Consider the following 288,358-nt stretch of genomic DNA (forward strand, 5'->3'; position numbering starts at 1 on the left):
CCAGGGAACTTTCATCACCCCTCTCCCCATAGCCTTAATAAGTTCAGAGTCACGGAATTAAGTCTAATTATAACCACACAAAGACGTTATGTTGTAATTATGAGACCTATACGGCATAGTGAGGGACTTAGTGAAGTAGCTAATAACCCGGGATAAGGCCCCGGGGCAAAGTCCAGGGACGATACATCAAAAAGAGCTTAAAGGCCACCAACGTTATTACATGGCTTTATGGGAGGTTGTGAAGGTCAGTAATGCACTGGTGTAACACTGTAGTAGTCGAGGTGCAATCTGCTGGACTCCTATAGCAGAATAATGTATTCCTCTCAGCTCTACTCTAAGGAATCCTGTGTGAATTCATTTAAATTAACTCTCAGCATTTTTTTGCAGTGTAGCGTACTGCCCGCAGATGAGGGAATACACAAACAATCAAACTGATTTCAGGGAGCTAAATTGCAGTGGCGCACGCACGCACTCACACACACACACACACAAAGAAAATTCATCACTCCCCATAGTAATAAGTTCAGAGTCACAGAATTAAGTCTAACTAGAAAGGGGGCGGGGCACTCCATGGACTGCAGATTTCCTTCAGGCCTGTTTAACTATAACCTATACCCATGTCTGTATATATGTCACTTTTCCACTTTTGCATTGTATGTAGTCATAGCACTTCATAGTATTTATGTACAGCATAGTATAGTATATATGTATAGTTTATATGTACAGTATAGTGTCATTATATAGATATGTTCTAGTTACGTTAGCTTACGCATGTTCTTGATAAATGCATTTTATATATGTGATGTATTCCCATGCTTTTTGTTCTTGCTTAATGTAAATTGCTCTGGATTAAGAGCGTCTGCTAAATGCCTAAATTGTAAATTGTTCCACATTGTGAGCTTGTAGATTGGCTCTTTTCACAATTTTAAAATGTAACAAACACACACACACACACACATTATCTATATTGTACCCACCTCCACTTGCGGGTGCCCACAGGAGGTACGGCCGTTTAGTCTAGCTGGCTCGCCAAATGAGTTTGGAGATTAGCATCACTGACTGTGCTGAGCTGGCAGAATGTCATCACACTGGTCTGGTGTAGGAGGACACACTCCCTTCCGCCAAACCTAAGACCAGTCATAAATCAAAACATTATGAGGTAAGCATTACAATTGAATGATTTAACCCTCTAAAGGCAGGCCACGCAGACAATAGTAAGCATTAGAACAATTATATAGTATAAGTCTTCAACTAATACATTGTAAACAAAAACCTTGAGTTTGCACAAACGCAAGAACAACCACCAGACGGAAAACCCATAGGACTTAAACCAGTTATAAGAAAACAAAAGGAAAGCTACCTGACATACTGGAACGTGACTGCCCAAAACCAAAGTAAAATGGAATGCTATCCGTCACTAAAAAGAGAATATACCGTACATTGGCTGAATACCCGAGCACGGTAAAAAACGTAGGAAAGCGTTGACTACAGTAGGTACAGACTTTTGGAGAAGAGATTTATAGACATTATGTGCAAATATAAAATAGCTGTGATACTTATATGTAAGTGGTTATGGTGAAATAAACCATTAACACTGGTTAGTTTGGAGGGGGCGAGGGGACTATCACATCACCGTTTCAGCAAATTAGGCGGCATTTGCTATACACACGGAGACGAGAAAGTCGCGTCTCCAAACTTTCCCACTCTGGAAGGTGGTTTCAAAATTAGCCGTTTAAGTTCCCCAAAACGCCGTCTCCGTGTGGCAAAAAGGGCAGATCGGCTAATTACTTTCCCAGGTAACTCAAAATACGTCCTCATGTGTACACCACCTCAGTGAACACAGCCTTGCAATAGAGAAAGGCCGCCACAGGCAGACCTCGCTCCCAAGGGAAGACAGACTATGCACCCACTGCACACAAAATGTGGTGGAAACACATTACTTCCCAGAGATTACACACACCCAAAGTGAGTTTGAAACTATGGCCAACGACAAAAAACTCCCATACCTATTGGGCACTAGCTCACACTCACAGTAGCAAGATGTGTGAACTGCGACAAAAGAAGGTTAGCCAATGGAATACAACCACCCTAAGGACTACTATGTATACCGAGTAGACCGCTAGACCTACTGCACATGTAAACAGAGCAGCTACCTTTAAACACATTTTGTTTAAAGGATTAAAGTCGTTTTTTTTTGTATACAATTTAAATTAAATAGTCTTGAGAAAAGAATGCTGCTATTTGTCCCAAAGTGACTGCAAAGCAATGCTACCATTTATTAAAAAAAAAAAAAAAAAGTTTCTGATGAAAGAAATTATGCCACTGGTTGAAATTCTGTCAAATATTGTCATTATGTTTTATAATATATTGCAATGTTTAAAGTTTGAACTACAGTACAAGGAAGTTTTTGGTATTGAGTCAGACAAATCGTCATGCTTGCAGGTTTTGGTTTGAAATTGTGGTTTTGTTCAATGAGAGCTATAGTACACCAATGACATGAGCAGAGCTTCAGTGAGGGACCTGCTAGAAATGGCTGACCCACCCATTTTGATCTTGCTTTATAGGCAATCTCTTCAAACTAGTTCTGCACCCACTCAGTGTGAAAATGTAATACACGAGCATATACTCAATGGTTGTGTCACTTTCGGTAACTGGAGCTCACTGCTTAGCCAAGCACTTTCAAACGAGACTCACAACTTCACATCTCTCGTCCACATCTCCTGGGAACCTATAATGTGCTCGTCTCTCACCCGCGCGCCGTAGGGGCCTGCATGCAAAACAAGCACCAGGAGCCTGTCTGTCCCATAGCGTGATACTCTGTCCCTGCAGCTGGGTTTAGCCTCTGTTAGCCATAGCCTCAGTCTAGTCTGTTCTGCCTTCCTCTTCTACCACACAGTGACATCATGGCACGAGCCACCTTCATTCCTGGATGACGGAGAATACTATTCAAAATTAATTCATTCCGAAGAATACTACACAAGCTCTTGGTGAGTGAATTAACTTCCAAAAATAAATAACCTATAGAAGCCACTAGGGCTGCAAACTATCGAATCCTATTTTAGGCAATTGAGAAGTGAGTTTTTCCATAATGTCTTGTATTGATTTTACAGAATAAATTGATTTAGTCAAATTAATAAATTAAGCCTATTTTTTTGTTGTACAACGGAGTGACATTTCTCAATAATGTTTGAGGGGGTTTCAGGTGGTCCTCATTAAAGATGGAAAGTTGGTAACCAAATGGACCCTTATAGACCCTTATTTACTCTTGAGAGCGTAAAATGAAATCATCTGGTTTCATTTTACGCTCTCAAGAGTTAAATTGTTGTTAAACATCCGCATTTCATAATTTACAAGAAGTCTATACAATTAGAATGTAGAAGAATTGTTATTTTGATTAACGTTTGCCTGTCTCCTAATGGTACCAACATCAATACAGCATGGAATTGTGGACAATATCTTATGCAACAACAACAAAATATTCTTTAGTTTTGGGTCTGAGAGGTTAAAATGTCATCAAATGGTGGTCCAATAAATAATGGACCTTGATGTGTAAAGGGTTGAAAACCACTGGATTCAATTCATCAGCAGTATATGAACCCTCGTCATTCCTATATCCACAGATTCCACAGTGAGGAGCAGCCTGCAGCTAGCCAGCGATGAAGATCCGTGTGGTTCAGATCTGGGGCTTCCTGATGACGGTGCTGGGCTGGATCTTCGTGGCGTGCACCATGGCCATGGAGGGCTGGAAGATAACCTCCATCGGGGGCATGGGGGGCTCCTCCATCATCAAGGTTAGTTGAGGAGCAGTGGGATATTTTGCGCTCTCTCTAGGTCGTCCTCAGACGAGCCTTCCATCGTCGCCTCCAGTCACCCCGGTTCTCCATACATCCGGCCAGCTCGTTGGTGCTTTGCGCTCCTGCATCTTTCTTGAGTACATCCACATATGTTAGTATGGGACGTCCTCGTGACCGGTGCCCATGTGTTGGTTCCCACAGCACCAGTTTGCTGGCTGGGAGCTCTTGGTGTCTTTGGCAGTGTCCTGCGAGTCTCATTCTCCTGGCTGCTATTTTGTCGCTCACTCTGAATATTCCGGCATACAGATAGTTTATCTAAAAGCTAGTTTATCTAAAAGCGCCACATTTTGCACAGATGTAGCCCAGGGCACGCTCTAATGATTTAGCAACAGTATAGAGCGCCTGAGCCGGCGACCTTTCGGGGTCGCCACAGCGGCCAAATCCATATGGCCACCATTAACAATGTATATAAGGCAAGATTTTCTAAATTTCATTATGTTTTAAGTAAGTGACGTGTCAAACTATATGGTTTTCATGATTCTGAATCCATTCGTTTTGCACGAAAAACACTCCTTGGGCCATAGTCACTTGCCCAAATGGGCCTATGGCCGTTTTTAGCCCAAGGAGTGTTTTTCGTGCAAAACTAATGCTTGGAAGGGATATAGGTTGTTAATGGTGGCCATATGGATTTGGCCACTGTGGCAACCCCGCGCTTTTAGACAAATAAGATGCAAAAATCACAATTCTCTCTCCCTATACGCTCCTCTATAGGTGGCCTGGTACTGGCCCAGCCTGTGGAGGGCCAAATCACCATTCTCTCACTATGCTCCTCTATAGGTGGCCTGGTACTGGTCCAGCCTGTGGAGGGCCAAATCACCATTCTCTCACTATGCTCCTCTATAGGTGGCCTGGTACTGGTCCAGCCTGTGGAGGGCCAAATCACCATTCTCTCTCCATATGCTCCTCTATAGGTGGCCTGGTACTGGTCCAGCCTGTGGAGGGCCAAATCACCATTCTCTCTCCATATGCTCCTATAGGTGGCCTGGTACTGGTCCAGCCTGTGGAGGGCCAAATCACCATTCTCTCACTATGCTCCTCTATAGGTGGCCTGGTACTGGCCCAGCCTGTGGAGGGCCAAATCACCATTCTCTCACTATGCTCCTCTATAGGTGGCCTGGTACTGGTCCAGCCTGTGGAGGGCCAAATCACCATTCTCTCACTATGCTCCTCTATAGGTGGCCTGGTACTGGTCCAGCCTGTGGAGGGCCAAATCACCATTCTCTCACTATGCTCCTCTATAGGTGGCCTGGTACTGGTCCAGCCTGTGGAGGGCCAAATCACCATTCTCTCACTATGCTCCTCTATAGGTGGCCTGGTACTGGTCCAGCCTGTGGAGGGCCAAATCACCATTCTCTCACTATGCTCCTCTATAGGTGGCCTGGTACTGGTCCAGCCTGTGGAGGGCCAAATCACCATTCTCTCTCCATATGCTCCTCTATAGGTGGCCTGGCCGGTACTGGTCCAGCCTGTGGAGGGCCAAATCACCATTCTCTCTCCCTATACGCTCCTCTATAGGTGGCCTGGTACTGGTCCAGCCTGTGGAGGGCCAAATCACCATTCTCTCACTATGCTCCTCTATAGGTGGCCTGGTACTGGTCCAGCCTGTGGAGGGCCTGTTTCACCGACTCCACCGCCGTCACCAACTGCTACGACTTCCCCATGCTCTGGTCCGTGGAAGGTACGTAGGCTGCTACAAAATGGCTTCCAAATCCTGACAGTTTCCTTCTGAAAAATGGATCAGTGGGATGCACTAGTGCTCAAACATTTTCATGTCAAGGACCCGCAAAATGATCTGTATTTGGCCGTGGACCCACATCTGAAAATGGGGACCCCCCCAGAAGAGAGAGAGAGAGAGAGAGAGAGAGATTTGCACACATTTTCATGATTTATCAAAAATAGCAGATCTACAAGCTCATATAGAGCGGCTATGAGGGAAAGCGTTTCCCTGTCTGAAGAATCATGCATCTGTCTTGAAGAGATAAAAATCAACCTATATCCCGAGCACGACTGGAACGTTTTTTTGGGGGGGGGCTGATAAGTATTAGAAGTACAACATTCTTATATATATATACAGTGGTGCAAAAAGTACTATTCTATTTTAAGTGAAAGTATCAATACCGCAATATAGAAATACTCCTTACAAGTAAGCGTCCAGAATTCAAAATGTACTTGAGTGAAAGTACAAAAGTATTGGCATCAAAATGTACTTAAAGTACCAAAAGTAGAAAGTACTAATTATGCAGAATGTCCCATTTCAAGTTTTCAAATGTGCACTGTTCTGTGCACAATCTAGGTTAACTTGTTGTTCTTGAGTTATTGCTGGCGGGAATAAACTCCCCCTTGCAGTCAGAACTGCAGACTCACTCCAAAATGTCTGCCAGTCTGAAAATGTACCTCTTTAGAGTCCACTTCACCCTCTAGCACTCCTCTGTCATTATTGTCACCCACTTTTCCCATAAATGTTAGCTGTTTCTATGTAGAGCAGGGGTTCTCAACGTTTTTGGCCGGGGACCCCCGAAAATGCTTTGGCAACGTCTCGGGACCCCCGCCCTGCCCCCTCCCGACCCCCAATATAAATTGACTGCTACAATAACCTTAAACCATTTTGGGCGGGAACCCCTTTTGGTGTTTTAAGCATTGTTATTATTTAGCTATTGAAAAATAGCAGATTTGTAGGTCTGCTATTTTTGAAACATAATTTGGGGACCCCCTAAAATAATTTGGCAACCCCCCGAGGGGTCGCGACCCACGGGTTGAGAACCCCTGATGTAGAGTAGATATACCGTATGTTATAGTTACTATTTTCATTTTCGTTTTTTAAATGTCCATCCATCCATCTTCAACCGCTTATCCGTAGTCAGGTCGCGAGGTGACCACAAATGTTAAGAATGTTATTTAGAAAATCATGTAGTTTAGACATGTAGTCATTTTCTGTTGTAGCACCCACACTGTGGAATGAACTTCCACCTCATGTCAGAGCTTCGCAATCCTTGTCTGTGTTTAAATCACGTCTGAAAACTCACTTGTACTCCTTGGCATTTGAACATACCGATTAAGAGTTGCTGCTTCCACTGCATTGTCCTTATGTTGCCCTGTTTATGTACTGTTGTTGTTGTTGTTGCTTTTTTCCCTGATATTTTTTAGTATTTCTTTGTGTACAGCACTTTGTTTCAACCTTGTTGTATAAAAATGTGCTTTATAAATAAAGTGGATTGGATTGGACAGATGCTATAGGTTTCATGTTTCTTTGAGGCACGTTGTTCTCTTTGCAGTCTACTTGTGTGATTATTTGGCGGCTTGTTGTTTACAGCCAAGCTAGGGTTCTTTGTTTACTCCGCTTGCTCTTATCTCCCACTTGTAACAGGTGCTCTGAATACGAGCATCTGCTAAATGGCTAAACTGTGAATTGCTATGTTCTGTGTTTACCTTAATTAGCAACGTGCTTCATCATTGTGATAAACAGGCCATATCCAGATAGTGCGTGGTCTGCTGATGTCGGGACTGTCGTTGGGCATGCTGGGCTTCGTTCTGAGCCTGCTGGGGATGGAGTGCACGTTTCTTGGAGGGAAAGACCGGCCCAAGTACAGGAAGATCTACAGCGGGGGATGGTGCCACATAATCAGTGGTAAGTGTTGCCTGCTTAGTTTCACATTGGCTCAGTCAGCAGGTATAAGTTGCAGATGATAACACGTTTTATGAGAACCAACTATTGTGATTGTGAAATAAAAGTTACAATAATTTTGACAGATCATAAATGAATTGTTTGTTTATTTGTTTAGTACCTCTGTAAGCTGCAGCCGCCATTACGTGTACATGAGGGGGAAGTACTTTTACCGTAAATATATTCCTGGAAGGTGGCTGTCACGTTACAAAGTTGCAAAATACATGATTGCTGCCTCATGAATGTGATTGGAATAGCAAACGGTAGGTTTTTGCCACATTTATAGTGAATGAATGTTGTCCATTTCTCCACTGACTGCAGGTTGTCTGTCCTCATCTGGCTATATTGTCTACGCACAGTATGTGTCAGGAGAGTACTTCAACCCCCATTTTGATGGACTGAAGTAAGTCTGTGGTCCAAATGCCTTTTCTTTGACCAAAAATATACAGAGAAATGTACGACGTACAGAGAAACACTGTATAATTTTGTATTCTAGGTCTGTTCTTTTATTTATCATATCTCTATACATCTGTACAAAATAAGGTTTGACCTGGGCACCCCTCTGTTCCTGGGCTGGGTGGGCTCGGCCTTTCACATGGCTGGAGGCTGCTTCTACCTGTGGTCCGTGTGCAAGCCTCTTTGTGGAGGAGAAGCGAGGTGAGTAAAGACACAGGCCTCTGGCCCCTTTTCCACCAGGCGTGAACCGGCCCGGGTTTTAGTCCATGAGCCAGAGCTCCAAAATTGGAACGTTAAACCCAATCCAAGCCATCCACGAGATATCTCGAGGAAAGCTATTATTACCACCTTGGCGCCTCCTCTTCCGGTGGGGCGCCTATGTTTTCATTCCCACTAACAACAATGTATGGCGACAGATTCTGTAGCGCAACTCGGAATCTGTTCTTGAGAGATTATGGTTACGTACACACTCCACCTGACCAGTCTCCTTATATAGATGATATTGGCCCAGGCGGTGGCGTAACCGTCTGGGCACCCGACTGGTAATCCAGTCGCAGTGTGCCGCGGGTTCGACTCCCGAGCCCGACACGGCCTTTACTGCATGTAAAAAAAAAAGATGATATTGCTTTCTCTCCCCATGCAGGACAATTGTCATCGCTGCTCCTCCACTGCTAGAGACGGTCACGGAGAAGACAAAGTCCAACACGGCTCTGTCCGTCGTGTCAGAGATTACCTCCAAGACCAAGGTGTCTTCCGTCTCCGAGCTGTCGTCTAGGTCTGCGCGCTCAGAAATGTCCTCCATCTCCTCCAGGTCCGAACGCTCGTCCCGATCCGGGCGCTCCTCCAGGTCGGAGCGCTCGTCAAAGACGGGCCGCTCCACCAGACTTGACCTCAAGGACGACGTCTCGCGGTCAGAGGCGTCGTCCGGATCGCGGTCCGGACGCACGTCCAGGTCCAGCGGTGCGAGTCGTTCGGCGTCGCGGAGCAGCGGCAGCAGTCGGACCGTGTCGTCCCTGTCGAGCAGGGCACGGAGCGAGACGGAGCCGTTTGTCAGAAACTCCTACATTTGACAGACATGGACGTGGCTGATTGTTCTGTGGGACTAATGCTAATGGAGTATGTTGGACTAATGAGGACCTAAACTTCTGAAAATAAGGTTGAAAATGGATGAATTGCTCCCTTAACCCATTTTGACCTGAGATCAGATTCTAAAAATGTCTTCTACATCCTGACGGTTTTCTGAAAAAGCTATGTTTCTATGTCAGTCGTTCTTCGATTTTTCAAAAATAGCAGACCTACAAGCTCGTAGCGCGCCACTCGGTGGCGCGCTATGAGCTTGTAGATCTGCTATTTTTCAATAGCTAAAGCATAGCATAATGGTTTTTATAGTGGGATCACCTGCAAGTGAAAGGATTCTGATAATAGTATGTATGATAGCTGAGAGCCAATTAGAATGCAGGTGAAGGCAGAGAGGAGGACCACCAACTCTTCTGTGCATCTGAACAGTGTGGCGTGCTCAAAGCAGCAGAGAAAAAAAAGAAACACTAGCATTCTGCCAGTACAATAGATTTATTAATTTATTTGGTTCGTTTTTTTGTTCACTATTTGACACTACTAAAGTTTTGTGTCTGGTTAGTGCTTACATGTTGAACTGCACGCCCAATGTACGACCAAAAGCGACAGACACAAGTCAAATTTATCAAAACCAACCAGAAACGCCTCATAATGCCAAGTCATAATGGCATCATGTGCCTCTGTCATAATGCCATATACTATGTATGTGCCATGCCTCTCCTGCCTGTATCTCCTGCTTCTTTCGGTGCTTCAACACTGAACACTGTAAGTAAGTAGTCTTGCCGAGCCATGAGGCCCATAGAGCGTCCCAGGCCCAGGAAATAATTCCCAATGCACTTTCCCCATAGACATTTCAAAAAGTATTTATTTAAAGACCTTATAAGCGTTGTACAAAGCCAACTCGAGTTGTGACAAATCATGACAACAAATAATTACAAAGAAGAAAAACAACAAAAAGTGTTGTAACCTGCCGTTTTCTTCTTCTTTCTAATTATTTGTTTGGCCCGAAAAATTGTGTTTGTTGTCATGATTTGTCACAACTGGAGTTGGCTTTGTACAAGGCTTAAAAGGTCTTTAAATAAATACTTTTTGAAATGTCTATGAGGAAAATGAACAGGGAATCATTTCCTGGGCCCTGGTAGTGGGCAGGACTGCAACGCTCTATAGGGCAGGAGCCTATCTCCTGTTTCTGTAGCGTGAGGCAGCTTGATGTACAAGACTACAAGTACATCCCCTGACGCTAGTATGTCGCAGGGACTTACCCCCAATCCAACCCTTGATGCTGAGTGTCAAGCAGGGAGGCACTGGGTCCCATTTTTTAGAGTCTTTGGTATGACCCGGCCGGGGATTGAACCCCGACCTCCCAGTCTCAGGGCGGACACTCTAACCACAAGGCCACTTACAGTAGCTGTCCACTGTGGGCCATTATGTTGCAATGCACGCTATAGGGTTGCCGAACCGTCCCTTGGAAGACGGAATTGTCCCTTATTTGGAAACTAAGTGTCCCTTATTCGTATTAAACAGATTGTGATAGGCCAAAAGGGACACATTTTGGTCCTTATAGACATGTCCCTTATTGAACTGAGTGTGATAGACCATATTTTTGGGAGTAACTATAAAGTACATTTACTGAAGTAGGCCTACTGTACAATTTTGAGGCATTTCTACTTTTCAGGAATATTTCCAATGTTCTGTACTTTGTCTTCTACTCCACTGCAATTATTAGAAAACTTTACTAGTTACTTTGTAGATTTGGATTATTATTTCAAAACATACAACTACTTCAGCCCAGGGCTGGACTGGCCACAGGGCATACCGGGCATTTTCCCGGTGGGCCGCGACTGTAGGGGGCCGCCATGATAAAAAAAAAAAAAGAATAAAAAAAAGGAAAGGTCCGGGCGTGCTGCCATTCTGGGGTAGCGCCCCCCCTGACCCCCCCCCGGCGGTGCAGTGCAGGGGGGGGGCCACATAATATTATGTTGCCTATCTGCGCGCTGGTTGTGGTGGGCCGGTCTGGGCCAAATTCACGCGAAAATGCCCGGGCCGAATTTTTGTCCCAGTCCAGCCCTGCTTCAGCCCTATATACATTTCGGCCATTTGAAAATAGCCGATCTACATGGTCACTCACAATGCTTCGCATCAGCTATTTTCAAAGTGTTTTTTATATAGTCACGCGCACGCACGCACTCTCACACACACACCGCCATGTCGGTAGATTTGATGGCCAATGCATAAAATGCAACTCCATGTCCATCTACAAGTTGAAAGATGTTTGCCAGTTTCCAGTGAAATACTTTATATACTGCTGCATAATACAGTTTCATTTTAAACTTGAAATAAGCAACAGAATGCATAATTGCGGTGCAGGGGTGTTTAGCTTTGTAAATAGCTCCCTCGTGTGGTGAGTGTTGCTAAATAAACGTGTTATCTTCATCCCTGTCTATTACTATAGGGACCAAACCCCTCTCATAATGTGCCATGCTGTATAAAACACTAGAACTGTGCAATTAGGAGGCAGACTAAATAATAGGAGTTTGCAACAAACAACAAATAAACGCCAAATACTATTATTAATGATAACATCTGAACCCGAAAATACTCCCACAATTAGTGCAACTTAGTACATTTAAAGGAGCATTCAGTATTTGGGTGATTTGGAGAAAAAAAACGGTCCACCCGGTAACAAGATGTGCACATGCACACGCTCTACAGTGGGGGAAGTACAACAGACCAACAGCACGTGCACCAAGGCCCGCCCCACTCGATCATGATTGGAGGAAGGCCCCTCTCATCCTGATTGGATGAAGGCTTTGCCACCCGCCACCAAAACTGAAACTAGGGTTTTTTGACCCCAGGGGCTCACTGGGGACAGGGAGGAACTCCTTATATGGTCAGCACACTCTATAGTAGGGAGGATTATCCAAATAAAAAGAAAAAATAAGTGATATTTGAATGAAGCGAAATCACTGAATATACCTTTAAACGTTTTGACAACAGACACAATTATTGCTAAATGTACTGTAGACATGTGACCATTCACAATGAGAAGATGTGGAGAGTTATATCACATGGTTCCCAAACACTGGGTCGGGACCCATCTGTGGGTCACGGACCAATTTTTATGGGTCACGACGCTTGTAAAAAATACCTACAGTTGGAAAAATATAATATACGGTATATTTCAAAAGATCTTGTTTTTAATATATTATTTTTAAAGAATGTTATACATTTCAGACAGAAAATACATTTTAAAATAACCAAAAGAAATTCCATAAATAAAAATAAAAATCACAACGCTTCGCGCCGCGTTGTGAGCTTGTAGATCGGCTATTTTCACTAGTTTGGGTCCCAGGCCACATCTCTCTTTTGGGTCACGGGCTAAAAAGTTTGGTAACCACTAGGTTATATTATTGCCATATATATATTCCATTAAGGGTAAGTTCTTTACCTTCTACCATGTAAGTAAAGAGACCATTAGCATTCAGCAGGCCAGCAGAGGTCACCAGAGATCTTGTAAGATAAGGAATCTGTGAGGATTTCCCTTTAGTGTCAAATGAAAGTGTTGTGCTGTGCCTTGCTGCAGTGCTCTTTGAGGCCTAGTTCACACCTACACAACAAATGTTTGGTCCGTGTGTGATGCCTGATTGCTTTTTGATTGCTGCTCCAATTAATTTTCAATGGGAGTCACATGGTTTGACCAAACATTTTTGTTTGATGAGGGGGGAGCAATCAATAATCAGCGATCAAACACAAATGTTTGATCAAACCATGTGACTCCCATTGGAAAAGCATTGTGGTGGCCCAAAAAAACAAAAAAACGACCAAACATTGCTTGATTGGTGTTTGGTACGTGTGAATGAGGCCTGACTCAGCAGCTGCAGTCGGTGAGAGTTGCTGTGATAGGAGAAGGATATCAAACGGAACCCCCTAAAGACTAATCATTGTGTATATTCCTGCACTATACCTGCATCCAGTGACCTTGGTACAATATAGAAATTGATCTATTGAAGATTCTGACGTTCAAATGTACATATTTTTTGTTTTGATTGTATTGCTGTATTGTTGTATTGTGCTTTCTGCTTTGGCAATGTAAACGTATGTTTTCTCATGCCAATAAAGCCCTTTGAATTGAAATTGAAAGAATTGAGAGAATAACCAAGACAATGTACCTCAGTGCCGGGATGAAATGTGTAGACTCATAACGCACGCACGCACGCTTATTCAAGCATATTTTTTAAACTGGACATGTCCTCTTATCTTGACCTCTTGAATAACAAAGGGTCACCTAACATAACACCAAAGTTATTGTGTTGCTGGCACAGCAAAATAAAACAAAGTAGAACAAGTTTGTAAAATCCTAGCAGCCTTCGTTCGGCCAATAGGAACATTTGTTAAATAACAAAAAGGCCACGGGGTCACCAACATCAGAGAGGAAGCTCCGGCCACTGATCTCGTCCAAACCCAGATTAGGCACAAACATGGGGTTAAATTTGTTCTAATGCTATAAGACATCAAAATGTGGAATATGCCCTACTGTACCAACAGACATCAAAAAGCAGTGGTGGAAAAAGTAGCCTACACACATGTTTTACTTAAGTAAAGTCAAGACTGCAATTTAGAAGTCCGGAATTTAAAATGTACTTGAGTAGAAGTACAAAAGTATTGGCGTCCAAATGTAGTTAATGTACAAAGTACTGAGTACCCTGTATGTTCATGTATATGTATCTATAAATGCACCATGTCTCTGTGTGTCAGTACGTACGCTTGTACGACGACACTTGTACGACGGCTTGTACGACAAATTCAACACACGCATTCCACACCCCCACATGGAGTGCAGTGCCCGGTGTAGAGTCTGTCGGATAGGCGGTTGTCCAGAACCAGCATAAAAGCCTTGGCTCTGGACCTGATCACCCTTACTGTATATCTCCATATATGGAGCTAGCCTGTTCTCACATCATAATGGTATGACATCTGCATAGACTCCATATTTTGTCATGCCTGACAAAGAACTCCATATGCATAAAAGGGACACAGACATAAGTGCATGGGTGGGGCATGCATTTCCAACTTGCATCGTTCCAAGTAGGCCTGTGCCCAACTGGCACTGCTCTAGTCTTTGGGGCCAGTCCAATGGCGGCTCTTCGACTTCTATTGGCGAATATAGTGACAAAGGCCTGAACCGGAAGTTTACGGAATGCATTGGAGTCTATAGGCTTTTAGTGACAAACGAGTTACATGAACCACGTGACTTGACCGGGCTGTTTTCTGCCCCCTCTATGGCTTTGGTTCGAGTCCCGTTCATGACAACCTTTGCTGTATATGTCTCTCCCCTTCTCCCTCTCTCTCCCTCTTTCCTGTCCATCTTCACTTGATACTATATCAATAAAGGCAGAAAAGCCACAAAAAAACCGTAGTAAAAAATACGTAAGTAAATGTTATTTTCACTACTGTCAAAAAGTGTGATTCCTTACCCTCCTTCCAAACCGCGTTAAAGAGCTTTTGTAACTGCATGGTCCTAGAAAAGTCACCTACGCTTAACACCAAACAACTGTTTACTGTACATACCGTATTTAGTGTATTGTGTATTGCTACTAATGTTGATGTCTTGTATATTGCTGTATATTATTGTATGTCTTTAAATGTTACGATGAATTCAACACAGGGCCACAATGGAAACAAGCCTATAGCCTATATAGGTCGTTGAAGGAGAGGACCCTACTGAACCGCCTGCGCACTGGAGTCGGCTGCTTCAAATCAGCAATGAAGTAGGGCTTGACAGAGTGCAGTATGCGAGTGTGGCGAGCCTGAGCAGTCTGCCGAACACATAATTAACACCTGCCCACTGTACAGACCTCCTTCGGAGGCCGCCCTCTTCCACGTGGGACCAGAGGCAAGGGCTATACTCGATACCGAGTTGGACATTTGAGGATGATACACGAAAGAAGGAGATGATATAGGTGTTTTTGTTTTATCCTTCATTGTCAAATCGTACCACTGTACTATTTGTACAAACTGTTAATATATTCAATCTATCAAAAAGTAGAAGGACAGACGCACAGACCAACCGAGATACCCGCACAGCCATCGAACCATGCCACTCACTACCTGGGATAGGGTGACGCTTGTTGACATGCTGCTGTGGCACTTCCACCACGTTGCATACAGGCTTTCTTAAGATGACCTGGGAGCGCTGGGCGTGTTGAACTCTCTCTTTGAGTCCCTCAGCTGCGAGAGAAACAGGCTACTGTCAGTGCCATTTCCCTGGCCAGGTCCCCAGACGCCCACAGATGGACTCCTGACAGATAAGCATCCTAATTCCTTCAGACAGAGTCCCGAGACATCCAAGATAGCCTGAGGCGAGGCAGGGCGAACCTCTTCTCACACGCTGCATTCCTGTGTCCAATTGAGACGAAACACTTATCCCTGCAGCATCCTAATGAGGTGGCGATGGTTCAAGAAGAGAATGGTGACAGACAACCCTGTATCTTGAATGTCCCTCTTAAGGGCGCCTTTTGGTTTTTTAGGCCTCTCCAACTTTTTCTTTTGTTTATTTATTTTTGCATGCGCAAGGATGTGTGTCTTGTCTTTCTTTCTTTGAAAACACACGTCGTCAAGCTATTCCCGCAGTGTAGCCACAAGGAAAAGACAGCGTGATGATTGAGCTGGAAAAAAAAGAATCCACACATTTTGACAAGAGTTACGAGATGCCGGAAGGCAGCCTCGTCGTCGGTGGAGAAGCACAGCTTTGGCGTTAGTCATGCAGTAAAAAAAGAAAAGCCGGGGTGGGTTTGCGGAGGAAGCGGAACGGGCGTCGAGGCGCGAGGAAGAGACCTCTGGAGATGAGTGAACGCGGTCCCCGCACTCAATTTGCCGGGTGATTTACGAGTTCATTTCCTGTGTGGAGTTCTCCGCCGGGGCTGGGGAAGGTACCTCTCTCTCCCCTGCTATAGGTTGCAGTGGCTTGCACTTCCACCCGCTCCCTTATGGGACCCAGCCGCTCCCGCCATTCCAGTGCCACAAGACGGGGCCAATGAATAATGGCCGTCTTTACCCGTACACTCGGAATACTCAGAGTAAAGACTCGACATCTTTATTCATGAGGGCCGCTCTTATCTGCCTCTCCACACCACAGAGGACAGAAAAGATTCCATGAGCGCTCCAGTTATGTGCATTATCTTGTAATCCTTCCACTAATGATTTACATGAGTGTCAACTTAAAAAGAACAAAATGGAGAAGTCAACGACAGGGGTGAAGGGAGGCCGATGCGTGTGTGTGCTAGAAAGTGTGTGTATGATTACACGTGCGTGTGTGTGTGTGTGTGTGTGTGTGTGGCTGTGCGCGCGCGCACGTGCACCCAAGCAATGTCGGCTATGACTGCATGGCAAAGATGCATATAGGCTGATTGACTTTATGATAAACAAATCGCATGGCAAAAAACTAAACAAACAGCTTTCTCAACACCATTTTCATCTGCTAACAACAACAACAACACGTGCCTGCAACTTACCAAGACAGTTCAATGTACAGTGCCTTACAAAGCCTGATGAGGACGCTCATGACTTGGAGCCGAGTGGCAGAGCAGAAATCCTCCAGCCTATACCTATAACGTACAAACTGCCCAGCAGCTTTCCTTCATCTCGGGACACTTTTGTTGTCTATTTTCAACACGCCGGCCACGGGGTGAGAAGCGGTGAATCATCCGTTCGCTGGAGGAGAGAGATGAAAGGGCCCAGCGGGGCGACGAGAGAGAGAGAGGCAGCCCACTGGCTCTTTGTCTCCCTAGAATAGTGCGCGGGGCACACAAGGCGCCTCCACTCAAGGTTATGGGGTGTATACAGTATATATAGATACAAAGGACAAGTGACGAGCCTCCGCGAATGTTCTCCTCCCACAGAGCTAAGAGGTGAAGGCTCTAAGGCAGCTCACAGCAGAGTTACATTACATTCTTTGGAGAGAATAGAGACAAAGATGCAGGAAAATCAGTTTGATGGTCCACAGAGTTGGAATGCTCAGTATAAGTCTGTATATATAATAATATCCTGACCAACGTACATATACGTCATACATTACATACATCCAGTGCTACAGAGACAGCGGTTACATAACATCAGCATGATCAAATACATACAAGGCATTACTGTGGACAAGAATCTCTTCCAACGCAACACCATGGACTTTCACAAACGCTGCCAACATAATACTCGTATTTCTCATCCGGAGATAAAAAAAACCCCCAACCTGTCAGTACAGCTACAGCTCGTTCTTCTCCCGTGCCGTTGCGTGGTGGAGACACTCCTGCAGTATGGGACCATCTGTTTCTTTAATGTGTTTACTGTCACAAGCCAGAACAAATTAAAAACAAAATTCGACCAGAGCAGCTAAAATAATTGGTGTCCCCAACGGCAAGTTACACGACTGCGCAGCCCTTTTCACACAGCAAAAATCCCCTTCTGAGACAGCTTTTACACTGTCAGAATTGAATTACAGCTCACGATTTTTACTGTGCATGGAAGGCACAGATTATTGCAAATGTCTCGGATGACCCGTCTCCACTGACTTTATTCTGTTCCTCTGGGGGTAGGTACAGTACAGGTATAGGACACTTAAGTAAATGGTGCATTTATATAGCGCCTTTCACCAAAGTGCTTTACCATCTCCATTACATTCACCCATTCATACACACGCCAACGGTGGGTGAAACCATGCTCATCGGGAGCCCGTAGCACTTGCAGGCGATGCAAAGGCTCAATTTATTTATGTAATCTAGTTTTTGTAGACATAACACTCTATGGTGTATACGCTGCACACATTGTTTCATTATATAGATATTTCACTGTTAGTTTCTTAGCTTACGTATGATTCTTGATGACTATTTTTATGTACCGGTATTTGATGTATTACCATGTTTTGTTCCTGCTCTGGATTAAGAGCGTCTGCTAAATGCCTAAATTGTAAATTGGTGTCTTGCTCAAAAGGCACAGCCAGGAGGAGCTAGGGATTGAACCGGGAACCTTCACATTTTAAGACGTTCACTCTCCTCCTGATCCGGCATTCCCGCCATGTACAGCCAGGGGCAAGGGCTTTATCCCTGTATTTGTGCAACACAGTATGAATTCAACTCTTCAAAGTCTTTCTCATATGTATATACAGTGTGTTATAGGAATTCTTACCTGAAAACGTAAAATTAATCTAACTACCTAGTAACTGCTCTGGCATACAATGTAAGATTATAATTACACAAAGTTGGGAGAGGGAGGACGGTGATGTTAGGGAGGATGGATGGGGCGGTATCAGTCCCAAAGTTCCAAGCCAGGAGGCGGGAACTGAACCTGGGATTTTACACTCATCCCGTCAGCTACAAGGGAACCACACAGCTAGCCGTCATCTTAATCACTGGCAATCACTGCAAATCTGCAGCGCTTTGTTGGCATGTGTTGTTTCTGCCTCTCTCTCTGGATGTACACTACATTATATTGCGCCTAAGAGAGGGCCTGAATTTGAGTCACAGACTCGAATTATGCAATCCGTCTTCTTGTTCTACATGGTGGTTTGTCAAACCACCCTACAGTGCATCACTGAGATTTATGGAACCGCATATGCAATAGTCTTTGCTTAGTGGCTAAATCCTTTTTTCTTCTTCTTTTTTGACAGTGTGAATGAATGACTGAGGTCACAGGAAGAGAAGATAACCATCACTTTGGTTGTCTCAGCCCTGGCAGGGATCCAGACAAGGGCGCTTTTTTTTCCCAAAATTCAGAATGTACCTCTCATTCGTGTGTGTGTGTGTGTGTGTGTGTACTGTATGTGTGTGTGTGTACTGTATGTGCGTGTGCGTGTGTGCGTGCGTGCGCGCACGCAGTACGAAACAAGAGAAGCACTTAACATGGCATTTGGAGATGCGCCGAGATGCTCTCTGGAGGCCAGCGAGAGAGAAAGAAAAGAGCATATGATGTTATCACAGACATGTGTTTTAAATGTCAGTAGGGGAACATTTTGCCTCCCAGCGTTTGGCCATGAAAGATAAGGTTCCAAGTCTAGCTGCAAGTCTTTCCGGGGGGCTCATGCTAAGCTGGCTTTGAAATGGTCTCATCGTTTTTCCTGTCACATGCGATCTTTTAAGGCTTACGGAGCAATCTTCTTATATTTGCACTTCAGGGGCTGCCGCTGTCATTCGATAGCAATCCACGTGGATACACTAGACTAGAGAAGTGGTGCGCTTCAGGGCACAGGACACAATAAGTGTTATGACTCTCTCTGGAAATCTGCAATTCTGCATCTTAAACAGATTCTGACCCGATTACAAATGAAGAACAGTGCTCCAAAATGCTGTCTATGCATTTTGGGAGAAAATAAAGAAGAGGGAGAAAAACATAAATAATAATAATCATCATTAATCTCACGTAATAACCGGAATTAGTACCTCATTCAATAATGCAAATGTCGTTTACTGAGGTGCTGCTGAGCTGACGCAGTAATCCAATTTGTCAATCAAGGGCCCAATTTACATACTGTGATTTAGAGTAACATGCCGTATGCATATTTGCATTTTCGGCAGCGTATTTGTAATACATTTGCATCCATTTGAAATTATAGTTAAGGAACGGACTACTTAACAGTAGTTTTACAGCCACAGACAGAAAAAACAGTGAGGCTTGGTCACCTCTAAAAATCTGGAGCATCTCTCATCGTTAACACCGTCTCCGAACTTCAGACTAAATATTTGTATTCTCTCTCCGTGTGTGTGTGTGTGTGTGTGTGTGTGTGTGTGTGTGTGTGTGCGTGCGTGTGCACTTGCGCGTGCGTGCGTACGTCTTTACTGAAGTGGCGTCCCAAATCTGGCAGCACAACTAGGCAGCATGCATATTTCACAGGTAAAAGGAGGCCACTGCTCTGCTATGGATATTCATTTGGGACTAATCAATGACTTGCATCTCTCCAAAAACCATGCAAGCATTTGTGAAATGTGCAAATAATCTAAGGGACAACACAGTGTGCGTTGCTGCTGATGCCATGTTCGGGCAGTGTGGGAAAAGTACTCACATTTCACACTTACAGTAAGTAAAAGTATCAATACTGCAATGCAGAAATGCAGTAAAGGCCTACTCTTGTTACAACAACAAAAATCGGGAATTCAACATTTACTTGAGTAAACGTACAAAAGTATTGGTATCAAAATGTACTTGTATGTAGCAAAAGTAGAAAGTACTCATTATGCAGAATGTCCCATTCCACGTTTTTTAAATGTAGAAAATGTATGACAATATTTTTTTAAATAGCAGATCTACAAGCTAGCTCACAATGTGACGGATTGTGAGCTTGTACAGTAGATGTAATATAATATTTGTAAAATATGAAATGTATATAGGGCTAAAGTGATTGTAAATTGTAATAATTGAAATCTACAAAGTAACTAAAGTTTTCAAATACTTGTAGTGGAGTACAAGAACAATATTTGCCTCTGAGATGTAGTGGAGTAGAAGTAAAAGTAGGCTACTGAAAATTGGAAATACTCCAGTAAAGTAGAAGTACCTCAAAATTTTACTTTACAGTTTGGACGCCACAGACGTTTAGCCGAGTTTTAGTTAAAGGAGCATTCAGTGATTTGGGTGATTTGGAAAAAAAACCCCGGTCCACCCGGTAACAAGATGTGCACATGCACACGCTCTACAGTGGGGAAAGTACAACAGACCAACAGCACATGCACCAAGGCCCGCCCCACTCGATCATGATTGGAGGGAGGCTTTGCCACCCAAAGCCCAAACCGAAACTAGGGTTTTTTGACCCCAGGGGTTAACTGGGGACAGGGAGGAACTCCTTATATGGTCAGCACACTTTATAGTAGGGAGGATTATCCAAAAAATTTGAAAAAATAAGTGATATTTGAATTAAGTGAAATCACTGAATATACCTTTAATAATGCACAGGTTACCAAAGACGTTAAGACGAGGTATGATAAAATTATGCTTAATCTATAGAGTTTTTCAAAATATTTTTACCTTGATTTCGCTTTGGTCGTTAGCCGCCACTAGCATCCATATCAGAAACAGCCAAAATCTGAAATCCTTCATTCACGTGCACGTGGACTATATTGCCTTTATGGCTCATAATGAGATAAACTGCGATATTCGGAGCCTTATAAAACTTAATTCGAGGTCAGTAACACAATAACACCCATCGGAGCCACACAACACAGCCAGTAGCAGAACACGAAATGGCCGACTTCTACATCTGGTTCAAACGGTCAGCCAACAAGTGCTGAAGAGATCTGCCCGTGTCGTACATGTCTGTGGCACTGGATACCAGCAACCCTAGTGGTAGGTGGCGTCTATAGAGTTAAGTAGTCTACAGTACTTGAGTAAAATGTACTTAGGCCCCATTTACACTGGCAGCCAAATCCAGCCTGAATCAGATCTGAGCCACATCCAGATTGGGATCTGATTCGTCTAAATGAGTCATGTGACCATTTAAACCAATCGGATTTCAATCTTGATGTGGCACAGATCTGATTCAGGCTAGATTTGTCTGCCAGTGTAAATCAGGCCTTAGTTGCTTTCCACCACTGGGCCCACTGCTCATCTGGCACTAATCAATGACTTGCATCTTCACCCAACTTTCAAACTCAAAGGGACAACACAGTGTGTTGCTGCTGATGCCACATTCGGTGTCATATTATTCCGACTGTTGGTCCGACTGACCCCATTAATTAACTAACCCTATCCCTTAGCTCGACAATTGGGGACGTTAGAATAACGAGTGGACCCCTCTGAGACACAGCGTGTCACGCAGATACTGTACACATTCACAGACAGACACAGAGAGACTCTAAACAATCTCAGTATTATTTCCATAAAATGACTTTCACTCTCTGTGAAAGTCAATAGTTATATTAAAACAAACACACACGCACCCGCAAATGCACACTCACGCTCACAAACACACACAATGTTATCCACCCTCTTTAGGAGGGTGTATAACATTTTGGAAATGAACATCCCGATATTTTGCAATTTTGAAATTAGATGCAAAACTTTAAAATGAGCATTCCAAATAAGAAGCCATTTTGATGCAAGGTCTAGTAACTCCACTGTGGCATGTCCTCCAGAAAACCAGACATGAAAGATCTGCATACAGATTAAGCTGCTGTACAGAGGCGGCGTGAGCCGAGGGAACAAGGTTACCTTAATAAGTTATTCAGCAATTTATCCTGCCAATTAATCTGCCATCTTACATCCAGTGGTATGGCAGTTTTACTGGCATGCACGTTTTCCCCTAGCCTCGTTTACAAGCCTTTTTGTTTCATAATTACATGACGTTTTCCCCAAGCCTCGTTTACAAGCCTTTTTGTTTCATAATTTACATGACGTTTTCCCCTAGCCTCGTTTACAAGCCTTTTTGTTTCATAATTACATGACGTATTTCCATAATCTCCAAAACACTGTGCAGTATCTCTTAGTGACAAAGTGATAGTAAAACTATTGTAAATGAGGCTCTGTTTGTTTGTGTGACGACTTCATCATATCACATCATAATCAAATCTAAACACAAGGCCATGAAATGTTGTATGTTAGACATCTAACTCAATATCCAATATTAGGTGCAATTTGGCCATCAAATGTAAAGATCAAGAAGGACATTATTGATTAACATATGAACACTTACCACATAAAGCGCCATTCCCGTAAATACGTAGATTTGGATTAATCTCACAGATACCGAGCGTCATACACGTAAATTACGTGAATTGATGTTTTATACAAGTTTTGATCCGATCAAGTCATAATGCTACTCACGTTAGCATCGAGTGTGACACTGGTGTCGAGTATGACACTAGATGGCAGCATCTTGAACTGCGCGCGCACTTTCAATAGCCTTTATCTCCAATTCATTGTCCCAGACAGAAACAGCCAAAATCTGAAATCCTCCATTCTGGTCAAAACGAGGTTTTTCCACAGCAGATTGCCGACGCTGTGATAGTCGCGGTGAGCCATTCTCATCGTCCAGCGAGAGATCAATATCCGTTCGAGACAACACACACAATGTCAACATAATACTGTGGTCGCAGCGATTTGGCCCTTCAAAATAAGGGTTGCACTGGGGAAAATCCTGGCATTGAATAACAACGATTTAATTAATCGTGACGGCCTGGTGGGTTTTAATTCAGTATACTATATGGATTGACATTCTTTCCTGAAACAATGTATTCAAGCACATCAATGTATTAGGAGATGTTGACCATTCATATGCGTACACTATCCATTTGAGAGCATTAATACAATTAAAAAGGTCGCCTGGCTCAACTATACGCCATTGGTCTTGACTTTATCCACCCTGTGCACCGTGTTGGACTCGTTTCTCCCAAAATGTCAAATTATTTATAAGAAAAGAAAAGCCCTGTGGATGTTTGATTTTGGTTTAGTTCACCAGACAGAGAGACGGTATACCTATCCCAGTATCCCCCATGCCCGGAGCTCAAATGTTCGACCGCATCACCTTGTATCTCACACTCACTTCATCTCAAACTCTCATAATCTGGCTATAGCAGCACCGCTCTCGAACTGCAGATCCCCCCCCCCCCCCCCATTGCTTGCTTAGAATATTCTGTGTTTACCCAGTGAGGAATAATCCACTTGTAAATGTTCTCACCGTCTCCCTTGTTCTCTGTATATCAAGGCTTTGATGTGTGGTTGTCTTAAACCATTTTGGGCGGGAACCCCTTTTGATGTTAGCATTATGATATTCTTTAGCTATTGAAAAATAGCAATACCTATTTTTATTTATTTTTTAAAATCGAAGAACGACTGACATAGAAACAGATTTTTCAGAAAACTGTCAGGATTTAGAAGACATTTTTAGAATCTGATCTCAGGTCAAAATGGGTTAAACAGTTACCTACGTAATCGACTTGCAATAGCAGGCCTCCCAGAGATTGTCCCTGTGCACCGCCCTCCTATTTTCTGGAATTCCAATAATAAAAGCATACCATACCTCTTTGAAGCCCCCCGCTTGTACCCTCGGGAAGGTGTTTTCTACAGATAATGACTTATTGCGATTCAGTCTTCCCCTGCAGAGTTGCTGCAAACATATCTTTTATATCATTATATTTTCTCTTTATTGTTCACGTCTGGAGTACCTACAAATACTAATGAATGCATCATCACTCAAAGGAGTTAGCATAGATTATTTTCCAACCCTGAATTATGCTAATGCATAGACTGTAGGTCATCATTAGTGCAGCTGAAAAGCCTCGATTTGGCCAAACGTTCGTTAATTATTCCCTCACTGTAATTAATACGATAAGAAACCCGGTTGCTGTGGAACTGGCATTCGTGCCATATCGACGGAAAGAATGGGAACAAACAAGACTAAAGGTAGTTGGACTCCAGTGAATGGCATGCATGGACTGGATTTCTGTCCTGTGCAGTCAAGCAATGTAAATTTGGCTACAGAATGACACACCGTTGCCAAAGATATTGGGCTTGCTTCCTGGAGACTCCCTGACTCAGCTCAAAGGCTTGTTTAACCTGGCACAATGCGCACGCGCACATGCACGCACACACATTCATTAGCTCAAACCTCAGAAGACAAAACTAAACGCTTTCATCTCCATGCAATATTACAAATCTCGTACTCTCATTATTATGATAGCAAAAACTATATGTCAATTCAGACTGAGGAACAGTAATGCCAGATAAAGATGTTATTGGTGAAGATTTGTGTGTGTGTGTGTGTGTGTGTGTGTGTGTGTGTGTGTGTGTGTGTGTGTGTGTGTGCTTGTGTCACCTACTGTATACGGTGCTAAGTACATCATGCCTACCACCAGACATGATAAAATAGACATTTTCAATACATTTTAATTCACTTGATGGTGCCATGTGAACATTCCACACACGCATTCCTGTTTTCTCGCATGTCCTTGATTGCTCAGATCAATGGTCAGATCAATGGTCAGATCAATGGTCAGATCAAAAGACTAGCGTCAGCAAACATCACATATTTCATAGAGTAGGTCGAAGCATATTCCATGGGGGTGGAGTAATGTTAGAGGAAGAGTGTCTGACCACTGCTCCGATAATGTACTGACCCCAGCTGTCTCTGAAGCATGCACAGGACAGAATGGCCTCCCGGTTCAGAAATCAGCTTCCACATCAGCATTTAATACAGAGGGAATGTTTTTACTTAGCGGGCGGGACACAATCTCAAACATTCTGACAGAACAGATCCTGTAGTTGTTGAAGACGGCTGGATTAAATACATTTCCTTTCTGTGTAGTGATGTTTTGTTATAAAAAAGAAAGATCCTTCTCTGATCACTTGGCTCTATTCTGGTTTTGTCACATTATAGCACGTAAAATTACAACAGTCGTCGTCAGGCAGCTTTTTAGTTTTTAACAAGATTTTACGCAATGGCTTCCATTGTTGCATATTCACTTTCCAGGAATAGAAAGCCTGCCATTTCTATTGGCTTGGATTCCCCATCGATGATGTCACTGGTAGGCGAGTTTCTGAACTGTCCACAGCCCTCCTCTGACACACAGACCGAGTAGACAAAAATGTCACAAGTATGATCATGAGCATTAGTGAGGACCAATTACATGAAGACAGGTTGAAAATGAGTGAAGTCGTCCTTTAATCAATACAAATCATAAATGCCGGATGCTAGATTATTTCAACCTACAGTAGGATAGTAAAACAATTCAGGCACCTACCTGTACAAACAATAAAAGATTCCTAAACGTAACCCCATTAATTACCACAACCGTTTTAATGAGAGACCCAGAGGGAAAAAGGCACTGTAAAGGGCTAGCTGCTCTCCATAATCACTGGGCAGGCTATGTTCTCAAAGTCTGGTTATCTCCAACTGTAGCACTCTGTATATCTCCATATACTGCAGCCAGACATGCCTTGGCTTAGCTCGACCCTCTCTGCGACCACCATGCACGCGACCACCCCCATCCACTGCCGCAAAGCCGCTCTCTGCAGGATATTACTGATACTGTTGGGCATACCCAAGACAAGCAGAGTTTCTCAATCTCATGCCACTGCCTCTTATCACCCATCAACATTCAAGGATTCCCTCGACCAATTTTGGTTGGCTCTGTAGGTCGTCTTCTTATCAAAGTCTTTGACACAGCTAGGGTACTGCTAGGGGCATTGTAGCCAATGCACGCTAAAACCTCAGGCACGTCAATTCCCCATGACTGTATTGCAGGTCGTGGCGTGTCATTTTTTGAGTGGTGCAACCACTCCAACGAACAGCAATGTCCGTGTTCAACTATGTTTGTGTGTTTGTGACCAGTACCAATGAGTACCAAAAGTGGCGCTGTTGTGCCAGAAACGGAGAGAGAGAGATAGTGCTGCATGTTGCCTGCTAATGAGAGAGAGAGAGAGAGAGAGAGAGAGAGAGAGGGGGGGGGGATTTGCACCACTCAGTTCACACGGGTGTGATTTTTAAATTTACGTTGGGGTGGCTGGCTCACTGAAACTACAAGGAGAAATGGGGTCACCAAAGGAGTTTTTTTGGTTTTTCTATTGGTTGATGCCCGGTCAAATTTCACCAACGATGAATTCCAAACTTCAAATATTTGTCATAGAAGCGCATCTGTGTGACTGCTGTGCCCTAATGCTTGAAGAGACAAAACCACCACACATCTCCCCCAAAAAACACAACTGATCTGGTAATTGAAGCGCACAGGCAACACAGAACACAGCTGGACCAAACAAACTAATCAGCATGCACAAGCATCGTGCACCTGATGCTACCCACTAGACAAACAACGTTTTACCACTTTACTTTACCACCAACGCGAGTTGTCTCTGTACTCACTACTCTGTAGTACCAACATAGGGGAAGCTAGGGTTCAAGTGCTTAAACCACACCACGTACCAACATAGGGGATTGAGGGGAAACTAGGGTTCAAGTGCTTAAACCACACCACGTACCAACATAGGGGATTAAGGGGAAGCTAGGGTTCAAGTGCTTAAACCACACCACGTACCAACATAGGGGATTAAGGGGAAGCTAGGGTTCAAGTGCTTAAACCACACCACGTACCAACATAGGGGATTAAGGGGAAGCTAGGGTTCAAGTGCTTAAACCACACCACGTACCAACATAGGGGATTAAGGGGAAGCTAGGGTTCAAGTGCTTAAACCACACCACGTACCAACATAGGGGATTAAGGGGAAGCTAGGGTTCAAGTGCTTAAACCACACCACGTACCAACATAGGGGATTAAGGGGAAGCTAGGGTTCAAGTGCTTAAACCACACCACGTACCAACATAGAGGATTAAGGGGAAGCTAGGGTTCAAGTGCTTAAACCACACCACGTACCAACATAGGGGATTAAGAAGAAAAGCTAGGGTTCAAGTGCTTAAACCACACCACGTACCAACATAGGGGATTAAGGGGAAGCTAGGGTTCAAGTGCTTAAACCACACCACGTACCAACATAGGGGATTAAGGGGAAGCTAGGGTCCAAGTGCTTAAACCACACCACGTACCAACATAGGGGATTAAGGGGAAGCTAGGGTTCAAGTGCTTAAACCACACCACGTACCAACATAGGGGATTAAGGGGAAGCTAGGGTTCAAGTGCTTAAACCACACCACGTACCAACATAGGGGATTAAGGGGAAGCTAGGGTTCAAGTGCTTAAACCACACCACGTAAATGAATCACATCAGACGTTTGTGTTATGACCAAAGCAAAGCAAAGCAAAGTTACTATATTTACCCAGGGTATCTAGGCTAAGCTCAAGAACTTGTTTCCAGCCAGGCCCTGCTCATAGAACATTTCATGGTAGTGGTTCAATGCCTTGCTCAAGGGCACTTCAGCGGTGGTAATTTTAACGTGTCGGACCGCTGATTCGAACTGGCGACCTTCCGGTATCAAGACCGCTCCGCAATCCGTTCGGCCACCGCTGCCAGAGGCTCTTTGGCTACAACAAATGGTAGAGACACCAATAAGGTTGCGGCATGATAATCCAATGTTTTTAACGACTCAAATTAAACAGGGTGGAACCGAATTAATGACTTAACACGTGTAGAAACCTGGAGGGTGTGTGGTCAGTGTTATGGTGAGATGTGAGTGCAAGTGATAAAGTGTAACAAAAACAACTAGCATATCATAAGCAATTAAGGAGCAAGAAACTCATGTCGAATAGCAGGTCATTATGAATAGTGTGAGAGGAAGCCGCGCATCAACAACACTAAATTAGAAAGAAATGCATTTATGCGGTCCTTCTTGGGATCATCTTCTGTGTTGATTGACCTTGATGACTCAGCCAGTGTAGCATTTATTCAGTGGAAGTGGGCAGTATCGCCCATATAAAATTCATTTTCGTGCTAGGAAGATGATAAACGAGACAGGCATGTTAATAAGAAAACCTACCTATTTTCTCATGCACTCGCTGTGGATCTGGGGGAGGGCGGGTGGGGGTAGATTTGTGTAGTTGTTTTTAAGATATTTTTTGGGGTCTTTCGCCTTTATTTATTTATTTTTGAGTGGTGCAAACCACTCCAACAACTGGCTTTGTACCTGTGTACCCGTGTTTGTTCGTACCAAAAAAACGAGCATGGTTGCTATGGTTAGTATGTGACGTCACTGACATCACAGATATCACGTCAGAGTGAATCAATCTCTATATAATCAATTTTATAGTTATTCCTCTAATGTACAGTAACTATAACAATAAATGTGTAGTTGCACCACTTAGTGGTGTGTAGTTCACACGGGTGTGATTTTTTATAGAGGGATAGGTATACAGTATGCTGACAAATGGGGAGAGAGATGGGGGGTGACACGCAGTAAAGGCCGTCGGGATCGGGAGTAGAACCCGCGGCACACTGCCAGACTGGATTACCAGCGCCCACATTGTTTATACCGGTATTTTAATATACTTGGTTTAAGGATAGATAAAGACATTTATGGACAACTCAGACCACAATGATGGCAATAGAAGTGTTAGTGGCCTCCCCCAAACTAAGCTATGGTTTTGGGTGCATGTGTTTGGTCCGACTAGTCATCGGTCCGAAACACGACAACCCACCTCAAACCCTAACCTAACCGCAAGCACGGGAGCAGGCGCGAGTCCGAGGTGCGGACACATGTCGAACCAATGCTCCGTCGGACCATAGTATGCCTCCCATGGTTTTACCTGAACGTGTGACGTGTTCAGATCTCATTGTTTACTTCCTCCACAATGGCCAGCCTAATTTGTGTCCCAAAACAGACCCAAAAAACTGACCCAAAGGTAAAAAGAGCAGGTCTACAAGCTCGGCTATTTTCCACTACTTCACTTTTTTATTTATATATGGAAATTATTGTATTTATGTTATTTTATTCATACTTTTGAAATAACGGAATTAATTTAATTGATGAAAAGGTTGAGATTTTTATAACTTTTTTTAATCCTTTGAAAATGTCGAAAGACACAAAAAGACTCATTGGTAAACAGTGCCGTAGCAGATCAAATATTCTTTGCCAGTGCCATGTCACCAGATCACCACCAATGGGTTCCAGGAAGCTTCTTTTGATGCAGTGCCAAGCAGAGGAGAATGTCCCCTTTTCTGACAGTGATAGTTTGTGTTCAAGTAAGACTGGGACAGAGTGGCACGGAGCCACAGTCTGGGGAGCGCACGCACGCACGCACGCACGCACGCACGCACGCACGCACGCACGCACGCACGCACGCACAATCCCTGTGGCGATATAGAATTACTCTGTTACAAGTAAAAGTCCAGCGTAAAAGTAGGCTACAGAGATGTCCTGATACCGATACCAGTAACGGAACACTGACAGATATGCCCGTATTTGGTCACATCGGATCATATCGGGATCGACAAATATGCCAGTCTAACCACCGATCCCACACAGGGGTAAGGTGTAAATAACTAAATATAAATAAGGTGTTATCGGGAACGGATCGGGAACGAAAAAAAAGTGTTATCGGGACATCCCTACTTATTATGCAGCGTGTCCCATTTCACGTTTTCAAATGTATAAAACTCTTTTGTAAATAGCAGATCTACAAGCTCACAATGTGTCACATCGTCATGCACAGATTAGGCTATTTTCGGACTGCCGTCCAGTCCAACAGCCGCAGTCTTGTGCTGTGGGCATTTAATGCTTCAGTGATAGTCACCATATTTCAATATCATTTAAAAAATTGCTGCCTATTGCAACTTCGGGCAGAGGAGCTCTGAACATAATGGATAAAACCCCCATGAGATGGCATCACTGCCATGTACTAAAGAAGTGCAATTTGATGAGTTTGGATAGTTTTATTCTATTGGCAAATTAAACTGGTTTCTGGTTAGTACATTTCTCCCCACATCTACAGTAACACACACACACACACACACACACACACACACACACACACACACACACACACACACACACACACACACACACACACACACACACACACACACACCGTGTTTGCGGTTGGAGTTAGGTTGTCGGTCTAATGACTGTCGGACCAATAGTAACGTCTCAAGATTTTAACGCGACAAGCACCATGAGTTACGGAGAACGAATGTATGCCGAGTGTGTTATGGCAGTGATTGTGAACAGAAGGGCTCTGCCTGGTGATCTCAGGCCACGCATAGATGGTCTCTTAACATGTCCATGGAGCCATGGGTGAGTAGACACCCATTTGTGGTGGACAATGGTGGTGAGCTTGACCACATCTATGTGGAGGGCCTATAGTTACTCACCTAGAAGATCTGGATCAACGTGTCAGGTTGACCATGACGAGGGAAGTCCAATCTGAGGTCCCCGCTGGAAGTCCTGGCAAATGTCCCAGGCCCTTCATAAGCTCACAATAGGTTTCTGTGAATTTGAATGTAAGATGATACACAAATCGTTATTTAGGGTCAGCGATTGCAGCATTTGTGACACACACACACACACACACACACACACACACACACACACACACACACACACACACACACACACACACACACACACACACACACACACACACACACACACACACACACACACCGCACACACACTCCGCATTTGGACTGGAGAGTGATACCCCTTCCTTTAGTTGAACTGCTCTCCTCCAAAATTTGGAGGAGAGCAGTTCAACTAAAGGAAATATATATATATATATATAATATATATAATATTATTTTGTGCTCTAAACATTTAATGTTTAGAGCACAAAATAATATTATATTTCTGTCAAACAGTGTTACCAAGTGGGATTGTAGATAGTCTGTTTTGTCAGTATAAACAAACCTTGAAATGACATACTATGGACATGAGGCAGACTTGCAGGTGAAAAATAAAGTTTTAATATGTTCCAGGCCTGGACAACAAAGGTGAAACAACTGAAGAAAAGAAGAACTCAAACAATACAACTCAACATAACTTAACAGAGAGGTGCTGGAATCAACCTCTCCCCATGGCAGCCTACTCTCTACTGAACCATTTCTCCTTTATATAGACTCCTAACTCCACCCCTGGCTAAGCTGTCAGCAAATCACAATGCATTAGCAACACCCAAGATGCTCCCCCTAATGCAATCAATCAGAGCTCTCTTCAGGCAATCAAGGCAGCTTCCCAATTACAGCATCTGCATAGATAAACATAAGTATTTTAGATTCACATGTCACAGCAGAAATGTGCACCTTCTGTGGGACTGAGAATCCAAATGTCACAACATACAATACAGCATAAATACAATGAATGTGTATTGTTGAACAGCATAAATTACTCTGACAGAGGCTGCTCTGAGGCTGCTCTGTCACACACAGTAACATCTATTTCCATGAGATGAACTCTGATGCTGGCATTCAAAGCATCAAAGGTTGGTATGGCACCGCCATATCTTGCAAGTATGGTCGCACGCTACAAACCCTCTCGAGCGCACAGATCAGCCGACTCAGGGAAGCCGGAAGTACCTTCGCTAAAAACGCCGGGACAACACTCCACACGTCCCATACTCTTCTCCCTTCTGGCTCCAAAACTATGGAATGCACTTCCCATTACAATCAGAACTGCAGATTCACTCCCCAATCTTCCACCGCAGTCTGAAAACGCACCTCTTCAGACTCCATCTTAGCCCACAGCACTTGCCGTAGTACTTGCCCTGGCCTCGACCTCCTACAGGCGTATGCACAGGCTCAACTTATGTAACTTAAATAGCACTTTATGTAGACATAGCACTCTAGTGTATACACATAGTTTCCTTAGATTGATATTCCACTGTTAGGTTCTTACGTAGGATTCATGATGACGTTTTGATGTATTACCATGTATTTTGTTATTGTAAATCGCTCTGGATTAAGAGCGTCTGCTAAATGCCTAAATTGTAAATATGATAGGCTATAATATATGATGATATATTCCAGGATAGCACAGTAATTTCAGAGGTGTCACCGCAGGTGGCCAACCTTAGGCCAGTGCCTGTCCCGCAAATAGAATCAAATCTGCCAACCTGCTTAGCAATACCCATAAACTAATGGCCTGTGATCCCACTGTAAGAGTTGTTTTGACCATTTTAATGACATGGGCAAAATAGAATAACTGAATCGATTCCGAGGCCCACATCGCAACTGGCCGGGCAAAAAAAAACAAAAAACAGGAACAGATGAAAAATGTATGACTAAAAAAGTTCCCCACCCCACCCCTTTCCCTCCAAAAGCAATTCGATCATAATTTCCTGGAAGCTCCTATTCCATTATCCCATTCAGGCCTGACGTCGAAAATTAAAAAAAAAAAAAGTTTTCTAAATCATGACAATTTTCGGAAATATTTGAGGCACATTTTAACGATTTTTCAAAAATAGCAGACCTACAAGTTCATAGCGCGCCACTCGGTGGCGCGCTATGAGCTTGTAGATCTGCTATTTTTCAATAGCTAAATTATAACATAATGTTTAAAACACAAAGGGGTTCCCGCCCAAAATGGGTTTATGGTTAATGTGGTTAAACGCTAACGTGACATGGATGCGTTCCAGGTCTCAATGGATTATTCGAGGCCTGTCTAACGGCGAGGTCCGCTGATGCAGCACTTTGTGGAGTTATTTCTCATAAGGCCTGTGCTGTGAGTGCCAGGGGCCTCGTAAATATCACGGCTGCACAGCCAGCATAACAAGACTGGAGGTTGATGCACATTTTCAACATCGACACCGAGTTCAAAGTTTGATCAACGTTCCAGTTTAGAAGTGCTCCCATATGAAAATGATGTAGTGCACCATGTTACGATATAGGTTACACAAGCGTACAGCACTTTATCTAGCTTTCTGTCAGTTTGTCAGTCTGTCTGTAAAATAGGGGTGGTAAAAAGCATTAGCAACACAGCCTGCTTTTCTTTAACACACAATGTAATGGGGCTCAACACAAACATGGAAACAAAGCGCCAGCACACAATAAATGTCCTTTTGACCGTTTATTACCTCTGACGAACAGACAACGGCCAGATGGGCCTTCCTCATCGTTGTGACCAGACAACAGGAAGTGACAACAGGAAGTGAGGTATGTAAAATACAATCAAGTACAATTGAATGCAGGTGTCAACTATCATCACCTTGAAAGATTATAATGAGGACTCAATGTTTATGGTACCAAGACAGGATAAATACCATGTGAAATCGAATAAGAAATAGTAAATAGTAAAATGAAGAAAAGTACACAATCACAGCGAGCTGACACAATATATAGGGCAGCTAGGTCCCATATTGTGACTTAACACAGCGAACGCGAACAATGTATCCGTACGTTATTAATTAATCAAACGTCCGGTGCTAACCACGTATCCATACGTTTTAATCACTTTTTTATTGCATACTTTCATTCATCTTTTTACCCACCCGGACAATGAAGAACCATCCCCCTGTCATTGCTGCTTAGTCCCGCTCACGTGATCAGAAAACAGGAGGGCGGGCCGCTTTACGTGTAGAAGCCAGTGTAAAATGGACGCGCCCATGCCATGATCTAGTCGGTGTGTGAAAAGAATCAAATTTCACCTAACCTCGCCTCACCAGGCTTTCCTCCACCTCGGACATTTCACCCAACACTATAATACTCGATTCCCCCCTCCCCTCCTGTTTCTTCTGCAGGAGGAGGGCCTTGCGAGATGGGGGCTCTGTCTTTCGGAAAAAAACATGATGAACGGAACGCTGTTACGCTGCCTAAACACATGATCTGCACCGGATCGGCATTGCATAACGTCTGCAACACACATGGACAGATGCATGTTTCCTTCTTCATACTGTAGCGACCAAACGATCCCCGAGCCTACAATACTACGAACTAACAAACGAACCACAGTATCGAGAGGGGCCGCCATGACAACAGACAGTCTACCGTTGGGGGATCACGTATCGCCATGCAGAGCCGTCATAATCGGAGATCGCTCGGACGTGTGATTGTAACGCTTTTTTATTCATTATAATTGTAGTGATAAGACTGCAATGAACGCGCCGGGGACGTAATCGACCCGGGTGTAATGTATAACGAATTTTTCCGCGTCCTAAACCGTGGTGTTGTGATCTGTGGAAGTCATTTTTTCCATGTCGTCGACATCACAGCCGGGCTTAGCACCTCTCTGGACGAGGTGAAGCTTTTTCCATCGCTCCAAAAGCTGCATGCCCAGGCATGTCCCCCTATACTAGCTTGCAAAACAAAATCAGCTAATGACAACGCGTCTCACCGTTATACTATAGTTCTGAACCGAACGGTGGAATGGGACTTTTTATAGCCGCACGGATCAAGACTTTTGCTGCCCAATGTGCCCATGGACAGATCTGTGACTGTGAGATAGATTAGGCGAGGCGATCATCATCTAAGAAAGCAGAGTTATGAAGGTTTATAGTCGGACATTGACAGGCAGATATAAAAATAAACACAATAAATCAAAATCACACCCCTGTGAAGTGAGCGGTGCAACTCTACTTCTCTACTTATTCACTACAGCTTGCTATATACGGACTGAGACAGAAAGTCATGTAAACCTTTTATTTACAGTTTGGTCTGTAAACTTCTACTGTAATAATAAAAATCACACCCCTGTGAAGTGAGTGGTGCAACTCTGGGACAGAGTTGCACCACTCACTTCACAGGGGTGTGATATTACAGTAGAAGTTTACAGACCAAACTGTAAATAAAAGCTTACAGTAGAATTTTTTTCCTTATGAAAGCAGAGAGTCTTCTGTTTCATACGGTATATAGTATTTATATGTCGCTATAGGCCTTATTTTGTGAATATTGAGGAGTTCACGTCCATGTCTTCTCTGAAGTTATCTGGTGGGCACAAGCTGCATTCAATAACCAATTACTGTCTAACTGTAGATGGGATCAATGTGTACTGTTTTCCTCGTAAAAGTACACATTCAGGGCTTTCATTCGGTGTATAGGATGTATAGGATATTTATTGGGTTCAATTTTATATCTGCCTGTCAATGTCTCTGACTCTCTGCTCGCTGTTCAAGATAACCACTTCCAGGCAAATGCAGGTGTTGCAAAAAGGTCAATATCTCCAGAATGGAACATGGTAAAATCAAAATGTATTTTTTAAATTGAAGTGGACAAGTTCAGCTTTCTTTTGATGTATGCGTGTGATTCTCGCTATAAGAGAACATTTTGCTGTGGGCCCCCGATCAAGGCCTTTGTGCAATGTTAAACGGTAGCAACATCAAAATAGGCCTGGGGAGATTCTGTAGAAATCAAAGTGTTAACTACTTGTGACTTAACTTGAAAACATCTCTGCTGACCAATATTAACACAAACAAATATATTACACTGAACACTCACTTTAGTCTCATAGATATTAGACGCACACAAAAGAGACATGTTTGTTTCTGGAGAGTCAACTTTAGGCTTCCTCCTTTAAGTCAGTATGAGGATGTTTACCTCACTAATTAGTTGATTATCATGACACTCAGCTGGTGCATAGAACTACTTGATCTATCTATCCATCCATCCATCTATGAGAATGAGCAATGTTGCAGCTGGAAGCAGTGCAGAGGCATTTTCAAGCACTTCTAACACCGGGAACCGAACCCGGGTCTCCCGCGTGGAAAGCCAACATCTTAACTTGGATAACTCACTTGGATTGGGGGAGATATTAGACTTGTCAGGCCATCAGGGTGAGGCTCTGAGCCACTCTGCTACATAAAGTGCAACCAAAAAAATGCTTTTATCCACTGCCTGGCTCCCATCCAAGGGGCCAGTGAGGCTATTCAACGTTGAAGCTCTGGGCCCTAGTGGTAGGAGGAGAGACTACAGGCGGACCCGTGGATTCATGACCGGGAAACCCCGTGCAGCTGGGCTTTAACATTGAGCGCTCGGTTGCACTTCCGCATTTGACCACCAAAATGTGGTGGTCAAATGCGGAAATAGACGTTCTGAGACGGTACTTCCGGCAGTCTTCCGGCTGCTTCAAAACGCCACTGAGCAACTTCCACTGACATGAATAGCTGGGGGGGCAGAGCTTCGCGCCAGTTCAGTCTCTATCCTTTTATATACTCTATGCTCCCATCCTACCACCAACTGAATATGTTTGTTGCTGACACCCTTTTATACTTTTTCAACTGATTGTTAACCAGGGACCACCATGCACCCTGACTAATCAACCTGGGGTCCACTGTTGTGTTCGGTGGGGATATGGGCTCAACATATTTGAATTATAAAGCATGGGGGGGAAGGCTTGAAAATGAACAATTTGTTGCACGATACTATGCGGTAGTAGTACGCACAACAAATTATATATTCCCTATTCCCTAATAATGATGACTGAACCAGGCTGAGTGCACTTCCCCTTCTTGAGATTCAAACTCTCTTTTTCTGTGGAATTTCATCACCTCCAAGTTCCAACTTCCAAGTAAGTTACAACATTGAGGCCTCAGCATAGGGCACCTCATAGGTCATAGGTGGAGAAGAACTCACAGACAGTGTAAGCACACCTAAGACACCTAAAAAAAAGCCCCAAAACAGATCTTTAAAAAAAAAGAAAAAGAAATCCCTGAACTACACCACTCTAAAAGGCAGCTACCCATATTGCACCTCTCAAACACATTGCACTCATGTGTTGCAAGTGCAATATATGTATTGCACTTGCCAGATTATCACCAAACATTCTGTCTCCACAGGTGGAACTAGTTAGCCGAGTGGCCAGCTCAGCTGGACAGCTAGGAAGCAACTAAAAATGTTCAATTAAATGTAACCAGCGATAAAATCATGACTGCATTTCTTTTATATCTATCTATGTATGAGGTAGAAGAATAAGTGGAAAGAACATGGTGGCAGTGCAGATAGATCTCTGGCTCCTCATGGGCTCATGTCGAAGTGTCCTTGAGTAAGACACTGGACCCCTAGCTGGCCTGCATGCCAACAATGAGGGTGGTGGCTTGCATTCATTGCTGCTTCCTCTGTTGGTGTGTGACTGTGTGTGAGAATGAGTGAATGTAATGCACATTGTAATTGTAAAGAGCTTTGGATACAGGCGCTATAGAAATGCGTCAGACCATTGTCGGAACAGAGGGCAGAGAGCATCTAATAAAGCCTCCATAAAAAGAGGATTGTACATAAAGTGCATCCCAGTAACAATCCTTTGATGGAGGGATATTTGACGCAAACAACAAAAGCTTATGATTGGCAGAGGCTTAAATAAAATGCATACGATATAATGAAGCGGCCACGTGTTGCTCGTATAAGCCATACAGTATGTTGATTGTTTGTCACATGATCATGATGATCACAATGGGTGATGTAATACCATTACATCACATCAGTGACTCTCAAAGTGGGGTTTGGGGACCCCCAGTGGTCGTGGAAGGGGGGGGGGGGGGGGTACACTCTCAAAGTGGGGTTTGGGGACCCCCAGGGGTCGTGGGGGGACACTCTCAAAGTGGGGTTTGGGGACCCCCAGGGGTCGTGGGGGGGGGGACGGACACACACTCTCAAAGTGGGGTTTGGGGACCCCCAGGGGTCGTGGGGGGGGGGGACGGACACACACTCTCAAAGTGGGGTTTGGGGACCCCCAGGGGTCGTGGGGGGACACTCTCAAAGTGGGGTTTGGGGACCCCCAGGGGTCGTTGGGGGACACTCTCAAAGTGGGGTTTGGGGACCCCCAGGGGTCGTGGGGGGGGGGATGGACACACACTCTCAAAGTGGGGTTTGGGGACCCCCAGGGGTCGTGGAGGGGGCACTCTCAAAGTGGGGTTTGGGGACCCCCAGGGGTCGTGGGGGGGACGGACGGACACACACTCTCAAAGTGGGGTTTGGGGACCCCCAGGGGTCGTGTTGGAGGAGGCCCCAGCAAAATTAGTTAACATAGGATCAAAATCACTTTTTACCCACTTAAACCATAATGTATCAGCTATTTGAAAATAGCAGATCTACAATAGCAGCTCTCAACGCATCACGATGCGACGCTCTGTGAGCTTGTAGATCGGCTATTATGTTCAAAATATCTTGGGTTTTTTTTTCAATCTTGGGGGGTCCCTGGCACAAAACTATTTTTAGATGGGGGTCCTTGGGTAAAATACATAATAATTTGGTGGTCCTTGATATAAAACATGCGAGAACCACTGCATTACATCATACTTTCAAGTCTGTTACTTTGCTCTTTGGCTGTGACAAAATGGTTGAGTCAGATGTCTGTAAAATCACCACTTTCTTAAAAAATATATAATGATAATAATAGTGTGTCATTAACAGAAAGCCGGACAATGCCGAACTCTCTCTCGCACGCACGCACGCGCACGCACGCACGCACGCACGCACAAACGGTGCCAATTATAGACCTTGTCAGCGAAATTGCGTTGCTAGGTAACAGCTTGCGTCCAATTTTTATTTCCTGTCAGCTGCTGATATTCACAAACACTGCAACAGGAAATAAACTTGGAGCCATTTAGAATGTTTATGTTGTCAAGCGTGAAAAGGTCTATTGACTTGAAGTCTGGGATCTGTCCATGGTCCTGAAATGGCTCGTCTGCGCACGCACGCACGCACGCACACACGCACGCACACACGCACACACACACACACACACACACACACACACACACACACACACACACACACACACACACACACACACACACACACACACACACACACACACACACACACACACACACACACACACACACACACACACACACACACACACAGAGAGAGTTCCCTTTGGCTGAACTCTCTAATGACAAAACTGCAGTCTGTAACGGTCTTCAGCTGAGACCCAGCTTGTTCAAAAACTCTAATTGCTGAGAGTCGAGAGGTGGTTCTAGGATAGAACAGTGGTTAACTTCTCAATGTGACACTAAAGTGACAATGTATAAGGACGTTGAAAGAAAAGAAAGAAATGAAAAAAAGACCATCACTGTTTTAGTTTTTTTACACTCAGTTGAATTAACACTTGACTTTTTAGCCCTGAACCCAAACTAGTGAAAACAGCAGATGTACAAGCACACAAGCGTCACTTTGCACCACGTTGCGAGCTTGTAGATCGGCTATTTTTACTACTTCTTAAACATTTGTTTTCTAAATTATGGAATTTATTTATTTATTTATTTTCGTCTTCATTTCAGCCACGTCAGCCGCCTATATCGGCCATAAGATTTGTTTTAAAATGTTTAAAAATATATAGGCTATAATATATTTTAAAATACAATTTTGAAAAAATAAATAAATAGCCATTCTACCAGCTCACACTTTACTACTAATTAAACTGATATGTTGAGGCTATATAGCTGCGGACCCTTGGAACCCCCTCAAGGACCCCTGAACTGAAGGTCCCCGCGGGCCTCACTTTGAGAACCACCATTAGTGTGTAGCAATACTCTATGGTGTGTAGCCAGTAGATGAGCACATAACATCTGCAGTTGCACCGTTGCGCGCGTGCGTGTGTGTGTGTGCGCGCGTGCGTGTGTGTGAGAAGTCTACGTCACCGTCGTACAGTGGCACAGTCGGGACGGATCACAGCTGAGTGGCGCAGATGCTGATCAGCAGCAATCAGTCGGGATGTTTCCCCCTGCAGTTTGATCACAGGATGGGACAGAATAACATGCCGTTAATAACATGGAGTGCAACTTAACGGACACATTTTCTATTTTTACATGTTCGGATGTATGTTTCCCTTTCCCTGCTCCTTCTGGTCTTTATATATAGAGAAATAATTGACTCTGCTCTGCGGAGCAGCGGGTGCTGCCTTCTCTCACACGCCGTCTGTCAAGTTTATAACAATTAAGTCCGCCCGATGCGATACAGACAGACAGGTAGGTATCCATCTATGTGAGAATTATAGGTCTGCTCTGAGAGAAGATAGACAGAGATCAGATAGGGGCTTAGAGCCTTATAGCAAGAAGTTGTCACACTGTGCGCTGCACAGTGCACGCACTCGGAGCATTCTAGATGCACCGCTTCTTAAATCTGAATAGAAACTAATCAAACTGCACAATGAGACGAGGAGGCGACGAGATCTGCGATCCGGACATCATGCTATTATTGTTATTATTATCGTCGTTTATTATCGTGCCGATGGAGTGACAGACAATCCCCTCATCCTTATTTATTCCACGATGGAGGAGAAGTTCAACCGACTGGTCATCGTCCCCGTCGCCGCCGTCCTGTTCCTCATGGTCGGCTACCAGTACGTGTGTCCGGCGGACAGGAACGCCTGCTACTTCAAAAGTGACGGCAACAACAAGGGCATCTTCTTCCAGCGCTCCTCTTCGTCCCGGTACGACTTCTACAGCGCGGACCCCCAGCAGGAGGAGGGTCCGGACGACCACGAGGAGGACGCCTCGGCCGCCGCGATAACGTCCAATAAGTTCAACTTCACGGAGCGCGACCTGGAGCGGCGCGTGGACTTCGACATGCGCGGCGACGACGTGATCGTGTTCCTGCACATCCAGAAGACGGGCGGCACCACGTTCGGCCGCCACCTGGTCAAGAACATCCGCCTGGAGCGGCCGTGCGACTGCGCCCAAGGCCAGAGGAAGTGCACCTGCCACCGGCCCGGCCCTACCGGAGGAGCCGGACCCGTCCCCGGAGCCGGAGGACCGGGAGGAGGCGGAGGAGGCAGCAGGGCCGGAGAGTCGTGGCTCTTCTCCCGCTTCTCCACCGGCTGGAGCTGCGGGCTGCACGCCGACTGGACCGAGCTCAGCAGCTGCGTGCCCGTGGTGATGAACAGGAGGGACAAGAAGAACGCCATGCAGGTGAAGACCAAAAGGTGAGTGAGTGAGTGAGTGCAGAAAAAAAGCATCACAGTTTAAAATCATGTGTTAATTTCTTAGGAAAAACGGGGTCTGCAGTCTGTTACATGGCAAACGTTGATCAAAATAACAATTCTTCTACATTCTCTAATTGTACAGACTTTCTTGTAACTTAATCAGTAATGCAGATGTTTAACAATACTTTTAATCTCTTGAGAGTGCGTAAAATGGTCCATTTATTGGTTTCATTTCACACTCAAGAGTTAAAGATCTATAAGGGTCCATTTTTGTTATACCAACTCTCTCATCATTTAGCTGGGGACCACCTGGAACCCCCTCAAGGACCGGTGCCGGTCCCCGGACCACTGGTTCACTTGAGAACCGCTGTGTTGTAATTTTATTTCATTTAATTTAAAAACCATTCATATTACATGAGCTATAAACCAATGTTACTATGCTGGCTTGAATTCAATGATACTTATAAAATAACCAGCACAGCCTGGGCAGTATACCCGCACAGCTGTGCTCTTATCACTACATTGCCCATGCCCCTAGGTCAGGATTACACACACACACACACACACACACACACACACACACACACACACACACACACACACACACACACCACACACACACCCACACACACACACACACACACACACACCATTGGCAGCGTTACAACAGTGCAGTCCAGTACGTCAAAGACAACTAGCCTTTTTTTTGGCACTCACTCAATCCCATCTAGAAGTCTTATACTGTACACATTGTACATTATAAAGACTTTATATGAAACACTAAGGTATACTGCAAGGCTTTGCTGGATGTTAGCATGATGGATGGACACCTCCACATCGTAATGAGAAGACAGAGAATATATGCAGGCTTTTGTCCTCCTCAGCTCACGACCTGTTTCACTTCCCTGTAATTACAGACCCAATGCACTTAAGCTTAATGGACTAAAGAGCTTTAAGAAGGCCGGTGTGTGTGTGTGTGTGTGTGTGTGTGTGTGTGTGTGTGTGTGTGTGTGTGTGTGTGTGTGTGTGTGTGTGTGTGTGTGTGTGTGTGTGTGTGTGTGTGTGAGGTGTGCTGCTGGCTCATGAAGGCAATTTGCTATTAAGTTTTAGGGTTTATGTTTTAGGAAAGCCAATCTCCATATGCTTCCGAACAGAGGGCTTCGGAGGAGAAGGCTATACGCACTGAAATCAATTTAACTCTGAAGAGTGTGTATAAATGGACCCAGATGCACCGCTATAGCCTAAGTAAGGGTCCATTTGGTTCCGTTCCGTTTGTGCTCTCTTCTGAGTGACAGCAGGGTAATTTGATTTTACTCGCTTTGCAGTGAAACTATAACACTAATGATTTGCACAGTGGAACTGGAATCCACTGCAGGGTTAAGCCAACTCTGCCAGGATTGACCCGACCCCGCAGGATTTGGTCGTGTGTAGGGCCTTCTAATCTAGACCCTTTCAACATGCAAACTGAGGATATCTTTAGCCTAGCCATGTATTCCCCATGCTGTTACACCAGGGGCGGGCAACTGGCGGCCCGGGGGCCACATGCAGCCCCCACCTTCACTTAATGCGGCCCGCATGTTAATATCAGAATACTGATATAGTATTGATTTCAGCTGTTACAATTCCTAACCCTTCTAATCTAGACCCTTTCAACATGCAAACTGAGGATATCTTTAGCCTAGCCATGTATTCCCCTGCTGTTACACGTTGAAATATTGACATAGTTTACTGTACTTGTATTCATCAGCAGCAGTGTTGGGCAATATTACTCACGAGGAGAGTATGTTACGTATTACATATTACTCCTTGAAATAGTAATATTACTTATTACTTGTAAATTAAGAGTAATATAATATATTTTACATCATTTCATACAGATGGATGGTCAAAGTCAAAGTCGTATGATTAGTCACACACGTTACCTCAGTGGGATTTGTTCTCTTTGACCCATCTCTTGGAGCGGTGAGCCGCAGCGCGAGCCGCAGCAGCGCTCGGGGATCATTTGTTGATTTGACCCCCAATCCGACCCATTGATGCTGATGCAGGGAGGCATTGGGTCCCATTTTTACAGCCTTTGGTATGACCCGGCCGGGGATCGAACCCCCGACCTCCCAGTTTCAGGGCAGACACTGTAACCACAAGGCCACTGTCTGGTCTTCCTGCTATAGGCCTGTGGCACCTCCAGGCTCAGCGGTGCCCATGGTGGACTATGCATGCATTATTATTATATTACATTACTTTTGCCCCCTCCCCCGCCAAAAAAAACAAAAAATGAGTACAACAACACAATCTGCTTAGCCAGCTTCTTTTAGAACTGAATCCAATTTTTTGGAATAATAATAATAAGAGCCACCAATCAGCCAAAAAGGCTATAAAATAAAGCAGCAATCTCTCTTGACCTTTTAAACAAAATGTTTTCAAAAGGCAGCCAACAAAAGTAAGAGAGCAATGATTTATTTATTTATTTTGCATAGTAATATGGGCACTTGACCAAAAACAGTATAATATTATTACATATTATGTAATAATATTATAATACTGTTTTTGGTAGTATAATATTATTACATATTATGTAATAATATTATAATACTGTTTTTGGTCAAGTAATTAATACCTTACACTATTTGTTACTGGGTAAAATAATAACACAATACAGTAATAGATTAAAAGTAACTTGTTACTGCCCAACACTGATTGATTGTCATCAACACCTCTGTTACCATACTAACACCCTCCACTACTAACAATAGGCCTACTAATTGAATATGAATCCTATACCACTCTCGCTGTAACTGCTGCAGCCACTGGTCAGTGGTTATATTACAATGTGCTAGTAGTAAAAACATCAACTATGTGACTTCATCATACGTAGTGTGTGTAACCAGTCACCTAGTCTATAGCCATGGAAGCAAGTGTTTTTTTTGCTCCGATCAGGTTTTTTGTATAGCCTGACCCAGCTAGCGTGCCTTCTGGTCTAGAGGGGCGGCCGCGCATGGAGCAACCGCTGGACAATATTGGTTCACCGATCGCCCGCCCCTGCATTCTCCACCCAGTTATTATGTCTGTGTCCCTTTTATGCCCATGGAGTTCTTTGTCAGGCATGCCCAAATATGGAGTCTATGCAGATGTCAGAATAGGCCAGCTCCATAATATATAAAGATATAGGGGTGATATATAGGGCAGAGGCTATTGGGCTGATGCTGGACAACCAGCTATCGACACCGGGCACTGCACTCTCCCTGTGGGGGTATGGAGCGTGTTTGTCGAATTTGAAGTCCGTGGGGTGAACGGTTCCCGAGTTACGTAGATTACAGACGCACACACATACGTACGGTACAGGGACTTGATGCATTTATAGATAGACTAGACCGGTGGCTGTAGAGCACTGAGTCCGTAACGATGGAAGTTGGAGATCCATGCCCCACCCGGCTATATGCAATACCCGTTGTACCCGTGTTAGAGTACCCTTTTATGCCCATATATGGAGATTATCAGTTTTTTGATTGATTGATTTGTTTATTGACAATGTTTACATGTACAGAAAAATGCACATAGTTATACATCACTATCAAAAGGATAAATGCAAGAAAGCCAACGGCTTATTTCCATTGCAGTCCCTTAGTTGAAAATGAAACACAACAATAAATGTGTATAAGTGTATGAGTGAGCGTGTCCATGTGAGTGTTTTAGGAACGTGTTATATAATAATTATTATGTTATTATTGTTTTTGTTTTTTTTGTTTTTTTGTCTCTTTGTGTCCCTTCATTACTATATATGTGGTTCTGTGTCAGGCTGGAGTGTTGTGATGTAAGGCATGCCCAAATATGGAGTGTTGTGATGTAAGGCATGCCCAAATATGGAGTGTTGTGATGTAAGGCATGCCCAAATATGGAGTGTTGTGATGTCAAAACAGGCCAGCTCCATATATTGACACTGGGTAGGGGCCCTGTCCAGAGGCCGGGCAGAGGCCTTTTGTGGCGTTTCTGGACAACCGTGGGTCCGACCGACGACTCGACACCTGGCGAGTCGGTGGGGCTAACGGTTCTCGAGTTACGTGCATTACTGACGTACACACAGACAGACAGACATACAGAGACGTGGTGCATTTATAGATAGATATCTGATTGACCTTTATACCTGCACTTAAATGGTATAAAAGATTGGGTTCTCCAGATCGGGTAAATTGCCGATGAGCGATGATCGATCGGAGCACCTCAATTCTTTAACCGCTTTCAACCATGGTCTCCCTATTTTGGGCATAGGAGAATATTAAAAACGCTGTCACACTATACATTAAATAGGGGCATAATAAGTGGTTAACCCATTAAGGCCTGACGTCGAAATTTAAAAAAAAAAGTTTTCTAAATCATGACAATTTTCGGAAAGATTTGAGGCACATTTTAATGATTTTTCAAAAATAGCAGACCTACAAGTTCATAGCGCGCCACTCGGTGGCGCGCTATGAGCTTGTAGATCTGCTATTTTTCAATAGCTAAATTATAACATAATGTTTAAAACACCAAAAGGGGTTCCCGCCCCAAAATGGGTTAATGGTTAATGTGGTTAAACGCTAACGTGACATGGATGCGTTCCAGGTCTCAATGGATTAAAGTGCAGTGGAACATTCACGGGGAGCCACAGCATATATATATAGGCGACCCTGATTGGCCCGGAGGAGACAGGAAGACATTTGACATGTGTATAGTGTTCCCTGATTGGCCCGGAGGAGACAGAAAGACATTTGACATGTGTATAGTGTTCCCGGATGCCATGTTCAATCAAAGGCACAGTGAGGTCTTTGGAGTGTGTGCAGTGGTCTTTGCATGCAGCGATCAGCCGCTGTGAGCCCATTCCTTATGCATGTATGTGTCTGCGAAGGCCTGAGAGGTCTCTCTGCTGTCACATTGTCCTAGCACGCCCCCACCCCAGCCATCCCACCCCCACACAGTCATGCACTACAGGGTAACTCAACCCTTACACAATTTTGAAGCAGTATGGTGCTTGAGTGCAGTGTCCGATGTGCATGTGTCCGATGTGCATGTGTGAGCGAGTGATTGTGTGTGTGTGTGTGTGTGTGTGTGTGTGTGTGTGTGTGTGTGTGTGTGTGTGTGTGTGTGTGTGTGTGTGTGTGTGTGTGTGTGTGTGTGTGTGTGTGTGTGTGCGTGCGTGTGCATGTGCGTGCGTGTGTGTGTGTTGCTTTCATTTCAGGGGCTACAGCTGCATAATGCAACATTTAATCATATTCGTTTTTACTCTGCAAGATAAAAAACACTTTGGTGCGTTTACTTGTATTTGGTTCCTGATCCCAATCTCTCTTTTTTTTCTTTTTTTTTTAATCCTTATCCTTTATGTCTGGCAGGGGATGATAAAAGAGAGGAACCAGTACAGTATGTTAGATATTACTGCAGTACAATAATCCCAGCAAGGTTATAGGTATGAGAAGGTTGAGATGTTACACATTAATTATGAGAGTCCTACATGAGACGGAAACAATACCAGTGCAATACCAGACTGTTTACTCTTTTCAATTTGTCTTCTAAAGATAAAGAAAAGTTCTAAAGCACATTGGGGGGAAAAAAGAAGAATTCTACAAGTCTTGGCAGGTGCACAAAAAGACAACAACAATGTGCCTCAATTTAAGTATCTGCTGAGGCAGTGACTAATGGGGATCTAAAATAAACAATGGCGTGCAGATAAACAGGACCCGATTCTATACTTGTTATTAGGGCTGTCAAAATTAGAGTTAACCGAGTTAATTCAATTGTGAAATTAATTAGATTAAAAGTTTTAACACAATTAATCCATGCTTGGATGACCCGCCCCATACATCCCATCCACTCTGCTCTGGATGGGGGAAAACACAAGTTGGTTATTGCCATAAATAACACACCAGGGTAAGAGACTGTGGGCAGTATTATGCGTGTCTTAAGTACCAGGTCTTATTACTTAACTTAAGACCTGGCCTGTTTAGGCCTGACGTCAAAATAAAAAAAAACGCTCTGAAAGAATATATTCAAAGATTTGTGCCACATTTTCACGATTTTTCAAAAATAGAAGACCTACAAGGTCGTAGCGCGCCACTCGGTGGCGCGCTATGAGCTTGTAGATCTGCTATTTTTCAACAGCTAAATTATAACAATGTTTAAAACACCAAAAGGGGTTCCCGCCCAAAATGGGTTAAGTTAAGTAATAAGACCTGGTACTTAAGACACGCATAATACTGCCCAGAGTGACACCATCCTGCCACACCGTTTCGTTTTACATACGTATATGCTAAATGTATATATCCGCCTTCTGTCATTTATCTTTCCATTCCCACAACAATATACAGGAAAAACGTGGCATATTTTGACATAGTTCGAATGGTGATTAATCATGATTAATACATTTTTACACTGTGATTAATCTGATAAGAAAATGTTATCGTTTGGCAGCCCTATATACACTATATACAGTATATCTAATTTTGTAGGCTACTTAACACATTGTCTGCTGAAAACGTATATACATTTTTAATAGCCATCTGTAGTCTGCGATTGACGTACCGGTATATATACGTTTTATATCACTATATGGATCGCACAGCTAAAAAACAACTTTTTGCCCTGAGCCGGTTGCTAGGCAACGCCTTGTCCCCCCCCCCGCAGGCCTGCATGCGTAGACTACTGTTATAATTAGGATCTTCTATGGCTCTTTACTCGAAAACTATACATCGCTCTCCGTTGTGCTGATCAGACATCGGAGGTGTACAACAATGGTTCTCAAAGTGGGCTCTGGGGACCCCCAGGGATCCCTGAGGGGGTCTTTGGTCTTTGGGTATTGATGTTGGTACCGTAGGAGAGACAACAGGCAAACCTTGATCAAAATAACAATTCTTATACATTCTCTAATCGTGTAGACTTGTAAAGTAATGCCGATGTTTGACAATAATTTAACTCTTGAGAGTGTAAACCATTTTACACTCTCAAGAGTTAAACATCTAACAGAGTCTGGGGACCACCTGGAACCCCCTCAAGGACCAGTGGTGGTCCCCGGACCACTGATTGAAAACCACTGCTATAGAGCAGGGGCTCTCAACATTTTTGCCGGGGGACCCCCGGAAATGCTTTGGCCATGTCTCGTGACCCCCGCCCCACTCCCCACCCCCACTACAAATTGACTGCTACAATAACCTTAAAATTGGAGAAAATACTTCATAAATAAATACTGAAACCATATAATCATTAAGGAAAATGCATGCACTAAACTCTTAATGGCATTTAAATGTAAGGTTGGCTTATCGGTGTTGCGAGGATGAGGGGGTACCTGGAACCCCCCGCCCCCACAGAGGTACCTGGGCCAAAAAACTTTAGGAACCCCTGCTCTATAGAGCGTCGCAGTCCCGCCCCCTACCATGGACCAGGAAATGATTCTCCGTTCATTTTCCTCATAGACATTTCAGAAAGTATTTATTTAAAGACGTTTACGCCGCGGACAAAGCCAACTCGAGTCGTGACAACTCATGACAACAAACACAATTTTTTGGGCCGAACAAATAATTAGAAAGAAGAAAAAAACGGCAGGTTACAACACTTTTTTTGTTGTTTTTCTTCTTTGTAATTATTTGTTTGGTCCAAAATATTGTTCGTGTTGTCATGAGTTGTCACGACTCGAGTTGGCTTTGTCCGCGGCGTAACCGTCTTTAAATAAATACTTTTTTAAATGTCTATGGGAAAAATGCATTGGGATTCATTTCCTGGTCCATGGTAGGGGGCGGGACTGCGACGCTCTATAGCAGCCAGCATGTTCATATTACGCTGTACCTGCAGAAGTGCTCTTGAGCAGCTACCTGAACGTGTACTGCAACAAATAGAGGTGCTCTATGGATGGACACATCCTAAATGGTATCCATGGCAATAGGAATAGGAACAGCCTGCTGGTGTGTCCAGAAAACTCCATCTGTTTCCTTTTGACCCCCAAGTCATTGCACACAGTCACCCTAAGCATGATGTAGCATGTACCATGCCTATGCCAGATGGTTGCCATTAGTTTCGCAGTAGCCAGGCCATTAGATAGATACATAGAGTCTGGGGCAAACCTATTGAAAAGTTGTTGAGGACATCGCGTCTGGGACAAAGCTATTGAAAGGTTGTTTAAAAAAAGAAGGTCTGACAGACATATTTACCAACCACGAACGACCTCCGTTACAGCCCAGCCAATCAGAGACTTACCCGAGTTCTTCTCGATCAAAACCCATTTACGCTGACTTGTGTTTCAGTAGAGCATTCGATGCACGTGATCAATGCATTGAAAGGGACAAAATCACGTTTAATCAGAGCAATGCATTCTGCAGTAGACGCGTCTACTGACCTACCGCAACCGTCTCCAGCGCAAAATGTTATATTGTGACGTTTTGGAGACATTCAGTAGGCTGCATTCTGTGCGTTGATCACGATTACAAACAAAATCTAACCCTAACTAACTAACCAGAAACCTAACCGGCTCGTACCTCAGAGCTCAGACATTGGAGAAAAGAACCAGAAATCTAACCCTAACCTCAGTCTTAACCCGCCGCCACGCAATGTCAAAACAGTAGCCGTGATCAACCGCACAGAATGCAGTCCCTTTCAATGCATTGATGACATCCGAAACGGGTGTTCAGACCCTCTGATGATGTATGCTTCATCATTTTTCGACTGCGGTCGAGATCATGGATTTCACAATGCCGCGCAAAGACTTCCCGGTCCTTCATTGCCATCCCCAGTTCCTGCTTACTATTAGTTGGTTACTGTATGTTACCCAACTAGCTCTCTCCACCAGTAAGAGAAATTGCACATAGGATATACAAAAGTATGAAAAAGAGGAATTAGAAACAGTGAAAACAGGCTGTTTATAGAGGAATACCTAAACATATACGTTATAAAGAGACTCCTGATTTTATTTATTATTAGTTGAATATGCGTGCTGCAAATTAGGCTAAATGTTTAGCGCTGTGCAGGCAGCAGGTGGAATCAATCTATTAACAAGCAATTATCTGACATTCAGCGGTGTTGCACACGGGCAAATATATATTCAATCTCCAAAGTCAAACTCATAAGTTGACAATGCATCATGCCGCCCTGTGAGCTTTAAGATCTGCAAACTATGAATCTCATGCTTATGTATACGTTGTAGCCTACTTCTGGCAGAAGAGGGTAGTTATGAGAATATTAGTAGGCCTATGTAAAATCATTAAAATTGTAATGATTTGTAATGAAAAGAAAGAAAAACATCAGCTACAGTTGATTATGCCCAGTATAGCCTACTGAATGATTATGCCACAATGCCACATATGCATTTTACAGGCCGTGCATAATATAGCCTACACTACAGGCAGCTTTCTCTGGGTGTCCGGAGCGCCCCACCGCTCTCGTCCGGACTACATGCATAATTAACATAACCGCAATGTGGACGCTCGAAACTTTAATGCCGTTTTCAAACTTGAACGGGTAACAGCCGAGCCGAGGCGTTCTCGTGTGGAAGGCCTCTTAGTGAGTACTTTTCCCACCACTGTGCATATAATGTATATGTAAGACGCCCTGAGCCCTTTGGGGCGAGGTCGTGCTGAAACAACAGCGGGGCCTATAGGGCCAGCCCAGTTGGGGCCCAGGTAGTGCTGAAACAACAGCGGGGCCTATAGGGCCAGCCCAGTTGGGGCCCAGGTAGTGCCGGGCCTTAATTTCCGGGCCTGTTGAGAACTCTAGTTTTCGCCGGATGCCGGGCGCGGCTGCGCTAATAACTTTGGGGCGGGCCCGTCTAGAGTTTGAATGGACAGATATCAGTCAAAAGGGAGACATCAAACAGGAATGATGGGTGGGGAAGGATCAACATATGGCATGTCAGAACAGGTCAGCTCCATATATGGAGATCTAAGGGTTTGAGGTCAGATGTAGAGTTGCTGGCCGCCTCCATATATGCAGATCTAGGTGATGATCCAGTCTTCTCCATGTTTGGCTAACCAGGGTTTGATGAGGTCAGTGTCGTGATCTTCATATATGGAGACGGCCATATATGCATGGAGAGTGTCACGAGGCGTCATAGTAATCTGCGACCTACAATCGCAATAAGCTGTTGTCTAACATGTCTTTTCTAGAGTTGTGTCTTTGAGCTGCAGGGGAGCATAGACATTACTTCTGCCCTTCCTTCCCGTCTCCTATCAGCCTCTCCATATCCTCTTCATATCCCATCCCTTCCTCGCTCTCATAACGAGTTCCACACGTGTTAGACCTATCCATCTCTGCAGCGAACCTGTCTCCAAACACAGACACACAGTCACACGCACGCACGCGCGCGCACGCACACATTTAATTGGCATGCCATCGGTCAGCTGGCTCCCATGGTGCCCGGCTCAGGGTGGTGCCACAGCATTCGTGCCACAACGGGTCCTTAAACTGCTCTGGGCAGACGGCCGTCCGACCTGATGCCCACATTACCCTGACCCTGCTCTATCTCTCTCTCTCTCTCTCTCTCTCTCTCTCTCTCTCTCTCTCTCTCTCTCTCTCTCTCTCTCTCTCTCTCATTCTCTCACACTCCTTGGCTGTCAGGGAGTTGTAACCTTATTAGTGACCTCATTATTTCGGATCAGAGGCAAGAGAGTGGCGATCAGCCTGAAAACTAATTAGTCTGCACTTCAGTCTACGCGCTACGGGGAACCCATGCTTTGTTTTTGTTTTTGTGGTGATGCCGCGCTACTACCAGACAAATAAGGAACGCTTGGAAATGTACTAAGGCAGTGTTTATTCGTTGATGGAAATGTTAGTTTTAGTCAAAATCTTGGCAGGCTGTGATGGCATCATAATGCCCGATTTATACATTAGCTGATGCCACACGTGAGCTTCTAGATCTGCTATTTGTTGAGCCAACATATAATGACGCCGATACTTTTTTACTTTTACTCAACATAGGCCTATATTTAAAGTACTAAAAGTAAAAGTACTCATATTGCAGAATGTCCCATTTCACAAAGAAGCCCACAATGCGACGCATTGTGGCTTGTAGATCTGCTATTTTCAAATGGCCAAATGTATATACAGTAGGGCCAAAGTGTGTAATGTATGTTTTGTAATAATAATAAAAATCTACAAAGTAACTAGTGACTAAAGTTTTCAAATAAATGTAGTGGAGTAAAAGTACAATATTTGTGTCCAAAGTGTTGGATAATAGTCAAGTAAAGCCAAGGACAAATACCTCACAATTGTACTTACGTACAGTACTTAAAGGACAACTTTAGTTTTTTTTCAACCAAGGTTCATGTTTTAGGTTATTAGAGAAAGTAAAATATGAGTGTTAATTATTTTGCTGCTTTCTTTCGTTTTATGGATTTTAGCTGTTTTTGACAGGGGGCGGGGGCATTCGAACATGGGGCTAAATATGTATTGTTTTACAAAATGTTATAGCGATTTCTTTTTTTATTATTTACTATAGTCCTACCTACTAGACCCCAAGAAATTTAATTTGGCCACAAAAGATCACGGTATCTACTGAATGTGTCAAACTGACATATTGAGCCTATGACACACACACACGTGTGGCTTCCCCCCAGTAGGTTACCTTCACATTCAGTAGATCCTGTGATCTTTTGTGGCCAGATGTAATTTCTTGGGGTCTAGTAGGACTAGAGTAAATAATACAAAAATAAATCGCCATTTGTATAAAAAGACGTATTTAGCCCCATGTTTGACTGCCCCTGCCCCTGTCAAAATTAGCTAAAATCGCTAAAACAAAAGAAAGCAGCAAATGAAAAAAAAATAACACTCATCTTTTACTTTCTCTATTACCAACCTAAAACATGAACCTTGGTGTCTAAGTGTTTAAGTGTCTTCACACTTATTTGAGTGAGACCATCTGCACACCTCCATCGAAACCGCTTTCACAAATTAACCTACCTGTTGATAACATAATTAACATCTAACCTGCAGTTAAAAATAGCTGTAATATCTGTGAAAGTCTTGTTCTAAGGTGAGTGACTTGAACTCAATGATGTCATGCAGCCATGCATATTATCAGAGGTGGATTTAAACTAAATACAAAAAAGACGAGAGCCACCAGAGGGTCGCCGCGAGCATTTAGTTTTCTTCTGTGCGTCAACTCATCATTAGACAATCATTTTCTTTTATTCTCATTAACCGATATAATTAAGTAAATTGGTGTGCCCAGCTATTTGCACCTTCAGAGCCCATTTCAAGGTGACACAGGACTCCATCTTGTTTGTGCAGATAGCACAGCATCTAACCGAAACATTCGATCAGTGATTTAGATTCAGAGATATTTCCTCCCGTCCACTATAATGGAGGGAGAACACTTTTGATGACGCACCAACCGGAAATGTCGCTCCTAGACTGTATAGTGTATCGCTCGCTGATATAGGCTATATCAAACAATTAATTCTCCGTCTTTCTCCGTCCTGGGCAAAGAACATAATAGGCTTCAAAAGACAGAGATCTCGGTTCTAGGCAAGGTGTTCCATAGTAGGTTTGCCCGTCTGTTCCCCAAGAATAGGGTTGCTGTGGATCAAGTGGTTTAAGCAGTAGTTCCCAGACGTTTCATCTCCAGACACAAGAAAGAAATTAGACATTTGCCCGGGGCACAAACTAGTGAAAATAGCAGATCTACAAGCTCACAACGCGTCGCTTTGCGTCGCGTTGTGAACTGTAGATCGGCTACTTTCACTACTTCTTGAATTTAATTTTGTTTTTAATTCATGAAAATGTTAGCTTTTTTGGTAATGTTTTTTTTTTTAATTATTATTATTATTTTTTTTACGTTTTGAAATAATAATTCAATAAATAAAGGGACCCATACAAATGTGGTAACATACATATACAGGTCCATCCCATGTAATTAGAATATTTTGTAAAAGTTCATTTTCTTCCGTAATATAATTCAAAAAGTGAAACTTTCATAATATTCTCAATTCATTGTGCATAAAGTGAAGTATTTAAAACCTTTTTTTGTTTTAATATTGATGATTATGGCGTACAGCTCATGAAAATCAAAAAATCCTATCCCAATGAGGTGATCAGCCAGTGGCACTGTTGAGGTGTTATGGAAGCCCAGGTTTGCTTTGATAACAGCCGTAAATTATTTTTTATTGTTCAGTCTTATGTCTCACACCTTCCTCTTGACAATACAACCTAGATTCTGTGTGGGGTTCAGGTCAGGCCAGTTGGCTGGTCCGTTAAGCACAGTACCATGGACAGTACACCACTTACTAGTAGTTTTGGCTCTGTGGGCAGGTGCCAAATCGAGCTGGTAAGGAAAATTAGCATCTCCATGAAGCTTGTCAACATACTGTAAAAAACATCATAATAGATGGTTGTTTTGAGACTCTGGACATGACAAAACACAGTGATGATTTAGGCCATGTTACCTGCTGGTGTTGATCCACTGACTGACTCATGTCTGAAAATTTAACAATGGTTTCAACACAGCCATCCTTTTAGAGTACATTGTGCTTCAGTACCGGTATGTTGACAAGCTTCATGGAGATGCTAATTTTCCTTTCCAGCTCGATTTGGCACCTGCCCACATGGTATTACTGTGCTTAACTGACCAGCCAACTGGCCTGACCTGAACCCCACACAGAATCGAGGTTGTATTGTAAAGAGGAAGGTGTGAGACATAAGAACAATAAAAAAGTAATTTACGGCTGTTATAAAAAGCAAACCTGGGCTTCCATAACACCTCAACAGTGTCACTGGCTGTTCACCTCCATGCCACGCCCCATTGATGAAATGATTTGTTCAAAAGTAGCCCAGACCAAGTATTAACTGCATACAATAATATACTTTTCAGATGGTCAACATTTCTCGTTTAAAAAAAACATTTTTAGTGGTCTCTAATCTAATTCATTGGGATAGGATTTTTGGATTTTCATGAGCTGTACGCCATAATCATCAAGATTAAAAAAGGTTTTAAATACTTCACTTTATGCACAATGAATTGAGAAGTTTCACTTTTTGAATTATATTATGGAACAAAATGAACTTTTACAAAATATTCTAATTACATGGGATGGACCTGTACATGGTGCATGGTTTAAAAAAAAGAGTAATAGCATTAGCAACAGAAGTGTAGTTCCTTGTGCTTATATTCTCACGCGAGACATCATTTAGCAGATACCAGACATGTCGGTGTAAACATTACATTACCATTAAAGGCATTACATTAGCAAGTCATTATTACACTAGTGGGACCAGACGAATCTGCCGGTGCAAAAAATAAATAAAAAAATAAAAAGCCCTAGTCTGGCCAACCAAGGCTAAGGCATTATTACATAATACCCAAAGCACTTCCAATCCAATCCAATTTATTTATAAAGCACATTTCAAACAACAGGGTTGAACCAAAGTGCTGTACACTCGGTAACAAAAAATATACTAAAATACTTACACAATAAACAGGGGGAAGAAAACACATAAGAAGGTGCAACATAAACATGTTGCCTAGTGGAAAAACTCTCGGTCTGAATCATAGAAAGCCAAGGAGTACAAGTGAGTTTTCACACGTGATTTCAACACAGGCGAGGTTTGAGATGCTCTAAACATGGGGTGGAAGATCAATTCCTGCACAGTTTGGACGCTACAGCGGAAAATGGATCTACAGTATTGTGGAGTCATCTGGAGGTAGAAGCTCTGATATGTAGATTGGGGGCCAACCCATAGACTTAAAGATGGAGTGCCAGGATTTGTTTCCACCCTAAAACATGATCATCAGGTATTATTATAGGAAGGAAGAACTTTTTCCAAAAAGTGTGCAGTATTTGTTAAAATCATGCTTTTATGTGGACACGCCCACCAGTTCATTAAGTATGCCTGGTTTGCCTGGTGCGTGGTGATGGGTGGTGATCCACCTGAACTGAAGCCGCACCCACAGCTGTAGTTGTATGATAAAGGGGGAGGGGTTAGGGGAGGGGCTGATAGTGTGATATCACTATATTACTGTTTATTTCATTGGCCCGTTTGACTGTCAAGGGTTCAGCCTCCAGGAAGAAACCCTAAATACAAAGTTAATACACCATTGCACATAAAAACGACTCCAGGGTGTCTAATGAAGTACTGTCAGACACATGAAAAACTGGAAAAATACAAAATTCACGGCACTTTAAAGACAGACATATAAGAACTGAATCCTATAAACCAACAGGGGAGCCAGTGGAGGGAGGCAAGAATCGGGGAGATCATACTTCCGTTCCCCCTTGAAGAGGCGAGCGGCTATCTCTACGATCGATGGATGGATTCGAATGGTAACTTACAGTATCACGTTTAGCGCGTTGCGAGTTGCATTGATCAAAAGCCATTAAATATGTCTGAAGAGACAGCTTCCAGCGAGTCCGCTGCCGGTTCACATAACGGTAGAAGACCTGGGATGCACGACACACGAGCACAACAATGCAATGCAAGATGCTCACGGTGCTCACCCTCACCCCCACATGCAAGACATCCTTTTTGGCTCACAACTGAGAGTAATAAAAGATGAAATAAAAGATAAAATATTTAATTTTAGGTATTAGGCTAATGCTCAGACTATTGAAATTAATACAATTAGTTCCCGTTTCCAGTTAAGGGTAAAAATTAGATAAAGTTTTTGTGATGTTGCAAGATCAGGTAAAAGCCAGTATATCGACAGGGGGAGGAGAAACATTATGGGGTAATGTAATAAGTATATACCTCATCGAAAAAGTCAAAAACATTTCATTTGTTACTTTCTCTTTTATATCCTTGAATATCCTTTATTCTCTCACACACACACACACACACACACACACACACACACACACACACACACACACACACACACACACACACACACACACACACACACACACACACACACACACACACACACACACACACACACACACACACACACACACACACACACACACACACACACACACACACTTCAGGACAGTGAGAAATGATGTTTTATATTCCTGTGCGATATCCGAAGGATCTTTGTAATCTCCACACTCCTTAAGAAAGATTAGGGACAGTTGAACACAGGTTTTATTTTATCATGGGGGGGGTTGCAGGCATTGGTGGAGGATTAGAATGGAGTTCCAGATTTTTGCTAAAACCTGCCAGCTGCATTTCAACAGTTCTTTTCCAAAATAAGGCTATTTGGGGAAGCAGTTTGTATGGTAAACAACCATAGCACAGCTATGGGATGATTTCTTAACGCTTCTTCGACAACATTGGACACTCCTGAGCCCTGGATATGAGTTACAGTATAACTTATATTTGTTTTTCTGCGAGTACCATACCGATACCATACAAGTTCTGTACCTGTCATGTACCAGGGGTGGGCAACTTTGATGATGGAGAGGGCAACTATATTTCCACTCTCACTCCAGAGGGCCACATTGCATATTTCTGTCTTATCAAAAATAGCCGATCTACAAGCTCAAAACGTGTCGCAGTGCAACACATTTTGAGCTTGTAGATCAGCTATTTTTGCTATATTTGAATTGAAATCCTGATTTATCTTTTTTGCTATTTTTGCATTGCAATCCTGAAAAGTAACCATTTGTATTTAATTTCAAATGCATTTAGTTATAGTTATGTTAACTTTATGAACTAAATACAAAGACATAACAAAAAGGCAATAACATTTTACTACTACTCATTAAGCTACATATATAGACTGAATTAATTAAAGCGGGTCATGTTTGCATGTTTGGAATTGTAACAGCTGAAATCAATAATATCTCAGTATTCTGATTAACCTGCAGGCCGCATTAAGTGACTGTGGGCTCTGCATGTGGCCCCCGGGCCGCCTGTTGCCCATGTATGTCCTGTATACCATAACATTTCTTGGTCTTGGAATTCTCATGGATATAAAAAAAACAAAAACTGTATAGAGAGTATGCGCGTGACATCATCATCAAACCAGGAAGTTATGCAGGAACGCCTACCGAGTGGCAAAAAACTACTTTCTGGCCTTGACAGCCCATACATCCAAACAGAAAAAGTCCTATCTGATTGCATTAAACAACATTAAACAATGTTAAACTCTTTGCCTGTTGCTTTTGCCTGTTGCTTTGCCACTCGATTTGCCACTCGATGTGCCCTTCACTTTAAGCATGCGCATACCCTCTATTATCTTCTTTTGCGCTCTGCTGCACTGCGGAGAAACGAACCGAAGATTTGTGTGATAATTTAGGCTGATCTAGGATCAGTTTTTTAGAGCGACATGAATGGAGCTGTTACTTGTGTGATGATTATGCTGGTTTAGGATCAGCAGCGCAAGAGCAATGGACATGCAATTCAAGCCAGGATGGGCTGATTTGAAAACACTGGCGTGCAATTCTACATTATATCATGGATCCCGAGTCCCGACAACAGTCGCCAGTGTTGACCTCAACGAGGTGAAAGCAAAGCTCAAAGCAAATTAATATAAGAAGGTTAAAGCAACCCAACTTTGTGCAAATCGTGAGCAAAGTAGGAGATGCTTTTTTTGGACCCGTGAAGAGCTCTACTCTGTCCAGTCTTTTTTCCCTCTACACAAAATGTCTTTGCCGGAAATAACCGATCTACAAGCTCACCACGATGCAGTGTGAGCTTTTAGATCTATTTTGGGCCGACCGTTCCCCACAGGATAATGGCTGCGAGGGTTCAGGAGGTCAAAAGGCTTTTTCAGAAATATCTCATGCAGCATGAGATATTTCTCACATTTTCTGCCAGCATGCTGGCAGAAAACACGAAACAGCTTGCTATTCCTGGTGTTCCTCATCATTTTGTTAATTAAAAACAGGATTTCTCGTCAGAGGCAGAAAGATATGAAAAGATGTAACTTGCACAGCAAAAAAAATAATTCCAGGAGGAGCCATCCCACGGTTAGAGCTGGGACCTTGAGGAGTGTCCCACACTTCACAAAGCTGCAAAGATTAACATGTCAGGCAAAGGTTAGGGCTAAGGCTCTAAAGCTGGTAAGCCGCAAACGGCAGGTTGTGTGTGTGGGTGTTGGTGTGTGTGTGTGTGTGTGTGTGTGTGTGTGTGTGTGTGTGTGTGTGTGTGTGTGTGTGTGTGTGTGTGTGTGTGTGTGTGTGATTTACATTTTTTTTTAGGTGTTTTAAGTTACTTTTAACCCAAAATGATCAACACGCATCAATGACTTTCTAGAGGCCTCGTTCTTTTTTTCTCCTTCCTAATTAGTTTCAACCAACTGGCCTCAGCAATTTTTTTAAAAATAAATTAAAAAAGGATGCGCCCTTGCTCCGTGGCTCGCAGATAGCCCAGACACCCCGTCTTCCTCCAAATATTTCTCATTTCCCTCAACTCCGGGTCCATCCCTGGAGCATTTCATTGAATGCCCAGAATAGCATCCCGTATCTGAGAGCAGTGCAGATCACAGAAGTAGCTAGCCCACTCCCCATCATCTCCCTCCCTCCCCGTCTGCCTACCTGCCTGCCTGCCTGCCTGCCTGCCTGCGTCTATATGGTGGATCATGTAACGTGGCTGGCCTGTTCGTCCGTTCTCCCATGGGTGCGGGTCGTGTACTGTGCATGTAATGGAGGGCAAAGTGCACTATGGTCGGCTGTTGTTGCTTTTTGTGGTGGTGCAGCCACTCCAATGCACAGCAATGTGTGTCCCTGGCTGTGCTGTGTCCCGGACTGGCTGGGTCCGAGCACGGAAATGTAAATAGCGTTTTTTCTTTTCACTATTTTGTGGTCAGGGTTGACACAATGGATTGTGTTAAGTCAGTGAGTGTGTGCGTACGCACGGTGCGTATCGCAGTGTGTGTGTGTGTGTGTGTGTGTGTGTGTGTGTGTGTGTGTGTGTGTGTGTGTGTGTGTGTGTGCAGAGATGAGGATTACTTACATCAGATCGTAGACCATCATTGTCTCGCAATTGTGCTTCTGTGGAGAGATACTGGAGAGAGAGAGAGAGAGAGAGAGAGAGAGACAGACAAATTAAGTGAACATGGATCCCGTTTCACATCTCTAGAGATGAATGCAGTGAGACTTGCACTGCGCTCATCTCATCCACCATATTGCCACGATGACCTTTAACCTTTAGGACTCTCATATGTCTCATAATTATTATTTATTTAGACTTTTCGTCCTAATGCATCACACTCCGAGTTATGTTGAACCTGAGAGAAAGTGTAACACTTTCAACATTACAGACACATTTGTTGGATTTTCTTTTTTTCGTTATTGCTCAGTGCATAGCAAGAGTTAGCCGCAATTTGCAACTCTAGATTTTTTTATAATGGGATGAATCTAGAGTTGCAATACCCTCCATTGACTCCCCACTCATCATTTTGCGTTTGCGATCTGCTTGTCTTAAACGACGTTAAACTCACCAACATTGCAGCTGTAGTCCAAGCTTGAATTATTCTCTTTCAATCTGCCGAGCTTGTTTTTCATAAAAATCCCCCGTAGACATGTTATGAGCTACTTTCTGTCAAGAAGAAGAAATGTTGGAGTTTGGAAGCGCTCGTTTTTATTAAGGGGTCGCGCTGCTGCCTCCTGCATTATGTGCAAATGCGAAACAGATGCATGCAGGGACGTTCAGTGACTTACGACGAGCGCTTCCAAACTCCAGCACTTAGAAAAAGAATCACTTGCACAGAATTTCTTGACAGAAAGTAGCTCATAACATGTCTACGGGGGATTTTTATGAAAAACAAGCTCGGCAGATTGAAAGAGAATAATTCAAGCTTGGACTACAGCTGCAATGTTGGTGAGTTTAACGTCGTTTAAGACAAGCAGATCGCAAACGCAAAATGATGAGTGGGGAGTCAATGGAGGGTATTGCAACTCTAGATTCATCCCATTATAAAAAAATCAAAGTTGCAAATTGCGGCTAAGCAAGAGTGCAGTGCTGATTTTGCACGACACTGTTGTACAACCCTTTTTACCCAATCTATAGTCATTGCAAATAGCAGCCATTTTTGGCTAATACTAAATACAGGTCATGGTAATAATTCTGGGTGTGTTTCATGTGTGCCAGCATGTACGGTTAACTTCATGCTGACCTGCAGAAACACCTAAAAGAAAGTAACACACAATTGCATGTTATTACCTTCAGCTGCGTTTACACGTCCGTCAAAATATCTGTTAAAGGTGTACTGCAGTAGTCCTTTTACCTATAGGCCTACTATAGTGTCGCTGTCAATGTCCACTGCTATCCTGGGGAGGTTGATGCAGTGTGTATTTGGCTATGAACCCTGAAAAATAAAACTACTGAGAACTCGGATTAGTGAACCCCTATCTTCAAATATTTTGTGCGAGGGATCCCCATAAGATTGTACCAAATTATTCAAGACCTTTCACAAATTTTCAAAAAGATTCTCAGAATAATTCTGAAGAAAACATGCATAATAAAGTTAACGCAGCCTTTACTTAATTTCTAAAAGCAAAACATGGTCAGTATACCAGTCGAGGTCAGTCATCAAACAAGGAGGCATGGGAAATCCAATCAGTTCAACAGGCAGTCAAAACTTCACAGTCAAACGAAAACCACCGACATGAGACAAACTGACAAATGATGACGTTGAAACTGATATATATAAGCCTTCACAACTAACTAGAGCAACAGGTCACAGGTGAGTAGCGACAATAGCAGGAGTAGACAATTATCAATGGACTGGCTAATTACTGATGATTGTGTGTGTGTGTGTGTGTGTGTGTGTGTGTAGGTGTGTAGGTGTGTAGGTGTGTAGGTGTGTAGGTGTGTGTGTGTGTGTGTGTGTGTGTGTGTGTGTGTGTGTGTGTGTGTGTGTGTGTGTGTGTGTGTGTGTGTGTGTGTGTGTGTGAGTGAGTGAGTGAGCAGAATGGAGAAATCATCCATCAAGGACTTCTGCCAGAAATATGGGATTATTCTGGCAGGGTTTCTTTCTTTTGACATGAGTTGGGTGTTGTCATAATACAGACCCAATGCCCATCTCAGTACCGGCCTCATTGGCTCCTGGTATCCAATCCTGCTTGCGCCACTATTTTTGACGAAATAGCTCATAACATGTCTACGGTGGATTTTTATGAAACAAAAACTTTACAGATTGAAAGAGGATAATTCAACCTTTCCGTGCATCTGCAATGTTGGTGAGTTTGACGTTGTTTAATACAATCAGATAGGACTTTTCTGTTTGGATGAATGGGCTGCCAATGGGAAGTTGCACCTAGTTAGCACCTTGCTGGCAAGAATATCGTCCTTACTTCTGTCCCTCAAATGAACAGTTTGGATCTGGTCCCCCTACTTCCGTGTGCGTTTAGGGTTATATATGGGTTAGTAATGTCTGATTATACGCACCCGTGCCACTCAATGTGACCACTGGGTTGGGCTGCTGGATGCCAGAGGTTGAGCAACTGTATGTCTGGCACATAATAGTTCTCCCGCATGCTGTGAGTGAACACATTCCATTGAAGGAAGGCACATGATTGGCCATGCATGCCTCAGCAAGGAGTTTCACCAGGACGCCCCCATCCCCCAGATATAGGCACTAATGCAGCAACACGGTCACTATATTGACCATATGCAGACCGCGGCTATCTTGCCATTGGGACGGCTGTGGCTCAGGAGGTAGAGCAGGTCGTCCAATGATCCATGGGTCAGTGGTTCGAATCCCGGCTCCTCCTGTCTGCATGTCGAAGTGTCCTTGGGCAAGACACTGAACCCCAAATTGCTCCCGATGTGCTGGTTGGTACCTTGCATGGCTGCCGCCGCAATAGGTGTATGAATGGGTGAATGTAATGCACAATCTATGTAAAGTGCCTTGGATAAAGGCGCTATATAAATGCACCATTTACCATTTACCATTTTGCCATATAAGTTAATGGCAGCGTGGTAATAAGGTGCAATTTCCCATTGACAGCCCATACATCCAAACAGAAAAGTCCTATCTGATTACATTAAACGTCAAACTCACCAACATTGCAGCTGTACGAAAAGCTTGAATTATCTGAAAAGCTAGTGTTTGTTTCATAAAAATGCACCGTAGACATGTTATGAGCTTCTTTCTTTCCTTGAAGGTGATTACTTTTCTAAGTGTTGCAATTTGGAAGTGCTCGTTAGATATCACTCCCTGCCCTGCGTGTACCACCTGTTTTGAATGTGCACATAATGCAGGAGGCAGCAGGAGGACGTTGCTTTACTGAAATCGAGTGCTTCCAAACTCTGATGGCAGCCAAGATGGCCGCAGTCTGCAAATGGTCACTTGCAGTGACAGAGAACACCCTCCCCTGTTGGCTTCCCACCTGTAAACATGGCCAATTGGCTCCCGGCCAGGCCAGAGGCATTGGGCGAGTGTTTTATCTCCATACCCGCTCACTGAAGACATATTGAAAATCGATGTTCGGTGGTCCATAAACACCTTTTGTATACTCATTCACGTTTGCCAACACCGTCTTACACACACGCACACGCACACAGAACGAAAACATAATTACTGTTCTGTACTCACATACACAAGATGTAAAAAAATGAAGTTACCTTGAACATGGACGCACAGTTGCACAATGCACGCACGCACGCACGCACGCACGCACGCACGCACGCACGCACGCACGCACGCAGTCCAAGTTGCCTACGCACCAATGACTGGACTAATATTTGTCATCCCTCTTTAAATGTGACGTCGCCAAGCGCAACACGCGTCCCAAATCAGGCTGCTTAAACACATCCCAGCCTCTCCCCAGGGAGCCACTGCTGATGAATGTCCCTAAATTACCGTGTCCCCTCAGAGGAACTGGGAGTCCATTTCTTTCCTAGTTGTGAAACAAAGCGTGCCTCTTCATCACCGAAAGCTTTTGTGTGTGTGTCTTTTTTTTGCATTCCTTTCTTTTTTGGCAGAAAGCAATCCCCCAACAAGGACCCAGTGTAAGGATCCCCCGGTGGGCACAGAAACACCTTTCAATGGATTCGCTCCACTTATCAACACCTCAACTCGGCTGTGAAATTGATATGCTGTCTTCATGTCATCTAAAAAAAAAAAAAAGGTTAACCACTTCAAACCTGTATACTTCATTGACGGGAGTCCCCGAGGCGTCTGCCGTCTATACTACAGAAAATCCTTTTGTCCCTCTTCACAAAATATCCTCAGCCCGAAAAGATCCAATCTACAAGGTCACAACGCACAGCATTGTTCTGAACACGTGGGCTTGTAGATCTGCTATTTTCCGCAGAATGTTCATCCCCAGAATGGAGTGCTACTGTAGGTTTTGTTAACGGTCTACCGGCCATTTTGATGAAGGCACAGAAATAATTAGAGCATTGGTAATTACTTTTTGACAGTGTTATTTATTTAACAGTTTAGAGGTGAAGAGCTGGTACTCTATGTTCTTTTCAAGGGCACTTCGAGAAACACAATTATTTTTTTGTGTGTTTCTTCTTGATAGGAAAAATACAAAAACGATATATATATATATATATATATATATATATATCGTTTTTGTGATCAGACAATGGTGTTCTTCCTTTGATCCTTTGTTACATATTCCAATTCCATCGCTTTTGGGTGCATTTTGAAAGTCATTCTTTAGACTAGAGAGCGAACGAGAGCAAACAGAGCAAGCAAGAAACTATGAGAGAAAGAAAAGAAGCAAGCTGCACTGACAGAGAGAGAGAGAGAGAGAGAGAGAGAGAGAGAGAGAGACACACACACACACACACACACACACACACACACACACACACACACACACACACACACACACACACACACACACACACACACACACACACACACACACACACACACACACACACACACACACACACACACACACACACACACACACACACACACACACACACACACACACACACACACAGAGTGGGGGTTGATCAATAGGGTTGTTTGCAGGTTTGCTGTGTGGAGGAAGGTGACCGGGCATGAATGCGGTGCTAAAAGCGACAGGACTTTATTCTAGGTGGGAGACATTGGGTCATAGTCACACACACACACAAAGCATTTCCTTTATTTGTATGCATGCGCAATTTCCTTTTGCTAGTATAGCCACAGACACGCATTCAATCCATGTATTCACACAAACGCATGACAAGATGACAATGTTCTTTATAGTACCGCATTATGCCCGAGGCAAGCCCCAGTAATTACAACGTCTCAAGTAGGCCTACTTTGTATAATATGCACTTTCATATCACTGTGAGGGCGAGCTAAGCTTCGCCTGAAGAATCAAACACCCACAGACTGGTAAAACAAGACATGTCCCCCATTCGCTCTGAAGACATGTCTGAGCATGTGTGTATGCAATTTCTACCCCACATGCGGGGTGAACACAACGCAACGCAACGCAACGCAACGCAACGCAACGCAACACAACATTAAACCCATGCCTAACGGAGTAACGGTACCTAACCTTAACTAACATCAACCCATGGTTAACTTAAAGGACCACTTCACCACTTTTAAACCCATCTTCATATAATAGGTCCTCACTAATAATCATCATAAAATAAAAATTCTACTCAGTCTGTGTCTCATAGGAGGGCTGTGGGCAGTTCAGAAACCCGTCCACCAGTGACATCACCGTTATGTAGATTTTTTTTAAACAAGATTTGTTTTACAAATATGTTTAGATTTGTATTATCGTGAGAACGATGGCTTCCTTTTTCACATTGCAACTTTTCAGGACTACAAAGCCTGCAGTTTCTATTAGCTTGGATTCCCCATTGATGATGTCACTGGTGGACAGACCTGAGGACCTATTATTATGAATATAGGTTGAAAAGTGGTGAAGTGGTCCTTTAACTAGACTGGTCCCGGCACAATTTACGGGCCTGCACTAATAAGACATAATACGGTTTAAAGGGGAATTTCTCACTAGCTGATTCTTTTACAAAATTATCTTGATAATAATGTATATTGACCAAAAAAGAATACATCATAAAGATATAGGGCGCTGGTCATGTAGACCCGGAAGAGTTACAGCAACAACACTCCATGGACTAACCTGTCATATCATCTAGAACAGATGTTAACAAAAAACAATTGCGAGTTCTAGCGTCTCATCCTATGCACGGACGGTAAATCCGCTAATTCGTTTGGAACGCTCAGCATGTTTTTTGGGGTTTTCTTCAGTGATGAATGGATATGTGTTTTCAGATAAAAACGGTAAGTTAAAAAAACAGCTTGTGCGCAACTCCCCTTTAATTAGAAATAATGTGTTTGTTATTATCAAAATACTAGAGCGGTGCCCGTTGGGCACTGGCCTACTTGGAACGATGCAAGTTGGAACTTGGAAATGCATGCCACATGTTCCATTTTATGCCCATATGGAGTTCTTTGACAGGCATGGCTAAATATGGAGTCTATGCAGATGTCAGAACATCTGCACAGAAATCTGGGCTCCAAAACAGAGTGGACACCAGGGCTCGGAAGAGTGGGATATAATTTCCCAACTCACTTACGCGCTTTACATAAAGCTGCGTCGACACTCACTCCAACCTGGATTTCCCTCACGGGATAATGAACATATCTATCTGTAGAAGTTGGGCTCGTGTTCAATTTACAGTACAGATATGTTAAATTACTGTAGATATAATGTCCCTGTTAGTAACATGAAATAAAAGCATAATATGCATAACATGTTATGTCTTATTAGGCTTTGTTACAGTAGTTCTTATGCAATTTCTTATTAGACCATAATGTAGGGATGATTATAGAGCGTCGCAGTCCCGCCCCCTTTCATGACGACGCCAGGCCCAGGAAATGAATCCCAATGCATTTTTCCCATAGACATTTCAAAAAGTATTTATTTAAAGACCTTTTAAGTGTCGTACTCGTACGAAGCCAACTCGAGTCGTGACAAATCATGACAACAAACACAATATTTTGGAAAAACAACAAAAAAAGTGTTGTAACCTGCGGTTTTTTTTCTACTTTCTAATTCTTTGTTTGGCCCAAAACATTGTGTTTATTTGTCATGATTTGTCACGACAAGAGTTGGCTTTGTCCGCGGCGTAAACGTCTTTAAATAAATACTTTCTGAAAAGTCTATGAGGAAAATGAACGGGGATTTATTTTCCGGGTCTCTCGAGGGGGCGGGACTGCAACGCTCTATAGTGTCTGATCTTAATTCAAATTGCACGAAACCCATGCCGAAAAGTCTATTCCAGTAGCAGGAGTCACACCCACCATCAACCTCTATATTCCAACCATTGTTACCACCACTACCCCCCCAGGGCCAACAAACCGCGAGGCTTCTAATCTCATTTAAAAACGGAACCAGCTGTATTCCGCTGTATAACCACATGATTGGGCCAGAACTGTGTTTTAAATCACATTTGCTCATTTAATAAAGTGGTATCTTTTTAGGGGGAGAAAAAGAAGACATTTGTCACATTGAAGCTCCATAAAAGTTTGGTAACTCAAAGTTAACCCATTCAGGCCTGACGTCGAAATAAAATAAAAAAGTTTTCTAAATCATGACAATTTTCGGAAAGATTTGAGGCACATTTTAACGATTTTTCAAAAATAGCAGACCTACAAGTTCATAGCGTGCCACTCGGTGGCGCGCTATGAGCTTGTAGATCCGCTATTTTTCAATAGATAAATTATAACAATGTTTAAAACACCAAAACTGGTTCCTGCCCCAAAATGGGTTAATGGTTAATGTGGTTAAACGCTAACGTGACATGGATGCGTTCCAGGTCTCAATGGATTAATGGCCATACCCTTAGATGTTCCCAATGTCTTTCAATTTTCATGCCATGCATATTTTTCTTACGAGTGTCATTTTGACAAATTTACTTTGACGCAACTGGCTGTTTTAAGATATAGTTCGTACCTAATAACTACCCACTTTCAGGTTCAAGGTACAGCATTTAGCAACCAACCCACCTGAGATTTGTAGGAAATTGTCCACATCGTGTCACTGATTGTGACATTATCACAATTGTCCAGGCTCATGGCCACTAAAGTTAACTATTGTAATACTGGATTTACATAGTGGGACTGTGCATATGTTACTGTTAGCCCCTTTGACTTTTAGCATTGTCTTTTCAGTTTTCCTATTCTTTCAAAATACATCAAAACTTTTCAATATAGGGTTATGTCGTGCACACAGGGTGCATGTTGTACACACAAAGTGAAGGCACGGAGGTGTCCCTCTGCAATTTCTTGATCCTGCGAACAAAAAGGATCGTATAAAAGCCTGCTTCAATCGAACACGCAGGGCAGAATACGCACGTCATTCGGTCTCAATGCGTCTTCGAGCAGAGTTAAACCAACGTTGCATGACCTTTGCATCGCTTTGACCTCCGTCCCCCAGTCGTCGTTCCCCCCCCCCCCCCCCCCCCCCCCCCCCCCACGCACACACACAGTCCGTCACGCGGAGTAAACGGAGCACTTTGACATTAGCGGCTCTCAGTCAATAGGTCACGTTGGAAGGAGAGGCCTGGTGTGTGTGGACAGGTATTGATCCTGGCTGTCTCGTGGTTAGCTGGATACTGTAGATAGAGCACAGGAAACAGAGGGGGAGGGGTATTGGGGTGGGGGGGAGGGGGGGGGGGTAGATGGGCTTATTTCCAGGAAGCATAGAAAAAGCAGGTCTGGGATTATGTGTGTGACTGTGTGCGTGTGTGCGTGTGTGTGTGTGTGTGTGTGTGTGTGTGTGTGTGTGTGTGTGTGTGTGTGTGTGTGAGTGAGGATGCTTCCATCTGGTGTTGCTCACTCAGTAAGGTTGAAATGGACGGGTAATTCACTTAGCTTCCACTCTGGGTGGCCATTATCTTTAGAGGGTGTCTGTCTGTGTGTGTTCAAGTCATTATATCATCATTTGGGTGCCACGCATACCGGCACTGCATGTCGTACTGTATCTTGTCCTTGTCGGGCAAAAACTCTGTATCTCCATATTTCATCTCTTTTATGTTTTCTTTTTTTCATAAATCAAATGCCCTATTTTATACTTTTGTCATACAGTGTACACGGAAAAGTGGCGAAACAAGCTGAGCTTACAGATCTGTTATTATTAGAAAACCTTGAACATTTTTCGCGTTTGAAAATGTTCACCTATAATGATATGCCCAACATAGGGATTCCAAGTCTGTATGTGGGGTTTTAATACACATTTAACCCTAAAAAATCATTAACAAGAGAGCATGTGACAGAATGATAACTACGATGGATCAATTCTTTTCCCATTTCCAGAAAAAGTAGCGCTTTTGGAGAGACAAGGTTTTGACCTGACACTGACTGCTCTATATCTCCATTAGACTGGACTGTTGTCTACTTGATGATTGACCTTTCGGGGCTGGCCTTCACTCTACAATCATTGCGGCAGAAGGTCAACTGCTTTCTCTCGGTTTCTCTAAATAGCCATCAAAGATGTTAGGTTTGATCTGATTCCTGCAGCTGCATTGCTTTGCTGATTTTGAGAGTTTCTTTGTTAACATTACTGCTTTCTACACACCAGTGGTTCTCAGAGATTTTTTGCGTCAAACTAATATGTATTTGGACTGGACCCCCATCTGAAAAAAGCCAGAGACCCCAATACTAGAGTTTGTTGTGTTAATGTAAAAAAAAAAAATTACACCCGTGGTGTAAACCACTCCTACGATTGGCTTTGTTAGTTTACGTGTCTGTCTGTCTGTCTGTCTGTACCAAAAAAAATTTGCATGGTTGCTAATGCTATGGTCACCCAGTTCACACGGGTGTGATTTCATTACGTCAGACATTACGTCAGACCACAGCTGATCAGTCTATATAAGACCTTACACCACTCAGTTCACACGGGTGTGATTTATTTTGGTACGGACAGACACAGGTACATCGCTTTTTGAGTGGTGTAAACCACTCCTACAACTGGCTTTTTTGTGCAGAAAAAATGAGCATGGTTGCTATGTTCAAAATAATTTCTGACGTAATTAAATCACACCCGGGTGAACTGGATGACCGTAGCAACCATGCTCATTTTTTCTGCACAAAAAAAGCCAGTTGTGAAATCACATCCGGGTGTGATTTCATTACGTCAGACATTACGTCAGACCACAGCTGATCATGCTATATAAAACCTTACACCACTCAGTTCACACGGGTGTGATTTTATTTTGGTACGAACAGACACGGGTACAAAGCCAGTTGTTGGAGTGGTTTACACCACTCAAAAATACTATATATATATATATATATATATATATATATATACAAATGTTTGCTGTTGCCTGTGTGTGCATGAGTGTCCTTCCCACGCACATGCAGGTACTGTCTGTGACTCATAGGAATAATATGATACGTGCATGATCAAATATACATACATTCAAGTACACGCACACATGCAGGCACGCGCGCAGACACGCACTACATCTGATACTTCACACGTACAGACAAGTACACGCACACATGCAGGCACGCGCAGCCGCAGACACGCACTACATCTGATACTTCACACGTACAGACAAGTGCGCATCGTTTCTGTATCGGCTCTAGAGTCTAGATCTAGACCGGGTCAGCAGCCTGCAAAGCAACTCCATCCCAACCAAGTCTACCATTATAAATAAACACTCAAACCCACAGTACCACCAGTGGCAGCGGTGGCCGAACGGTTTGCGGAGCGGTCTTGATACCGGAAGGTCGCCAGTTCAAATCCCCGGACCGGCACGTTAAAATTACCACCGCTGAAGTGCCCTTGAGCAAGGCATTGAACCCCAACCATGAAATGTTCTATGAGCAGGGCGTGGCTGTAAACAAGCATCTCGAGCTTAGTCCACTTACCCTGGGTAAACAAAGAACTTTGCTTTGCTTTGCTTTTACCAAGGCTTGTGAAAGTAGTAACTACCCGGTAGTTACTTTTGGAAAAAAGTAAATGTAATAGTATTACTCAAAATGTAAGTTACTTAAGTTACACACACGCACGCACACGAAGGGAAATAAATTCCATCCTTCTCTGTCATTCTGCTTGTTGCCAGATTCAATTCAAAGCGAGTTCCTCACAGCGAGGGAGTTTCAGGTGGTGAATGCCTGTTAAGGGCAGCATGGAGACAGCGACACAAAGAGAGAAAGATGGGCTGGTGAAAAATGACTGGGTCTTTTCACTGGAAATGTCTTCTGAAAATCAACCATTCATATCAAAAAAGAAATGCTTCTTTCTTTAAAAATTAAAAAAAATAAAATAATAAGTACCGCAATCATTCAGATGATTCAAAAACGGCCTTGAATAGGACTTCTTCAATATTTATAGGTAATTTAAGATAAGTAGTTTGGGGGATCACAGCATGCTGGAAGGCGGCCATGTATGAACAACTGTGAAAGAAAATTGAAGCATTTTAGATAAATTGTCCTTGACTATGAGTATTCTTTGCTATTATATTGAATGAATGGAGCTCAGGAAATATATTGTCGCAGTATGAAACCCAAGTGCTCTGGTGATAAAATGCTACAATCTTATTTTCTGCGTCTTTATCTATCCATCGCATCGTACTGTATTTCTCCTTTCTTTAGTTCCTTCCTTCCTTTCTGTCGGTCGTTATTTCTCTAGCAGAGGTGAGGTCAATCACTGCGATCTCTGAGCAGTGGGATGACATTTCCCCCCCCCCCCCCCCCCCTGCATTCCCTCTTTATCTGCACTCTCTTTTCACTTGAAATGTCATGCATAATGGCTGACATTCTCAAAGCTTTTCCCTTTAGTTTCCTTTAACAAGTCACACGTGAACTCGTGAAGTCACTAGATGAGGGCAAAAACTCACTTTAAATTGTGGGAATGGGTTCTTTGTAGTCTGAAAACCCACCTCTTCAGACTCCACCATGGCCCGTAGCACTTGCCCTAGCCTAGCCCCTTAGATAGCACATTATGTAGACTTAGATAGTATTTTAAACAGACTTATAGCTTGTTACGTAGACAGCTCTAGAATTGCACTTTATGTAGTCATAGCACTTTATAGTACACAAACACATGTATAATATATTATATAGTATAGCATGTATAGTTTACATAGATACTCCACTGTTACGTTCTTAGTTTACGCATGATTCATGATAACTACTTTTTATATATGTGATGTATGCCATGCTTTTTGTTATTGCTTAATGTAAATCGCTCTGGATTAAGAGCGTCTGCTAAATGCCTAAATTGTAAATTGTAAATTGTAAAACTAAAAACATTCTACTCTCTCCTTCTGCATGAGAATGGCTTTGATTAATATTGTATTCACTAATATTAATCATGGTTCTTGATGATGATGACTTGAAAATTAAAATTATGTGTTTTTGTTAGGTTTTATTTTATCATTTTCTTAATGCCATGGTGATTATGATTGGTGCCATATATATAATATAATAGCCTATCTTGCCAATGGCATGCGGACTTAAGTGATTTTATTGTACCTCTTACATTATTACTGTGGATTGAAAAATGTTCTGGTTGTATGAACTATTAATCTCATGTGTAATGGTGGGGAGACAAGGAAAAGGCGCAACAGCAGAACAATAAGATGTTTGAATTAATTTAATTAAGTATTATTTTTGTTGTGCAGCCAGCCATACCTTTTAACTCTTGTCCTGTTAGCAACTTAGCACCAAAGCTGAAGCTCTCATTGACAACGACATGAACCTTATTCTATAGCCTTGAATACCTTAAGTAGCTCTGAATGAGAGAATTACATTAAACCATTCAGGACGGGAACCCCTTTTGGGGTTCTTGTTGCTTGCAGTATATTGCAACATAACATTTCAGTCCTAAGTGGGTTAATATCTGAAATATAAAATGTTTTGTTTAAAATTGCTTTCGACGGGCTGTTTGAGGAAAAAAATATAGTATAGTATAGAGTTAGAGAGAAGAAGAGAGCGAGAGAGAGAGAAGGAGAGAGAGAGAGAGAGAGAGAGAGAGAGAGAGAGAGAGAGAGAGAGAGAGAGAGAGAGAGAGAGAGAGAACAATCGTGTCAAGTCTCACCTCACTAATTGTGTTAAGTCTCACCTCTTGCGTTTAATCAGTGGTACTTGTGAGTGCGCCAGTGTGGTGATATGTGCTTTACTGTTCTTTTTTTGAGGGGCTCTAGCCCCTCCTACATGCAGCTTTTAGTTACCATCCACCTTCGTCTTAACCCATTTTGACCTGAGATCAGATTCTAAAAATGTCTTCTACATCCTGACAGTTTTCTGAAAAAGCTATGTTTCTATGTCAGTCGTCCTTCGATTAAAAAAAAATAGCAGACCTACAAGCTCGTAGCGAGCCACTCGGTGGCGCGCTATGAGCTTGTAGATCTGCTATTTTTCAATAGCTAAAGCATAACATAATGCTAACACCAAAAGGGGTTCCCGCCCAAACAAACATTAAATTCCTATTGACAATGAATGGAGAATTTTACGTCAGTGTCTGAGCAAATAGGCATAGTGTCTATTTTACATCATGACGATGTATGATGATAAGACCGCCCCTCACTTCACACGGGTGTGATTTTATTGTTATACTTTGTATGGGCCGCTATTGGAGAATTTACATCATATGTAGACGAGCAAATCAGCTATTTTTGTCCTACTCAAATGATGTAAGAGCGCCCCTCGCTTCACACGGGTGTGATTTTTCTCTTTCATTGTAGGAACCAGTGTAAGCCATATGTAGGCCTATTTATACCTTCGTTTTGATCAAAGAAAACATGGCACTCATCCATTCACCTCATCTCACCTCTTGATTTGAATGCAATTTAAACAAGTCTCTTTTAAATCATTTATGTGGAATGATCTTCTATATTTCCAACACGCGTCATTAAGACTTTTCCCTTTTCACCTCCATTATGATGAATTCCTGTTCTGTTCTTTGTCTATATAGAAGTGTCTATTTGTACGTCTCTAAATGTTTTGATGAATTGAACATGGTGGACCCTCTTGTAAACAAGTGTAATGCTTAATTGGGTCGTCCACTCACAGTTAACAGCCTTTGTATTGAGTTTGTGCTTGAAATGTACTGTAATTCAGCAAACTGTTAATAAATATTTCAATCAATCAATCAATCGAGACATACCGCACAGCAGTGGTTCCCAAAGTGGGGTCCGGGGACCCCTAGGGGTCTTTGAGGGAGTTCCAGGGGGTCCCCAGCTAAATGATAGTTAGGAACCAAATGGACCCTTATGAGTCTGTAACTCAGAGAGTGTACAAATGGAACCAAGGGAGCCTTATGGGTCTGTAACTCAGAGAATACAAATACAAATTTGTACACAAAGTTAGTTCCATTTGTAAATCAAAAGTTAACTTAACTTTGATTTTACAATATACATTGGGGGTCCCAGAGATAGAAATGCCATTAAATAGGGGACCGTATAGCCTAATTCAGGTCAAACCGGGGGGCCCTTGACGGTCAAGTTGAAGTCTTCACAGATAACTGGTTTAGATGGATTACTCATGTTTCTACCATAAGACCTGATTTTGTATAAATTCAGTTAAACCTGTTTAACCTGTATATGCACCTGTTTGAGGTACTTATGTATTATGATCATCAATAGAGAAGAGAGGCAGATACCTCCCCTTGTGTGTATTGTACGTATATTGTCTTGTTTTGTTTTGTTTTGGGTTGTATGTATTGTCAATTGTCAGTCGTTTCGTTTATGTTTGATTAAAATTCAATAAAACGTAAATTGAAAAAAAAGAAAATGGTTTAAAATCACTGCTAGAGCCGTAAAGATCTCTTATGGGGGTCCTTGGCATATTCAAATGGGGGTCCGCAGGCTAATGAGTATATTATTTTGGGGGTCCTTGACATTAAAAAAGTTTGAAAAGCACTGCTGTACAGTACAGCGATCATGACGCATCATTCACCCTAATGTTCTGTCATAATGTCAACAGAATATGTGAGAGGTGTGAATATCATCCACCATCAGTTGACTGACGAGGAATAATTAGCTTCTGGGAAATTATGCAGGTTGACTTCTCAGCGGATTTATTTAAGTCCTCGCGCACACACACACACACACACACACACACACGCATGCATAGCAGTTTCATCTTGATTTTTATCCAGTTATAATCTTATTAACAACTTACGAATCAAGAACAAGAGGGATTTATTCCTCTGTCCTTGACCCCCAGTTCCCCAGGGCTCTATCCTTGGGCCACCTTTACACCAAATCCTCTTGCTGAAAATAGCCAATCGACAACCTCACAATGTGTTGCTATGCGACGCATTGTGAGCTTGTAGATCTGCTATTTTCAAATGATTTAATAGATTTTGAAAACGTGAAATGGAAGATTTCTGCATAATGACTATACTTGTACATTTTGATGCCAATACCTTTGCACTTTTACTTGTACACGTGTTACCAACGAGAACCTGTATGATGGAATGCCAGAAAATAGCAGCCAGGAGAATGAGACCGACTATAGCAGGACACTGGTAAAGACACCAAGAGCTGCCAACCAGCAAAGTAGTGCTGTGGGAAACAACAACACGCGTTGGTTCGTTATTTATTGTCACTGTGAGTATTTGTTAGTACCTTGTTCCTTGACTCCTCGTTTGCCCTGTATTTCAGATCCCCTAGTTTTCCCAGTTTAGTGTTTCCCTTTGTACTCCTTGTTCTCTGTGTTCTGACTGCCTACCCGTATTTTGACCTTTGCCTGTACCTGGACTTTGATGACTGCCTACTCCTCTGGTTTGGTGAAATAAATAAATAACGAACCAACTGAGAACTGAAAACACAAGGGTATATAAATAGACAAGGACTAACTAGACACAGGTGAACACAACAGACAAATCAACACAGGGATTGGCTGGGAGACTAACATGACACAGGAGGAGAACACTACACTAATCACAGGGTTAGACAAGGCAGGTAAACATGGGCAACACAGGAAACCAAGAGACACTAGATACTACAAAATAAAACTTAAAAGTACACAAAAGTAAAACCCAAAACAAGGAACATAGGGAAACACATCAGGGTGACAGAACAGATCACGGATCGTGACAGAGAGTGTCCAACATTAACCTGTGGATGTGCTCAACAAAGACGCAGGAGCAGTGGCGGTTAGAGTGTTCCACAGACTTCAATTGGCCTGCCTGTTATTGTTTGTCACCTATGACATCATCAGTCACCTATGACATATCTATGACATATGACAAATCTGGGCAGGGTCTCAGACGGGTCCACGTCTCATTATAAAAGGTAATATTGCACAAGGCAAAAAACATTACATGAAAGGAGATCTGTGGGTTCAGTACATGGCATGCTGCTAGGGAGGTGCTGCCGAGATGGGAGAGACAGAGTGTACATCCGAGTATAGATCTGCATTACAAAGTAGTCTAAAAGGTCGCCGTGCTGAAGTGGTGACCACCATATCTGCTTTACTTAATTCAACATTTTAACAACATTTTAATAATACTCTAGTATTCTTACCGACTGAAACAGACGAGCCGGTTCTCAACATGGGCAAAGATTACTACGGCATTCTGGGCGTTAGGAAAGGAGCTTCGAAGGAAGACGTAAAGAAGGCGTATCGCCAACAGGCAATGCAGTACCATCCCGACAAAAACAAGTCACCGGGAGCCGAGGAGAGGTTCAAGGAGATCGCGGAGGCCTACGATGTTCTGAGCGACCCAGAGAAGAAACGTATTTATGACCACGTCGGTGAAGAGGGTCTGAAGGGCGGAGTTGGCTTGGCCCACCAAGGAGGGGGAGGTGGTGGTGGTGGTCATGGTGGAACTACCAGAACCTACACCTTCCATGGTGATCCTCATGCCATGTTCTCAGAGTTATTTGGTGGAAGCAACCCGTTTGAAGAATTCTTTGGCGGCGGTAACATGAACCCGTTAGGGGTGAGTAGTGGAATGGGGGACATACTCCGGGGGGACTTACTCCGTTCATTCGGGAGAAGGGGGGGTACGGAGGGTCACAGCATTAGCAGTGTGCGCGTGCAGGACCCTCCCGTGGTGCACAATCTGAACGTGTCCCTGGAGGAGGTGTTCTCGGGCTGCACCAAGAAGATGAGGATCATCCGCAAGCGTCTGAATCCCGATGGGCAAACGACAAGATCAGAGGACAAGATCCTTGAGGTGGATATAAAGAGGGGATGGAAGGAGGGGACCAAAATCATCTTTCCCAAAGAAGGCGACGAGACCCCCACCAACATCCCCGCCGATGTGGTGTTTGTTGTAAAGGACAAGCCGCATCCTGTGTTTCGCCGCAGCGGCTCCGACATCTACTACAACGCCAAGATCTCCCTCAGAGATGCCTTGTGCGGTGGCACAGTCAATGTGCCCTCGATAGACGGCAGGACCATACCTGTGGCAAACACTGATGTCTTGCGGCCAGGGATTCAGCGGCGAATCAAATGGGAAGGGCTCCCTTTGACCAGGTACCCCAATCCCCGTGGTGACATGGTGGTGGAATACGAGGTGATATTTCCACAAAGGCTCAGTCAGAGCACAAAGGACGCAATCGCCCAGGCGCTGCCGCCATGAGCTAAAATGGTAAATGGTAAATGGTGCATTTATATAGCGCCTTTATCCAAGGCGCTTTACAGAGATCGTGCATTACATTCACCCATTCACACACACATTCATACACTGATGGCAGCGGAAACCATGCAAGGCACCAACTAGCACATCGGGAGCAATTAGGGGTTCAGTGTCTTGCTCAAGGACACTTCGACAGTAACTCTGGGGGAGCCCGGGTTCGAACTGGCAACCTTGTGGTTACCATCCAGGCACTCTACCCCTGAGCCACCGCCGCCCTGAGCCCAAAGGATTCTCTCAAAAGAAAGAGTTCTGATATTATTTTTGCTCAGAACTGACAAGACTGACTGGGATGGAATATAAGGAATTACATTTTCAGTTCACTGTATTTTTAAGAGATTGTGATACATGTGTGTATCAGTATGAAATGATCTAACTGCTGAGCAATTTGAGCCAGCTGTAGTGTCGTGGTTGGTGGTTTAAGAAATTGACTGTTTTCCATTTTTCATGGGGTGAGAGTTGTCATTTTTATTTGTATTTTCTTATTTCATGTTATTTTTGACAGGGAAAGTTATATAAAGTTACACCAGCTACACCTTTTAGAATAATTACACAATATGTGTACAATATGTGTACAGTTTCACCAGTTTCACCATAGCAGGTCCAATATTAGATTTCCTAGATGCATTTGTTTGACTTTAACAAACCAAGTTTGCTTCCCTGTTAATTGATTGTCCATGTCACTGTTAACTTTTCTGTTGAGTTTTTCAGCACCTTTACTCATTACTAATTGCTCCATTTACAAAACTATTAAACCCTGCCCACAACCAACAACAAAAGGAAGAGATTAGTGGTGGTACTTCTGTGGCCTACAGTCAGTGTGCACAAGGTTGTAGCTGATCATCAGCCCAGCGGGTTGTGAGATTAGCTCCAGACCCTCCAGACACACAGAGACAACACACACAGACCAGCAGATGTACAAATTGTGCATAAAGTTATGATTTGGATAGAATCTTGATCATCAATTGTTTTGTCCATAACAGATTTGCAGAAGAAAGTTTGTCACAAGTTTGTGTGTGAATTGAAAGTGAGTGTTGACATCCTCCAGTACATCGCTCACTGCATGTCTCTGTGCCTTTGTCTCCCCCTGCAGGAACTTCTACTACATCACCATGCTGCGGGACCCGGTGTCGCGCTACCTCAGCGAGTGGAAGCACGTGCAGCGCGGCGCCACCTGGAAGACCGCCCTGCACATGTGCGACGGGCGCCTTCCGACACGGGACGAGCTGCCCGCCTGCTACAGCGGCGAGGACTGGACCGGCGTGCCGCTGTCCAGCTTCATGGACTGCCCGTCTAACCTGGCCAACAACCGGCAGGTCCGCATGCTGGCCGACCTGAGCCTGGTGGGCTGCTACAACATGTCGTCCATGGGCGAGCGGGAGCGCGGCCGCGCGCTGCTGGCCAGCGCCAAGGCCAACCTGCGCAACATGGCCTTCTACGGCCTGACGGAGTTCCAGCGCAAGACGCAGTACCTGTTCGAGCGGACGTTCGGCCTGCGCTTCATCCAGGCCTTCACGCAGATCAACAGCACGCGGGCCGCCGGCGTGGGCATCAGCGAGGAGGTGCGCCGGCGCATCGAGGCCCTGAACACGCTGGACGCCGAGCTGTACGGCTACGCCAAGGAGCTGTTCCTCCAGCGCTACCAGCACAGCCGGCAGCGGCAGCACCGCCAGGACCGCCTGCGGAGGAGGGAGGAGAGACAGCACAGGCAGAGGAGGCTCCAACGGACCTACCTAGCCCAGCTCTGGAGGCTGGGGGGAGGAGGAGGAGGGGGGGAGGAGGAGGAGGAGGAGGGGTGGAACGAGGGAGAGAAAGAGGAAGGGTTGAAGGAGGTCGTCACCACAGAGGACTACAGTAGCCAAGTGGTGCGGTGGTGAGGAGCGGCACGGTCAGAGAACCAGGAAGTGGCAGGTGAAAAGGGCGGATGCGCAGTTTGACTGTGAACCGACGGGTGGTGATTCATTCTGCGCCTCCATCTGACTCTGTGTCTCTCTCTCTCTCTCTCTCTCTCTGTCTCTCTCTCTCTCTGTCTCTCTCTCTCTCTCTCTCTGTCTCTCTCGCCATCCTTTTATTTCTAATCCAACCATGCCTTTGACTCCCGAGTCAAAGAGTCAGACTGCCGAGCGGTGTCTTAATATTTAACAAAATGGATGTATTCGTCCGAGAGACTTCAGCGTTTTATATTTTATGTTCAACATTCCTTTCTTTTGTATTGTGGTCGATTCTTGTTTGTTTTTTTTGGACAGCCCATGCAATTACACGACCTGTACGGTTTAATGCATTCATTATTGTTGGTCGTTTAATTCTTGCAGCGGTGAAAAAAAAGGTCTCCATACATTTCAGCAGGAGCAGGAGAATATGATGAAGGGGGAATGTTGGGGGCGTGGCGTCTGTGATCTATATTTATCGCTCTGTGGCTCAGTGAAATATTCTAATTTATCTGTGGCGTGAGACATGAAAAGACAGACATGGCAACATTCCACGGCGTGCTACTGTATACCTGATTGATTATAGGCTGCTTTGTACATAAAATGGAGGCAATTTCTTTGCAGGAAGTGAAGTGTGCTCAATAAAGATACCCAGCATCCATTGATCTGTGGTTTCCAATAATGAGCCGTCTCCTTTGTTTGCATACGTGTGTGTGTGTGTGTGTGTGTGTGTGTGTGTGTGTGTGTGTGTGTGTGTGTGTGTGTGTGTGTGTGTGTGTGTGTGTGTGTGTGAGCGTGCGCGTCCAACATGCACATATTCCGCTTCCTCTCAGAATGCTGTCTATAAATAGAAACGTTTGCGTGTCCTTCATATTCTTTCACGTAAACAGCCACCTGCATGTTAACGCACGCACACGCACACACGCACACACACACACACACACACACTTATACTTTACTATACTTGTGAGGACATTAAAATGTATAGGCCTATTTATGCCATTTGTGTCTTATCGTGCAAAACGCAGCTACTTTTAAATCAGGCCAACGCCAACCGCTAAACCTAACGTCTAAATGCGTCATCGTAACCTGAAATTATCCCCTAACTGTAAGCCTAAATCTAAGTATCTAAGTATTTTTAACCATAAAACAACTATTTCTCTTATGAGGACTCACAAGTATATAATTCAAGCATGCACACACACGCGCACACACACACACACACACACACAGATGAGCTCACACAAGCGCGCACGCGCACACGCACGCACACGCACACACACACACACACACACACACACACACACACACACACACACACACACACACACAAAAGTGCCGCGGGGCCTAAAAGACAGGCTGTCAGGGACAATTCCAGCACTCTTGCATCAACAGTGAGAAAAAAGCTGGTATTTCGACCATTAGGCGCTGGCTGGTTATTGGCACTTCCCCAGCCAAATCGGTCATTTGAAGTTCAATTGACCATGGCTCTGGCACGGCAGAAATCATAGGGTGTCCGGAGGGGGCCGGGCCGGCGCAATTCTTTCTTCCCCCCCTGCCATCATTTGACAATATACATAATAGTGCCTGGAGCTCAGTGCGCCTTCCTGTGTATAGGCCATCCCCGTGAAATGGGAGTTGCCAACATGATTGCTTAACCAATTTTGACCTGAGATCAGATTCTAAAAATGTCTTCTACATCCTGACAGTTTTCTGAAAAGGCTATGTTTCTATGTCAGTGGTTCTTCGATTTTTCAAAAATAGCTAAAGCATAACATAATGCTAACACCAAAAGGGGTTCCCGCCCAAAATGGGTTAATATTAATGTCCTATATTTTCTATCTGGAGAAATAGGGCTCTAATATGCGCTTCCTGGGCTCAGCATCCTGACCCCTCGTGGGTTCAGGAGGAGGAAGGCGGTTTGATGCATTAGATGACGGAAGAGGGAATGATCGTTCTCAGACTAAAATAGCCCTCCTACTGTAGACTCAGCTGGAATCATTTCCCCCACGGCCTACCGGTATGGTATATTCATTATTTTACTATTCGTAGATATTCATAGATTTGAACACAAACAAAGTATACATTAAAATAGCCATCTAGGGGTTCCTTGGCCTGTTTAACTGGAGGAGGTACGGCGATACACAATCAGTTATCAGTGGTCTGCAGTCCGTGTGCAGTTCAGTGAAGAGAATAGCATATTAACATTGTCAGGGTTAAGGTGACTGATGTCCCCCGGGGGACAAAACTAGCGTGCTAAAACTAGCTCCAAAGTCTGAGGCACTTTGGATAAAAGCGTCCACCAAATGGCCCACTGAAGCACAAAGGTGATGCTTTGGCGAAGTATTCCCGACTGTCATAATAATTGCTTTGAAATATGAACGTGGCCGTGTAAAAAAACAACAAATAAACAAAAACACCATTGTGTCCTGGATGTTCATGTCTATTGACGTGTAAAGACTGGTGTTCCAAGCATTATTCTAGTTCTGCACAACATGGCTTCCTATAGGTAATGAGACTGCAGAGGACGTGTAACTGCTGATAAGGAGCAGTTATTCCAGGAGCTCCGGGTCAGATGAGAATTCTCTCCATCATGTTTGACCCAAAGCTTGTTAAAGTCACCTCACCACACCGCCTAGAATTATTATTTTTTTCCCCTTTGTAACGCAAAGAATTTCATCAAAGGATTTACGGTGCTGTGTGTAGGAGCCTGTCGACGCCCTCGCAGCGCAGCTCAGTTTCACTTTCTTTGGGTCTTTCATGCTCCACAGTGATGTACTGTGTACAGCAATGTGGAAGCTTTCAAAAATGAGAAATGAGTTGACCTCTTCGCCAGCTGAGGCGGAAAGGTAGGTCGATGTCGTTCTGTAGGGTTTCCACAGCTTGTGTGTGTGTGTGTGTGTGTGTGTGTGTGTGTGTGTGTGTGTGTGTGTGTGTGTGTGTGTGTGTGTGTGTGTGTGTGTGTGTTGCACGCACGCAAGTGTGCAACACAAACGGGGAGCAAATCGGTGACCATAAATAGTCATGATTTATTGCACCGAAGTAAAACTATCTACAGTTTTGAAACTAACCTATATCTACTGTTTGAATACATGGAGAATCGTGATTCGTGAAGCAAATTAGAATCTAGATACATCCAGAATTTTGCAAGGGCTACACTGCATGAAAAGGGAGATACACGGGAAGCGCGGGAGATGCATTTAGGGTTTTAAGTGCTCAAATGTCTGAACATACACATTAACATGAATCCAACATATTGGTGACAAACAAAATAAATATTAATTTACTCACCACTGATGATAGGTCAAACAACTCTATGAAGCTATGTATGAAATCTTTGGAAAAAAGTGTAATATACAATAGAATGTGATCCAATAAATAATATGCAGTAGATGTCCCTGCTTCATCTCACTCCTTGGTCTGAAAAACATTGAAACTCCTGGCCATAGGGCCAGGGACAGTCATACAGTACACAGGTGGAGATAACGAAGAATCACAGGTGAGACAAGTCAGGTAACTAGTGACCTAAACAGGAAACACTGGGACATCACTACAAAATAAAGCCATGCAAGTGTAAAGTAAAATCCTACAGATCGCAAAGTGTTTTTCTACTTGTATTACTATTCTTTTTGCAAAATAAATAATGGTACTGACTGATTGCCAAACCTCAAATGAAAAAAACAAATGAAAAATAAATCAGTATGTTAGATAGACCATCGAACCACATTAAAACACCCCGAACGCCCAGCTCTGATTTATAGCAGCAGAGCACATTTAGCGACGGACCGGATGCTATCCCGGATGTAGCTGAAGTCGCTTGATGTAGCCAAAGCACTCCCGAGGCGAACAACAGGAGGTATGATTAATTCTAACGTGACTAGCGACGGGACCGTGATGGGCCGTCTAACTCATAATCTTTGCTTAGAATTGGACGGAATGATTTAGATCAAGAGTTATTCACGATTTAAGATTTTCGATCTCATCCGCTAAAATGGGCGGGGGACATTTTCGATGACGTCCCACCGGAAAATAACATCGAATGTTGCGCAATTAACAGACGCTCCCAGCCTGTGGAGCGATGCGATCGGTTTTGATATCAATAATCTCCGTACTTCTTTTTTATCAATCTCCGTCCTGAGCGCTGGGCGTTACTAATTGATTGAACGGAGAACTCCGTCCTTGCCGCTCAGGGTGTTAACAGCGCCATGCACACTGACACTCACTCCATCATAATGCACGGTAAACCATAGATAAACCATACAATAAAATATAGGCTATACTCTAAACCTTCCTGTTTAATCCTAGACCTGCAATAGGCCTACGTAGAATAAGGTTATCCAGAGGCGTATCTACAATAAGGCGAGGGCAGGCGTCCGCCTGTCCAAATCCATTTCTGGCCTGGCCAAAATCCATACAATGAGAAAAAAAGAGGACAAAAACAAGACATGAGAACTATTAGTGGACAGCTGATTGGCCGTTGCGGTAGAGCACAACCCTCAATCACCCATTGGAATGTAAATGCATGCCTTTCAGCCTTTGTATCCTACTCGTCTGGCAGGTATATCTCTTTGAAAACCTTTAGTGCTACGATTGTGCACGGGGAGACGACAATTAACACATCTTGCCTGTCCAAAATGTAATTCTTGCCTGGCCAAAATGTAATTCCTGGAAACGCCACTGAGGTTATCCCTCATGATTTGTGTGTCGTGACCATGAGACAATGAGACAATGAGAAGGCTACATTTACTTGAGTACTGTACTTGAGTATTCGCATTTTTTCCCCCTTTTTTTTGTTCACAAGATCGTGACATACAGAAAGCAATTCCGCTCGCACAGCGTCACAATTTGACAAATCCAGTCTGCCACCTAAAATGAGTTTGACACCCCTTTTCTTCGCCTCGCTACAATCATTGCTGTCATCTTCACAGGGAAGTCTATGAGCCGACCAAATATAGTCTCTGCTGTCTGGAAGTAACCACCTAACTCCAAAATGTTCATTTTTCAGGAAATGAAAAAAAAAACATCCAGCTCAAGTGGAGCACTTTGACAATTTTTTGTCAATTTCCAATGGCTCAATATGTTTTTATCCAACACCCAGACGTAAAGGGTGTTGATTAGTGTTGATAGCATTGATTTATGAAAAAAACATATCAAAAGGTGGTTTCTTACGGACAGCAATGTCATTTAAATGTGCAAATAGCACCAGAGCACTGGGTTGCTATATTTGCATTACAACGCAGTTAGGGGTCATTTCACTCATTGCAGGTGCTTTGAGAACACTCACTCATTTACATCCTAGAAATTGTGTGTGTGTGTGTGTGTGTGTGTGTGTGTGTGTGTGTGTGTGTGTGTGTGTGTGTGTGTGTGTGTGTGTGCGTGTGTGCGTGTGTGCGTGTGTGCGTGTGTGTGTGTGTGTGTGTGTGTGTGTGTGTGTGTGTGTGTGTAATCTGAATGAAATACTTTTGACAGATGCCTCATGCCTGACAACTGATGCATTCATTTTCATATTAATTGTTGATGATAGAATGTACATATATTGTACATACAGTATGATATTCAATGTTGAACTAGTTTGACCACACGTGCGGTACAGTATATTCATTCTGGGAGTGAGAAATGATGTGGTTCGTGAGTTAAAAATAACGCCTTTGAGGCCTGGGCCGTGGCTCAGTGGTCCAGGCACCTTGGCTGGCAACCCAGTCTGGCAGTGTACCGCGGGTTCGACTCCCGATCCCGACAGCCTTTACTGCATGTCACCCCCCCCCCCCCCATCTCTCTCCCCATTTCCAGTCAGCCTACTGTCTGTCCCTCCATAAAAAATAAAGGCGAAAGCCACAAAAAAAAAACATTTAAAAAATAATAATAATAATAATGCCTTTGTGAAAATGCAACTAAACTTTCTGAAACAATAAAGATTGTTTAGTTATGAGTCATACCCCATCATCCATCTTATTCCAAAACCAAACAGAACAGACACAAACATAATTACATATCAAAACCTGACCTATATTTTTCTAACGGCTTTTGGAGAATCAGCAAAATAGGTCAATGATGAGGGGGCTATAAAAATCTCTCTATATTTAGGGAGATAGAGAGAGAGAGAAATGCTAGCACACCTTTACAGACTATGTGAGAATTATGCATTAGAACATACATGGGCAACTGGCGGCCCGGGGGCCACATGCGGCCCCCACCATCACTTAATGTGGCCCTCAGGTTAATATCCAAATATTGATATATTATTGATTTCAGCTAATTACTAGTATTAAAATGTTATTGTTTTTTTTTCATGTACAATGTATTTGTATTTAGTTCATAAAGTTAACATACCATAACTATAACTAAATGCATTTGAAATTAAATAACAATTTTACTTTTCAGAATTCCAATAAAAAAAAACAAATATAGCGAAAATAGCTGATCTACAAGCTCAAAATGCGAAGCACTGCGACGCGTTTTGAGCTTGTAGATTGGCTATTTTTGCTGTGACAGTAATATGCAATGTGGCACTCTGGAGTGAGTGTGGAAATATAGTGGCACTCTGGAGTGAGTGTGGAAATATACTATAGTGGCCCTCTGAAGTGAGTGTGGAAGTATAGTGGCCCTCTGGAGTGAGTGTGGACATATATAGTGGCCCTCTGGAGTGAGTGTGGAAATATATAGTGGCCCTCTGGAGTGAGTGTGGAAATATATAGTGGCCCTCTGGAGTGAGTGTGGAAGTATAGTGGCCCTCTGGAGTGAGTGTGGAAGTATAGTGGCCCTCTGGAGTGACTGTGGAAGTATAGTGGCCCTCTGGAGTGAGTGTGGAAGTATACTATAGTGGCCCTCTGAAGTGAGTGTGGAAGTATAGTGGCCCTCTGGAATGAGTGTGGAAGTATAGTGGCCCTCTGGAGTGACTGTGGAAGTATAGTGGCCCTCTGGAGTGAGTGTGGAAGTATAGTGGCCCTCTGGAGTGAGTGTGGAACTATAGTGGCCCTCTGGAGTGAGTGTGGAAGTATAGTGGCTCTCTGGAGTGAGTGTGGAAGTATAGTGGCCCTCTGGAGTGACTGTGGAAGTATAGTGGCTCTCTGGAGTGAGTGTGGAAGTATAGTGGCTCTCTGGAGTGAGTGTGGAAGTATATAGTGGCCCTCTGGAGTGAGTGTGGAAGTACTGTATAGTGGCCCTCTGGAATGAGTGTGGAAGTACTGTATAGTGGCCCTCTGGAATGAGTGTGGAAGTACTGTATAGTGGCCCTCTGGAATGAGTGTGGAAGTACTGTATAGTGGCCCTCTGGAGTGAGTGTGGAAATATATAGTGGCCCTCTGGAGTGAGTGTGGAAATATATAGTGGCCCTCTGGAGTGAGTGTGGAAATATATAGTGGCCCTCTGGAGTGAGTGTGGAAGTGTAGTGGCCCTCTGGAGTGAGTGTGGAAGTATAGTGGCCCTCTGGAGTGAGTGTGGAAATATATAGTGGCCCTCTGGAGTGAGTGTGGAAGTATAGTGGCCCTCTGGAGTGAGTGTGGAAGTATAGTGGCCCTCTGGAGTGAGTGGGGAACTATAGTGGCCCTCTGGAGTGACTGTGGAAGTACTACATAGTGGTACAGGAGGTATGATTAATTCTAACGTGACTAGCGACGGGACCGTGATGGGCCGTCTAACTCATAATCTTTGCTTAGAATTGGACGGAATGATTTAGATCAAGAGTTATTCACGATTTAAGATTTTCGATCTCATCCGCTAAAATGGGCGGGGGACATTTTCGATGACGTCCCACCGGAAAATAACATCGAATGTTGCGCAATTAACAGACGCTCCCAGCCTGTGGAGCGATGCGATCGGTTTTGATATCAATAATCTCCGTACTTCTTTTTTATCAATCTCCGTCCTGAGCGCTGGGCGTTACTAATTGATTGAACGGAGAACTCCGTCCTTGCCGCTCAGGGTGTTAACAGCGCCATGCACACTGACACTCACTCCATCATAATGCACGGTAAACCATAGATAAACCATACAATAAAATATAGGCTATACTCTAAACCTTCCTGTTTAATCCTAGACCTGCAATAGGCCTACGTAGAATAAGGTTATCCAGAGGCGTATCTACAATAAGGCGAGGGCAGGCGTCCGCCTGTCCAAATCCATTTCTGGCCTGGCCAAAATCCATACAATGAGAAAAAAAGAGGACAAAAACAAGACATGAGAACTATTAGTGGACAGCTGATTGGCCGTTGCGGTAGAGCACAACCCTCAATCACCCATTGGAATGTAAATGCATGCCTTTCAGCCTTTGTATCCTACTCGTCTGGCAGGTATATCTCTTTGAAAACCTTTAGTGCTACGATTGTGCACGGGGAGACGACAATTAACACATCTTGCCTGTCCAAAATGTAATTCTTGCCTGGCCAAAATGTAATTCCTGGAAACGCCACTGAGGTTATCCCTCATGATTTGTGTGTCGTGACCATGAGACAATGAGACAATGAGAAGGCTACATTTACTTGAGTACTGTACTTGAGTATTCGCATTTTTTCCCCCTTTTTTTTGTTCACAAGATCGTGACATACAGAAAGCAATTCCGCTCGCACAGCGTCACAATTTGACAAATCCAGTCTGCCACCTAAAATGAGTTTGACACCCCTTTTCTTCGCCTCGCTACAATCATTGCTGTCATCTTCACAGGGAAGTCTATGAGCCGACCAAATATAGTCTCTGCTGTCTGGAAGTAACCACCTAACTCCAAAATGTTCATTTTTCAGGAAATGAAAAAAAAAACATCCAGCTCAAGTGGAGCACTTTGACAATTTTTTGTCAATTTCCAATGGCTCAATATGTTTTTATCCAACACCCAGACGTAAAGGGTGTTGATTAGTGTTGATAGCATTGATTTATGAAAAAAACATATCAAAAGGTGGTTTCTTACGGACAGCAATGTCATTTAAATGTGCAAATAGCACCAGAGCACTGGGTTGCTATATTTGCATTACAACGCAGTTAGGGGTCATTTCACTCATTGCAGGTGCTTTGAGAACACTCACTCATTTACATCCTAGAAATTCATGTGCAAGTGCATCAGATATTCCATGCACATACGCACACACGTGTGTGTGTGTGTGTGTGTGTGTGTGTGTGCGTGTGTGTGTGTGTGTGTGTGTGTGTGTGTGTGTGTGTGTGTGTGTGTGTGTGTGTGTGTGTGTGTGTGTGTGTGTGTAATCTGAATGAAATACTTTTGACAGATGCCTCATGCCTGACAACTGATGCATTCATTTTCATATTAATTGTTGATGATAGAATGTACATATATTGTACATACAGTATGATATTCAATGTTGAACTAGTTTGACCACACGTGCGGTACAGTATATTCATTCTGGGAGTGAGAAATGATGTGGTTCGTGAGTTAAAAATAACGCCTTTGAGGCCTGGGCCGTGGCTCAGTGGTCCAGGCACCTTGGCTGGCAACCCAGTCTGGCAGTGTGCCGCGGGTTCGACTCCCGATCCCGACAGCCTTTACTGCATGTCACCCCCCCCCCCCCCCCATCTCTCTCCCCATTTCCAGTCAGCCTACTGTCTGTCCCTCCATAAAAAATAAAGGCGAAAGCCACAAAAAAAAAACATTTAAAAAATAATAATAATAATAATGCCTTTGTGAAAATGCAACTAAACTTTCTGAAACAATAAAGATTGTTTAGTTATGAGTCATACCCCATCATCCATCTTATTCCAAAACCAAACAGAACAGACACAAACATAATTACATATCAAAACCTGACCTATATTTTTCTAACGGCTTTTGGAGAATCAGCAAAATAGGTCAATGATGAGGGGGCTATAAAAATCTCTCTATATTTAGGGAGATAGAGAGAGAGAGAAATGCTAGCACACCTTTACAGACTATGTGAGAATTATGCATTAGAACATACATGGGCAACTGGCGGCCCGGGGGCCACATGCGGCCCCCACCATCACTTAATGTGGCCCTCAGGTTAATATCCAAATATTGATATATTATTGATTTCAGCTAATTACTAGTATTAAAATGTTATTGTTTTTTTTTCATGTACAATGTATTTGTATTTAGTTCATAAAGTTAACATACCATAACTATAACTAAATGCATTTGAAATTAAATAACAATTTTACTTTTCAGAATTCCAATAAAAAAAAACAAATATAGCGAAAATAGCTGATCTACAAGCTCAAAATGCGAAGCACTGCGACGCGTTTTGAGCTTGTAGATTGGCTATTTTTGCTGTGACAGTAATATGCAATGTGGCACTCTGGAGTGAGTGTGGAAATATAGTGGCACTCTGGAGTGAGTGTGGAAATATACTATAGTGGCCCTCTGAAGTGAGTGTGGAAGTATAGTGGCCCTCTGGAGTGAGTGTGGACATATATAGTGGCCCTCTGGAGTGAGTGTGGAAATATATAGTGGCCCTCTGGAGTGAGTGTGGAAATATATAGTGGCCCTCTGGAGTGAGTGTGGAAGTATAGTGGCCCTCTGGAGTGAGTGTGGAAGTATAGTGGCCCTCTGGAGTGACTGTGGAAGTATAGTGGCCCTCTGGAGTGAGTGTGGAAGTATACTATAGTGGCCCTCTGAAGTGAGTGTGGAAGTATAGTGGCCCTCTGGAATGAGTGTGGAAGTATAGTGGCCCTCTGGAGTGACTGTGGAAGTATAGTGGCCCTCTGGAGTGAGTGTGGAAGTATAGTGGCCCTCTGGAGTGAGTGTGGAACTATAGTGGCCCTCTGGAGTGAGTGTGGAAGTATAGTGGCTCTCTGGAGTGAGTGTGGAAGTATAGTGGCCCTCTGGAGTGACTGTGGAAGTATAGTGGCTCTCTGGAGTGAGTGTGGAAGTATAGTGGCTCTCTGGAGTGAGTGTGGAAGTATATAGTGGCCCTCTGGAGTGAGTGTGGAAGTACTGTATAGTGGCCCTCTGGAATGAGTGTGGAAGTACTGTATAGTGGCCCTCTGGAATGAGTGTGGAAGTACTGTATAGTGGCCCTCTGGAATGAGTGTGGAAGTACTGTATAGTGGCCCTCTGGAGTGAGTGTGGAAATATATAGTGGCCCTCTGGAGTGAGTGTGGAAATATATAGTGGCCCTCTGGAGTGAGTGTGGAAATATATAGTGGCCCTCTGGAGTGAGTGTGGAAGTGTAGTGGCCCTCTGGAGTGAGTGTGGAAGTATAGTGGCCCTCTGGAGTGAGTGTGGAAATATATAGTGGCCCTCTGGAGTGAGTGTGGAAGTATAGTGGCCCTCTGGAGTGAGTGTGGAAGTATAGTGGCCCTCTGGAGTGAGTGGGGAACTATAGTGGCCCTCTGGAGTGACTGTGGAAGTACTACATAGTGGCCCTCTCCATTGTCAAAGTTGCCCACCCCTGCATTAGAGGACGAAACAAGGGGTGCAGACTAGTAAAATCCTTGTTTTACATTCAAAGGGAAGTGAAAAGTAAAGTGGAAAAAAAATCACACCCGTGTGAACTGAGTGGTGCAACTGACGTGATATCTGTGGTGTCAGTGACGTCACATACTAACCATAGCAACCATGCTCGTTTTTTTGGTTGCTAACCATAGCAACCATGCTCGTTTTTTTTGTACGAACAAACACGGGTACACGGGTACAAAGCCAGTTGTTGGAGTGGTTTGCACCACTCAAAAAACAAACAAACACACCCAGTGTGAAGTAAATAATGAATGTTTCTCCTCCCTCATCAATAGTAGCGTCGTTGCGAACGGGCCTCCCAGCAGTGCATGGCAGTGCTGCAGGCAGAGCGTGGTTGACAGGAGCTTCCATCTGTTCTCATTATGAACGTGATGAAGAGCTGTTGAGGAGGTGTCACTTTATTATAACATCTCTCTCATCTCCTCTCTCCTTCCACCTCCATATGGATGCATGTCAGGACGGGGCTGGGGTGCATCAGCTTTCTGTTAGGATTTGTTTAAAAGGGGGGCTTTGAGGGGCATTAACATGATTTTCTCCAGGATCAAAGGCGCGAGATCTCTTGGGTGTAAAAAAAAGAAAGAAGAAAAAAGTGGGGCATCAAAGGTAGAGTGCAGTAAGTGATATTGTTGGGATTAAAACAAAACGTGTATTTTGTTATAAAGTTGAAGGTCTATATTCGGATATAGTATTGCTATAGTGTGTTTGATCAGGGAACCCTGACTCCCCAGGTGTCTAATGAACAGAAAATACATTTGGCCAATTTCAGCCAATCAGGAGAGAGTACCCACTTACCAGCTTCCATTTGATATAGTGGTCCAGTTCTAATTTTCTATGTTAAGTTTATTTTTGTAATCACTTCCTATAATCTATTATGTGTATCCTATCTGGTACCCGGATTTATTTTCTAGAGCTGTAGAGACAGCTATAGGGAGGGAGACCCCTTTTACTGAACGAACACTCAATGATTGCAGAATATAAATCTATTTTTTTTTTAAAGATATTTTTTTGCGGCTTACGCCTTTTATTGATTTTTGAAGGGACAGACAGTAGGCTGACAGGAAACGGGACAGAGATGGGGGAAGACATGCAGTAAAGGCCGTGTCGGGCTCGGGAGTCGAACCCGCGGCACACTGCGACTGGATTACCAGTCGGGTGCCCAGACGGTTACGCCACCGCCTGGGCCAATATAAATCTATTTAACACTTATTTTAACAAAACAATATCACGTACTGCACCTTTGAATGGGTAATCCTTCTGGGAGACAGAATGTCACCGATTCGCCCCTCTGAGCAAGACACTTAACCTCTGACTGCTCCCCAGCCACTGTATGAATTGCTCCCACTGCTCCTAATAGTTATAGGATGTGTAAATGCAGAAACAGAGTACAGTTGGGTGCCACCGATATTGTCCCTTATCATTTGACCCATTTAGGCCTGACCTCAAAATTAAAAAAAATCCTTCTAAATCCTCTGTTTTCTGAAATAAATATTTTCACGATTTTTCAAAAATAGCAGACCTACAAGCTCGTAGCGCGCCACTCGGTGGCGCGCTATGAGCTTGTAGATCTGCTATTTTTCAATAGCTAAATTATAACATAATGTTTAAAATACCAAAAGGGGTTCCCGCCCAAAATGGGTTAACTGTCCTTTTGCGCAGATCACGCAAACCTAAGCAAAAAGAAAAGGACAATATCGATGGCCTCCAACTGTAAGTATACAGTGATAAATACAATATAATAGGCTATGAATAACGTTTACATGTACTTTGCACTGGGTGGCACAGCGAGCCTGTATGCGTTACTATTGACTTGGTCTAAATCTGTGATTGTATTTGAATTTTGGAACATAGCTTTAGGCCTATTTTGTCATAAGCTAGGGAGGCCTTCTGGGCATAACAAATTGGGCATTGGGCAATAACAACAACATCTGGGTATTAGAAAAAAGGGGGCGTGTTTTTTCCCCCAACATGAAAACCATGGGAATCTGTGACCCAGGATCTTGAAACCATTTCCAACCTATACCGACAATTTCACAAAATGACTATATATAATTCCTTCATCTGGATGGCTGCTTAGAGATAGAGGTGGTCTCTGTTAATCAGAAGGTCACCAGTTTGCCCCTGTCCTAGCCCACTATATGATATTGAAGTATCCCTGAGGAAGACACTTTTACCCCTAAGTGCTTCCCCAGAGTATACTCATTGTGACCACTGAGGTGAAACGGAATTCCCCTGCATGATTAATAAAGGTCAGCCTCATTTGAATTCTCTGTATTTTCTTGGCTTTTCCCGTGTCAATATCCAGCTCTGATGTGTATAAATAGGCACAGAAATGAGGTTTTACACAAACATAAAATTCCCATTGACAATGAATGGAGAATTTTACATCATAGTGTCTATTTTTATCTTACACAAACATTCCATTCCCATTGACATTGAATGGAGAATTTTATGTCACTAGAGCGGTGCATAGAGTATATATATAATAGAGACTGAACTGGCGCGAAGCTCCGCCCCCCCCAGCTATTCATGTCAGTGGAAGTTGCTCAGTGGCGTTTTGAAGCACCCGGAAGACTGCCGGAAGTCCCTCCCAGGACCTCAACTTTGAGGTCCTGAGTGACGTAGGGCAACCGAGCGCTCAACGTTAAAGCCCAGCTGCACGGGGTTTCCCGGTCATGAATCCACGGGTCCGCCTGTAGTCCCTCCTCCTACCACTAGGACCCAGAGCTTCAACGTTGGAAAGTCTGCCTGCCCCCTTGGAGCGGTGCCCAGCTTAACTCAGCTTCCCATCATGCACCTGTGCACAGTGTGAAGCTCAACAGTGACTTTGTCACCTGTTGGTACTCTAAACACATAAATACATACATACATACATACATACAAAGGGACATGCATTGCTGTTCCTTGGAGTGCCTGCAACACTCAAAAACCTGAACTTTTAACATTCGGAAGATTTTCTGTGGTCTGGGGTTTTCTGGCTCAAACAAGTGCTCTGATTTTCCTGTGGACTGTGATGTAGGAGTCCACAAATCCCATGTATGATCTGCTGAATTTGCCAGCAGATGTCACTGTTGAGGGATTTTACCTGTTTTCATTGCAGCTCAAAAGGCTTCAGAACACACAGAGAAAACCCCAGCCCCACAGAAAATCCACTGAATGTTCAAAGTTCAGGTTGTGTGGGTGTAATTGCGGTAATAAAACCTAAAAATAAATGAAAATGAATGTCATGAAAGCTTTAAAAGAGACAGCAAAACAGCAGGGGACTCGCAACTCACTTTAAGATGCTCCAAAGTTGAAACTAACTCATGTACTGAGACTGCAAGAGGAACTATTCATTGAAAAATGGGAGAAATGGACTGACAAATGGATCAACAAAACGACACCAATGTTAATAATGATGGACATTCATAAATGGACTAGAATATGTTGTATATTAATGATGTATCTGAACCCTTGCACTGTAATTGTCATTTTATGTTTTTTATTTTTGTTTTTGTGTCTACCTGCAAATAAAATTTAAGTTTAAAAAAAAAAAAGATGCTCCAAAGTTTTATTCAGCGACACAGCAAGCAAAACAACGCTTCGTCAAGTCTTGACAAATACCTCGCGGTCGAAACGTTGTATTATTTTTTTGCTTTGGAGCATCTTAAAGTGAGTTACAGGTCCAACATATCAGACCGGATATTTGATTTAACCGAACAATACTGTAACACAAAACCCTGGCATCTTCTGAGAGCCCCCTGTCAGACTGACAGGGGGCTCTTAACTACACCCTGCTATAGCGTGTTGATACACGCACCGACTCGCTCTGCGTAGATCAGGGGTGGGCAACTGGCGGCCCGCGGGCCACATGCGGCCCCCACCTTCACTTAATGTGGCCCTCAGGTTAATGTCAGAATACTGATATAATATTGGTTTCAGCTGTTACAATTCCACAACATGCAAACATGACCCGCTTTAATTACTTACTGTCTAAATTAGTAGCTCATTGCGCAACACGCGTATAATTAAAGGCATTTGAAATTACATAAAAATTTTCATTTTCAGGATTCCAATTAAAAAATAGCAAAAATGTAAGATTTCAATTCGAATATAGCAAAAAATAGCCGATCTACAAGCTCAAAACGCGTCGCAGATCGGCTATTTTTGCTACGACAGTAATATATGGCCCTAGGGAGTGAGTATGGAAATAAAATGGCCCTCTCCAACGTCAAAGTTGCCCACCCCTGGCGTAGATCAACACAACACCAATGAAAGACGTTTACAAACGTTTATTTTACAAAAAGAAGACGAAGAGTCAGAAACATTAACTTAATCGATCGATCGATCAAAATCTCTTTTCTAATTATTGTACTGCTTATTTATTGATATTTTTTTTTAAACAACCAGTTACCAGTCAGTATCAAATGTTGATGACGGAGCAGAGAGATAAAAATAATACAAATCAAATTGTGTCATCAAAGTGTTTTATCCAGTGAGGGGAGGGGAGGGGAGGGGAGGGGAGGGGAGGGGGGGGGGCATCATTTGGGGGCTCATGAAGGACACCGCTCTACATTTTGGGCATCCTGGCGATGTTGAGACGAAGGGACACGCAGGAGGATCCGGCAGCATAACGCATCTCTCTCAGCATGCCGCCCCACTGCTTGGTATCCTCCTCGTACCTAGATGAGTGGAGAGCACAACCACAGGGAATCAAAACAAGTATCAATATCAATATTGTCACTGTGTGTGTGTACTGTATGTGTGTGTGTGCGTGTGCGTGTGCGCGCGTGTGTGCGTGTGCGTGTGTGTATAATATGTATAGCAACATAAAGTTTTTCAGAAAACTCTTTGGATTTAGAAAAGTAGAACAGTGATTCTCAAAAATAGCAGAAATGTGACTGACTAACGATACAGAGCCACCTACCTGACACAGACAGGACAATTTGTTTATTTTTGGACCACAGTTCTTACACGTGACCATTCTAAGATGGCCCAATAATATTCTCCATAGAAATTACTTCCATGAACTAGGGCAGGGGTTCTCAACGTTTTTGGCCGGGGACCCCCGGAAATGCTTTGGCAACGTCTCGGGACCCCCGCCCCGCCCCCACCCGACCTCCAATATAAATTGACTGCTACAATAACCTTAATAATAGAGACAATACACCATAAATAAATACTGAAACCAGATATAATCATTAGGGAAGGTGTATGCATGTACTATGTGTACTATATGTAAACTCTTCATTTCCTTTTTACAGCCATTCAGTTGCATAAAAAAAAAAAATTACATTTTTTTTTATTTGGGAAACAAAACATTTTCAGATGGGGGATCCGCGGCCAAATAAAATACATGATCATTTTGTCAACATTTGTCAACATTATCTTCATAGATGCGGTATGGGTCCTTGTTATTGCTCTGTCACCCATGCTCTGTCTCAGAGGAGGACTGGATGGTTAGAAGATTTGCCTATGGGTGACATCATCTGTGCTCGTTTAAAACAATATTTTTTTTTTTTTTTACTGTGGCATCAGCATGCTTTCCTGGGAGAGAGTCTATGGTTTCCATTAGCTTGGAATCCCCACAAATGATGTCACTAGTAGGCAGATTTACCAACTATCCACAGCCACCCACCTCTGAGACACAGAGCGAGTAGACAGATATAGTTCCATATCTTACCAGTAAGACGCCTTAATAAAGGCGAGAAGCGACCACAGGGCTGAGACACTCTACCGGAATAATGTCACTTCATTGTGTCAGCACTACAGCGGAGCGGACAGACGGTGAAATCTCTACCGAAGTCCTGATGTCACTCGCTCATCCCCTGGTCCAGGGCCGTAGAAGTTTCATTTTAAATTGTCTCATATAAGCATTGTGGTCCAAAAATATATAAACTGTCTCAGCGATATTGTCAGGGAGTTGTCTCTGTGTCGTCACAACAGTCAGTCAGTGATATTTGATAGCGTCTGTTTATAGCGAAATTTGTAATAATTGGTGAGGACTCGGAGTGAGGGCCAATTAAGATGAGTTTGAAAATGTGTGTTTCCATAAGCAATATGACATGAGAGGACTTTAATGCTATGATTGCCACATCAGTGATGTGTTTGTCTCATTTGCAAGTTAGCAAGTGAAAATAACAACAGCAGGATTGAATTTGCTGTGGTGTGTGTGTGTGTGTGGGGGGGGGGGGTCGGTGTGGGGGGTTTAGTGGTGCGCAAACATTTTCATGGGGTTAGGGTTAGATGTAGTGCAGGACCTTCACATTTATATGTAGGCTATTTTGCAGTGGACCCCACTTGAAAAGATTCTATAGATAGGAGAACATTGTATCAACACTTCTACAAGCTCACGCCCATGTGTAGTCTAGTGGTGTATTATGTATGTAGGTATGTCTTGTGTGTCGGGAAAAAAACAATAAAAACAATTTAATAATAATAATACAAGCTCATGCCGCGTTGCAATAGCTTTGAGTGTTTCAAACGGTTCCTCATTTCACTGGGAAGCACCCTCAAGGAGAAGCCCATATCTGAGAACCACCCTCAAGGAGAAGCCCATAGCTGAGAGGCAGTGACAGAGGGACTTACTGCCAGACGTCGGTGACCTCTGAGGGGCCCATCTCCTTGTTCTCCAGCTGCATGATGGCGAAGCCTCCCACGGCGTACAGGGAGCCCCCGCTGCTCACCAGATTGACGGAGCTCCTCTCCTGAGGGAACTCTGTGAACGCCTCCCACCTGAGGAGACACGCACACACACGCACACGCACACGCACACGCACACACACACACACACACACACACACACGCACACGCACACGCACACGCACACGCACACGCACACGCACATGCACGCACAGACACCATGTTAAACATACATTACATTGTGCCATAGACACTCTCCATCCAGTGGTGGATACTAAAGCATTCACACTCGAGTATAAATACTGCAATGTATTAAGTAAAAGTAAAGTAAAAGTTCCGGAATTCAAAATTGACTTGAGTAAAAGTACAAAGGCGTTGGTATCGAAAATGTACTTAAAGTACCAATAGTATTCATTATGCAGAATGTCTCATTTCACACGTTTTAAAATGTATAAAAATAGCAATGTGAGCTTGTAGATCGGCTATTTTCAAATGGCCAAAATAGTGGTTAAAAAGTGGTTAAAGTATGTATTTTGTAATCAAAAGCAACTATAAACTAGAGTTTTCAAATAATTGTAGATTTAGTGGAGTAGAAGTAAAAGTACTGAAAAAATAATAATAAAATAAAATGAAATTAAAATAAACTCAAGTGTACATTACAGTACTTGAGTAAATGTACTTAGTTACTTTACACCATCTACTCTCTACAATAGTAGAATCTAAAGTGGTTAAGGCTATCGTTTCGTACTTGTTTGTTGCGAAGTCGTAGACTTCGCACGCGGCGGTCAGGCCCTCCTCATTCACGCCTCCGGCCACCACGATCTGGCCGTTGTGGACGATGGCGCCGAACATAGCTCTGGCAGTCTTCATGGCCGCCAGCTCTCTCCACTCGGACTGCTTGTGGTTGTAGCAGAACACCTTGTTGAGGGCTTTGCTGTGGAGGGATTCATAAGCAAAGAAGGTTGGAAGGAACCAGGAATGTTCATATTCATAATATATACATACTTAGGAGTAGTAATAGATCTTTTGTCGTGGAAAGATCAGGTTGAATCAGTGTGTAAGAAAACAAAGCAAAGAATCTCTTTTCTTCGCCGTTTAAGATCTTTTGGTGCTACAGTAGTAGGCGGATTCTTCTTTTGTTTTTCACTTCTGTTATTATGAGTGTTCTCCAGTACTGTAGTACCACCTGGTATGGATGCTTGTCTGTAGCCCTACATTCACAACTGCTGCAACAAATGAGCATTTGCGCCTGTCGTAGACATGCGCAGAGCAAGTTCAGTCAGGGAACCTCAGTACCGCCTCAGCATCACGCTCCCATTCACATGATTCACTCAGCCAATCACACACTCACTCCATCTTCATACCGGCTACTTTAACCGGAGGTTTGCATTCCTCCTTCTGCTTGCTTGCTCGCTGCTGCTACCGTATACCTGCGCGCTGCAGTATACAAACCTGCTGCGCACCCACCTCCACCCCAGCTACCACCTGTCGTTTTGGATCTACTGTTTAGGTACGGGGGATTCGGAGTCCCTCGGTCGGGACTGATGCGCTTGATCTAAGTACCTAAAAAGCAGATCCAATACATCGCCAAACCATAATGAATATACTGTATTGCTCATCTATATTCAATAAATATATATTACATCCTTCTTGAGTTGTCTGACTGAACTGAAAATGTTGTTCAAATATTGTTGGACAACTACTTCAGAGACTCTATACATCCATGTATGATAACAGCATCCTAAGGTTAGCAAGGAATATCATCTCAAATACTAGCCATGTTTTGTATGGAGAGTATAGGTTGCTGCCTTCAGGAAGGAGATATGGTGTTCCAGCATAACAATACGGTCAGACTGAAGAGGTATTTTGTCCTTGACCAGGACTAGACTGAGCTGTGGACATTGCTCTTGCCTTTATTTGTATGTCATTGTATTTTCTTTTCTGTTTTGTATTAGGTCAAATGTGTGCATACTGTATGTGTTGCATACAAGGCCGCTGGGTCACAAGACAAATTTCAGTGAAAACTGACGCAGTACTATATTATCATATCATATTTCAAGGCTGGAAGGTTGGTAGGCACAGCTTGGGGAAATGCTGGATTTGGGGGTTCAGTCGTGGGCCTTAGCAGGGGTGTGTAAGTCGTGACATGGAGGGTCTAAAACAAGGCTGATATTTAGTTGTAAAGCGCATTTCACACACAAAGCCAATTTCACAGTCCTTTATATAAAGCACAAAAAATGTATTAGATAAAAATGAAAGATAACAAAAAATATGAATTGTTTGTTCAGTTAGTTAGTTGGTGCGAGAGTGAGGTCTAGCCAACACCAACTCGGGATTCCGGGATCGCTGCCCTCCACAATTTCCTATCCAAGTAATCCAACATCAGGTTCTTGAGCTCTGCAGTGTTGTCAGCCAAGCTGTCGTGCCGCAGCACGTCTACATACTGTAGGTGGTACGCTTCTTTCCCCTCCTGGCTTTGCCCTGGGTTGGCTCCCATAGGGTCAATTTACTTGCCTCAAGTTCTGGGTGCCTGACGCAGTGCCCTGCCAGCCTCATCCTTCTCTCATCCTTCTCTCTTGTTCAGTAAAAGGCTCTCCAGATCTTTAGTTAGCGGAAAATATTTATTTTTAAGGTCCTCATGCTAATTCGATCCAATCGAGGGAAGGATACAGGATAAAAAAGTGAAAACAAACAAAAAAAGCAGACAAATTCTGAGCTGGAACACCATAAAACTGCAGCTGATAAATTGTCTTTTTTTTTTAATCTAAAAAACAAACCAACAACATAACCTTTAGTGTAACAGCATACAGTGGAGGACATACATAAGAGCTGTTGGATTTTAAAGCAGCGGTAGTCAGCGTTGGTGAAAGCCTCAGATCCTCACGAAGTTTGTTCAAACTAAATAAAGTGTGGCATAACAACTAACCGCTGACTCACCATGTCTTGTCTTAAGTCTGGGAACAGTTAGCGGATCAGTCCCAGATGACCCGAGATGTCTAGCCCATTTTGGGGGGGCCGGGAACCCCTTTTGGTGTTAGCATTATGTTATGCTTTAGCTATTGAAAAATAGCAGATCTACAAGCTCATAGCGCGCCACCGAGTGGCACGCTACGAGCTTGTAGGTCTGCTATTTTAGAAAAATCGAAGAACGACTGACATAGAAACATAGCTTTTTCAGAAAACTGTCAGGATGTAGAAGACATTTTTTAGAATCTGATCTCAAGTCAAAATGGACTAGAGGGGTCATAGTGTAAAAGCACCTGCATAAGCAACTGCAAAGATATAAGCAACTCAGCACCTGCTCCATCACCCGACACTACAGCTCATGGAGTTTAATGCCTATTAGTCGCATTATCCTCTCCATTAGTTGATGGATGGAAAGGTATCAAATGTCCTTGCAGTACGCCTACTGTACTATAAGCACTCATATTCTGAATTCTTTAAAACAATAATCACAGCACATGATAACACATTATGTTTATGGTAAATGGTGCATTTATATAGTGGCTTTTTCCAGGGAGCTTTACATTGTGCATTACATTCACTCATTCACACACACATTCATACACCGATGGCGGAGGAAACCATGCAAGGCACCAACTCGCTCATCGGGAGCAATCAGGGGTTCAGAGTCTTGCTCAAGGACACTAGTTCTGGGGGAGCCCGGGGTCGAAGGGCTGATCTACCTCCTGAGCCACTGCTGCCCCAATATGATGTTTTCATAGACAGTTACCAAAGTTTTCTTTTCAACGTCTAGAAAAAAGTCGCTTTTCTTCTAATCTACAGTACAGCAAGTAAGTGTTCAGCAAATCATTTTTCTCCTGTTCTGCAGAATGTTTTCAGGCATCTTCCTAGCGGGTGAAGTTGTGCCAGAACCTTTCCTTCAGTTATGTCTCTCCACTGAGTATAAACGTTTTACTTTTCTTATACAAATTATGCACAGGACAGAGTGCCGGCCTAAAGCATAACTCATGCACACATGATTGTGTTAAAGGCTTTGCTGTGGGGGAGGAAGATGATAAAATCACACCCGTGTGAAGTAAGTGGTGCAACTCTGTGCGGGAGTCCCCGGGGGGGTCCCCGAAACTTCCAGAGTCCAGACCCACAGGAACGTGCCCGGTTCCGGCAAGCCGCCCCGCGTCCGAAGCGGTCGAGAAATGACAGAGTTACCGTGTGGGGGTCCCTCTACTGTACTGTACTGTCACTGTACTGTACTGTCACACCCAAAATCATCATATATACAGTTAATATGTGTGTGTGTGTGTGTGTGTATATGTGTGTGTGTGTGTGTGTGTGTGGGTGTGTGTGTGTTAGGCTGCACAACAGTTGTGAAAACCAACCAAACGCTATTTTCGTGCTCGGACACAGCCAGGGACGGACACAGACAGCCAGCCAGCCAGCCACCCACAGACACACAAAGCTGCGTAAGGAAGTGGTTGCACCACTTAAAAAGTAACAGGTGGAGGTAAATAAGTCTGACAGAAACGAGTGAATCCATAGCATTTGTATCAGTTATCTTAGATGGGTTTAGTTTAGTTAGCAGTTATAACCATCCATCCGAGGATGAGATACTAGTCCAGAACTTATTTCCATTGTAGTTCTTCTACCCGTAACAAACACAGGGTTATATTATTGTATTAAACCAAATTTCCATTACACGAACAATACATTTACGTTTGGTAATTCTAGGAGATTATATTTGGACAAACAAACAGCAAAGTGAGCAAACTGTTGCTAACTTGTGTTGCCCACTCCCACCTTCCAAAGAGCTTAACAGAATGACGGAACACAAACAGCTGTGACTCACAACATATGGCCTGACACGCACGCACGCACGCACACACTACACACACACACACCACACACACACACACACACACACACACACACACACACACACACACACACACACACACACACACACACACACACACACACACACACACACAGAGACACACACACACACACACACACACACACACACACACACACACACAGACACACTCACTTGTCGTCTGTCTTTCCTCCGAGGCAGTAGACCAGTCCTTTATGGGAGACAACAGCGTGACCGTGGATCTTCAGTGGGAGTTTCTTGCTCTCGCTCCATTTCATCTTCCTGAGCAGAGGGGGCGATATAGGTCATCAGTTAAAGGTTCTCAGTTGTTCCTCCTGTACATTCCGTTTTCACACTCCAACAAATTCTTAACAGACATGAACCGCAAAGACAGAAACTGTTGTTTCAATGTCAAACCTCTCATGATTTCTTCCCTATCTCTGTCTGCCTGTCTGTCTGTCTGTCATGGTCATGACCATACACAGAAAAAAGGGAAAATGTGTAAATAGAGGGAGGAGGGGCTGGACTTTTACTCTTTTAGAGGGGTCTGTCTGTCTGTCTGTCTGTCTGTCTGTCTGTCTGTCTGTCTGTCTGTCTGTCTGTCTGTCTGTCTGTCTGTCTGTCTGTCTGTCTCAGGGCCGGATCTACCATATGGGCACTTTGGGCACGTGCCCAGGGGCCCTTGGGCACCAGGGGGCCCTCAAAAAAGAAAATTTTCCTGCTAATCCGAATTAAATAAATGGTGTCTAAAAAGATTAGTGTTTTATTGTTGGTGAGAAGGGCAGCTGAAAAGTGCAATTATGTGTAAAGCAGCAACAATGCGCTAGATTGGCTGTCACTCTGGGGGGGGTAGGCGACCGGAAATAGGCCAATATAACGGCATAAAACTGCCCCAAAACGGCTCCGAAACAGCAAAAATGTTGCGCGCGCGTGAAGGGGGGCCCTTCGAGCTTCAGTGCCCAGGGGCCCTCAGAGGTGTTAATCCGGCCCTGCTGCCTGCCTGCCTGCCTGCCTGCCTGCCTGTCTCCCCCTCCCTGCCTGCCTGCCTCCCCCTCCCTCCTCTGTACCCTCCTAATAGGTGAGAAAACGAACAGGAATAGTCTCACACTCTCTCAAGAAGAGATATTTACGTATTTGTCACATACAGGTACAAGCAGCCAAATGTTTGACTCCCCTCCCCCTCTGTCTCACACTACAGTATATCTCCTTGCTGGTTTTCTCTCAGAACCGTTTTGACTCTGAACTTTATCATTGGAAGTAAATTAAACACCTAAATATTTCCCTGACACTCTGACAGTCTGAAATCCTATATATTAAAATTGCCCTTGTGCATCACAAACGTGAGATTCGGATTTGATTGGCCAAGCTTTGCATGATCAGCTAGTATATATTTTCTACTGTAGTGGGATGATCACGTACGTATAGTACATACAATTAGAAACACACTCCATTCACTGGCAGTGTAATATTTCCTAATGAGCAAACAGCTTAGGTGAGGTGACATGGATATGCAGCTCATCATTACATTTGTCACATATTTTCTTTGTGCCGTTATTCATCAATACATTTTTCAAGTCATCTATCCGGGCACACAAAATAGTTAAAAAGGAGGAAAAACTTTCGACCTATACCGGTCTTCATCAAAGGCAATTGTTACCTGAAAACAAACAGAATGGAGTGAGAGCAAATCAGCAAAAGATCGATCGATCGATAAGAAAGAAAGAAAGAAAGAAAGAAAGAAAGAAAGAAAGAAAGAAAGAAAGAAAGAAAGATAAACTAACAGAACAGGGAGAACTGAATGAAGAGGTAAGAGGGACTCACTCTGTGTCATAACACATGACGCTGTCTAAGGACTCATTGGTCTGGAGGTCTTTCCCAGCCACAGCAAAGACCAGGTTCCCGGTCTCGCCCAGGTTGAACAGACATCTTGGCGAGGGCATGGGTGGCAGGGCAACCCAGTCCGATGCCAGGGGGTCAAACTGCAGGGACAAACCAGGGCCATATGTCATGAGTACACAAACATGCAGTAAAAACTCTGAGAAATTAATTGAACTGTCTGGAGTTTACACTTCTCGGCTTGCCCTCTCATGATGCACAATGACAAGAATAAATCAACACACTTATTGGCATGCATATCTTTACTGTGCAGACATTACATTTTTGCTCCAAGCGCAATGTTTTTTAATAAATCGCAGGACGGCAATGCAGGGGTTGTACAAGCACTATGGCTTGTTTCCAATGGGGTCAATGGGGTCCCCCCCCCCTTTTTCCCTCACTGTATATGTTTCTTTTCCCTTTTTACCTCCATTATGATGAATTCCTGTTCTGTCCCTTGTCTATATAGAAGTGTCTTATTTGTACGTCTCTAAATGTTTTTGATGAATTGAACATGGTGGACCCTATTGGAAACAAGTGTAATGCTCAATTGGGTCGTCCACTCACAGTTAAGAGCCTTTGTATTGAGTTTGTGCTTGAAATGTACTGTAATTCTGCAAACTGTTAATAAATATTTCAATCAATCAATCAATCCTTATATGTAGCCTACTCAATTCATCGAAACAATTAATGATGAATTAATATAGCCTGGCTAATAAGCCAGACTAATATCACACAACACTAATCCGCCGGCAGGCAATTTTTTTTGTGTGCCAACGGCTGATTCGGTCTGGCTTATTAGCCAGGCTAGAATTAATAGTGACATGAAAACACTTGAGAACCAACGGATATACAGTAGCAACATAACGTTTCTCAGAACACCGTTGCGATTTAGAAGACATTTTGTAGAATCGGCCTCAGGTCTAAATGGGGATAAATATTAAGGCTATGGTCATTCTCACAGCTGGCCCGGGTTCAAATGTGACCCCAGGCTCTTTGCTGCACGTCATCCCCAGTCTCCTTCCTGTCCCTCACCCACTGCCACTATCAGTAATAAAGACTGAATGAATGCTGAGGGAAAACCACATAAAAGCACCATGCTGTGAGACCCCCGCGAGGTCTGTGAGAGGTTATAAGTTTAACTGACATCATCTCCAGTCCCTGCTGTTTTATTGCTCAGCCTTTCTCTGCCTCTGCTTGTGGAAGGAGTCGCGTAGACTCAGACGGCATACAAATATTAAAGCTTAACTTCACAAACCACACGATGGGAGGACTAACAGTGTCGTCGACAGCTGAGCATATCTATCGATTTCCATTAACGATTCGTTATCTACCATTAATAGTGATAGTGTTACATTATGACGAATATCTAGATTTATTACAGTATATCATCGATTTCATGATTTCACCTTCTGATGTACATTTCTATTATTATTTAATTATTGTAATATTAATATTAATAATATTAATAACAATCATTTTGAACCACAGCTGAATTGTTGTTTTGATTTACTTTTTTATAAAAAAAAAAGAAAAAAGAAAGGAAAAAAAAGCGATGTTGAATGAATTAACAATATGACTGCACCAGTGTCTCTCTCTCTCTCTCTCTCTCTCTCTCTCTCGCACGCACGCACGCACGCACGCACGCACGCACGCACACAGATGCAAAAAATATTTCTATCCTAATTTCTATCCAATAAGCCAGAGAGGCTTATTGTGGGTATCAGCCAAGGTGCGGGTGTCTATCGCCGTTTCAATGCGCTAGACCTCTGGGAGATGGAATGCTGAGGTGGAGTGCAACACCTAACCATCAGCGCCCAGTACTTACCACACGACATCATGCCGTGCTACTCATACGCTGTGTTAGTGGTGCCCGGGTTCGAACCCGTGACCTTGTGGTCGAAAGGCGAGTGCTCCACCCTCTACCCGGACACAACCCTAACCTTAATCTAAGAGTTAAACTAATAGATTTGACACGTGCGGGAGTTAAGCGTCTTCTTACCGTGTAGAAGTAGCACTGCAGCGGCACGTCCTTGTTGTCCTCCTCGACGAACAGGCCTCCCACGATGTACAGCCTGTTGGCCTCCGACGACATGCTGACGTGGTTGCGCGGCACCTGGTCCGACATGGCCGCCAGGAAGCACTCGTTCTCCACCACGTCGTAGGCCACGGCGGCCGAGTCGTTGATCATCAGGATGAGGTCGCGCGCGTACATGCCGTGGCGGATGGTGTCGTTCAGGCAGCCGGGGAGCAGGCTGCTCTCCTCCTCGCCCTCCTCCTCCTCCCCCTCCTCCCCTTCCTTCTTCGCCGGCACCTCCGGGAGCTTCCCCTTGAAGGCGTCCCGGACGGTCTCCATCTTCTTCTGCACGTCGGGGTCCGCCTTGATGATGTCGTCCGTCTCCACCTTGTCCTGGAAGTAGGGATGCACGATGTAATCGGTAGCATGATCGGAATCGCCCATATAATATAAAAATGCCATAGCGGTATCGGATCAGTCTAAAAATAATCCCTATTATTTTTTTATTTTTTTAAATGTTTTTTTTTTGTGGCTTTCGCCTTTATTTTATATTTTTTATGGAGGGACAGACAGTAGGCTGACAGGAAATGGGGAGAGAGATGGGGGGGTGACATGCAGTAAAGGCCGTTGGGATCGGGAGTCGAACCCGCAGCACACTGCCAGACTGGATTACCAGCCAAGGTGCCTGGACCATTAAGCCATGGCCCAGGCCAATAATCCCTATTATTTAATCGGTTTTCACCAGCAAAAAATGCAAAATGAAAAAAATCATCAATGAGTTCAATATGAATCAAAAGTGTCAAGTACCTCTAGTCTAGAACAAAAGCCAAATCAAATATGATGTAAAATCTTAAGTAAAAATAAACTTTACATTTGTCTACTGTACATTTAATTTGTGTACTCATCTCATTCACTTGGAAAAGGGCCAAGCCCCTATAGGGCCTAGGCTTGTTTCCAGTGTGGTCCTCTGTATAATATCGGAATCGGTCAGAATCGGTATCGGCAGATATGACCGGAGTTTGGATATCGGTCATAATTTCATAACTGTGCACCCCTACCTGGAAGTACTTCTCGGGCATGAGCCGGAAGCGGACGCAGTCGAGCGCGTCACCCAGGACTTTAACGCGGCTGGCCTTGTCGTGGCGCACCCACGCCATCAGCGCCTCGAACACCATCTCCTCGCGCTCCACGTTGAGCGAGTCTCCGCCGATGATGGCGAACAGCTCGTGCGGCGCCAGCTGCAGGAACTCGGCGTCCGTGCGCATCTCCTCGAAGCGGTCGGCCACGTAGTTGCGCGCCGCCACGGCGAGGCGCGGGCAGTTCAGCACCAGGCCCATGCGGAAGACGGCCAGGCAGTTGGCCGGCGACAGCTTCTTCTGCAGGTAGTTGACGCACACGGTGAACACGGAGGGGATCTGGAAGCGGTTGGCCACGGCGAAGATGTCCTGGACGTTGTTGTCGTTCAGGTCGATCTCGGCCGAGTACAGGTACTGGATGACCATGTCCAGAACATCTGGGTTCACGTCGTCCAGAACCACCTTGACGTGGGACACATTAAAGCATTATTCAACCTGTTCTGTTGTAACTGTTCCAGAACCACCTGGACGTGGGACACATTAAAGCATTATTCAATCTGTTCTGTTGTAACTGTTCCAGAACCAGCTTGACGTGGGACACATTAAAGCATTATTCAATCTGTTCTGTTGTAACTGTTCCAGAACCACCTTGACGTGGTCCGAATTAAAGCATTATTCAACCTGTTCTGTTGTAACTGTTCTGTTGTTTCTACATCAGTGGTTTTCAACCCTTTTCATGTCAAGGTCCATTATTTATAATGCATTTAATTTAAGCCACGGACCACCTTGATGACATTTAGCCTCTCAGACCCCAAATTTGTCTTTGAATATTTTGTTGTCGTTGAATAAGATGTCCACAATGCCATGCTGTATTGATGTGGTCAATAGGAGATGAAAAACAATAATAACAATTCTTGTGTACACTTCTTGTAAATTAAGTAATGCAGATGTTTAACAATACATTAACTCTTGAGAGCATACAATGAAACCAAATGGACCCGTACAGGTCCATTTGGTTTCATTGTATGCTCTCATTGTATGCTCTCAAGAGTAAATTTATTTGGATCCATTTGGTTACCAACTCTCCATCATTTAAGTTTAACTGGGGGCCACCTGGAACCCCCTCAAGGACCTCCGGTGGTCCCCGGACCACAGGTTGAGAACCACTGTTCTACACCATAGTGACCATGCCCAACAGAAACAAACCTTTCAGTATCACATGACACTGATCATGCCTTGTATCGCTTTTTCAACCTCATCTCACCTGAACAAAGATACAGAACCTTAGCCTGGAAAAAGGCCCGCTTTAGTAGGAGTTTTGTCCTGGCCTCCAGCCACCGAGGCATTAAACAAACTGCCATGCCGATAGAAGAGGTTCTGTGTCTTTGGTGTTATGTTTTTTCTGTGATATGTGTTGTTTTCGTTGTGGCTGCTTGAACAGAATGAATATCATTTAGGGACAATAAAGAGTATGATTACCTCCTTGGTGTTCTCCACCTCCTTGCCTTCCTCCGTGAAGAAGACCTCGCGGAAGTAGGGGCTGCAGGCGGCCATGATGAGCCGGTGGCACGGGAAGCAGCGGTCGCCCACCTTCAGCGTGCAGTCCACGAACTTGTTCTCGTTCAGCAGCTCCTTGAGGCCGTCCTGGAGCAAGGTGCTCTGGAAGAGCCTCAGTTCCTCCTTGATGGCGTTGGGGTCCATTTTTGGTTTCGGCGAGCAGGGGGGAGGGAGGGAAGAAGGGAAGGGGGGGGAGCGAGACAAAGACAAAGGCGAGGACGAAAACCGAAACGAGGGGAGAGGTTCGCGGAGGAGAGGAGACGGCGTCCACACAGAGGTCCTCCTGGCAGCCGACGCTGGACAGAAAAGGCAGAGGAGAGGAAAGGGTTCCCGTCCTAGAGAGTCTGCAATGCAATTTAATCCTGCGCTCTCGCTAAATTTAGCTCCCTAGACCCCTTTCCCCACACCCCTTCTCACCTCCCTGCCGCAGCTCAATGGAGTCTGGTTGGGCCAAATCCGAGTAGAGGCCCTGTCCCCCATGCAGCTGCCCCCATACCAGAGTGAAAGAAGCAACTGGAACAGTGTGTGTGTGACTGGGGGGGACGGGACGGGACGGGGCACACGCCACCATGACTCAGCCCCCAAAGTGTCACAGCCTGGGGTTCTAACAGTAGCTAAAGAGGGACAATGACATGTCAGTGCTGCTGCCAAGCTGAGCTCATTACCCGTAATAATGTTGCACTGGAGTGTTATATTCTGAAAGGATTCATCAGAGCATTCCATTCATCAGCACACTGACTGATTCATTCATCTATTTTGAAACCTTTCCTTCCTTCATTCATTCATTCATTCAATCTTTGGACAGTCTCACGATTGACCGCTGATGTGGAATAGGATCCACTCTGTCACAAAATGGCTGCAGCGAGCACGCCAGGCGCTTTCGCGCAAGTGAGATGTAAACGTGCCTGTACTGTGTAGTATAGTGTAGTGGGTGACGCTTTGGGCTAAATTGGGATCAGAAGGGTTTGAGGGTGTGTCATCACACAGCTGCTGCAGGGAAACAGGTGAAAGGCATGAGGCTTGATCGACAGCTCCCTGCACCTATCAGCTTCGTCTGTAATTTCCCCCCCCCATGCTGGGGCTCATTGTTTCGAAAGCAAGAGGTCAGCTGCTGGGGAGGTGGGGCATGTGTTTGAGGAGGGGGTTGGGGGGGGAGGGGGAGTTCTCTCTGTTGCTCTCCAAATGAACCCTGTAAAAACGGCGGTAGTGCAACGCTGAAAGGCACAAGCTCAATAATACAGGAAGACAGGCCGGCAGTTATTCCATTTTAAGATATATGAAAATGAAAGGTCCTGAAACACTCACAGGTGTTTTCAGCCGTACGCTCTCACTGATTACACGGTTTACTCCTCTTCTCAGGGCTGTGCGGGGGCGTGCGCGAAAGCTAGGTTTGAGTGACAGCTCCCTCCCTCACACTCCTGTTTATGGTTTGCAGGCCAGTTTGCCTTGTCATCATTCTTATTGGGCCCATAGGGTTTTTTTGTGACGTGGTCAAATTGTCAGCATAGCTTCGACCTGACTACAGGTGTATAATCAGCAAGAGAGTAAGAGTAACTGAAACACCTGGATGAGTGTTCAGGGCCTGTAATCCTTTAAAAAGGTGGTCGTGGTGGCGTGCTGTGGGTGACGGCTGATTTAAGCAGTCAGGGGATATTAAAAACAAATCTGTGAATAAATTCCTTACCAAGATATTTCTTCACCAAAGTGTTTGAAAAAGGTGTCACATCTGCAATTCAGTTTCCCTGGGAGAATCTGTGACAGCTGCTGAAAGTTGGGGTACCATTTTGTGCAGGCAAAATTGACACATTTTCTGCTTTAAGTAGCATGTGAGAGTATAGAATTTGTCTCTGTATTTGGGAAATCGGTGCACACAAAGAATAATTGTGTGCCTTGATAAAGCACTGAACTAGTCCAGTGCACAGGATGAACCCCAGACACTGGGGAGAGGACCTCTGACATGGCAGTGTGTTCCTTTTTACTCTGCTTTGTTAGCCTGGCTAATAAGCCAGACCGAATCAGCCGTTGGCAAAAAAAAAATCACACCCGTGTGAACTGAGTGGTGCAACTGTTCACACACTACGTCACACACTAACCATAGCAACCATGCTTACCTGTACGTGGCCCCACGTACAGCTACACACATACATAGACACATAGATACAGACAAAGCTGGTTATTGGAGTGGTTTGCACCACTCAAAAATTGACAGTGTTGTGTGATATTCTACTGCTTTGTAGCTTCTAGTCCCTCCTCCCTTCAATAACCTGAGACCGGAGACAAGTGTGACATTCGCAGCTTAAAGGTAGGACCTTAGCTTCACCCAGCTGCTGGCTGCTCAGATGGTCGTGATGAGAGCTCGGTGGAGGGGGTGGGGGCAGTTATACAGTAAGTGTGTTGCCCAGGGACACTTCGACACATCTGGGTGAACCGGCAGGTGAACCAGTCACCTTCTGTTTACTGGAGAACGTTTTGCCAAATCACAACTTTTCATCAAATTAATCCAACATTTAAAAACTATTTAATTAATAAAATAAAATAAAATCACAGAAATAATGTTTAAGGAGTAGTGAGAATAGCAGATCTACACGCTTGTAGATGTGCTATTTTCACTAGTTTGGGACCCGGGCAAACTTCCAATTTCTTGAGGTAAAAAGTTTGGGAACCACTACTAGAGGGCCTCCCTTCCCACTAAGCAATGATGCCCGCTCACCTTGATTTATGTTACTGAATGTTAAAATAATGTTTGAACGAACGCCTGCTGTGGTCCGTTTCCTCTCACCGAGCCCTGGCACAATGGTAGCTACAGTTGGAGGCCATCGATATTGTCCTTTTCTTTTTGCTGAGGTTTGCGTGATCTGCGCAAAAGGACAGTTAACCCATTTTGGGCGGGAACCCCTTTTGGTGTTTTAAACATTATGTTATAATTTAGCTATTGAAAAATAGCAGATCTACAAGCTCATAGCGCACCACCGAGTGGCGCGCTACGAGCTTGTAGGTCTGCTATTTTTGAAAAATCGTGAAAATATTTATTTCAGAAAACTGGAGGATTTAGAAGGATTTTTTTAAAATTTTGAGGTCAGGCCTAAATGGGTCAAATGATAAGGGACAATATCGGTGGCACCCAACTGTATACTACGAGTGGACATATTAAGGACACTTGCATGTGCACGTGACTAGGACCCCGTGTAAAAACCTACATTTTTTTCAGCCCTGTTTCCATGGCCCGATAAAAAAAGTGTCGAGGAGTGTTATAGAGTTAGATAACAGGGGTCTCCTGTGTGCGAGCACTAAAGATAGATCAGACTATGGCACTCGTCGAGGTGCGGTGGGCCTGACATGTAATTTAAGCACTATAGGACAGAGAGCAATGTATTCTGTGCAGGCTTTTTTAATATTAAAGACACACCCACGCCTTTCAACAATATCTCTATATAATTGTTGTTGTCGGGCCAACGTTCCATTCACAGCCTGTACAGTAATACAGGGAAGTCTTCTGTATCGGTGTTGATTTCGTCGACTAATACTATGACTACCTTTTTTCACTGACAGAAACTAAATGGAAACTATAAATGAAAACTAAGCTATGATGACTAAAACTAAGACTAAATACATTGAACCCCCCCCCCCCGGTCAGGTGAAAAAAAGCGCTTTGGACTCATAATGCATAGAATAAGGAAGAATGAGGTCAGTCCGCTGCTCTCCCCAGGTTGGCAGAGAGAGTCTAGCACCCAGGATTACATTAGAAAATTGACACTGGGTGAATAAATGAGTTTCAAAATTACAGGGAAAAAACAAAAAAATAATCTAATAATTTCCCCCCCTAAAATAGCCATTTCATAAGCTCACAACACAACTTATTTTCAGTATGTCATACAACAAAGTATATAGGGCTTAAGTGCTTAAGAATATATTAATGAAATTGAGTTTAGAGTTTGCATCTGTAGTACTAATGTTAGTTCAGGGTAGGGCTAAGTCAGCGGTTCTCAACCTGTGGGCAGGGGCCCACTAGTGGGCCATAAGGATATTTGTCATTGGCATTTCTTTTTCTTTAAAACCTTGAAAGAAAATTAGTCTTATTTTCGGTACACAAAAAAAAGAACATAGTATATAGGCTACTGTATTAGCTTTGCTCGCATTGATCCAAGCTGGAACACAATTGATTAATCGACCATTAAAATAAGCATGATCTGAAAATGCACGTGGCCCCGCCCATCTGACCACTAAACACGGTCAGCAGCCAGTAGGATGCCATGTTAAGTGGTGAGGTGGGTGGGCCGCGAATGCGAATGCTTGAGACCCACTGAGCTATATAATACAGTAACGTCCGCCTCCCTTACAGCAGTGGTTCTCAAAGTGGGGACCCCAAGGGGTCCTTGAGGCAGTTCCAGGGGGTCCCCTGCAGTTAAATTATATCGTTTGTAACCAAATGGGCCCTTATGGGTCTGTAACTAGGGTCCATTTGGTTCCATTTGTACAATCTCAGAGTTAAATTAATATTAGAATATAAATTGGGCTCTCAGAGACAGAAATGCCATTAAATGGGGGTCCGTCCGTAGCCTATTGTATATAAAACTGAGGGTCCTTGAAATTAAAATGGTTGAGAATCTCTGCTAGAGACGGGGGTCCCTGGCATGTCTTTTCAAATGGGGGGGGGGGGGGGGGGGGGTCCTCGCAGGCACGATAAGTGTCAATTTTTGTGTTTGCTTTAGTGTATATGCGATTATGCGTGTCCACATATCCATATAAATTATTTTGTGAGAGAAAATAGGGAGGAATTCTTGACGTTTATTGAATTAGTGGTGAACAAATTACTGAAACAATGTAAACACATTTCACTGAAAAAGAAAAAAAAAACTAAAAAACACATTCAAGTGTATTCAAAGACTATTCCTCCATGTTACACAGTATTTGTCCATAGTATCAAAGAAAGAAGCTAAATTGATTGCAAATTTGCCACTATAACTGAACAGATTTGACCAAAAGGTTTACTGCATGTTATTGGCTGTCGTGAACAAGGAGCTAAACAGATTAAAACACTCAATATGTTTATTTCTCAGTATAAAAAAACACAGTGAAGTGAAATGAATGATGGCGATCAGCGATATTGACTAGGGATGCTCCGATCAGGGTTTTTGGGACCGATCCCGATCACCGATAGTTTTTCTCATGATCGGCCGATACCGATCTTGTGCCTAATGGGAAGATTTTAATATTTCCAAAATTGTCAAAACCCACATCAAAACTGTTCCTGTGTGTGTGGGGAGTAAGGGGGGGATGTTTAGGCCTGTCACAAAGATGCAGAATGATATTATACAATATATCTGATTGACTTTTATACCACTTAAATGGTATAGGACGATTTCTCCAGATAGGGTTCATCGCTGATCGAGTCATTTGGAGTGAATATCGGCCGATCATCAATCGGTTGCCGATTATCAGAGCATCTCTAATATTGACTAGACTACACTGAGGTATTATGGTTAGGTTTTGTTTTGTTAGTGAAACAAACTCTATGTTCTCTGCAGACTTTACAGACTTTACAGGCCTGAAACAGGTACACACTAATCACCATGTCACACAGCTTAACCACTTTCACCTTGGCATCACTATTTTGGGCTACATTTACAAAATAGTTCAAATCTTTCTCTATTTTTAAGTTAAAAAAAAATCATTGTTTTAAAACATTTAAAATGGCAGATATGCCCACAACACGTTGTAATGCAATGTGTTGAGGGCTTGTAGATCAGCCGTCTTCAGATTATCGTACAACGAAGAATTTAGGACGTAAGTGGTTCAACACTTAAAGATGATATGCCGTGACCCTCTCCCCCAAAATATGATCATCAGGTACTATGATTATATTAGGAGGAGGTTTTTTCAAAAAATGTACAGAAAGTGTTAAAATGATGGTTTCATGTGGCCACACCCACCAGTTCATTAAGTATGCCTTGTTTTCAGGTGGGCGGTGATCCACCTGAACTGAAGCTGCACCCACAGCTGTAATTCTATGATAAAGGGGGAGGGACTAGGGGAGGGGATGATATTGTGATGTCACTAATGTGGTGTATTTCGATTGGGCCTTTTGACTCAAAGGATGTCAGCTTTCAGGAAGAAACCAAAAATACACAGGGAAGACATATTTCAATATTCTAACCACACCTGGGGGTCTATTGGAGTAATGTTAGCTCCATAGATACATACAAAACAGAAAACAGAAATCACAGCACTCCATCTTTAAACGCTTAAACAAAACTACAGCTAAACGTGACAGAGCGGCACAGTGGTCTATCTGCTGGGATTCAACTCTTTGATTCTCTGTATCATTTTTTGGAAAAGATCAGCTTGCTATCTGGAAATGATCAGTGCTGATTAAAAAACAAACGAAAAAAAACACAAACACATAAAAACAAGACATCTGTTAAAAAAAACATACAAGAATACATAAGAATAACTACCAAATTCTATATCTTTTCCAAAATGTTCTCATCAGATAATCTCTGTCTGTGAATATCTATAATGTGTATAATATTATGCCATATGCTGCAGCCAAAAGTCATGAACGTAAACTCATATACTCGCTGTTATTATCAAATTGTAGACATGACATTTTAAAAGGAAACTCTTCCAAGTGCTCATGTAGATTCTTGAGAGGACAGTGAGATATTTAGTCAGTAAAAATAAGGTCTATTTTCACCCTGTTGGTGTGCTGTAGCTATCCCAAGCTAGATTCTCTGTCAGAATCATATAGTATTAGATCATATACGGTACTGTGCAATAGGTGCTAAAGAATGTGACGGATTGTACGTATGTGTTGCTTTCACAGGCCTCATTAGCAGATTTCCCCCATACGCAATAAGTGCAGATCAAATTAATTAAATGGCTTCCTTTGAAACCAGAGTGAGACTTGGAACATCACAGATAATTAGCATGAATGTTTTTTCTTTTTTAATTAAGCGTTTTTTTTTATATATATATATAATCCTATGATTTTATTGGCCAATATTAGCTACCTCCCCCAATTAAAAAAAAATCTACTGTACAGAAGATGTGTGGCAGAGGCCACGTCTCAAACGCGCTACAGTACAAAAACACAACACACCTGGAACATGAGCAGTCAATCATGTTCAGAGCCAATAAAACGCTTACAGGTCTGTCATTTCTCTGTTAAAACGGCATGGCTGTAATATTCGCTGACCCGCAGAACCTTTGCACAGAAAGAGAAATGTACGTAAAGGACCAGGGAGTAAGGGAGGGTATACATTACTTTTACCGCTTCAACCCGCAGATGGCTGCTCAGATGGCTCAGACTGCACAGGGGAAGCTGTTAAGTGGGTTTAAGGGTTTTGCTCTGGGGACTCGTGGACCGGTCGAGCCGAAGGTCGACCCGGTGACCTTCCAATTATCTCTACACCCACTCAGCTACGGCCAGACAACGCGATGGCTTAGCCCACACATGGGCAACTGGCGGCCCGGGGGACACATGCCGCCCCCACCATCACTTAATGCAGCCCGCAGGTTAATATCGGAATACTGATATGTTATTGTTTTCAGCTGTTACAATTCCAAACATGACCCCGCTTTAATTACTTCAGTCATATGTAGCTTGATGACTAGACTAGTCTTTTTGTGTCCAATGTATTTGAATTTAGTTCATAAAGTTAACATGTTCTAACTAAATGCATTTGAAATAAAATCAAAATTGTACTTTTCAGGATTTCAATTCAAAATTCAAATTCAAATATAGCCAAAATAGCTGATCTACAGTAGATCAGCAATTTTTGCTACGAAAGTAATATGTAATGTGGAGTGAGTGTGGAAATATAATGGCCCTCTCCATGGTCAAAGTTGCCCACCCCTGGCTTAGCCAGATGATAGATAGGATGGTTGATCACACTCACTCTGAGTGGCCAAGTAGGTTTGCACGTACAGTACAAGAAACACAACGTAGCACGTGGCTCTAGGAAGTCACATTTAGAACACACCAGAGAAAGTATGAAAGTGAGAAAAATGTACCCCGTAAAGATATATAAAAAAATAAAAATAAAAAAGGTAAGGAAAGGTCTTTTCTGTACAGTATCCACATATGTAAGAGCAGATAAAGAAATACAAAATGTAGGTTTTTTTTAAACAGTCCTCTCTCTGCAGTCCAGATGAATTGTCTTTATAGAGGAAGATAATAGGAAAGCTGAGAGGGAGGAAAAGGAGGGAGGGGGTGTGTGTACAGAGGTGGAGAGATGGGCCCTCTGTCGCTTATATCATCAACGGGCCACAGAAACGAGGGTTGTGTTGGGGTTTTGCGTCCGTCGGTGGGCTCATGTGCGTGCCGTACCTGCTGTGGACCGGGCCGACACGCACGTCCTCTTGCACTCGGCCTCCGTCTCGTAGCGGTTCGTGTTGCCCTCACAGCCGCCGTACCAGAACTGAGCGCAGGCGTTGGCCTGCTTGTCGTAGTACCATCGGATGTTGTAGTCCCGACACGGGCCCTGGTCCAGGGCCAGAGCACAGCGGGGGTCCAGTGGTACCACTTCTGGAAGGAGAGAGAGAGAGATCTCATGTTGTAGACCAGGGGTTCTCAACCCGTGGGTCGCGACCCCTCGGGGGGTCGCCAAATTATTTTGGGGGGTCCCCAAATTATTTAAAAAAAAAAAAAAAAAAAAAAAGATTTTTGTTTTAATTTTATTTTCACGATTTTTCAAAAATAGCAGACCTACAAGCTCGTAGCACGCCACTCGGTGGCGCGCTATGAGCTTGTAGATCTGCTATTTTTCAATAGCTAAATTATAACAATGCTTAAAACACCAAAAGGGGTTCCCGCCCAAAATGGTTTAAGGTTATTGTAGCAGTCAATTTATATTGGGGGTCGGGAGGGGGGCGGGGCGGGGGTCCCGAGACATTGCCAAAGCATTTCCGGGGGTCCCCGGCCAAAAACGTTGAGAACCCCTATTGTAGACAAAGATTTTACATTTGAAAGAATAAATGTTAACAGAACGGGAGGATGCAATGTTTTCAAAGATTTCCACTCTGGAAGGTGTTTTCACTTTGTTGCGTTTTCACCCCACAATAATGCCGTTCTGGTCTAAAGGGACCCCAGCAAACGATTACTTTATTTTGCTGTTTTCTATGGACACCGTTCTGGTGTAAAAGGGGCATGAGAGGTAGCCATTATCTGAGAAGTCAGTCTATAGAAGTCGGTCTATGGCGTCGGTAATCTATCGATCTACCTAACTAAAGAGATTTCGGGGATCTCCATAATACGCAAGTGTTGATCGGCCAAGAATTGAAGGCAAGTGAGCGACAGACGCACAAAGACAGAAATTCCTGGATTTATATCAGAAAGATAAGAGCATCTAATCTAGTCTCAAAAGTAAACGGTTGTTCCTTGTACCTTTGGGAAGAGGGCGAGGCTGCTGTGGTGGAGGGACATAGTGCCCAGATCCACCTGAGGACGATGAAGAGGAGCCTCCTGCACCGGTGGACGCTCCCTCCCTGACCGGAGGGACGAGAACGGTGGACGTGGTGTTGCGGTTAAGCGTGTCCCCGCGGTTAAACGTGTCGCCGCGATCCGTTCCCCAGTCTGTCCCGACGACGTGCACGTTCTGACCCCCACCTCCTTCGTGGCCCCCCTTAGATAAAAATACAAAAAAGAGGAAAAGACAATTGATAATCTAACATGGAAAATAGTTACGTTTCATTACATTTTTAGGCTCTTGGATAGAGTAATGGCTGATTTATACTTGGTTGCACATTGTGCTGCACACCAAACATCACATCTACATTGTGTCGCTCCAAGTGCAATGAGGCATAACCAGGCTTAAGTGGGTCTAATCTATGGATTAGTGTATGGCAGTGGTTTTCAACCCTTATTTCATATCAAGGCCTAAAATGTATTCTGCATTGGAGTCATGGAAAACCATTTGATGAGATTTAGCCTTGCAGACCCAAAACTAAAGAATATGTTTAAATGATGTTGGTACCATAGGAGAGGTAACAGGCAAATGTTTATCAAAATAACAATTCTTCTAAATTCTCTAATTGTGTAGACGTCTTGTAAATTAACTTAATGGGGAGTTCCGCTGTAGCCGTTTCTTTCTCTTTTTTTTGCTCTACTCCAGTGAGTCAATTTACAAACAAACAATTACAAAATAAGCTATAGTTTTAAAAAGAATTTCATGAATAAATGAAAGAAATCAACGCAATTCCATGAACCATTTCAATAGTTTGCGTCCCGGGGGAGACATCGAATTTCTCATTTGGGTCTACCAGCTAAAAAGTTTGGGAACCACTGCTCGAAGCTACAGTGTATGTGAGCAGTAGTCTGCCAGCCTGACTGTGGGTGCTGCCGCCCTTATGTCTGCCAACCTGACTGTGGGTGCTGCCGCCCTTATGTCTGCCAACCTGACTGTGGGTGCTGCTGCCCTTATGTCGACCATTGAGCGGCCGCTCCGGTTCGCCGGCCGGCCGGTAGGTGTGACCGCCGATGGCGTAGTTCCCGTTATTCCCGTTGTTCCCGTTCCTGCCGTTGCCGGCGTAGCCGTTGTTGCCGCCGTTGTAGCCGTTGTTCTTCATCCGGTTGTAGATCAAGGCTCCGTTCTCGTCCTCGCAGAACTGACTCACCAGCTTGGACTCCAGAGCTGTGGCGCCGCGACGGGTCGGAGACACAGACGGAAAGGTGTGAGAGACACAGACGTAAGGAGTCAGTCAGAGACACAGACGTAAGCACTAAGCAGTCGGTCAGAGACACAGACGTAAGGAGTCAGTCAGAGACACAGACGTAAGGAGTGAGAGACACAGACGTAAGGAGTCAGTCAGAGACACAGACGTAAGGAGTGAGAGACACAGACGTAAGGAGTCAGTCAGAGACACAGACGTAAGCACTAAGCAGCCAGTCAGAGACACAGACGTAAGCACTAAGCAGCCAGTCAGAGACACAGACGTAAGGAGTGAGAGACACAGACGTAAGGAGTCAGTCAGAGACACAGACGTAAGGAGTGAGAGACACAGACGTAAGGAGTCAGTCAGAGACACAGACGTAAGCACTAAGCAGTCAGTCAGAGACAAAGACGTAAGTGGTGAGAGACACAGACGTAAGGAGTCAGACAGAGACACCGATGTAAGCAGTCAGTCAGAGACACAGACGTAAGGAGTGAGAGACACAGACGTAAGGAGTCAGTCAGAGACACAGACGTAAGGAGTGAGAGACACAGACGTAAGGAGTCATTCAGAGACACAGACGTAAGGAGTGAGAGACACAGACGTAAGGAGTCATTCAGAGACACAGACGTAAGGAGTGAGAGACACAGACGTAAGGAGTCAGTCAGAGACACAGACGTAAGGAGTGAGAGACACAGACGTAAGGAGTCATTCAGAGACACAGACGTAAGGAGTCATTCAGAGACACAGACGTAAGGAGTGAGAGACACAGACTTAAGGAGTCAGTCAGAGACACAGACATAAGGAGTGATAGACACAGACGTAAGGAGTCAGTCAGAGACACAGACGTAAGGAGTGAGACACACAGACGTAAGGAGTCAGTCAGAGACACAGACATAAGGAGTGATAGACACAGACGTAAGGAGTCAGTCAGAGACACAGACATAAGGAGTGAGAGACACAGACGTAAGGAGTCAGTCAGAGACACAGACATAAGGAGTGAGAGACACAGACGTAAGGAGTCAGTCAGAGACACAGACGTAAGAAGTCAGTCTGAGAACAACACTAATCTAACAACACAACACTAATGAGAGATCGCTGTTGTTTTCCAACCGCGTGTGAGATTTGAATACATACAGTAGATACAATACAATACCAGACCAGGGGACAGGGGGTCTTCAATGTTTTTTCAGGCCAAGGACCCCTAAAGGTCTATTCATACTCCAGTTTTAGGTGACAAGGTGACCACCGTGGTTAGTAAAAACAGAGAGATGTGTTGGGGTGAGCGTGGTGAGTGGCTGATCACCGTGGTTAGTAAAAACAGAGAGATGTGTTAGGGTGAGTGCGGTGAGTGGCTGATCACCGTGGTTAGTAAAAACAGAGAGATGTGTTGGGGTGAGCACGGTGAGTGGCTGATCACCGTGGTTAGTAAAAACAGAGAGATGTGTTGGGGTGAGCACGGTGAGTGGCTGATCACCGTGGTTAGTAAAAACAGAGAGATGTGTTGGGGTGAGCGCGGTGAGTGGCTGATCACCGTGGTTAGTAAAAACAGAGAGATGTGTTGGGGTGAGCGCGGTGAGTGGCTGATCACCGTGGTTAGTAAAAACAGAGAGATGTGTTGGGGTGAGCGCGGTGAGTGGCTGATCACCGTGGTTAGTAAAAACAGAGAGATGTGTTGGGGTGAGCGCGGTGAGTGGCTGATCACCGTGGCGTGACGTCATGTTGGAGTTTTGGGTGGTCACCTTATCAGCTAAAACTGGAGTATGAATAAGCCTTTAGTTGAGATGAGAGATAAAGCAGGGACCCCCACTACATTCATGTTTCATGATTCATGTTAAAGTATGAATAAGCCTTTAGTTGAGATGAGAGATAAAGCAGGGACCCCCACTACATTCATGTTTCATGATTCATGTTAAAGTATGAATAGGCTTTGTAAACCTTTGGCTCTGTACTGCAATAAGCTCATGTGGCACGTCGAACGAAATGACACGACATAAACCAGTACCACGTCCTGGACTGTGCAGGACGGGTTGCCCCGGCTCACCCGGCAGCGTGTTGAAGTCATCGATGAGGAACATGTGCTCGCTGTCCGGGTCCGACGCGATCAGGTTCAACTCCCTCAGGAACTCGTCCTGCGTCGGGTCCGAGGTGTTGACGATGCCCAGCGCGAACATCTCAATGTTGGCGGCATGCGCCTCGCGCACGGCTATGTCCAGCTTGACGGGCTCGCGCTTGTCCGTCTGTCCGTCCGTGATGACGATGGCCACCTTGCTGACTCCGGCGCGGGAGCTGCGGAAGCCCTCCTGAGTGGCCTTGCGGATGGCTGTGCCGGTGTGGGTGCCCTCGCCCATGTACGGGATGTGCCGGATGGCCTGCTTCACGTCCTGCTTGCTCATGTAGCGCACCAGGTTGAACTCCAGCTTCACCTCCAGGCTGGGGACGGACGGACACACAGACAGACAGGTTGAGAGATCAATAGACAGACAGACACACAGACAGATAGGTTGGTTGAGAGACAGACAGACAGACAGACATACAGACAGACAGACAGACAGACAGACAGACAGACAGACAGACAGACAGACAGACAGACAGACAGACAGACAGACAGACAGACAGACAGAAGTATCGAATGTGCAATGTGGCCATGGCCAAAATTACTTATTTTAAATGTATTTCTTTTCAACTCATATCTTGTATCTTTCACCTTTATTTTACTAAGGCACTTGAGCTGCATGACTGTGTGAAAATTGCTATAGGCCTATACTGTAAATAAAGATGATCATTAATATTATTATCTGTACACAATTCAACATTTTCAAAACTTTGCTTCGAACGAAGGTCGGTTTGGTGGACTGAAACCAAGAAGTCCCTGAAACAAAGTTGGTTTTGAAAATGCTTTGAACTGGTTTTGTTGCTCATCGGACGTATTTGGAGCAGTGCATGCATTTTATGTTGACCCATATTCCCCGAACTAATAAATGACTGTGTGACATCTCAGTGTCCATTGTCTGCATCCTATTCCTGGACGCAGACAGCCTATTCCCACTACTACATCTACACCTATATCTATGTAATGTGGCTGCTGGTATTGTGTGGCGTGTAGCACCTCAGTGCAATCTAAGATCTTCAGTGAGGTGTTTCAAATAAAAGAGAGTCTAACAGGAAATAGCCTACGGTTTGCTCTACCAAAAATCACACCCTTTCTTGCATTTTGCACTGGAAAACAACACAACAAATAAAGACAAATTCAAACATAAAAAAGAAAATCTGAAAATAAAATATGAAAGTGTCCATATTTTATTCTCTGATTCTCTGATTCTTCTTCTTCCGAAGAAACGTAAAACCGTGTGTAAAGAAAGTATCTGTCCTCACAAGGTCAGTTATGAGCAAGACATCTTTAATCTGACAACATATACGACTAGAAATGCCCTCTGTCGAGGTGCCAACTAACTAACTTATGTCTGTTACAACTGCTGTTCTAAATCCTTTAGACCCATTATTGACCTTGAAACGTACCTTAGCTACATCACCATCAACAGCCAATAAGGGATAAATAAATGGTAAAATGGTAAATGGTGCATTTATATAGCAGCTTTATCCAAGGCGCTTTACATAGATTGTGCATTACATTCACCCATTCATACACCGATTGCGGCGGAAGCCATGCAAGGCACCAACCAGCATATCGGGAGCAATTTGGGGTTCAGTGTCTTGCCCAAGGACACTTCGACATGTAGACAGGAGGAGCCGGGATTCGAACCGCCGACCCATGGATCATTGGACGACCTGCTCTACCTCCTGAGCCACACAGTGGCTCAGTCGCCCTGAGCCACATTCTTACCCCGACATACATACATACATACCCAGCCAAGCACCCGTGCTCTGCCTGCGCAAGTAATAACATTTATTTCTTGGTTAATAAATATCTACTGTTGCACACACTTAGGCACTATCACCGGTGTTGTTTCCTGGAGTCACTGAGTGTTTCGGTTCTTGCAACAGACACCTTCCTAAAGGCAACAGACACCTTCCTAAAGGCAACAGACACCTTCCTAAAGGCGAGCTGACCGAGGCTGACCAGACACCTTCCTAAAGGCGAGCTGACCGAGGCTGACCAACAGACACCTTCCTAAAGGCGAGCTGACCGAGGCTGACCAACAGACACCTTCCTAAAGGCGAGCTGACCGAGGCTGACCAGACACCTTCCTAAAGGCGAGCTGACCGAGGCTGACCAGACACCTTCCTAAAGGCGAGCTGACCGAGGCTGAACAGACACCTTCCTAAAGGCGAGCTGACCGAGGCTGAACAGACACCTTCCTAAAGGCGAGCTGACCGAGGCTGAACAGACACCTTCCTAAAGGCGAGCTGACCGAGGCTGAACAGACACCTTCCTAAAGGCGAGCTGACCGAGGCTGAACAGACACCTTCCTAAAGGCGAGCTGACCGAGGCTGAACAGACACCTTCCTAAAGGCGAGCTGACCGAGGCTGAACAGACACCTTCCTAAAGGCGAGCTGACCGAGGCTGAACAGACACCTTCCTAAAGGCGAGCTGACCGAGGCTGACCAACAGACACCTTCCTAAAGGCGAGCTGACCGAGGCTGAACAGACACCTTCCTAAAGGCGAGCTGACCGAGGCTGACCAACAGACACCTTCCTAAAGGCGAGCTGACCGAGGCTGAACAGACACCTTCCTAAAGGCGAGCTGACCGAGGCTGACCAACAGACACCTTCCTAAAGGCGAGCTGACCGAGGCTGAACAGACACCTTCCTAAAGGCGAGCTGACCGAGGCTGAACAGACACCTTCCTAAAGGCGAGCTGACCGAGGCTGACCAGACTCCGGCCTGTGTCAAGTGGCATGCTACTACTCGCCTCCCACTGTCTCTTGGGTGCTTAGAGACTGTGGCAGGTGAGCTGCTAACAGCCAGTTGTTGACGACACTAGAAGGCTCCAAGCACTGTGGGTTGCCTCCGGGCTCCTCCTTCGTCTGACCAGAAGTCAGAGAAGGTTGATTTCCAGAGAAGAACATTAACGCACGCACATCTACATTACTAACTAAAAATCACACCCGTGTGAAGTGAGGGGCGCTCTTATCATCGTACAGCATCATACATCATCTCATTCCGGCCAATCAGAACTTGCGTCCTCATCTTCGTCTTCAATGTTGTCCGTTCATTGTCAATGGGATTTAATGTTTGTGTAGGACAAAGTTTGTGCACATACACCAAAAGCTGGACATAGGAGTGGCTATCGCCCCTCAAAAACCAGGTGCCGGGCCAGGGTTAGAATAACAAAGGGTTAAGGTCCGGACATAACTGGGTCATGTGGGTCAATATAAAGCTTGTGACTGGTTTTGTTTTACACAATAACACACTGCATTCATGTCTCATAATGTATAATTGTGGCAATAAATCTGCAATGAATGAAAGTGACCCTGCCATATATATGCAGGTTTCAAAATGTCGGGAGCCCCTCACTTCACACAAGTGTGATTTTTATTTATTTTTTCGGGGTGGACACACACACACACAGCCGTTGGAGCGGTCCAATTTATCTTGCCATTTTGCCATTGATTGGGATGCCACATGACGTCACAGGAACGAGGGGTACATACACACAAAGTCACTACTACTACAACTCATCTGAGTACTAGCAGTAGTGGTAGTAGACTTCCATAGTTCCCCAAGAGGCTGATTCTCAGCCGTGTCGATGGCGTTCAAACTGTGGCTCTTGATGCTGGCGTGAACGTCCTGGACGCTTTGGGAACCATCGACTACCTGCCAGTTGATCGAAGGCTCTCTCGACAGTTGCTCAAACTCCTGCTGGACCGCTCTCTGGAAGGCGCCGCTCTCGTATCTCTCCGCTCCAAACCGGCCGCCCCTGAGCGCGGCGGCGTTTGGATCGAGCCGCAGGAACACCACCAGGTCTGGCCTTGGCAGTCCCACGTCGGGCTGCTTGCACCAGTCCAGACAGAACCCCGGCTTGGCGCCGGTGAACGCGGCTCCGGAGAAGGCGTACCGATCCACGACCAGAGTGGTGCCTCCTTCCAGCTTCTCCTTCATCGACGGCACCAGCTCCCAGCGATTCGCGGAAAACAACAGGTGCACGGCGTGGTCCTCCAAGTCGCTTTTGTTCTGAAGGTAGGCGTCGATCAGCCGCCCGACCTCGGTGGTTCTGTCGGGAAACGCCATCATCTCGGCTGCTCGTCCACTTTGCTGCAGGGCACGCACTAACGCGCCGCATTGTGTCGATTTCCCTGCCCTGTCCACGCCTTCTACCACGATGAGCGCTCCTCGTTTGCGTACCATTGGTTCAAAGCAACAATCAAATACCTTACGGAGCCGAGAAATAGTTGACTTTCCGGGACCACAAAATATCAAACTTTTTAGTTGTTGTTCAGGAAGTCAAACAGAGAGGCAAATAACTCCATATTTGTAAGTCAATATGACGTCACAATGTCCAGATGACATCATGAACTTGACATTCACGATCCACAATAAAAAATAGCCGATCTACAAGCTCACAATGTGCTGTGTACCGTTGTCGCACTGTGAGCTTGTAGATCAGCTGTTTTTTAAGGGCGTTAGCCCCTCCTATGCCCGGCAACTTTGTCTGATTGTGTGTATCCCATAGCGATGATTTGATTGGCTGAGCAATACATATTGAGGATAAAAAGGGAGGACAGACAAGTGAGGACGCCAATTGTGATTGGCCAGAATGTGATGATGTATGCATGATGATGTATGATGACAAGAGCGCCCCTCACTTCACACAAGTGTGATTTTTTTTAAGTGTGTTATTTTTGGGGGGTTATACTACAGGATACCTCATGAAGGCATTCTGCTATCCTGTTCATTGTTCTAATAAAGCGGGACTCCTGTGGAGTTCTGATAAGCTGCTATCGACTTCAGTTCACTTGACACGGTGGTGTCGGTTTTAGGACATGTTCACACTTCACAGACCTGTTACAGCAGGGGTTCTCAACCAGGTTTTAGGACACGTTCACAGACCTGTTACAGCAGTGGTTCTCAACCAGGTTTTAGGACACGTTCACACTTCACAGACCTGTTACAGCAGGGGTTCTCAACCAGGTTTAGGACACGTTCACAGACCTGTTACAACACCAGGTTCTTGGACACGTTTACAGACCTGTAGAGCACCAGGTTTTAGGACACGTTTACAGACCTGTAGAGCACCAGGTTTTAGGACACATTCACAGACCTGTAGAGCACCAGGTTTTAGGACACGTTTACACTACAGACCTGTAGAGCACCAGGTTTTAGGACACGTTTACAGACCTGTAGAGCACCAGGTTTTAGGACACGTTTACACTACAGACCTGTAGAGCACCAGGTTTTAGGACACGTTTACACTACAGACCTGTAGAGCACCAGGTTTTAGGACACGTTTACACTACAGACCTGTAGAGCACCAGGTTTTAGGACACGTTTACAGACCTGTAGAGCACCAGGTTTTAGGACACGTTTACACTACAGACCTGTAGAGCACCAGGTTTTAGGACACGTTTACAGACCTGTTACAGCACCAGGTTCTAGGACACGTTTACAGACCTGTAGAGCACCAGTCCGATGCGGGTGGCGTTCCGTCCCACCGTCACGCGGTCCACCAGCGCCGTCACAAAGTCCTTGATGATCTCAAAGTTCTCGGGGCCGACGCTCTCCGAGCTGTCTATCACAAACACCAGCTCCATGGGCCTCTCCTTGCATTTGACGCCACATCCTTTATGATGGGGGAGGGGGGGGGGGGGGGGCAATACAGTCTTGAGCAGTGGTGGAAAAAGTACTCAATTGTTTTACTTAAGTAAAAGTACCAATACTGCAATTTAGAAATACTCCATTACAAGTAAAAGGATGTTATTGAGTAAAAGTGCTGGCATCAAAAGGTACTTAAAGTACCAAAAAGTACAAAGTAGTCTTTATGCAGAATGTCTCATTTCAAGTTTTCAAATGTATATATATTTTTTTTAAATAGCCGATCTACAAGCTCACAATGAGTGAGTATTGTGAGCTTGTAGATTGGCTATTTTCAAATGGCTGAAATGTATATAGGGCTGAAGTGGTAAATGTATGTTTTGTAATAATCAAAATCCACAAACTAACTAGTAACTAAAGTCTTCAAATAAATGCAGTGGAGTAAAAGTACAATATTTGCCTCTGAGATGTAGTGGAGTATAAGTAAAAGTACTGGCAAATGGAAATACCTCAAAATTGTACTTAAGTACGGTACTTAGTAAGTAGTAAATGTACTTTGTTACTTTAGACCACTGGTCTTGAGACATAACTCCCCATCCAAAATGGGAGTTACAGAGGGACACACAATAGAAACAATGAAATAAAGAAAGATGAATGTAATAAAACCAAATTATGAGGCTTTTCTAAAAACGGGTGAGTCTGGTAGGGTTTTGGAAGATGCTCATGATCACGGCTGATCTCATATTATCCCGTTGTGAGCCGACAGTACATATTCAGGGCGAGATGTGGGATGTTTTCAAAGGAGCCCCACGGCACACAGTTACTTTTTTCTTCATTTTATGAGCACCTATTAAGTAATTTGCATTTATATTTGATCACAGCACGAGGCTATGAGGCTATGCATTAATGCATCCAGGATCTTTCCTTTCCCATTTTGGGTTCTATTTTCGTATCCAATCTCGTAACATTATCACGTTTCCTCCATTTTCCCTAGCTCTGGTCCATAGCCTTCTACTGCTTCTACGATTCTGCCCTGCAGTATAAGGCTATGGGACTTTCGGTTTCAAATCTCAAATCGAAATCAGACCAGCCTCTCCTCTTTAGTGGAAATCTCACGAACGTTTGACCTACTCACCAATACAAAGACGGGTTGTGTCAATAGAAAGCCTACTTTCCTTAGTGGACGCACTCTGAGCCCCCCACCACACGTATAAACGGTACTTTTTGGCCAAAAAGGGATTTTGTTTCCACCGGAAAAAATAATACGTTTAGTTACTCCAATGCGCCCTCTACCGATATTGCCCAGAGAACTGCCTCATAGAGAATATTTTTCCCAAAAAGTTGGCCAAAAAGTACCGTTTATACGTGTGGTGGGGGGCTCAGAGTGCGTCCACTAAGGAAAGTAGGCTTTCTAATGACACAACCCGCCTTTGTTTTGGTGAGTAGCAAAAATGTTCTTTTAAAATACGCTAAAGAGGAGAGGCTGGTCTGATTTCGATTTGAGATTTAAAACCGAAAGTCCCATAGCCTTATACTGCAGGGCAGAATCATAGAAGCAGTAGAAGGCTATGGACCAGAGCTACATTTTCCCTATACTAATGATACCGTCCTCCATTATTATAGTGACACTTACACCGAGGGGCCTTATTAGTTTAGGTCATGTAACATGCATGTATATAAATCTTTCCCACACCTGAACCACCAGATCAGTAATATGATATTGTGAGGAGGGGGGAAAAAAGATGATGTGCCATACCACAGATCTCCTTAATCATTCGAATGATGTCCTCTCTCTGAAATCAAACAAAAACACACAGATTGTCATAGTGAGAACAAGAACACATGCGTTTCTCAGAAAACTTCTTTTGGACAAATCTTCTCTTCTGGGGGTCCCTCCCTGGCACAAAACATGTTCAGATGGCGTTCCGTGGCCAAATACATATCATTTTGGGGTTCGCTATCACAACCTATACTGATTTAGAAGGAATGTGTAGAATCGGCCTCAGTTCTTAATTATTAAAGTACCTACTACCTATACTATTCATAATATAAAGCCATTTAACACTTGCACACAAATGTTATTATTACAGTACTATGTACAAAAAAGCTAACGCACACCAAAGTCCTTGTAGCGGTGCCGGCACACGGGAGAAAACAGTAGAGGAAATCTTGAAAAAACAAGAGGGTGACCGCACACGCCAATAGCCAGAGTGCCAATATTTTATTAGGACAATTAATCCAACGTTTCGGCGGTTAAGCCTTCATCAGTTAAGCCTTCCCTGATGAAGGCTTAACCACCGAAACGTTGGATTCATTTTTTTGTCTTACCTGCTGTCCTAATAAAATATTGGCACTCTGGCTATTGGTGTGTGCGGTCACCCTCTTGTATTTTCAAGATTTCCTCTATATTATTACAGTACTATTCATATTATAAAGCCATTTAACACCATTTTTGATGGTGGTCAGTCACTCACAACTGGCCACTAAAAAAAAGATACTGGTTCTGTTCCGAATGTATTGTCGTCTCCCGTCCTTCCACAAAATAATAGAAAATGCTCGATATGTGGGCTCGATAGGAACCCGGCTCGATAAGCCTGATCGATAAGGTGCTCGTTATCAATAATAATGAACGGGCTCCATCCCTCTTAATGGGTTAAAGAAACTATAAGTGAAAGACTCCTGAAAATGACAGAGTGTACCAGGCTAACAGAATACTGTAACGTGAAGGAAAACATGAATGGAAGCAGGAGGACTTACGGTGAGACCCGCTTCACCTTTGTCCCCTGTTCGGCCCTGGAGTGAGAAAACACATTTAATGCCTTATCCGTGTCAATTTGCGATGTGTGATGTGTGTGCGCATGCGTGTGTGTGCGTGTTTTGTGTGCATGCATGTTTTGTGTGCGTGCGTGTTTTGTGTGTGTGTGTGTGTGTGTTTGTGTGTGTGTTTGTGTGTGTGTGCTTGCGTTTGAGCGTGCGTGCGTGCTTGTCTGTCTGTCTTGTGCATGGGCTCTGTCCATAGAGGTGTGTTATCATGACTTGGGGAACTTGAGAACTTTTTGAAATATTTAGCTTTATGAAAGTTTAACTGCACACTGGAACTCAATGGAGAGGCTGCTTGGGCTGCGTCTTTGCCTTTAACGTGTAGAGACAGATGACTGATGTCATGATATACTGAAATCACTTAATGACTGATGTCAGAGGCTGGCCTCCAACAACTGTGAACGTGCCCAACTACATGGACAGTGCAATAACCCAGGCAACGCTAGTGGGTACCCTGTTAGCAGAATATATGTGTCTATTTTAAAGTGTATTGTCCTGAATCTTTTATGTTCCCCATAACCAGGTCTCCCGGGAAAAATAGATCTTTCATCTTTCATTTTGAAATGAAGGTCAAACAAACAAAACACAATCTGTGAGACTGAAACAAAATGGTCTCTATGCGATGAGCCTGTCCAATACATGTCCATATACTACAATTTACAATTACAATTTAGGCATTTAGCAGACGCTCTTAATCCAGAGCGACTTACATTAGGCAAGAACAAAAGCATGGGAATACATCACATATATAAAATGCATTTATCAAGAAACATGCGTAAGCTAAGAACGTAACTAGAACATATCTATATAATGACACTATACATATTAACTATACATATATACTATACTATGCTATACATATGTACTATGATATACTGTATGTTACAATAAGATACAGAGAGGTGGAGAAAGTATTCACAATTTTCACTTAAAACCCATTTTGACCTGAGATCAGATTCTGAAAATGTCTTCTACATCCTGACAGTTTTCTGAAAAAGCTATGTTTCTGTCAGTCGTTCTTCGATTTTTCGAAAATAGCAGACGTACAAGCTCGTAGCGCACCACCGAGTGGCGCGCTATGAGCTTGTAGATCTGCTATTTTTCAATAGCTAAAGCATAACATAATGCTAACACCAAAAGGGGTTCCCGCCCAAAATGGTTCAAGTAAAAGAATCAATACTGCAATATAGAAATACTGGGAGCTTGTAGATCGGCTATTTTCGAATGGCCGAAATGTATATACAGTAGCGCTGAAGTGGTGACTGTATGTTTTGTAATAATAATCAAAATCTACAAAGTAAAAGTACAATATTTGCCTCTGAGATGTGAGATAGTGGAGTAGAGGTAAAAGTACTGGAAATTGGAGTAAAGGAGTGAAGTAAAGTAAAAAATACCATTTGACTTAAGTCCAGTGCTTAAGTAAATGTACTTAGTTACTTTCCACCACTGAGTATAAGATACATTAAAGAACACAGGGCATGACTCACGGCTTGTCCTGGTGTTCCGCCGTCCCCCAAGTCTCCTTTGATGCCTTTCAGTCCCCTCTCCCCCGCTGAGCCACGGTCCCCCTGTCACACACGCACACGCACACACACACACACACACACACACACACACACACACACACACACACACACACACACACACACACACACACACACACGGTTTGAGTCATACGACTAAGAAAAGGCAAGAGACCGAATCATCGTGACATCCCCACAACCAGTGGGTTGTGGTGGAAGAAGTACTCTTTTCACTCAAGTAAAAGTATCAATACTGCAATGTAGAAATACTCTGTTACAAGTAAAGAATCGGGAATTTCAAAATGTGCTCGAGTAAAACTACAAAAGTATTGGTATCAAGATGTACTTAAAGTACCAAGATTAGAACATACTCATTATACAGAATGTCCCATTTCACAAGTTTTCTAATGTATAAAAAAATCTTTTACAAAATTGTGTTTACAAAAGTGTCGCATCGCGACGCATTGTGAGCTTTTGGATTGGCTATTTTCAAATGGCTGAAATGTATATAGGGCTGAAGTGGTTAATGTACAGGTATATGTTTTGTGACAATAATAAAAATTTACAAACTAAGTAACTAAAGTTTTAATATAATTGTAGTGGAGTAAAAGTATAATATTTGCCTCTGAGATGTAGTGGAGTAGAAGTAAATGTACAGAACAGTACAGTTGAGTAAATATACTTTACACCACTGACCACAACCAAAACTTTATTTATGGGTAGATAACGCCTGCACCGTCCCATTGGAGCAGTATAATTCATTGACCTTATTTCTGGAATAAAAGGGACACTAATAATATTGATATTGACTATTACAAATGTACGGAGCCCCTGAATGGCCATGCATTCAAAATATATTTTATCTTGTCCGTACAAGATGATATATTGTCCGTACAAGATAATATCTTGTCTGTACAAGATAATATCTCGTCCGTACAAGATAATATCTCGTCTGTACAAGATAATATCTCGTCTGTACAAGATAATATCTCGTCTGTACAAGATAATATCTCGTCTGTACAAGATAATTATTATCTTGTACGTACAAGATAATATCTTGTACGGACAAGATAATATCTTGTACGGACGAGATATTATCTTGTACGGACGAGATAAAATATATTTTTAATGCATGGCCATTCAGGGGCTCCGTACAAATGTATTATTTTCTTCAAATATATCTGGTTGACAAATAGGATGACAAACTAGACATAGCTAAAGTTCTGGACACTTTATTTGATATAGTGAAAACATTCTAAAGCATTCTACCCAGAAATACCCGTTTGTCTATAAATTAGGATTAGGCATAATGCCCTGACTGCACCTTACTCTTACTGTACTAATAATCCATTGGAATGTTGGTAAAGTGCAATCTGTATATTATGCCTAAAGTATACTCTGTGTTGTATGTCGGGGTCCCACACCGAAAACAGCAGAGCTTATAGATCGGCTAATTGTGGGTGGGACAAGCTAAGACTATAGAGCGTCGCAGTCCCGCCCCCTACCATGGACCAGGAAATGATTCTCCGTTCATTTTCCTCATAGACATTTCAGAAAGTATTTATTTAAAGACGTTTACGCCGCGGACAAAGCCAACTCGAGTCGTGACAAATCATGACAACAAACAAAACATTTTGGGCCGAACAAATAATTAGAAAGAAGAAAAAAACGGCAGGTTACAACACTTTTTTTGTTGTTTTTCTTCTTTGTAATTATTTGTTTGGTCCAAAATATTGTTTGTGTTGTCATGAGTTGTCACGACTCGAGTTGGCTTTGTCCGCGGCGTAACCGTCTTTAAATAAATACTTTTTGAAATGTCTATGGGAAAAATGCATTGGGATTCATTTCCTGGTCCATGGTAGGGGGCGGGACTGCGACGCTCTATAGTCATACGAGTCGACTAGGCTTCAGTGCAACAACATGTGATGTGTAGCATGGTTGCACCTGCCAATTGGATATCATGTAACAGAATATAATGTGTGAATATGCAGGTGAGCACACACACACAAGCAGAAACAAACTTGTTGACTCACCTTAGCCCCAGCGAAGCCCTCCCCAGGGATTCCTCTTGGGCCTGTCACACCCTGGGATCCCTGCTCGCCCTGAAAAAAATATATAAAAAAATAGGGCAAAACGATTGCTACAGTATGTGAGATGTGGAGAAGTGTCAGTTTTCTGCTCCTGTCACATACAATTTGCTGCCCGTACAGATTCCATATGCATAACCGTGACCTAGACTTAATTATGCATGCAGTACCACACAAACTGACTTCTTACATTTGCATAGGGGGATGGTAGACCTGAGTGTTCTACATATGAAAATGTGACAATATTCACAACTATTTATCCTACAAACCTTTACACAAAATTCAGTTCTAGTGGATGCTGTTAACCAAAGCATCTTATGGTATCAGGAGTGCGTGCAATTTAACCCATTAAAACAGCCAAAGCATCTGTGTCATTTTAGATTTTTGTGTTGGCTATTTAAAAATGACATTTATAATTATAATTGTACAAGCTCTGTGAGCTTGTATACTGTAACTGTGCTTGGAAAGATCCAATTGATATCAATGACACCGGCTACATCATGCGCACGGATAACGCCAGTCCTGCATACACAGGCTTTAAAATAGGATTGGATCTATTTCTGCGCGTGTGCGTATGCGGGGCTCGCGTGCGTCACGCGCACATTATATGGTGTGTGCCAGAGGTAAATGGGTTAAATGTAGCCCCCACCCCCCGGTGAGAATGAAACCCCCTAGGGATGCTCCCCATCCGATTCTAATCATATCATTTGATTTGGAGTATCTGCCCATTTCCGATCCGATATTTATATATTCATCATAGACCATCATATACCACTTATGCCATATCACAAGTACAATATCCAAATATCCAGTCTAATATGATACATATCCAGTCGAATATGATACATATCCAGTCTAATATGATAAATATCCAGTCTAATATGATACATATCCAGTCTAATATGATAAATATCCAGTCTAATATGATAAATATCCAGTCTAATATGATAAATATCCAGTCTAATATGATAAATATCCAGTCTAATATGATACATATCCAGTCTAATATGATAAATATCCAGTCTAATATAATAAATATCCAATCTAATATGATACATATCCAGTCTAATATGATAAATATCCAGTCTAATATGATAAATATCCAGTCTAATACGATAAATATCCAGTCTAATATGATAAATATCCAGTCTAATATGATAAGGATATAATATTGATACTAGGGTTGTCCTGATCACGTTTTTTGTATTTTTGCTCCCGCTCAGATTCTGATCATTTGATAATGCCGATTTCCGTGATCGGATCGGGACAAACCCAAGGGGCCAGTGAGGCACTCCAACGTTGAAGCACTGGGCCCTAGTGGTAAGAGGAGGGACTACAGGCGGACCCGTGGATTCATGACCGGGAAACCCTGTGCAGCTGGGCTTTAACATTGAGCGCTCGGTTGCACTTCCGCATTGGACCACCACAATTTGGTGGTCCAATGCGGAAGTAGACGTTTTGAGACGGTCCTTCCGGGTGCTTCAAAACGCCACTGAGCAACTTCCACTGACATGAATAGCGGAGGGGGCGGAGCTTCGCGCCAGATCAGTCTCTATCCTTTTAATACTCTATGGGACAACCCTACTCCTAGACTTGGAAGCTAAGTAAGCTACATACATGTATGACCACTCCAGTCTGAGCCTGGCACATTATCTCAACCTACCTTTGGCCCCTGAAGTCCTTGTCCCGGAGGCCCTGACGGCCCTGGAAGGCCCGGTCGTCCGATGTTACCCTACAGTGCAGAGTAAGGCAGATATCATCATGAATGTTACAAGAAGAAGATACAGCGTAGGCGTGCCAGACCAGAGCAGCTTGAAATGACTCTTTGTACCTTGTCTACATGTCTCGAAGATGACAAGAAATGACGTAATAGTATATAGTAGACTTGTGTTTACAAACATCATAGTTGAACAAACTAGTATTATGTATAATCCCTATAAAGTAAGGGATAATGCATATATTTTCCCCCAAACCACAACTACAGTAAGTAAGTAAGTCAGTAATTATGTAAGTAAGCCCTGCCGAGCCATTAGGCCCATAGGGCAGAAACCTATCTCCTGTTTCTGTGGCGTGAGACAGCTTGATGTACAAGGACACCCCCTGGACATGACGCTATAGTATGTCGCAGGGACTTACCCCGCAAATCCAACTCTTGATGCCTCCCAGTCCCAGGGCGGACACTCTAACCTCAAGGCCACTGAGCTGGTCAGCCACAACTACAGACTACCTATTAATACATAGACAAGCTGGCTTCTTTTATTTTCTCTTTCAAAAAAACCCATCTGGCATATGAGGGGTCCGTACACGTTGCCTCTCGCCCGATATGTGCATGTTGTGAATGTTTTCATCAGTATGGACACGGTGACTTTCCCTCTGTCTGTCTATATGCAAATAAACCTCATCTGAGGCACTCTGCTCCTTTTAAATTACATCACATCTAATGATCCACGGCCGGCGTGATCCTCTGGGCCTTTAACGACCCTGATCTGAAGCACGCACAGGACTTCCTGCGGTGAAACGTGGAGGATGTGATAATTGAGGGCCTCTGATGGCCCCCGGAGGGAACCCGCTGAACTTCCTCCCTGATGGGCAGGAGTATGGTTGAAAGGCCTGCCTGCAGTTGTGCTCAGTTGAGCCAGGCTGCTCCCGCAAGCTGACAATAGCCGATCTACATGCTGACAACGCGTCGCGACGCGTTCTCAGCTGGGGGGTTGGCTTTAGGCGGTAGTAGGCAGAGGTGGAAAAAGTATTCAATTGTGTTACTTAAAAGTAAAAGTATCAATAATGCAATATAGAAATACTCGGTTACAAGTAAAAGTCTGGAATTCTAAATTTACTTGAGTAAAAGTACAAAAGTATTGGCATCAAAATGTACTTGGAGTACCAAAAGTAAAAGTACCCATTATGCAGTTGTCCCATTTCGAGTTTTCAAATGTGTAAAAATCTGTAAAAATAGTAGATCTACAAGCTCACAATGTATCGCATCGTGACACATTGTGAGCTTGTAGATCAGCTATTTTCAAATAGCTTTCCAAAGAAAAATATTGGAGTAAAAGTACAATATTTGCCACTGAGATGTAGTGGAGTACAAGTTCAAGGACTGGAAATTGGAAATACTCAAGTAAAGTACAAAATTGTACTTAAGTACAGTACTTGGGTAAATATACTTAGTTACTTTCCACTGGCGGTAGTATGGGGGGCGATGCGTTCGCACGTACAAAGGTGAAGCAAAGGCGTCTGGAGCTGTCTGTCAAGAGCTACAACATAATACCTCTTGAGGATAATCAGAAACACCTGGGCACGCACTGTAAATCAGAATAAAGATTACACAGCGCTCGCTGCGCGCCGTCTACCATGTGAGCACAGTGACAAATGGTTTGATGAAAAGTATTTTTGGAAGCTACTTTAAACAAAGGGTCGTGCTAATCCTGCACGCTTCGTGCCGGTGGGGGACATTCCAGAAGTGTTCTTCATAACGCAGTGTGTGTGTGTGAGAGTTATGAGGTGTGTTTTCTGTTACCGATGGTCCTTGCAGGCCTTCCCCTGGAGGTCCCGGTAACCCGGGCAACCCACGGAATCCAATATCGCCCTGGCAAGATGAGAACAGAGGGGTTTGGACGAACTGAAGGCTGCTACACGCACAGCCTAACAATCAAACAGGTCGAGTGAGCTTGCTTGATCATAAATGAATCATGTAGCCGCTGCTGTTACTTTTGTACACGCACACTCGTGCGGCACCCGTATCTACCAAAAGAGGTAGATACGGGTATACTTGCACTGCACAGCTAACAAATAATTTGGATTCACCTCATATCACTTGATTATTTGCTAGCTCACTTGTAATTATACTGTATGTAAAAATATATGAAAAACGTACTGTATGTATGTATGTATGTATGTACCGTATGTATGTATGTATGTATGTATGTATGTATGTATGTATGTATGTATGTATGTATGTATGTATGTATGTATTGATTGAAATATTTATTAACAGTTTGCAGAATTACAGTACATTTCAAGCACAAACTCAATACAAAGGCTGTTAACTGTGAGTGGACGACCCAATTAAGCATTACACTTGTTTACAAGAGGGTCCACCATGTTCAATTCATCAAAACATTTAGAGACGTACAAATAGACACTATATAGACAAAGAACAGAACAGGAATTCATCATAATGGAGGTAAGAAGGCAAAAGAAACATATACAGTGAGGGAAAAAGGGGGTATGTATGTATGTACCTTTGGTCCAGGAATGCCAATTCCTTCCACGCCAGGTTCTCCCATAAGGCCTGGCAAACCAGGAGGGCCCTACACAAAAACACAACACAACAACAATGTGTTGTGACGTCCGGTACGTATGTTGAACATTGAACATAAGTTCGGGCAGGGGCCATCGTATTCCTAACATCTCACTAAATCGTGTACAGGTATGTTAAGTATTAGCATGAAATGGAGAGGGTTCATGGATAAACCTGGCCATCCGGCTTTGACTGTAACTCTTGATACTAAACGTAAAACTGATGGATGGGTCAGGAAGCCCAATGACAGACGGATGGATGAGTGTAGCGCTATGTAAAACTAGGTAAAGACACGTGTAACAAATTGGCAGATGAATGCATGCAATGGCAGGTGCACAGATGGTCATAATATGGTGGTCCGTCATGGGCGTTGTATCCTCACCATGGGGCCGGGGTAACCGTCTCCTTTGGGACCAGAAGGCCCATGGGGCCCTGAATCCCCACGCTCACCCTGCAAAAAGCACATCATCCAACATGAACTCCATCATAAATAAATTAGTTACAGTAGCATTGATCCTTAAACTCTCCACCCCAGAACACTTCTTCTCCGAGTCCGAATATCATATGTTTGTAGTTGTACATAAGGTTTGTGAAAACAAACATGTCATGGGCAATAGTGGGGAAAAAAGGCAGATTTTATATGGCACGCTGCTTCCTTCTTAAAATGTATTATTTACGGCTCACCAGTATGTGAAATTCACATTGAAGTTGTTTCTTTTTTAACTGCTTGTTATTAACTCTACAGATGTATTTTACTAGAGGTTCGGACCGCTATGCGGCCAGAACATCCACGCTACGCATCCCTCACATCTCTCTCTCTCTCCCCCCTTCTCTCTCTCTCTTTCTCTCTCTCACTCTCCTACCTCTCTCTCACCCAGTCTCTCTCTCACCCAGTCTCTCTCTCTCTCTCTCTCTCTCTCTCTCTCTGTAATAGCAATACAGTACATGGCTACACGCCTGTGAAAAAGGCTGTATTGTTTTTGTTTTGTTCACAGCAGATGGAGTGGCTTACAGTAGCTTTGCTACATTTGGGCACACAGCCAACAAAATACTATTGTTATTGCACTGCAATTAATTCAAGTTGTTGTAATGCAATGCATTTGCATGTGACATTGTTATAGTATATAGTATATTGTTATAGTATAATACCAGTAAGACGCCTGAGGGTGAGAAGCTACCGGGTCTGTTTTTCTCTCTCTAGTTTTCGCTGGCTGCCGGGTGTGGCTGCACTAATAACTTTGGGGCAGCCCCGTATAGAGTTTGAATGGACAGGTATCAGTCAAAAGGGAGACATCGAAGAGGAATGATGGATGGGGAAGGATCAACATATGGAATGTCAGAACAGGTTCTGACATATATCCATATACAGTTGGGTGCCACCGATATTGTCCCTTATCATTTGACCTATTTAGGCCTGACCTCAAAATTTTAAAAAATCCTTCTAAATCCTCCAGTTTTCTGAAATCAATATTTTCACGATTTTTCAAAAATAGCAGACCTACAAGCTCGTAGCGCGCCACTCGGTGGCGCGCTATGAGCTTGTAGATCTGCTATTTTTCAATAGCTAAATTATAACAATGTTTAAAACACCAAAAGGGGTTCCCGCCCAAAATGGGTTAACTGTCCTTTTGCGCAGATCACGCAAACCTCAGCAAAAAGAAAAGGACAATATCGATGGCCTCCAACTGTATGGAGATCTAAGGGTTTGAGGTTTGAGGTCAGATGAGTTTCTGGCCAATATTGATGACATCAGGGATCTCCATATATGGGCTTAACTGTGACAGCAGGTCACATTTACTATATATCCATCCCTGATGATGTCACGTGATGTCACAATGACCTGGGCACCATATATGGGGGCTGATGTCACTATGACCTGGGGGCTTGTCTGGGGTGAGTGACGTGACAGAGTGACGGGGATTGTGGGTTAGGTGTCGTGACAAAAACGCAAGGTTTCATTGTTATCTGCGACCTTTGGTCGCAACAAACACTGTACAAACATGTCAGATGAAGATGTTTCTAAAAACTCTCGTTTCTGTAAAGAAACTATTTACCATAGGGAGAGTTATATAGCCAGGTTGATACGGTCGCAAGTTACCACAGTGGGGGCAGCCATGTTTGTTGTTTGATGCTGTCGAGTGACAGCTGATGGCCAATCAGCTGCTGCGATCAGATTTTCGATCGAGACTAACACACTCCCAGACCTTAATCGCCAGAACATGTTTTATTTAATGTGCGTGGCTAGCGATTCAGGGCTCGAGCCAGGCTAGTTTTGAGGTATTTGTACTTTACTTGAATATGTACAATATTGTCAGTACTTTAATTTCTACTACATTTCAGAGCCAAATGTTGTACTTTTACTCCACTGCAAATTTTTGACAACTTTAGTTACTAGGCTTAGTTACTTTTTAGATTTTCATTATTATTACAAACACTTCGGCCCAATGCACATTTCGACCATTTGAAAATAGCCGATCTGCTATTTTCAAAATATTTATACATTTGGAAATTATTAATGGGAGTATGGGACATGCTGCATTGGGCAATTGGTCCTAGGGGCCGGGTGGTTCGGGTGGTGGTGCGACGTAGGTGTGAGGGCCAGAACCTCTAGCAAAGTGGATAAGCGTTATTTATATATATCTTGTCTTACCTTGGGACCAGGGAGTCCATAGCCAGTCTCCCCTATTGGACCAGGAAGACCAGATGGGCCAAGATCACCCTGGGAAACATACATGATTCAATCATTGACGTAGAGAGCAGATGGAAATACATACAGAATGCACAGTTGCACAATACATTCAACTAGCACTTCGCTAAGCCCCGCCTACTCCACTCTGCGATGGCAAGCTGTCCTTCTCTCACCCATGTTAAATGACGGGGATTTCTCCATATAAACAATCAGTCATTTATGTAGCAAGAGCTTCAAAATGTCTAAATCTAGTCAACCAGGCCTGCAGTAGGCTATGCACTGGACAAAATGGGCATGACATTATTTCAATAAACTAGAAATACAAGGACATGAGGGAGAAACGGTATCCAACTCAATCAACTTTAACCACCGTCCTACAGGAGTTTTCATGTAATGCACGGTAAGAGTACGGTGATTAGTATTATTGCCATCACCTGGGTGCCTCAGTCATGTAACTTTATGTCCTCAACATACAACACAGCCATGCAAAAATATTGACAGCTATGAGATGACAAAAACGTGTCATCCTTAGCAACGGTTACTAAACTATTTGGATTGGCATTGGACAATCGCTTTTGGGGTGGGGTTTAGCGAAGGCCTAATTGATGCTTCTGCAACCATTACATCTACAACTACTACTATATCCACTAGGACCACTACTAACTACACACACTACTTTCTAATACTATGGCTAATGCTCCTGCCTGTATATGTTATTATTACCTAAATTGTGTTGTTTTAATGTAGGTGAAAGCTCTTTGTGCTCTTTTAGAAACCCTGACTTTCCCTTCATTTTAAAATGTGATGTTATGCGTTTGTTGTTGAAGGTTATAAAACGGAGGAGAAAACAGATACCTTGCCTCCTAGGATCCCACGGCCTGGCATTCCTGGTAAACCCAATCGACCTGACGTCCCTGGCTCTCCCTGGTGACGGGGAGAAGAACAGAAACAAATTGTAATTGTCTTTCCTCTTTTTTGTATTCTTTTTTTTACTATTTGATTTAAGAAAGACAAGACATATTTTGCAAAAACAACACACTGCACCTCATCAGGCACAGGCAGTCAGATGCTATGAATAACAGAGACAACAGAGACAGCGCCTCGACAATAAAAGTAGGCCTATTGGGATATAGAAATGACTAGATTCACACACTGGCCAGTTTGCTCTTTGCTCTCAGATTGAAATGGGAAAATGACTGTATCTGGGTGATTTGTCACAGGATAATACACAAAGAGAAGATATTTACCTGGTCAAAGTGTTATTGGCAGCTAGTAAAAAAGCAATTACAAGGCGATGGTACAAACCAGAACCCCCAGCTTGTGAGCAGTGGCTGAGCATTGTGGAGGAGATATTTGTAATGGAGAAACTAACTCATATATTGAGACTACAAGAGGAACTATTCATTGACAAATGGGAGAAATGGACTGACTATAAGGATCAACAAAACAACACCAATGTTAATAATGATGGACATTCATAAATGGACTGGAATATGTTGTATATTAATGATGTATCTGAACCCTTGCACTGTAATTGTCATTTTATGTTTTTTTTTTTTTTATGTCTACCTGCAAATAAAAATTAAGTTTAAAAAAGAAATGGGAAATGGGAGTGGTGGAAAGTAACCAAGTACATACTTACGTTATTTTGAGGTATTTGTACTTTAGTTGAGTATTTCCAATTTCCAATACTTTTACTTCTACTCTACATTTTCGATTGTACTTTTACTCTACTACCATTTATTTGACAGCTTTAGTTACTAGTTACTTTGCCATTACTTTTGTACTTTTACCAAGTACATTTTGAATTCTGGACTTTTACTTATAACACAGTAAGTTCTACATTGCGGTATTGATACTTTTACTTAAAAACTGTGAGTACCTTTTCAAACCACTGGAGTCCACCCAGCCCCACATGTGATGTACAGTAAGATCAAAATGGCCTGTGTGTGAATAGTTATCAATAGTCAGAAAGATGTGTTAATGTTAATGCATCCTCACCTTGGCTCCTGAGGGCCCAGCAATGCCCGGTGGACCAGACAAACCTCGTATTCCCCTCTGGCCTTGGTCCCCCTAATAAGACAAAAACAGGGACCAAAGTTACTGATTCGAGCACAGCCACACAGACTGGGCTCATGAAAAAGTTACAGAAGACATGCTGTCAGATTCTGGCCTGTGGAGCTACAGTTGGAGGCCATCGATATTGTCCTTTTCTTTTTTCTGAGGTTTGCGTGATCTGCGCAAAACCCCTTTTGGTGTTTTAAACATTATGTTATAATTTAGCTATTGAAAAATAGCAGATCTACAAGCTCATAGCGCGCCACCGAGTGGCGCGCTACGAGCTTGTAGGTCTGCTATTTTTGAAAAATCGTGAAAATATTTATTTCAGAAAACTGGAGGATTTAGAAGGAGTTTTTAAAAAATTTGAGGTCAGGCCTAAATGGGTCAAATAATAAGGGACAATATCGGTGGCACCCAACTGTATAAGGCAGTTCTAGAACTTCCTTGGATAAATGGAGGAATTAGACAGTTTCGTACCTTCTCACCCTGCGTGCCAATTCCAGGAGCGCCTTCAAGTCCCCTTAGACCTGTGGGGCCTGGCTCGCCCTATGGACACGCACGCACGCACACACGCACACACACACACACACACGCACACACACACACACACACAGACACACAGTGAATTCCTCAGGGTTTACCAATGGAGTTAGAACAGTCACGTACGGAGGATATAAGTGATAAAAGCGAGTCATACTTTCTGTCCAGGTGCTCCGTCCTCCCCTGGCAGACCTGGCAACCCACCCAGTCCTATGGATCCTGGCTCCCCCTGGAGGGAGATCATCCATCATACGTTAGTGCGCCACATATTAAAGGAAAGTGTTTCAGTACACGGTTCCCACTTTGCGGTGTATTCTGTCTTGTCTTTACTCTTACATTTATCTGGTTGGTGCTTATAGCACACTTTGAGCTTAAAATGAATAGAAAGAAGATCCTGTAAAAATAGTTTATTAGTAGTAGTTGTAATTATTTGAGGATGTGTGTGTGTGTGTGTGTGTGTGTGCTTGTGTGTGTGTGTGTGAGTGCGTGCGTGCGTGCGTGCGTCACTCTATTGGCAATGCCTCAATACACTGTATCATCCTCAATTCAAAACATAAGGCTTATGAGCCTTCAGATATATAATACATCTTTAACACAACATCTGACATACACGGTGCTGTTTGGTGATCAAAGAAACGTTGTGCGTGATATCAGTTATGGTGAGTTTTAGCGGATGGTGCCGACTCACCTTATTTCCTGGTTCACCAGCCCCTCTCTCTCCGGTGACGCCAGCCTCCCCAGGCAAGCCTTGGTCCCCCTGAATGAGAGAACCACCAGAGGACAATATGACTTAACTCTGATATAACTACAGTACAGAAATACAAAACTACTTAAACTCAACCCAAGGTGGGTAATCTTGTTTTAAAAATAATCTGCCTAATGATGATGTCACTGGCGGACAGGTTTCTGAACTGCCCACAGCCCTCCTATGTTGAATGTCCACCTCAGTGCTTCCTATACTGTACCTCCGTCCTTATATGTGATCATTTTCTTGAAATCGGTGTTTACCACAGCCATATTTCCATCCTTTAGACTAAATCCACCACCATCTGTTTGTTTCACTCCCCATAACACCATAGCTAAGCCATCAGCTCCTCATCCACTCTGTTCTCTTCCCCCATACAGTGTGCCCGTCGAGGTCTTCTAAATTATGTTTTTGGTTAAAATAATGTTTTATTCAACACATTATGTATTCGTTGATATATTTATTTTGCCCTTTAAAGCATAAAAGCATACACACCTTGGACCCTGGGAAACCCTCTCCCTGGGGGCCTCTACCCCCTGTTGGCCCCCTGGGCCCTTCTGTACCCTGGAGATCCATGGACACAGAGATTAGTACACAGTCAGTGGCATAATACACAGAATAACTTGTATGAACAATGATACTCTACATCCACTCTGGAATTAAATAATCAATGTAATTGATTGTAATGTATTGTAATGTATTGAATTTCTTTTTGTTTCTGTCATTTCATTATAGAAAATATCCCTTCTTTACGAATAACATTTTAGCCAAATATGCATAACAATAGTATTTTTCAAACAAATCATGCAATAACTTTCTAAGATGCCACATTGTCTTCTGGCGGTGGATATAATTTGGATCACTGCTTGCAGTGCAAAATATGAAAATAAATCATGGAAATATGCAAACGATGATATAAAGAACAGTGTTTCAGTAACGACGGACTCACCTTCTCCCCTTGTATGCCCGACCCTGTGAGGCCAAGAGGGCCAGGAAACCCTGGAGGGCCAAAGTCCCCCTAGAGGTAACAACGAGAATGCAGGCAGAGGAACAGTGAGGCGGTTATGACACATAGCATTAGCACCTCATGTCAAGTAGCACGTTCCATATGATTTATAGCACATGGAAAGCACCCAGTAATAAATTGCCATGTTTGTGACATTCCAGCGCATTTTATTGCGTGTTCATTATTAATGACTACAAAAGCATGATTTAAAATAAACCCACTCGACAAGGTATACCCGCGTAAAGAAACCTTTACAACTATGAATAAGTACAGCTTCCGAATAGGACAGTATAACTTAACACAATTCTGTTTTATGTGGTAATGAACAAAGAATGTTTATTGCAGCAAATAATAAAGTGTTCCAGGTGTCCGTAGATGAAGGAACAATGCTGAATGAATGGCTTGAAGTCTATAAGTGGTGAATCAGTGTTGGACGTGGTTGACAGAGGCACAACCGGATGTTTCAAGCACAAGTGGAACTTGTCTTCGATAAGTCAGCATAAAAAAATAAACGTTAACATGTGTTCTTTTTCTTAATAATGCAAACTTAACAACTGTTTTCAATTCACACTTAAGTTGCTGTAAAGCTCTCTTTGCTGTCTCTCTCTGTCTCTCTCTCTGTATCTCTCTCTCTATGTCTCTCTTTCTGTCTCTCTCTGTATCTCTCTCTCTGTAGCTCTCTCTCTATGTCTCTCTTTCTGTCTCTCTCTCTCTCTCTTTCCCTTTCCCTTCCTCTGTCTGTTCACACATTTGATCCATCATCTTTTTACGTCATAATAAATCATGTGTCTAACACGAGGTAAATTAAAAAGTTTATTAGGTTTCAAGATGCAAATGTTGGCCTGACTACTGACATATTTGTCATTAGCTCATGAAATCGCTGTAATTTTCACCGTCATAACTTTCACCATAGGTACGGTAAGCTTGCCAGGGCAAATCCAGTTTGGCAAGAAAAACCACACCTAATTAACATAAAATGCTCAAAGACACACATGGAACGTCCTTGAGGATGACTTCACTGACAACCACAACTAAAGGTCGACCATTCCAATGACACCATAAAAACGTCATTCTTTCCGAGGGTATGCCGGCCGATAGTACAGTGATCAAGTGTTTCGAGGACAATTTTGATGTTTGACACAACAATCTGACACAAGATTGCCCTTCAAATCTTTTAACCCAGAGGTCCCCAACCACCAGTATGTGGAGTGGTGCCGGTCCATGGGACATGTCCCACCGGTATGTGGAGTGGTGCCGGTCCGTGGGACATGTCCCACCGCTACGCGAGAAGGGAATCCCAAGTTTTCCCGACCGTGAATCTATAACCGTGCGTCTCCAGGATTTTCCAAACAGCGGTGAAAAGTTAAGATACAAGGATTCGTCAGCGACGCGTCACTGACTGTGGTTTATAAACAGCTTAGAGTCTGTGTTACTTGCATCACTGTCGGATCCTTGGTATCTTTACCATTCACGTGTGTTCAACGAGCAGCAGCGCAACAACAAGCTGTAACCTATTCTGTCACGCTCGCGCTAATGAATCAAAACTCTCCACGGTACGGGATTGTTATTTCATGTCAAAACATTCAAGTATCAGAAGATGATGTAACCCAGGTAAAGTAATGCGTCACTCTGCATGTCTAAAGTTTTCCATAAGCCCAAAGCCATTTCTGATAGTCCTTACCTTTTATTTTATTATACTATCCTCGTTGATATAACGCCATTTAGGTCAATGATATAATAATATAGCAGCGGGTAGGCTACTTTTGAGCCCCCCCCCCGCTAATCTAGCCTTGCCATTCATCTTCTCTGTGCAGAGAAAGCTCATTATAATATATTATATTAGTCTGACTGGAGCCCTTCCATTCTTCAGGATGACTGCGACCTGCCTGGGTTCATCTGCATCAGGGCTGGGCAACTTTGATGATGGAGAGGGCCACTATATTTCCACACTCACTCCCTAGAGCCATATATTACTATCGTAGCAAAAATAGCCGATCTACAAGCTCAAAACGCGACGCGTTTTGAGCTTGTAGATAGGCTATTTTTGCTATATTCGAATTGAAATCTTGAATTATTTTTTACTATTTTTGAATTGGAATCCTGAAAATTAACATTTTTATGTCATTTCAAATGCCTTTAATTATACTTGTGTTGAGCATTGAGCCACTAATTTAGACTGAAGTAATTAAAGCGGGTCATGTTTGCATGTTGTGGAATTGTAAACAGCTGAAACCAATATTATATCAGTATTCTGACATTAACCTGAAGGCCACATTAAGTGAAGGTGGGGGCCGCATGTGGCCCCCGGGCCGCCAGTTGCCCACCCCTGATCTGCATGTTTGTGTGAGGGGGAGTATATTTACAGCCTAGTGTTACAGCCTACTGTAATGTCCTGTCTTGTGCTGCCCTGAACTGTCCTGAAATGCGTTGCATCACAACGCGTGAGCTGGTAGATTGGCTATTTTCAAATGGCAGAAATAGGCCAATAAGTGGTATGGTATGTTTTGTAATAATTAACAAAATCTACAAAGTAACTAAAGTTTTCAAATAAATGTTGTGGAGTAAAAATACAATATTTGTAAGTAGCATTATGGCTCGGTCGATCGAATGCACTATAAAAGCGCAATTGCCATTGATCTTCGGCAATGGCGTTAAGCGTCAGTATCAAAATTAGGCTTCAATTGACAAAGGACTTCGGCAATGGCGGTATAAGTGTTAAGTACAGTACTTATGTAAATGTACTTAGTTACTTTGCACCACTTACCTTGTCCCCTTTGACTCCATGGCCCGCTTGGCCCCTGGGTCCCCGTGGCCCCTCCAGTCCCCGCTCGCCCTGTGGAGACCAAGGGGAAAGGAGAAAGAGACAGAGAGAAATTAACATTATTACCAATTTGGAAGATGGATTCATCAAACGAATACAACAGCTAGGGCTGTCACGATTATGGCATTTTACGTGACGATTAATTGTCGCACAAGTCAGATTGTGATTAACGTTGTTGAGCACATGAATAAAACATTACATTTCTGTTTAGCTTTTAAGCTTTGAAATTACAGGACAGGAAATTACAGGGCAGATATGCCAAATAACCTAAACATGCAAATTACTGTCATATTTAAAAACGTTATATTTAAAAAAAATAACATTTATAGTGGAAATAGCTGATCTACAAGCTCATATAGATCTGCTATTTCCACTACGTTTTGAAAATGTTTGAAAATAATCAAAACATATGAACATTTTTCAACATAGAACGATTATGACGATTATGCAAAAAAATATTTTGATTATCTCAAATGATTGTGATTGGGTGATTATGTAATAATTGTGACAGGCCTAATAAGCGGCATAGAAGATCTGTGTGAGTGTGTGTGTGTGTGTACATGGCAGATGCTGCATGCAGGGCCCTGTGTGTGTGTGTGTGCGTGCGTGTGTGTGCGTGCGTGTGCGTGCGTGTACATGGAAGATTCTGCATGCAGGGTGCTGTGTTTATGTACTGTACATGGAAGATGCTGCATGCAGGGCCCTGTGGGTGTGTGTGTGTGTGTGTGTGCGTGCATGCGCGTGCGTGCGTGTACATGGAAGACATGAGGCTGCAGTGTTCTTCAGTCAACCAATCATCATTTTCACGATCCTTCCACAGTCACTGCTAAATGGTCACGGTGAGAGATTCTGGTGGCTAGCTTCCATTAATGTCACATCAGGGAACAACCTCCCACAAAACCACAGACCACCAAACATCAACTTGTGCAGGTATCGTAAACACGATTCAGTAAGGAAATGTCGCATTCCTGACCGAGCAGTTTGCAAACATTCCGTTCTAATTCCTGTTTGCATTTTTGTTTTTGTCTACATGACAACGTCGGGGCGAACAATGAAAAGCGCTGTTCACAGAGATGGCATATGAAGACAGATATAAGGAAGGGCAAATGCAAAACACAGTGTTCGCCTACAGATTAACATTAACCTATTCTGCAGTACTGTTGCAGACAATTCCTCATTAAAGGAGAATTCCATGCTAGAATGCATTCTTACCTTTATTTGTAGTTGTTACGTCCCCAACAAAGAGGTCCAGGTGTTATTTTGTGCAAAAGTGCATTATTGGCTATTTCCCCTAATATAAGCCCTCAATGGGGGTTGGGTTTTTGTGCTAATTCGCTTATTTCCATCGAAATAAGTAGTAAAGTGTGCCGCTCGGGATACTATTTACATTATGAAGAGAGGATATATACAAAAAAATATAGATTTTTGAGCGATGGAAATAAGGGAATTAGCATAACCCCCCATAGCCCCATTCAATTCAATGCAATTCATTGAGGGCTTATGGTAGGGGAAATAGCCAATAATGCGCTTTTGCACAAAATAACACTTGGACCTCTTTGGTGGGGACGTAACAACTACACATAAAGGTAAGAAAGCCTTCTAGCATGGAATAAGTTATCTTAGTTATCTTAGAGCAAAAAACTATCAACCATTGAACCCTATAGCGTCACTATTCTGGGCAAGTCATAATAGAACAACATTCACAAAAATCTATGATCTATAAAGACCTGTTGCGGCATATATTGTGTGCTTGTAGATCGGCTATTTCCGATGAAGACGTTTGGTGTTGAGGGGGAAAAAGCAGGGAGACAAAGATAGACCCCTGCCTGGGGCGCGTCGGTCAGTGGTTTTAAATGCCTCTACAAACAAAATGAAAAATGTCCCTCACGTAAATTCATTCCAGACCATTATTTGTAAAACTCTGATGGCTGAAAAGCGAGCATGAATCTTTCCAAACACTTCCTCTCGGGGACGCAGTGACAGTTATGTAGTAAAAAGTGTCTACAAAGGCCACATGATCCATATCTGAGCGTCTCTCACACGCTACACACTGCTCTGTGTCAGGACAAAAAGGGGTGAGAACTTTTCAAGACCGTGCTGTGCTGTCCAGAGGGGTTTGACGTGGGGACATGTTTAGCATCAATCAGAATCGTGGGTTTGGCACCAGGACAGGAGTGAAATAAAGCTGTCCATGAACCGAATCGCACGCAAACACCAGAATGTTGTCTCTGTGAAGTCACTCCCTGTGAAGTGTCTGCTTCGTAACCACACTCGGGCTTTGAGCTGAAATATTAAAGCACGCACGCACGGGAGAAGGGAAAAGAGACAAGTGAGGGATTAGTCCGGTAATCTTGGTTAACACTGGGTACAATAGGAAATGTGCACTGCAGTGCCTTGCTGTTTGATTCCGTAGAAAAGTCATATTTCTAGAGAAATATGTTATCCTCCTCCTCCGTCTCTGCAGCCTGAGGGGTTACCCAAGGACAGTAACACCATCGCAGCCTTGGAAGTACATTAGTTAGCAAAGCATTGCTTTACTTTCACACCAGGATGAATGATAAAAGAGGCAAATTTGTTGTCATAACACTCCAGTTTGGCAAACAAGGCCAGGGTGCTAATTATGTGGAAGGGTATGATATTGTGGCTGAGTTCTTGTGAATCTGGTACTTGTCAGGACACGTCGTGGTTAGGAGCACTTGCCTTTTTGGAACCGGGACGCCATCTGTGAGACCGGGGGTCAATCTCACGTCGAGAATGGAAGAAGCAAAAAAAGAAGAAAAAAGCAAGAACCCCTGAGGCCAATCTGAAATAGTCAGGAGATACACCTCCTGTTCCAGATCGGGGGTGGAAAGTAGCTGTCGCTCTCTCTCTCCGGGGAATGGCAGCAGATGAAATATGGGATGAATATCCGGTGAGGTGGAAAATAAAGGCGTCTCGAGTGAATTACGGCCATCGTGCGGTCTCTCGTGTAGGGCTCCGCTGCTCTGTATTTGGTGTTGCAACGCAGGCAAAGAGGACGATTACCTTTGTCATTATGCTGCTTAAGTGCATTCCCCAGACTTAATCGCGTTTCACTAACTCGGGGGGCCTCATCTGGTTTTATCAAAACAAGACTGCCTTTTGGGCTCAGCTACACCTGCCAATGGAAATCCACAGCCTCGTGTATAACTATGTGTTGTACAGGGATACCGGGCTGTGTGGAATAACACAACGTCCCTGAATGGAATGTGTGCATGTCATCACGTCTCCTGTAAGCCACTACAAACAGGACCCAAAAAAATCGGGGCAGAGGCGAGTCACGCAAAAAAACAAACAAAACAGAAATGCTAAGGCTGTATCGTCTGCATATAGCTATACGATGAGGGCATCTATTGTAGCGGGGACCAAGTCTGGTCTTGGCAGATGGATTCCGTGTGTGCGGATGTATGGGTGTGTACTGTCTCGCTGTGCATGTGTGTGTATCACTGTGAAACCACATACCTGTGTGTGTGTGTGTGTGTGTGTGTGTGTGTGTGCGTGCGTGTGTGCGTGCGTGCGCATGTGTGCGAACGCGCGCACATATGTGTATCTGTATAACCCGAGACGATGAGACACAGATGAAGAGATGGATCATTCTTTCCTTGCCATCTGTCACTGAGTGACTTTCTGTGGGCTCGCCGCGTGGTCCTGCATGGGTACTGTACACCCCCCCCCCCCCCCCCCCCTTCTCGTACACGGGGCTTTGTAGCTCGGCGCTCTGCGGCAGCGTGCTCTCATGTTCCCATGTTCTCTGTAGCAGATGATCAATGAACCGTATCGTGCGGCGCTGGGGTAATGAGAGACGCGCTGCGTGCGTTGCCCGCGTGTGGATTCGCGGGCCCTCTGTGTTCTGTTATCGTCTCGTGTTAACTGTATATAGGTTGTCAATTTCCTGTCTTTCCTGCAGCCAGGGATCTGGAGAGCAGACGGAGGAGCCTCTGTCGCAGGTCAGTGGGGTGTAGGTGAGTGATGGGGGGGGTGGGGGAGGGAGAGTTCAAAGCCTCTCGGGGACGTCGGGTTATGATCCTGGCAGGAAGAACTGCAGGCGTGGAAAGCCGGCGACATAATGTATGATACGTATTGTAGCTTCCGGCATACAGACATAATGTATGATACGTATTGTAGCTTCCGGCATACAGACATAATGTATGATACGTATTGTAGCTTCCGGCATACAGACTGGACATAATGTATGATACGTATTGTAGCTTCCGGCATACAGACATAATGTATGATACGTATTGTAGCTTCCGGCATACAGACATAATGTATGATACGTATTGTAGCTTCCGGCATACAGACTTGGTCCGACTGAAGTCAGTCGACTTTGAGGCTTAGGGCTCGTACACACTGCACCATATTTACTCCGATTATGCTGTCGGGAAGCACTTTTAGCGCTCGCCGACAAAACCCCCGATCTGACTCAAGATCGGGGTTTGATCGCCACGGTTTTGCTCGCTGTCTGTGAAAGGAGCTGCGAGAAGATCCAGTGCCGATAAAAGCGCTCGCCGACGCCTTCCTGAGCGAAAGTATTGGCATCAAAAGTACTTATTATGCACATTGGCCCATTTCAAATGTTTTCAAATGTATACAATAATTTGAAAATAGCCGATCTACATGCGTGAGCTTGTAGGTCGGTTATTTTCAAATGGCGGAAATGCGTATAAGCTTGAAGTGGATAATGTATGTAGTGGAGTAAAAGTACCACATTTGGATCTGAGATGTAGTGGAGTAGAAGTAAAAGTATTGGAAATACTCCAATGAAGTAAAAGCACCACAACATTGTACTTAAGTACAGTACTTAAGTAAATGTATTTTTAGTTACTTTCCACCACTGGTTAGGACTTAGGACAGGGCCTAATCTTACCTTGGATCCAGGGAAACCCTCTCCGATTGGCCCTTTCTCTCCTGAGATCCCCTGTGGCCCTTGAGGTCCCTGGGGAAACAAGCAAACAAACAAACAAACAGATGATCATCAAACATGTGTTGAATGAGTGCAAACCACAAAAACATTATTCTAGAATCGCACAAAATCGCACACAACACACACAATCTAGTCTAGTGTGTGTGTGTGTGTGTGTGTGTGTGTGTGTGTGAGTGTGTGCGTGTGCGTGCGTGCGTGCGTGCATGCATGTTCCTTGGGATTGTATTTATAATGTGTTGATTGGGTGTGAATCATGATCGCACCCTGTGTGTGTGTGTGTGTGTGTGTGTGTGTGTGTGTGTGTGTGTGTGTGTGTGTGTGTGTGTGTGCGCACCAATGCACACAGGTTTGGTGCCACATTCAACCCCATGAACCCAGCATAATATGCTCAGTGTGCACAGACTGGCTGAGAGCCACCTATAGGTGGCGCTGTCTATGCATATCGGTATCTTGTGTACTGTTTGACAGTTTTGACAGTGTTTGACAGTTTCTGAGTGTGTGTGCACTTGTCTTGACCTACTGTCTTTGTAAATAACAAGTATAGGCAAAGATTGCGTGATCTATTGCATTTTCTTCTGTGACCAGAAGCTTAAGTATTATTTAATTTACAGCAGCATAATTTATTGTGCAAGTCATGAATGTCATGTTCTTTTTTTCGCTGATGCCAGACATGATTGTGAAATTTGGGAAAGAGGGATGAGGACATTCGCTGAACTATTATTTTTGAATCAATGCCACATTTTTTTTCTGTATGCGTGAGTATACTCAAACTTCATTTATACTTGCGCGTGTTGGACACCTGCACATAACTAAAGCGCAATACATGCTCCTTCCGCGGGGATTTCCAAATCTTTTTTTCCGGAAAGGGAGGTGAGATACAGGTAACTACATTATGACGTCATTCAGGACTTCGGACTTGATTTTTCGGACGCTCCTCCTCAGCGACGACTATGGGGGGGGGCTGGCTATTTAGCTAATGAATTTTTGGTTTACATAGAAGTCAGTCAATTGGGTTTTTGGGGAGGGGGGCTTAGGGGGGCTATGCCTGCTGCACCAGAGGTCCTGACTTTCCAAACTAGTTCGGGGAGCATGTCCGAAGCGGAACCTTTCCGACGTCGGAGGGAGCATGTACCTTCAGTATGTACCTTCAGTATGTACCTTCAGTATGTACCTTCAGTATGTACCTTCAGTATGTGCCTTCAGTATGTACCTTCAGTATGTACCTTCAGTATGTACCTTCAGTATGTACCTTCAGTATGTACCTTCAGCATGTACCTTCAGTATGTACCTTCAGTATGTGCCTTCAGTATGTACCTTCAGCATGTACCTTCAGTATGTACCTTCAGCATGTACCTTCAGTATGTACCTTCAGTATGTACCTTCAGTATGTGCCTTCAGTATGTACCTTCAGTATGTACCTTCAGTATGTACCTTCAGTATGTGCCTTCAGCATGTACCTTCAGTATGTACCTTCAGTATGTACCTTCAGTATGTACCTTCAGTATGTGCCTTCAGTATGTACCTTCAGTATGTACCTTCAGTATGTACCTTCAGCATGTACCTTCAGCATGTACCTTCAGTATGTACCTTCAGTATGTACCTTCAGCATGTACCTTCAGTATGTGCCTTCAGTATGTACCTTCAGTATGTGCCTTCAGTATGTACCTTCAGTATGTACCTTCAGTATGTGCCTTCAGCATGTGCCTTCAGTATGTACCTTCAGTATGTACCTTCAGTATGTACCTTCAGTATGTGCCTTCAGTATGTACCTTCAGTATGTACCTTCAGTATGTACCTTCAGTATGTACCTTCAGTATGTACCTTCAGTATGTGCCTTCAGTATGTACCTTCAGTATGTACCTTCAGTATGTGCCTTCAGTATGTGCCTTCAGCATGTGCCTTCAGTATGTACCTTCAGTATGTACCTTCAGTATGTGCCTTCAGTATGTGCCTTCAGTATGTACCTTCAGTATGTACCTTCAGCATGTACCTTCAGCATGTACCTTCAGCATGTACCTTCAGCATGTACCTTCAGTATGTACCTTCAGTATGTACCTTCAGTATGTGCCTTCAGCATGTGCCTTCAGTATGTACCTTCAGTATGTACCTTCAGTATGTGCCTTCAGTATGTACCTTCAGTATGTACCTTCAGTATGTACCTTCAGTATGTACCTTCAGTATGTACCTTCAGTATGTACCTTCAGTATGTACCTTCAGTATGTACCTTCAGTATGTACCTTCAGTATGTACCTTCAGTATGTACCTTCAGTATGTGCCTTCAGTATGTACCTTCAGTATGTACCTTCAGTATGTACCTTCAGTATGTACCTTCAGTATGTACCTTCAGTATGTGCCTTCAGTATGTACCTTCAGCATGTACCTTCAGTATGTACCTTCAGTATGTACCTTCAGTATGTACCTTCAGTATGTACCTTCAGTATGTACCTTCAGTATGTACCTTCAGTATGTGCCTTCAGTATGTACCTTCAGTATGTACCTTCAGTATGTACCTTCAGTATGTACCTTCAGTATGTGCCTTCAGTATGTACCTTCAGTATGTACCTTCAGTATGTGCCTTCAGTATGTACCTTCAGTATGTACCTTCAGTATGTACCTTCAGTATGTACCTTCAGTATGTGCCTTCAGTATGTGCCTTCAGTATGTACCTTCAGTATGTACCTTCAGTATGTGCCTTCAGTATGTACCTTCAGTATGTACCTTCAGTATGTGCCTTCAGTATGTACCTTCAGTATGTACCTTCAGTATGTACCTTCAGTATGTACCTTCAGTATGTGCCTTCAGTATGTACCTTCAGTATGTACCTTCAGTATGTGCCTTCAGTATGTGTCACCTTGCTGAGCAAAGCACTCAGCGGGAGAAAAATCTTGGAATTGAACTCGTACTCACCGGTGGTCCCGTCTCACCGAGTCCCGGTGGCCCCGGGGGCCCTAAGCGTCCCTGGAAACCGACATCTCCCTGGTGAGAGGAGGGGCGTACAGACAGGCAATAAGCACAGTGCAGGTGGGAAAATAAGTGTTAGCATGACGGTATTCTTTTCCTCCTATTTTTCCAAAACAACAGGATAGTTGTAGAGTTCACCTTAGGTCCTGGCAGGCCGAGCCCTGTCTCCCCCTGGATTCCAGGTGGTCCAGGAAGTCCCCTTTCCCCCTATAAAAGACACGCACACACGCACGCACGCACGTACGTATAGATACATAAGGAGACAATTAGACAATTATGTAGTGACACCATTGAGGAATTCCATATGATAAAGTGCTGATCACTCTAAGTTATAATCCTCTGAGCTGTGAAAGTGTAATGGATATGTTTTATCCCTCAAAATGTGTACCTTTGTTTAATTATTTAAGTAATTTCTAATACAATCTGGCTTTTTTTTCAATCTGTTAGTATTTATACTCATTTGGATTGTCAGGACAATAAATCCTTTACTTTTAACAGTGTAAAAAATGTGTACACTCAGGTGACCTCAGCACAGCCCGACAGACATCTTTCACCGACCTCCCGGCCAGAATTCTCTCTTGGACACAGCATGACGGAAGCTCCTCTGAGATAACCTTCCTGATCTCATCAATAAATCACACGCACGCACACACACACACGTGCGAGCGCACGCATTCCATGCACACACACACAGGCAAAATGTCCTCCCTTAACCCCTCTACTTCCTATCTTAAAGAGGGGTTCAGACATGTATTTGGGGGTGGGGGAAAATCCCCTCTGAAAACTTTACTGACAAGCCGTAAATCAGATCATACCCCAACCCCCTCTCCCTCCAGCTGTATAGAGTGGGAGGACCCTAAGGTGTGAGGAGGGCGTGGTGGACTCATCGGTACAGCGTACAGCGTACAGCTGTATAGAGGGGGAGGACCCTAAGGTGTGAGGAGGGCGTGGTGGACTCATCGGTACAGCGTACAGCTGTATAGAGGGGGAGGACCCTAAGGTGTGAGGAGGGCGTGGTGGACTCATCGGTACAGCGTACAGCGTACAGCTGTATAGAGGGGGAGGACCCTAAGGTGTGAGGAGGGCGTGGTGGACTCATCGGTACAGCGCACAGCTGTATAGAGGGGGAGGACCCTAAGGTGTGAGGAGGGCGTGGTGGACTCATCGGTACAGCGTACAGCGTACAGCTGTATAGAGGGGGAGGACCCTAAGGTGTGAGGAGGGCGTGGTGGACTCATCGGTACAGCGTACAGCGTACAGCTGTATAGAGGGGGAGGACCCTAAGGTGTGAGGAGGGCGTGGTGGACTCATCGGTACAGCGTACAGCGTACAGCTGTATAGAGGGGGAGGACCCTAAGGTGTGAGGAGGGCGTGGTGGACTCATCGGTACAGCGTACAGCGTACAGCTGTATAGAGGGGGAGGACCCTAAGGTGTGAGGAGGGCGTGGTGGACTCATCGGTACAGCGTACAGCGTACAGCTGTATAGAGGGGGAGGACCCTAAGGTGTGAGGAGGGCGTGGTGGACTCATCGGTACAGCTGTATAGAGGGGGAGGACCCTAAGGTGTGAGGAGGGCGTGGTGGACTCATCGGTACAGCTGTATAGAGGGGGAGGACCCTAAGGTGTGAGGAGGGCGTGGTGGACTCATCGGTACAGTGCACACCGTCTGTTTCATCTTTTTTTTCTTTAAAATTTTGTTCCTTTTTCTGCCCTTTGCGGGCACGTCTAGACAAGACATGAAGTCAGACATTAGTCTGCCATTCAGTCCCAATGTGGGATGACATGACAGTCAGACAAGCCACATGAACATTCCTCCAAAATAATTAGGGGGGGGGGGGGGGGGGGGGGCTGGAACGGGGAGTGTGGGCTCATGTCAGATTCGGCATGGCAGGGCGGGGGGGGGGGGGGGGGGGAGGCGTGGACACGGACAAACACACTGACAGGGTAATAATAGGCGATGCACCTCGCAGCGGTTTGGAGTGCCCACAAAAGCTGTGGTTATTCAACGCCGCAGACAAACGAACACACAATGTACGGTACACTCACCAGGACTTTTACTGTACAGTACACACTGTATAAGCCTGTGAAGAATCAATTCAATATGGCCGCTCGTCAAAATGTCATATCTGTGTGACGGTATCCTTTAAAAACTGCGAAAGAGCTCACCCTTTACATCAGATAAAACATTAGGACACATTCTTCTAAGCATTCTTCCCGCCTTTGATCGATGAGAGTAATACATGAAACGTTTTTATCGATCACGTCTGCCTCTCCTCAGGTAACACGTCTCTCTGTTGGCTGCTACAATTTAGCCTCAGGATTGCTCCTTTCTTCAACTATGATGGAAACTTAATTTGAACCAGAACCCATGTTCTGGGAAAGACGTATTGAGTAGCTGTGCAAAAAGCGCAGTATCCTTCAGCTGAGCACACGGATTCAATGCCGGGCGTCACCTTTGACCCCTGCATTTGGCCCGACGAGGGACCAAAGGTCCTTGGCCTTTTGTCCTGGCCGCTGTGAACAAACAGTACTCGTACTGTACATAAAGGAGGTGACAGCCAAAGCAGAACTTTGAATTACATTAATCTTTTCAACTTTTCATCTTTTTGTTCTCAGCGAACTGCCCAAGGTCTGTATAGCTGTAAAAGAACTGCGCGTGTGTGTGTGTGCGTGCGTGCGTGTATTTGAAAAGATGGAGAAATACATACTTTTTTACCCATGGGTCCCTCAGGTCCACCATCGCCGTGTGGACCAGGCACACCCTGAATTGGAGGGGGGACAAAAGAAAAAGTACTAAAGGATCAGAGTCATCATAGAGTCATCTGCTGACTGCTGACCATTTATAAGCTGAAGGTTTTTCCACTACTGTCTGCTACTACAACAACCAATTAGCCCTTCGCTAAACCCCACCCCAAAAGCGATTGTCCAGTGCCAATTTATAGTTTAGTAACGGTTGCCATGCTGGGCAAGCTTTTCGTCACCTCATAGCAGTCAATGTTATTTTGCATGGCTGTGTTGTTGAACACATACACGGCTTAAAGGTATATTCAGTGATTTCACTTAATTCAAATATCACTTATTTTTTCTTATTTTTTGGATAATTCTCCCTACTATAAAGTGTGCTGACCATATAAGGAGTTCCTCCCTGTCCCCAGTGAGCCCCTGGGGTCAAAAAACCTTAGTTTCGGTTTGGGCTTTGGGTGGCAAAGCCTTCATCCAATCAGGATGAGAGGGGCCTTCCTCCAATCATGATCGAGTGGGGCGGGCATTGGTGCATGTGCGGTTGGTCTGTTGTACTTCCCCCACTGTAGAGCGTGTGCATGTGCACATCTTGTTACCGGGTGGACCGTTTTTTCCCCCAAATCACTCAAATCACTGAATGCTCCTTTAATGTCGGGAAAGTTACACGACTGACCAACCCAGGTGATGGCAATAAAACGAATCACCGTAGTCTTATACCGTGCATTACATGAAAACTCCCGTCGGGCGGTCGTTAAAGTTGATTGAGTTGGATACTGTTTCTTTAACATTTCCTCGTATTTCTAGTTTATCGAAATAATGTCATGCACAGTTGTCCAGCGCATAGCCTACTGCAGGACTGGTTGACTAGATTTAGAAGAAGCTCTTGCTACTGAAATGATCGATTATTTATATGGAGAAATCCCGTCATTTAACACGCATCTCAATGGGTGAGAAGGAAAATCTTGCTCGCTAACAGCTTGTCTACTCTCTTAGTAACCGTTGCTAATGTGGCTATTGGACAAGGACGGGTTGGGGAGGGAATTAGCGAAGGGCTAATTGCAATACCATATGCTTGGTGATTAAAATGCTTCCCTTGTGAGAGAAACGACAGAACTCACCTGAAGTCCACGGTTTCCTCTGATGCCAACTGGCCCTTCAGGACCCTGGGGAGAACATTCAGGTAATTAAAATCAATGCCATCGTATACGATGTGTTGTGTTGTGCAGCCATTCAATTCAATGCTATGTTGTGTATGTTACGGTACGTTACGCTGTTATGTTACGTTATTGTTCTGTTATGCTAATCCTACATGTTATGCTATACATTGTGCCTATATTGTTATGCAATGCTATCCTACGCTATATGTTGCTTATCTTATCTTAGCCCACTTTACTTAACCCATGGATGGCTTAACCTTGCCTTACCTCATCACAGAACAGGATGTGATCGATGTAACTATTTTTTGTCCTGTGGTGGTATTTAATCTGATGACTAGCAAAACGGAGGTTTCAAAGATAAAAGGGGAAAACAAAAGTTGGGCAAGAAATTAAATTTCAATTAAGTCATTTTATGTGCCTTGTCTCCGATATTAAACATATGGGACAGCATACCAGTTTAATGTTTCCCACATGTTATCATTTAGGTTGGGTTTTTCTTCCGTTTCTATGTTTTTGTTGATCTGTTGTTGGTTTGTTTATTCTCCTCATCTTCTCTTTTCATGCAAGATCGTTTTGGAGGCGCATATTAGTTCTGTTTTTCTGACCCATCAGCCATCATTGGTAATGGTCTGACTCTGAATATAATAACGTGCCTTTATCCAACAACATGACAGCGGAAGCAACCGCGCATGGTGCCGCCATCATTGGGAGCAGTTGGGGGTTGGAAGAGTCTGGCATAGGTCCACTCTACCACCTAAGCCACATGTTGGGTGTTGTGAGCCTTTATCACATTCCTTTGACATTTTATCATTGGGCAAATAAACTAAACTTAGCATTGTGGTTGCATCCAACACAGTGTGGTGACTAATAAAATGGATCATGCTCAATGAAACTTTCATTCTGTCAACACCAGCCTAATTGCTATCGTAAAACAGAACTCCCACACAATGCTTAGATGTGTGTAAATCTTATGTAATACTTGCGGGTTACATTGACGCAAGGAAGGAGCATTGAACATAATTTAATAACGAAGTGAGGATGAGTCTAGAAGTGCCCTGGATTGTCAAGGGCCCATAACCACTTATGCTCTCTATACTGAATGCTCTACTGTATGACAAATATCCTACTGGATACGACTTTAGTAGAAACTTTGCCTGAAATAATTACAGATTGAATTGTAAGACACACATTTTTGGTCATTTATCACATCATGTCACAGGGCACATAATTAATATAATTGCCCTTCTATACATTTCTGTAGTTCATTTATGGTGCAGATGTGATGCATCCTAATGATTACGATATCATCTATATTTCACAACTGCACTGGCAGGTGTGCAGAGCCGCACGGGTGGTGTGGTCCTCCACTACATTCCTGTATAATTATAACAATTATGAACGATGCTAATCGTACTGGTGGAGCAGAGACCAACGATGACATGGGTGTGTATCTGTTGTGACACGATAAATCAACGTACCCTGTCTCCCTTAATTCCAGGCGTGCCACATTCTCCTCTCTCTCCCTGCAAGGGATACAAAACGTTATCAGTTTGATGTTGTCAGTACAAAACACTGTCAGGCTTCCAACACGTTGCAGGCCATGAGCCAAATGCTATTACTTGAATAATATTCTTCTGCTTCTATTATTGAAAAAAGCACAGTTTTCAAATCTGAAAAAAATAATCCCTGGACGTCTGCAGCCATGGGAACTGTGCATATTAAGACCTGAGGCTGATTCAGCAAATGCTTTGTAAATCAGTAATTCTCAAAGCTTTTCATGTCAAGGACCCCCAAAAATGTATATGAATTTGGCTGCAGATCCCCATCTGAAAAGGTTTTCTTCCCAGAAGAGAAGATTTAGCAAATTATTCAAAATTCAACATTTCGAAAAAACAAACAAATCTTAAATTATAGCTGCACAAAGCTCACAGCGTGGCACAATGTCAGTGGCGTGCTGTGAGCTTGTACATCTGCTATTTTTGAAAAGTCAACGCTAACAAGTGTTGATCTCATGACTAATACTATAAGGAAAAATGTTCATCAACTACCTTTTTTCACTGACGAAAACTAAATGGAAACTAAATGAAAACTAAGCTGTGATGACTAAAACTAAGACTAAATATATTTAGTCAACAAATTAAAACTAGACTAAAATGTTAGGAACTAAAATGTGACTAAAACTAAATGAAAACTATTCAAAAGACCATGACTTAAAACTAAAAATCTAAATTTGCTGCCAAAATCAACACTGAAGCTAAAATCTAACATGACAGATGCTTTCCCAGTTTTAATGGGTTATTAAAGACAATTTGAAGAGACGTATAGGATTCATACTCATACCGCTTCTCCTTTGTAGCCAGCCTTGCCCTGTGTGTACACAACAAAGTCTGGTTAAGGCAAGATCGAGACAACAATGAACACATAACAGGAACAGAACAGGCCCTCTGGCTTGCTTTCACCCTTACAGAACATAATAACTCATTAGAAGTACTTAACGCGTTATCTTGACACAATGGTGAAAGACGTATTAGTTGCGGCACCGCCTCCATCATCCAGCTTCGTGTGTTGAATAGTGAGTGGCGTTAATTGTTTTAGGAGGAAGAACTAAGAAGAACTAGGAAGAACTCCTGCACTGTCTCGCTAAACAAAGGCAGTTGTTGGCTCTGCCTTTATAGCATCAAGTTTGTTGGCCATCTTTCGTAGTGCAGCATCCAACAAGTGTCCGGCGTTTACAGATATTAGACAGATGGCTGGTCCACTTGAGATTTACAGTCAATGCAAAGACCCAGAACTTCTTTGCATCCCAATGACCGGCAGTCTCAAGATCCTGCAGCACCCCAGGACCTGCAGTCTCAAGGACCTGGAGCACCCCAGGACCTGCAGTCTCAAGGACCTGCAGCACCCCAGGACCTTCAGTCTCAAGGACCTGGAGCACCTCAGGACCTGCAGTCTCAAGGACCTGGAGCACCCCAGGACCTGCAGTCTCAAGTACCTGCAGCACCCCAGGACCTGCAGTCTCAAGGACCTGGAGCACCCCAGGACCTGCAGTCTCAAGGACCTGCACCTGCAGCACCCCAGGACCTGCAGTCTCAAGGACCTGGAGCACCCCAGGACCTGCAGTCTCAAGGACCTGGAGCACCCCAGGACCTGCAGTCTCAAGGACCTGCAGCACCCCAGGACCTGCAGTCTCAAGTACCTGCAGTCTCAAGGACCTGCAGCACCCCAGGACCTGCAGTCTCAAGGACCTTCCAGCACCCCAGGACCTGCAGTCTCAAGGACCTGCAGCACCCCAGGACCTGCAGTCTCAAGTACCTGCAGTCTCAAGATCCTGCAGCACCCCAGGACCTGCAGTCTCAAGGACCTGCAGCACCCCAGGACCTGCAGTCTCAAGGACCTGGAGCACCCCAGGACCAGCAGTCTCAAGGACCTGCAGCACCCCAGGACCTGCAGTCTCAAGACCTGTAGTCTCAAGGACCTCCAGTGCTCCAGGACTGAGAAGTGTGCAGGAAAGATAATCACTGAAGACAGCATACATCACCTCTTCCAAATAATACCCCTGGCACCACTACTATAGCTACTCCCCGGCCATAAGGGTCCATTTTTACACTCTCAAAGTCACACTAACACATGGGATTTTACACTGTGTATACTGTACATAATATAAACAAGTGCCATGCAGAATGTATATACTATTAGACAGGCTACCGTCTGTGTACATAATAGACAAATTCCTCACACAGTATGTGCAAACAGACCTGGCAAAATAAGAGCTTTTCTAAAGCTATAATAATTTCAGTGGTCAGAGATTGGCAAGGGGTGCACTCAGTCAGAACACCTGAAAGCTGATTGTTCGGTAAAGCTTGTACTGACCAATCAGAACGTCCAGCGGCTGAATAACATTTCCTTCCCCCAATGTTCCAAATGTGAGGTCCTATTGTCAGTATCATCTTCTTCTTTCTACTTATTTTCTTTTCGGCTTTTCCCTTCAGGGGTTGCCACAGCAATCATCTGCCTCCATCTCACCCTGTCCCCTGCCTCCTCTTCTCTCACACCAACTAACTTCATGTCCTCTTTCACTACATCCATACATCTTCTCTTTGGTCTATAATATATGCCTCCTGCCTGGCAGTTCCAACCTCAACATCCTTCCGATATACTCACTATCCCTCCTCTGTATGTGTCCAAACCATCTCAGTCTGGCCTCTCTGGCTTTATCTCCAAAACATCTGACATGCTCTGATGTATTCGTTCCTGATCCTATCCATCCTTGTTACTCCTAGAGAGAACCTCAACATTTTAATCTCTGCTACCTCCAGCTCTGCTTCCTGTCTTTTCCTCAGCGCGACTGTCTCTAAACCATACAACATAGCTGGTCTGCTAGCAGTACAGTATGTTGTTATGATATTACTGAGTGCTGTTATGTTAGCAAAACCAAACCAATACCAAAACCAGTTTGTGCACAGCTACTGTACTATACCAGGTGAATAGCGTGACGACTTTACTCACCTCCGACCCTTCTCGACCAGCTAATCCACTGATCCCAGCTTCACCCTGTGAGGAAAAGGTGACAACATTTTTGGGTGAGTTTAGTTTGGAAACCTGGATAATCAAAGCAATGTGATCATCATAGACACACACAAAAGGCAACTCTCTGCAGGTGTGCTTACCAATGTGACCGTACAACTTTACAAACAACAATTTGGTGGTTCAGGTTATGAGTTGAATTCTATATACTGTATGTACGAGTACGACTAGGTCCTTTCAAACGGGCAGCGATTAACGCGCCTAGTAATTCATTTTCAATGAGACCTGCGTTTCTTTTCTGTACGCACAGAGAAGTCGAGGGGCAACAACGAATTTACGTGGGCGTGGTCCCGTGAAATCAGCCCTTCGCTAAGTCCCTCCCCAACCCGCCCTTGTCCAATAGGCAGGTTAGCAGCGAGGCGACAGGACAAGCTGTCCTTCTCCCCATTGAGATGCATGTTAAATGACGGGATTTCTCCATATAAAATAATCGATCATTTCCGTAGCAAAACCTTCAAAATGTGTTCTAAATCTAGTCAACCAGGCCTGCAGTAGGTAAGGTATGCACTGGACAAAATGTGCATGACATTATTTAAATAAACTAGAAATACGAGGAAATTACAGAGGGAGAAATCAACTTTTACCCGACGGAGTTTGCATGTTGCATGGTAAGACTACGGTCATTAGTATTATTGCCATCACCTGGGTGGGTCAGTCGTGTAATTTTCTCGACGTTAAGCTGTTCAACAACATAGCCATGCAAAATAACACTGACAGCTATGAGGTGGCGAAAGCTTGACCTGCATAGCAACAGTTGCTAAACTATTTGGATTGGCATTGGACAATCACTTTTTGGGGTGGGATTTAGCGAAGGGCTTATTGTCGCGTGCATCGATTAACGCAGACGTTGTCGCCTGGATCAACAACAGGTCTCCTCCAGGTCTTCTCCACGCGTACAAAAAAAGGTTTCATTAAAAAAAAGATATTGGCCCAAAATATAGGGTCGCCTGGGTGAAAGTGGTTATGTTTTCATTATTTTTCTCTCTCTTCTATTCTTCTATACATGCACGTCTCTGCACAGTGCCTTTAGACACATACAAACCGAAACCGTAACTCACTCACCATCACTGTGCTGTATCATGCTCTGATAGGATGGCCTGCTCTGGCCACTCGTATAGGCTTATACACTGATACACTATTCACTGTGCTGTATCATGCTCTGATAGGATGGCCTGCTCTGACCACTCGTATAGGCTTATACACTGATACACTATTCTGGGACTTCAGCCACTATTTCTTGCAGGAAAGTACAGAACATTATGCTTTATGTTCCCTGGACTTTTTCCTGAGATTCAGAGATTGGAAAAAAGACTGTTTATGTGTTCTGCACACTCTGCATGGAGTATGTTGCAGAATGACTTACAACTTGCTGAATTAGCTCCATTAAATGCTATTCGATCCAGAATGAGAGAAACGGAGGCGGACTCCTTTGTGTAATTGTGTTTTAACTAACTTTTTACTCTATATTTCTATATTGTAATATTACTTCTCTGGTTTCTCTGTCTGTCCCTTGTGTTTGTATTTGGTTGTTTGCTGCTACCTGTCTTGGCCAAGAAAATAGATTCTTAATCTTGTTTATACCTGGTTTAATCTAATTTTTATCTGGTTAAATAAAAGGCTCAATAAAAGTAAACAAATAAGAGTATGACAAGAAAAGAGAATAAAGTGAAAAGGCAGGAGGAGGCTGTACTGTACTAGCCTGGCTAATAAGCCAGACTCAAATCACACTGTCGTGTGGTATTTGAGTCTGGAGATGCTGTGTATGGATCTTGTTTCCCGGGGGGGGGGTTCAAACATTTTCTCTTTGACGCAATTGGTCAGAGCTACTGTCAGTCAAAGGTCTCAAGCATTGAACGTCACTGTACCAAAGCCCGCCCATATTGCATACCGTGTCCCGATTGGCTACACCAGTTCTCTGGTGTAGGAAATGGGCGTACAATTGAGCCTCTCCATTTTTATATTTTTATTTTGTTATTATTATTATTTGTTTGCATATTGTGTCTAATATTTGATTAATTTCTTCTATTTTTGAATATGTATATGTATATTTGTATGTGCCTTTTATTTCATTGTTATATATATAGCATATATTGTTGTATGCTATTTTTGACTCATGTGACTTGAAAAATTAATAAAGAAACTTTGATCAAACAAAAAAATGAACACTGTACCTTGCCTCCTTTTACACCGGGGGTTCCATCGTCCCCGGAACGACCCTTCTTGCCCTGTAAGAGAGTTGGAGGACATAACATTAGGAACGACCCTTCTTGCCCTGTAAGAGAGTTGGAGGACATAATGTCCAGGGTAAAAAGAAAAGCATAATACAGACAGGTGCAGTCAGTGTGACTGGATATGAATTGACAGCAGCTGCAATGCTTTAAATGGTGTTATATAATCATTTTCTATTGACGAGCTGTTTACTTTTTGTACACCTTTGACACCTGTGTGTGTGTTTGTGCGTGCGTGCGTACCTGTTTGTGTGCGTACCCGTGTGTGCGTGTGTGTGTGCGTGCGTGCGTGCGTCTGTGCGCGTGTGTGTGTGTGCGCTGTGCGTGTGCACGAGTGTGTGTTTGTGTGTAGCCCTATTCAGTATTGTACAGCAGTGGTTCTCAAACTATTTCATGCCAAGGACCCCCGAATTAAATTTGACTGCGAAACCCCAATCAGAAAATATTACTTACAAGATTTGCGTTGTTAAATGTTTGAAATAGCCTTTGTATGTACATTTAAACTAAAGTGGTGTTGACTCATTTTGATGCTATATTAATTAACAGAACAGCCTAGAACCACCTCAAGGACCCCCTGGGGGTCCACAGAGTCACCGCATTTTGAAAACCACTTGTGTACAGTAAAGCTTTCGTTTAGATGCCATTGTGCAGCTGCTGTCCACGATGTAAGCATCCGTCTCTGTTTAGCCCATTAGCCGTACGTAGCTTTATGGCATTCATTACCCCACCTCATCCTGTGAAAGCACATCAAAGCAGCACCGCACAGGCCTGTTCTGCTTTGTGACCTTCTCGGTATACAACAAATTCCCATCACAGCCGGGCTCCGAGAAGATTAAACATTTAATTTGATCTTATTTAGCGCCATACCGCGCCAAGAAAACACACTTGCGTCCGCCGGAATCTTCCCATATAACTTAATGTTTCCAAGAGGGTCGTGAGACTCCCCTGATTTCATGAGTGCATTATGTGTTAAGGCCTGTTCACAGTAAACTCTCTTAGAGGAATGCAAGGCATTCACGCTACTCTCACTGCTCCAGGGAAATGTGCTTTTTCACAAACCGCACAATTTGCGAAACCCCCCGGACGCCACCCCCCCCCCCCCAAACCCCCCAAAACCATGTAATTATCTACACTGTTTGCATCAAGGGCTCCTTTGTCGGCTGCACTGTACCATGCTCCTCTTCAAGGCGGCCAATCTACTGTAGGCTATCTAACGCCTATTAAGGGGCATCAGACGAATATGTGTGGGTTTTCCAAGAGGGGATGTGATCTTCATGACCGTGGAATGTACTGCGGTGGAACGTGGGGGTGAGGTAATACTTACGGCGGAGCCGGGGGGACCCCTCTCACCCTTGTCGCACGCACACGCACTCTGAGCGAGGGGACACTGGAGAGACAAGGGAACAAAGCACAGACTTGGTTTTTTTTAGACATTTAGCAGACAGGATTGTGCAAGATCAGAGTAAATGGCACGAACCCTAATCAACAAACAAGCAGTATACGAAAATAGAGTGCTAGGAAAATACGTAAGTGCAACAAAGTAACAAGGAGAGAAAGTAGACATCAAACATAGCATCTGCTTAGATAATGAGAATAACAAACTCGGATCTGTGGAAAGCAAATAAAGCAAACCGCATACACAGCACATAGTGTAATGTGAACACGTAAACAAGCTTTCCACGCATCTATTCTGGATGAAGCCCAATTTGTGAGCTGTTGCACGATCATGGCATTGTGCAGCGAAAATAGCAGACCATATATACTGTACAAGCTCACGAAGCATCGCATCCGCGAAGTCAAGGTTCAAGGTTATTGTTGCATCTTGTGCACACATGGCCCATAAAGGCTCATACATACTCCAGTTCTTCACCCATCACCGTCACCTTCATAATGAGTCCAGGCCATCATACTCGCGGTGATGTCCTTAAGCATTACTCACCCCCTCGCTCGGCCGTCACATCACACACACACACGCACACGCGCACACACACACACACACACACACACACACACACACACACACACACAGTGCAGGCTGGCCACTCGAGACGCTGCTCAATGCTCAATCTCTACACAGTACAGTTTAGCAGAGAGGAGGAGTTTTCCTTCTCTCTACTGCCTCTATTCTACTCCTTTCTGTTTTCTGTTCTATTCAGTAATGTTCTCTTTATGTTGTGGCTTTCTGTCACTGTCTCTATTCTTCCATTACTTTGTTCTCTCTCCCGTCGCTCTGCTCTGTTTCTGTTTGTTTGCGCCTCTGCCTGCAAAACCAAGTGGACCTCCGACCTGACTTCCAGACCAACGAGGTGATAGCCCCCCCCCCGCCTGAAAGGACTGTCGGAAAGTTAAAACAGAGAGCGGTGTCGGGATCTGCGGTGATAGCTGACCACCACGGTGATAGCTGACCACCACGGTGATAGCTGACCACCACAGTGGTGATAGCTGACCACCACAGTGGTGATAGCTGACCACCACGGTGATAGCTGACCACCACAGTTATAGCTGACCAACACAGTGATAGCTGACCACCACAGTGGTGATAGCTGACCACCACGGTGATAGCTGACCACCACGGTGATAGCTGACCACCACAGTTATAGCTGACCAACACAGTGATAGCTGACCACCACAGTGGTGATAGCTGACCACCACGGTGATAGCTGACCACCACGGTGATAGCTGACCACCACGGTGATAGCTGACCACCACAGTTATAGCTGACCACCACAGTGATAGCTGACCACCACAGTTATAGCTGACCACCACAGTGATAGCTGACCACCACAGTTATAGCTGACCACCACGGTGATAGCTGACCACCGTGATGATAGATGACCACCACGGTGATAGCTGACCACCGCGGTGATAGCTGACCACCACGGTGATAGCTGACCACCGTGGTGATAGATGACCACCACGGTGATAGCTGACCACCACAGTGATAGCTGACCACCACAGTGATAGCTGACCACCGTGGTGATAGCTGACCACCACAGTGATAGCTGACCACAGTGGTGATAGCTGACCACCACAGTGATAGCTGACCACAGTGGTGATAGCTGACCACCACGGTGATAGCTGACCACCACAGTGATAGCTGACCACCGTGGTGATAGCTGACCACCACAGTGATAGCTGACCACCGTGGTGATAGCTGACCACCACAGTGATAGCTGACCACCACGGTGATAGCTGACCACCACAGTGATAGCTGACCACAGTGGTGATAGCTGACCACCACGGTGATAGCTGACCACCACAGTGATAGCTGACCACCACGGTGATAGCTGACCACCACAGTGATAGCTGACCACCACGGTGATAGCTGACCACCACAGTGATAGCTGACCACCACAGTGATAGCTGACCACCACCGTGGTGATAGCTGACCACCACAGTGATAGCTGACCACCACAGTGATAGCTGACCACCACAGTGATAGCTGACCACCACAGTGATAGCTGACCACCACAGTGATAGCTGACCACCACAGTGATAGCTGACCACCACAGTGATAGCTGACCACCACCGTGGTGATAGCTGACCACCACCGTGGTGATAGCTGACCACCACAGTGATAGCTGACCACCACAGTGATAGCTGACCACAGTGGTGATAGCTGACCACCACGGTGATAGCTGACCACCACAGTGATAGCTGACCACCACGGTGATAGCTGACCACCACAGTGATAGCTGACCACCACGGTGATAGCTGACCACCACAGTGATAGCTGACCACCACAGTGATAGCTGACCACCACCGTGGTGATAGCTGACCACCACAGTGATAGCTGACCACCACAGTGATAGCTGACCACCACAGTGATAGCTGACCACCACAGTGATAGCTGACCACCACAGTGATAGCTGACCACCACAGTGATAGCTGACCACCACAGTGATAGCTGACCACCACCGTGGTGATAGCTGACCACCACAGTGATAGCTGACCACCACAGTGATAGCTGACCACCACCGTGGTGATAGCTGACCACCACAGTGATAGCTGACCACCACAGTGATAGCTGACCACCACAGTGATAGCTGACCACCACAGTGATAGCTGACCACCACCGTGGTGATAGCTGACCACCACCGTGGTGATAGCTGACCACCACAGTGATAGCTGACCACAGTGGCAAATTACGTAATGTTGTACTGGAGTATGAATGCGCCTTAAGAGTCAAACTTATTTTCGTTTGGCTTCCTTCGCACAATGTAGCAGCATAGCTAATAATAATAATAAAAAAAAAATGAAAGAGAAGAGAGAAAAACAAGCGCAAAAAAAGAGTTAGTATAGTAGATGTAGATATATATAGATGTATGTACTGTATGTACAAAGTACGTTGGAATATTACACACACATCAGCATTTATCAGTAGCTGCGTGCCACAGTACCTAATATACAGTACAGCACCACAGCACCGTCCTTCTAGATATATATTTATAATAAGGTCTGCTATTTTCGTTGTGCAATTAAGTATACATCGGGTTTACTAGTCTAGCATCCATCTAGATGAGCAACAAGTACAGACGCAAAGAAATGAGGAGTGCTGGGGGGTGAGGTGGGCTCTGAAGAGGTAAAGAGGTGTGACCAAAGATGGGGAATGAGTCAGATACATCATAAATCAAGAAAAGTGTGAAAAGGCCACCAATTATACAATTATATACAATATACACATATTACATAGATAGACTTACCCCCTCGTCAGCCAGTAGAGTCTGTGGGAATGAAAAAACACAAGAGATGAGTACATGAAGATGATGTCAGATGCTATATAGTCAAAATGCTGCACTCAAGGGCTTTCATTTTGAAATGGAACATGTTTTAGCCTTGAGATATAGGCGTCATTTAGGTATGTCAGCTTTAAGGCACTTAACTAGAGTACACACACATCCAAAGTGAAAAGGCCAGGTGCTGGGCAAAATTTGATTTTAGTTTTAGTGACATTTTAGTCACCTGGAATGCTAGTGTTAGTCTAGTTTTAGTTGACTAAATACCATAAGATTTTAGTTGACTAAATCTACAGTTGATTCCGTAGACTAAAATGTATTTTAGCGAGCCTTGATGGCATCGTAATGGCTCATTTTACACACACTGAAAATAGCAGATCTACAAGCTCACAGCGCTATAACGTCTGGCCTTTTTTGGCCCCTGGTCGTGGAATGATCTACAGTCCAGACTAAAATTGGCTTTGAAAGTTCCCTTGAGAAGTTTCAAAAGGATCATCTTTGATGTACAGTCCAACACCTGCACATGTTTGGATATGTACTAGCCTATGTTCATGCCTATTTATTTATTGGTTCAGATCGTGTAGATTGTGTATATGGTGTATTTTGCCCTGCTACTAAATAGTAGGACTGGGGACTTTTTGTATTTATTCATAGGTACTGTAAGATGTATTCTGGATGTTGTATTTGCTGGTCCAAAATGTAACATTGACGATGTGTTATTGAAGTGTCATTTTATTTCTGCCTCTTGGCCAGTTCCCACTTGTAAAAGAGACGCAGTCTCAATGTGTTTTTACTGGTTAAATAAAGGTTAAATAAAAAGCCAATCTTAGCCAATCAGGATGGAGTCTGAGAAATCTGAAAGACCCGTTTCGTTGAATGGCTCTAGAGAGACTGTGTACCAATTTGCGTGATGTTTGGACAAAATCTGTAGGTGTACTGTCCAAAAACTTGTTTTGCACAAAGCGGCCTCCTGGTGGCGCTATAACAGGCCGTTCTGGAAACTTTGGAGCAGAGGTTCATCATTGGCATCCAGGGAGTGTGTGTGCAAAATGTGGCATCGACCGGGTTAACGGTGCCAGAGATTAGCTGTTCACAGACGGACGGACGGACGGACGGACGGACGGACACACGGACGGACGGAGTGCAAAACATACTCTCCCCCCATGCCTTCGGCCTGGTGGAGACTTGACTTGTGTCTTTTACTTATACTGGATCTCTTGTCCACTAGTCCCTTCCTAAAAATTCAGTCTAGTTTTTATTTGTTGGCGAAATTGTCAATATATTTAGTCTAATTTTGATGATGTCAGTACATTTGGGCTAGCTGGCTATGGCCGTTTTTAGCCCAATGAGTGTTTTTTTTTAATGGATTCAGCATCATGACAACCCCCTAGTTTGACATGTCACATGCTACAAAAAGCATGATGAAATATTTTATTTTTTGCCTTGGTCACATATTATGCCAATCATGAAAATTGCTCAACATATGCAAGTTAGCATCCGGCAGTTTCTAAATGCTGGGGACCCATACTCAACATTTTTAACATAAAACCTTGGAGTACTCAACATGTCCGGGTTCACAATGGGGCTCTATGGGCTGGCAAGTAGACTATTAGGCTAATAGCAGGAGAGAAAGAGCTCAAATTCTCTCGTGGGAGAAAGAATGAATACAATGTGCATGCATGTCATTATGTCACAGATTGTTTGCCTACAGTCTGTTACTCGAGAGGAACTGGGATGAGGAACCCACAGTTGAGGTAAAGGTTCAAAGGCTGTGTTGACACGTCCGTCTATTTTCAGTTTTATATTGCTGAGTAAAAAGAAATTCAACAGAATACATTATGGCATAGCTGGCATTCATTACAGTTATGTATATGGAAATACATTTTTCTTTTGTAAGTTCCTGGCCATGTCCCCGAGGAGGGGTCATTTAATATCTTCCAAATTCAGGAACTTCTCACTATTTACATTTGTTTTAATTATAGGTAATGTGGCTGTATACTGCCGTTTATTTTACATTATGTGTCCAATGGGCGTTGCCAGCATAACAAGTCGACTGATTATCTACGAATGCACACACACACACACACACACACGCACACACACACACGCATGCACGCACGCACGCACGCACGCACGCACGCACACACACACACACGGCACGCACGCACGCACAGAGTGAAATAAAGACAGACAGACAGACAGACATACAGACAGACAGACGAACACAGTATCTCGCTTGCGTTTCGCCAACTGAGGTACTGTATCCTGAGGTAACTGTGCACTCTAATCATGCCACAATTACAAATGAGGGCCTCCATAACAACCCGGCCGTTTAAACATCCAATTAAACTCCCACTGCTCTAGGCCTGCAGGTTTCCGTTGGTTAGACGGCCATATCCATCCATAATAGTTACAGTACATGTACCTGTACTCAGTGGTGGAAAGTAACTAATACATTTACTCAAGTACTAGGGATGTCCCGATCACGTTTTTACTCCTGCTCCGATTCCGATTGTTTGATTTTGAGCGTCTGCCAATACCGATTTTTCCCGATCCGATATTAAAGGGGCATTCCACTCATTTTCAACATTTTACTATGTCATTAATGTACCTTAGAGCTGTGTGAAAATAATAAAAAAGTTCCTCCATTCTGTGTTTCCTAGAACTAGAGGTCTGAATTTATTTTTCTTCATAATTACAGTTCTAGGAAACACAAAATGGGAGGACTTTTTTTTATTATTTATAACAGCTCTAAGGTATATTAATGACATGAATTAATGAATGTTAAAAATGGGTGGTTTTCCCCTTTAAGTATTTTTTATAGAACACGTTTATGCCATATCACAGAGATTAAAATAGGGTGCATTTTGCATCCCAAAACGCAGTTTATAGTTAAGGGACGCAATAAAACAACGACCTCTACATCCACGGGATGCACTACTGTACTAGTATTTTTTATTGTAGTTTATTTTGCTAGCTTTAGTTATAATAATCATTTCTTCTTCTTCTTTCTTTTCTACATGAATATATTAAACCACATTACCATATAAAATGAAATGGAGTTAAATGCTGACTTAAATATGACTCCTAACGTTGTTGAAGTGGGACTCATAAAATGTCCCTGGGACTCAACTAAAAGACCATCCCTGCATCCCGGGACTCATTACATTGAAAACCTATTTACATCACTGTATCACAATTGTATACAATATCCCAAATCACAGACAATATCCAGTCTAATGACAAGTCTAATGACATGGATATAATATTGATACTAGGGATGTCCCGATCAGGTTTTTTGGCTCCCGATCCGATTCCGATCATTTGAAAATGACGTGATCGGCCCCCGATTTCCGATCACCCAATCGGATCGGGACAACCCTATCAAGTACTGTACTTAAGAACAATTTCGAGTTATTTGTACTTTACTTGAGTAATTTAAATTTCAAATACTTTTACTTAGTCCACTAAATCTCAGAGGCAAATATTGTTTTACTCCACTACATTTATTTGAAAACTTTAATTACTAGTTACTTTGTAGATTTAGATTATTGTTTAAAAAAATCACACCCGTGTGAACTGAGTGGTGCAACTCCGTGCGGGGGTCTCTGGGGGGTCCCCTGAACTTTCAGACCCACAGGAACACGCCCAGGGTGCAGGCCCGGTTCCGGCGAGCTGCCCCGCATCGGAATTCGGAAACTCTCTCTCTCTCTCTCTCTCTCTCTCTCTCTCTCTGCATATACTCAGGAATACGTGCAAGGAATACGTGCAGGAGTATGTATTCATATCCATACAGTTAGTGTACACTAGACCGGTGCCCGGCTGTAGAGCACCGAGTCAGTAACGATGGAAGTTGGAGATCCATGCCCCACCCGGCTATGCAATACCCGTTGTACCCGTGTCAGAGTACCCGTCCCACCCATCTGTCTGTGTCCCTTTTATGCCCATATATGGAGATTTCTGTATCTGTCTCTCTGTGTTCCTTTATTCCTATATATGGAGTTCTGTGTCAGGCATGCCCAAATATGGAATGTTGTGATGTCAGAACAGGTCCATATATGGAGCTGGCTCTGTCCAGAGCCTGGGTAGAGGCCTTTTGTGGCGGTTCTGGACAACCGTGAACTGCACTCCCTGTCGGGGTGAGGAATGCATGTGTCAAATTTGAAGTCGGTGGGGCAAACAGTTCTCGAGTTACGTGCATTACAGCCGTACACACGTACAGACAGACGTACAGACGTACAGACAGACGTACATACAGACGTACATACAGACAGACAGACGTAAAGAGACGTGGTGCATGTATAGATAGATGGGTAACAGGTCAGGTCACCCCAATTCCATCTCGCCCCAGCTTTTTTCCGCCGACCTCACGCCGACAGCTCGGTGCGGCGGTTCTTGTATTCTTTATTTTGTTTTACTGAGAATAAGGTTAGAAATAAGTTTAGGGTTAGGCATAGTTTTACTGGGGTTAAGTTTAGGAATAGGGTTAGGTTTAGGCTTCGTTTTACTGAGGTTGAGGTTAGGAATAAGGTTAGGTTTAACCGTAAGCATAATTTACTTAGATTACTTTAGGAATACCCGGCCGCGCTGTTCAGCCGGCTGTACGCCCGGGGCGAGTTGGTAAAGGGGCGAGCAGTCTCGTATTCGATAGATGTATGTATAGTCAGGAGTATGTATGCTCCTGAACGTGATTCTGTGACCGAGGCTTTGACAGGCACATCCTGAACCTGAAATTCCCAGGAGAGGAAAGAAAAAAACATCTTGCCTGCCAAGGCCCTGCTTTTCACTCATATACACTTGAAGTTCAGAACATGAAAGCCGGCCGCATTCTCTCTGTACAACAGACGGAATGAGGAAAATTCCACTGAGGCTAAACACGAACCACATGGACTGGTCAGTCTGATAGCCTTTCAGAGCATCCAGCATATTTGTCCGCAGGGATGATGACGGAGGTTGTGTCTGTGTGCGTGCGTGTGTGCGCACGTGCGTGCGTGCATGTGTGTGTGAGGCCACAGTCTGTAGTGACTTTACAGCGTTGAGCGTCTGTTCATCCCCCACTGGAGCACCGCGGTCAAACCCCCCAAAACAGAAAGACATTCCAGAGATAAAAGACGCGCAGTGAGTCGGGACAGACGCGCTTATGACTTTCAGATGGCTGCTGTGTATACTGAGCCATGAGAGAGACAGAGAGAGAGAGAGAGAGAGAGAGAAAGAGAGAGAGAGAGAGAGAGAGAGAGAGAGAGAGAGAGAGAAAGAGAAGAGAGAGAGAGAGAGAGAGAGAGAGAGAGAGAGAGAGAGAGAGAGGGATGAAAGTTTCAACGCTGGCCCGGGTGCCACTGGATGCTTTGCATGCAAGCCCAAGACAAGGTCGCAGCTCGTATAAGAGACTGCCCGGCCAAATAATCAACGTCGAGAGGCCACGCTCGGCGGGCAAATATAGGTACCGGATCCCACATGAAGGGAAGGTTTTCTTTATCGTGTTTTTTTATGTCTACCACCTGCGTCAACAGACAGAGTGGCGTGCATGGAGCTCGTTGACGTGCATGCATGATCTTGCAGGGCTTCCTTCTCCCTCTCTCTCTCCCGACTGCACCCGCGATTTTTCCACAAAAGCTTCTTCAAATGCCGAGCAGATGTGAGCGGTCACTGTGGATGGAGCTCCGTAGCAACAAACTGGAGGTCGCTGTGCAAGCATGTGCAACATGTGTTCTAATTGTGTCTGACTGGAAACAGACCGGAGGTTTTCTGACAATCACCCCAATCAACCAAGTCAAGGAAAACAATTTGCAAGAGTGCAAGAAGAAGCAAAGTACTTAATGGTAATCCATCGGCACACAAAGACCCCCCCATGTGCAAGGCCAAATCTAAACAGTCATTTATTACATTTTTATAAGCCAAGGGATGATTACAGAGCGGTTCCCAGGTGATAATGTTTCCGTTTAACACGGTTGTTATTATCACACGTATGTGATGACAAAAGACGACCGGATCCACTGTTTTTTATTGTAACAGGTGGCAGGTGCAGTCGCTGAAACGCCAGGAGTCAGGCCGCTCCGGTAGGAGGTTTTTGGTGGGGAAAATGTACTCATTTGTTTTACTTAAGTAAAAGTATATACTGTATAGTAGTATATACCAAGCAAAAGTCCGGAATTCAAAATTTACTTGAGTAAAAGTACAAAAGTATTGGTATCGAAATGCATTTAAAGTACACTAGTAGAAAGTACTCATTATGCAGAATGTCCAATTTCACAGGTTTTCAAATGCATACAAATCTTTTGAAAATAGCAGATCTACAAGCTCACAATGCGTCGTATCGCGACACATTGTGGGTTTGTAGATCGTCTATTTTCAAATGGCCGAAATGTATATGGGGCTGAAGTCGTTGTATGTTTTGTAACAATATCCAAAATCAACAAAGTAAATATAAAGTTGTCAAATAAATGTAGTGGAGTAAAAGTACAATATTTGCCTCTGAGATGTACAGTAGTGGAGTAGAATTAAGTAAAAGTACTGGAAATTGGAAACAATCAAGTAAAGTACAAATACCAAAATATTGTACTTAAGTACAGTACTTGAGAGTAAATGTAATTACTAATTAGTTACTTTCCACCACTGTTTTTTGAGTCCAAGGAACAGCAATGTCCGTGTTCAACTATGTTTGTGTGTGACTATGTGTGTGACTATGTTTGTGTGTGACTATGTGTGTGACTATGTTTGTGTGTGACTATGTGTGTGACTATGTTTGTGTGTGACGTTAATGAGCACCAGTACCAATGAGTACCAAAAGTGGCGCTGTTGTGCCAGAAACGGAGAGAGAGAGATAGTGCTGCACTGGTGCCTGCTAATGAGAGAGAGAGAGAGAGGGGGGGGGGGGATTGCACCACTCAGTTCACACGGGTGTGATTTATTTTTACACACGTCACTGGGAGGAAGTGCCGACCTGATTTGCATGGTCGGGAGTTGTTTTTAATTTGGTTCATTTGGCTCAGCTCTGCCTGCTTTTCTTTTTTGGCATTTCTAAAAAAAGAAAGAAATCTGCCTTCTGATGTGAATTCACTGCAGTAAACAATTATCAGGCATCTTGCATTTTGATTACGGTATTCAAGTAGAATTAAGTACAGAACATTGTAACTTTTACAGAAAGCTGCGTGCATGCAAATCTCACAACTGGGAGCCATAACACACAAGCAAGTTGAGTGCACTAAAAAAAAATGCACGCATCATTTCTAATTGACCAAAACGCCTTTTGATGTATTGTTCAGCTGCCATGTCTGAATACATACTTTCCAATTTAGCGGAACATTACAGAATTCTGTAAACTTGACTTTAAAGGTTTCATGACATTCATTGTCTCCACCAGCCGAAGGCATGGGGAGAGAGTATGTTTTGCACTCCGTCCGTCCGTCTGTTACCAGCTAATGTAAGGCACCGTTAACCCGGTCGATGCCAAATTTTGCACACACACTCCCTGCATGCCAACGATGAACCTCTGCCCCAAACTTTCCAAAACTGCCTGTTATAGCGCCACCAGGAGGACGACTTTTGAAAAACACATTTTTTTTATATTACTCCTTCAGATTCTGTCCAAAAATCCCGCAAATCGTTACACACTATCTCTATAGTCATGTGTTCAAGACGGATCTGTCCGATATTTCAGATTCCATCCTAATTGGCTAACATTGGCTTTCAAAGTTTGCAGGATTGGCCCGTTTGGAACAAAAAGCCTCAAATCATGAACGCAGCGTACAATTTACGTGAAATCTTTCACATACTTTCCTACTAGGCTGAGGAATATATCCCACCCTTTTCACATTGGCCTATTATAGCGCCACCAGGAGGCCACAACCTGACCTGCCCTGGTGGAGACCTGTGCCCTGACTCCCCGAGGGGAACTTTTTCTAGTTTTCATTACTTTTTCTTTTTGGTTTTATGACCTCAATTACACCCAAACAACCTGAACTTTGAACATTCAGTGGATTATCTGTGGTCTGGGGTTTTCTCTGTGTGTTCTGAAGCCTTTTCAGCTGCAATGAAAACAGACAAAATCCCTCAACAGTGACATCTGCTGGCAAATTGTTGTGTCTTATATGGGATTTGTGGACTGTTACATCACTGTCCACAGGCAAATCAGAGCACTTGTTTGAGCCTAATTATTCAGAAAACCCCACACCACAGAAAAGCTATTGAATGTTCAAAGTTCAGGTTTTTGAGCTCAGAAAACCTAATTGCAAAAACTCCACCAGACCTTTAAAGTTTAAATAAAATGACACATTTGTATTGCACTGGCCCTCTGTCAGAATTCTAATGATTAATTTACAACTTCTAGGAGAGGGGAGGAGACTGATCACATTTGAAAATCGGCCCCAGCCATGTACCTTGTACTAATCTACTGTGTGTGCAGGAAAGAGCTGAAGAGCTGAGTCAGCATCTAAATCTCACCCACTGCAACTTTCAAACAGATTGTGAGCAGTGGTTTCCAAAACTTTTTAGCCCGGGATCCAAAAGAGAAATTACGGTAGATGTTTGCCCGGGACCCAGACTAGTGAAAAGCGCAGATCAAGCGCAGAACAACGTGGCTTCGCGCCGCGTTGTGAGCTTGTAGATCGGCCATTTTCACTACTACTTCTTCATGAAATGACTAAAAAGATCATTGGATTGTCTTTTTAATTCATGATTTTTTTTTGGGAATGTTTTTTGAAAATGCTTTGAAATGCTTATTAAAAACAAAATGTAGGAAACCAAAAATAGAAGGGACCCATAAAAATGTGCCCGCAACCCACAAATGGGTCCCGACCCACTAGGGAAACATCAAAGCAAGTTCAGCGTCTTCATTTGTACTCACAATCTCTTTGATGACTTTCTCCACGATGCCGCGGTCCTGCAGGTTGTGGAGGTAGCGTGTCGCCGGCTTACTAGCAATCCGGCTCAGCTGGGCCATGTTGGAGGCCTCCTTGGCCTCCGGCGTGATGCCTATGGTGAAGAAACGAACGCCCTGGTTCCTGGCGTCGTCCAAGGCGGTGAAGATGTCCGGGTTCCTGGGGTGGGACACGCCATCAAACAGCAGCACGGCCACCTTGATGCTGTTGGGACCCGACTCCTCCAGGTAGAGGCGCGTGAGGTTGGTGATGGCGTAGGTGGTGTAGGTGCCGTGGCCGATGTAGATGATGGGCGCGATGCGCGCCTTGAAGTTGTCGACGCCCGTCCACTGCTTGAAGGTCTGCTCCACGATCACGTGGCTGCTGTACTGCAGCAGGGCCGAGCGCGACAGGAGGCCGCGGCCCGTCTGCAGCCGCAGGCCCTGCAGGCGGTCCACCACGTCCGTCACGAAGCGCTTCTCCTGGGCGTGGCCGTTGTCCTTGGCGCTCTCCGAGCTGTCGATCAGAAAGGCCAGCTCCAAGCTGCAGTTTTCTTCGCCGGGTGCTGAAGTGGAAAGAGGACATTCACACGTTAGCATTTACTGTGACACAAGTCACAGCTACAGGATGGATGGATGGATCGCTGGATGGATGGAGAGATGGACAAGTCACAGCTACTGTGCTATTCTATTCTGCTACTTGACTATGCTACTCTAATGGCAAATAATATCTCCCAAAGTTATGTCAATTCCCCAATGTACTGTCTGTAGCCATTGATGACCCCTATGTTTGGTCTTGTTACGGGTGTACTGTAGACAACAACAACCTCGGGACACGTGACGGTAAGGAGTTTCAACGGGGGACGTCACGCATGTGGAGAAACATACTATCCCTTCTAGTTCTGCTCCCCGCTGAACAGGCACCATAATTGTTGAGACAGCAATCACCTCTCCCAGCTTCAAAGGGGAGTAGGAGGCCCATGACATCTGAGGACGTCTTAAGGTCTTTTTTTAATGATATAAATCTATTTTTTGACAGGACCGTTGCTAGGCAACGCCTTGTGCAGCGCTCTGACATATTTCGTGCACATGATTACAATCTACGTCCGACATGGTAACGGCCAACCTGCCTCTGATTGGCCTACCGACACTGCCTGTGTTACCAGACTTTCCTCCGAGGTGGATAGCTATGGTGTATAGTCTGACGCGAGGTTAGGTAGATTGTAATGATGCATTTCGTGCATGAGCGCAGCCGTTCACTTCCTTGTTTATGGCCCGACAAAACTGTCTATCATCTCTAAATCTACGTTGCTCTCCATGGTTTTGATCAGAACGTCAATGTTCTGTCCTCATTTCTGACTTAATCAAGCATCTCGTTTGGATTATTAACGCTTCTAGAGAGAGATCAGACGAGATAGCGCAAGGTAGTAATGGAACATTATACCTCCCGGTTTTGGGGGGAAAAGATTCTGAAAGATTCCTGGGCAAAAAAGTGTTAAGTGCTTGAATGATCAAATGTTCACTGCTGGCATACAATTTCATATGCCAGCATATACCTACTATCCACCTCTGTGGGGTAGGAGATCATTTTCCTCAGATTCTGTATGATACGTTACTGATCCTTGGCTTTGCAAAGGCTGTCTGAAGTCATATTAAGAGGTCAGACCAAAAAGGAGGTCACACGTGCATGCTTTAAGAGCTACGGCCCCCGGAGCATCATCCTGGCAGCTTTCAAAGTAGCTGCTTTGTGGTTCAAAAGAAAACCAGTAACCAGACCATGTCAAAGGTCAGTGCTGCATAACCAAAACAGTAAGGCATATCAAAGGGTTTGGTGTTAAGTTGTTCCAAAGGGTCAAGGCCTTTTCAAAGATGGAGATTATCTGCCATTATTTTAATGTCCGGCTAAAGATAAAAAACGTGACACGCAACCGAACGTGCCTCAGTGGGAGCAAAGCTGCAGTGTGGTTCAGAGCCTGGGAGGAGGTGAAGATCTTTTATACCGCCTTCAAAAGAGTCTGAGGTGATTTACAGATCAGGCTGTAGGCAGGGATCAGATCAGCATGAACCGTGAACCCAAGACACCCAAGATCACAAATCTGACATTCAACTGTACGCTGACATAAAAGTAACTGAACCTGTGTGCAGTGTGCCAACCTTCGAGGTATAGGGGGGGGCATGTGGATGTAATGGGCTGAGGGTAATTCACATTTATCTTCACAGTGATGTGTCATATTGAGAATGTGCCTGAGGACACGGAGAGTTCTCAAGGAATAAAACGTTTAGGTAGCAGAGCATGAAACGATCCCAAAAAGACGGATGGGGTTGATGAATGGAGATGTGATCAATCCAAATGAATTACATCCTCCAGCGGCTTCTTCATTGACTGTTGCATATTTTTGTTCTACTTATTTTTTCACCTGCACCAGAACATTTGTTCCAAAACAGCAGACTTACATTTTCAGACTTAAACACTTCACAGCCTCACATCAGAAAAATGTGAGGATTTTTGTAGGTCGACCTGCAAAACGATTCTGAAACTGTTATAATGACGCTCTCTTGTCTGTACTGTATGTCGCTCTGCCAGAAACTTGCTCAACACATTGTATGACATTGTGTCAAAATCTCAACACTGCGCCTCGAAACTTAGATCTCTAACTCGGTATCTGACATATGGTGCAATTTGTTGATCAAAGTTCAAGGTCATGTAGGTCAATTTGGGCCATGGAGCTCAACTATGCAGTACTATGCACACCTCAAGGTTGGAGGTGGATTCTGTAAGAAGATTTAAGACCATTTAACCATTTCTCTGATGCCTGCAGCATAGGTGTGTGATGCTACATGAATACTCCTAGAGGAACTCCTTCAGACCTTCACACTGTACTTACATTTTTGGGCATTTTTGGGTATTAGGTTGGTCGTTTGATGCTTATTGTTCTTCCTCCTGGTGTCCACAACCTCTTCCTCGTAATCCTCTTCATAGTGCTGGCCCTGGGCCCGAAGACGCTGCGCGTTACACAGCAGCAGCAACAACAGCAACCAGCACAGCGGGGGGGACATGGCCTCCACTACTGCCCTGAGAGAGAGAGAGAGAGAGAGAGCGAGAGAGAGAGAGAGCAGGAGAGAGGGAGACAGAGAGCAGGAGAGAGGTTGAAAAGGTCATGACATTTTAATACTGTACATGCAGCCAGAAACACATTCAAATGACAAGCTAGAACACGCGTGTGAGATTGAAACATGTCTCGTTCTTGGAGAACGCACACCACGGCAACTCACCATGCAGCTCTGCTGACTCAGGGCTCTCAGTCCTAGATTATCCCAAGCGGCTGGACACTGATTTGCAAATGAAAAGTTTGCAAATGCGTTCAGAGTAGATATCCACTATCCTGAGCATCAAGTGGTATACCGCCTCCTCAGTGACGAGTCTGCAGGCCAAGGCAAGTATGTTGACTCGGTATTGGGTCCAGCAGTACCAATGTGACGCAACACTGAGTCTGTGTTCTGTTCTGACTCACACTGGACTCCTCGAGCGAGCTTCAATGTAACACATCCTTAGGTAAAGTGAATGAGGGACGGACCAGCCTTCTTTCAAACCCTCCGACTTCCATTTTAAGGAGGAGTAGCTGGGAGGGATGGCCAGAGACAGACACTCCTTGATTCCAAGAGAGGAGAGGGTGGAACAGCTTTATGACAGACCCACCAATGTTTCTTCCCCTTCCTTTTTAGAGGAATGTCATTCTTATTTAGTTAACTCTGCTTTGTAAAAACAGATGTATAAAAGTGCAGCTCCAGGCTGTCATGGTAATTATTCTTATTATAACTATGACAACAAGTTGAGATCACATAACAGGGCTTTGTTGGTTCTTGCCTGATGCCCTGGCAGCTTAGTTCGGTCCCAGCCTTGCAGAGATAGAACCTGGGCAATCTCCAGTTCTCCTCACATTACAGTAAACGGGAAGTATCTTATGCTACAGTGCAGGGAAATGGCTTCCCAGGTGTCTCTCCTTCAGAAAAGTCTATGAACCTTTGGGAGAGGGCGTCTGGAGAATGAATACCTGAAGGCAAACACCTAGCGGAGCTGCGAAGCAGCTAGTGTACCCAATATTCACCTGGGAAATCATATAATGCAGTCTCACAACAATAAACACACATTCCCTAAAGCCAGAGGCTACAACAGCCGCATCTGACATCAACAAAATATTGATTTCATCTTTGATTTACAATAGTACGTTCTGGTCTTTGGGATGACTTGCTCACATCTGCTGAATGGAATCATGTTTGAATTCAGTCAGAACAGGTGTTGGGTATACAGCAGTGGCACCAGAACAGGTCTATTAGACATTGCAATCCGAGTTAAATTACATTCTTTAACTCCTCAAATAGGTCATTTTGCTTCTTCTGAATTGAATCACACCTGTAGTTGCAGTAAATGTACAGGCAGGTGGTGAATAAACCTGTTTCTGATTCTTATTGAACCACATGAACGCTAGCGTCACTATTCTGAACATATCAAAATTGGCAAACATAGACAAACATTTTGGGAAAAGTAGACTAATAATTATTTGGCAGAAAATAGGTGAACATCTGTCAGAAATAGCAGATCTACAAGTTCACAGCGTGTTGCATTGTGACACATTATGAGCTTGTAGATCGGCAATCTTCGCTGTTGGTACAACAAAGTATATATATATATATATATATATATATATATATATATATATATACACACACACACACACACACAAGTAATTAGCTTTTAAGACACAGTATGCTGAAAGTCTAAATTATGTTTGAACCAATTCCTATGAAATGCGAGCGATATATATATATATATATATATAGTAGGCTGTATGGTTAAACCATATCAGTCTTTTATCTCTCTTTATATCTCTCTTTAGGACTCGTGAGTCTAAAATATGTGAATCAAGATTTATTTTATATGACCCTGGCCCTGGATCAGAGCAATTCAAAAGCCCATTGGTCCCTCTCTGTCTGCTACTGTAAAGCTCTGTTGCAAGAATGACATGTGCATGTTTTTATAGTCGACTGTATTCCACACTCAGAGGCATAACGCGACCACAGGCGGGCTGTCACCCAAGAATGTTGCCCTGAAAGATGGACCTCCTTAAAATTGGCTGTGTTCCCACCCTCTTCTTGTAGTGAAGTGGAGAGAACACGGCAAGTACTTATCCTGTGGGAATTATCACTGTCACTTTTATATGGTATTAGTTTAGACCTACTTTACACATGAGGATTTGTAGTAGTTGACTGTGGCCACTGTTGTGAAAGCTCCTGCTTTGATGAGCCATTATCACAAATACATCAAACGGTTTCTATGCTCGTGTAATTCATGACAAAAGGAGAGCATTACAATAATAAGGTATTTAGCTGAACATACACAAGTCATTAGCTCTTAAGACACACAGTATGCTGAAAGTCTAAATTATGTTTGAACCAATTCCTATGAAATGCGAGCGAGGCAATAAAGTCATTGTCAAGACAGTTAAAATGATGCGATGTGCAATGGACCTTATAAAAACCCAGATGTCCCAATCCCGACAAATTGAAAAAAAAAATGCCTTTGGCTTGGATGTTCTTCCTCTATTTCCTGGCGTGTTCATGGCGTTTGATAGACAGGTTGCGAAGCGTCCAGCAGTATAACAATCAACACCTTGAGGGTGACGTGTGTACTGTGCATTTACACAGCACTAAACATTTGGCTGCAACCTGCAAAGAGATAATAGCATAATTAGTTCATCCTCTTGTAATATGGAAATATTGATTGCATTTTTATTTGAATATGGAAACTGTTTGTTCACCCTGCCCTCAGCAATGCATAGCATTAGCAGGGTGTGTGTGTGTGTGTGTGTGTGTGTGTGTGTGTAACTCAACTCGATTTTCATGAACTTGGTGGGAATGATCAGTATGCTGCCCTGAAGAGATGAGTAACCTTTGGGTGAGAAGTGTCAACGTCAAGGTCAAGGTCATGATGACTGGTCATTTCTCAGGAATGGAGAGACGTAGGACAAGACAAGAGATGTTGTTGAAGTGGGCAGGGTTTAGTTTGCACCCTGAGGTGTTATTTTCTTAATAGTGGTCTTGCCAACAGATGGGTGTCATAAAACAAAGTACAAAAAAGAAATCCCACGGAAATACTCTTCATTTTATGGCATCGTGGAAGCCATCACCTACCCATTTGATACCCCCCTCCCACCCTGGACCCCCCCCCCCCCCCCCCCCCCACACCCTTCCTGGTACCTTTCCTGTGAAATTAATCCTAACCACTGTTTTCACAAGATAATGCATGTTGCTTGAATATGAAGTTACAGCTCTGCAGACGTGAGCGACATGAATGACTAACCATCTCCATTATCCACTTCTTCCATCGTGCTCTTATAATTCCATGAGATTACCCCTAGCAACAAAAGCAAAAAAGCTGTAGCTTACCTGTGTCCCGACAGGTTTCCATAACATTCTGATCTAAAGGAGAGCTGACAGTTGCGGTACACAGTCAAACTTTCGGTGTTCATTTATCCATTTGTAACTCAGACTGTAAATTAACAAATAAATGTGCAAATAATCTTGCAGTGTTTTTGTTTACCCTGCGAGCTGTGTGTACAGTGTGTAACAGATGGGGTTTATAGCGTCTGGACAAATCATTTCTGTGAATATCTTTAGACTTTCAGGCATTCGTTGAATTGTTCTTCATGGCAAACAAACCTTGCCTACCGCTACCTGGCACCCTGTGAGGCCAAAGCAAACCCGGAAAACCTTACGATGACCTCTGTGTGCCACAACATGCACGCTAAGTTGGCTTCAACAAAGGACTCTTTCATCTGCAAACTGAAATGCCTTGTCATTTTTTTTCTTTTGAAAGCCATGCACAGTATTTACAATTACCCTACCAGCACCAGAGGTGAGGTGAGCTGTGCCCAGTGGGCTCTACTGTATAACCAACATTATTTGCAAACTATACTACAGTGTTTGACCTGGTACCACTTAATGTGTTTTCCGTATTGTGCTGTGAGCCGGCACTAACAGCCCATGCCAAACCTTGCAATCTCTCGCTAATTAACAGGTTCTATATATATTCACCTTTGAAGTGCTGCCAAAAACATGTTTTGCTGGAGGAAAACCGTGTTTCCTGAACGGAGTGTCGGTGGGAGGTCAAAGGTTGTCTGCTGACAAGCTGTCCCGAGAGATTCTGAAAAAGCTGCTGAAATATAATGTATCTGGGACAATAATAAGCAACATTGTGGTGTACAGTGAAAACAGCACATGTGGTATTTTCTTTGGAGTGGAGTGTAAGAGCCAAGCCACGGTGTTTGTTGTGGGTTAGACTAGTTGAAATGTCTTCCTACATAACACTTCTTCTTAGACCAGGGGTTCTCAACCCGTGGGTCGCGACCCCTCGGGGGGTCGCCAAATTATTTTAGGGGGTCCCCAAATTATTTTTAAAAAAAAAAATTTAAAAAAAATCACGGTTTTTCAAAAATAGCAGACCTACAAGCTCATAGCGCGCCACTCGGTGGCGCGCTATGAGCTTGTAGATCTGCTATTTTTAAATAGCTAAATTATAACAATGCTTAAAACACCAAAAGGGGTTCCCGCCCAAAATGGTTTAAGGTTATTGTAGCAGTGAATTTATATTGGGGGTCGGGAGGGGGCGGGGCGGGGGTCCCGAGACGTTGCCAAAGCATTTTCGGGGGTCCCCGGCCAAAAACGTTGAGAACCCCTGGGTTAGACTAGTTGAAATGTCTTCCTACATAACACTTCTTCTTAGACCATGCTTTTAGTGTGAAAACATGTACACGTTTGAAAAAAACAACCAATTGTTTGTGACTTCTAGTGCGTTGCACCCTGTTAAAGCTGCAATCCATTAGTTGTCCACATGTCCTCTCCTGACAGAGAGAGGAAAATGCAACTGTAACACCCGGGATTCAAACCTGGGCTATCGGTAACAGGTACCGACGTACCGTCGCCCATAATCCATCTTGAACTCATTTTTTTCCGGCGACCTCACAACGAAAGCTCGGTGCGGCTGTTCGTGTATTCTTTCGTTTTTTTTTTACTGAGAATAAGGTTAGGAATAGGGTTAGGTTTTGCCACCGTTTTACTGAGGTTAAAGGTATATTCAGTGATTTTACTTAATTCAAATATCACTTATTTTTTATTTTTTTCTGCATAATCCTCCCTACTATAGAGTGTGCTGACCATATAAGGAGTTCCTCCCTGTCCCCAGTGAGCCCCTGGGGTCAAAAAACCCTAGTTTCAGTTTTGGTGGCGGGTGGCAAAGAATTCATCCAATCAGGATGAGAGGGGCCTTCCTCCAATCATGATCGACTGGGGGCGGGCCTTGGTGCACATGCTGTTGGCCTGTTGCACTTCCCCCCACTGTAGAGCGTGCATGTGCACATTTTGTTACCGGGGCGGACTGGGTGGTTTTCCAAATCACCCAAATCACTGAATGCTCCTTTAAGGTTAGGATTAGGTTTAACCGTTTAAGCATAATTTACTTACCGGTAGGTTACTTTATGGAATACCAGGCTGACCGGTTCCGCCGGCTGTACGCCCGGAGCGAGTTGGTAAAAGGGTGACTTCGTTGGTATTCGGGCTATCCTTTTTTTTATATTATTTATTAAATATGTTATATTTATTTTAAAATACTTCAAATAGCCGATCTACATCGACCCGTTGTGAGTCGAAGTTTAGGGATAAGGGGTAAGGCAACGACGAAAATAGGGCCCCAAATATCTACCGTTATGAGGAAATCTCTGCTTGTCCAGGGGTGATATTGGGCTTGGGCAGCGTTAGTTAAATTCAAGGTCTACATTTCTCAACGGATGAGTTGGGAGACCACCTCCAACCGCTGCAGATGTAGGAGACCACCTCCAACCGTTGCAGATGAGTTGGGAGACCACCTCCAACCGCTGCAGATGTGGGAGACCACCTCCAACCGCTGCAGATGTGGGAGACCACCTCCAACCGCTGCAGATGTGGGACCACCTCCAACCGCTGCAGATGTGGGACCACCTCCAACCGCTGCAGATGTAGGAGACCACCTCCAACCGCTGCAGATGTGGGACCACCTCCAACCGCTGCAGATGTGGGAGACCACCTCCAACCGCTGCAGATGTGGGACCACCTCCAACCGCTGCAGATGTGGGACCACCTCCAACCGCTGCAGATGTGGGAGACCACCTCCAACCGCTGCAGATGTGGGACCACCTCCAACCGCTGCAGATGTGGGAGACCACCTCCAACCGCTGCAGATGTGGGACCACCTCCAACCGCTGCAGATGTGGGACCACCTCCAACCGCTGCAGATGTGGGACCACCTCCAACCGCTGCAGATGTGGGACCACCTCCAACCGCTGCAGATGTGGGAGACCACCTCCAACCGCTGCAGATGTGGGAGACCACCTCCAACCGCTGCAGATGTGGGAGACCACCTCCAACCGTTGCAGATGTGGGAGACCACCTCCAACCGCTGCAGATGTGGGAGACCACCTCCAACCGCTGCAGATGTAGGAGACCACCTCCAACCACTGCAGATGTGGGAGACCACCTCCAACCGCTGCAGATGTGGGAGACCACCTCCAACCGCTGCAGATGTAGGAGACCACCTCCAACCGCTGCAGATGTGGGAGACCACCTCCAACCGCTGCAGATGTGGGAGACCACCTCCAACCGCTGCAGATGAGTTGGGAGACCACCTCCAACCGCTGCAGATGTAGGAGACCACCTCCAACCGCTGCAGATGTGGGAGACCACCTCCAACCGCTGCAGATGTGGGAGACCACCTCCAACCGCTGCAGATGAGTTGGGAGACCACCTCCAACCGCTGCAGATGTAGGAGACCACCTCCAACCGCTGCAGATGTGGGAGACCACCTCCAACCGCTGCAGATGAGTTGGGAGACCACCTCCAACCGCTGCAGATGGTAAAAGGGTGACTTCGTTGGTATTCGGGCTATCCTTTTTTTTATATTATTTATTAAATATGTTATATTTATTTTAAAATACTTCAAATAGCCGATCTACATCGACCCGTTGTGAGTCGAAGTTTAGGGATAAGGGGTAAGGCAACGACGAAAATAGGGCCCCAAATATCTACCGTTATGAGGAAATCTCTGCTTGTCCAGGGGTGATATTGGGCTTGGGCAGCGTTAGTTAAATTCAAGGTCTACATTTCTCAACGGATGAGTTGGGAGACCACCTCCAACCGCTGCAGATGTAGGAGACCACCTCCAACCGTTGCAGATGAGTTGGGAGACCACCTCCAACCGCTGCAGATGTGGGAGACCACCTCCAACCGCTGCAGATGTGGGAGACCACCTCCAACCGCTGCAGATGTGGGACCACCTCCAACCGCTGCAGATGTGGGACCACCTCCAACCGCTGCAGATGTAGGAGACCACCTCCAACCGCTGCAGATGTGGGACCACCTCCAACCGCTGCAGATGTGGGAGACCACCTCCAACCGCTGCAGATGTGGGACCACCTCCAACCGCTGCAGATGTGGGACCACCTCCAACCGCTGCAGATGTAGGAGACCACCTCCAACCGCTGCAGATGTGGGACCACCTCCAACCGCTGCAGATGTGGGAGACCACCTCCAACCGCTGCAGATGTGGGACCACCTCCAACCGCTGCAGATGTGGGACCACCTCCAACCGCTGCAGATGTGGGACCACCTCCAACCGCTGCAGATGTGGGACCACCTCCAACCGCTGCAGATGTGGGAGACCACCTCCAACCGCTGCAGATGTGGGAGACCACCTCCAACCGCTGCAGATGTGGGAGACCACCTCCAACCGTTGCAGATGTGGGAGACCACCTCCAACCGCTGCAGATGTGGGAGACCACCTCCAACCGCTGCAGATGTAGGAGACCACCTCCAACCACTGCAGATGTGGGAGACCACCTCCAACCGCTGCAGATGTGGGAGACCACCTCCAACCGCTGCAGATGTAGGAGACCACCTCCAACCGCTGCAGATGTGGGAGACCACCTCCAACCGCTGCAGATGTGGGAGACCACCTCCAACCGCTGCAGATGAGTTGGGAGACCACCTCCAACCGCTGCAGATGTAGGAGACCACCTCCAACCGCTGCAGATGTGGGAGACCACCTCCAACCGCTGCAGATGTGGGAGACCACCTCCAACCGCTGCAGATGAGTTGGGAGACCACCTCCAACCGCTGCAGATGTAGGAGACCACCTCCAACCGCTGCAGATGTGGGAGACCACCTCCAACCGCTGCAGATGAGTTGGGAGACCACCTCCAACCGCTGCAGATGTGGGAGACCACCTCCAACCGTTGCAGATGTAGGAGACCACCTCCAACCGCTGCAGATGTAGGAGACCACCTCCAACCGCTGCAGATGTAGGAGACCACCTCCAACCGCTGCAGATGTAGGAGACCACCTCCAACCGCTGCAGATGTGGGAGACCACCTCCAACCGTTGCAGATGTAGGAGACCACCTCCAACCGCTGCAGATGTAGGAGACCACCTCCAACCGCTGCAGATGTGGGAGACCACCTCCAACCGTTGCAGATGTAGGAGACCACCTCCAACCGCTGCAGATGTGGGAGACCACCTCCAACCGCTGCAGATGTAGGAGACCACCTCCAACCACTGCAGATGTGGGAGACCACCTCCAACCGCTGTAGATGTGGGAGACCACCTCCAACCGCTGCAGATGTGGGAGACCACCTCCAACCGCTGCAGATGTAGGAGACCACCTCCAACCGCTGCAGATGTGGGAGACCACCTCCAACCGTTGCAGATGTAGGAGACCACCTCCAACCGCTGCAGATGTGGGAGACCACCTCCAACCGCTGCAGATGTAGGAGACCACCTCCAACCACTGCAGATGTGGGAGACCACCTCCAACCGCTGCAGGCTGCTAGTTAAATTGTATAAACAGATAGAAACAAGAATGACTCAATCATAACTGCCAGGTGCAGAAAGCTCTATCTTGTTTATGAACATCTACAGTATAATCAGTTTGTGTGCCGCAGCCTCTGCCTCAGCTCATGGCTTCAGGTTGCGGCGTTCAGAGTATGGGTTTTATGGGTAAGTCTCCCATTGGCTTAGAGGCAGCCTGGAGATGAGGCAGCCAATCATGAAAAGGCGTCCACTACTGTCTCTACTAGAGGTAGTAGCAAATGTAGTCCAGGCGCTTCTCAAGCACCTGGCAATAACTCTCGGACAGCAGCTTTAACGAGAAAGGGATGCGTCGCTGAGCACAATTATCTCCGCAAAGCCCAGTGGCATACCAAAGCCCAGTGGCATACCAAAGGCCAGTGGCATACCAAAGGCCAGTGGCATACCAAAGGCTGTGTAAGAGTCACAATATGACTAGGGCCCTATTATGCATGTCTTAAGTACCAGGTCTTATTACTTAACTTAAGACCTGGAGGCGTGATCAATGCCATTTGGCTATTCTGAGTGGCCAAACAGCATTGACCACGCCTCCAGGTCTTAAGTTAAGTCATAAGACCTGGTACTTAAGACACGCATAATAGGGCCCATAGTATATATGTAGCATTGCATTAACTGTACTAGGCATCGGCAGTGTTGGGAAAAGTACTCAAATTCTTTACTTAAGTAAAAGTAGCAATACTGCAATATAGAAATACTCCGTTACAAGTAAAAGTCCGGAATTAAAAATGAGTAAAAGTACAAAGGTATTGGCATCAAAATGTACTTAAAGTACCAAAAGTAAAAGTACTCACTATGCAGAATGTCCCATTTCAAGTTTTCAAATGTCTAAAAATCTTTTGAAAATAGCTGATCTACAAGCTCACAATGTGTCACATAACAGACGCATTGTGAGCTTGTAGATCGGCTATTTTCAAATAGCTGGTTGAAGTGGTTACTGTAGCCTATGTTTTGTCATAATAATCCAAATCTACAAAGTTACTACTAGTAACAAACTTTTTCAAATAAACACAGTGGTGTAAAAGTAGTGGATGTAGTGGAGTAGAAGTAAAAGTACTGAAATTTGGAAATACTCAAGTCAAGTAAAATGCCTCAAAATTGTACATTGCTGTTTGTCTTGTAGTGGCATTGTTCTGCCATGCCCATTGTGTTGTTGTAAATTGTTATTTCCACATGTTTCATCTACCATCATAACCAATTCCTGCAATGTTCTACTACAATACAAATATATAGGAATTTAATTCATATATATAGTCATTGAATGAATGAAAGACCAAACTTATTTTTTCTACTTTTCATCATTTACTGTCTCTTTTTTTTAAAACTCCTTGCTTTTTTGTGGATCCGTTTTCCTGCGATCCCCCAAAAAATCTCATACGCATCAGCATGACAAGGCTAAAATAAGCAGCCAGGTCTGGGACTCATTCTGTGTTGTCTTGTTGCATTGATCATCTTGTGCCTTTCCCAAAACTTCCCCACCCCTACCGACACAACAAAGGATGGATACCACAAAGCACCAAACAGCACTAACCAGTGTCAAGGGAATCATTCGTCAAGACCCTACATTTCTGACATGTTAATGATGCTCAGCTGAACTATGTGCAATGTTTTCCCAGACAAATACAGACTAGCAAAGATGTACTAGGCATGCATGCAGATTGCCATATGCGGGTAATAGTGAAGCCACGGCTTGTTAAATCTCTTCCAAAACAAATAAAAAATAATAAATGGCGGTTTTGAAACAAACTCTACAGAGGATGTGCTGTTTAAAATACAGGATATATATTTCAATTGAAAAGGACGGACACGCAAAAACAACATCAATAATTAAAAAGACAAAAACAAAAAATGCATACACAAGAAGTAGATAACTGTTATGCTTGTTTAGTTTACATCTAGTGATTTTACTTTGGTATTGATTAATCTTAATAAGATAAAAGCAATTATTCTACTGAGAGCAAAATGCCAGCAGCTTTTGAGGTAAGCTGCAAGAGTGCAATGCCTCTGAGATTAAATAAAACATAACTTCAGAGAAGACGTTGTATCGACTACTAGACAAAACCATCTCTGGAATGTTTAATATGGAATCAATCTACAGCCAACTGAGCCTGGAGCATCCAAAGCATGGAACACATTTAGGTTCAAAATGTAAATAGACTATTCTACCCAGAAAACAAAAATGTCTGTAAGGTACATATACACCCTCTGTCAGAAAAGAGACACTTATTTGTACTTTATTTATTCACATATTGTGTTTTGTGTTCTTTTTTGGTCAAGTACAAATAAACAGAAAGTGACGAATGAATCTCTCTTTGTGCTATTTAGGAGGAGAATCTAATTAGAAATGTCAGAGGAAGGGTAAGGGGTATGGTGAGATGACATTTTTCATTCGAAATGAAGTGGACACTTCCTATAGTGAAGAGGCTTTTTTTAATTAACGTTAGGTCAATGATAGTGCCCTGAATGCTCAACACCATGCTCTGCAACCACTCTGAACATGGATCAAACCGTATCTTCACCTATGCTAGCTACACACTGCCTCAACCAGCATCCACCTGACACCTATTAACTTTGACATGATTCATCTCTAATGGGACACAGCATCCTTAGCCTACTCGGGAGTCAGCAAACGATGAACCTAACATTGTAAAATCATCCACGCTAAGGACAGTGTATGACTAGCACCATACCCATTACCCTATGGGCAAGATGATACGTTTTCATTGTTGCACCCCAAATTGTATGGTCTGATTTCGTCCAGAGCCGCTGAACTATTTTGGGTGCCTCCTGACATAAGAACAAAACACTAAACCTGTCATAGATGTTGCTATCGACAGTAGCACTGCATGTTTCAGCTGCTAGTTCAGTACATAAGATATATTTCCTTAATATGCCTAAGGGTAAATTATTCCAAAATAAGAAAATAATGTACCATAATTAACACTCAAATCTCACACCGAGTGACTTGAAGTGTACTTGGAAGAACGGCTATAAGTTAGAGAGCTGCTCACCTTGACTCCAGGTCTATGAATGCTAAAGTCCAAACCGGAATTCTTGATTGTAAATTACGGATTCGGATCAGCATTTTAATATCCACATTAAGTCAATACCAAAGTCAGCCTATTGCTATCTTTAAAATATAGCAATGGGAGGTCAGGATTCGTGTCCAAACAAGACTATCAGGTCTGCCAAAATGTCTACGAGACACCTACATACAGTTCCGAAAGCAGCTGCTGCTGGAGCTCTATATCTACATTATAGAAGTAAGAAAGCTGAACACATGACACCAATTCTCAGGTCTTGGTACTGGCTCCCTGTAAGCCGCAGAATTGATTAAAGAATATTGGTGGTGCATGGTCTTAACCCATTTATGCCTGAGGCCGATTCTAAAAACGCATATAAATCCTAACCTATAGTTTTCTGAAAAACTTCAAATATTGATATAGCAGCATCAATTTTTTTACATTTTTCAATACTGTACAGAACCCAAAAATGGGTTCCCGGCCTGAGGAGGTAAAACACCAAAAGGGGTTCCCGCCCAGAATGGGTTAAATCATTCAGTGGTTTAGGGCCAGAAATAAAATACCCCTCTGACTTACTTTTACATTATGAACCCTCAAGAAAGCTCAGGCCATCCGGGACCAGTCTACTATACTACTAACTGCTCCCAGCGCTAAAACAAATCATCATGGTGGTGAGGCAGCTTTTAGGCATTATGCCACACAGTTGGAACAAACTTCCAGAGGATAAGAGACTTGCGGCAACTCCGACTACTTTTAAATGTAAGTTCGAAACCTTTGTTCTGGAACACTTGTGCCGTGACACCAGTCTGAGGCAAAACTCGTAATACTTTCAGATTAGTAGAAATGGTTTTAATACAGAGGTGAGTTCCTATACTGAAAGAGGTTTGTGCCTGTTGAGGCCAGACATAGATTAGGGTAAATGCTCCTACGTACTATGACACACACAAGGCTGATGATAGGAGTTTATTAGCCTGGCATTGCCAGACTAATATCCCTGCGTAGATATTAGTTGACTCTGGAATCTCCGTGTGGAACCTACTGTACATTTCCAAGGGGCGAATAGAGCACCGAAGTCTGGCGTCAATATCGGTAGAGGGCGCAAATCCACGGGTTCATGTACTTTTTATTTGCATTGTAATCCCCATAGGGGGATTTTAGATTGCCTCATATAAGAAAAATAAACATGTCATCCTGGCCGTTTCACTCATATGGATATGAAGAATCAACTGACTGAGAGAAAAGACTGACTGTATCAAATATGAGTGAGTCGCAAACGATACAGAGACACCTCCCTGACAATAACGCTGAGACAGCTTGTTTATTTTTGGACCACAATGATTTTAATTAAGATGACCCCATGTTATTCTCCATAGAGAAATTACTTCCGTGAACCCCTTGGAACCAGGGGATGAGTGAGTGACGTCAGGACTTCGGCGCTCTATAAAAACAATGTCTCTGGTGATAAAATCACCACATATTTGCATACAGGGCCCTGCTTGGTGCCCCACAACTTCGGGGGCAGCAGTGAAATCCAATCATAACCGAGCAGGGCCAAACCAATCTACTTAGGGCTTTTTTATTTTATTTGCACTGGCAGATTCGTCTGGTTTCCAGGCTAGGAGTTTATTGCTGACAGTGTGACAAAAAGTAAAACCGTAATAGCACTTTATGTCTGAATGTTATTTTCCATGTCTAATTATACATTTTAATGCATTTTAATGCTTTATGTAAAGCACTTACAATTCGTGTAGTATAAGGAATGGGCTAGACTAGACAAATACACTTACCTGGCTGGCATCTTCCCATGGAACACTCCGTTTAGTGTAGCAGCAGCGCACTCTAGTGGCAACATGGTGGACTGACTTCTGCAGGGGACAGAGAAATTAAGCCAATTATATTATTAGGCTATTATTATCAAGTGCACGCCCACTAGTTAAAGTAGTAATATTACTGAAAAAATGTATCAATATAAAACATTACTTTTACAAATTGTGCAATTGTGCAATCTCGAAAGTGACACACTTTAAGTAACAGGGCGCGAAATTGTGCAGAGCCAATACACAATGTACAATATAAACAGGAATAATATATATGTAGGCCTATTGCCGCCTATACAAAGGCTAGCACACATCCGAACAAAATTTGGCAGATGTTGGACTGTACATCTGAGATGATCCTTTTGAAACTTCTCAATGGAACTTTCCGTAGCCAGGCATTTTGATCTGAGGTTTAGACCATCTTTAACCAAATTGAATTTGGAATTTCATGCACTTCAACCAAATAGTAATATTACATATAATAGTAATACCAATATAACCAGTAAGACGCCTGAGGGCGAGATGCGTGCACGCATCCGCCTCGTTGACGGCAGACTGCTGGGCGAGCGCTGGCGCTTTGGCATGGGGGGTCAGATCAACATGGAATGAATTCTGTACTGGCCATATAAGGAACATGTCTTGTTCGATGAGGGCCCAGGTAGGGCCCTCATTTGATGAGGGCCCAGGTAGGGCCAGGCCTACATTTTCGGGCCTGTTGAGAACATTTCGCCGGCTGCCGGGCGTGGCTGCAGCCGCTGCACTAATAACTTTGGGCAGGCCCGTCTAGAGTTTGAATGGACACTTGGGCCTGTTGAGAACTCTAGTTTTCGCCGGCTGCCAGGCAACAGCAGGTCGCATTTACTATGACATCAGGGTCTCCACATCTCCATCCCTGATGATGTCACGAGACCTGGGCACCATATATGGTGCACGACCACCAAAACACTGATGGTGCCCGACACACTGACCTTTGGTCGCAATTATTGTATTATTATTGTTGCACTTTGGTGCAATGGAAGGCTATTTGCGACCCAGACCCACAAGGTAATAAGCAGGGGCTGTGCTTATGATAGTTTGCCAGTCAGCTTGATCAGGCCTGATATTAGGCGACATATAATCTAAGTCCCCAGAAGCGGGATGGGCGGGCGAGAACTGCCATGTTCTGGGCAGTTTTAGTGCCTTTGAGCTGCACAGAACAGCTATAGACAAATTAACTTACCTGGCTGGCATCTTCCTTTTACAAATTGTGCAATATTTCTATATCAAGTACGCTACTCTAATCTGAGTCCCCAGAATCTCTCGTATAGTAAACGGGAGGGGCAGGCTAGAACGGAATGGAAGTTATGGAACCCCTATAACCTGGGCAATTTTAGTGCCTTGACCCATTTTGGGCGGGAACCCCTTTTGGTGTTTTAAACATTATGTTATAATTTAGCTATTGAAAAATAGCAGATCTACAAGCTCATAGCGCGCCAACGAGTGGCGCGCTATGAACTTGTAGGTCTGCTATTTTTGAAAAATCGTTAAAATGTGCCTCAAATCTTTCAGAAAATTGTCATGATTTAGAAAACGTTTTTTATTTCGACATCAGGCCTGAATGGGTTAATTGCTTTAGCCTGTGCGCTGCACAGAACATACATTCAGTCAAGGTCTTAACACCACTAGTCAGATTGGAAACATCATAGAAATAAATGCATTCCACCACACTTTTACTGAGTGTTAAAAACCCAGATGAAAAGTTGTTAGTTGTGCAGTGGTGGCCCCCTTGTTGCCAGAAGGTTGCTGGTTCGATTCCCTGGCAGTAAAAATCTGGGTGGGGATTCTGGGGAAGTGAATGGTCACCTCGTCCTCGCCGCCAACACCGCTGAAGTGCCCCTGAGCAAGGCACTGAAGTTAACCCCCAGAACTCCTCCAGAGCTGCTTAAACTGTGGTTGTACTGGTCAGCTCCCAGATTTTAAGTCTGTCTGTCTGTGTGTGTGTTTTGAATACTGAGTTAAATGATAAATGAGTTCATTGCAGTTGCAGATATCAACATATTCAGCATGATAAGACTATAACAATATGAGACAGTGTCCAGTGTCATGATTCATACCTTAAGCCAGGCAAATTAGTAGTTCTGCATCTGGTGTGTGGGTCTCAGCACATCTTTGCTTGCTGGGACAATTACGACGTGGGGGAAATTACATTATTTCAAACTTAAATGACCATTATAGCCTCACAAACCACACCACCAAAATGGAACACGGTGTTCTCAATGTGCACTTTTGGGCAACTTCACTGAGTCCACTCACTCACAACAACAATATCCTTCCTGGAAGATACACACAATCATAGAGATGAAAGTGAAACGTGTAAACTTTGTGTCAGACGAACACATTTTGCAGTTGTTCAACAACAAACACAAAACTGTGTTGTCAAATAAGTAATACTACAAATACTTTTACCACCAGAGGACAGAATGTCAGCTTCTGCACAGACGGAGCATGCGCACAAGCAGGCCATGAGAACGCGCATGTGTAGCTAAAATAGCAGATCTACAAGCTCACAACGCTTCGCAGACGCGTCGCGTTGTGAGCTTGTATATCTGCTATTTTGCGCGCGCGACACCGCTCGAGCGAAGACCCGAAGACCTACAAACGCCGCCCTTGACGTAGCGCGAGCGTGCTCAGCAGTGTTGCCATGTTCACTTATTATAAGCGACTTTTGGCTTGTTTTTGAGTGGTGCAACCATAGATATATATGCAACCACTCCCTTACGGAGTTATGTGGGTGGGTGGGTGGCTGGCTGGCTGGGTGGGTGCCTGCCTGCCTGGCTGGGTATGAGCATGAAAACAGCATGGTTGTTTTTCACCACCTGTGCGCAACCTAACACACACACACACGCACATTTAAATGTATACATGATGATTTCGGGTGTGCCAGTACAGTACAGTGACAGTACAGTACAGTACAGTACAGTACAGTACAGTACAGTACAGTAGAGGGTACAGTAGAGGGACCCGCACATGGTAACTCTGTCATTTCTCAACCGTTTCGGACGCGGGGCGGCTCGCCGGAACCGGGCCAGCACCCTGGGTGCGTCCGGAACCCCCCCCCCCCCCCCCCCCCCACCCCCACACGGAGTTGCACCACTCACTTCACACTGGTGTGACTTTTATTTAAACAGACAGTATGCAGAATGGCCCCAGTATGGGTTACTGTGGATGACACCATGCATTACACTTGTTTACAACATGGTCCACCTTTCTCAATTCATCAGAACATTTAGAGAAATATACACTATAAAAACAGGAAATCATCATATAAACAAAGTTAAAAAAGGGGGAAAAGAAGTACAGTATGGGGGAAAAGGGGTGTGGGGCCTGGGGGGAACCCCTTATTGGGGTATGTACGTACAAGGAGGACTATAGGTGCCGAAGGAGTCAAGGAAGGGATTCACATTAATGATCGGTAGGGCGTTCCACATTTTAGTTGTTTGTAAATATTGGTAGTTAAAATTGTTTCTAAAGTCTGATTATATTAATGTATTTCAATATTTGTCAATAGGGTCTAAAAGTATTTTGTGCCAGGGAATCTCAATCTGGTATGGGGGTATACTAAAATTGTGTTGCTAAAATGTTTAAAAAATATTACACATTTGTCACTTTTTTCCCCAAGATTTTTTTTAATTAAATAACTGTAGCCACGGAAACGGTCGACAGCGTGACGATCAATGACAATCAATCAGTGACAATCAATCAATCAGTCAGGCCATGACGTCACGTCACCCTATAAAGTATGGCGAGCAGAGCACTAGAGTCAGTCAGTCAATCAGAAGAAGAAGATCAATAACATACCGGTACTACAGGTAATTATATCATACAGTAAGTAGCCTATCCTATATAGCGAGTAAATATAATAAAAGACCACAGGCATATATATATGTTTTCATATATCTGCAGTTCTGGCTTATTTCTCTCACCCAGTCTGGCAACACTGATACTGATGCTCAGTGTCGCCTCCCCGTGGCCGTGAGTCATCAATATAAAGCCTCATCGCCAGCTGTCTCTTTCCACCTTCAGCCATCTTTTAAACATGTTAGGAGCTGTGGGACGCTGCTGTACTGGGGCTCTGCAGGCGCTCAAGCCTGGCCTCCCGGCCCTCAAAGCCCTCAAAGGATCCCCATCCGTCCTCTCACGTAAGTTAAAGGATGCATGGAGCATTACATTTTATCCCCGACGAGGGGTTGCCGCTGTCGGTAGGACGGAGCCTGTGCTAACTCGCGTTAGCAACACGCCGGGCTAACGTGCAGTGTTTAACTTTGGCCTTTGCAGGCCGCGGAATGAAATTAATCCAGGTTTATGTTAATGAATGTCCTTGTGATTTAAATGTTGACATGTGGTGCTCATTGTCCCTTATCTACACGCGTAATTTGAAATGACATGACATGGCGTATGTTGTTGTGTGCAAAACGGTAATGACCTCTGTAATGACATGAGGACGGTGACAGCAGGCTAAGCTAAAAGGCTAACGTCAGTGTCCGCTTGCTACTGCCAAGTTTAGGGGGACAGAATGTTGCATCGATCAACTATTAGTGCATTTTCCCTTGTGCTGCGATGGATCATGTACTTTTAACCCAGCGGGCATAATGCTAATTGCTAACCTTGAATCACGCACGCCCCCATCTTGTCATTGATGTGCCGGTTGGTGGCTAGTATTAGCCTGTTGTAAAATCCCATTCATTGTCGCATTGAATTAGTTAACTAATACATAACTTAATCATGGGGCTGTTGTAGCCTCAACATAGGATATTAACGTTCCAGTGTCTGCATATTCATAACATTGCAGAATAAACAGTTGACATTGAGTTTATATTTTGTTGGCCCCCTCCCCTTGGGAAATGATTCTGCATTTAACCCATTCTAACTTTTAGGAGTACTGGGCAGTCGCTGGGAACCCACAGTGGGTACTACTCAAGGACAGGGTTCCCCAGACTGTCCGGGAATGGCCAGGCCCTCAGTCAAGGGCACAGAGTGCATGACCACAACATGCATATGTCTTGCATGTCGGCAGCCAGACACAGTTATCTGGCTTACAGTCGAACCGCTATACCTGACTGTGCTTTTAAAGAAAATCTTGAATCACTGCAAGGTCAAGATTGTAGGCAGAAACTGGGTCGTTAACCACAAAATGCATAGCACCACAATGGTGGTCCTTTTTAGCTTTTATGTCTGACTGTACCATGGTCTGTTAACATTTTGAGTAAAGTATTCAATACATGTTCAACTGTGTGGATGTTGGTTTACAGGCAGAGACTATGTCGCACCGGCCGCTGCTGCTGCCATCGCCCACGGGCGCATCGTGGCTGTCATCGGTGCTGTCGTGGACGTCCAGTTCGACGAGGGCCTTCCTCCCATCCTCAACGCCCTGGAAGTAGGCGGCAGGGAATCCAGACTCGTCCTGGAAGTGGCTCAGCATCTCGGTGAGGCTCTCGGATTGTAACCGTATACTATGTGCTTTTTGCTGGCCAACTACAAAACCTTTTTGAGAACGTTCTAAAAATCTTTTCTTTGCCTTGGGTCTTCAGGAGAGAACACAGTGCGTACCATCGCTATGGATGGTACAGAGGGACTTGTCCGTGGACAGAAGGTTGTGGACACTGGCGCCCCCATCAGAATCCCTGTGGGACCTGAGACACTGGGCCGAATTATGAATGTCATTGGTGAGCCCATTGATGAGAGGGGTCCCATCACTACCAAGCAGTAAGTCTACTGGATTCTTGTCGAATGCATCCAATACTAGTACACTGCTGTGGGGGAGAGGCACACTCTTTTAGCCTAAATAAATCTTCAATCCTTAACTAACTGGATAATTCCTCCAACCTTTTATAGGACTGCCCCCATTCACGCTGAGGCTCCAGAGTTCACTGACATGAGTGTGGAGCAGGAGATTCTGGTTACTGGAATCAAGGTGGTTGATCTGCTGGCCCCCTACGCCAAGGGAGGAAAGATTGGTATGTGAGACAGACTACATAGGGCTCTTGAAGCACTTTCATAGCGTTGATTTACATATTTGACTTAATATTGTTTACCCAGCAGTCAAAAACAACTTTATTTTATAAGATGGAAAGACTAGCAATAATTTTTTTTGCGAAGCTTTAATTGATTACCAATTACTCTTTTGAAGAAATATACCTATTGTACATTTGTGTAAATGCTGCCCTGTGTAACGCTGAACTTATTTCTAATCACATTCACAACAGGTCTGTTCGGTGGTGCCGGTGTGGGTAAGACTGTATTGATCATGGAGCTGATCAACAACGTGGCCAAGGCCCATGGTGGTTACTCTGTGTTCGCCGGCGTGGGAGAGCGTACCCGTGAGGGAAACGACTTGTACCATGAAATGATTGAGTCTGGAGTCATCAACCTGAAGGACACTACCTCCAAGGTGAGGATTGGTACAAGTCTCCTCTCAAACGCATTTTAGTATGGAAATCACAATTAGTCTTCACCACTTATGCCCTAGTCATGTGGCAATTCTTAGTACGACATGTGATCGTGTAGAAAAGCTGTTTTTGTAGATATCTGAAAGTGTTAACATTTACACCAAATTGGGACACCTTGGTGAAATGGAAATACTTTTGTTGTCCAGTCTCTAGTTTATGCACAGATGGGGATGTTGGCTGCACCTTTGATTAACTCCATCCTGTGTTTTCTCCATCACTAGGTGGCGCTGGTGTACGGTCAGATGAACGAGCCCCCAGGTGCCCGTGCCAGAGTAGCTCTGACTGGACTGTCTGTGGCTGAGTACTTCCGTGATCAGGAGGGACAGGATGTGTTGCTGTTCATTGATAACATCTTCCGCTTCACGCAGGCCGGCTCTGAGGTGCGTGGAGCCTTTTCTGAATCTTAGGCCTATATGAAATTTGTGTTCAGTGCACGTAGATGTCAATGAAGTATGCATTAAGAAAATTGAACTAAATTCTATACTTTCTAACGAGGTCTTGAACTCCTGTCCTCAGGTGTCTGCCTTGCTGGGTCGTATCCCCTCCGCTGTGGGTTACCAGCCCACTCTGGCCACTGACATGGGTACCATGCAGGAAAGGATTACCACCACCAAGAAGGGCTCTATCACATCTGTGCAGGTAATGAAGGTTGAAATGAAAATTGTGATCAATAGCAGTCCAGTTTTCTTGCATAATCCCATGGAAGTCGGTAGAGCAGTTGAGGAAGCAATCTCACTTGGTTTCACTGTCGTAGTTTTAGACTAAAAATGTTCTTGTTGCTTCCTCACAGGCCATCTATGTGCCAGCTGACGATCTGACTGACCCTGCTCCCGCCACCACCTTCGCTCACTTGGACGCCACCACTGTGTTGTCCCGCGCCATCGCTGAGCTGGGTATCTACCCCGCCGTGGATCCCCTGGATTCCACCTCCCGTATCATGGACCCCAACATTGTCGGAGCCGAGCACTACGATGTCGCCCGTGGTGTGCAGAAGATCCTCCAGGTTGGTTATGGCAGTGGTTTTTTTTCTTCTGTCAAGGACCCCCAAATGTATTTGACAATGGACCCTCGTCTGAAAAGGTTTTGTGCCAGGGACAACAAAGGAAGATTTATTAACTTTTTCGATACATGGCACATGTACAAGCTCGCAGCGCAGCATGAAATTACATGCTGTGAGCTTGTAGATCTGCTATTTTTGAATAGTAAACATAAAAGTGGTTAACTACTTTGCTAGGGACCCCCAAGGAAACCACTTTAAGAACCACCAATGCCTTATGGCACAAATGTGTCTTGGGACCATCTGTATTTGAATTTAGTTTCTCAGCCTGCGTTAAAAGCTGTTATGTGTTTTAAAAAAAACCTGTACATCTACCCTTTTTCTAGGACTACAAGTCCCTGCAGGATATCATTGCCATCCTGGGTATGGATGAGTTGTCTGAGGAGGACAAGCTGACAGTGGCCCGTGCCCGCAAGATCCAGCGTTTCCTATCGCAGCCCTTCCAGGTGGCTGAGGTGTTCACTGGCCACGCAGGCAAGCTTGTACCCCTCAAGGAGACCATCAGTGGATTCAAGGCCATTCTTGCTGGTGTGTATTTAGACTTTCTCCTGGTTCGTGAACGTGAAGCATTTTTCAAAGCCTACTGTAGTTTGTTGTTCTACCTAGTAGAGGGCTTCGTGTCTTGTCAGTTACATTATTAACTTGCCATGGGTGGAATGAAGTTTAAATGTCATGGTGGCATGAATATTTGTTGTCAACTTAAATGTTTGAATCAAAAGAATCAGGGTTATTGCAAAATCAGCAGCTATGCAGAGTATGTATGGTGCTTTAGTCGATGGGATTAACACCTGCAACATTCTTTAAGCATGATTTTTGAATACCATATTGTATTTAATGACTTATGCCTTGTCCTTGCCCTCCATACAGGCGAGTACGATCCCCTCCCCGAGCAGGCCTTCTACATGGTGGGACCCATCGAAGAAGTTGTTGAGAAGGCTGCGAGAATGGCAGAGGAGCTTGGGCTGTAAATGCGCACACCAAATAGTTTCCCTGGGGGGATGAGGAATTGTTGGAAAGGTTAAGGAACAAGAGTCCCGTTAGCACTTGGTAAACATGTCCCAATGCAGAACTTTTTGTTAAAAGTTATATTTAATGTTTCCTAAATGGAAGAAGAATAAAGTCTGTCTTTACTACAATGACTCAACTGTATATTTCCGTCTTGTTCCTTGTTCATAATGGGCTTAATGTGCTCATCCACTTTTGCCCACAAGATGGCGCTTGCATATGTTCAGCTACCTGTACTGTGTTGCAGCATGATTGTCACAATGAAGTGATGAAATAAAACTGCAATTAAAGACTTGATGTGTCATTTCTTGTAAAGTTACAGAGACCAGTATTAAAAGTGGCTAAAGACCATTTACTTCCAGTGATCCCTACAGGTAACACTATTTAAAATGAATTTTCCATGTTCATCTTACCAGACGCACTTGAACTGTACTCATCTCAACACATTTAGCTGAATGCCTGCAATAGGACCTTTCCAGAACTTTTTGTTTTCCGTTTTTGGGGGGCACTCATGGCAGTGACTGAATCGGCCCTTAGGGGATACCATGTACAACAAAGATATCTACAGTGGCGTCATTTGTCACCAAGATTACAGCATGCACATCTCAGCGACCCGCAGAGAAAAGACTTGTATAAGGGACAGAGTTCAAAACTAAACATCGACTCTAGCATGTCTCGGACCATGAACTTCTGTCACTCTTGCAAGGTAAGCAGAATGATTGGGGAGCCTGACTATGCAATCAGAATATGTTCAGGGGGAAATGCATTTATTGGATGAATGTGAACTCTAAACCAAATTAATCCAAAGGTATTTAGATTATATTACATGTAACCCTGTATGTATGGATTATGTAATTGCAAACATGTAATTTGTATTTCTGAATACATTTCAAAGTAATCGCTCCCAAACCTATATTAAGAATTCATTAGATACCAAATAAACTTGTATGCTTGGCAGTTCAGCAAAGCAGACAAGCTGATATGATGATCATTGATGAATGAAGGAGGTACCAAAGAAGAAGCAAATAGAGCAGCTGTTGAGGTGAGGTCTGAGCATAGAGTATTAAAAGGATAGAGGCGTCTGAGCTAGGGTCTGAGACTCTAGATCTCTGGGCTGTGGGAGCGTCCCTCCAGGCTGTGGGATGCAGAAGCACGTAGCACTCTCGTCCGCGCAGGCGCAGTGCAAGTCCATTGACAGCGCTGCAGGCTGAGAGCAGAGCAGCACAACATAGCAAGTCGAGTTGCAGTCACGTCCCTGTTTGAGACACCAAACAATATTTGTATTCATAAATAATGTTCCGGAGAAAACTCACTGCCCTGGATTATCACAACCCGGTTGGACTTGACTGTTCAGGTACGTTCTGAGGCTTTTCAACGAGGCAACAGCTAGCTAGCCTGCTAATGCTAACGAGGCTGTTCGGATCCATCCATAGATGTGTTAGATCTGTAGCCTAAGATTTAGACTCTCGTAAATGTATTTTATCGATTCTTACAGATTGAAAATGTCAGAATCGATAAAATACATCTACGAGAGTCTAAATCTTAGGCTTGTTCCATCTGTAGATTCTGTACAGCCAGAGAGCATGACTTTATGCTTATGTATTGACATACATTGCAGATTGCACACTCAAACTCAAATTATAATAACATTCCTGTTGTGTTGTTTTAACAAACGTTTAATCAAATGAATGGTTTGAAACCTGTGGAAGTTAGCTTTGGCTAAGAGTGAGCCTGTGACCTCTGTCACACTGACTCACACAGCTGTGTGTGTGTGTGTGTGTGTTAACATTTTACAAATAATTCTGAGGGTTTTATTTTACTGTGTCTTGTCTATCTAATGAATACGTTTGTTCTGATGTCCAGATGAGACAGAGTTTAGGAACTGCATTGTGTGGCTGGAAGACCAAAAGATTCGTCACTATAAGATCGAGGAAAGGGGCAATCTCAGGAACATTCCCGGTTCAGAATGGCCTGCTGCTTACCAGAAGGTGAGACCCATGCACAACCATGTTAGGAAGGAGCAGGTGTTTACAGCAAAACTGGATGCGATCTTGGACAACCACTCACTCACAACCCCTGCACATGGAGAATTGTAGGAGTCGAGGCATTACATTTAGTTTGTCTCTGTTCGGTTCCACAGATAAATATCCGATCTACAAGCTACTTTCACAATGTTTTCCTTTTTCTTATATTATTTGACAATTTGCCCAATGTTTGACCGGTCATTGACTTATTATAGTATAGTTTGTTGATTACTTATGATGCAGTAATGGTCTTTTTTTCTTTTAATTTCATTGCTGTTGTTTAAGGCATTGGCAAGTCCTTAGATTGTGACTTTGCTGTCATATGGGGATTGGGGACCCTAATTTGCACCTAGCTGAGATGAATCATGAAAGTGAAGTGAGTTGAATGATAGTTCCAGGACTAGTATTTGAATACCTTTTTTCCTGGCTCTTTAGTACCTGCAGGACCTGAACTGTCCATTCAGCGCTCAAGAGAGACAAGAGTCCATTGATTGGCTGCTGGGACTGGCTGTGCGCTATGAGTATGGAGACAATGGTAACTAAGAGCTGTTCTGTTGTCTGACTCGCTGTAATCATACAAGCAACCTGCTATTGATTACGACAGATGATTGATTCTCAAACAAGGACCTCATAACTCTGAGGGTGTACAAATGGAACCAAATTGACCCATTTGAACACTCTCAGAGTTGACAGACCTGTACAGGTGCATTTGGAACCCCCTCAAGGAACCTTGGATTCCACTTTTAGAACCAATGGATAAGGAAGAAACTCTTCTCAAATGTTGTTGTTTTTTTGTGGGAAATAGAATGGAAGTAACAGTGGACTCACTGGACTGTGGAGACACTACACATTTGTGTTGCATGTCTGCGTACTTGAATGATGCACTATTAAGGATGACCACTAGAGGTCACTATTGTAAAACAAATAAAAATATCACACTGCTGCCAGCTATTATCAGTCTCTCCATTCATCTTCAGGAACTTAAGACAATTTCCTTAGTACCATATCATTTAAAAAAAAACATCAACACTAGAATCTTGTTATGTTTGGAGTGTGGCTAGTCATAGTTTTACGGTGAAGAGGTGACCACCAAAACAGATGTGTTGGGTGACCACTGCGGCGTGACATCATGTTGTAGTTTTCGGTGGACACCTCTTCACTGAAAACTGGACTATGAATAGGCCTTTACTCATCATTATCTGTGTTTGTTGTTTATTTGTGTATGTCTGTGTTACGGTCTAGTGGAGAAGTACAAGAACTGTCAGCCGCTGTCCACCACCTCCGACAACGGTGATAAACCTGTCGATCCCCTCGTCAACCTGGACAGTAAGCTGCTGCATTGATCTTTTCACATGGCTGCCATTTTGCTCTTCAACTGTTCTCTGCCTGCTAACAAATCTAGACCAGAGGTCCACAAAAGCCCCTTTTCCACCGGAGTTGAACCGGTTCGGTTCTTTTTTCCTTCAGTGTTTCCACTGAAAATGAAAAAGTTGGTACGGGACCAAGGATTCCAACCAAGAATCTAGAACGGAACCAGTTCTAGAACCAAAGTATTTAGGTGGAAAATGGGCCGAAACAAGTGTGTTCCTTGAAGGGTTCCAGAGGGAAAGCAACATGAGGAACAGTTTAGCCCTATCTTATTTTTCAGCTATTCGAAAATAGCAGATTGGACAAGCTCACCAGACTGATATTGACAATTTGATAGTGTTGACTATTCTTCTCTTATGTGGATCCCTGGCACACCGTATTTCCAATTGATGTGTTTTAAAAAGAATAAAAATAGTATACTTGCATGACACAAATTTGGTAGTCCTTGAATGACGATCATGAAAATGTTTGAGAACCACTGGTTTAGGCAGCATCCACAGTGTGTGTGTGTGTGTGTGTGTGTGTGTGTGTGTGTGTGTGTGTGTGTGTGTGTGCACGCGCGCGCGCTTTCAGGTAATAATCCAGATTTCAAGGCTGGAGTGATGGCTCTGGCAAACATCCTGAAGATACAAAGACATGATGACTACCTGGTCATGCTCAAAGTCAGTGTTCGCTGTTTGTACTGAGTGAACATTTATTTAACGTAGATTATTTTGTATTAGTTTTATTATTATTTTGCGAGTGTCGAACAGAGCTGCTTTGATTCTATAAACTCCTTCTAAATCCTGACCTAAGTTTTCTGAAAAACTTCAAAGATTTATTCAAAAATTACAAAACATTTATATTGCTCTATACTATACATATATATTCTGTACAAAAATGGGTTCCCGTCTTGAAAGGTATAGTTACAAATAGGGGTTCCCGCCCCTAATGGGTTGGCTTCCTCAATGTTGTGTTTTGTGTCATGTTGTGATCCGTGTGTCTTACTCTTACAGGCCATCCGCATTCTGATCCAGGACAGACTCAGTCCAGAGGCCATCTCCAAGGCCAGCCAGACTAAAGAGGTACAGAGCTGGACATGACCTTCTCATTTGTGCTCTAATAGGGTGTCTGACTAATGGTGTGTCTGGCCCAAATTTAAAATTGTGCTTCTGTTACCTACTACAAATACTATTAACACCCCAAACGCCCGGGGTTATTTAATCCATTAAATCATAGCGCCCAGCAATTTATAGCAGCGGAGCACATTTAGCGACGGACCGGATGTTATCCCGGATGTGGCTGAAGTAGCTTGATGTAGCCACAACACTCCCGAGCCGATTGACAATAACGGGAGGTATGATTAATTCTAACGTGACTAGCTACGGGACCGCGGTGGGCCGTCTAACACATAATATTTTCTTAGAATTGGAATGATTTAGATCAAGAGTTATTAACATTTTAAGAATTCCGATCTCGTCTGCTAAAATGGGGGGGAACATTTTCGATGACGTCCCACCGGAAAATAACATTGAGTGTTGCGCAACAGACGCTCCCAGCCTGTGGAGCGATGCGATCGATTTTTATATCAATAATCTCCGTCCTTTTGATCAATCTCCGTCTTGAGCGCTGGGCGTTACTAATTGATAGGGCGGAGAACTCCGTCCTGTGCGCTCAGGGTGTTAACATTGAGTGACTGCAGTTTCTTCCAGTGGTGAAACGTCCCTTGGCTTTAAGTGTCTAATCTCTTGTCCTCTGCTTTCTCATCTGTCCTTGTGTCTCCCTTCCTCTATTCCTCCCCTCATTCTCTCTGTCATCTCCTCTGCAGGGTCTTCCAGTTGCCTTGGACAAACACGTTTTGGGTTTTGACACTGGAGGTCAGTGCACATTTCATCAAGTGAATTCTGGCAACCTGTGGAAGTAGCTTTAGCTAGTGTGTGTGTGTCATTTTTAATTAATCAATGATTGATCCTTAACGTGAATCGGCTATCAATGAATGAATTAATCGATCATTTGCATCCCTAACCCCAGTACTTTAACTCAAGAACAAATTTGACTGTAGCAACTTTCACTATATGTACTAATATATGACCAGGAATATTATTTTGAATCAAGTTCTCTGTCCACCACTGCAATTTCTGCAAATAAGTATTTCTGGTAAACGCTATCCTTCCCCACTCACCACACCCCTTCAGATGCCACGCTGAACGAGGCGGCTCAGATCCTGCGTCTGCTGCACATAGAGGAGTTGCGTGACCTTCAGACCAAGATCAACGAGGCCATAGTGGCCGTTCAGGCCATCATCGCAGACCCCAAGACAGACCACCGGCTGGGCAAGGTCGGCAGATGAGAGGAGGAGGAGGAGGGGGATGAAGTTCAAAGAAGAAACATGTTTTGTTTTGATTTCAAGATAGTGATGGAAAAATGGCTCTCTTTTTTATTTCTTTATTTTTTTGTTATGTTTCAAAGTACACAAGCTTGGGTGGCGTTTAAAAATGGGAATGGATGCTAAACTACAACTGATGCTTCTGAGTCCCGGGACAAGCCGAGCTCTGTACATAAGAGGGGAGAGGGAAAGTGCTATATAGGACTTTAAAATAAACTAAAACAAGTTGCTATACTGTCAATTGTCAAATGTTTGACGCAACAAAATGTCTTAGTAAAGTAAAGTCACAGCTCTTGTTTTTTTCTACATCAAACTGAAAAATGTACTTTCCTGTAAATATTTCTTCAAAATCTAGAGCCAAGGGTCAGACCTTGATTTGGCTTTGATTTGGAAAATTAGATATGTGATCCTCATATTTTCTCTAACATCTAACAACAATATGGAGAAGCACATCTTCATTCAATGAGAGATTTCTAGAGCAACAGTGACTCTTACATTAATATCTCAATACATCATGTGTTAGAAGCTTTTATTAAATAGATTTTTTAAGGGAGGCATTTTCAGAACTGAAGTTTAATTTTAACGTAAAGGTGTTTTCTTTTGTTCTGAATTGAGTTTGTGACAATGGTCATGGAATGTATGTTGAAATATACATCAATCATCAAACACTCCCCGTCTGCGTCTTTTTATGTGGTGTGCCTTTTATGTTACTTAACAAAGAAATAATATCCATTTAATTCCAGTAACACCACACCATGAGGAAATATGACTTTGTTCCCTATAGGCAAGTGAGGTAAATTGGACATTATTGACATTATTTGTTCATTAGCATTTGGTTTTAGTCCTATTATGAGATGAAATCCACAATGCCAATAATTGTTTTCTCTGAAAATCCTGTGTGATTGTGTGTCTTGAAAATAATACTTGTTGCTCGGCTGAGGTTGGCTTTGGCTGTGTGAAATGTCTCTTCTGTATTTATTTATTGTTAAAAGTGGGGAAAATTGGTAGTTTTTTTTATATTGGCCTAGAATATTGTCTATATACATTACATACATTTCGTGAATCCACCTGCTGACCGGCTGTCAGTATTGAATTATTTTAGGGTTATGTGACCATACCATTAATAACCTATATAAGGCACATTTTTCACAATTTCATTATGCTTTTAGTAACATCAACACAATAACCTTTAACACTAAACTTAAGGTGTTAAGAAAAGTTTGTTTCCACCTATTCATGTCCAGCTGTCATTTTGTTTCTTGTCTTGTAAAAAATCAAGTCAGTTTGACAATTCTTTCTGTATTTAAAGGCCATTTATTTTAAACTCAATTTTCCAGGTCATCATTTTGTACCGGTGCACCTGAACTGCACTAGTGTTTTTCTTTACTTTCGGACAAAACAAAACCTGTTTCCGCCCGGTCTCGAACCGGGGACCTTTCGCGTGTTAGGCGAACGTGATAACCACTACACTACGGAAACTCAGGTGCTCCCTGTTGGTGGATAATGGAATAAAAAAATCTACTACGGGCGCAGTACCGCTTCCGGCCGCAACGTGGGTGCGGACGGGCCGCGGCGCTGTCCTAAACTTCGGTACCGATGCAATATATGTCTGGCCATAGAATGGGTGTGGAGCACTAGTGTTTTTCTTTACTTTCGGACAAAACAAAACCTGTTTCCGCCCGGTCTCGAACCGGGGACCTTTCGCGTGTGAGGCGAACGTGATAACCACTACACTACGGAAACTCAGGTGCTCCCTGTTGGTGGATATTGGAATAAAAAAATCCACTACGGGCGCAGTACCGCTTCAAGCCGCAACGTGGGTGCGGACGGGCCGCGGCGCTGTCCTAAACTTCGGTACCGATGCAATATATGTCTGGCCACAGAATGGGTGTGGAGCACTAGTGTTTTTCTTTACTTTCGGACAAAACAAAAACTGTTTCCGCCCGGTCTCGAACCGGGGACCTTTCGCGTGTTAGGCGAACGTGATAACCACTACACTACGGAAACTCAGGTGCTCCCTGTTGGTGGATAATGGAATACAAAATTCGCAGTACCGCTTCCGGCCGCAACGTGGGTGCGGACGGGCCGCGGCGCTGTCCTAAACTTCGGTACCGATGCAATATATGTCTGGCCACAGAATGGGTGGACGGGCTGTGGCGCTGTCCTGATCTCACTGCCGATGTAATATATGTCTGGCCACAGAGTGGGTGTGGATGGGCTGTGGCGCTGTTCTGCCGTATTACTCTGTTCTTTCTTCTCTCGTTTCTCTGAGTTCCTGTGTTATGTTTATCATCTCGTCTCGTTGTATTTTTTCCTGCTCATCATCATCAACTTTATGTTACTTTATCACAGCGAACAATCACATCAAGGACCCCTGAGGGTCCCCGGACCCAACTTGGTCATCTAGATGGAAAGAATTATCCAAATTCATCAATTCAATCATAACTACTGACAATGTAAATTTACAGCAGTATAGAAAATCAAGGGCAGAGAAATAAGTCACAGACACAGTGGTACAATTACAACTCAACATATTTTATTATTATTTTACATCCAGGTATGCAATTACCAGGCAGTTAACTGGTCAATAACTAACTTTAACTATGGATGCATCTTCCATGAGGGGGAATCGAACTCGTCTCCAAATCCCCTACAAAGAAAAATACATGTTACACCGACCGTACTATTTACTGGTGATGTGGGTCAGAATATAATTGCGGGACTTTTGAAGTCCATGGGATATAACTAGCCTTAGATTTGCATATTTTTGCGCAAATGTATAACATTTCTTAACAAATCAATGGTATTTCATCAACTGGTCATCAAAACCATAGACATAGATCCATATGAAACATCCCAGAAAGATGTTTAGTCATGTTTTCTTTTCTTTCTTTTTTAATGTTTAATCGTGTTTACTTTAGTACTTTAGCGTCTATATCTTCCTGTTACACAAAAGCCACGTGCTCCAACCGGCCAATCAGATGGTCGTTGTTGTTTTTTACTTGATTTAACCTCCAATCACACGCAAGCAAGGAGGCGGATACTTCTTCCACAGCTGACATCATTGCTGACCAATCGGGTCAGTTGATCTGTGGGGGCTGGGCGCGGCGATGGCCAATGGGCTGTCGTATCGGTTACGTGGGCGTGGTTACGACGCTCGCTTTGGAGATTCCCACGGAAACTGGGCTGGATGACGTCACGTGGCTCCACAATGGAGCAGTAGGTACCAGTACTCAGAAGTAGCATTGCATTATTACCACAATGTTAAAAAAGAAGGCGCGTATTAAACATTTTACTTTAGTGAATATATATAGATGAATACAGGTAGAATGAATATAGTGATTGATTGATTGAATACGGTACTTTATCAACAGTTTGCAGGGGAAAAAAGCACACAACACCATGATAAAGCATTACACTTGTTTACTACAGGGTCCACCATTTGTAACTAAAGTCTTCAAATAACTGTATTAGTAAAAAGTACAACATTGGAAATTATCGTGTCAATTAGTCCAAAAATGTAGTTCATTTGAGCCAAGATGGCGGCTCACTGACAGCCAGTTTCCGTATTAGTGGAGAGAATGAGGGGGTGTGTCCAAACTGCATCACAGCTGATCTGCTTCCTTTTTTTTACCCAAGTTGTTTTTTTGCAGAGAGAGAGAGAGAGAGAGAGCAGCTTTGCAGAGATTCTTGTCAGAGGGGTATATCTCTCTTTCTGTCTTTTCTGGAAGACCTTTTCTCGTCAGAATGTTTTTATTATGCCAGCGTTTTAAACTCCAATTCCTTCCTTCAGACATACACCGGGATTTAAAACACCAGAGCGTGGCTTTTCAACAACAATGCCTCTCCTTTTTGGAATGAACTGCTTTTTTATTGTTGCGGTTTTTTTGCACGGGACTATAGGTTGTTTACCATCGCCTTTTCCTTCCTAATGCACGCACGAGTGAAGAAAACAAAAAAAAACACTTACTAATACTAAATGTAATAATTCCAGTGGGTTGGTGCACGCACACTAACCCCTCTGAGTGCCAGCCGTCGCTTTTCTTCTTGTTGTTGTTGATCACCCAGATCTCGAGATGTTTTCGCACCAAAATGAGGTCAACCCCAGCAGCAGCAGCAGCAATGTGGTGTTTACCTCCTCGACAACAATAAGGGAGCCCGGGCTGCGTGCAGACACAGCCGGGTCTGCAGACGCCACCGGCGGCGGGGGGACTGCTGCTGCTGCTGCAAACGCACCGCTCATCATCTCCCCTAGTCTGGAGCTGAGCATCACCATCATCTACACCGTCCTGTACTCCTGTCTCTTCGTCTTCGTCTACCTGCAGCTGTGGCTCATCCTGCACTACGGACACAAGCGCTTCAGCTACCAGAGCGTGTTCCTGTTCCTGTGCCTGCTGTGGGCAGCGCTCAGGACCACCCTGTTCTCCTTCTACTTCAAGAACAGTACTGTGGCGCAAGCCAGCCGGCTGCAGCCCCTCGTCTACTGGCTGCTCTACTGTCTGCCCGTCTGCCTGCAGTTCTTCACCCTGTGCCTGCTCAACCTGTACTTCGCACAGGTAAATGTTAAATGTATGCAGTCAGTCACTGAGTGTGCGCCTGGCTGTGTCTGCTGAGCTGTGTTTGTTTTCCTGAGATTTTATTGCACACCCTGTGTTCTGTTTTCTATGCGTTTCACAGTGTTTGTTACTAGGAATGATTCATGCTGTTTTTATTCATATAAAGCACTTTGTCTTTGTGAGTCCTTTCTGTGAGAAGTGCTACTGCTATACAAGTAAAATTTGATTTACTAATACTTATAATACTTACAGCCAGGTAAATTGACCCCAACCCCCCCATAACTTAACGTGTGTGTGTGTGTGTGTGTGTGTGTGTGTGTGTGTGTGTGTGTGTGTGTGTGTGTGTGTGTGTGTGTGTGTGTGTGTGTGTGTGTGTGTGTGTGTGTGTGTGTGTGTGTGTGTGTGTGTGTGTGTGTGTGTGTGTGTGTGTGTGTGTGTGTGTGTGTGTGTGAGATCTGCATATTGTGTGACCTGATTTCATTAAAACGGCTGACATTGCAATATTTGCCCCCATTGTTTCATAGTCCATGTTAATATACAGCAATCACAGCCCAACTGTTTAATCTTTATCAATACACAATACCCTGTTCTGCACTAACATCTACTCTAAAGAGCAGAGGGCTCCACACAGTCTATTCTAGTCTAGTAAGCATTTGGCCTGGGTCGTATAGACACAGATGGGTAGAGATTTTGAAGCCGTGCTCCATAATGGAAGCAGCTGGGTTAAGGTGGCTCGCTGCCTTAATGGAGATGATAGTCTGATCCTTACAGTCTGTGCTGTGGTTTATCCCATAACCCATATGCATGTACTGTGTGCCATACATGTAGATTATCAAAATAATAATGACAAATATTGATAATCCATCATTTAATAAAATAATCGATACATAATTATTAATTAATAAGCCTATTTCGGGGAAAGTAGTAAAATTTGCCGATGTACAAGCATAAATACATGTGTATATTATACATTTCTCAAAGCTGCTGAAGTGCCCTCGATGCAAGGACAAACCTGACATACAGACTAGCTGGATGTGGTCATGTAAAAAGCACTGGTTCTCAAAGTGGGTTCCTTCAGGGGGGTCCAGGCGGTTGGTTCCCAGCCAAAAACAAGGAACAGTTTAAACATCCATTTGCCGATCTACAGTACAACCGACGTGGCGCGTTATGAGCTTTTAGATTGGATATGAATTAAAAATGTGTTGGACAAATCGTATCGTATATGGGGATCCATATCCATATGGATATCCATATGGGGATCCATCCATGCCACAAAATATTTTCGATACAGGGGTCCGGGGCCAAATACATATTAACCTGGTGGCTACTGACATGAAAAAGTGATATAAATGAATGGCGTGGTGCTGTTCTTGTGTATGAGTCAGTGCTTTGAGAGAAAGAGGTTCCTACAACTTCATGCATGGTTAATTTTAAACTGGAAACAGAGTGGAAAGAGATGGTACACACACGCATTCATACAAAATGTTTGTCACAGTCGAGCATTTTCATATATTTTATTAGGTTGTCTGTTTATCTATAATAGGCCAGCCAGATTGTGAGAGGCCACACGTCTCATAGCATCATCCAGTAATATAATGGTGTGTTTATCCTAATGTTCTATTATGCCAGTAGCCGCTCCTGGCATAATGGAATATTAAGATAAACAAAATCATAATCTTTCTCTCTCACATAGCTACACAAACACACTGTAATGGTGTTCCCTGCTGCCGCTATTGTATAACCATGCACTTCTAGTTTATCACAGCTGCTTCCCATCCAGGTGATGGGAATTAAGCAACCCATATAATATTGCATTTGACTTTCGGTGGATCAGTATCGGCAATTACGCAGCCGATGTCATGTGTCATTTTTAACATTTTGGGCATGTCAAGCTCACAACACGTTGCAAATTTGTGAGCATGTAGATCGGCTGTTCATGAATTGTGGATTAGAACTTCTTGTACTTACTCTCCTAAATGGGGATCAGCATCGAACCCAAACATCTGGCTCTTCTAGTCGGAACATTGCTTTTGTGCCCCATAGGGCAGTGGTGCATAATAGAGACCCATTTGAAAGGTTGTCATGAAGGTCAGGGTCCTTCAAAGATGTCATGGGTTCTATACAGTATGTTTTATAGCCCAATAAATATTGTGGTTCCAGACAGTGTGATAGCGTTCGCGATCGGATGAAAACCTCGTAGTTTTCATCAGGAAATGAAACACCTGTGTTCCAAATGGATCCATATCGTTGGTTATTATCAATGTCGTCATTATTTAGTCACAAGCTCTTGATGCTTTTCTTTGGTTCAGTGTTGATGAAAACCCACAGAGCAGTGAGCAAATTGTCACAATAGATCGGCAGATTTTTGTGTGACACTATTGTCCGCCAGAGTAGGGCATACATCTTTTGGAAATCATTAAAAGTAGAGAGATGTGGAGATATGAGATTTCTGCCCGACAGCAACAATATGTAATATCCAGAGTATCACGCGGCTCCTCTCCCCTGTGGATGTCTGTGTGTGTCATACTATAGACTGGTTGGCTTGATTAACTACGGCTCGGGATGTAAAATGGGCCACAACTGCATTGCTTGTGTGGTGTGCAAGTACAGATCTATGCATGCTCAGACTTACCTGGCTGGGCTTACGCCCAATTAGGACAGTAGGTCATTGTAGAAAGGGAAAATATAGTTATTTTTTTCCCAGTCACCCCACCCCAATCATCATCAACACATTGTGTCTAGGCCTGTCAGCTATCGTTATTTTTGCATAATCGTCAATCGTTTCCAGTCGTGTGTATAAATTCATCTGTTGGAAAAATGTCATACATTTTCTACAAGCTGGGTCATTGTCATTGTCATTTATGTTGTCATATCAAGTTGTCATATCTGTCCTGTGCAATCTTTGTTGACAAAGCCTAAAAGGAAAACGGAACTGTAATTTAGATTCATATGTTCCAATGTTCAACTCCAAATTCACACTTAAATTGTTGGTAGCAATTATTTGTATGACAATTAATTGTCAAGTACAATTTCATGATCGTGACAGCCCTGTGACCCCCTCTCAGAGTTAAAATAACATTTTGCAGTGTAGTCTCAAAGATAAAAGAAAATGTAATAAAACTATGGCTCCTTGAAATGAAAAATGTTGAGTATCAGTCACTAGTCTAGCAGACCCTGGGTTGTATCCAAAGCTTTACCTTTGCTGACCTCCCATTCAAAGATGGCATGCTGTGACTGCATGTTGCTTTTGTGAAAGGTGGGATAACTGCTCTAGAATGAGCACTGTGGTACTGTCCATTGTGTTGATGGTCAAGTTGAACCGATCTTAGAGATAGCTGCATCAGTTGTACCTATAGGTTGAACGCATGAAGAAGGATCACTGTGACAAAATACCACTAATGAAAAGTAAATATTGTTTGTAGTGATGGGAGATTAATCGGCAAACACATCGGTATTGGACGATTTTAGCTGTTTTTAGATTAATCGGCATCGGTTCGATTAATCAATGAATCGGTCCGCTTAATTTGTCTGTCTTTACAGATAAACAAGCCCAAAGTAACAGCTTGAACAGATCTACAAGCTCACAATATTAAATATAAAAGGTAATTAAGTTAAATCTGACTTGCCTAAGCCTGCAGTGCAGATACATGTATTTTTCAGAATGGACAACATTTTTCAATACAGAATGAGATCATATCGACATCGGTAGTATCGGTTATCGTCCATAACAGCAATTAATTATATCGGATATCGATATCGGCCAAAATGTCTCATCGGCACATCCCTAATTGTTTGGTTATTTATTTTACATTTATATGAGATGTGTTAGATCTCACCTCATTTTAAAGGGACACTTTAATCCCTGTAATCCAAAATGCACTACCAGTACAGTATGTCCTATGAGTCTTCTTCATATAACAAAAGCTGCAGTGTATATTTAGATGTCTTCCCTGCATCCCAGCAAAGGACAAACGCACAGTAAGTAGTTTGTATGCTGATCACAGCTGGTTGATTTTGTAAAGGTCATAGTGCAAGTGTTTGTGTAGACCAGTGGTTTTCAACTTTTCACAATAATGTGCAAGTCAAAATCTCAAGCACCTTAATGTCTATTGATTTTCATTATAGTGTATATGGGCTCAAATTAACTTCAATGTCTTTCATGTCATTATTAAAAAATAAATATAATTGCCCCCTAAAAACACGGTTCTCGGTTATTCGGTCAACCGAAAAAGTACTCGACAGAATAAGCGCAACGGAGATGATCATTAGTTGCAGCCGTATTGGTGATGATGACGCTCAGGCGTGTTGTGAAGTTGAACGTACGATCTATCCGACTGCATCATTTCTGTCACATGAGGAAAGGCGACCGCAGTCATGAACATACACATAATGTGAACAGATGTCTCGCAATGTTTAGGTTTATTAATTGCCCATGGTGAGAATGGGGGAAAGAGTTCCTTCCCTTTGTCTAACGCATTCTTTCTGTTGCGAAATAATATGTTTCCTTCAGATGGGACTCCGGAAGACTCTCTCTGGCTCCCATACTGTACTTTGTTAGATGCAGATGTTTATTCAAATCTTTCGACCTGGACAGTGCCCTGTTTTGCACTGAACAACACACAGTCCTGGATACATGTGAACAGTGTTCTATTCAGCTGAGTGTGTGTGTGTGTGTGTGTGTGAGAGCGAATGGGGTGGAGTAGACAGTCGGTTACTCACAGTTGTTGTGTAACAGCTGCCCTCTCCAACTATCAAAGATTGTTTTGCAACACACACGTTTCAGTGACCAGTCAGTAACTCACTGGTCTTTGGAGCTTTAGATGTAGGTGGTGAATTTTACACGAGGTTATGGTTTGTGTTGGAGAATCGTATAGATACAGTCAGCTAATCGTCGTATGGTAATGGTTCTCAAACCTTTTCATGTCACGGACTCCCAAATTAGTATACATTTATCCACGGACTCCCATCTGAAAATATTTTGTGGCAGCCAGGGACCCCCATACAAGATTTTCTTTCTTAAAATATATTAAAAAACAAACGAAACACAAAAAAAGTTTTATTTGTTTTGAAATGCTTGTAGATCAGCAAATGGCTGATGTACAGTATGTAGGGGTTAGGTTAAAGTGGTTGAACTGATTTTGATGCTATATTAACTAATTTAGCTGGGGACCCCCTTCTGAGAACCACTGTCCTCTAATGGAACCCATACAACTGCTGTCTGCAGTTGTATGGGTATTCCCGATCTGCATCTAACAAAGTACAGTATGGGACCCAGAGAGAGTCTTCCGGAGTCCCATCTGAAGGAAACATATTATTTCGCAACAGAAAGAATGCGTTAGACAAAGGGAAGGAAATCTTCAATGTGAGATAAGCATGACATATGAACATGTCAGGTAACATGTACACATTGTCTACACATTGTATTCCCAAATTGCATCGTTCCAGGCTAGCGTGGTGCACTGCAAATGTAATATTTTTTAATATACTAAAACTCACTACTGCTGACCTCAAATGCACAATGAACAAAGACACTTCAGAAGTTGCTAAAATTGCCAAATTAAGTTTAAAAAGCAGCTAAATTCGTCACTCTTTTTGTGCCATTTGTAGAAAGAAAAGAAAAAACTGAAAAGAAAGAACGTTGGTATAGTAGTCTGAAGAGTTGCTAAATCTATTAACAAAATTGCTAAGTTGTCAACAGTGCTTCTGAATGAGCCCTAGGTCAAACTCTTCACATGTGAAGACTAAAGTTCCACATGTCTGAATGTGTTTGGAAAGACCAACAAACAAACACATTCAGACATCCTGAATGGATGTGGAGGAAAATATTAGATTGCAACACTGTCCTCCACGTCGTTGATCAACTTATCCGATTTGGGGTTGGGTAATGAGGCTGTTGGAGTCTTGTGATTGGTGAACAAACGTCCTGAGTCAGCTGACCTGTCCTCAGTCACAATGAGGAACTTTAGTCTTCACATGTGAAGAGTTTGACCTAGGGCTCATTCAGAAGCACTGTTGACAACTTAGCAATTTTGTTAATAGATTTAGCAACTCTTCAGACTACTATACCAACGTTCTTTCTTTTCCGTTTTTTTTTCTTTTTCTTTTCTTTCTACAAATGGCACAGAGTGACACATTTAGCTGCTTTTTAAACTTAATTTGGTAATTTTAGCAACTTCTGAAGTGTCTTTGTTCATTGTGCATTTGAGGTCAGCAGTAGTGAGTTTTAGTATATTAAAAAATATTACATTTGCAGTGCACCACGCAAGTCTGGAACGATGCAATTTGGGAATACAATGTGAAGACAATGTGTACATGTTACCCGACATGTTCATATGTCAAGCTTATCTCACATTTTCTGATATGTACAGTAATAATGTGACAAACGGGAAGCAAAACTCAGCCAATCAGTGAGGCCGACTGGTCGGGTTAGCCAATCGGTGTCACGTTGTGAGCTTGTAGATAACATTAGTTTTACCTATAATGACATCCTGCATAATAATTGCTGATACCAACGTCGTCGCAAAAGTCTAATGGTGCGTTCACTCGGGCAGAAGCGAAGACAAATAGGAGTGTCATTGACTCATTTGGAGCATCATTACGTCTTTGCATCGTCATGCCGTTGGCTTCCATTGATAATGAATGGTAGACTGCGTCTTTGCATCTGCCCGTGTGAACGCAACATAATAATGGCCGACATATCAGCCAAACCAATATGGTCTACTCCGGACCTCTGTTATTTGACTTTCTTGGTCACATAATGTTGCTAAGCAAAGGGCTAGCCGCTAGGGCGATTTCAGCCAGGCCAAGTGCAAATTATCAGCACTACCCAGGCTATTAATCTCAAAGAAAACCATGTATACTGTAATCGTGCATTTTGTACATTTCTAATACTGCAGTTGGCTCACTGGGCTGCAGTTCTCTCATCAGATAGTTGAGTGTAGCTGACAGATTCCTAACAAAGTGTTCTGGTACAAAATCTCTGACATTCAGCTGAACAAACCTCAGGCATTAGCAGCCCCTTTAAAAGCTAGAGGTAGACGGTGGTTTAGTACTGTGGTTCTCAAAGTGGGATCCAGGGACTCTCAGGGTTCCGGTAAGGCAGTGGTTCTCAACCAGTGGTCCGGGGACCACCAGTGTTCCTTGAGGGGGTTCCAGGTGGTGGTTCCCAGCTAAATGATGGAGAGTTGGTAACCAAATGGACCCTTATAGATATTGTTATGGGTCAATTTGGTTTCATTTTGCGTTCTCAAGAGTTAAGAGAAAGAGAACATTATTGTTAAACACCTATTACTTAATTTACAAGAAGTCTACACATAATTAGAGAATGTAGAAGAATTGTAATTTTGATCAACGGTTGCCTCCTATGGTACCGACATCAATAAAGCATGGAAATGGGGACAGAATCTTATCCAACAACAAAACATTATTTAGTTTAACTGGTGGTCCGTGGCTTAAATGCTGAATAACTAATGGGCCTTGATATGAAAAGGGTTGAAAACCACTGTGTTAGGGGGTTCTAAATTGACCTGTACAGTCTGTAACTCTGACGGTATACAAATGGAACCAAATGAACCCTAACGGCTCCATTTGGTTCCATTTGTATACTGTACTGACATTCAGTCCTTGAAATGTAAAGGTTTGATAACCACTGGTCTAGTACTGTCTAAAACCAAGATTGCCTTTGGATCTAAAAATGTTGCATCACTCGGGCTCTAATCCACTGACTCCAGTCCACCGCCTGACAACCATCCACTTCAGTCGGCAATGTGGACGGAGCAGTGCATTGACAACAAGGGGCCACGCCATACAATATGAACCGCAATACATCCCAGCAAGCCAAATGACGTCATGATGATGTTATCATGACGTCCTCCGATGATTCCAGTGACGTTCAGGACTAGGCCAGATCACAGCCCATATGGGGATGATCTTTACGTCATTTCCAGGACGTCATCACCAGTTGAAATAATATAGCTTATTCTGGGCCAGATCTGACTAGTTATGTTATGACTTAAGTTGATCTGGTCTCGATCTGACTCTTTCTGATTCATCCAGGGACATTCGTCTTAGTGAGCAGAATTGATGTTGGTTGAAATCAGGTGATATTCTGGGCCAGATCTGACTAGTCTTGGTTTGACTTGATTTGGCCCCAATTGAGACGTCACTAATTCGTCCAGGTCCTGACCGTGCTTGCTGGGATATGTGTGGCTCCAAACCATAGGAAGGATAGATGCAAAGACACAAATTTCAAGGACAGCTGTGCATAATGGGGTGAATGAGAGGCTTAAATTGCCTAAATTCCACTGGGCAAGGTGCCGTGGTGTCAGGGATCTCTTATAGCTCGGGACCCTGATACCAAATCACTGAATAGCAGGTCTGTTGTAGAGAAAGTCGGTCACACACAGCCTATAAACCGAGTTTGAATGAGATGTATTTCTGTTGAGTTTAACTCTGGTTACTTTCCCCTTCTCCTGGGGCTGTTGAATGGGTTCCATTCCAACCAGTGTTATGTTTGCTAAGAGGTCTTTTCGAGTGCTCACACAGATACTCATCATATGGTGGCCAAAAGTCTCTGCATTGCCACTGATAAAATGCCTGCATGCCCACTGATAAAACATCATGCTGTTATGACATGTTGTACCGTCTGACACACGGGTCGTGGAAATCCGGTTGCTTTTTTTTTTCTTTCATGAGTCAGATACAAGTTGTGTCATGTGATTTAGTTCCCCTTAAGATTTCTCTCTCTGTCTGTCTCTCTCTCTGCCACCACCATTTTATAAAGAATATTTTCATTTGTAATAAAACAAAAGCCACATTCCACCCCACAATCCAAAAGATATTCCGAGTATCATCTTTGAAGTTTTGTCACCCATGTGCGTTACTAAATAAGGTTTCCACTAATCCTGACTATCCTTTAACTCGTAACCAATTTCATTTTGACAACCTTCCCACTGTTGGTATGTTTTATCAGGCTGCTTTCTCCTTTGTGTTACTCAGTAAGACAGTATTTCTAAGTGTGTGTGTGTGTGTTATGTTTGCTTGAAAACACACACACACACACACACACACACGCTTCTATTACTATACCTTACCCCAACACATGACATGTGGCGTGGTGTTGACTGATGGCTTCATATCTAGGTTTCTAGTCAGTCAATAATATTTGTACTACTAGACGGACCGTGTGTGTTTAAGTTTAATATTTACAGTGATTTACTCTCATAATGAGCCCATTCATCGTTACCCATGTCATTAATTCATTAAGGAAGGTTAAACCCTTTCATCTGACAGCATTGCCATGTCCTTTCTGTCCGTCCGTTAGGACTAATCAAGTTTAGCCTAATGTCACTTAGAAGCAAATTGTCACTGTCGGGGTGGGTAACCTTCTGTCCAAAACCATTACATTTCAGCAAATCAGTTAGGATTTAGTCACAAGCTCTTGTTAATACTTTTTATTGGTTCAATATTTATCCACAGACACGCTTCCACTTCTTTCACTTTATATTATACTTTCACAAAAACTGCAGAGATAGCTGATCGCTAAGTTTAGTGAGATTGGAGAACGGCAGGTTCTGCTGCTTTTGTGTGACACTTTTTTAAGTAGGGAATACAAGGTCTCTGCCTGAAGGCAACAAAGTGTAGTTATAGGAAGTGAGTTGAATTGAGTGCATTCTGGGATGTTTTGGGGTAGTTCCACCACCCTCTGTGTTGATAGATTCGTCACCAAAACTTGTGGTGGTGTGCAGACCATGGACTCGGACAACTGTTCATGTTCTCCACACATTCCATATTATGTGTCATTGTCGACACAATGGTGTGTAGATGGATGCAACACACATGACTTGGTACAGTTTCAACACACGTGTGTGTGTGTGTGTGTGTGTGTGTGTGTGTGTGTGGGGGGGGGGGGGGGCTGCTATCAATTTCGTAGGCATTGGTTTGATTTAGTCCTCACACGCAGACAACACATACGCAGGGTCGCATACGCACGCACACACACAAAACAACAGTGAAAAACAATTCATAAGATTCTGTCAACAAGTGTGTGTGTGTGTGTGTCTTTTTCTTTGTTACAAGCACTGTGTGTGTGTGTGTGTGTGTGTGTGTGTGTGTGTGTGTGTGTGTGTCTCTCTCTCTCTCTCTCTATCTTTTGACTGTCTGATTTGAATGTATACACTGGAATTTGTCACAGGCTCTGTTAAGTTCACACTCTCCTCCCAAGTGGAAGCAATGAATAAGTGTTTATTTGCCTTGCCGTCAGCATTTGCTGAACGAAGCCCCTCGGTTAGATTGCAAACAGCTCAAAGACCAAGAGTTCACCAAATACATACTTTATATTTCCTGTTTTCTTTCTGAACTTAGGAAATTGTTATTATACATTATTGTTCTAAATGTGATTTCATTGCTTCTATCTGTCTCACTGTCTTTGTCTGTCTGTCTGTCTGTCTGTCTGTCTGTCTGTCTGTCTGTCTGTCTGTCCAGGTAATGTTTAAGGCCAAAGCCAAGTACTCTCCAGAACTCACCAAGTACAAGTAAGTCTGTGTTTTTGGTTTGGTAGTAATCTGTCGTTTTTTCACCAAAGAAATGGAAGATGACTTGTTGACAAACCGTGTCGTGTAATATTTCTTCACCAGGCAGTTATGACGTTATTTTGCCAAATAGTTTCTATTCATCTACTTTGGCAACCATAAAAATTGTTTTTTATTATTTTTTTATAACCAAAATTAAACACTACGCTTGGCTGAACTTGCTTTCTTGCGGTGATACCATTGGTTTCGATGAGCAAGTGCAAAATCTGGTGGTAACACTTGCTATGCATCTCATGTCTATAATGCATTCTAAACATACTTATAATGCATTATATTATGCATATATTATATCATAACACTGTATAATTGTAGCACTGCAACCATCATAATATAACACATTATAAAGAATTTTATAATTACTTATAAGATCATATAATACTTTTTGCAAGGATTATAGTGTATATACATATAGGCTATAATTAATTTGATATATATAAAAAAATCACACCCGTGTGAACTGAGTGGTGCAGTGACATCACACACTAACCATAGCAACCATGCTCACCTGTGCGTGGTACCACGTACAGGTACACAGGTACACGTACAGGTACACGGGTACAGACAAAGCTGGTTGTTGGAGTGGTTTGCACCACTCAAACCACTCAAAAATGCGTTATAGTAATGTTCACTGTTATAATGCATTATAGTGTAATTATAAGTCACTTTAAGTGGTCATTCTATACTTTAAATAAAGTAATGGCATTTATGATGGTGTACTGTAGGCAGCAACCTATTGTGGTGTTCTTGCATAAATGTAATGACTATACTTGTGACTTATAATCGCACAATAATGCCTTATAACATAATTATAATGCAGTATAAAGTGATGCATTACTCCACATTTGGGCATGCCTGAAAAAGAACTCCATATATGGGCATGAAAGGGACACAGACATAATAACTTGGCTGGGCATGCATTTCCAACTTGCATCGTTCCAAGTAGGCCAGTGCCCAACGGGCATCGCTCTAGTAATGCCAATGCATTATAATGTGTGCTTTCATAATGTGTTGCGATAATTCTCATATGTTTACTGCTATTCCACGGTGCTATGAGCAGAAATCCCAAACCTTTGCGCTCTCTCTCTCTCTCTCTCTCTCTCTCTCTCTCTCTCTCTCTCATATATATCAGGACCCCCCTGCGTTTGGCCTTTCTGTGTCTCAGTATATTGTTCCTGGTGGTAAATCTAACCTGTGCACTGCTGGTGCAAGGAGCCCTGGAGCGCTTTGAACCACCAAGGTAAAGGAGCCGCTCACATACAGCTTCCATTATTTACAGCAGTGCAGTGCTTCTCAAAGTGGGGTCCCCCGACAAATAAGTTCATATAGCACCTATAGCATCTTTTATTTTATTTTTGAATGTATATATTTTTTTATGAGAGTCTTTTCAGATGGTGGTCTGCGGCCGAATACATATTCATTTTGGGGTCCTTGACATGAAAAAGTTTGAGAACCACACATACTGATTCTTTTTTTTGTCTGTGAACCACGTTATACTTGGTGCCCCAATATTGGGCAGGTTACTATAGACGAATAGACGAAAATGTAAACAATTAAAAAAAAATCTGAATATTTTTCTAAATTATCCCAAAAAGCCCCAAAGTCCCGCAGCTACATGTGAGCTTGTTGATCTGCTGTTTTAAAAAAAATGGTTCCGTGGCTAAGTGGATAATATTTACTTACTTCTTTAAATGTCTTCTAAAATTCTCTCTCTCTCTCTCTCTCTCTCTCTCTCTCTCTCTCTCTCTCTCTCTCTCTCTCTCTCTCTCTCTCCGTAGTGATGCAGGTATAAGGCATGCAGTGTTGGCCAGGGTGCTGGTCAATGATAGTCTGTTTGTACTCTGTGCCATCTCTCTTGCCGTCTGCCTCTTTAAGATTGCCAAGATGTCCTCTGCCAATGTTTACCTCGAGTCCAAGGTAATAATAATAAACAATAACAATGATTTTATTATTCTTTATCCAATGTTAACCGTGCAACGACCTCTCTGCCCTACTGTGCTATTTAACCACCTGAACCGTAGCATCCCTATCCTAGGGGGAACATTCACTATTTTTGCCGAAGAGATTTGCTGTAGAGGGGAAAAGGGGTAACTACTACTACAATTTACAATTTACAATTTAGGCATTTAGCAGACGCTCTTAATCCAGAGCGACTTACATTAAGCAATAACAAAAGCATGGCATACATCACATATATAAAAAGTAGTTATCATGAATCATGCGTAGACTAAGAACGTAACAGTGGAGTATCTATGTAAACTATACATACTATACTATATAATATATTATACATATGTACTATAAAGTGCTATGACTACATAAAGTGCAATTCTAGAGCTGTCTACGTAACAAGCTATAAGTCTGTTTAAAATACTATCTAAGTCTACATAATGTGCTATCTAAGGGGCTAGGCTAGGGCAAGTGCTACGGGCCATGGTGGAGTCTGAAGAGGTGGGTTTTCAGACTACTACTACTAGTATGGCTTACCCCGGTCAACTAAACATTATGTTAAGTTAAGCTTTAAGGTACAGTAGTAGTAAGTAACTATCACAGACACATTTCACTTCTCCTTTGTGTAAATCGTGACTGTCGTTGAGAAGTGAGTGTAATTTTTTTTATAATTGTGATTTTGGTGTTTATAATCCCCTAAGGGATGGCCCTTGGGACAAGACGCAACAATACGAATTGATTCATTCATTCAGGCTCATATTTTACTCACTAGCCGAAGGCTGGAGACTACGCCTTGGATAAAGGCGCTATATAAATCTTAATGCACCATTCACTATTTATGTTTCATCCGTTCGTTCGTTCGTTTTTTGAGTTGACAGCGCCTGTCTGCCATTTGTTTCTATGGTAAAGACGTGCTGGTGCTCTGTCGTCGACAGCATCGAAATGCCTTAGTTTTCTGAAAAACACATGTTGCTTTACACTAGCATAGCATAGGCCCTGAGTAGTCTCTAATGCTTCCATCATAGTCTGGAGAATAGAAGCTCTCTCCATGGCTCGTTTTGAAACTAGCTCCTCGCCACTCACCTACACACTTCCACTCGGTTTGAGCAAAGATATTTAAATAATAGAGACGGCACCGGAATTCCCCTCCCATCCAGTGCCGTCTATTATTTATATATCTATGCTCAAACCAAGTGGAAGTGTGTTGTAGGGCAAGTGGCGAGGAGCTAGTTTCAAAAGGGGGCAACGAGTAAGCGAGAAAAGCGCACCCTCACTCGGTGCAGAGGCAAAAACAAACTCCTACTCGAAGTAAAACAGTGTGTCGATTGTTGAAGCTAAGGTGGCTAGTTCGTTTTCGGCGTTATTTCTTCTTTCACTAGTTTTGTCGGTGTTAATTCCATGATACTTTTTTGCATTAAACTATCCGCGCACAAATAACTACTACTCTACTCTATGGTCCCGTCTCGGTTGTGTTTCCAATGTCACTACAGTTACGTGAGCACTGCGTCGTGATTGGTCGTGGCAGGTTACAACTAACCCGTGGCAGGTTAAAACTAACCTGTGGCTTCCCTGTGAGGTTAGGTATAGAGTTTGGGTTTTGGGCAGGGTGTCGGACTCATGACTGTAGGACTGTTAGTACGTCGGACCATGCACCTGTGAATCTCAACCGTGTGTGTGTGTGTGTGTGTGTGTGTGTGTGTGTGTGTGTGTGTGTGTGTGTGTGTGTGTGTGTGTGTGTGTGTGTGTGTGTGTGTGTGTGTGTGTGTGTGTGTGTGTGTGTGTGTGTGTGTGTGTGTGTGTGTGTGTGTGTGTGTGTGTGTGTGTGTAGGGTACATCTGTATGTCAGGCCACTGCTATAGGAGCCCTGGTGGTGCTGCTGTACACGTCGAGAGCCTGCTATAACCTGGTGGTAGTGTCACTGTCGCCACAAGACCAGCCCAGTCTATTCAACTACGGCTGGTACAATGTCTCCGATCAGGTACGCCGGTCCCCTGTGTGGGGGTGCTGTAGTCATCTGTGTGTGTGTGTGTGTGAGAGAGAGAAAAGAGAGAGTGGGTGCGGGACTGTGCCCTCGCTTCAATGCATGTGCATACAATCCATCTTAGGGGATTTGGGAAGGCAATGCTCAGTGGGGCAAAGGGCTTTGTTTGTCTATAAATAACTGTGTGTGTGTGTCCTACATCAGGGTTCAACCTTTGAGATAACCCAGTCAAAACATTAGTGTGTGTGTGTGTAATCCCAACAATAAATTACAGATTATAGATCTGTTGCAGCTTGCGTATACAAGCTGTGCCTTAGGCTGTGCTGTGTTCATTTAAGGATAGCACCACTGTGTTGTTCTTGCATATATGGAATGCTTTTTTCTACTTTACATTTCTCAATACAGTGCGGTTGTGCGTGTAATGTTTCACCGCAATCTGACCCTGCGTTCATGATTCGAGGCATATGTTGTTCAAAGCGGTCCACTCGTGCAAACCTTAGATGTCAATCTTAGCCAAACAGGATGGAAAATGAAACATCAAACGGATCCTTCTTGATGTGTGCCGATTTGTGTGAAATTTGTAATACAGTAATATCAAAGAATGTGTTTTACATAAGTCGGGTTGCTGGTGGCTCTGTAAATCTGAAAAAAATCTGTGCAGAGGCTCTGCTCTGGCATCCAGGAAGTGTGCACAGTTTTGCTGCGATCGGCCCAATGGTGCCGGAGATTAGCTTCTCGCAGACAGACAGACGGACGAACAAACGCACTGTTTTGCACCCTGTCCGGACAGGGTGCAAAACATAGTCTCTGCCGTGCCTTCGGCCTGGCGTAGACAATAAAGCTTGTATCAAATGGGGGTCAGATATGGCCTTAATACGTATCGAACTGGGCATTGAAATTGCATTGAAAACACAAAATGACTCGTCAGTACAAGTGACAGTGTTGAAATGTTTGAATAAGGTTCAATCTCCATCGTCCGCAACTGTGTGTCCCATCAAAGTGTCTTTCTAAAACGGTTAGTCCCAATACTGGCTGGTTTGTGATTAAACACCAATTACTAAATCTCACGATAATCAAATGCTCACAAAGCCTGACTGGACTGGCTGAGAAACCGAGGAAGTGTCTCTTCCTGGTGGCCGCAAAGTGTAACTACTTTCTCTAGTGAATTATTAGGAATAGTTTCATGATTTTCATGTTTTGTAACCGTTTTAGAAAAGCAATAAGCCACACGAGGTCCGAGGTTACCTTGTATTTTATAATGTCTGAGAGGGTTGGAGCCAGGCACTCCACTACTGTACGTCTCGTGCCTTATTGCCTTATTGAGCAAGGCAGTCGACCCCTGTCCTCTGCCTAAAATGTACATTCTAAATGACTGACCATCCGCTTCTTATCAGTAGCACATGTTCTGGACCAGCCATGTACTAATGAGGTAAACTAAGGGTTTAGGAAATGAATACGAGTCAAATCAATGCTATGTCCTCACAGATGTACTGTATAAAACTAACTGTGCGTGTGCGTGTGTGTGTTCCAGGCTGACGCGCGGGAAGTGAGTGGTGAAGCCTACGTCTTGTTTGGAATAATCTTGTTCTTTTGGGAGCTTCTACCAACTAGTTTAGTGGTGATCTACTTCAGAGTTCAGAAACCCAACCAAAACCTGGTAAATTCCATTCTATTCTATATTCCGCCACTATCAGGGACACGCACACATAAAAGTATTGGAGATATGTTCCATTGTAAGTTGTAACTGATTGTTGTCCATCCTCTGAGTCATGAAATGTTGTAGCGGACGCAGACAAAAGACTAGAACTAATTAATCAAAACTGAAATTGAAGTCAAAACAAATAAATCAATAGATAAATCATTAGAAAAAAAACCTATAATAACCTTGGTTGTTCTGTCTGTCTGTCTGTCTGTCTGTCTGTCTGTCTGTCTGTCTGTCTGTCTGTCTGTCTGTGTGTCTGTCTGTGTGTCTGTCTGTGTGTGTGTCTGTGTGTGTGTGTGTCGGTGCATATGGCGTGTCCTTGTAGCCCTCGGGGGGAATGATCAACAGTCACAGTTTCAACTCCAGGGCTTATTTCTTTGACAACCCCCGACGTTACGACAGTGATGACGACTTAACCAGGAGTATCACCAGCAGAGCTGATAGAGCTAGGTGAGCATGCACACGTGCATGCACGTATGCACAGACAGACACACACACACCGAGTTACAGATTAGATTACACGCACACAGATCAATACATTACACACACACATACTCTCTCAGGAACACAAACATACAGTACAGTACAGTACAGTACAGTACATGCATACATCTATGCATGTTTGCACGACAGGAAAGACTTTGAACACGTGTTGCACTTCCTCTGCATGGAGGTGTTTGTACACACACACACACACACACACACACACACACACACACTGCCACTTCTGTGTTTCTGTCAAATTGTATTTTTCTGGTAACCGCATCGACCCTGAAGCAGCATTTTGGGCATGTTTGGCATATTTTGGGCATGTCATGGGTGAATATTTTGAAATTCCCTGTGAATTCTTCAAAAATAGCTTGTAGATCAGCTATTTTTTTAATAAACTTGCTCTTTTGAAAATAGGTCTTGAAAATCACTTAAACCCAGTGGGTTTCAACCTTTTTCATATCAAGACCCATTATTTCTTCAGCATTTGAGCCATGGACCACCATTGATAACATTTAGCCTCTCAGACCCAAAACTAAAGAATATTCTTTTATCGTTGGATAAGATTTTGTCCACAATTCCATGCTGTATTCATGTTGGTACCATTAGGAGAGATAACAGGCAAACGTTGATCAAAATAACAATTATTTTACATTCTCTAATTGTGTAGACTTCTTGTAAATTAGGTAATGCAGATGTTTAACAATAATGTAACTCGAGAGTGTGAAATGAAACCAAATGGACCCAGAAGGGTACATTTGGTTTCATTTTACACTCAAGAGTTAAAGATCCATTCTAGAAGGGTCCATTTGGTTACCAACTTTCCATCATTTGGCTGGGGACCACCTGGAATAACCTCCAGGACCACTGGTTGCAAACCACTGCTATAGACTAAATAAACTGGACCTGAGTTGACTCTATACTTGGAGCTTGTAGATCTGCTATTATTCAATAGCTAAAGCATAACATAATGCTAACACCAAAAGGGGTATCCGCCCAAAATGGTTTAACCCATGGTCCTCCCCCTCTCATGGAAGTAATTGACAATATATCGAGTCACAACACCAACTTTGATGAGGCTTTATTGCTTTGTTTTAAAAATATTATGTTTTCTTTATTTCCTGAAAAAATATATTTTTCATTTCCTAAAAAATGTATATTTTTCATTTCCTGAAAAATGAACATTTTGGACTTATGAGGTTTCCTCCTGACAGCAGAGAGATGTTTTTTTCTGAAAACTGTTAGGACTTAGAAGACATTTGTAGAATCTGGTCTCTGATCTCAGCCGTTGATTTTTCCCACCCTCCCCCTACTGTGTACCTTTGTCCTTCCCTGCCCTGCCCCGTCCCGTCTCCCCTCCTCAGCCTCCTCTCCTCTGCCCCCCAGCTGGCTCCGTCCAGCTGGTACGGCTCCATCCAGAGGGCCGGCAGCTTAACGGGGGCCATGGTGCCCCCCTCCTCTACGGCCCCCCTGCTCTTCGCCTACGGGAACATCCAGAGCGGCGGCCACCACCACCACCACCACCACCACCACAACTACTATTCCACGCCGCAGGGCAACAACCTCCAGCAGCACCAGACCAATTACTACTCCACGCCTCAGATTTACAATTGCGGCTCACAGAACTACCTCTGCACACCGCAGAATTAAGAGGCCCGGGGGGGGGGGGGGGGGGGGGGGGGGTCTGGCTCGGGGGCCCCGCCGGCGAGGTCCTAACATGAGGGACCGTAACAGTTAACCATCGCCGCCATCGCCATAATTACCGCTTGACATTGTTTGCCGTCGTGGCTTTTAACAGCGACGTTGCCTAGTCCAAACGTTGGGGGGCAGGGACTCCCAAATTGTTCTGGAGAAACGTGGGGATGTAGTGGCTAAAAAGGCCTAGCGGTAGTTCTGAACTTCATAAATGTGAGCCGTAAATCTGTAGAAGGTTCTAACGATGCTCCCTGGGGTTACATTATCGCGTCAAAAAGCCAGGACGCTAAGTTCCTTTCCGTTGATTTGTGCCCAGTGCAGCCAAACCAAATAGGCAGGGACATGCCCACGAGATAGAACAGCCAAACATGATTCCCGTCTTTGCGTACATTATCCCTATATACCTTGTAAGTTCTTTATCAGCCCTCAAATGGAGACATCTGCTGGCCAGCTTTCCTCCTAAGCTCCTAACAGCTTTTTTTTTTTTTTTTTTTTTTAGTACAGTAGGCTATACAGACATCCAAGGGATGCTGATGATGACCTTACAATGGCTGAAATCTTTCTATGTGTGGCAATGCCTGGTCTAGAGTGCGCCTCATTTGAGACCATTTACCCTCCCTGCCTGGCTGCTTCCCATCCCATTTGAATGAGGGTTGAACCACATGGGCAGCCCCTGCCTTCTGGATATGCACATAACGGGACCATGGAGAAAGCACGGCTGCCCCCGGTGGTCAAAACTGTCAATGCACAAGCTCTGTACGAGTCGAGACCAAAAGAGGAACAAACGACACGCACACACGTTTTGAAACGGTGTGGTTGCCAAAAGTGAGACACAATTAAATGTTTTGTTGGAAAGGGCGAGGACACATTTAGAACTGAGGGACTTGGTGCGCTGGACTGATGAGACCGCTTGACTGCCGCTTATTGTCCAGTTCCATTAGCAACTGTCTGCTAACATTATTTTTGGCTAATGAGGATCCTGGACTGAAACACCATAACTGGAACATTGTTGGCTGGCACCGTGAAAGATCACAAATGAACGATCGGTGTATGATGGTAAACATTACATCATGCTAATGGCTGATTTACACTTGTTGCACATTGTGTCGTTCACTGAAAATAATATCTACAATCTCGCCATGCGACCTTCTAAGATTGCACATCAGATATTTTCGCTGCACGGCACCTGCTCTTATGCCACCAACATGATGCTGTCAATTGAGTGTTGGGTAGAATTATGTAGTGAATCATGAACATGATTTCCTGTGTTATCGTGCTAACTGTTGTTGGCTTCCCTGACAGAAATTACACCCCCAGATATTCAATTCATCAATATTTAGAACTGAAGTCCATTGGTACCACTGTCCCACTTTCTACACAATCACCATGTGCCAAGCATATCCAGGTAAGACATAACAGGCCCGTCCGTGTTTGTAGTAAGAAAACACACCAGACACTAATTATAATTATATTTTATTTTTTATTTAATTTAATACCTATATAGATTCTCAAAGAGCTCGACTATCAAATTAATATGGGAGGGTGGGGGGGGGGGGGGGTGCATTTGAAAGTAATAAGGTTTTTACGTGACTTCAGCAATATTACTTTTAATCACCAATATGTTTTGTTTGATTGCACCCTATCATGTATCATGATGGATGAATGGCTACAACTTTAAGGTATTGTATGGAGTTTCCTGTACATGGAGTAAAGTGTTCCCTGAGAAATGGTACTTGGCCAGGAGATGGCGCTAAAACACATTTGGACCACGTAACCAGCAGAGTTCAACACTGAAAATATATATTGAGATCGATAGCTAATCCTCTCTGAATGGGAGGCCATATTTTGCACTTAAAATAACCTTTAAGCTACACCTTCTGAAACGGCTCCGGGGCTTGAATGTAGAACTTAGTCTAACTATGTGGTACGCGCGCGTGATGTCCATCCTCTGTAATTGTAATAATATATACAATCTACCATCATATCACTTCATATTTGCTAATTGTGTGACTCTTTAAGGAAAGTGTTTTTGTACGGGCGGATGGATGGGTGGATAGGGACCGTGGATTGATGTACAGAACTCTCTACTCTTGTATCTCTGTGTAAGGCAATTTAAAATACTCCTGATACAGGTCATCTGACTTTGTGTGTGCGTGTCTGTCTGAGAGAATGTAATGTAATTTTTCTTTTTCATCACTGGAATTTTCAACTCAATGTTATTTCATTCCATGCAAAGGGCCATATATTTTGATGTATTACAAATTATTATTTTGTTTGTTTATTTGGCCCTGCCTTTGGTAGATTCCTATGTGATTCTCACTGACTTACCGACCAACTTCTACTTTGGTGGCACATCCATAGCTTTTTAGCACGACAACGTTTATATATTGAAACCTGTGTATCTGTTAAAAGCTTTCAGGAATGAGGCAGAGAAGGATTGTGTTCTCCCAGACACCAGACAGAGTACGTTTCTAGTTGCACTAACAGTGGGTTTCAAAAGGTCATGCACCCGTCTTCACACACATTACCGGTTTTCAGTTTGGAAAACGAAAAAGTGCACAACTTGCGGTGATGTCCACTTAGTTTTGTTATGTCTGCTGAGAGTTGAGAAGCAGCATTGGGTTGTCCTCAGACGCCTCAATATATTTAGCTATTCCACCCATCTGCTTTCTGTTGACATAGGTTACATCGGATGGTTATACTTCTATTACTTGTACCAGCTAAGACTTGAGCTATTTTAACATGTATATTTAGCTCAATATATCTAACTTCATCTGAGAATTGGCTCAAAGTGTGTGAAAATAACAACAATGAGAATGAAGGTACAGAGTGCTTCTTGTTTCAGAATGAAGGTACAGAGTGAAGGTACAGAGTGATTCTTGTTTCAGAATGAAGGTACAGAGTGCTTCTTGTTTCAGAATGAAGGTACAGAATGAAGGTACAGAGTGCTTCTTGTTTCAGAATGAAGGTACAGAGTGAAGGTACAGAGTGCTTCTTGTTTCAGAATGAAGGTACTAGTGCTTCTTGTTTCAGTGTGATATCAGTTGACTTCATCTGTGCAGTGCATGCCAGAGCAATAGTTCAGTGTTATTTGTTTCTGGGTTTATTTCCGTTTCTGTAAAAGATATTGGCTATCTCTGCTTCATGGTGGATATTGATCACTGTTTTACAGACGTTTTATTTTATTGTTTAATCTGTGGCCATATTGAATGTACTCTATTGTGCTGTAGATCACTAATGATGTATGCAAGCCAAGCACTACCATGTTTAAATAAAGGCCTACCGCACTGTTTTTAAGAAAACGACAAACTGAAGTGTGTTGGACTTACTTACACCACCAGTCTAACGGGTACGTTTCCATGGTGACCAGCCAAACACCGCCGCCTCAGACACGGAAGCAGACCAGACACGCCCTCTGCCACGTCATGTCTATGTGCCTAGACTGTTACTACGCCGCTGCCGCCCTCGTTAGTAATCAGTGCCAGCCACGGCGCGTCAGGCGTGCCCTATATAAAGCACACTTGAACTTGACGCTGACACTTGGCTGGTCCACCTTGACGTGCAGCGTATACCTGTGTTTGGCTCTGGATGGTAAGTGCCTGCACTCCCTCTCCCTCTTTAGGCCTCTGTTAGGCAAGTAGGAGTGGGCCTGAAAACTGATGACGAGAGGAAACCTCGCATCTTACCTGGAAACTCACCTGGCTCGGGTCGAGACTCCAGACAGTCGGCTGCATCTTAAGGCCGTAAGGAAAAACCTTTCTTATCGTCACTTGTTTGATTGAAAGAAGAGGCACTCCCTAATGGTTGAGAAGCTAAGGATAAAAGACTGTGTTGAAGAAACCTACCTTATGAGCGCGGCCGCCGTTGACGTCAACAGAAGAAGGATGTTTAAGTTCTGTTCCACCTTAAACCTGTGAATGAAGACGGAGACTATTGTTTGGTTATTACGCCAGAAAGACACTTTGTTTGCTCAAACCCCTGGTTTAAAAGAGACTTTATTGGTCAAATCCCCTGCCACTGAAAGCTGTGAGATTGGAACAAAGATTTGTTAATTAAGTAGAAATACTTTGCTCTAAGTACCTACCTGCTAGCCGTGTCCCTAGTATCCTATGCTACATACTCACCCGGTCCTAGTTAAAGTATTTCTACTCTAATTCTTCAAACATTTTCTCAATACTGACCAAATGACCATGCTGCTGACATGACACTGCGTGCTGTCAAACAAGTCTACTGTCATCAGTGTCGTGTCAAAGTAATGTTTTTAGTTTAAACTTTACATGGTTTTTTTTCTATTCCTAAGATTCATGTTCATGTGTACAGTATGTTCAGACATTTAACCTCTTAAACCCTCAGTCCTTACTACTTAGTAAACTTGACCTTTGGCTCTGTATTTGGTCTGCTCTGTTTTACCTACAGTGGAACCACTGGAACAAAGGTTCTTCTTTTCATTTGCTGAAAAGTAACCAACCGACAGCAACTATGTTCTGTCTCCCTGTTGTGTTTTCTTGTTGTGTTCCTTGTTTCTTAGATATGAGTCCTGTTTCATTCAGAAATATTCTGATGATACATTGTGGCGTGTGTCAAGGATGGGCAGGAGGAGGAATACAGGGACCGTGGCGAAGGCCTTTGGGGAATGGAGTGACAGGAACTGATTGATTTACAGTACATTTCAAGCACAACTCCATACAAAAACTGTTAACTGTGGGACGACACCATAACGCATTACACTGCCTCCTACTAAACACCTCTAAGACTAAGGAGAAGGTGGTGGACTATCGGAGGAACAAGCCTGCTCCTCTTCAGCCTGTCAACGTCCAAGGGACAGCTATTGACTAGTTCATCTACCTGGACTTGGCTCTGAACACAAAAAGTCTTCTTCTTCCTGAGTAGGCTTAGGTCTTTTGACATGTGCAGCAGAATGCTGTTCTACCAGTCAGCTGCAGCAGTGGCAAGTATCCTGTTATGCTGTCAATTCTGCCCCCTCAGTTTAAAGGTATATTCAGTGATTTCACTTAATTCAAATATCACTTGTTTTTCCTTATTTTTTGGATAATCCTCCCTACTATAAAGTGTGCTGACCATATTAGGAGTTCCTCCCTGTCCCCAGTGAGCCCCTGGGGTCAAAAAACCCTAGTTTCGGTTTGGGCTTTGGGTGGCAAAGCCTTCATCCAATCAGGATGAGAGGGGCCTTCCTCCAATCATGATCAAGTGGGGCGGGCCTTGGTGCACGTGCTGTTGGTCTGTTGTACTTCCCCCACTGTAGAGCGTGTGCATGTGCACATCTTGTTACCGGGTGGACCGTTTTTTTCCCCAAATCACCCAAATCACTGAATGCTCCTTTAAGTTTTATGTACATATTGATTTATTATTAAAAGAAAATGTGTGCCCCCTTGACATTTTCAACTGCCCCCTCAGTAATTTCATCCTGGAGCCGAACCTGTGCGGCAGTGTGATGGACAAGCTGGTGAAGAAGGCTGGCTCATCACTGGCTGAGAGGCCGGAGTCTGTTGTGTCTAGAGATGCACATGATTGAACACAAATTATGGACCATGTGAGTCATCCTCTACACAACATCCTGGCAGTCCAGGAAAGCAGTCGCAAAAATCGCCCTGCAAGAATGAGCGGTTTAAGAAAGCCTTTGTCCCAACAGAAATTAGTTTGTTTTCTGTTGTTGTTTATTGTGTCATGTTTGATTTTTTTAACCCCATTTATTGAGCCACACTAGCATGGCAGATGCATGTGAGAACTAAATACGTAACCTTGTAGAACGCAGATGGAGAGTGAAAAGCTGTCATGGTGGTCTTGAACCCCAAACCATTGGTTTACAAACTATGGACAAACTTGTGTGCCACAGAAGCATGGAAAATGCTTGTGAGAACCAAATATTTAGCCTTTTAGAGTTTAAATGACACACACACACACACACACACACACTGTGGCTGTAAATATACAGCTTTACCACAAGATGGGGTACTTTACTAACAATTTAGTATAGTCTGGCAGCAGGGAGTGTGGAGTGGAAATTTTGGTATATAGTTTTTTTTTGTACTGGCCATAATATTGTCTATATAGTCCTACATACATTCATGAATCCACTTGCTGGCCGGCTGTCGGTATTGAGCGATTTGTTTAATAGGGGTTTATATGTGACCATACCATTAACATCCTATAAGTCTGTATAAGGCATGTCAAACTAGGGGGTTTTCATAATTCTGAATCCATTCCAAGCATTAGTTTAGCACAACAAACACTCCTTGGGCTAAAAACGTCCATTGCCGTCATCACAAATTTTGGGCACATTTGGGCAAGTGGCTATGGCCGTTTTTAGCCCAAGGAGTGTTTTCTTGTGCAAAACTAAATGCTTGGAATGGATTCAGAATCATGACAAAACCCTAGTTTGACACGTCACATGCTACATAAAAGAAATTGAAATGAAAATGAGAAAATCTTGCCTTATATATGAAGTTAAAAGAAATTGCTCAATGCTGACAGCCGGTCAGTGGATTCATGATTGTATGTATATAGACAATATTTTAGGCCAATAAAAAAAAAACTATGCCAAATTTCCCACTTTAAACAAAAGAAACCTATTGGCTGCCGGACTAGCTGTTTAGTATAGTCGATATCAGGCCCCTCATGTCATGGTCATTGTGTCTATATGATACTGGTCATGGTGTCTCTGTGATACTGTTCATGGTGTCTCTGTGATACTGGTCATGGTGTTTCTGTGATACTGGTCATGGTGTCTATATGATACTGGTCATGGTGTCTATATGATACTGTTCATGGTGTCTCTGTGATACTGGTCATGGTGTTTCTGTGATACTGGTCATGGTGTCTATATGATACTGGTCATGGTGTCTATATGATACTGGTCATGGTGTCTATATGATACTGTTCATGGTGTCTATATGATACTGGTCATGGTGTTTCTGTGATACTGGTCATGGTGTCTATATGATACTGGTCATGGTGTCTATATGATACTGGTCATGGTGTCTCTGTGATACTGGTCATGGTGTCTCTGTGATACTGGTCATGGTGTCTCTGTGATACTGGTCATTGTGTCTCTGTGATACTGGTCATTGTGTCTCTGTGATACTGGTCATGGTGTCTCTGTGATACTGGTCATGGTGTCTCTGTGATACTGGTCATGGTGTCTCTGTGATACTGGTCATGGTGTCTATATGATACTGGTCATGGTGTCTATATGATACTGGTCATGGTGTCTCTGTGATACTGGTCATTTTGTCTCCAAATCACGGTCAGTATCATGATTCATGGTCAGTACATCATGTCAGTAGGCCTACAGTACATCGTGTCAGTGTGTGTATATGGGTCAATGACGTGCCACCATAATGTGTCCATATGGTTTCAAGAGTGGTGTTTGACCTCTATATCCTTGAGGCAATCAAACATACAAAGAGTATGCATTTGGGACATTTGAACCCGGGTCTCGCATAACACACACAGCGGTGCACCAGTGGGCCAGATCCCATATGGGCACTTTGGGCATGTGCCCAGGGGCCCTTGGGTACCAGGGGGCCCTAAAAAAAGAGAACTTTATTTTTTATTTTTAGCTCCACAGAAATGTCCCCCACTAATCCGAATAAATTATTTAAATGCTGTCTAAAACAATTAGTGTTTATTGTTGGTGAGAATGCAGCTGAAAAGTGCAATTGTGTGTAAAGCAGCAACAATGCGCTAGATTGGCTGTTCAAGGTGGGTGGGCACACTGGGCCGTGTGAGGTCAGGTGACAGGTGGATGGGCCCACTGGGTCGTGTGAAAGGTGATTCTGGTGGAATAAAAGACGTGAGTCCGCCATCCAGCATTGCTTTGTTTTCATTCTGCACGCATAGCTCAACAAAAAAAAGGCCAAAATGTCGTGCTTCATGCACGCACACAGGTTTGCACGTGCATGTGCAGGGGGGCCCTTCAAGCTTCAGTGCCCAGGGGCACCTAAAGAGGTGCTAATCCAGCCCTGACTACACCCCTGGTTGTGTCATAATGAACCCTGATCATGGATGTACAGAGTCAGTCATTCTGTCAGGGAGAGTGTTGTGCTGTAGATTTTCATCTTTTGACCTGCCGCCATGGAATTGAGGTTGCTTCACAATCACAATCACATTTGTTTCACAAGGCTGTATTGTGTGAACTTGTGAATCAATACTGCCCCCATCTGGCAGAGTCAGGTTATGCCACCTCTCACTTCAAACCCAAGTAGGCCTATGCCCTAAACCTCTCATCCTGAAAGGCCAGCTGGCTGCACAAGAGAAATGGAGATTCTCCACAAATCTGATGATTGGGTTTAAATGATACATTATGTAGCCTATGCGTGATTTCTTTCTACGTCCGATTTTAGACAGAGACCCGCCCTTGGTGACGCCCCGCGCGGACCGCCTGCCTCTGATTGGCCGCGAACCCTCTTATTAGCTAGCTATGCTGCTGCTGTCTTTATGACAAAGTCAATAACAGTATCCATAAGAAAGCACGCTAGAGATGTCAACAAACATGAAACATTACTGTACTGTAAAAAGGGACTTTTTTATACTATTCCCTTCAGCTTTATCCTTTGTAGTATTAGACCGAATATGGACACACGCTAATCAACACACACACTGTATTTATTAGAACACCCAACATTGTGATCAAATCACAATTCAATCAAGCAAACCGCGTAAACAATATTAGTAAATACGGACACACGCTAATCACCACAAACACTTTATTTATTAGAACACCCAGATCGAATCACAATTCATTCAATCAAAGCAAACCGCATAAACAATATTTGTTTGCCTTCAATTCTGGAGCGTCATCTGTGCCTTTTGAATACTACGACATTCTGTCCCATTCTGTTCATTTTACAAATTTACACTGAAAGTTAGAAAGTAACGCTGCGCGTGTATCTGTCATCTGTCACAGGGCGCCGCCATCTCTGACTGTTTCTGACATTGACAACGAGCTCTGGTCAATCAGACGCGCAGGGCGTCACCAAGGGCGGGTCTCCGTCTAAAATCGGACGTAGAAAGAAATCACGCGTAGCCTATATGTAATTAGTATCTCCATTTTCTAAAGTTGGTCCAAGCCTACAGTAATTCTAAACTTTTTGAGTGGTGCTAGCGACTCCTATAGACAGCTGTGTGTGTCCCTGCCTCTGTCCGTCCGAGCACGGAAATAGGAAATCGTGTTTGACCACCAAGTGTCACTGTTGCGCAGCCTAACACACACACACGCACACACACACAGGCCAGGGAGGAGGGCTAGCTTGTACAGTACTACAGCACCAGTACAGTACAGCACCACTCAGTTCAGTCTGATTTTTCATTTGAACTATTTTTTTTTCTCTTCATCTCTGTGACAAATCTACACTTATACAAACATAGTTGCTCCTTGACAGAGTTTGAGGAGGTCCACACTCCTGGAACTCTGTCAAGGAGTGCACCTTTGGCCTAGTAGCACTTGTAGCCATTATTTGTGTAGTTCAGGGTTCTTGGTTTAAGGGCTTAACGTCACTCCTTGCTCCGTATATTTGCTGCCACTTGGCTGCGGCCCTGCATGCCCAAATAGGTTTCACTGGCTGCCTAGCTGTGTGTTCCATTTCAACATTGATCTGGAAAGAAACACAGCGTCCACATGACGTGGATACTACTGGAAACTCCAACGTGTACATTATTTAAACGTTTTTAAATCTGCAATAACTCCGAGATTTATGGTGCTGCAGGCAAAATCTTTTTTTTTCTTCTTCAAAACTGACTGACGTTAGTCAGAACCACTCCAGCTAGATGTGTGGACCAACCCCCTTACGCATTGGAAATATACGCTACATACAAGGGGAATCCATGGGACCAATGTATTTTTACGTAAAGAACGTCTAAAAAATGTAAAATCTTCTGGCAATTATTCCAATGTCCACCTTTATTTTACCCTTTAACCCTTTTACTTTCAGGGAAGAAAAAAATACATTTTCTTTGTGCTCTTTTAGATAGCTGACAGCCATAAGTTGACTTGGTACAATTAAAGATGCATATAGGTGAGGCTGGATGACATTCAACAAGGTGTGTGTGTGTGCGTGTGCGCGCTTCACATGCCTCACGATCTACACGTGTCCTAACCACTTAAACTCTATATACTTTTTGTATTGGGGTCCTCCAGAGCTCTAAGTCTGTGACTTTTTTGAGGGGCGCTGGCCCCTCCTATATACAGGTTCAATGTTTGTCTTTAGTTCAATGTTGACACTTGGTTGTGAAAACCAACCAAAAGCTATTTTCGTGCTCGGAAAGACCCAGGGACACACATAGCTGTCTATAGGAGTGGTTGCACCACTCAAAAATAATACTGAATTAAATGATATTAATCAAAAGCGAGATTTCTCGTTTTGGCAGAGGTGGATTGTGGAGAGAAAAACAAGATTTCTTGTCCCTTGGCAAAGATTGTGTTAACTAGCCCCTAAATAAAACAAACTAAATGTCTAATCATAAAACCAATACTACTTGTAAAGCTATCTCTAAAAATACTTTTCAACCATTAAAACAACAATTTAGTTGTTTTAATGGTCCTCACAATGTATTTCTCATCTTATTCTACTTGTGGAGACATTAGGTCCTTACAAGTATAGTAATACACGTACACACACACACACACACACACACACACACACACACACACACACACACACACACACACACACACACACACACACACACACACACACACACACACACACACACACACACACACTAATAAGGCCTGAAAGCTGTTGCTGTGTGAAAGGTAATTATACCATGCGGCTCAGAGAGTCTTTGATGGAAAGTTTTAGACTAACTGGCTCTGCCATAAGAACTCTTTTTATTTAACAACTCTTTATGGCTCTTTTGGTGCTTTCTTTGCCAACGTCTCTAAACATTTATATATATTTTTTTGTGTGCGTTTAGTTTATGGCACGGTAGCAAGATTTGATGTCTCACTTTTACACACACACACACACGCTATCCCTTGCCAATCTAATAACTGCCTTTACATCATAGCGCTGTTTGCATGGTATGCTTTTAATGCACACACACACTTTAGTAACAGTAAGACGCCCTGAGAGCAAGGTCGCATGCACACAACCGCCTGGGTGACGGCAGACAGCAGACTGCTGGACAAGCGCTGGCGCTTTGGCATGGGGGGGGGTCAGATCAACATATGGAATGAATTCTGTACTGGCCATATATGGAGCGTGTCTTGAGTGTACAGGGTTTGATGAGGTTAGATCAACATATGGAATGTCAGAACAGGTCGCTCCATATATGGAGATCTAAGGGTTTGGTCAGATGTAGACTTGCTGGCCGGCTCCATATATGCAGATCTAGGTGATGATCCAGTCTTCTCCATGTATGGTTATCCAGGGTTAGATGAGGTCAGTGTTGTGATCTTCATATGGCCATATATGGAGGCATGATGTTATGAGGAGAGACCATATATGGAGGCGTTATGTCACTGAAAAACCTTCAGTTCAGTTCAGTTTTATTTTCGGAATGGTGGACATACAGTTCATACATAGCACCTTCAGCCAGTGCCACTCAACCTTGTCGTGTCAAACCGAAGAAGTGTCCTTGAGCAAGACTCTGAACCCCTAATTGCTCGTGATGTGCAGGTTGGTGCCTTGCATGGTTTCCTCTGCCATCGGTGTATGCATGTGTGTGTGTGAATGCACACATGCATGCGGCTTAGATGAAGGCGCTATATAAATGCACCATTTACCATGTACACACACTGATTACACATTTGTACACACTCTGAGATGCAAATAGATAAATTAACATGAAAGTATTTGCGTAAAGTTTGAGTGTAAGAGTGCAACCTATTTTACTGTGTGCTTGTTGGCCTAACCCTTTGGTTAGTGTAATTCTCACTGCCCTAAAAAGGGGGACGTTCATTACTCATCAAGATGGGCAATTTCTGCGCTCATCTGTCCGCTGTGTGGACCAAACGTCTAAAGTAAAAAGTGGACCGCATGGGAATTAGCCTGCACATTAAAACCAGCTTGAATGACTGATGTTCTATTAGTGCATCTCCTGACGCAAAAAAGCAAACAGTTAAAGCTCCATAATTAGCTACTTGGCAAAGCCCAATATAATGTTCACTGAATCTCAAATACCCTCAGCTGTGTGTGAGCCAATCTAATAACTGCTTTGACATCATAGCACTGTTTGCATGGTATGCTTTTAATGCACGCGCATCTAAAGCAGCAATCTGTATGTTTCTTGTCCTACACAGGATTTGTACCCGTATCCAGTAGTGGAAAAATTACCTAAGTAAAAGTATAAATACTGCAATGTAGAACTGCTCCATTACAAGTAAAAGTCTGGCATTCTAAATGTACTTGAGTAAAAGTACATTTATGCAGTATGTCCCATTTCAAGTTTGCAACGCATTGTGAGCTTGTAGATTGGCTATTTTCAAATGGATAAAATGAATATAGGGCTGAAGTGGTTGTTTTGTTTTTTTGTAATAATCCAGATCTACAAAGTAACTAAAGCTGTTGAATAAATGTAGTGGAGTAAAAGTACAATATTTGTATCTGAGATGTAGTGGAGTAGAAGTAAAAGTACTGGATATTGGAAATACTCTCAAGTAAAGTACAAAACCTCAACTGTACTTAAGTAGCCTAAATGTACTTAGTTACTTTCCACCACTGCCCGCATCAAATTCCTATAGCGTTCTTCCAGGACTGAATCCCCGCTTGGCCAGGGGAGATATTGCGCTCATGAGCTTCAGACAGGCAGTACTGCTAGTCAATCAGTAGGTGACCCTGGTGTACGATACATACAACAGTGCCAAAATGTCTCAATGGAAGAATATGTAGACAATTTAGGCATTTATCAGACACTCTTAATCCAGAGTGACATACAGTAAAGCAAGAACAATTAACACATGGTAATACATCAAATACATAGAAATAGTCATCAAGAATCATAAGTAAGCTAAGAACCTAACATCCGTCTAACAGTAGAATATATGTACAATCAATGAAACTATGCATATACACTATAGTGTGCTATGTCTACAATATGCTATCTAAATTACATAAGTTGAGCCTTTGCATACGCCTGTAAGGTCGCTGAGGCTAGGGCAAGTGCTACGGGCTAAGATGGAGTCTGGAGAGGTGGGTTTTCAGACTACAGTGGGAGTCTGGGACGTCTGGAGCATTATTGTCCTGGTTTGTTTTTTAGTGAATGTACTGCCAGCTTCCCTGTGTAGACCAACTACCGCAGATGTACTTGTCATTGTATCAATATTAATATTTCATTTTAATAACTTCTAGAATCTAGCTGTAACTGATGATTTTACTATGCAGAAACAATTAATGCAGATGCCTGAATAGAAAATTCAACGCCACTCCGCCTCAGAGCCAAGCCAACTACAGTTGTCTGACTAACATCCCTCTAGCTGCCATCTGCCACCCCTGCCTCTACAACCATCATTATCTGTGGACCCCTCACCATTTGTCCATGTGCATAATTTACATAATTCAATACGAAACACAGCACAAGCCTTGGGCTGAGCTCACACCTTTCATGCAATTCTCTGTGCTCGTTGGGTGTTGTGTCATGGCCGCCCAGCGGCCCAATGCATTTCCAATGGAGGTCACATGGTTTGACCCAACATTGTGTTGTGTGAGGGGGAGGGGCGCAGCGAATGTGCCCCTCCCCCTCACACAACACAATGTTGGGTCAAACCATGTGACCTCCATTGGCAATACATTGGGCGGCCATGACACTACCCAACGAGCATCCAACGAGCACAGAGAATTGCATGAAAGGTGTGAGCTCAGCCTTGGGGTCAAGCAAGGTTAGAAATGGAAAGCAAGCAATCCATGGCGTATATTATTCTCTCACCTTACATCAAAATACAATACTTTCTGTATGCGATTTTATTTTTTAACTGTGTGTGTGTGTGTGTGTGTGTGTGTGTGTGTGTGTGTGTTTTGACCCATAGCCTACTAATACTATCTATGACTGTATACTGTACTATAGCGAATTTAGGGCTCACAAACATGTCAGCAAGGCCGTAGGAATGGCTTATGCATGGCATGCGTATGCCCAATATTAAATCCACAAGAGTAAGGCTGAGCTCACACCTTTCATGCAATTCTGTGCTCGTTGGATGCTCGTTGGATGCTCGTTGGGTAGTGTCATGGCCGTCCCTCCCTAGATGCATCCATTTCCCACAAGGCTTTGCGGGAAGTGGGCGGTGCGCTAGAACGGAATGCGGAAAACAACAGACCCACGTTTATCTGCGTGTAGTTTTTGGTGACCAATACGGCGATATGTGGAGTTGTACACTGTCATAATAAAACGGATGGCTTTTTACATACAGAATGGGGCACTGGCTTGCTAAATGAATCAAACTTTCTTCGAAAGACGTCATCCTCTTCTGAACAAGCCAACACACAGAATCAGTGCCTTTAAATCTGGTACTGATTGTTGAAATGACTGGAGACAGCCGTGCGTCATTTCATCATCATCATCATCAGAACCTTCATTTAAGCGTGGAGTACAATTTAGGGGCAGGCCCTCATTTTCAATGTAGCCGAAATACAAAATAACTATAATAGATAGATGAGAATTAATTAAAACAGTTACATTGTTGAACAAAAGTGCTAGAAATCACGGACTGAGATGGCTTATTTGAGGTCTCCAAGTTGCGCACGGGTGACGAGGCAAAACGGATATTTTCGTCCTGTCCGTTTTAGAAAAAATCCCTGGCCGACAGAGATATCTATGTCCACACCCAAACGCAGAAACGCATTGAACACAGGATAAAATCACTGCAGTAGCAGGTTTCAATTGTAGGCTATATTATACTTGCTTTTATATTTACACTTATGAGGTGCCAATCATATTTTTTAATGAAGGAATAAGTACCGCATTTTAAAAGCCACCTAAATTGTGAGTGGAAGTGGAACATGTTTCTTTCATTGTCTGTCAGCATGTCACACTATGTGCGTAAATCTCCAAATCCCGACTCTCGACTTTTCTCAATTTAAAAATGATAGACACTTTACCATTGCTCTGGCGACTTGGCAAGTCCTGCACATAAATTAATAGCAGAGTCAGACCTATAGAAGTAACAAGTTGTGAGCTTGTAGAGTGGCTATATTTTCGAGCTGTATAATAAATGTCACGTTATAATGTGTAGGCTGGCTAATACAAGTTCACGCGCGCACATTGTCAGCGTGTAGGCACAGTTACATGCATTCAATGGTGCGCCCTTAATTACCTAAACATGAGAGAGATGTGCCATATACGCACGATGCGATTCCATTCACACCTCTCTCTCTCTCTCTCTGCACCCTCTCTCTCTCTCCTCGCATGACCATGACCATGAAATGGAGAGCAAAATACAGCACGATATAGTTTCACATGCGGCTATGCACACACCACGCATAGACTTGTTGGTGTAGGCTACTGCGCAATGGCATTTGGCCTGGGTCCTTATTGGTAGGTTAATATCCACAGTTTATCCGTAGCGGTCCGCAATGAACCTATTGTTCAAGCTTCGCACTCCAATACAAATTAGAGTGTATATAGGCCTGCACCACAGATCATATAGGCTGCATGGCTAACAGGACTTGGGCACTACCCATCTCTCTATATCATTTGATAAAGGCATATTAAAAACATGACTTGTACACCCAATGAAAATATAAACTTCACAGAATATATACCACTTCGAATTATAACAATCGGTTGAAGATTATCTGAATATCACACAAGTAAAATCTCAACTTTTTTGCGCAACGGGCCATTGCGCTGAGGACTGGCAGTGTTTTACATATACTTGAGGACCTCTGCTTGGAACGCGCTGCATGTGGACGCAACACTTGGAGCTTGTAGATACACGGAATGACGATAAACATTTCACAGAATATATACCACTTTGAATTAAAACAATCGGTTGTGCTTAGCACTCGGCACCAATGCAAATGAAATAGTCCGCACTGGAATAGTAGGCTGATATATTTATTATTGGATGCAGCAGAGCAGAGCCTTTGCTCACTGCAGTTGATGCAACATAATACGTTTTAAAGTTGTTAACAGTGATATATAAACATGAACACTTGGATAGATATCTGTGTAGTTTCCATGCAGGCACAAGCTGCATTTCTCACCTAATTATAGTAAAAATGATATGCGCTAATAAGCGGTGACATCATCATTTCTCAAAAGCTCTGTCACTCTCCAGTCGGACTTTTCTGCGGGGCTCAGGAGACTACAACTAAACTCCGCCCATTGGGATACAAAACAGCCCTTCTCTCCTATTGGTTGGTGGTTAACCCCACCCTCTGTGTTGGGTGGACGTTGGGTGGATGTTGCGCCTACAAGCTGTTGTATGCATAGATATATGGTTGTATGGCTTTCGGCTGTGTGTTGACTGCCCCCCCTCCCCCTCATACAACACAATGTTGGGTCAAAGCACGTGACTCCCATTGGTAATACATTGGGCGGCCATGACACTACCCAACGAGCATCCAACGAGCATCCAACGAGCACAGAATTGCATGAAAGGTGTGAGCTCAGCCTGAGCTCACACCTTTCATGCAATTCTCTGCTCGTTGGATGCTCGTTGGATGCTCGTTGGGTAGTGTCATGGCCGCCCAATGTATTACCAATGGGAGTCACGTGCTTTGACCCAACATTGTGTTGTATGAGGGGGAGGGGGGGCAGTCAACACACAGCCAACCATATATCTATGCATACAACAGCTTGTAGGCGCAACATCCACCCAACGTCCACCCAACACAGAGGGTGGGGTTAACCACCAACCAATAGGAGAGAAGGGCTGTTTTGTATCCCAATGGGCGGAGTTTAGTTGTAGTCTCCTGAGCCCCGCAGAAAAGTCCGACTGGAGAGTGACAGAGCTTTTGAGAAATGATGATGTCACCGCTTATTAGCGCATATCATTTTTACTATAATTAGGTGAGAAATGCAGCTTGTGCCTGCATGGAAACTACACAGATATCTATCCAAGTGTTCATGTTTATATATCACTGTTTAAAACGTATTATGTTGCATCAACTGCAGTGAGCAAAGGCTCTGCTCTGCTGCATCCAATAATAAATATATCAGCCTACTAGTCCAGTGCGGACTATTTCATTTGCATTGGTGCCGAGTGCTAAGCACAACCGATTGTTTTAATTCAAAGTGGTATATATTCTGTGAAATGTTTATCGTCATTCCGTGTATCTACAAGCTCCAAGTGTTGGTCCACATGCAGCGCGTTCCAAGCAGAGGTCCTCAAGTATATGTAAAACACTGCCAGTCCTCAGCGCAATGGCCCGTTGCGCAAAAAAGTTGAGATTTTACTTGTGTGATATTCAGATAATCTTCAACCGATTGTTATAATTCGAAGTGGTATATATTATGTGAAGTTTATATTTTCATTGGGTGTACAAGTCATGTTTTTAATATGCCTTTATCAAATGATATAGAGAGATGGGTAGTGCCCAAGTCCTGTTAGCCATGCAGCCTATATGATCTGTGGTGCAGGCCTATACACTCTCTCAATTAGGGATTTTCCCAGAGGTTAATTTCACTGATGTGTACAACCTTTATTCAAATAGTTTAATTTGTATTGGAGTGCGAAGCTTGAACAATAGGTTCATTGCGGACCGCTACGGATAAACTGTGGATATTAACCTACCAATAAGGACCCAGGCCAAATGCCATTGCGCAGTAGCCTACACCAACAAGTCTATGCGTGGTGTGTGCATAGCCGCATGTGAAACTATATCGTGCTGTATTTTGCTCTCCATTTCATGGTCATGGTCATGCGAGGAGAGAGAGAGAGAGAGAGAGGGTGCAGAGAGAGAGAGAGAGGTGTGAATGGAATCGCATCGTGCGTATATGGCACATCTCTCTCATGTTTAGGTAATTAAGGGCGCACCATTGAATGCATGTCACTGTGCCTACATGCTGACAATGTGCGCGCGTGAACTTGTATTAGCCAGCCTACACATTATAACGTGACATTTATTATACAGCTCGAAAATATAGCCACTCTACAAGCTCACAACTTGTTACTTCTATAGGTCTGACTCTGCTATTAATTTATGTGCAGGACTTGCCAAGTCGCCAGAGCAATGGTAAAGTGTCTATCATTTTTAAATTGAGAAAAGTCGAGAGTCGGGATTTTGCACATAGTGTGACATGCTGACAGACAATGAAAGAAACATGTTCCACTTCCACTCACAATTTAGGTGGCTTTTAAAATGCGGTACTTATTCCTTCATTAAAAAATATGATTGGCACCTCATAAGTGTAAATATAAAAGTATAATATAGCCTACAATTGAAACCTGCTACTGCAGTGATTTTATCCTGTGTTCAATGCGTTTCTGCGTTTGGGTGTGGACATGATGATGATGATGAAATGACGCACGGCTGTCTCCAGTCATTTCAACAATCAGTACCAGATTTAAAGGCACTGATTCTGTGTGTTGGCTTGTTCAGAAGAGGATGACGTCTTTCGAAGAAAGTTTGATTCATTTAGCAAGCCAGTGCCCCATTCTGTATGTAAAAAGCCATCCGTTTTATTATGACAGTGTACAACGCGACTCCACATATCGCCGTATTGCATGGTCACCAAAAACTACACGCAGATAAACGTGGGTCTGTTGTTTTCCGCATTCCGCTCTAGCGCACCGCCCACTTCCCGCAAAACCTTGTGGGAAATGGATGCATCTAGGGAGGGACGGCCATGACACTACCCAACGAGCATCCAACGAGCATCCAACGAGCAGAGAATTGCATGAAAGGTGTGAGCTCAGCCTATGGCTGAGCTCACACCTTTCATGCAATTCTGTGCTCGTTGGATGCTCGTTGGATGCATGTTGTGTTGTGTCATGGCCGCCCAATGTATTGCCAATGGAGGTCACATGGTTTGACCCAACATTGTGTTGTGTGAGGGGGAGGGGCGCAGTCGTCCGCCCCTCCCCCTCACACAACACAATGTTGGGTCAAACCATGTGACCTCCATTGGAAATGCATTGGGCCACTGGGCGGCCATGACACAACACCCAACGAGCACAGAGAATTGCATGAACCGTGTGAGTGCACCCTTAGTGTTTATTAATCTCTCGAGACAGACTAACGTCAAGAGGCCACCGTTTTGCCATTGAGTAGTATTGGGTCATTTGGGTACCTGAAGGACTCAAGCATCCAGTGGTGGAAAAAGTACTTTTTAAATCAATTGCAGTATCAATACTGCATTGTAGAAATACTCCATTACAGGTCAAAGTCCAGAATTCAAAGTGTACTGGAGTAAAAGTACAAAAGTATTGCCACCAAAATGTACATAAAAGTACCAAAAGTAAAAGTAGTCATTGTGCAGAACGTCTCATTTCAAGTTCTCAAATACAGTACTTGAGTAAATGTACTTAGTTACTTTCCACTACTGACAGCATCAGAGAAGCCTCCAAGACCTGAGCATGTTGCATAATAACCGCCAATGCTCATCCAGAGAAATTATAATCCTCCGTTTCTATGGATACTGCAGTCCCAACAGGCCTCCCTTGTACTCCAAAAGAGGAGTGACCTTGACTAATAAATGTTAGTTCTGTTGTACTCGATCCAGTTACAACAAGCACACAAGCCAGACAAGTGCCAGACAATGGAAGCAAAAAAAGAAAACGGGGAAAGAAAACATGAGGTCAACTTGTCTTCCACCTGTGAGATTTGTTAAGTGATATCATGATATGGATATAATATTGATACTAGGTATGTCCCGATTAAGTTTTTTGTTCCCAATCCGATTATTTGAAAACGATTTCCAGTTAGATGGCCATCTGCACTTGATCAACGTAATTACCGTGTGTATATATATAGATACACACACACACACAGATATTACTACTCGTATGATGCGTTTGCATATTAACATATTGTTTGTCTTTAAATGTCATATATATATATATATATCCAGTGAATATATATGCTTGAATATACATGAATTCCTATGAATGGATATATATGCACAGTCTAGCAACAGTGAATATGATATGAGTCTAGTAGTATTCAGCAGCTATCTTTCACGGGCATCTGTTGTGGTTTAATGTACATTCCAGTATAGTCAATGTTCTTCAAGCAGGAATCCAAGAACAAAACAGAAAAAACAAACTGAGATAATTGCATTTTGGCAGAACTGTGATTTGACCCTTTATTTTTGCCTTCAGTGAGACATCACACATCTCAACAATGGTTATTACTCTCGACAAACATTGTTTTACATTGACGTTTCACTTCAATGTAGTGCAAGGGAATTCAAATGCAATCATGTCATTTCAAAGTGCTTCTACACATACAAAAATACATTAAAATAAAATAAATCAAAGTTCAAAGTAAAAATACAAAATAGTGAAATGGAAAACAATTACTGTGGCACACCTGATAACGGAGCACATGTAGGGCTTTATTGTCACATCAGTTTTACAAGTAAAGAAGTGGGCCTAAATTGGTTTGTGCATAGTGTGTTAGGGTAAGGAGATCAAGGCAGGACAAGAAAGTTGAGCGCTTTTTCCACACAAAAAAAAAAAGTACAAGTAAAGCGTTTCAGATATTTAGAAGCTTGTTTCATAACAGCACGCTTGTTGGGTCTCCTTTAGCTTATTCACAAACCTCACACTCGTCTCCCGCTTCGAATGGGATCAGTATTGAAAGGCCTGATTGCACCTGATTTTCCCCGTTTCAATACACTGATCCCATTCGAAGCGGGTGCACTCGTTGGGTCTCTCATCTTATTAACAATACACATTACAGCCTGTACAGTAGTACTGCGTTTCGTGCCACTCTTCCTTTAAATGGTAAATGGTGCATTTATATAGCGCCTTTATCCAAGGCGCTTTACAGAGATTGTGCATTACATTCACCCATTCACACACACATTCATACACCGATGGCAGCGGAAACCATGCAAGGCACCAACTAGAACATCGGGAGCAATTAGGGGTTCAGTGTCTTGCTCAAGGACACTTCGACAGTAACTCTGGGGGAGCCCGGGTTTGAACTGGCAACCTTGCGGTTTCCATCCAGGCACTCTACCCCTGAGCCACCGCCTTCCTTTGTACTATAACCCTGCATCTCCTTACTAGGCACTCCTTTTTGGGGGTGGGAGGCAAGGGAATGAGCTTGTGACCTTCAAATCGGACGTTGGGTCTGCTCTCAGGGTTGTACCGTGCCCTAGGTGTGGGTGCAGGTGGCGCGGGTGGCTCAGGGTCACCCCCTCCACCGGTCTCATGAACATGATCATTGACTTAATGGCTTCTTAAAGCACATAGACCAGCAGATTAATAGAAAAATAATTAAGTTCATCATTGAAACAAAAATACAACACATGCGACTCTGGGCACAGAGGTTTATGTGCATATTACCCTCCCCTAATAGTGGCGGAGCTTAGGGAGAGATAAGGGATATTTTGCGCCAATTTGTCTAAAAGCGCATTTTGCACAGATGTAGCATGCTCTAATGATTTAGCTAGGGTGCCCGCGCGGCCTATATAAACATTTCAAAATGTCATTATGCTTTAAGCAGCATGTGACGTGTCAAACTAGGGGGTTTTCATGATTCGGAATCCATTCCAAGCATTGGTTTTGCACAAACTGATTAAGGGGATACCCCCCCCCCCCCTTTTTTGTTGTGTGGGTTAATTTCACAACAGCAGTGCTTGTAATTAACACTGTACAGGCCCCAGTAAGGCCTGCCACTAACTCAACATCTTTTTTCTTTTTTCTTCCACTCTGCAGTTCCGTGAACCTCTAATATCGGCCCCCCAACTGACTGTCGAGTGTGACGATGAACCAGGCCTTCACGGAGCCCATCAAAAGTGTAACCGTGGATCCGGCCTCCAGAACACGACCACGAACTACTACCTTATTGTAACGTTTAACACCCTGAGCTGGAGTCGAACCCCGGCCTCCAACTCAGTAGACCAGGTAAGCAACAAGCCACACCAAGAGAGCTAGCTCCCTTGGAGGAGCAAGTTACGGCCGGGTCTTTCGCAGGGTCGTTACATTATATTACACCACTACACTATATCTTAATATTCTTCATTTCTTATACATTATATATTATCTGACATCGTTATACCATATTATCTTACACTGACATGGTTATACCATATTATCTTACACTATTACATACATTAGGGTTATTTCTACTACTTGTATTTGCCTGTATCTCCTCCCGGTCTATCTTTCCTTCCATTTCTCAAAATCAACCTATCAATCAGCTCAAACCACTTGGTCCTCGTTAGTGTAAGACCAGCAGAGCCTCCAGGTGATGCTGGGCTTTTAAATTTTAAGTTTTAAATCTTGAGTCCATTATATACACAACTATATTTTACCTCCTTTTTGATGAATTCTTTTTTGATGAATTCCTGTTCTGTCTATAGAAGTGTCTATTTGTACGTCTCTAAATGTTTTGATGATTTGAACATGGTGGACCCTGTTGGAAACAAGTGTAATGCTTAATTGGGTCGTCCACTCACAGTTAACAGCCTTTGTATTGAGTTTGTGCTTGAAATGTACTGTAATTCTGCAAACTGTTAATAAATTCTTCAATCAATCAAAAACTCTCATCTATGCAGAGGGAGTTGGCGGACCAACTCAAGACCTTTGTGTGACTCACAGGTTGTGTGAGTGTCTGTCCTCCCATTCCGTAGTGAGTAGCGACTTGTAGGCCTGTCTACACATACAAGTCGCTACTCACTACGGAATGGGAGGACACTCGCACAACCTGTGAGTCACACAAAAAGGCACCAGATGTCGTTCCTCCCAAGAGCGTACAAGCTTTATCAGAAGTAATAGAAACTTTTTTAGTGTGTGTTACATAAGTGTATTATGTTAATATATATATAATTATACTTGGCCTATGCATGTCCATGATTGGAGAGTGGAATACTGACACCAGCTTTCAGGCTAGGTCCTGTTGCCATGGGAGGAGACCTACCTGTTGCTACGCCTCGCCTACAATCCAGCCTGGACCAATCACCTGCCCGTCATCTCCACTATTTAAACAAGTGTTGGCACCTGTGCTCACTGGCAGTGTGTCACAGTTTGCAGTAGCTGTGGGTGCATGCTGTCCAGAGCATTTGGGTTTGGTTGCTACTTTGGGCCACTAAAGTATTGGTGTGTCCTCAGTAAAATACCCTCTTCATCTTGAGTTGAACACATTATGTTAAGCCACTGAAAGTTTGTAAGAAGCAAACATTCTGCTAAGGTTAATGGAGTATGGGAGCTTGCTTGTTGTAAACCGCTATTCTTTTGGTTAGGTGTTGGTTAGAGTAGGGAGTTTATCCTAGTTCTCTTTTCTGTAACCCTTTTCTTTTTCATGTTGGTTAGCATCAGTTAGTATTTGTTGTTTAGAGTAGGCTCACTTCCCTTTTGCTTATTTCTCTGAGTTAATTGCCCCATACATCCTTAGTTTTCAGTTTAAACCTCAACATTACCTTTATTGTAGCATTTTATGGTTGTCTAATGAGTACAAGCCTTACTATACTGTTACTATACTGTTTGTAATCGCATGTGAACTCTTTAAAATAACCTTATCAAAGGCAACAAATAAACAGTTCACTTTTCAGCCTATGTCGCAATCCATTTTACCCCTAGACCTACTGGATTGTAATAGTGTTGTATTTGTATTAGTTCTTTTTTAATAGAGCGGTCCTCTTGTGTCTCTTGTAAGAAACATCATAATTCATACTGTTATGCAATGATGTTTTCAAATAAACTCAAGACGGTGAAGAACGACTTTAAATGCCACGCACTGAAGACGGCCGAGAAGACACTCTGTGAAGAAATCAAATCTAAAGAGTGTCAGTTTACCCTGCTGAAGGATGAGAGCTCTTCATTCTCAACCATTAGAACAGGAGATCCATGGCCTGAAAAACAAAATGGAGCACATGCGTGATAGTCTTAAAAAGGCTGAAGACGAAGCTTGTGCTCAGTTGGCTGTGCAGTGTGCACACCAGGCAAGAGCAAGAGAGTGCTCATCAGAAAGAGCTTCTGCAGAAACAACTATCAGCATCTAAAGAGCAGGTTAGGTGCAGGGAAGGAGATATCCATCTAAAGAGCAGGTTAGGTACATCTAAAGAGCAGGTTAGGTGCAGGGAAGAAGATATCCAGGCAAAAGAACAGCTGGTCATCTCAAGGATGAGACCTCGGCACATTCTCAACAGGTACAGCAGGAGATGCAAGGTCTGAGAAAAAAACAGTCAAAGTTACAGAGGACTGGAGTCTCTCGCTGTGGATGATGCACAGGCCAAGGAAACGCTGTTGGCAAAAGTGCAAGAGAACTCCAGGCCTCAAGACAAAACAGACCAACAGTAGCTGTGCCCTCCAGTGACGGAGAGCTCAGAAAACTACCCTGGATGGCAGAGGGAGTGTGGTGCACAGGATTACATTAGATAATTGACACTGGGTGAAAAATATAAAATAGGGGGGCTGGTGGGTCTCCAACATCGCTGCGGTGGACAGTGAACATGCTAGGCCCGGGAAGCTTGGAAGAGATACTGCCTGCATCGCATCCACTTGGAGAGCAAGATGACAAGAGGCAGCGAGCGCGACTACACTTACAAAACCCTGAGCTGTCACACAGGGAAGCTGGCAGAATATTCACTAAAAACGCCAGGACAACGCTCCACACGTCCCAGACTCTTCTCCCTTCTAGCTCCAAAACTATGGAATGAACTTCCCATTGCAATCAGAACTGCAGACTCACTCCCAATCTTCCGCCGTAGGTTCCGCTTTTGGTGAGCCTGGTATTCTAAAACCAAGCCGTGCGTGTACATAATACAATTATTTATAATAATGCTAATATATATATATATATATATATATATATATCATAAGCTCGGTTCTGGGCTTCTCTATTGTCTGGAGATGTTTTTAATACGTTCTTATACACATTTTTGTAATAAACTGTTTACTAACCAAGACAGGCAACCATCTGAATAACTTTGATTTTGTTTCACAGCTCTGCAAACACCCATTAATCTATTAAAAAGATTTAAAAAAAAAAAGGTGTACCACCGTGCCCAAACCATTCAACACTCACAAGAGAACAGCCTGAAGCTTCAAGTATTATAGTAAAGAGTTTAATTTCACTACAGACAGCAGGGTTAAAGCAGGCAACACTGGGCCTAATCTTTTATACATTTTAGCAGTACCCTTCCACTTTGAGCTGCATTTCATATCATGAAAGGTGCTACATAAATAAAGTTGTATTATTATTAATATTGTTATTATACATTATGTTATTATACATTACTTAGGGGCAGTGCTGTCCTGTCCTATGGATGAAGGCATGCAAATGATCCACTCCCAGCACGGTGAGGTATAGTGAAAAAGAATAGCAATCCAGGACTCTTTGGATTAAGGACATCGGTGAACGGCAAACGTTCTTAACCCTCTGTGGTTACGAATTGGTCTTGATACAATCTTTGGAGAGCTGATCTCACCTGAGAGTAATGGTGATGTCTTTCTAGTTACAGTATTATTATTTTGACCGAAGGTCGACGTTATTAATATTATGACCCGTTTAAGCACTCTATAGGACATCAGAGAACAGTAGCTGTGCCCTCCAGTGACAGAGAGCTCTGAAAACTACCCAGGATTAATTACACAGAGCCAGAAGATGAAGAATACTTCTTATGTGACCAGCGTAAGAGTTCTTCTCTCTGAGTGAGAGAGAGAAGGAAGAAGATGAGGAGTGGACTCCTGGTCTGTCTGGACATCAGACAACAGTAGCTGTGCTCTCCAGTGATGGAGAGCTCCGAAAACTGCCCAGGATGGCAGAGGGAGTAGTGCGCAGGATTACATTAGATAATTGACACTGGGTGAAAAAATAAAATAGTGGGGCTGGGGGGTCTCCAACATCACTGCGGTGGATAGTGAACATGCGAGGGAAGCTTGGAAAAGATACTGCCGCCAGTGTTGGGTGCATTACTTGGAATATATTATGTATTACCTTAATTTTAAAGTAATATATTGTATTACATATTACTGTCTGAGCAATAGTAATACATTAATATTACATATAACTTTTTTTAAATGCTGAAAATGAACAATTAAATATTTAGTATAATTATTATAAATGATATATTGTGTAGACCAGCAGCCCCCAAACTTTATTGGCCGTGCACCCCCGGTTATTATGGCAAATAATCACAGAATGTCACTCACTGCACTGAGAGACATGCAGCTGCTGTATGCTCCCGCAGCTGCTCTATAGAAGTTAAAAAGGGCAGAGGTAGAGTAAAGATGGCTCTTCTCACACCGTACCGTGCAGTGTTTATCCACGTTTATCCGTTTTTGAATACCGACCATGATGGAATTCAATGACATTGGAGCTCTACCCTCTGACTTCCAGCAGGACCTTTTACCGCCCTGCCCGATTCAACAAAAGAAGAAGAACATGCTACAGAGAGTGAGGCATGTGTAGCCTTTCCTGCGGTTCATGGCCGAGGAGCCGCCGGTGCCAGCCGACACAAACTCCGTCGGGAGCGGCCGCAGTCCGGGGACCCCCGCGGCCCATCTGGGATATATTAGGTTCCAGCGCATCGGCAACACCTGGGCGCCCACGACGGTAAACAACTACATTCAAGACATATGGAGATTCGTAATTTATCTGAAGGAGCACACAGGCCTGCGGGAATATGTGCCTCAGAGAATAACTTAGACAAAGTAATTTGTGCACGAGAATCAACCGCATGGATCACCACAAGACATGGCGCACAGACGGGGCTGCACGGCTACACTGGCTGCTAAGATTTCGGGACCAACGAGGCCGAATGACCGGCTAGTCGCATAATGTAGGCTACAGACATTCTTTTTTACGTCTGCGGGAAGGCCAATGTGTAAAATGGGCTGTCACATCAAGCAAGCTTATCTCCGCTGTATTAACCGCAGCAGGGTAACCATGACTGGCATTCGGAGCGCTGTGGCCACGCTGGCCAACCGGACTTTAACCCTGGAGGAACAAGGCCAAGTTAGCAGAAGCATGGGCCACTCACTGGCCACGATGAATCGATACTATGTGGCCCACAAAACACCTTAAGTGAGGTCAACGCGTGAAATGCTTGACCGGGACATGATGGGAGCAGAAGACCCACAAGGCAGATCCACAAGTCCCCAAAGGAACCAACGCGCTGCACCCGACCTACACAAAACAAACAAACTGACTCCTAACACTATTTCCCCTAACCTCTGCTGCAGACGCTGATGTGCCGGCCCTGGAGCCCGCAGCAAGTGCCAGGGACGCCCACCGAAGCCGAGACCCACAGCCATCGAGACTACCTCCGGGCCTAAGCGTCGAGGGTGCCCACCAAAGCCACGACCTCAAACAGGTAAACCATGCGCCCCATGTTTTGTTTGTTTTTTCTAAAACTTTTCCCCCATCTCTAACGTGCTGCAGACGCCGAGAAGACAGCTTCAAATACATTTAAAAAAATGCATAATACGGTTATGAATAAATGACAAATGTATAATCTGAATAAAAACTTGAGTAATAAAATGTATGTTGAACTGCAAATATGTGTCTGTGGCCCTGGGTAATAAGAAATAAATAAATATAAGCGGTCGAACCGCAAATATCATGTTTTTGAATTGTAGCCCTGGGTAATAACAATTATAAAAAAAAGATCTCTGGGGGGCCCCACCTCGGGACAGACGGAGTGACACGCCCGTGGACCTCCGGACCCCCTTGGAGCGCACCAGCGGCCGCGGAGAGCTTGTAATGGAGGACCCTTATGTAAACAAGTCTTTTTGCTTTTTCTAGTTCCATCCTCAAGTAGCAGTTTTTGTATTGACCTGTACCCATTCTACATACTATGAAATAAAAAATTAAATCAATTCCCAGGTGCCAATCCCTCAATCGGGAGTCTGATAGGCAGGTCTTGGGCGTAGTTTCTCAATCACTGTCTAGCTGTCACAGCAATAATATGCACCACAGCCATCTCATTAACATGAAATTAACTCGATGGCTTCTTAAAGCATCATAATTGAAAAAACAGCAAATTCAAAAAATATATATATATATTCATATACATATGTATGGATTAACTTGCCCAAGTGCCTGTGGCAGGAAATAAATAAAATATCAGACCCGTCTTAAGTGAGTGGTGCTGTACTCTACTGTACAAGCCCTCCTCCCTGGCCTGTGTGTGTCTGTGTGTTAGTGACACTTGGTGGTGAACAAACGCTATAACGCTATTTTCGTGCTCGGACAAAGGGACAGGACACAGGGACAGACCCAGACACACACATAGCCGTCTATAGGAGTGGTTGCACCACTCAAAAAGTTTGAGGACGCAACAGTCTAAAGTTCGCTATAAACATGACAAGATATCCGTCTAAACACAAGAGCACCCCCCCACACACACACACACAGTAAAACCTCTTGAGCTTCTTGGGGGTACTATAGTTCAAAGACGTAGGCCAGTCCCAGGAGATGGCAGCAGGCTCTGGCAAGGTTGGTGAGGACAGTGATGTCCTCAATCACAATACCTACGACGTCAGTAGGATCAGTGGTTGATGCTTCTTGGTTTGGACAGGTGCACCAGCAGCATGCTGCACACATTGTAAAAGATTGGACATTGGTAAGAGCTCACTTTCATACTGCAAGTTACCAGACACACATTGAGCAATCCTAGCTGCTTTAACACATGCAGTCATGGAATAAAGCTATATAAAATCTCATGATAAGGTATTATCATTCTAAACGTTGTTGCCGTTCTACATACATACAGCCAACCAGTTGAAGAAATCACAGATTGAAGCATTAAACTTTGCTTTTATGACATTTATGAGACCATAAATGTTTATGGAAGATGCTTCTAAACATGTATTCTATTGCTAGTTTATGAACTTTTATCCATGTGAAGTGCAGCCCTGGGTGTATCTTGACCTTACCAGAAGGGGCTGTAGGCCTATTTGAGAACGCAAATGTCTGAACCACTTGGACCAGACATGCGATGCAACAGCCATATCACAACCTGATTCTCTGGACACTTTCCCAGAAAACCAGCTCCTCACTGCTCAGTGCTCACCCACTCTGCTGTTTCTTTGCATGTTTGTGATATTGTCTCACAGTTATCCATGATTATAAACTACGAATTGTTAAAATACTTTATTTTTACTAACTTCAAAGTCCTTGATCAAGGCACTGGGCTCTTCTCCCAGATGGTCGATGAGACACTGGAGCACAACCCCTCTGGTTGGCTGAATGGGCTTTCCACTCTTCTGCAGACAGAAACAATTTAACCATTAATACAATTACTTTGCACAGTCAAAGTTGGATTTGTGTTTACTGTGCCAACTTCAAAGTCTACTCTGTTTCAATTGCATTAACATTACATTGGCTATATAGAATAATTGTTTGCACCCAGTTTTAGCATTAAAGACAGTTACTAAGACATGCATTTTTAATTTCGTCTAGCAGGGCCAGAGAGTTGCAGGGGACAGAGATGATGTTTAGGATACATTAGTATCTAAAGTAATTCATTTACAAAGAGAGAAGTGTATATGGGACACGTGGAATTATAATTAAAAGGGCTAGGACATTTGATAGAGGTTTGTGTTGTGTACTGTACCTTGTTGTGTTACCTTGCCAGGCCACGTAGGTTGGCTCAAGATTCATTGGGGGTGCATACTTAGTTTAGACTAGTCATTGGTTAGACATGGGTTAAGGTTAGGTTTAGGTGTGCTGCCCCGTGGGAGGTTATGTTTAGGGAGAGGTTTTGAGATAGGTTGTAGTTGTAGGACTAATGACTGGTCTAACCAATGCACCCGATTCATTGTGGTGATCCTCCTGAACTCTGCGCTGACCTGAAAGACAGATGAGGGGAAGGGAGAAGGGGGAAAAAACACATTATGAGCTTGTACATCCATTTCCACCACTGTTCCTCCAAGAATAGGTGCCGTGTTAGGGTACAAGTGGTTAAATACAATGTAAATGTGCATCACATGCAGGATGCGTGTCATTTAAGTTAACCACTCTGCTACAAGAATCTATTTACTCATGTGATTGTGAAGCATCAAACTAGGCAGGCCATCTCTCCTGGAAGTCTTTGATGCTCATCTTCTGGCTGATGATATCTCGTCTTCTATGCCTGAGAAACATTTTCAACATATTTAACATTTGACCTAAAGTCACTGGTAAATAGATGGCAAGGTTGAACATGCATGGTTAAACCAGAGTGGGCAATGATGTGGAAATATTGTGATGGGAATATGACAGTCATGTTAATTTTACCATCAGTGCAAACTGCAAAGGGAGAGAAGCTAAATAACCGAGATGAGGCAAGGCCTATAGTCACAGATAGGATCCACCGCTATGATCCCAGTGGCACGCACCCCTCTAGACCAGAAAACACGCTGGCTGGGCCAGGCTACGCTGGCTGGGCCAGGCTACGCTGATGCAAATCCACCTGAAAATGTCCTGACTATTTCTCTAGCCACTTGACTTCAGAAAGTAGTATATATTTTTTTGATAGGAAACCCTATACCAGAAGTACAAGTATAACTGTTTAATTTTTCTTTTTTCCCCCTTTTTCTGACAGCTGAACATGCCTCTTTCAGAAAAAAATGAAGGTTACTAGGCTGAAATGGCACCCAATTCAACAATAATTATTCAGTGATTCAATAACTTAATTAATTCAAATTAATTACAAATAAGCAGAATACAAAGCAAAATTAACCATAGCCCAAAACGAAATACATTGACCTTATGCAGACCATGGCCATCTTGCCAGCAAGGTGCTAACTTGTAATAATTTGCATACCAAAAGGTGAGAGGTTTGCAAGGGTTTGTTTCATAAAACTCTACTTCCTGTCAAGAAATTGGAAGCACTCGTTTTTAGTAAAGCAACCTGCTGCCTCCTGCATTATGTGCAAATTCAAATCAGGTGGTATGCAGGGCTGTTGAGTGATACCCAAACTCTGACACCTATAAATTAAACCTAACCTGACTCCACCAGATGGGGCAGCAAACCCAGTGTACTCTCTGCTGCCCCATCTGGCGGAGTCAGGTTAAATTAAACCTGCACACACAGAATTTCTTGACAGGAACTTAGGAAGTAGCTCATAACATGTCTACGGTGTATTTTTATGAAACAAAAACTTCACAGATTGAAAGAGGATAATGCAAGCTTTCCGTACAGCTGCAATGTTGGTGAGTTTGACGTTGTTTAATACAATTAGATAGGACTTTTCTGTTTGGATGAATGGGCTGAGTTAGCACCTTGCAGGCAAGATGGCAGTGGTGTGCATATAAGGTCAATAAACAAAATACAATTCATTAGATACCAAATTAAATCATGAATGAAAACCGAAATGAAAAACATACAAAGAAACAATCCTGTACCTCGCTTCGTTAATCGGAGGTGCTAAGGGCTGCATTGAAAGGCCACATTGAATCCTCCTTGTATCAAACAGTCACGCTCTGTCTCTCCCTCTGCTCTGTCACACTGGCTCAGCAGCACTGCAGAGTGTGAGTGACGCTGTGAAGCTAGCGTGCTTGTGCTATATATCTACAGGAAGTTTAACAGGAAGTTTCAAAATAAAGGTAAGTAAGCAAATTAACTTCAAACCAAATAAATAATTGAAGTTAAAATAACAATGAAGTGTCACAGACACTTACGCAGACCAGTTCAAGGAAAGTACAGCTCAATACAAACATCAATCATTTAAGTTAAAATGACAACACTTACGCAGATCAGTTGAAAAAAAGAAAATAAATCATCGGTTAGAAAAAAGGGAAAGCGTACAGTCTATAGAAAAAAGGGGGGGGGGGCAGTTTTGAATTGCAGCCTTCTGTAAACTGCTCTTTGAGAGCGGTTTTGAAAGAGTTTAGGTATAGAGATTCACATTTCTTAATGGATGTTGGACTTGTTTAGCCTGACATTTTCATTTCGTTTCACTTCATTAATATTTTCTTAATGGGCGTGGCTAGCGATTCAGGGCTGGAGCCAGGCTAGGACTTGTTGGTAGGTCGTTCCACATTTTAGTGGCATAGATTAACTGCTTGTTTGAGCCGAATCTGGGTTGAAACTTGAAAGAGGTTTGTGGAACTCCCTCTGATGTGAGTGTGGACTTCGTTGACATTAAGGAAGTAGGGAGATGGGTAACTTTGTGTTGTAGCGAATCTTGTAGACCAGGCCCATTGCAAGTTGTTGTAGAATGTAGACCTACTCTGTCTTCAAACCCTATAAGCCACTCCAACCTGTCAAAATAAGCAGGGGCGAGGTGGGTTCTGCCTGGGAGTTAGGCTGAGTATAGTAGCCTGACCAGTTTGTTTTGGGATGTCTGGACTCTGGAACCTTGTTTTAAAAGCCTTTGGGTGCTGTGGTACCAATAGGTGCGTGCATAGTCGAAGAAACCTTGTAGGCCTATGAGGGCTCCTGTTAAATTAAATAAAGTATTTTTGCTGACCAGTGAGGAGATTCTGTATATAGGAATCTTGTTCTTTGGATGACCTTTTGATTACATTGGTAGCCATTTTATCACAGGAAAGATTTTCCTCCAGGTTGGAACCTAGGTAGGCCTATAGGTATAAATTTAATCTTTTCTTATTACTTTTTTTTAATTTTAACTCTGATGTATTGAGGCCGGTACTGTAGGTGTATAATGGGTCTTGTAATTAGAACACATGTGACACTGGGCACAGAGGTTACAACATTTTTGCCACAGACATATGACCATAACAGGTCTGTACAACAATGTGAGTGAGAGTAGACTAGCTGTAGTGAAGATGAATGAATAATTCTCCGTCTAGAGGTGTATCGCCTTTATTCTGAAACTGGTTTACACATTACAATAATCAAGTCAGCTCAGCTCGGCAATATTATTGCGACTTTTGGTCCGTGGGTGGCTTAGATGCTAAATTAAATATAAGGTAATGGAAATAAAGGCATATTAGATTATAGCAGGCAGTGAAGAGGGGTTTTTCATGTGGCAATGACTGAGAATTGGATAAACGTATCCGTTTCAGTTTGCCACTGCTGGTTATGTCAGACTCTGAACCACGGCTTAAATGAAAGTGCATAGATATTAATGCCGGAACAGATCTTGAAGGAGCAAATTACTGCTTTCAGAGTTGGGCGAATGAATGGTTGTCTAATTGCAATGCAGAAACACCAGATTAACTGCACAATGAATACAAGTTAATCTCTCTGTCTGTATGGAGTGTATGTCATAATACAAGACAGAACGTACCACAGATAGAGCCTGCAGGCTTTGGACTGATAACACGGCCACTCACGCGTCCTACTGGGGAGGAGGCGTAAGTGAATCCCACGTTGATTGATTGATTGATTGATTGATTGATTGATTGAAAATCAATACAGTCAATACAAAAGCTGCTACGAGGATAAAACCAGAAAAAGCACTAAGACTTTCAATTCATCAAAACATTTAAAGACGCACAAATATACAATTCTATGAAAAACAGGAACACTCTGGTGGAGCTGTTGCCCCCGTGACCCGACCAATGATAATCGGTTGAAGATGGATGGATGATGGATGGAAAAACAGGAAATCATCATATATACAATTATACAGTTCAAGAAAGTTTAAAAAAGGAGGAAAACGTGTATGTAACATTATGTATTCCCCACCTTTTGTGAAACAGGCCCCACTTGAATATCTCAAAGGCATTCGGCTCACCTATCTAAAACCAAGGAGATGTGTGTTGACTTCAGGAGATCCCCCCCCAGTTCCCCAGAGCAGTGTTGTCCATGGTGAGCAAGTTGACCTGGTGACCGGTCCATTTACAAATATTTAGGCACTACATTTGACAGCAAGCTGAAATTTGATGTGAACTGTCAAAATGCTGTGTAAGAAAGGTCAACAACGCCTCTTTTGTTTGAGGACGCTTGCCAAATTTCAGGTTGATAAATCTTTAATGAAACTGTTCTTTCATTGAGTCCGTTATTTCCTTCTCCATCATTTGTTGGTATGGAAACCTGAACTTAAAGGACAAAACCCACCTCAGTAGGATTGTAAGAACAGCATCAAAGATAGATGGAGTAAATTTCAGTAGCCTGGATCAAGTATTTCAAAGACAGCTGCTTTTAAGAAAGCCAAGTCCATTTGTACGGACAACTCTCATCCCCTCAGCTCTGAATACAGGCTACTCCCCTCTGGCCTTCGCCTAAAGGTCCCAGGGGCCACTAGTAATAGATATAAATTGTCCTTCGTGCCTGTATCTATCCAGGCTTTAGTTTAAATGCTGATAGGAGGAGGGAGGAGGTGACTTTGTCGCTCCTTGTATGTATTACTATCTTTCATATATACTCTAAGATTACTATACAACTGTTCTTGCAATGTGTTATGAATTCCAATGCTACACTGATACCTTGAACTGCCATCCTGTTTTTTATTGTTCCTACGTGTACCATGTGCTTTTTACTGTGTTACTGTGTGTTAATGTGATTCATGTTGCCTGCCTGTTATATGATGCTTAATTGCTGTACACCAAATCGCCCTTCGTGGACAAACAAATAAATTAACCTGAACCTAGTTGACCACTTTATTTTAATTTCTACTTTAAGTTGCTATCAGCATCGCAATACAAATGTTCATTTAATTTTTCAAGGTTTTAAAGAAAAGAAAAATGTACATTCCTTTTTGAGGGGTGCTAGCCTCTCCTATGTCCATCTTTGAGGGTTTGTGTAAACACAAACATTGTCCTAACACAAATATTGAATACCAATGACAATGAATGGCCAGCTTTGAGACACAAAAAACACAAACATTGAAGACGAAAGTTGCAAATTGTGATTGGCCAGAATGAGATGATGTATGATGATAAGAGCGCCCCTCACTTCACACAGGTGTGATATATATATATTTCAATATATCATTAATAATATATTTATATTATCAATAGAATTTTGGTGTTTTGTTTTTGGGCCCCACTTGCAATATCCTCACGGCCCACTAGTGGGCCCCAGCCCACAGGTTGGCCCGGGAATGGCTCATGGCTGCTCTGTAAGATAATCAGTATTTATTTATCCATTTCATTTCCTATGAGAATATACAAATCTAATCAAATACACATTATTTTTGTAGACCGTGTCGTGCAAAGAAGCATAATGGCCAAATCATGTCATCCAATGTGATCTCTATCTTTTGCCTAACAACCCAAAGCAACGTTTAGGCTAAATCTGAGATTTATAATTGTCTCTTATAGTTATGATAATCAGAACATGAGTAATTACTTTAATCATTATTGCGGTCACTTTAGGCTACTTGAGCATGCAAAATTTTCCATAAACGTAATTAACGCTTAATTGATGATGAACTCATCCATTGTGAATGTATCATGAACTCACCATTAATTCCTGGTCATCACCATGAACTAATGGTGAACTTAGGTGTAATATATCATTAGTTGGACATTATTCACAGTTCCACAGGATCCCATGCTCAGGCGGGTAGGAGTACTGTACCACCAGAGACCAACCCCCTCCTAGCTGGGCACAGAAGTGGAAGTGTCTATAATAATACACATTACACTTATGTGATTAAGTGGTAATGATGAGCTCATGATTTATATTGACAAATGTATCATTCATGTTCATAATTATGCGTTAATTAAGTGTATATGAATTTGTAGCTATGCTTGAATAAAGTGTGACCAATAGTAATGATGTAATACTTCTTATTATTATTAAGAAGAAGAAGAAGAAGGAGCCCTATTCTCTCTCCCCCCCCCCCCCCCCCCCCCCCCAGATTTACATATTGTATTCTTTACATACAGACATACAGAAATATATAAAGTGAAAGCATGTATGTCTGTATTATTCTAGTAAAGCAAACCCCGCCTCTGGATAAATGCAGGGGCATGGCCACACGTGACGTCGTCGGAACAAAAAAAAATCCAGTATGGCGGAATCTGTCAGAAGATGATTTTTTTTCCCCCCTCCACTCCTCGCCCCGCAAAATAAATCCTCCCCAATGGAAGCAGCAGCAGCACATTGTGGGTGTATGTCGCATCGGACGGCCGGCCGCTGGGCATACTAAAGGTGAGCGCGGGTTTATTCATTTACATTATTAAACAATAGCAGCAACAACAACATCAACAAAAACACGTTGGAAGAAGCCATGGCAAAGGGGCGTCCGCACCGTACGTCTCTTTGATGTTGATTTAAAAAAGCCCTGATTTCGAGAAAAAATAGCAGATCTGCAAGTTCACAACGCGACGCTGGCGCGACGCGTTGTGAGCTTGCACATCGGCTATTTTTTCCCACCCTCGGCGGGCGGGCGGGCGGGGTGCGACACCTCCGTACCGACGAAAATGAAACGTTTATTTATTAAAGCAAAACGGGGAGGATGATGCATGCGATACTACTATCATGGCTCCATCAAAACAATGTCTGCCAGTATAGTAGTAGTCTGCCCGCCTGTCCTCTGCTGAAGTTTCCACTTGTGCTGTGTGTGTGTGTGTGGGTTGTTGTTTTTTTTGCAACGCTTGCACAAAACGGTTAATAAAATAAATAAATAAATGTCCACGACTGTCTGTTGCACGGAAATATTAATATTTCGCAATTAAATAATAACAACAGCCCCGATAATAGGATATACAATGTTTTTCACTCTCAGTCGGGAGTATATACTCTAAGGTCGGGAGTGGGATACATATAGAGCGAGCGGTATTGCACTGTCTCGCTCTCTCTCTTTCCCAACAAACGCCGATTATTGTTCAAGGGCTATTTTTAGACCACGATCGGGCATAATACCTACCTACTGTATCTACTGTAGTAGGCGGCATGCCTTGCATTGCAGCAGCCTATAGACATTTTTAAAGATCATCTTAGCTTATGATATGATCTATGGTCGGTCGGAGAGAGGAAGGGAAAATATGAAAGCGAAGTAGCTTTATACTGTATAGGCCTGCTACATAATAAGAGTGCTTGTTGACTGTGTGTGTGTGTGTGTGTGTGTGTGTGTGTGTACTGTGAATGGTTCGGGATGGGCGGCGGTAGTTCTCTGCATGCGTCAATCTTTCTTCCTTTTTTTTCTTTTCTTTTTTTTGTGAATGGAGGCGTGCTGGACTGGCGGTTGTTGAAGCCTTGACCACCACCATCATCCAAGAAGCAACACATAACATAATGTGTGTTTTCTTTCTGCTGCTGTGTATAATACATGATGAAAGTATATGCGAGCGGAGTTGCTTTAAATAACCTAAAAATAGTCAAGCAATCACACTTTATTTATGTAGCACATTTCATACACCAAGACAAGTGCAGTTCAACGTACAGAAGAGATAAAAAACGTTATTACATCTTAATTAAAATATATATCATTCTATTGAGATGTGTTTGGGCACATATTTATTTGATCCTAATCATTGAGCTATTGTAATACATAGTATAGTATATAATAGTGTATAATACATATATAGGCTACAGTTGGAATATATGCATGCGTCACACATGAACCTTGAGGTTATAGGCCTGTCTCTCCAAATCTGTCACCCTGACTCAGGCAGCATCTTTCCAGGACAATGGGAGTAGGGGGCACACACACACACACACACACACACACACACACACACACACACACACACACACACACACACACACACACACACACACACTCATGAATCACCGCCCCCAGACAGACTAGATGCCCCGAGGGAATAACGTTGCATGGAGTGAGACCCCCCGGGGTATGAACCACTCTCAGTGACACACACGCACCCCTTTTTCCACCATCACAAAGCTCCAGTCAGTGTGTGTGTGTGTGTGTGTATGTGTGTGTGCACGCGCAGTTGACCGACTTTTAGCGATTGGTCCTGCGGCTGCACTGTACTATCTGGCCCTCTGTCTTAAGACGTCCCCCCCCCCCCCTTTCCACAACCTCACTCCATCCTGCTCCCCTTTCCCCCTCCACACACACACACACACACACACACACACACACACACACACACACACACACACACACACACACACACACACACACACACACACACGCACACGTGCACAGATGCACAAATAGCCCCATCATGCCCCCAGGCAGGCAGTCTCACCCCCTTTGCATTCTGTGGTGGTGCAGGCTAGTGAATGCTTGTGTCCCACCACACAGTGATTGTATGTGACATGAGAAGCGCTGGTGTTTTTAAGGAGTTATATGACTGCTCCCCGGCAAAGGCTCTCAAAATCTCTTAATCGAGTCAGAAATTAACATATTATAGATTATAAATGATATTACTTAATTGGTTATAGTATACTTCACAAGTTCAAAATGATGGACCCAAACCATAATGGACCCCTGAAATTGGTTCTGAGATCCGAGTTCAGTGGAGCCGACATAAAAGAAAAAATCACACCCGTGTGAACTGAGTGGTGCAACTCCTCCCCCCCCCCCCCCCCCCCCCCCCCTCTCTCTCTCTCTCTCATTAGCAGGCAACAGTGCAGCACTATTTCTCTCTCTCTGTTTCTGGCACGACAGCGCCCCTACTGGTACTCATGAGTCACACATGAGTCACAAACATAGTCACACACAAACATAGGTTAACGTCACAGACATTGCTGTTCGTTGGAGTGGTTGCACCACTCAAAAAGAAAAAAAGAAAAGGCACCCGCGCAATGGAATGACAATTAAATCGTATGTTTTCACCTCTTCCCCGATGAATAAAAGTAATGCGATCACGCAGTCAGGTACGGTTGAGTGCATGCTCTCTCTTTCACTTTAACTGACTGAGAAACAGTCATAAACTTTGTTCCCCCATATATTGCGCTGCAGTAATCATCTGATCCCTGGTCAGCATGTCACAGCAAACCGTTACGCAGCCCGAGTCCCTGTCCCCTGCCGTTCTCACACCTACTACAGCCAGCATACAAACATTAGCTATGACCCCCCCTTCAGGGGGTCATTTGGGGGTCCCTGGGACAAAGAAAAGCACAATCACACGTTACTCTCCAAAACAAAAGACACAGACATCAAAGGCTGTAGACTTTGAGTCCGTTTACGAGTACATATAATTTACAAGATGTATTATACGAATTAGATTATTTGAAATACAAGGGTCATTCTGAAAAATAAAATAAAAAACATTAACACCCGTGTGAACTGAGTGGTGTAAGGTCTTATATAGACTGATCAACTGTGGTCTGACGTAATGTCTGACGTAATGAAATCACACCCGTGTGAACTGGGTGACCATAGCAACCATGCTCATTTTTTGGTACGAACAGACACGTAAACTAACAAAGCTGAAATCACACCCAGGTGAACTGGGTGACCATAGCAAGCAACCATGCTCATTGTTTTTAGTATGGACAGACACGTAAACTAACAAAGCCAGTTGTAGGAGTGGTTTACACCACTCAAAAATCTGCTTGGTGATCCTACATACTTGCTGTTGTGTTTATTTAATCTAATAGGAACCCGGCATGGGATTAATACTAATAAAAACCTTATTTACAGAGCACTTACCAAAACAACGTTAAAAAGTGATTTCTAAGCGGTGGCGGATACAGAGCGCGTCTAATGACCTGGGCCTGGAAAAATCTGGGTGGGCCCTGAGGTTTTTTTTTAAGCTTGGATATTATTAATGACCGTTGGATGATGTCATGACGTTTTTTTCTGTCTCATTTGGCTGCTTTCCGCGAGTGGCACGTGGAAGAAAATAGACCAGGAACGGCAGGCCGGTATATTTTTAGTGGACCACGCCACGCGCGCTCGTCAAATGTGCCGCTTCTGGGACGCGTCTGAGACGGACAGGTCTGGTTGAATCACAAGCTAATCGTCTCTAGGGTGGGCCGTGATCAGGTGTCAGGATTGATTTCAGTCATTTGGATTCCCTAGAGCAGTGGTTCCCAAACCTTTTCATGTCAAGGACCCCCAAATTGACACAAATTAGCCCGCAGACCCCCATTTGAAAAGATATGCCAGGGACCCCCATAAGAGAAGATTTTTATGGCTCTAGCAGTGATTCTCAACCTTTGTAATGTCAAGGACCAAGGACCCCCAGTTTGACATGCATTAGGCTACGGACCCCCATTTAATGACATTTCTATCTCTGGGACCCCCAATTCATATAGTAAAATCTATGTTAATTTAACCCTGAGAGTGTACAAATCTGGACAATTTGTACACTCTCAGTGTTACAGACCCATAAGGGTCCATTTGGTTCCAAACTATCATTTAGCTGGGGACCCCCTGGAACTCCCTCAAGGACCCCTGGGGGTCCCTAGACCCCACTTTGGGAACCACTGCGGCATAGAGAAGCCAGCATGTCTTCTATCATGGAAGCAAGAAATAGCCTTTCTACAAGCTCTTAATGTGTCTGTGATGCATTGAGAGCCTGTAGATAAGCTACTTTTGGTTATTATTTTAAGATTAGAGCATTTGAAGAGGTCAAACTAACTAGCAATATTTTCAGAAGCATCTTCCATCAAATCTTAATAGTCTTGGATATTTCAAATAAAAGCAAAGGTTTAAAGCCTCAGTCTGTGATTTCTTCACTTGGTTGGCAGTATGTAGAACAGCAGGAACTATGTACCTAAAACATCATTTCTACATAATTGTGTTAATTGTTTAGGAATCCGTGTTCGTCTGGTGGGCGGCTCCTTTCACACTGTTTCACAAATAGCACATTTAGGACATGGCCATACAAACATTTTCAGCCGTGAGATTTTATTTAGCTTTAACCCATTTTGACCTGACATCAAAATAATAAAAAAAAGTCTTCTGAAAGAATATATATTCAAAGATTTGTGCCGCATTTTCACGATTTTTCAAAAATAGCAGACCTATAAGCTCATAGCGCGCCAAGCTTGTAGATCTGCTATTTTTCAATAGCTAAAGTATTATATAATGCTTAGTTAAAACACCAAAAGGGGTTCCCACCCAGAATGGGTTAATCCATGGGTGTGGCTGCCGCGTCGCAGCCAGAACGCAGCGCTACTGTACCACGCCCGGTGGAATCCAAAGTTGTCATGGATCTCATAAGGTCTGGCTGACCTGAACTGCTATCCAATATCCCCAGTTTGCTCAATTTCATTGGCTAACCATTTTACGCTGACCGACTCTAAACATAACCTAATCTGTAATGTAATGTAAAAACACAACCCCTATCTATTTTTAACCTTAATCATTACACTGCCTAACCACAATCCATATCTGACCCAATGCCTAAGTAAACAAAACCATTTTTATTATTGATGTATCATCTATCATGTACCTGAATTTAGGTCGACTTCTCTCGGTTCTGGCTGACACTTGAGAGCATAATGTTTCAAATGTATTTAGGATATATATATTTTATTTGTCATTATTACTTAATAACTTGAAACGTCCTTTTTACTCATAGAAATAGTAAACGACATGATAGTAACACAATCTTTCTACTCTTCTTCCTGATAGGTTGCTATTGTTGCTAGACAACGAGTTGGCACACTGATTGGATTACCCAAATCAAAGACTCATGGGGATTGGCTACCATCGCACATCATTTTCCTGTTGCCAACCTTTTGGCCGCCTTGGGTAGAGGGCCCTCTACTCTGAAAGGCTCAAGGACCGTGTGTGTGTGTGTGTGTGTGTGTGTGTGTGTGTGTGTGTGTGTGTGTGTGTGTGTGTGTGTGTGTGTGTGTGTGTGTGTGTGTGTGTGTGTGTGTGTGTGTGTGTGTGTGTGTGTGTGTGTGTGTGTGTGTGTGTGTGTGTGTGTGTGTGTGTGTCCGTCCGTTGTGTATTATCGATCCACAAACACACACATATCTCCATAATTAAACACACACACACACACACATACAGAGATCCACATATTTCCACACACCCGGGGGATACCAGTGTCTTGAGCAGTGCTCGGTAAAATTGACACGGACACACAGACACCCACACACAGCTGTCCTGCGAACGCATCAAGCCCGGCCCGCTCCTGTTGTGCAGCCTAGTTGTCTGCTGCGGACTCCCACAGGACCAGTCTGTCAACAATGAGCTCACACAGCCATCCAGGTAAGGATATTGACTGGACTGGGTCTCCCTGCTCTGTGTCTTTGCTACTGTACATACTGTACGCTGTCTTATTTTCACAGTGTTTGTTTCCCGTCGTTATAATGTGAATTTAACTATGGGGTGAGGGGGGTAGTTATGCATTACGGGGGGTGGCCAACACTATGGGGGAAAAGTGGCCAAAAATAAACCTGCAACATGCTTTCTTCATCAGCGGATTCGACCGTTATCATACCATTAAATCGGCGAAATCATCCGTTATCATCACCATCGAATGGGGCCAGTATGGCCATATACTGGCATACTGGCCGACATTTCCAACTCTTGCCGGCGCATGGAAACTAGGGGCTACTAATATATACTATTCTCTGCCTATCGGGACGTAACTCGGACGGCGCTGAGTCGGGTCTGGTGGCCGTCGCAACACTCGGCACGGCGACTCGCTCGGCTAGCCCCTCGCTCGGTGGTGCCTCACGTGGCTCAAGGCCACCAGACACGACGCGCCTCCGTCAGGACATCAGTGACATTATCACCCGTCACAATCGGTGAGAATGACATACTGAAACAGTGAGTATGCCAGTATGGCCATACTGGCCCCATTCGATGGTGATGATAACGGATGATTTCGCCGATTTAATGGTATGATAACGGTCGAATGGCGTGCCTTCATTGACTGAGACGTGTTGTGAAGTGTAAAACGGTTCAGTCCATTTCACTGGCCGGGCAAAATGTAGATAATATCTCCATATCCTGATATGAGACTATAGATATCGCCTGGAATATTGGATCGTTAAAGCTGCACTAGGTAACTCTCCTCTCCTCTTTACCATTGAGCTAATAGAGCCCGTCTGCTTGTTCAGGGGATACACTGAATCTTGTCCATCAGGTCAAAATTCATGTCAGATCCTGTGTCTAAGGCCCCATTTACACTGGCAGACAAATCCAGCCTGAATCAGATCTGAGCCACATCAAGATTGAAATCTGAGTGGTTTAAATGGTCACATGACTCATTTAAACAAATCAGATTCCAATCTGGATGCGGCTCAGATCTGATTCAGGCTGGATTTGGCTGCCAGTGTAAATGGGGCCTAAGTGAGACAAAATACCATCACTCCAATTGTATAAGTTATATTTGTATCAACATTAACATACTCTACCAGACAAAATTAAAATGTATTTATTAAAAGAAAGTTACATAGTTCCATGATATGGCATACGTCTTCCTGGGTTTAACCACTTAACCCTTTATTTAAAAAAAATAGCTGATCTACAAGCTCAGAACGCATCACATTGCAACATCTTGTGTGCTTGTAGAGCTGGTAATTTATGTTGTGATATTCATATCTCCCAACCCTATTCCATTGTCATGCTGTGTTGGCTATTTGTCTAGTTTCACTGCTATATAATACAGTTGTGTATGTATTATTTTGATGTGTATGTATATCCTGGTTACTAGAAAAATCACAACATTTCAGTCACTAATATTTTGACTCGCCAAAGCTTACTATAACGTTGCCACCACAAAACTTGGGGAAAAGGGTAATGAACATGAATTTCACGCTTGTGAGAAGCGGTTGGTGTAATTTGAAATGGGCCGGCCACAGCGGGCGGCAGGCGAGGAGGGTTAGCTTCCTGTCCTGGCCTGCGCGGCGTATGACGCTGTCAGCCATGTTTACTTTGTACACCTGGGAATGTGTGCACTATAAATACCATCGCAGAGGGAACCGCTGGGGAAGGGGGGGAGAGGGGGGCACGAGCATGAGCTCCGGTTTCAGACATGAAACGCATACATCTGAATGGACCAACAAGGATAACCAAATGTTATTTCAGGCGGGTTTGTGGCACACATTTTATTTGTTGCTAAAATTCCACAGTCAGTAACTTTACACTGAGTGAATAGCTAGGGGCTTGATGTCTCGCCGCTGGACACTTTCACAGCGGCCGGCAAAGAGCGTGCTAGCCATTCGCGCGGATTGAACCTGTGGTCATTTGGTTACAGATGGTTTCGCAATGCACCGCTAGGCCACCCTGCAACCACCTTTTGGCATTATCACAATTGTGTACTGAAACATATGAAACATATGACAGGAGTTAACGCGGCCGTCCACTCCATAGCCTCACAATGGAAAGCATACAAAGGCTAGACACATCTAGTTAGGATATGAGCGCCGTTGAGCCAAGCCAATACTCTTTGCCAAAGTAGGGCCGAGCGCATTACGTTGTTAGATCTACCCCGGATTAGGCCAGCTCAACAGTTGTCATTAGGCTGCCTGTTCTAATGCCTGATCACATTCGGCATGCCTCTGGTAAAACCTAATTCTATTCTTTTACTTCTATTATTTACTGTCAAGTCAAGTCATCACCTTTTTTAATTTATATAGCACATTTAACAACAACAGAAGTTGACCCAAAGTGCTTTCCACTTACTGGTCAATTAGAATTTTTAAAACGTCAGGACAGAAGTTTCAAATTACGTTTCTGTTCGCTTTACCTGATAGTGAGAAGGCGATAAACGTACTGTATCAGCCGGTGTCAAAGTATACTATTATTTGTCTTGTTAGTTTTTTCAAGTGGTGCAACCACTTCCTTAAGTGACTATGTGTGTGGGTGGGCCGGTGGGTGTGTGGGTGTGTGGGTGCGTCTGAGCACGAAAACAGCATGGTTGTAACTCTGTCATTTCTCAACCGTTTCGGATGCGCGGCGGCTCGCCGGAATCGGGCCGGCACCCTGGGTGCGTTCCTGTGGGTCTGGAACCACCCCCCTGTGGTGCTGTATAGGGTAATGAGTGGCCTTTAATGAAGAGTAAGAAAAGGCGTACCATAGTCTTTTTGAGATGATACTAACTGGCATCAAAAAGGAGAGAGAACACACATCATATACCAATAAATCAAACACCAATACCTGACGTTTTGACAGTGAACTGTGTCTCAAGACACCCTGATGAAGGACCCTCAAGTTAACCCATTTTGGGCGGGAACCCCTTTTGGTGTTTTAAACATTGTTATAATTTAGCTATTGAAAAATAGCAGATCTACAAGCTCATAGCGCGCCAGGTCTGCTATTTTTGAAAAATCGTGAAAATATTTATTTCAGAAAACTGGAGGATTTAGAAGATTTTTTTTAAATTTCGAGGTCAGGCCTAAATGGGTTAATATGTATTTGACCATGGACCCCCATCTGAAAAATACTCTTGACTTCTCAAAAGGGGCTTGTTATTGTTGGTGCTAGCCGGCGGCGGCGCATGCATGGCCCATCAGATCATTGACTCTAAATAAAGCCTTCGGTGGATATGTGTGCGACAGTGCGTGCATACTAGTAGACCCTGTAGCATGCTGGCTGGCCTGCATCATGCCTCGTGTATGTCAGTACTATACATTACTGTATATTTTGAACCCATCTTTATAATCCGTGATGAGCTTAGCAGCGTGTACTGTACGTTTATGATTCTGTGCTTTACCCATTCAGGCCTGACGTCGAAATAAATAAAAAAAAGTGTTCTAAATCATGACAATTTTCTGAAAGATTTGAGTCACATTTTAACGATTTTTCAAAAATAGCAGACCTACAAGTTCATAGCGCGCCACTCGGTGGCGCGCTATGAGCTTGTAGATCTGCTATTTTTCAATAGCTAAATTATAACATAATGTTTAAAACACCAAAAGGGGTTCCCGCCCAAAATGGGTTAAGTCATTGTCTTTATTCCTGCAGTAATGGGGATTTTGTTTTATTTATTTATTTAGATGTGTATATAATATATAGGCCGGCGGCCATTAAAAAAATATGTATACAGTAGTAGGCCGACTACTGGCTTCATATTTGTGTGGGAGAAAAACAATATCAGTTAATCAAACGAATTGATTATGTTGTTATTATAAAACATAATTGTTTTAATATAATCTGAATAGAATAATATGGGGAGGGGGATTGAATTATTTACATTTTATGAAAAACACTTTTAACCTGAGCAGTGATATGCAAATAGTCTGCATCCTTAGACTCACTAAATTGAGAATCATGTCACCCGCAGGGAGTCCTGAGATGCAATACTGTACTCGGTACTGTACTCTTAACGTCGTTGAAGTAGGACTCATAAAATGTCACTGGGTCCGATCTACAAGACCACCCCTGGGTCCCAGGACCCATTACATTGACCCATTACATTGCCTGAGATCCCTATTGTTGGCATATTGTAGGACAAATATGTATATACATTAAACAACACAAAACACATTTGTTTTGTTACACATTGCTATTTTTTGTGTCGATTCGTTGATAAAAAGTAATCAAAAACAATATAAAAGCATGCTTCTCAATTATTCAGTAAATTGCAAAAGTAATCAATAGAATAATCACTGAGAAAATAACCAATAGTTGCAGCCCTACTCATGAATGTACAGACCTGAGACAACTGTTTGTGGACATAATCAGCAAACATGCATGGATTGTTTGCACAGGAGTGATTATGTAGCTGCACTGGCCACATTTTGTTGTGTGATCAAGCGTTGATTTGACCTAAGTGTGCCCACGGTGTCATGGCCAGTTTCTTAAATGTGTGTTTTTCTTTTTTTCTTTTTTTGGGTGGGCGTCTAGTTGCCAATGTCAACTAGACCGTAATGTCATTCTGTACCCTGCCAAAGCTTTATCTGTTATGCTTTACCGGCACAGCTATCAAGTCACACACACACACACACACACACACACACACACACACACACACACACACACACACACACACACACACACACACACACACACACACACACACACACACACACACACACAAACTAGCAAACGCGCACCAGACTTGAAAAGGATTATCATAAGAACTATTAGCAACTTCTGCACTCTGTGTCTGTCATCAAGTGAGCGTCGTTGATTCCCACGATGCTTTGGGGCCTCGCTGTGGTTGCGGTCACTCAGCAGGCATGCTTATCAGTTCCTATAGTGACAGCCCTTGTGGAGATAAAAAGGAGATGGTGGTCGGCGGCTCCTTTATACATTTTCTGTGTCTGTATGCGTGCGTGCGTGCGTGCATGCGTGCGTGCGTGCGTGTGTGTGCGAGTGTGCGTCTGTCACTCTCGTGGCCAGTCATGTGATGAGCAACAAAAAAGGAAAGAATGCATAAGAATAGAATAGGTGTGGCATTGTCCGAAAATCCATTTTCACCGATTCACGGCTCTGACACAAAACAGTCACATTGGAGTTGAACCGATGCCAGTCTTTTGGTGTTCTATTCTGATCCTGGAATACTGATTACCGATAATGCTTATTTGTCAAAAAGTACAAAATCTACTCTGATCTACCGTATTTGAAAAACTTAGATTTGCTTAAAGTTGTTCAAAAGTAGGCAATCTATAAGCGAATAGAATTGGGAATTCTTTGAAAGCGTTAGAAAAATTTCACCTATAAATGAGTACCACAGACAAAAAACAGTCTAAGTCCAAATTTCATTCTGACCCTTCCACGAATATCCACGGATAAATAGTGTGGACTTAGACTGTTTTTCGTCTGTGGCATTCGGGAGGGACACCAAGTTGAAAGTGGTAAAAGTGGTTCACATCACATCAGCTGCATAATTGCAGATACAGATCAAAATAGTAAAATAATGGCCGATATATCAGCAAAACCAATATATTGATCTTCCTCTAAATCGCATCCCTTCAAGCCCAGCTGTGAAATGGAACAATCACACCGATGCCTGTGTGTTCTCCTTCCTTCTTTAGATTGATCTTAATTCAGCACCGTGTGCACCCATGCATTTAGCACCCATGCTTTAGGCATAATGTTTTATATCCAGCTGGTACAGTATGTTTTTTAAAACGTATAGGCAGATCACATTAACTATAAATAAGACCACTGTAGTAGTAATAATGATGATAATAAAAATGCCAGCTTCTCTGGGATTAGAGTGTTTTGAAAAGGAAGGTGATGGCATTCTTAGTCAGAAGGGCAAGGGGCTTCCAGGAAATTCGACAGTGTTTACCGCCGTTGCCAGAGCTGAGCTCTGTGCATGAGTCATCAATGCGCACACACTCTCACACTCAGAGTCAGACACCCCCCCCACTCACGCCCAGAGTGAGTGAATGTACTATAGGTGATTATTTGTGAATGGTAGTGGTGCTTCTGAAGCTCCCTTGGCTTCTGTTGTCAGAAGCATATATTTAATGAATCACATTATTCAGATATTAATTAAGAAGATGCACAAAAGCACACTGTGTCAGCATGTGCATTGGAATCATGTTCATTTGTTTGGTGTGTGTGTGTGTGTGTGTGTGTGTGTGTGCGTGTGCGGGCACAACATGGTGTGGGCACAAGCCCTTTTTTTGAACCCATGAACTTGACACACTGCTCATTTCGTCCTCGAAAGAGCTATGTATCTAGGTTACAAGGCGAAATATTATCTAACATTTTACAGCCTCATGTCATGACACAATAACACTCATGGAAAGGAAAATAACATCAATTAATGGGTCAAACGAACAGGGTTAGGCGTTTACTCTCTCTCTCTCTCTCTCTCTCTCTCTCTCTCTCTCTCTCTCTCTCTCTCTTTCTCTCTCTCTTACCAAGACTAGATGTGATCTTCTCAGAGCCTGGGCTCTATGCAGCTTCAGCGCTGATGTAGATGTATACAGATTTATGGATTTGATCACACTATGGAAATAATATGGCCTGTCAGCAATCGGGATAGTGTTGTGTGTTTGTCTTTTGAAGCTTTGACGAAGATCACTGTATTGTTAATTTAACACATGGTAATTGAACTTTGACTCTTTGCATATCCCTCCTAGACACACACGCACGCATGCACAGTTTGCACACACACACACACACACACACACACACACACCCTACACATCACATCGAGAGGGCAGGGGCCCCTGCCACATCGTGGCAGGGGCCTGGAACATTAAAAAATAAATACAAAATACGGGGTTAAAGGTTAAAGTTAAAGTCTGAGTATTTGTCACATGCATTGCTGTATGCGAGATTTGTTCTCCGCATTTGAGCCATTTCTTGGAGCGTTGAGCCGCAGCCGTGCGGTCATTGGGTCCCATTTTCTTTTACAGCCTTTGGTATGACCCGTCTGGGGATTGAACCCCGACCTCCCAGTTTTAGGGCGGACACTCTAACAACAAGCGCACTGAGCTGGTCTTTTCCTTTCTGAGACCTTTCTGAATTAATAGAAGAAAAAAAAGACACAGATGGGTAAAGTACCAATCTACGAGAAATCTCTACTTTGGCATAGAATGAGTTTTAATAGACCAGGACTATCATGAAAAGGCAGAGGGTGAGAGGGGGTTCCCTTGCAACACCCCCACCAGCATGTCAAACTCCTCACTGTTCATCGCCATGCCTTTGTGTATTGAGTCAAATGGATTTATTTTTGCAGTCAATGAAACGCAGCACAACTGGCAGGTTGTTCCTCTTCCCCTCCTCAGAGATCCTCCTTAAGGCCAAGATGTGGGCTAGGGTGGTTCCACCCTCTCAACTAGGGTGGTTCCACCCTCTCAACTAGGGTGGTCCCACCCTCTCAACTGCCATCTTGGTTCTCCCTCAAGTGGGGGTCAATAGTGCACTATAATCCTGTTCAGCAAAATGTGGTTGTACATCTTTGTAACGATACATGTCAGACTGATGCCGCTGTGTCTGGTTTTGAGAGATCACCAGATTTTGGCAATGGGATGATGTCAGAGAGACACCATATACTGATGCCTCTGTGTCTGGTTGTGAGAGATCACCAGATTTTGGCACTGGGATGAGGTAAGCGAGAAACCATATATCCGGCTTGTTGTTTTCCATGAGAGCCTGCATGGTTGCAGATCTCCAGCGTGATGTCATCTAGATTGCAATTCTTAACGATATCTGGGGCAATGCCATCTGGCCCAGCACTTTTCCCCTGGCTTCAGTGTGGATTTCACCCTGGCGAACTCCCTGGTTGTAAAGACACCATCAACAATATTGAGACCTGTGAGGACTGCGGGTGTTTCCTCCACAGCTCCATTTACGATCTAAGTGTGTGCCCAGGAGGTCACTCCACTCCAGTCATGTCTGGTCCTACGGGCTTGGCTTGGGGACTTTCAGGCTCCGTCATGCCCTCATGGAAACCACTTGAAGATCAGAGCCCACAGAGTTGAAAGCATTCAGAGAGTTCCTCCACCTGCACGTTATCATTATGTACTAGTCAAGCTGAGGTTGCTGCATACCGGTAGCACGGTTCTGGAAGGTCTTGCTAGTTCTTTTTCAGAACAGGACGTTCACGGCCAGTAGCTCATGTTTAAAAGGATCCCTGGCTTTATGACTTATATGCCTTAAAACATTATACTAAAATTAAAACATTAGAAATGAAAAACACCTTAAATATTTATTTATCTTAGAAATAGTCTGATTTTCAATCAATAGGGAAAACTCCTGTCGCACGTTGATGATGTCATATGCCCAATGTGGCGGGATTATGCATCCCACCAATGTTGTAGGTTAGACCCAACTGGACCATGGGCATTTGACATCATCAACTTGCAACAGGACTCCCTATTGAGTGAATAGGTTGGTGGGCCCATGATGGTTGTTACCGGGCTCTCATTGAAATCTGCAATAATGATGCTCTTGTGTAATGGTTGACCTTACGGAAAGCCTTACGTGCCTGAGGGCTAAGCATCAGCCCCACACCACCCCCCATGTTTCCTTTTGTTCAGAATGACCTTCTAGCTCATTCTCTGCTAAAGGTGACATTTGACATTTTTTAATAGTCACAGATCACCTAGAATGTTATGATGCTCATTTATTTTACCGATTCTTGGCGTCTCCATCGCCGGGCAACGCTTTGCTTCCGCGTTGTGACGTCCCGTCATTCAATATATTGCTTCCATCCACAGTAATCTTAGCGACGATCTTTAGCGGTGTTTATCTCGGAATTGCAGCTCAGATTGAGGTGATCATACAGAACATCCATGTTTTAGGATCTCAATAAAATAATCCCTGTGACGTTGCGTTACCGCTTTAGCGCTTCTGACGAATACGAAACTGTCCAGCGAGTCCCCCGGAAATGATAGATTGTCAGTACCGGTTCAGCAATTCAGCTGGTGCCTATTCAGAATATCGCCCCCAAAGCTTGGCCTGGGAGTGCCACTGTACCCTTTACTTTGTTGCCACAAGGAGGCACTGCAGGGGTCTTGGTGGAGGAGAGCTGGCTGTGTACCAGCAGAAGGAGACCCGATGTATGCGTCTTTTCTCCCCCGCAGTGAGGGTTATTTGGGGTGGGGTGGAGGGGTTTGAGATGTACCTACTGTACATAACAAAGATGCAGGATGTGTGTGTGTGTGCGTGTGCGTGCGCGCGTGCGTGCGTGTGTGCGTGCGTGCATCAAGTTAGCATTTAGAGGTTAGGGTTTCAGTTTTCCCTATTTTATACTTAGCTGTGTGGTGCCGGCGATGTGGCACACCGATTAAAATAGTTACGAATAGTTATGTCGGCTATTTTTAAATGACGTACTAAACATTTTTAGGCCATGCTCGCAACTTGTCCCAAGTAATTCAAGTGCGTGCGTGCGGTTGTGTGGTTGTGTGCGTGCGGTTGTGTGTGTGTGTGTGTGTGTGTGTGTGTGTGTGTGTGTGTCTGTGTGCATGCAGAATTCATACAAAAGTGTGTGCGTATGTGTGTCTCTCAACTTTGTTTACATAGTCTGTGGGGAGTTCTGACAGGGATGGTAAGACACCATTGCCGACATAAACACAGAAAGGGGAGCTGGAGGAATCTTTATCACATGCACGCACTGTCGCACATACACACACACACACACACATGCATGCACAGACACAGACACACACACACACACACACACACACACACACACACACACACACACACACACACACACACACACACACACACACACACACACACAGTCTAATATTACAGGTTTTACTAATGTAAGAAATGCGAGATGGGGGGTTGTCATGTGTGTGGGAGGGGTGCATTAGCTCGTACACTGTGCAATCCAGAGAGTTAATTTAATCGTTGGGAGTTTATACAAATGGAACCAAGTGGACCCTTAGGGCTCCATTTGGTTCCATTCGGTTCCAGGACCTCTTGGATTTCAATCCAAGCTCATGCCATATACACTTGCCTGCGTTCACTGTTGCTGTCAACAACCATTCTGAATGCAGGCCACCACCTTGAACTGTGTACTATTTTGACGTGCCCCTTTGTTTTAGGCTGCTTTACAGATGCAGAAAAGAAATAAAGTGGACTTGAATTAGGGCCAGAATTACCCAAAGGCCATCAATAACTCAACATACAACCAATTTGACAGATAATTATCCAGGCTACAGGACCAAAAATGCTGCTGTTATGTGGTTAAATTTTGCTGGAATACAGCACTATATTTAACCTAAGTCGAAGTCTAGGCCCAGGGCTAGGATTTAGTAGTGAGACTGAATTCTCCACACAATGTCCTACTTTCACATATTCCTCACTATTTTATGCATTCCAGACTTCCAGTGGCTCTGGGTGGAAACTTCCTCTGAATAATTTGTCGATCAATTTCTGGTTTACTATGAGCCAACACTCAGCCCAGCTCCTATGTCCAGCGTTGAGTGTTTGTGTAAGCACAAACATTGAAGACAAAAGTGTGTAAGCACAAACATTGAAGACAAAAGTGTGTAAGCACAAACATTGAAGACAAAAGTGTGTAAGCACAAACATTGAAGACAAAAGTGTGTTAAGCACAAACATTGAAGACAAAAGTGTGTAAGCACAAACATTGAAGACAAAAGTGCATAAACACAAACATGGAAGACAAGGACGCAAATTGTGATCGGCTGGAATGAGATGATGTATGATGGCGTATGATGAGAGCGCGCCCCTCACTTCACGCGGGTGTGATTTTTACGCTATACTGTATATTACCCACTACACTGTAGACAGCTTGTAATTATTGATACCATACAAAGAGTGCATTGATTTCTCATTGTCAAAGTGCTAATAACATGAGATAAAACGCTATTGGATATTTAAAACTATGGCAATACATAGAACTATGAAAACGAAACCCGATCATTCCCAGAGGAGAAAGTGGACCCTTCCTGTGTTGTACTCCGTGGAGGAAAAAGTAGGCTATACTCAAATGTTTTACTTAAGTAAAAGTATCAATAACACTGCAATATAGAAATACTCGGTTAAAAAAGTAAAAGTCCGGAATTCGTATAAAGCTTGTTTTGAAAACAAATAGCATTTTTTTGCAGTCACTTTGGGAAAAGTAGCAGCATTTTTTCTCAAGACTATTGAAATAGTAGCGGTCTACTTGGTACAGATAGTATTCCTTAGGGTGGTTATATTCCATTGACTCACGATCGAAACCCGACGGTGTCCCCCGTGCGCCGTCTCACATTTCCCAGCCTTCTGTCACAATAAAGAGAATGCTAAGGACATTGTACTGCAAGTTTTTCTTTCTTTTCTTTTGGAGAATAAAAAACAAACGGCGACCCCTTTTTTACTGCACTGCTCCTAAAGCAGTTTAGTTTAGTTTAGTTTAGTTTAGTTTAGTTTAGTTTAGTTTAGTTTAGTTTAGTTTATTTTGGTCAAAGAATTGAACATTGAATGCATTGATTACATTTCATTATAAATTAGTATTTAGACCAAAAAGGTATAGGCTGAAGCCAGTGGCTTATTTTGCCTATCCTATTTACACCAACAGAAATAATAATATATACAATACATCTAACACACAAGGGGGGGGGGGGGGGGGGGGGGCGGAAAACAAACAGGGGAAAACAAACAGAGGAAAAAAGAAAATACAAACAAACAAAATACAGGAAAAAAAGAAAGAAAAGAGAAAGAGGAAGAAAGAGAAGAGAACACAAATTTGACACAAAGCACACACATCACACAACCTTAATCCAGAGGTGAAGGGGTTAAAAGCTCTCTCGCTGTAATAAAGAGGGCCCGGCTTATCCGTGGGTCTATTTTTAGACACACACACACACACACACACACACACACACACACACACACAGAGATATGCGCACGTGCATGCAGTGTGAACAAACGGTTATTATTTTTGGCCCTCTCGTGTTGATTCGTCCCTTTTATAATGGCGGTGGTTGTGTGTGAAGTGTTTTGTTGTTCTTATTATATTGAGTCTGGTGCTGTGGAGCCTCGACTGTT

General features: G+C 43.6%; 9 protein-coding genes and 4 long non-coding RNA genes across 13 annotated transcripts in view; 6 read left to right on the top strand and 7 right to left on the bottom strand.

The window, feature by feature from the left end:
* Positions 1-1,117, bottom strand: part of LOC306917528 — an 11,989-nt gene extending 10,872 nt beyond the window's left edge. The window contains exon 1 of the long non-coding RNA XR_013789202.1: positions 978-1,117. This is a non-coding gene — a long non-coding RNA (uncharacterized lncRNA). The remainder of the gene's footprint in view (positions 1-977) is intronic.
* Positions 1,118-3,634: 2,517 nt separating this feature from the next.
* cldn10e (claudin 10e) lies at positions 3,635-9,133 on the top strand. The gene is made up of 6 exons (XM_079495799.1): positions 3,635-3,791; positions 5,436-5,532; positions 7,318-7,479; positions 7,837-7,918; positions 8,059-8,172; positions 8,615-9,133. The coding sequence occupies exons 1-6, from the start codon at positions 3,657-3,659 to the stop codon at positions 9,039-9,041; spliced, it is 1,017 nt and encodes a 338-aa protein (XP_079351925.1). The 5' UTR covers positions 3,635-3,656; the 3' UTR covers positions 9,042-9,133.
* Positions 7,332-31,448, bottom strand: LOC306917531. Its single transcript, XR_013789205.1, has 3 exons — positions 31,304-31,448; positions 30,769-30,883; positions 7,332-7,447 (listed from the first exon to the last, which is right to left on the bottom strand). It is a non-coding gene; the product is annotated as an uncharacterized lncRNA (long non-coding RNA).
* Positions 31,449-40,589: 9,141 nt separating this feature from the next.
* Positions 40,590-79,541, top strand: LOC306917209 (heparan-sulfate 6-O-sulfotransferase 3-B-like; the record flags this gene model as incomplete). Its single annotated transcript, XM_079495341.1, has 2 exons — positions 40,590-41,242; positions 78,758-79,541. 2 exons carry the CDS (start codon positions 40,590-40,592, stop codon positions 79,539-79,541), a joined length of 1,437 nt encoding a protein of 478 aa, XP_079351467.1.
* On the top strand, positions 76,576-77,610 carry LOC306917523 (dnaJ homolog subfamily B member 1-like; the record flags this gene model as incomplete). The annotated part of the gene is made up of 1 exon (XM_079495798.1): positions 76,576-77,610. One exon carries the CDS (start codon positions 76,576-76,578, stop codon positions 77,608-77,610), a length of 1,035 nt encoding a protein of 344 aa, XP_079351924.1.
* A 15,720-nt stretch (positions 79,542-95,261) lies between the features above and the next one.
* Positions 95,262-109,365, bottom strand: klhl41b (kelch-like family member 41b). The gene is made up of 8 exons (XM_079495795.1): positions 108,908-109,365; positions 107,411-107,890; positions 106,338-106,745; positions 104,282-104,439; positions 102,635-102,742; positions 98,375-98,560; positions 97,573-97,719; positions 95,262-95,666 (listed from the first exon to the last, which is right to left on the bottom strand). Exons 1-8 carry the CDS (start codon positions 109,127-109,129, stop codon positions 95,555-95,557), a joined length of 1,821 nt encoding a protein of 606 aa, XP_079351921.1. The 5' UTR covers positions 109,130-109,365; the 3' UTR covers positions 95,262-95,554.
* A 7,654-nt stretch (positions 109,366-117,019) lies between these two features.
* Positions 117,020-183,206, bottom strand: LOC306917210 (uncharacterized protein; the record flags this gene model as incomplete). Its single annotated transcript, XM_079495342.1, has 35 exons — positions 117,020-117,512; positions 118,371-118,608; positions 119,381-119,616; positions 121,680-122,068; positions 127,210-127,378; positions 129,107-129,143; positions 130,108-130,143; positions 131,658-131,738; positions 133,727-133,795; positions 135,444-135,512; positions 137,301-137,369; positions 138,025-138,093; positions 138,466-138,534; positions 140,734-140,802; positions 141,628-141,696; positions 142,774-142,845; positions 143,311-143,379; positions 143,531-143,602; positions 144,062-144,130; positions 144,614-144,682; positions 145,068-145,136; positions 147,889-147,957; positions 152,831-152,899; positions 155,795-155,863; positions 155,987-156,055; positions 158,557-158,610; positions 159,709-159,753; positions 161,226-161,270; positions 162,088-162,114; positions 164,254-164,298; positions 166,503-166,556; positions 167,884-167,946; positions 171,263-171,283; positions 180,138-180,715; positions 183,035-183,206. 35 exons carry the CDS (start codon positions 183,204-183,206, stop codon positions 117,298-117,300), a joined length of 3,684 nt encoding a protein of 1,227 aa, XP_079351468.1. The 3' UTR covers positions 117,020-117,297.
* LOC306917118 (thymidylate kinase-like) lies at positions 125,230-125,946 on the bottom strand (the record flags this gene model as incomplete). The annotated part of the gene is made up of 1 exon (XM_079495251.1): positions 125,230-125,946. One exon carries the CDS (start codon positions 125,944-125,946, stop codon positions 125,230-125,232), a length of 717 nt encoding a protein of 238 aa, XP_079351377.1.
* A 2,836-nt stretch (positions 183,207-186,042) lies between the features above and the next one.
* On the bottom strand, positions 186,043-199,093 carry LOC306917530. The gene is made up of 3 exons (XR_013789204.1): positions 199,029-199,093; positions 196,906-196,983; positions 186,043-186,096 (listed from the first exon to the last, which is right to left on the bottom strand). It is a non-coding gene; the product is annotated as an uncharacterized lncRNA (long non-coding RNA).
* A 1,860-nt stretch (positions 199,094-200,953) lies between these two features.
* atp5f1b (ATP synthase F1 subunit beta) lies at positions 200,954-205,777 on the top strand. Its single transcript, XM_079495796.1, has 10 exons — positions 200,954-201,113; positions 202,224-202,397; positions 202,503-202,677; positions 202,807-202,928; positions 203,178-203,362; positions 203,642-203,800; positions 203,937-204,059; positions 204,211-204,423; positions 204,804-205,005; positions 205,345-205,777. Exons 1-10 carry the CDS (start codon positions 201,011-201,013, stop codon positions 205,443-205,445), a joined length of 1,557 nt encoding a protein of 518 aa, XP_079351922.1. The 5' UTR covers positions 200,954-201,010; the 3' UTR covers positions 205,446-205,777.
* Positions 205,778-206,605: 828 nt separating this feature from the next.
* On the top strand, positions 206,606-211,909 carry rtraf (RNA transcription, translation and transport factor). Its single transcript, XM_079495807.1, has 8 exons — positions 206,606-206,836; positions 207,346-207,470; positions 207,942-208,041; positions 208,749-208,832; positions 209,448-209,536; positions 209,870-209,938; positions 210,682-210,730; positions 211,049-211,909. The coding sequence occupies exons 1-8, from the start codon at positions 206,776-206,778 to the stop codon at positions 211,201-211,203; spliced, it is 732 nt and encodes a 243-aa protein (XP_079351933.1). The 5' UTR covers positions 206,606-206,775; the 3' UTR covers positions 211,204-211,909.
* A 2,764-nt stretch (positions 211,910-214,673) lies between these two features.
* Positions 214,674-234,154, top strand: gpr137c (G protein-coupled receptor 137c). Its single transcript, XM_079495797.1, has 8 exons — positions 214,674-215,795; positions 226,278-226,327; positions 227,514-227,621; positions 228,160-228,298; positions 230,160-230,309; positions 231,844-231,969; positions 232,340-232,464; positions 233,868-234,154. Exons 1-8 carry the CDS (start codon positions 215,316-215,318, stop codon positions 234,151-234,153), a joined length of 1,464 nt encoding a protein of 487 aa, XP_079351923.1. The 5' UTR covers positions 214,674-215,315; the 3' UTR covers position 234,154.
* A 27,637-nt stretch (positions 234,155-261,791) lies between these two features.
* On the bottom strand, positions 261,792-264,026 carry LOC306917529. Its single transcript, XR_013789203.1, has 3 exons — positions 263,830-264,026; positions 263,381-263,479; positions 261,792-262,807 (listed from the first exon to the last, which is right to left on the bottom strand). It is a non-coding gene; the product is annotated as an uncharacterized lncRNA (long non-coding RNA).
* Positions 264,027-288,358: the final 24,332 nt, after the last annotated feature.

The sequence above is a fragment of the Electrona antarctica genome (assembly GCF_951216825.1).
Source record: "Electrona antarctica genome assembly, chromosome: 24".
NCBI classification, from domain to species: domain Eukaryota; kingdom Metazoa; phylum Chordata; class Actinopteri; order Myctophiformes; family Myctophidae; genus Electrona; species Electrona antarctica.

Bases quoted from the DNA above. Each gene is read 5' to 3' on its own strand.
- cldn10e (XM_079495799.1), top strand. From the start codon at position 3,657: ATGAAGATCCGTGTGGTTCAGATCTGGGGCTTCCTGATGACGGTGCTG. The intron at 7,480-7,836 runs GTAAGTGTTGCC...CACTGACTGCAG, and splicing joins ATGGTGCCACATAATCAGTG to GTTGTCTGTCCTCATCTGGC. The intron at 7,919-8,058 runs GTAAGTCTGTGG...GTACAAAATAAG, and splicing joins CCCCATTTTGATGGACTGAA to GTTTGACCTGGGCACCCCTC.
- klhl41b (XM_079495795.1), bottom strand. From the start codon at position 109,129: ATGGACCCCAACGCCATCAAGGAGGAACTGAGGCTCTTCCAGAGCACC. The intron at 104,440-106,337 runs GTAAGAAGACGC...TTGTCCCTGCAG, and splicing joins TGCAGTGCTACTTCTACACG to TTTGACCCCCTGGCATCGGA. The intron at 97,720-98,374 runs GTACGAAACGAT...GTGTCTCCTCAG, and splicing joins TACGACTTCGCAACAAACAA to GTGGGAGGCGTTCACAGAGT.
- atp5f1b (XM_079495796.1), top strand. From the start codon at position 201,011: ATGTTAGGAGCTGTGGGACGCTGCTGTACTGGGGCTCTGCAGGCGCTC. The intron at 202,678-202,806 runs GTAAGTCTACTG...AACCTTTTATAG, and splicing joins GGTCCCATCACTACCAAGCA to GACTGCCCCCATTCACGCTG. The intron at 203,801-203,936 runs GTGCGTGGAGCC...TCCTGTCCTCAG, and splicing joins TCACGCAGGCCGGCTCTGAG to GTGTCTGCCTTGCTGGGTCG.
- rtraf (XM_079495807.1), top strand. From the start codon at position 206,776: ATGTTCCGGAGAAAACTCACTGCCCTGGATTATCACAACCCGGTTGGA. The intron at 208,833-209,447 runs GTAAGCTGCTGC...GCGCGCTTTCAG, and splicing joins TCCCCTCGTCAACCTGGACA to GTAATAATCCAGATTTCAAG. The intron at 210,731-211,048 runs GTCAGTGCACAT...ACACCCCTTCAG, and splicing joins TTTGGGTTTTGACACTGGAG to ATGCCACGCTGAACGAGGCG.
- gpr137c (XM_079495797.1), top strand. From the start codon at position 215,316: ATGTTTTCGCACCAAAATGAGGTCAACCCCAGCAGCAGCAGCAGCAAT. The intron at 226,328-227,513 runs GTAAGTCTGTGT...CATATATATCAG, and splicing joins CCAGAACTCACCAAGTACAA to GACCCCCCTGCGTTTGGCCT. The intron at 231,970-232,339 runs GTAAATTCCATT...GTGTCCTTGTAG, and splicing joins AGAAACCCAACCAAAACCTG to CCCTCGGGGGGAATGATCAA.